The 288,358-nt window shown below is 39.8% G+C and overlaps 3 protein-coding genes across 19 annotated transcripts; 1 reads left to right on the top strand and 2 right to left on the bottom strand.

Annotated features, from left to right (window-relative positions):
* Positions 1 to 86,831: 86,831 nt before the first annotated feature.
* On the bottom strand, positions 86,832 to 97,567 carry LOC139449745 (transcription initiation factor TFIID subunit 7-like). The gene is made up of 10 exons (XM_071231269.1): positions 97,459 to 97,567; positions 96,446 to 96,577; positions 94,640 to 94,720; positions 93,944 to 94,037; positions 92,662 to 92,720; positions 91,565 to 91,784; positions 90,235 to 90,405; positions 89,214 to 89,323; positions 88,800 to 88,859; positions 86,832 to 88,000 (listed from the first exon to the last, which is right to left on the bottom strand). The coding sequence occupies exons 1-10, from the start codon at positions 97,540 to 97,542 to the stop codon at positions 87,968 to 87,970; spliced, it is 1,044 nt and encodes a 347-aa protein (XP_071087370.1). The 5' UTR covers positions 97,543 to 97,567; the 3' UTR covers positions 86,832 to 87,967.
* A 2,312-nt stretch (positions 97,568 to 99,879) lies between these two features.
* Positions 99,880 to 148,377, top strand: LOC139449371 (magnesium transporter NIPA2-like). Of its 14 annotated transcripts, none has more exons than XM_071230717.1 (8): positions 100,763 to 100,877; positions 102,337 to 102,363; positions 110,778 to 110,842; positions 131,323 to 131,557; positions 132,109 to 132,165; positions 139,637 to 139,727; positions 143,743 to 143,903; positions 145,571 to 148,377. In XM_071230717.1, exons 3-8 carry the CDS (start codon positions 110,780 to 110,782, stop codon positions 146,194 to 146,196), a joined length of 1,233 nt encoding a protein of 410 aa, XP_071086818.1. In that variant the 5' UTR covers positions 100,763 to 100,877; positions 102,337 to 102,363; positions 110,778 to 110,779; the 3' UTR covers positions 146,197 to 148,377. The 14 variants fall into 14 exon arrangements, with proteins under 14 accessions (XP_071086815.1, XP_071086822.1, XP_071086818.1 ...); XM_071230715.1 differs by having other exon boundaries at positions 100,763 to 100,960; XM_071230714.1 differs by lacking the exons at positions 100,763 to 100,877; positions 102,337 to 102,363 and adding an exon at positions 99,880 to 100,047.
* A 12,514-nt stretch (positions 148,378 to 160,891) lies between these two features.
* On the bottom strand, positions 160,892 to 275,196 carry LOC139450693 (rho guanine nucleotide exchange factor 17-like). Of its 4 annotated transcripts, none has more exons than XM_071232495.1 (23): positions 275,080 to 275,196; positions 258,908 to 261,249; positions 211,997 to 212,074; positions 193,341 to 193,517; positions 191,926 to 192,042; positions 190,461 to 190,553; positions 186,952 to 187,119; positions 184,936 to 184,986; positions 179,541 to 179,644; positions 178,909 to 178,997; positions 177,581 to 177,693; positions 176,801 to 176,916; positions 174,641 to 174,732; positions 174,005 to 174,078; positions 170,995 to 171,200; positions 169,751 to 169,959; positions 168,667 to 168,808; positions 167,979 to 168,065; positions 166,750 to 166,832; positions 165,799 to 165,947; positions 163,843 to 164,014; positions 163,038 to 163,211; positions 160,892 to 161,489 (listed from the first exon to the last, which is right to left on the bottom strand). In XM_071232495.1, the coding sequence occupies exons 2-23, from the start codon at positions 260,921 to 260,923 to the stop codon at positions 161,209 to 161,211; spliced, it is 4,791 nt and encodes a 1,596-aa protein (XP_071088596.1). In that variant the 5' UTR covers positions 260,924 to 261,249; positions 275,080 to 275,196; the 3' UTR covers positions 160,892 to 161,208. The 4 variants fall into 4 exon arrangements, with proteins under 4 accessions (XP_071088596.1, XP_071088599.1, XP_071088597.1 ...); XM_071232498.1 differs by lacking the exon at positions 275,080 to 275,196 and adding an exon at positions 274,874 to 274,893; XM_071232496.1 differs by lacking the exon at positions 275,080 to 275,196 and adding an exon at positions 274,407 to 274,489.
* Between the last annotated feature and the right edge of the window lie 13,162 nt (positions 275,197 to 288,358).

Raw genomic sequence — 288,358 nt, 5'->3', positions numbered from 1 at the left:
ATAATTATGGTCACTGACTGACGTATGGTTTTGCAGTTACTCTCAATAACGAATTCCTAATTTATTTGTGAATATTATAAATGTACGCTTATTAATTTTACTATTGCATTATGTCTTCTTGATAGTTATTTAAAACGGTGCCCCATTAAAGCACATTAAAGCAGAATCGTATTTAGAGTAAGGGCAATGATCTGAGTAATTGCAGTGTCATCTGGGCAATGCAGAATATAAAGTGTGTCAGGGTTTCATTCCCGGAAATGCGCCTGTAAATCTACAATACGAATGCCTTGATACATTTAATTACATCACAATGCGCTATGCAATTAGATTAAGTACCTAAGTGGCCACCACAGGCATAACTCATACATGTTTAATGTTTCAGATAATGCTCTATTGTTTTAATGACTTCTTCAGAGTTGGTGAATACATTCAGTGCATATGGGCATCCAATATGCTATTGATTGATTGACAGATAGAAACGAGGTATCTTTTCACAGACAGTGCACGTACATGTAGGTGTACGGCTCACACAGATACCACTTTTGCTTGACTTGTACATTTACTTCTCTGACATTTGAACTGTTAAATGAACTGTTATACTAGCCCGGATTTATGCCCACTGAGATACCATGCCGCAGTTTAACATGGATACCCCACTCAGATACAGTAAATTGATTCCAAACCAACCAGTTTTTTTCCCTCGTGTCGAGCGACAGGCAGAGTAATACAGTTCGATATTTTGACGTCTTTTGACTTCTCTTGTCTCAAAGACTACCCATACTGCGTCATACAGTCACGGAAAGACTTTCTTTATATTTACATTTATATTGGGAGACAATTAATATGATGTGGATTCTCAAAGGGTTTGCTTGACGTTTTACAATCACAGAAAAGAAACAGGTTCATTTTTGTTGATCTGTTTCTTTATGCAAATGAATCAGAATTACAGAATCAGAAGTCAAAACGAGGTAATTTGGCTAAGAAATCTTACTTAAGCATCAACCGAGATTGTTCAATAACCATCAAATAGCCAATTCCCTTCCACTGTTTTACCCATCCGAATACAACTAAGGAGACCAGACAGTCCGATTCATATGGTGCATAAAGATTTAGCATGACAAAACACTGTCTACAACACTGGATGACAAGAGGGATGACAAGTCGGAATCGTAATATCGACATTGCTTTATATAGAGATTTCTATTCGAAATGGAAAGGGTTTTGTCGTTTTATTTATTGATAAAGGCTACAATATTCAAGGCTCAGTAAAGCTTCACATATGGAGGACATTTCCAAATTTGGTGTCCGGTGAAAGTACCTATTTAGACTTGTACCATGTGTCCCCGTGGTTTTTGTCCAGGGCCCTGTTCCACAAAGCGATCTTAGTGCTACGTTGATCGTAAGCCTATGGTAAAGTATGGGAGTTACGACCAACTTAGCACTAAGGTCGCTTTGTGGAACAGGGCCCAGGTGACTTGCCTTGACGGATGTCACCGGTGGGGCGGGACACGCTAACCTTTTCGAGAACACCTGGTATCATCACTATTTGATGGTGATTCTTCAACACATTCTCGTGATATGGTCAGAATCGTGCAACCGACTCTGCTTTTGACATAGATTTCTAATGAAAATGAAAAGGGTTTTGTCGCTTTTATTTATTATGCATTTGTTTGTATAATAAGTGTAAAAACCGATGTGCAGACTTTGCAGGCGGATTCATACAGTTTGTGCACCGGTGTTTACGTTTGTACCTTTAAATAAAAGCTCATCATACGAAAAGAACGGTATGAGGTATAAATGAGGGATCGAAATATTAAATGTGAATATAACCATTCAAAGGGATCAATACTCACAAATCAAATGCAACAGGTTGTTATAGGTAACCCGGTTTGATCAAACACTCTTTTTCTATCTTAATCCTTTGTTGTACATACATACATACATACTCTACTGCGTAATGAGAATGGAATCACAAAACAAACGTTTAATCTGCTAAAGATGTGAATGTTTAGGTTTAGTGAATTTATTATGAAGGAGTCCTTACACGATCCATTGCCGTTTGTATAAATTCTGGAATTGGATTTCAACACGTCTTGCGTCAGACTCCCTGCCGCCACACGAGGCGCTTAGATCAGAATCAAGCTGTTGCCCGTGCCGGTGGTATGTTTGTCTGCGTCATATACAATGACGTTATCTGAAAATAATGTTTTAAAAATAATGCATCATTTACTACATTTAACAGATGGGACACACACCGATATTGCAAACGTATATGTGAACACATATGAATATGTGTGTTAGGATCTGGCAGCTGGTTTCAGTAACCCAATGTCTGTAAACCATAGTTTCTACTAAAACCCTTAAGCTGAACATACATCTGAACATTGAAATAGATATGGATAACTGGGCTTCAGGAAAACACAGTAAACATAAGTTTGTAAGGTCATCAATGGTATAGTGTTATTATAGTCTACACAACACAGCAACAAAGAGTATTTTTAATTTGATAAATGTTTGAGTAAGTGAATTTGGTTAACGCTGCTTTGAACAGCAACCCAATTAAGCTTTAAGTGTGAAGACACCGAAAGTGATGCAGGCCCTAGAGGTGAAACCCCAGCGGACGGGTGGTGCTGACAAACTCGGAAACATAACAGTTGCAATACAGTACAGCTGAAATTCACACTGACAAAAGCAACATTTCGTATCAGAACAAATGTGAGAATAGTAACCTTTTGTTAAACACAGACAGCTGTATTGGAAGATTCAGACTTAAACCCACTGTCGACCAATAAGAAGATATTACACATTTGAACATTTGTTCATGTGTACATGTATATCATAGGCATTATCGTGCGTCCACAGTCTGATACAACTGACACGGTAAGTGATAGCATCTTTCCTAATGATTAATTACAACGATTTGTATGACGCTAGCGTCATCTGGCTAATGAAATAAAAGCTGTGTCATATTTACTGTGCACTGAATACGCGTGTTTATCTTCAACAAATGTTTGATCCTTGACTAAGTTACACCACAGTCAGTTTTACAATCAAACTAAGTAACTTTGTTTTTTATTAATTCATCACGCGTGAAGGAGGTGTCTACCAAGCGGTACCCCGGGGAACTCATGCATGTCGACGTATCAAAGTTTGCTTCCATTTTTTCACTCAGTTCTACATAATTAGCAAAACACTACTCAGATATATTGTTTGATTCAATGCCAGAAATAAATCAAATAATTCTACAGACACATTCTACAGACACACATAAGAGAGAGAGGAGTTGAATCCCAGATATATCTCCATTATTAGCCTATGCCCTGCTCGTGGTTTTCATCAAAACGTTTATTACTGAAGGCGTGAGTCACATTTTTCTTCTGCCAGGATGGTGTGCAGTGATTAATATGGAATAATGTTCTTTTGGGTTTGTTCATACACTTTGGTGTTTACTCACTCACTTTCCACGGAACATATAAATCAAGGATCAATTAAACTAGTGCTCGAAAATGTGGGAACGTATTAACTATAATGTCATCAATTGTTTAAAATGTTAAAGAAGATCATTTATCAAAGAGAGGCATCATTTAAATGACATCTGTCATACTACTGTGTCATGGTTTTCTACCTTTACAAGTGACATCAATAATAATAAGACTAACAGTTGAACACACAGCTAATAAGGTAAATACGGTAGTGTGGGCTTAGATATCAACTCATCGTTCATTTACCCACTATAACTCACGAAATAAGTACGTCACATTCCTGCTGATGTTTTGATGAGACACCGGAGGCCAATGTGTTGTTCTATTCTAACGTAGCTATGGTAATGTTTCATAAAGAATAGAGAAGTGAGGCTTTATGTGTGGTATATAAAGTACTGTAGCTCATGAAATGCACATGTCCCATTCCTGCTGATGTTTGGATGAGGAACCGAATGCAAATGTGTTGTTCCATCCATCTAATGTAGCTATGGTAATGTTTCATAGAGTTCTAAGAATACCAAAGTGCGGCGTGATGTGTGGTACATGAACCCAACACTAATATGCACTGTTCGATAGTATATAAGGAGGCATTATAAGTAGATGTATTCCACCAAAATAAGATTAATAGACCTGCATAACAAAGTACAAACATGGCATTAACTCATTTGTTGTGCAGACCAGCGTTCATATTCAAATTAAGTTGCACATTACCCCTTAACAAGGTCGTTTAGATCATGATCTGGATGAAAAAAGCATTTGGTTCTCTGTTGATAGTGCACGAGTGCAGTGTGTTTATGTGGTCGATTTCCCATAGTCATGATTTTATTAATATGTTTGATCATCAGAATAATGTGTTATGAGACACCCACTCACAGCTCAATCGTGGTTTATGCATGCTGTTGAAAGTCCGATTCTTTTGTTGGACTTACAAGATCGCTCTGAAATCGAATAACGTATCAGTGCCAGTCGTCTTCAATGCTAAGTGGGGGAAATTTGAAGGAATGTTTTGAATTGGATATAAGGATAATTCATTTTAATCTATTCTGCAAAATCGGTTAAATTGCACAACACAAGGATTTATACCATTTGATTTATTGAAACTTGGTCACACAAACTATATATGCATTTCACAGAATGTCAGAAGTGTCTCTACTTTCTAGATCAAAGGGGAGTATTTATCCTTACCTATTCTTTCACATCGGTAAACGTTTACACAACATAAAAAATTATAACTGATCTATTAAGTATTTAATGATTGCAACTTCATCCTTAACAAGGTCGTTTAGATCACGATCTGGATTAAAAAAGCATTTGGTTCACTGTTGATAGAGCAAGTGCACGAGTGCAGTGTGTTTATGTGGTCGATTTCCCATAGTCATGATTTTATTAATATGTTTGATCATCAGAATAATGTGTTATAAGACATCACTCACAGCTCAATCGTGGTTTATGCATGCTGTTGAAAGTCCGATTGTTTTGTTCGACTTACAAGATCGCTCTGAAATCGAATAACGTATCAGTGCCAGTCGCCTTCAATTGTAAGTGTGGGAAATCTGAAAGAATGTTTGGAATTGGAGAAAAGGATAATTCATTTTCATCTATTCTGCAAAATCGGTTAAATTGTGCAACACAAGGCTTTATAACACTTCATTTATTGAAAACTTGATGACACTAACTATATATGCATTTCACAGACACTGAAACTGTCGTACAGCTGGAATATTGCTGAGTGCAGTGTTAAATAACAAACATGAGAATACTGCCAGAATGTGTCCTGTGGAACACCGAGCCACTTTAAAGGGCAAGTAAAGTGGAAAATATGATTGCGATTTTGTTGCGGATATCAATTGGCGCAGATATATGAAATCAATATCATAATATTCGTGGAAAATATTTAAATGTTACAAAATAGTGTATAAATTATACGTTCCGTAATTGGATTCTAAAACTATTTGGGGCGTTGCACTGTATAAAAATATTGTCTTATTTGTCCAATTTTACATTTATCATTTTCATAATTCACAGTCCAACTAGATGTGAAACAGCATTGTGATAATCACCCACTTTAAGTTGCACATCAAATAAAGACACAAATATACATCAATCCTTTTCTTGTTACCTCACTGTCCAAATTGTTTGATGATAGAGTTCTCACAAAAAATCGGAAATAATTCATGTCCAGAAATGAAACGACCACACGAGTTGAACAATACTGATATGTGATGGAACCTTCCAGTCGTATCTGTGATGTGTGACTGTTGCTCTGTTATCTGCGACGTCAGCCCTTTCAACACTTGTCGTCATCATCTGTCGTCATTTATACACGCAACGGAATATTGTATGATACCAAAAGGAGACATCACTCGCAAAAAGTAGTTCATTTAAGCATTCGATCCGGAAATTAAACAATAAGAAAGTCTGTAATCATCCACTCGGCCTTGAAAAATAAAATCATGGCGATAGAACGTTAACTATTTAACTGTGACAAGTTCAGCCTCTGGCTTCGTTATTGCAGGATTTATTTTAATCCTGAAAATAATAAGCACATAAAATGTTTAGAAAAGCTTATCACTGCTCATCGCAGAACGCTAGCTGGTACTTTCCTACAAAGGAGGCTTGATAATACCACCAAAAAATTATGTTTTAACATTCCTTAATTTTAGTCCAAATTGAAATGTGAAAGGGTCTGTGATAAAAGTACTTTCTTCATTCCCCGATCCATATATTGCGATATTGAAGCAATCTGCATGTGTGCTGTAATTGTTTTCACAACGTTTTCTCTCTAAACCAATTAACGTCAAAAATTGGGTTATTGCTTTTTGAAAACCAGATGACATCGCCGATAAATCAAGCGATTCTTTTAGCAAGACATTGACGGTTTAAGAAACGATATCATAAAATTTGGCATGTAATGTTAAATTAGGATGAGATTTTCATCATGACTTGCTGATGGATTTCAATGATCAATCACCAACCATGTGCCAAATAATCTCAATGCTCCATGTTTGGTAGGAAATGAAACATGTCTCGGTATTGCAACAGGAAGTTACTAAGTGTGTCCTTGTGTGAAAAATGTTTCACCTCGTATGCTTGATTTAATATAACGTTTGTGTTCTTGCTATTTATTCCATGAATGCAATTTGGGGTATATTGTGTATGCGATACACGATACACAGTGGGTATTGAGCTCAGATCAATAGCTCTTCAGCATCATCACTTCTGATTCATTAATTGTTTTTGGACCAGAATTAATAAAACATGCTTTTAACTTCCTGAGCTACCAAATATTAGTATAGTTCGCTATGTATATGGTTGAATAAGAAAAACGAACGCGTCGTCAAACTTAATTGAAGGGTTAGGTGTTACAAACAGGGAATATTAATAGCATTGTGTTTTGAAATCATGATTAGTTGTCAGGAATGTCGTACTATTTAATGTTAACTGAGGTGTAGAAGTTACTTTATTTAGATGTTAGTGTGATGAGGAACGTCCGGAACAGCATGGACTTATTTAGCCTGTTGTGGAATGTTCTATTACAGCATAGAATGATACAGCACTGTGTAAAACCTTTTAGAGGCTAGTTGGACTATATAAGGGGACGAGTGCGTGCCTCACATTTCATCTCATATAACATCAAGACCATGATTTTGTGTGAATATCACTTTTTACCCTGGGTAGTCAGCCTCGGCCTATTATGGAAACTTGACCGGTGTTGCTGCAATGTGAATAGTAATATGTTTGTTTTCATTGTTTTAACATCTGCTGCTGTAGCAATGATATTGACATTGTACTTTTACTGCCTTTAAATTTTTAACTGCTACTCTATTGTGTTCTGCCATTATAATTGCTGTGCAGTAATTTCTTGATTTGTAAACCTTGTTCATTTTATGATACAATTGTTAATTGTATACCAATTGCTGGTTGTTCGTAGATTTCACACTGAATTATTTTACGTACAGAATTCTGAGGTTTACTTATTGTTTCAATCTGGAAATCGATACGTAACAATACAAATCATATTATATGGACAGAGTCTTCTTCAAGCTGAGCTCCAGTGCAGTGGGACTACGAGCTTGCATTTGACGGATTGAATTTACCATTGATACCAGTAGGGTTCATTCGCCCACATAACCAAAAAGCATGACAGGCGAAGGACTCTCATATTGAGAATAAGCGGTACCTGTGGGTGGTGGGTGGGGAAGGTATACCATAATTGTATAAAAGATGTTTGAATACAGTTATTCTTCAGAAGGTTAATGCAATGCATTGTAATTAAATCTAGTGGTAGAGATTTCTTTAATTTCTGTAATGTTTAAAACATCTGAATTTTTTCGTCTAATTTCTGTTTGTATCTGCTATCTGAGGTGTGGTTAGATCTTTCTTGTAAGACAAAACAACAGTGTCACGAGAATGCAGTAGATCGCTTCGGAAAACATCGTTGGATCGATATCTGTTTTTGAAGCAATTGTTAGGTTTGCAAAGACATGAAGTTTAATCCAGGAACAGCGACCTCTGCTATGTGAAAGAGAAAGAAACTGATTGTATATTTTTAATGAAAATGATTTTTAGCAATTGTTAGGTTTGCAAACAAAGACGTGCCGTTTATTCCATGAACAGTGACCTCTACTGTGTGAAAGAAAAAGAAATTGATTGCATAAGTGAAAGGGATCATTTAAAGATTTTATTTTGATGGGGACTTCTTACCACCCGTGGCTCTTTTCACTTCTACAAGAATTTGTGTTCAGACGTATTGCCGCAGACTCCTTGCCGCCATATAACACGATCATAGTCGCTTGTGCTTATGGTGTATTTGCCTGCCTGCAAGATATGCGGTGGTGGTTTCTGAATGAGTTATGTTTAACAATGATATAAGCTAAGGAGCAAAAGACACCCTGTCTCTCAGTTGACTTTATCATATGTTTTGTATTTAATTGAAATCTTAAGTTCGCAATATTATATCCAAATAATGTTTTGTTTGTTTGTTTGTTTGTTTGTTTGTTTGTTTGTTGTTTAACGCCGCACTCAGCAATATTCCAGCTATATGACGGCGGTCTGTAAATAATCGGGTCTGGACCAGACAATCCAGTGACTAACATCATGAGCACTGATCCACGCAATTGGGATCGATGACATGCATCAATCATGTCATCGTGCCTGACCACCCGATCCCGTTAGTCGCCTTTTACGACAAGCACAGTCTCCTTTTACGGCAAGCATGGATTGCTGAAGACTTATTCTACCCCGGATCTTAACAGGTCTCAAAAAAATTACCTGTACTTGCACTTTGTCAGAACTCAAAAACTACTTTTACATGGTTATATTTTTTAAAGTACAACGTTTAAAATTTGTAAAAAAAAAACATTCGCATAAGACACAACTGCTGATAGATATCTTAGACATCTTATCTTTGTAAATCAATAAACTCTCCTTTTTCGTCACAAATTTACAACATTACTAACAAGCTAGGAGTCAGGTGGTTGCAAATTCCTTCCTACCCCAGTCTTCATTGAATTAACATTGAAATTACCTAGCCACCAATTCCATTTTTTACAATCTGTGGTACGAATGAGTGATAGTTAAATAGATATATAATAAAATTTGAGAACAATTCTTTCAATTCTACATAAAAAAAATCTCGGAATACTTACTTTAGACCCTCAGTTTAATTTAGTAAGGAGATCGAACATATACCGATCTATAAAACTTACTGGTATGTGGTATATGTTTTCCTCATCCGTGTTCTAGTGATAGAACGTCTGCCCGAAGAATAGAAGGTTGTGGGTTTGATCCCCGGTCGCGTCTTCCCAAAAGACCCTTACAGATGACACTTGTTGTTGCCCTGCCTGGCGCTCCGCATTAAGAGGCTAAAACAAGGACTGGTCTGCTCAGTGTCAGTATGCTATTTCTGAGTGGAGTATTCATGTTATACTCAGTGGGCGAGCACCATAAAATCGGCATTTGTCCGGCCTAGTACACACACACTAATTGCTTTAAACATAAGACACATCTGTGTACAATATCGGTGCACATTTACCCATTAGAGAAACCAGACTTTCGGAAAACTACATGCTATTGGTGACCTGGTATCGCTGCTGTAATCTGTAGATGGCTCTCACATGGACATTAAAAGCACTGGTAACCATTCGTGCAGTCTGGACAGCATGCAGTCGTTCCAAAGCCTGGTTTCTCAGATTCTTCATAAGTCTTGGCATGTTGCTAAAGTACTCACGGAAATGAAAAAATCCTGTTTTTCTCAATTTAAAAATCGACACAAAGTGTCACGTAGCTGTAAATACGAAATAACAAAACAACTCGAAAAGTACGAGTCTGGATTTGCTAGTTTGATCTCAGTGAACAATACAAAATGAACTTTACGGGAGATAATTTGTCGGCACTTTCAACATTCAAAAATAAAACTAAGTCCAAATTGATATAGCAGAAACAGACTATAGGCATTATGCACCTGTTCTCACCTGTCGTCAAGGTGTCATAGGTCACCTTGATCTACTTACACCTGGTTATGCCCTGTTTCACAATAGTCTGTTTTATTACACATTTTTCCACACTTTTACGTGTAAAAAGGCTTTAAAACATTTGATACGCTGTATTTGTGCCACGGCCAAATGACTACTAATTTAGTTGTTTGAATATTTACATATTTTGTATATTAACTGCATTTGTTTAAGATCTGAGGTCGAAAAAAACAGGGTTTTTTCATTTCCGTGAGCACTTTTAGTATCGATACAAGAATGTTGATATTTGTGGGACATTTTGGCCGTTAACATTTCATTTGGGTACAGACTAATGTAAAAAAATTGATACCTCCAAAATGCATTGATATTTCAATGGGAAGCATTCATAAGCATTTCCATAAAGTGACGACCCGTGAAGATCCGGGGTAGAATAGATCTTTAGCAACCAATGCTTGCCGTAAAAGGCGACTATGCGTGTCGTAAAAGGCGACTAATGGGATCGGGTGGTCAGGCTCGATGATTTGGTTGATGCATGTCATCGATCCCAATTGCGTGGGTCGATGCTCATGATATTAATCACTGGATTGTCTGGTCCAGACTCGATTATTTACTGACCTCCGTCATACAGCTGGAATATTTCTGAGTGCGGCGTTAAACAACAAACCAACCAACCAACCATAAAGTGACGTTTCTTTTGCGGTTCTGATTAAAAGAAACTGTAACAACCAACTGATATTTTGAATCACAAAAACTTTGGCGTTATTTTACAGAATGAATGTTACTGGCTTGTCTGGTTCAAACTCGATTATTTAAAGGCCACCGTCTTGTACATGTAGCTGGAATATTGCGTTAAAAAAACCAAAAACTATTACATATCTTTGTCTTTAATGAGAATCCCAGTCCGGAATCGAATATTTATCGATGCAATATACGAACTTAGAAAGTTAAAAAGATGTAGCATTATGAGATGATATCCATGATCTGTTATGTAAAAATGTATCTTTTCTTGAAGAGCCAGACGAAGTAATCTCCATCAATTAAGAGCAAAAGGATATTAACAATATAAATATTCCTAAGAGAGATATCCTACAAAAAAACATTTGCCAGTAAAGTGCACCTCAATACTTGTTATGAGATGAATTATGATATGATGACATGAGACTGCATTACATATGACGAAAATCTGTTTCAACCTTTATCAAACAAATTACCTTACACCAGTTTAGGTAGACAAAGACAAATCTAGTAAATAAAGTCTACAAAGAAAAAAGACAAATCTAGTAAATAAAAGCTACTAAGTAAAAAAGATTGGAAATTGAAATATTAACTGCCCTTCAAAATCATTGACCACAGGTTGTCAACAGAAAACGGACGATATATGTGAAGAATGCTTGTATGCCCCACCGAATGGCACCCGTCGCAACAAAATGAAAAAGGAAGTCAATTGTTGACCTGAACAAACACGGGAACATGTGGATCAAGTCAAAATATGGACTTGCATCGGACATCATTTTCGTCACGGATGCGTCAGATTTGGAAATGGCCTCAAGGTGTCAATAATTAAACGTTTTGAAAGCTTTACTGAAGCCTTGAATGTTGTAGTTCTGATCAAACTTCTTTTGAACCAGATTCGTTACAGGCTCTTTGAATATTCAGAAAGAGAATTCCCGATCGTTGCACAATAGTTGTGAAATGTAGACACCAATGGCTGGAGTATTGGGATTTTGCCTGTCAGAGTAATCGAAAATACGAGTGCAAACATTTTGCTGACAACACAATTCTAAAAAATAGATGGCAGTTCTTAGAGTTTTCTTGCAAAGGACTCACTGGGGATGCTTATAGGTAAGCCTTAGCGTTGGGTCATCATTGTATATGAATAAATGTTCGACAATGTACAAAGTTTCTGTCAATTTTTTGCTTCCACTAAGTTAAATGAAACATTAACATGATACAGGGAAAAAAACTTAAATAGAAAGTTGCTAAACGAGGTGAGGTGAAATAGGGTTTTACGTCAATTTCAATATTAGTGCACTTATATAACTCAGCTCAAATTTATTCTAAAACAAAAACACCCACGGTGGTACAAGAGAAAAGTTATAAACAGCGACGTGCATGTACGTATGTGCTTTGGGCTGTTATACTAGTCTGGATTTATACCGGACTTTTAGTGCTAGCTCACTGAGATACCATGCGCTGTTTGTCATAAATACCCCACCCAGACACAGGATACTGACTTTAAGCCAACAAGTTCTTGACCTTAATGTTGAGCGCCCGACAGTAACGTAACTTGGTGTTTTACGTGTTTATTATGGTAATAGAACTCTCTGTAAATGTGAAAAATATGAACCGATTTTATGAATAAAATAAATTTGATACTTGTGATATTTTAATTGTTTTGCCTCCGAAACTACTAGGTTAATACTTTTCATGATGAAAAAGTACAAGAAAAAAAGGTTTATTTTCGTGTGAACTTGCCCTTTAAATACCCTCTATTAGCTGATTACAGGTTAGGCATATGGTCAATTAACCATTTGATTGACATTAGTATCATTCTCTTTAGTCCTACAAATAATGACTTTACAGAAATTCTGAACCATTGTAAAAATTCGTTTATAAACACACACACGTAACGATTTAAAACACCATGTTACTATTATATTATTTGGCTTTTGATAGTAATCATACAGTGGACAAGGGAATTTGTGTGATTACGACAGAGTTCAAGAGTTGTAAGACCACCAGAGCATATAAAAATAAATGATACAATTTTAAGACGTGTTTTGTTTATTTATACAAAAATCGTCATTGGCGTAAATATAGGCAGTCGTGTGTTTATCGGTAGAAGAGTCATCGGCAATTAATTATCCACACACGCAATCCCCTGTACGAACCTATATGGATGCAAACTATTAGATTCATATTGTCCAATATTGAAATAAATTTATACGAATATTATTGTGAGTTAAGTGTGTTTGGTTTTTAGAAACATTTCAGTTATATCACACCAAGAGGACACGAAAACCTGCTTTCCATCTTACAAACATGTTGAGTATCGAACCGGGCATTCGCCAAACACTTTACCGATAACAAATGCAGATTTAATTATTATACTTTCGTAGCATGAATCCTTATGTGATCACTTCAGGTGGCCATGTGTCCAAATGCCAAAACTGTTCTACGTTCTTCAGTTCGTATGAGTGTGTACAGATCGTGAATGACCTTCTGCAACAGCCCTTCCAGAGTGCATTCATAAATTTCTTCCAAAACAGACATTACACTGTCTACAAATGTGATGTTATTAGCATGTATGCTTACACCAAAGAAGAGGCACAGACCTGGATCAGAAGGGTTAAAGATATAGTAACGATCGGTGTTGCTTTGCTTTCAGCAGTATTTATAGCTATCACGTCGTGGCTTCTTCATTCACAACTTTGGTGAATCCGACAAACTAGGAATCTTAATCTGTATGATTTTAGGATTCGGACCCTTAATTCAAGAACTTTGGCACTTGGCACTTTGGCGACTTAGTCGGCTAGGTCATTCGTTCCCACACATTTTGAACAATCTTTATTTATTAGTCGTCAGCCGTTTGCGTGACTGCATTCTCCTAAATTGTTTGATGATACAGTTCTCGCAAATAAACAGAAATAATTCATGTCCCGAAGTGAAACGACCACGTGAGTTGAACAAGGCTGTCTGTGATATGTGACTAGACCTGCCCATCGTATCTGTGATGTGTGTCTGTTGCCCTGTTATTTGCGACGTCAACCCATTCAACACTTGTCTTCATCATCTGTCGTCATTTTAACACACTGCAAAGGATTTATGATACCAATGGTTCATTTAAGGCCTCGAGTCGGAATTAAACAGAATGAAAATCTGTAATCATCTATTCGGTCTTGAAAATGAAATTATAGTGTTTAAACGTCTACTCTTTTGCGGGCGGTCGGGTAGCCTAGTGGTTAAAGAGTTCGCTCGTGACGCCGAAGACCCGGGTTCCATTCCCGACATGGGTACAATGTGTGAAGCCCATTTATGGTGTCCCCCGCCGTGATATTGCTGGAATATTGCTAAAAGCGGCGTAAAACCATACTCACTCACTCAACTCTTTTGCCGTGGCAAGTTTAGCATTTCATACGCTGAATTATGGTGTAAGTATCATTGCGGATTACATTGATGAAACTGATCGAACATCCTGATTGAGTTGTCTTGATTAATATACATTGATTTATTGTTTAAATTCCAAAAGGTTCGACTCTGATACCATTGGACCGGATGGAGGGCTAGTAAAAGACTGTCACGGTTTTGCGCTTCATCAATGAACATAACGTGACCTACACATGTAGTAACATAGCCATTTTAGCGGATATATTTTAATCATGAAAAGTATATGCACATTAGATGTTTTGAAATGTGCATCACTGCTCATCGCGGAACCCCAATTTCACCGTGTTTCTCTACTGTGAAAGGCTTGATAACCACCAACAAAATTTACGTTTTTAACCTTTCTTCATTCGAAATAGCGTCCAGGTTGAAATGTGAAAGTAAAGGGCTAGGGTCCGTGATAAAAGTTTTTTCTTCATTCCTCGATCCATAGATTGCGATATTGGATGAAATCTGCACGTCTCCTGTAATTGTTTTCACAACGTTTTCTCTCTAAATCAATTAACGTCAACAATTGGGTTATTGCTTTATCAAAACGAGGTGAATTAAGCATTTCTTTTCGCAAGATATTGACGGTTTAAGCAATGAAATCATACACAATTTGGCACGTTATATTGTTGTATCAAATTAGAAAGAGACTTTCATCATGACTGGCTGGTGGATTTCAATGATCGATCACAAACCATGTGTCATGATATCTCAATGTTTCATATTTGGTAGGAAACTTAGTATTGCAACGGGAAGTTACAAAGTGTGTTCTTGTGTGAAATTTCTTCCACCTCGTACAGTAGGTTACAATTCTACTACTACTATGCTGATGAAAATATGTATAAGCAATGAAACAGCCTCTACACGGCGTTCCTATACTGACTATAGACAGTGGCTGCTACAAGATGGTAATTCGATACTTAACACAGTTTCTACAAAATTAAACTTTGCCACTAAAACCATCACAGACAAATGTACTTCTATAGCATAAAACAACAATATATCAGATAAAGGGGTGTACTTACTCATTGATAAAATAGCTAATTAGAGCTGGTCCAAAACAATGTGCTCTGTGTTGAAACAACGTGCTCGGCTGGCTGGCTAAACAATGGAATTGGCCTGAGCGCGAGATGGAGTGATAAGCAGAGCATTTTGGGATATCCCACAGTAATTAACTAAGGCCAGATACGTATTTTTGAACTTGTAGGAAATAAACAAATCTTTAAAGGATATGGTTACATTAATGTGACATATAAAATAACTTCTTAATCAGGAATGTTTACAAACATTTCCGAGCACAGTCGGAAACTGCCGAAGATAATGTAAGCAAAAGTGCGTGTCTGATAGCTACTTTACATATGCTTATTTTTTTTATTTGATATAACGTTTGTGTTCTTGCTATTTATTCCATGCATGGGACTTGGAATATAATGTGCATCTCATTTTCAATACACAGTTGGTACAGAGTTCAGACGAATAGCTCTACAGAATCATCACTACTGATTCATTAATTGGGTTTGTTTGACAAGAATCAATAAAACATGTTTTAACCCCCTGATCTACTAAATATTAGCTATATGTAACTATGTAAAATGTATTGTGAATTTAAACAGAATACAATTTTGACATTGTCGGCTCCGTGTTGAGCTCCAGTGTAGTGGAACTACCAACATGCATTTGAATAACGGACATTAATGCCAGTAGATTGAGCAGAAAGCAGAAACCCGTTGAACAAGCTGGTAGCAGGTATGAAGATGTTGATAGAATGTCACACACACACAAACATGTATCATACGTTCACAGTGTTTTCATGAACTTTTGCTCCCGTGGTACCTTATAACATGTGTATCATAACACATACAGTTACCAGGGAATTGCATCATAAAGAATGCTCATGATTAGGATGTGCGTTTCCTGAACATTTGTTGCATGGGAACATGACCTGAAATAAAGAGTGAGTGAGAGAGTTTGATTTAACGCAGCTTGGAGCAGTATTTCAAGTGCTGTGTGGTGTGGGAGGAAAGTCCACAGAGATGCCTGTCTACGCTAGGGCATGGGGATGGTGCTGACAAACCAAGATTCATAATGGAGGCGATTCTGTTTAAGTCATGGAATTCATGGTTTGCAACCGATAGACCACAGCGCTTGTAATTGTATACACGACTTGAATACATTTTTCTGTGGTAGTTTAATGCATTGCATTGAAACTAAATCCAGCAGTAGTGATTTCTCCAATTTCTGTAATGTCTAAAACATCTGACACTTCTCTTCCAATTTCTTCCAATGTTGTTAGATCTGTCTTGTAAGTTCCTGAGGTAAAACAACAGTGTCACGAGAAAGCAATAGATCGCTCAGGAAAACCGTGTTGAATCAATATCTGTTTTTGAAGCAATTCTTAAGCGAGCAAACAAAGACATGACGTTTAACTTACTGCGATGTGATGCTTGCCTCGGAATTATGGCGATTGGAACCTTGGTCTTCTCATTCTGAAACACTTGACAATTTCATGTAAGAATGAGTATTTAAGAGCAGACTAATATTCAAGAGAATCGAGTGATTGGGTGATCTACCCGGATATCGCCGATCGGTGGCCATGCTTTCCTTCACTCTTTTGTCTGCTCGTTGTTATTTATAGGGAGCCATGATATAGCTGAGGAGCCATGATATTGCTGAAACATTGCTGTTGTGGTGTTAACCAACATTCACTCACTCACAAACCATCCAAATATACGATATATGTCAGTGCAACAATACATTTAGGTCCATGTGCTCCGTAAATTTGAACACACAAGTAACTTTCATCAATCCCAAGAATGCAACTCATTTCTTAACGTGTTGAAAATAGTCAATGTGATATATAAAACGCTCAGTACAAATTGATATACCCATGATAATCCTGTGTCTAACACAAATTCTTTAAGTGACATATTTGACAAATGCGTTGACAAACATGCACAACATTCATCCGATAATTCAGTTAAAACATTTACATGAACAATTTGATTTCACTTCTGGGGACTGCACTACCAAATTGCTTTATTGTATTTGTAAGCTGTTCCCTGGATGCTAGCCATGATGTAAAAATATTATTTATGTAAAGCTTTCGACACGTTTGACCCAAGGGAGTTTTGTGTAATGCATTCAGTAGGAATCAGGGTGAAAACGTTTCTGTTCATCGTTTACATCAATTCAATTCTGCAAGATATTCAATCTTACATAAGACAATCTGAATAAGATACATATTTGGCGACCAGCCTCTATATAGGTGCACGTAGGTTGTCATGAAAAAGGTGATTGGTCAAACAAGGAACATGTAATCCTAACGAAACACAGCCAAGTTCTTTTCCAAACCTAACCCTTCTTCTCCTGGCATCCCCACTATTTAATAGTGATCCACTAACACATGCTCATCATATAGGGAGAATCGTTCAATGTACTCTCTTAGCAGAGATTTCTTATGCTTGAGAAAAGGGTTTTATCGTTATTATTTACATACGAAACTATTACAACCAACTGGTATCTTGCATCACAAGCACCTTGGCGTTATATTACACTTGTGACTACTATGAGATAATATATTCGGAGTTTTAGCTTCCAAATTGGAACTACTACAACTTGAGGTACAGATCCTTTGTAATTGATCAGGGTGATCTGTGTCTGTGGTTGTGTGTAAGAAGACATCTTATGTTACATTTTGAAAATAACAATTAGGTTGACTGCCAAAGAGTTCGTAACACCACTCTCGATAACTTTCAACAATCCCCAGAATGCAATACATTTCCTAACGTGTGGAAAACAGTCAATGTGATATATAAAACAATCAGTACAAATTGATGAACCCATGATAATCCTTCTCAAATTCTATAAGTGATATATTTTGCCTAATTGCTTTATAATATTTGTAAGCAGTTCCCTGGATGCTGGACATGATGAAAAAAAAATATATATGCACAGCTTTCGACAAGTTTGATCCAAGAGAGTTCTGTGTAATTTATGCAGTAGGAATCATAGGAAAACTGCACAAATGGTCACTTAACCAAACGGAAGATCCTAGTATCATTAATATTTAATAGTGATCCATTAACACATGCTCATCATACAGAGAGAATCGTACAATGTACTCTGCCTTTAGCAGAGATTTATTATGCTTGAGAAAAGGGTTTTATTGTTTTTATTCATATACAAAACTATTACAACCAACTGATATCAAGCACCTTGGCGTTATATAACATGGCGAATGTTACTGGCACAGGCATATCGCCCATATACTAAACAAAATTAAGCCCAATGGTAATTCTCACAAGGAGTATATTTTACCAAATATTGACTACTGTGAGACAATATATACGGAGAATTAGCTACCAAATTGGAACTACTACAACTTGAGGCACACGTACAAATATTTTGTTAATCGATTGGGGTGCTCTATGTCTGTGGTTGTGTGTAATAAGACGTCTTACATTATCTATGATACATTGTGAAAATAACAATTTGTTTAACATTGGTCGACCATGCAAATGCAAATAATGAACGAAATTATGGAAATAATGATCCAATCTATCCATTCATTTATTACGCATACAAATCGATTTAAGTATTAATATTTCTACTTAATGCTACAGACTATAATTTCATAGCGTCCAGTTCAACTGCAAATCAATGGCTTGTCCGGGAACATTTTATAAATATTTTATGATTTATGTTTGTATATTCGTTAAGGATTTCAACAGTGACGGTTTCTTGGAGGATAATCACTTTTAACATGTAGGCATTCCCGTTTAAAATAGGTCCCCAGCAATCTAAGCGACAACATGGATGGGTTGGTAAGGTTTGGCTGGTGGCGTGTTTATCGTTACTTAATAATATCAATCACTGGATTGTCTTGGTCAGTGTCAATTATTTACAGGCCGCCGTAATATAGCTAGAATGCGGCATAAAAAACAACAAAAAGGAACAAATACATATTTGTGCCAAAGGCACCTTAATGAGAATCCTTTATCGGAATTGAATATTAATCGATCAAATATACGTGCATAGAAAGTAAAAAGGTATAGCATTATAAGATGCTAAAAATAAAAAATATATCTTTTCCCGAGGAGCCAGGCGAAGTCAGATTTATATCACTATTAAATATAAGCAAAAAGTTTGGAAGAAACAACAATAATAGCTACGTTAAAGTCATCTGAATGCTTGTTATATATATATGGATTCAACAATGCGTACAAAAACATGTCAACCTTCATCAAACCATGTACCTTACTCCAGTTTAGACAGTCAATGACAAATCTACTAAACAAAAAACAACTAATCAAAATATGATGTTCACATTGAAATGAACTGCCTTAAAAATTACTTTGCAATCCAGTAAACACAGATGATCAATAGGATAGGGGAAAATATATATGCGGGGAATGTAACATCTCTTTTAATACGTCCCTTTCTAATTTTTACGTCAAATTATCTCTTTTCTATCATTAAATAAAACATATTAAAACTACGTTGTGAAACAACTTGCTTGACCAGCCATAAATCGCCTTATTAAAGAACACAAAACTTCCATTTGCAAAGCAGCTATAAAAACAACACTATCAGAACACATCATCAAAATCTCTAACAACATAGACTGGCAAAATACCAACAACAGCAGCAACTGGTGGAGCAGCCACTGAAAAAGTCGTCCACATCAAACGAAACATGACACCAAGAACAGATCTAAATGTAGAGATCCATGTGTTTTCCTACCTAATGCCTGGGACCTCAAACAGAATTAATGTAATCACACAGGATTAATCCAAACTACCGTTGTAATTCCACTTCATGTATCTGTAATTTGTAATCTCTACTTGACTTGTTATTAGCCCACTGTGCAATCTTATCTGGCTGCACTTACACACTTATGTGTAGAGCATGCCTTGATTTGCATAATTCATTTGATGGGGCAAGAAGTTACCTCCAGACATTGTGTATAAAGAATACGGAGCTGTTGAAATCCATATCTTTCGTCTCTACGTTTGTATTCATTAAACACTCCGGAACAGTTTGTCAAAGAAATAATCTGTTATACACAAAAATCAGTTTTGAAGTTGTAGATGCATGGTTCCTCAACTCAATGCATCGCCAAGAAAAAATATTACTTATGCACCAGAGAACACAAGGCCATTCTACTTATGCATAGAAGGAGAACACTATCTATGTATTTGACAGATGGGTTTTTGATTTGCACGGATGCGTAACACAAGTCTTTAAAAGGAGACCATACAATAAGATGTATATGATGACCCAAAAGGAGATACCGGTATGATCAATTGGACAAGGCGGAGCTATCATCGCTGGGACACCAGATACCAAACTGCAATCCATGCCCCGATATGGTATCATCTATTTGATTCCATCATACCTAAGCTCAAAATCAAAGATAATTACCAAAATACTTTTAGTTTTTAGCATTACTCGATACTGTTTCTGGACCGTCTACACATAATCTGGTTCAGGAATAACGTGTTTTATCCAATAGAGATTCCCAATGATTATTGTAAAGGGTTATTCGCTTTTTTATGGTTAAGTTACATTGTCTTCTGTCTTTTGGTTTGAATGTCTGGTGAGAACGTTCCCTCATGGTGCAATGCCAATGTGTGGTCGTTCAGTTGTAATTGTCGACAAGCGAAAATCCGTCTAGATGATAATATGACACAGTGTCTTAGTCGTCGAGTGACGGAGTGTATACATGTCGTGAGCGAATAGAAAAGGGTTGCACACATTGTACCACAAGAGGGAATTTAGACAGGACCCTAGGCGTTGAATGCTTAACCACAAAGCTTATCATCGTCTTAATTGTGCTGTATGTAAATTAAGGACATTGAAAACAGTCATGGTACATTTATAGTGTTTAACGTCTGTATGTCGAACACACAGATGCGCAGATTGTGGGTTTTGTAATTTTGGAAATTGCTTTAGCTGACAGGAATAGAAAATTGATCACTATCAACTACTGATGATACCAGGTGTTCGCGAAAAGGGGAGCGTATCCTGGGCTATCGTTGGCATCCATTATCCAACTATGTAGGCGCTAGCAAGTTTTTGTATGTTTAATTGTTAGTGCTAAAGATATAATAAAATATAGCGTTAATTGCCACACTGCAACCGACAAATTGAAAGTGCACGCATAATAAAATGTCCATAATATTCAATAATTTGGCATGCCCAGCTCAATGTGAAGGATACAACACAGAATAATGTAAAACAGGTCATTGATTCTATAAATGGTAATTGTCAGTACAAGGCGAACAGGAATATTCAACTCTAGTGTTATTTCGTGGTGCTAATTCCATTTGCAGCTAATAATGGAGCATACAACAGAGAACGATGTCGTGTATAGTTACTATCGAATAGTGATGATACAAAATGTGCACGAACAGATCCCCGACCGGCGGCCTCCATCACAAACACATGCACAGGCAAGTCAAAAGTTGACATGAGCAAACAAGAGAACATATGGTACAAGTTAAAATAGGGAACTGCGTCTGACATAATGATGGTCACTGACTGACGTATGATTTTGCAGCTTCTTTTAATTGAGAATTCCTGATATATTCGTGAAATTCCATGAGAGATTTTAACACTAATACATGAATCACATCAGCCAAAGGGGGCGGTATCCTTCGTATCCTTTAACATATTTTCTCCAGATTTAAATCATCAGCCTACCATCATGGCCATGGTATCATAAATGTACTTTCATTAATCATACTAATGCACGTCTTCTTCATAGTTATTTAAAACGGTACCTCAATGGACTTTACACATTAAAAAGAACAGTATTGAGAGTAAAGGTAATGTCTATTTGTCGAGATCTGAGTAATTGCAGTGTCATCTGGGCAATGCAGAATATAAGTGGTGTCAGGGTTTCATTCCAACGAAGGCGCGTGTAAATCTACAATATGTGTTTGCATTCACAAATTTCATTACATCACAATGCGCTGTGCAATTAGATTAAGTACCTTTTGTTTTATATTAATGGAACACAAGTGGAGACATGTGCCAATCAAGCACCTCCTAAGGCATAACTCATACATGTTTAATGCTTCAGATAATGCTCTAATGTTTTAATGACTTCTTCAGAGTTGGTGAACACATCCATTTTACATGGGCATGCGATATGTTATTGATTGCTCAGATACCATTCCGATTATATCATGTTCATGTGTTTATGAATCAATATCAAATAGTGACATGTGTGAACATAATCTTTCAAAAATGAATATTAGAAGTCCTGTACATTGCCTACAGGAGAAACTGAAATTTCTTATTTTTAGAGTGTGTAAATGACTGACTTGACAATGACGAGGTTGATCAATTGTAGATACACGCCCTTCATTGTAATTAGAGTCACGTGATATTCGTAAACAGTTAATGATTTCATCACCTTCAATTTTCCAATCCTAGTCATCTCTCGTCACTTAAATCATTGCAGAATTTCCTGTGTTTTTAATATCTTCTTTCTGGCGTGAGATTGGATCTACGCATGTGATTGCATACGACCCCGGGCAAATAAACAGCATTACGAGAATGCAACAGGTTGTTATAGATTACAGGTTTAGATCAAGCTCTTTCACTATCTGAATAATTTGTGATGGTTTCCAAATAGAGATATATCACTGTACATACACCAAGGATATCCTCTACTGTGTAATGGGAATGGAATCACAAAACAAAGGTTTAATCTGTTTAGGATATGAAGGTTTAGGTTTAGTGAATTTATTATGGAGGAGTCTTTACACGATCGAATGGCCGTTTGTATAAATTCTGGAATTGGATTTCAACACGTCTTGCATCAGACTCCCTGTCGCCACACAAGGCGCTTAGACCAGAAGCAAGTTGTTGCCCGTGCCGGTGGTATGTTTGTCTGCGTCATATACAATGACGTTATCTGAAAATGATGTTTAAAATCACACAACATGATTTAATACATTTATCAGATGGGACACACTCCGGTCTTTCAAAGGTATCTGTGAACACAAAGGAATATTTGTCTCAGCATCTGGCATTTTGAAAACCCTATCTGTAAACCAAAGTTTCCATTATAACCCTTGAGCTCAAAGTACACCTGAACAGTGAAATATATACGGATCCCATGGCAATTACAACAGGAAAACACAGTAAACATAATATTATATAGTCATCAATGGCATAGTGGTATATTCTACACAGCAACAGAGACTATTTTTAATTTGGTACATTTCTGCATTGAGTGAGTGAATTTGGTTAACGCTGCTTTGAACAATAATCCAATTAAGCTTTAAGTGTGAAGACACCGAAAGTGATGCAGGCCGCACACGTGAAGCCCTAGAGGACGGGTACTGCTGACAAACTTCGAAACATAATGGTTGCACACTGACAAAAGCAGTGTTTAGTATCAGAACAAATGTGAGAATAGTACTGTTTTAGGCAGTTATGTAGGCAGATTCAGACTAACTTTAACCCACTTTCAACAAATAAGAATTTGTTTCACAATTCAGCAGTTGTTGGTGTGTACATGTATATCGTAGGCATTATCGTGCGTCCACAGTCTGATTCAGACTAACTTTAACCCACTTTCAACAAATAAGAATTTGTTTCACAATTCAGCAGTTGTTGGTGTGTACATGTATATCGTAGGCATTATCGTGCGTCCACAGTCTGATACAACTGACACAGTAAGTGATAGCATCTTTCCTTATGATTAATTACAACGATTTGTGTGACGCTAGCGTCATCTGGCTAATGAAATAAAAGCGGTGTCATATTTACAGTGCACTGAATGCGCGTGTTTGTCTTCAATATGTATTTGCTTCTTGGTCTAAATTACACCACAGTTAGTTTTACAATCAAACAAAGTAACTTTATATTTGATTAATTCATGACGAGTGGAGAAAGGTGTCTACCAAGCGGTACCACGGGGAAACTCATCCATGTCGATGTCTCAAATATTGCTTCTATTGTTTCACTCAATTCTACATAATTGGCAACACACTACTCAGCTATATTGTTTGATTCAATACCAGAACTAAAATAAATATTGTTAATGTACTTAATTCTACAGATACACATGAACTGTCTTGTCCAACTGATGGCGAGATAAATCACACCACGTATTCCATATATGTGTTCATTGACACAGCTACAATACAATATTAATCTTCTGAAATCCGAACATAATTGTATTATGTTATATATCAAAAGATTAAAAGGGATAAGTGTTTCAGTGTAATCATATATTGTGTTTTGGACCTTCTGAAGTGTGCAGTGTTTCGGCGACTTTGTTCATCCTCGTAACTTTCTGTTAACGTTTGTAATTTTTGGGTCAAATCCAACTTTGAAGAGTATATTTTCTTTCCCCCGGTCGTTCATTTTAACGATATTTCCCCTCAGAGTGTCCTTTTGTATACAAAATAACTTTTGACATATTTCTGTGAGAATTCAAGATTATAGGTTTGGTTTCTTTTGTCTGTTATGTCTGACTTAAAGAACAGCGGGATCACCAGTCCAGCCGGTGTTGAATGGTGTGAATTGTGTAATTTAACCGGACGTTAACTTTTCTTCATGCTGCCCACATGGAACGTTGGCCTGCAGTGTTACTGTCACATACACGGTCAACCGTCCCACTGGGAAATTAGTGGAGTGTTTGGTCAATATTAGTCTACTGGAGATTGGAAACTGGAGACAAAACATGAGTGGTTGATACCTGACTTGTCTCCCGACTTGGCTATTGCACTTGACTGCAGTAATCGGTGCCAAGCTTCACACAATCGCCAGGATCTGCTGGTTGTTCGAGTCCCAGACTCGTACTGATCATCCTTGGTGTGTAAGACTGGTTATTCTCTGGTGTTGACGTTTTATATTTGCTTAGATGTCACAGGTGAAATTCATTTTTTATGTAAGTCTGCTTATTGTTTTATTTTTAAAGCATGCGCAAATAGGTCAATGGGCGGCTAAACCTTCTGTGGAGGCCTGTTCACGCCTGTTCGTTCTGAGTTTGAATCCCAGATATATCCCTATTATGGTCCTGTGTCGTTGTCGTGGATTTCACTAAAAGTTTTTTTGTAAAAGGCGTGCGTCACATTGAGTTTTCCTCTGCCGGGACGGCCTGCAGTGATTTATATGAAGCAATGTTCTTTTGGGTTTGTTCATACACTTTGGTGTTTACTCTCTCACTTTCTACGGAATATATAAACCAAAGCCACGGAACATATAAACCAAATATCAAATAACTTAGCGCTCCAATATGTGGGAAGGTATTCACCATTTTGTCATCAATTATTGAAAATGTTAATGAAGATGATTCATCAAAGAGAGGCAACATTTAAATGACATATGTCAAAGTACTGTGTCATGGTTTTCTACCTTCACAACTGACGTCAATGATAATACGTTTTCCACAAAGCGAACCTCAAAATAAAATACACACGTCACATTCCTGCTGAAGTTTTGATGAGGCAATGGATGCAAATGTGTTGTTCCATCCATCTTATGTAGCTATGGTAATGTTTCATAGAGAATAGAGAAGTCCGGCGTTGTGTGTGGTACATGAACACAAAACTAATATACACTGTTCCATACCATATATGGAGGCATTATAGGTAGATGTATTCCACCAAAATAAGAAAGATAAACAGACCTGCACAACAAAGTACAAACATGGCATTAATTCATTTGTTGTGTAGATCAGCATTTATATCCAAGTAATAAGTTGCACATTCCTCTTTAACAAGGTCGTTTAGATCATGATCTTGATGAAAAAAGCATTTGGTTCTCTGTTAATAGCGCAAGTGCACGAGTGCAGTGTGTTTATGTGGTCGGTTTCCCATAGTCATGATTTTATTAATGTGTTTGATCATGAGAATAATGTGTTATAAGACATCACTCACTGCTCAATCGTGGTTTATGAATGCTGTTGAAAGTCCGATTCTTTTGTTCGACTTACAAGATCGCTCTGAAATCGAATAACGTATCAGTGCCAGTCGTCTTCAATTCTAAGTGAGGGAAATTTGAAGGAATGTTTTGAATTGGATATAAGGAATAACTCATTTAAATCAATTCTGCAATATCAATTTAACTGCACAACACAAGGATTTATAACATTTGATTTATTGAAACTTGATAACACAAACTTAAGATGCATTTCACAGAATGTCAGAAGGGTCTGTACTTGCTGGACCAAAGAGGAGTATTTATGCCAACCCATTCTTTCAAATCGGTAAAAGTTTACACAACATGAAAAGTTATAACTGATCTATCAAGTATTTACTGATTGCAACTTACCATGCATTTCATGATAATAACACCCGTGAAGATCCGGGTTAGAACTGATCGGGTGGTGAGGCTCGCTGACTTGGTTGATGCATGTCATCGCATCCCAGTTGCCTAGATCGATGCTCATGTTGTCACTCACTGGAATGTCTGGTCCACACATGATTATTTACACACAGCCGTCATACTGCTGGAATATTGATGAGTGCGGCGTTAAACAACAAACAAATGTATGTTGATGTGATATATTATATATTTGGACAAACAAACAGATTCTGCCAGAAGGTGTCCTATCCTCTAGAATTAACGAGCCACAGCAAGACAAGACGACGAAATTACCCAAGGGGATCCGACCGGGTATCATTTATTAAAGTATCCTATGTTCTGTAAATTAAAGTATATCATTACGCCAATCATTAACACTTTATTCTTTCCGGCTTTCCAAGTGAGAACAATTCCGTCTGATGAAACAAACATATTTTCATAGCATAAATATATAATTTGTTACTCAAAGCAATATTCGGTTACAAAAACAAATTCCTGCGAATGGTAGCTTATGCTATTAAAGCATCTTGTCAAACAAATTTATACGTTTCCTCTTACACAGACACATTTACACAAATTACACATATTGAAGATGGCAATGCATACAGTAGCTAGTTTTATGTGTTGATTCCCAAGGTCAGAACTCCATAGTGAAATCATTTTTTTTAAAACACACAGGATCAATGAATTATCAACAAATTATATTGAAACGGACAGAATTAGATTAAAAACTTTGAAATATATGGCAGCAACAATAAACAATAGGCCACATTACAAAAAAATCAGTACATTCACGAATGCTCATAATTTGGCTTGTTGAAACGTTTGAGGTACGTGCTCCGTTTTTAAAATCCAGGAAGCAGTGTTGGAGGTTGTGGCAATCAGTGTTTTCAGTTAGGTATCCTATCCGCATTGGGCAATTGGATAGGACGCAAGTCAGGTGTAGAAGGCCTCGAATCACCCTCGTCTTGCTCTTGTATAGGTACGGCCAGCCTTCTAGAAACTGCTACCTCGCGGAGCACCTCGAATCGTAACAGTAAACGATCCTCACAGGGGAGCTCTCTATATCAGAAGGGTAGCGAAGGGGTCAAGCGCTGAGGTGGAGTTTGTAGGAAAGTATAAATGTGTTTAGTGTACAACATCATAGGCTACATTACTGATAGTTGGGGGTAAACTGTTGATTTTTACACATCTAAATTGTTTTTAGACATAGAATAAATATTGGAATTAAAATGTCTTTTGTTCACCTCCCGCATCCCATGATTGCAATAATGATGCAATCTGTGTGTGTAGTTTGACTATTTTTGCAACAGTTCCCTCTAAGCCAAGTAAAACGTAAATGGATTATTGCTTGTGGATAAAGAAATCCCTATTCCCTTACAGGAGATTTTTAGGAATTTTGATAAACAGGTTTCAAAGCAGGAATTAACATCATTCCACATGCTGTATGGTGGTATAAAACTGGCATGTTGTTTGTCGTAGGTGTCTAAGTGAGTGAACAGTATTTCAATTTGTTTGCTTTATGGAGGAGGGAAGTTTTAAGGATTGCAGGACGTGTACCACGTTGGTGCCACCCGAGAGCACGGGTGTGGTGCTGAAAAAGCAAGACTGATAATAAGGTCGAATCTGTTAAATTCTTGGTTCATGGTGAGCTTCCTTTAACTCTCCTTGTTCTCGTTAATAAAAGTGCATAAACTATTTGATTATGATGTCTATGACACAGTCGGAATCGTACAATGTACTTTTACATTATATATATATATATATATATATATATATATATATATATATATATATATATATATATATATATATATATATATATATATTATATACATTATATATATATATATTATGACATTATATATATATATATATATATATATATATATATATATATATATATATTGTAAAAGTACATTGTACGATTCCGACTGTATCATAGACAGTCGGAATCGTACAATGTACTTTTACATTATAAATGTATATATATATATATATATATATATATAATGTAAAAGTACATTGTACGAGTCGGAATCGTACAATGTACAATGTACTTTTACATTATATATATATATATATATAATCAAATAGTTAAAATACGAGGAGTTCGCGAAAAGGTAATCGTATCCTGTCCCCACAGATGACACCCTCACAAACACATGCAAAGGCAAGCCAATAACACACGCGGAACAGGGTAGAATATGTGATAAAAGGCGAATACTTTGAACAGGTGGTTAGGTTCGGTGACTTGACTGGGTGACAGCACGAGTGTTGTGACAAACAACAAGCAAACGAAGATTATTCGTTAATCTATTCCACACATGGCATACATTATGATTGTCCAAAAAAATCCAAACATTTATGTAATTACCTGCCGCAACTTGTAACTTTATCAACGGGGAACAAAAAGAGGTGTCAAATTTCAAAATCATTGGCGTAGGAAGCATTTCGACTTTTGCAATAGTAAACACCACTGTCTATTGATATCTTAAAGCCTCATCTCCTGGTTCAGTTGCAATATCCTCGAGTTATCCGTTTTCTACGCGTATCCCGTTTCCCGGGCTGCCCAATATCCGGTTAATGTATCGATAAACGTAATTTGATGACGTCACATACAGTTTTCGGAGCAATTGTCTGGTAGTCCTTGCTTGAGTACCAATAAAAACAAAAAACGTAGGGAAATATTTCACAGATTAATGCATTCACTATCGATATCTCTATTGTTTTCACAAAAGCAAACAGTCGGAAAGACACAAGCTAATAAATGAAAATAAACGATATTAGAACTTCCACTGTCTGTTACTCATATCCAATGATGTCAACGTTTTTCGTGAGGGGAAATAATTAACTCTATTTGGGCAGTATGTCATATTTATCTTTTTAAATTTTCATGTCAGTTTATTTTAGAATTTTTTATTTGTCCAGACTTTATATTTTTGCTATGTGAATGTTGTACTTGAGTAACATTTAGTAAGGTATGTTGCAATTATGAAAACATTTGGTTATCGTATGTGGATATTAAGAATGTCAGTCGGAAGTGTTGACATTTGTCATCTATTGAAAAGTAGTTTACAAGGCAACAAAAGAAACGTTGCTTGAGCAAAGGACACCATTACGATCGTTCGAACCAACACCTCTGTGTCAGTATGTCTGCGTGCGCGTGGGTATGTTCGTGCGAGTGTGAGTGTCTGTCCGCCATGTGCAGTTATCACCGTAGTGTATCTGCGTCTCATGAAGAGCCCGTGGGATGGCGTCCCATATCCTCAAAAGTACTTCTTCTAACTCAAGGACGTTGTTAAGGTTGAAGGGGACGTCTCGGGTGCCGGACCATTTCGCCCCATACATGTTCAATTATCAAATATCGGGTGAATTACTGGGACAAGGATGAATGTCAACATTGGTCTTTTGCATGAACTGCTAAACAACCAGTGCCATATGTGCGCGAGCGAAGTCTTGTCGAAGAACATGAACATGAACCGTGACGTTAAAAGAAACGGCAGAATATCTAGAGACAGGCTGATGTCACGATATGCAACAGTCGTGACGTTTCCTTGAATGACAACGAGCGGGGTTCGATTGGCTGCTGTTAGTTATCCCTCCCCATACTAACGCAGCGCCTTCAGCGAAACGATTTTATTCAAGAAAAACATGCATGAGAATAGCGTTCACCTCTACGGTAATACATACGCCGACGAACATAAGAACTTGACATGTGAATCTGGATACATCTGTGAACAAGACGTTCCTACACCAACACAGAAGATGACGATTGTGGTGATAGCACCGTCGAAGGAAGGGGGGTGGGGGGGCACGGGTGGCCCAGTCGTCTAAGGCGCCGCGATTCGCTGAGCAGAGTTACGTCCCTTGCGCACGCCAGAAACCTATGATTGTGGGTTCGAATCCCGGTTCGCCCCGATTATGTTTCTAGGTTTGTCAGCACCATACCCGTGCTCGTGGGTTTCACCGAAGTGGTAAACGTCCGAGACCTGCATAACCTCGGGTTTCCTCACACAATAAGCTGACTCGCCGCGATATAACTGGAATAATGTTAAAAGCGGCGTTAAACCCAACTCACTCACTCACTCACCGTCGAAGGTGAAGCTATCGATATCTATGCGGGGGTGGCGGAAACGTTCTGAACTTGTGCTCAACGTACGCCTGAACGTGCGCCTGAACGTCTTACAGTTCCATGTAGTGCCGAATGACCATTAGTTACCAATAATAGCTTCCTGAAATATGAGCACTACAGTGTTGGTATTCCAGCAATGAGTAAACTAGAGGTGTTCATTAAATATGTACATGTATTTGGTAATCTTAAACGTAGTCTCTGAACGTCTTAAAATTGCATATAATTCCAAGTTACCATTAACTTCCCAAAGAGCTTGCTGGAGAATAAAGAAATGTATATGTGTGCCAATATCAGTTTGTAATGAGATTCTCTCTCCGACAATAAATATAGAAAACGAAATATCATGCATGAAATGTACAATACACTCTGTCCCCCCGCTCTTTCTCTTTTTCTCTTTTAATCTATCACAAGCTCCGTCTCTCATAAGTTTTTTTTCACGATCTGTCTCTCCTGCTCTCTAACCCATGTTGTATCATGCTCTCCGTCGGGCTCCGTCGAGGCTATCTATTATGTCTCTCTTATGCTGCTTTTCAAGTCTTGTGTATGATCTCAAATGCTTCTTGTTTCGCCTGGCTGTGTTAAAAGCTCAGTAACATCACATGGTTAAAGAGATCACTTTTGACATTTGTCATATGTAATAAAGTCCTTGTCGACAATTAAATGATTGCAACTCATAAGTACGATTCATTCGCAGACAGTTAGACTCCACATTTAACCCAGCGTAGGGTCCTCCCACACATCGAAGACGACATCGTGCAAAAGCACATTCTTCAAATTGTGCTTCATTGGGAGAACTAGATAATTGTCACTATCGTTTAGTAGTCTGGACTCCTGATTAAAAAGTCAACCAACGTATGGTAATATGAAACACTCTCGAAAAGTTTTCAAACGTAAGCCATAATTTTCTTAATTTCTGCTGCAACATCGCCGGAGTTTTATTCCAATCGTAATCGCCTGCCATGCCAGAGTTCTTTCCTTCACTGTAAATATCAACGTATTACACATTTTGAGTTTCAGATAAACAGACTCACGATATTTTCTTTTAAAGCATTTATGGTATTATACGGACTACGTCCATTCTCTATGTATGCTTTTTTTAGAAAAATATTGGTTTGCATGAACATCATCAAATTGAAACCATTCCGATAAACTATCATCGGAAAATGCTGTTGAATTAAATCAACAGCAAAATAAGAATGCATGTTATTAAGTGAGGCGTTCATTCCATTGGGTCCATAATAAAACTGTATATGCAAATTGTATTATTACCCATTACTTAAAATATTGCTATTGCTGTCGAGCTTTACATTTTTGTTTACATTCAATTGGCTTGGCTCTCCTCAAACCGATATTCCAGATGCTCCAGAGAATATTTGCTAACTGAAGCTTCTGCCTTTGTCGGGACTTGTTGGTGGGACAATTCATCTGTTTAATAGATATAAACATCTCAAGGTTACAAAAGGATAAGGCCTTTCAAAAATAGAGAATTAGTTACATGACGTTTGTTGTTTTACTGAGAATGACAAATATGAAGAACAATTTACGCCAACGTTTAGCACCTACATATTATGGCAAATCAAGTGTTTACACGAGAACTAAGGTACAATTCAAAATAGGGATTTGGTCATGATCAAACATTATTATTGTCACTGATGCGTACGTCTACTTAAAACCTTCAAAAGTTTACTAGGGTAATTCCTTTTGAATCACTCTGAATCTTATGCATAGATTTAAATATGAAACAGATGATACCCCTTTTTCTCTATTTGACTATTGATGAACGTTATCAAAAATCATTTATATACCTGAAGCTGAAATAAACCTCTTGGCCAATTCACATGTTTTGATTTGCCAATCCGGGAAGAAATTCTTACTCGTATACATAAAGTTACATATCAGCAAGAAGGGGAGAAGAGTTGGTGCCCATGTGGATGCCTGCATCTTGCCTAAGTGTCCAACCCCCTAATTCCATATTGATGTCATCTACGAGGAAGTCCAGCATTTCACAAATTGGTTTCTCAGTAAACTGAACCTTTGAATATAGAAATGCAAATCCTTTGAGTATTTGAGAATCAACATGGCAGTAATTCCACTTGTCACATATGCCTTCAGTAAATATAGAGAAAGGCCTTACTTTGTATTACTACTGCATTACTTTGGATGGGTTGGTTACTTGGAATGGGTTGTTAGATATTCTCAACATGAATACGACTTGTCTGTGACCGAACATAGACTAATACCTTGGGTTATCTGGGATACACGAGAAAGGTCAAATCTTCTCTGCAATGGCTGGGTCTCATTCAAGGATAACCCATATAGATAACCCATTCAGATAATCCATTCAGCACATCACAGAAACATACACCCGCGACAGGTCTTTTTGTCAGATTACAACGCAGCATCACTACTATGTTACACTCATTTGTCAATATATACATAAAACATAAACTCATGATTTCGTTTCTTAAATGAAGGTTGACACCTGAAAAGATGTTCAACAGAAGCATTCTTAAGAACAACACATTTCAGTATAACGTTTTATCTTGTTGAGCCTTGCATATATTTAATGGGTGAGTAATCATGAACAAGTCATGAAACATGTCTAGCATTGGCGAATAGCATTACACTATCAATATATTTTGCTTTGTGTTACATATATATGTATTTCAACAATATTGCCACACACAATAGGTTTCCCTTTGTATATGGAAGAAACCTACTGACTTACAGCTATTACTTTTCGAACACGCTGTACGTCCTCCTGCTCCTGCAATTTAACTCGAGTTTAATCTATTTCGTGCTGCCAACATGCAGCTTTAGTCTACCGTTTACCTGTCACATGTATGTTCTACCAACCCACTGGGAAATTTGTACGGTGTTTCTGTGTAAAATGCGTTTATTGGAGACTGGAGACAAGACGTGAAAAGTTGGCGCATGCATGACTAGTCAATTCTACAAATGTCTCTGATAACACTGGAGTGACTGGTTTCATGCTTCTGAGATCAGAGGATTCCTTGACGCTGAGTTCAGTTCCCTACTGATGATGATCCTTGGTTTGTCAGCACTATATATACCCATGTTCGCAGGCTTCACCAACGGGGTGTACGGTTGTGTCTTCTGCGACTTCATGCCACTTTAAGCTGACTCTCCACAATTTAACAAAAATATTTTTCCAAGCTGAGGAAAACGCAATTTTCTTGCATGTCCTTTACCAAACTAAGGCATCACACATTCATTACCCAATTGCTCCGCCACATGGCATTATTTACCAGTATGGACAACTTTACCGAAATGAAATGAAACACAGAAGACACGTTCCTTTGTGTCATAATGTGCTGACGTTCAAGAACACATGCTCACTGTGACCAGACATAATAGGTTTGAACTGCAGCCTTCATCAATAAAGTGTATAACATATGCCGTAAGAGCTCCACCCTGTAGTGAATAAGTCCTGGGTTTAATTCCTATCATGGATTTTACCTATAAAATTCATTTGATTCCTGCTTATATATTTTATATTTTGAAAGCAGCACAGGTAGGCCATTGAATATGGTCTTTCAACATCCGTTCTTGTGGATGTCACCAAACTATTATTGTGAAAGCCCTGCATATGACAGGTCAACTATTATTGTTAAAGCCCTGCATATGACAGGTCAACTATTATTGTTAAAGCCCTGCATATGACAGGTCAACTACTATTGTTAAAGCCCTGCATATGACAGGTCAACTATTATTGTTAAAGCCCTGCATATGACAGGTCAACTATTATTGTTAAAGCACTGCATATGACAGGTCAACTACTATTGTTAAAGCCCTGCATATGACAGGTCAGCTGTTATTGTTAAAGCCCTGCATATGACAGGTCAACTATTATTGTTAAAGCCCTACATATGACAGGTCAACTATTATTGTTAAAGCCCTGCATATGACAGGTCAACTATTATTGTTAAAGCCCTACATATGACAGGTCAACTATTATTGTTAAAGCCCTGCATATGACAGGTCAACTATTATTGTTAAAGCCCTGCATATGACAGGTCAACTATTATTGTTAAAGCCCTGCATATGACAGGTCAACTATTATTGTTAAAGCCCTGCATATGACAGGTCAACTATTATTGTTAAAGCCCTGCATATGACAAGTCAACTATTATTGTTAAAGCCCTGCATATGACAGGTCAACTACTATTGTTAAAGCCCTGCATATGACAGGTCAACTATTATTGTTAAAGCCCTGCATATGACAGGTCAACTATTATTGTTAAAGCCCTGCATATGACAGGTCAACTATTATTGTTAAAGCCCTGCATATGACAGGTCAACTATTATTGTTAAAGCCCTGCATATGACAGGTCAACTATTATTGTTAAAGCCCTACATATGACAGGTCAACTATTATTGTTAAAGCCCTGCATATGACAGGTCAACTATTATTGTTAAAGCCCTGCATATGACAGGTCAACTATTATTGTTAAAGCCCTACATATGACAGGTCAACTATTATTGTTAAAGCCCTGCATATGACAGGTCAACTATTATTGTTAAAGCCCTGCATATGACAGGTCAACTATTATTGTTAAAGCCCTACATATGACAGGTCAACTATTATTGTTAAAGCCCTGCAACACTTTGGCTTTTCCCTCACAAGTAAGCTGGAACTCGAGATGCTGGCACACTCATTCAGATTTCACAGAAGCTCAAATAACCCGGTGTAATATTATGTGGGAAATTCATTCACCATGTTATAATTAACTGTTCAAAATTCGATAGAAGATCATATTTCAACGAGAGACACCTCAAAGCCCATCTGCAAAAATGCTATCGTGACTGCCTCAATAAGACTGACACATGTGTGAGTAGTGAATAGATGGAGTGTCTTTGGACCATCAACTCGTCGTTCATTGCTTATTTGTTCTCATTAATGCTATTTTTAATTGATACAGCACCGGAAGAATATGTGTAGGTCCATTTAATTTTGATATGGCAATCTTGGAATCTTTAGTTTTAAGATGTGTAGTATACCAATCCAACACCAATATTCAATATTAGATTGATTTAGGAGGCATAGCGAACACAATTTTCAAAAACATAATCTAATCGATCAACACAACGCCCTAATCTCTGACAAAATATTTACACTTATATTGAAAACGGCTTTTGTTCGGTTGCTTCATTTGTTATGTAAATCCACATTCTTAAAATGTAGGGGGCACGGGTGGCCCAGTCGTCTAAGGCGCCGCAATTCGCGCCAGAAACCTATGATTGAGGGTTCGAACCCCGGTTCACCCCGATTATGTTTCTAGGTTTGTCAGCAGCAAACCCGTGCTCGTGGGTTTCACCGAAGCGGTAATCGTCTGAGACCTGCATCACTTCGAGCTTTCGACGTCTGTCTACGATGGGTGGTGGAAACGTTCTGAACTTTGTGCTCAACGTACGCCTGAACGTGCGCCTGAACGTCGTACAGTTTCATGTAGTGCCAAAAGAAACCATTAGTTACCAATAATAGCTTCCCGAAACATGAGCAACACAGTGTTGATATTCAAGCAATGAGTAAACTAGAGGTGTTCATTAAATATGTACATGTACTTGGTAATCTTAAACGTAGTCTTAAAATTGCATATAATTCCAAGTTACCATTAACTTCCCAAAGAGCTTGCTGGAGAATAAAGAAATGTATATGTGTGCCAATATCAGTTTGTAATGAGATTCTCTCTCCGACAATAAATATCAATCACTCAAGTTCGAGATAACTACCTGAACAGGTAGATACATATATTGTTTGACGTCAGTGGTCTCATGAGAAAGTCTTCACATATTCATATAGAAAACGAAATATCATGCATGAAATGTACAATACACTCTGTCCCCCCGCTCTTTCTCTTTTTCTCTTTTAATCTATCACAAGCTCCGTCTCTCATAAGCTCTTTTTCACGATCTGTCTCTCCTGCCCTCTAACCCATGTTGTATCATGCTTTCCGTCGGGCTCCGTCGAGGCTATCTATTATGTCTCTCTTATGCTGCTTTTCAAGTCTTGTGTATGATTTCAAATGCTTCTTGTTTCGCCTGGCTGTGTTAAAAGCTCAGTAACATCACATGGTTAAAGAGATCACTTTTGACATTTGTCATATGTAATAAAGTCCTTGTCGACAATTAAATGATTGCAACTCATAAGTACGATTCATTCGCAGACAGTTAGACTCCACATTTAACCCAGCGTAGGGTCCTCCCACACATCGAAGACGACATCGTGCAAAAGCACATTCTTCAAATTGTGCTTCATTGGGAGAACTAGATAATTGTCACTATCGTTTAGTAGTCTGGACTCCTGATTAAAAAGTCAACCAACGTATGGTAATATGAAACACTCTCGAAAAGTTTTCAAACGTAAGCCATAATTTTCTTAATTTCTGCTGCAACATCGCCGGAGTTTTATTCCAATCGTAATCGCCTGCCATGCCAGAGTTCTTTCCTTCACTGTAAATATCAACGTATTACACATTTTGAGTTTCAGATAAACAGACTCACGATATTTTCTTTTAAAGCATTTATGGTATTATACGGACTACGTCCATTCTCTATGTATGCTTTTTTTAGAAAAATATTGGTTTGCATGAACATCATCAAATTGAAACCATTCCGATAAACTATCATCGGAAAATGCTGTTGAATTAAATCAACAGCAAAATAAGAATGCATGTTATTAAGTGAGGCGTTCATTCCATTGGGTCCATAATAAAACTGTATATGCAAATTGTATTATTACCCATTACTTAAAATATTGCTATTGCTGTCGAGCTTTACATTTTTGTTTACATTCAATTGGCTTGGCTCTCCTCAAACCGATATTCCAGATGCTCCAGAGAATATTTGCTAACTGAAGCTTCTGCCTTTGTCGGGACTTGTTGGTGGGACAATTCATCTGTTTAATAGATATAAACATCTCAAGGTTACAAAAGGATAAGGCCTTTCAAAAATAGAGAATTAGTTACATGACGTTTGTTGTTTTACTGAGAATGACAAATATGAAGAACAATTTACGCCAACGTTTAGCACCTACATATTATGGCAAATCAAGTGTTTACACGAGAACTAAGGTACAATTCAAAATAGGGATTTGGTCATGATCAAACATTATTATTGTCACTGATGCGTACGTCTACTTAAAACCTTCAAAAGTTTACTAGGGTAATTCCTTTTGAATCACTCTGAATCTTATGCATAGATTTAAATATGAAACAGATGATACCCCTTTTTCTCTATTTGACTATTGATGAACGTTATCAAAAATCATTTATATACCTGAAGCTGAAATAAACCTCTTGGCCAATTCACATGTTTTGATTTGCCAATCCGGGAAGAAATTCTTACTCGTATACATAAAGTTACATATCAGCAAGAAGGGGAGAAGAGTTGGTGCCCATGTGGATGCCTGCATCTTGCCTAAGTGTCCAACCCCCTAATTCCATATTGATGTCATCTACGAGGAAGTCCAGCATTTCACAAATTGGTTTCTCAGTAAACTGAACCTTTGAATATAGAAATGCAAATCCTTTGAGTATTTGAGAATCAACATGGCAGTAATTCCACTTGTCACATATGCCTTCAGTAAATATAGAGAAAGTCCTTACTTTGTATTACTACTGCATTACTTTGGATGGGTTGGTTACTTGGAATGGGTTGTTAGATATTCTCAACATGAATACGACTTGTCTGTGACCGAACATAGACTAATACCTTGGGTTATCTGGGATACACGAGAAAGGTCAAATCTTCTCTGCAATGGCTGGGTCTCATTCAAGGATAACCCATATAGATAACCCATTCAGATAATCCATTCAGCACATCACAGAAACATACACCCGCGACAGGTCTTTTTGTCAGATTACAACGCAGCATCACTACTATGTTACACTCATTTGTCAATATATACATAAAACATAAACTCATGATTTCGTTTCTTAAATGAAGGTTGACACCTGAAAAGATGTTCAACAGAAGCATTCTTAAGAACAACACATTTCAGTATAACGTTTTATCTTGTTGAGCCTTGCATATATTTAATGGGTGAGTAATCATGAACAAGTCATGAAACATGTCTAGCATTGGCGAATAGCATTACACTATCAATATATTTTGCTTTGTGTTACATATATATGTATTTCAACAATATTGCCACACACAATAGGTTTCCCTTTGTATATGGAAGAAACCTACTGACTTACAGCTATTACTTTTCGAACACGCTGTACGTCCTCCTGCTCCTGCAATTTAACTCGAGTTTAATCTATTTCGTGCTGCCAACATGCAGCTTTAGTCTACCGTTTACCTGTCACATGTATGTTCTACCAACCCACTGGGAAATTTGTACGGTGTTTCTGTGTAAAATGCGTTTATTGGAGACTGGAGACAAGACGTGAAATGTTGGCGCATGCATGACTAGTCAATTCTACAAATGTCTCTGATAACACTGGAGTGACTGGTGTCATGCTTCTGAGATCAGAGGATTCCTTGACGCTGAGTTCAGTTCCCTACTGATGATGATCCTTGGTTTGTCAGCACTATATATTCCCATGTTCGCAGGCTTCACCAACGGGGTGAACGGTTGTGTCTTCTGCGACTTCATGCCACTTTAAGCTGACTCTCCACAATTTAACAAAAATATTTCCAACTCATGTTCTTGCATGTCTGATACCAAACTAAGGCATCACACATTCATTACCCAATTGCTCTGCCACATAGCATTATTTACCAGTATGGACAACTTTACCGAAATGAAATAAAACACAGAAGACAAGTTCCTTTGTGTCATAATGTGCTGACGTTCTAGAACACATGCTCACTGTGACCAGATATAATAGGTTTGAACTGCAGCCTTCATCAATAAAGTATTTAACATATACCGTAAGAACTCCACCCTGTAGTGAATATGTCCTGGGTTTAATTCCTATCACGGATTTTACCTACAAAATTCATTTGATTCCTGCTTATATATTTTATACCTTGAAAGCAGCACAGGTAGGCCATTGAATATGGTCTTTCAACATCCGTTCTTGTGGATGTCACCGAACTATTATTGTTAAAGCCCTGCATATGACAGGTCAACTATTATTGTTAAAGCCCTGCATATGACAGGTCAACTATTATTGTTAAAGCCCTGCATATGACAGGTCAACTACTATTGTTAAAGCCCTGCATATGACAGGTCAACTATTATTGTTAAAGCCCTGCATATGACAGGTCAACTACTGTTAAAGCCCTGCATATGACAGGTCAACTATTATTGTTAAAGCCCTGCATATGACAGGTCAACTACTATTGTTAAAGCCCTGCATATGACAGGTCAACTATTATTGTTAAAGCCCTGCATATGACAGGTCAACTACTGTTAAAGCCCTGCAACACTTTTGCTTTTCCCTCACAAGTAAGCTGGAACTCGAGATGCTGGCACACTCATTCAAATTTCACAGAAGCTCAAATAACCCGGTGTAATATTATGTGGGAAATTCATTCACCATGTTATAATTAACTGTTCAAAATTCGATAGAAGATTATATTTCAACGAGAGACACCTCAAAGCCCATCTGCAAAAATGCTATCGTGAGTGCCTCAATAAGACTGACACATGTGTGAGTAGTGAATAGATGGTGTGTCTTTGGACCATCAACTCGTCGTTCATTGCTTATTTGTTCTCATTAATGCTATTTTTTAATTGATACAGCACCGGAAGAAGATGTGTAGGTCCATTTAATTTTGACATGGCAATCTTGAAATCATTAGTTTTAAGAATACTTTAAAGAGACAAGATGTGTAGTATACCAATCCAACACCAATATTCAATATTAGATAGATTGAGGAGGCATAGCGAACACAATTTTCAAAAACACACAACGCCATAATCTCTGACAAAATATTTACACTTATATTGAAAACGGCTTTTGTTCGGTTGCTTCATTTGTTATGTAAATCCACGTTCTTAAAATGTAGGGGGCACGGGTGGCCCAGTCGTCTAAGGCGCCGCAATTCGCGCCAGAAACCTATGATTGAGGGTTCGAACCCCGGTTCACCCTGATTATGTTTCTAGGTTTGTCAGCAGCAAACCCGTGCTCGTGGGTTTCACCGAAGCGGTAATCGTCTGAGACCCGCATCACTTCGAGCTTTCCTCCCACATTTAGCTGACACGCCGTGATATAACTTGAATAGTGTTCAAAGCGGCGTTAAACCCAACTCACTCACTCATTCACTCATCAAATGTATCCTTAAAGTTTATAAAAGCGACAGATTCCTATCCCTAGCCACACGACTGCATCATGAGTATAAGTTTATGAAACACTAAAAGTGATGACACCAGGTGTTCGCAAAACTGTGGGTGATCCTGATTCATCTGTGGTACTCGTCACCAACACATGCAAAAGCAAGTCAATTTTACACCTGTAAAAATACGGGAATATATGGAAGAAGTCAAAATTGAGAATTAAATAATCCTGTTTAGACAGGTGTTGTTGCCTCACATTTAGGGCTGGCTTTATGGACAAATAACTTTTCAATTATAAACATCTTTGGTGAAGACATGATATTTACAAAAGACTGTAAAGAACATTGTGCGATGTACTATTCAGGGAAATACTGTTCTCTGAGACTTTCGTGGAAAAAATGAAGGAAGCAAAATAAAATGAAACTAATCCTCTAGTTACGAGGGGCGTTCAATAAGTTTTGCAACTTGGGCATTTGTGTTTTACTCAAACAATGTCAACTTGTGACAGGCGTGACACTAGTCATACCATCAGGTTGACACGTGTCATAACAAGTTCCAGACACAATAATAAGTTAGATGTGATGGCTTCATTCGCCTAAAGGTGGTCACAATCATGGAATCTCTCAAACATGAACAACGCGCTGTACTAAAGTTCCTTACATGCTCCGGTTCACAAGTCGAGAATTGCACAGGCCGTTATATGTGAATGTGGATTCGAACAGTTAAATCACCCACCCTACGGCCCAGACTTACACCTAGTGACTTTTTCCTGTTCCGGCATATGAAATCTGCCCTACGTGGAAGACGCTCCCAGGATGACGAGGACATAAAGGCTGCCACAGAGACGTGGTTAGAGAGCCAATCTACGGATTTCTATAAAAGTGGTATTAAAAGCTTGAAGGACAAATGGAATAAGTGTATTGAGGTGAATGGAGATTATATTGAAAAATAAAAGTTCAAAAGATATTCTGCGACTTATTCTAATGTTGAAGTTGCCAAACCTATTGGACGCCCCTCGTTTTGTAAATCACGACAAATTTTGAATAGTGATCCACATGTCTACCATAAAACAGTTTGAAAGCTTAAGTGAAGACTTGAATGGTGTAACCTTGATCAAACAACTTCTGAGCAAGACGCTCTTTGAAATCTTGGTAGAAACAGCATGCTCGATTTTACCTCAAAAGTTTTAATGAATACACCAAAGGCTGGAGCTGCTGGAATATTGCTCGACATAAAGCGAAAGTTGACAATTGGACAGTTGAAGTCACAAAGTCTTGTGGGGAGTGTTTTGTTACTCTGAATCTGTAGGCATAGATCTAAATATGAAACAGATGAGGCGGTCTCACTGGAATGGGCCTATGCCTGTGCCTGTGCCTGTGCCTGTGCCTGTGACTTTGTCTGTGACGGTGACTGTCTGTGTCTGTGTCTGTGTCCGTGTCTTTGACTGTGACTGATTTTGTGTATGTGCCCATGACTGTGACTGTGACTATGACTGTGACTGTGACTGTGACTGTCCTGTTCAACGCTCATTGAGTTCGTCTTCGTCTTTCGAGTAGAAAAATGAGGATACTGCATACGTATTAATATCGAATAGATTAAAGTTTAGAGAATCAGGCTTAATGGCAATTGACTTATTGAAGCTTTCTTAACCTAACTACCCACAGATGCATTTCCCAGACACTGTTAGAAGATGCCTACTCTGTTCCAATAAGGAGAATGTGTTATTTTTTTCATAACTGACATATCTGGTATTTGGTGATTGCAACGAAGCATTTTTAACACAAAACCAGAAGGTGCCCTATTCTCAACGGCATTGAGTCTCTGAAAGCCGACACAGTAAGACATCACACGCAGATGGATAGTTCTGTATACCCTTGTTTCATTACACCTGATAGCTACGAGACACAATTACTATTGGTCTGGCTATAATTGATTGTTATCTTCAGTAAAGAGTATATAATGTTCTTTGCAGTCTGAAAACAGGTAAATCATTACTCCAAACGTTGGCTCCTTATCGTTAATGTTTCTCCAAAGCTACTTTCGTCTGACGAAATAATATGTTCCAATGAGCAATATTCAGTTTCACACAGATATAACAAAGTTTATGAAAGCACTGATGTTAGACATATATCAGTTTATGGGTTTGCTATGGCAAAAACACGTTTGCACAAAGTATTGATATTGAAAATTTAAAAAATGCCTATGTTCACGTTTTATCTCAAAAGTAACGAAATATCTTCTGAAAGCTGAATCCATTGTGCTAAACCTCCAGGAAAAAGAAAGTATACACGTAGAAACTTTCTAAAAATGAAACAAACAAACAATGGTTATTCGATGATGATGATGATGATGATGATGATGATGATGATGATGATGATGATTCGATACAAGGATCATCATTATGTTTTGCAGTGTTTCGCCCACTGGTTTCAACCTAGTACATTTTTTATAACATTTGTAAAGTTTTGTTCAAATCCAATTCTCAAGCCCATAATTTCTTTCAGCATACACCTTCAATTTATAGAATAAGCATGTGTGTATGAATCACTATCACCTGCCCCACCGGTGGCCCCCGTCACAAACACACACAAAGGCAAGTCAAGGGTTCACCTTAGAAAACACGGGAACATACGGTACAAGTCAAAATAGGAATTTGCATCGGACGTCCTCACTGGTCCACCAAGACTGAACTTCACACATAGTACAAATGTAGGGAATACAACCTGTGTCAACGGCGGAACGAGCCAAAACCACGCAAAGCGTTACGTTTACCACACAATCTGCAAGAGATGACGAAACTGACACTATAATATCTTCAGCAACGTTCACTGGACATTCAAATAAAGGTTTAACGAATTGTATCACGGATTTATGAAGATTAAGTGAACTTGTGACAATATATTAGTGAGATTAGGTTCTTGGGATGTTTATCAATTATCAGCTCAGATCTTGTTGCTAATGCCATCTTTCATAGTGTCCTTCGATGATTACAAATCTGGTAATAACCAATAACGTCGATGTGTGGAAACTTTTCCCATCGGGAACGCTTCCAAATTGAAATGGGAATGTAAAGGAATTAGAACTTGAGACGGATGTCCTTTCTTCATCTTCTGATTCCCAAATTGCAATAATGCTGCAATCTGCGTGAGTCATGTAATTGTTTTCGCAAAATTTTCTCTCTAAACCAATTAACGTCAAAATGGGCTATTGTTTCCTGAAAACAGAAATCTCTAAAGACGGGGCAGATCTTTTAGAAAATATGATGGTTCCATAAAAATACCATATCATTTGACTTCCAACATTTTGGCTTAAAATGCTTCAATGATGTTGGCACCATTCGCGTTATTGAGTGGGTGAATTCTGTTTAACTTTTCTTTGAACAGTATTTCAGTTGTGTCATGGCATGTTAGTTGTATGTGGGAGGATTCTCCAAAATGATTCAGGCCTTAGAAGTTTATAAGTTCAAGGAATCCCAAGAGCATGTTTTCGGTGCTTAAAAACAAAACTCATAATCAGGGGGATCTGTTTGATTAAATGGACTTAATTGTTTGAAACATACAGAAATTCTGTTCTCGCAACCCTTACAGATCCGAGTTAGAATAAGAGGCGAGTAAGGTGAATGTGTTGTCAAACGTATCGCGTGCAGTTGTCCCGATGGCGGGGATCGTTGTTCATGTTTTTGTTGCCTGGTAGGAGACGAGCCGTCATGATAAGGATGGAATATTCACAGCGGTCTCACTTTACTTTAATCATCCTGCAGTGGAGTTACGTTTAAATTAATGTCTTTGGTAAAATCCCATGACAAATTATACTTTCCAAAGTCTCCTACCCACACCAAATCATTAAATGGTCGGTGCCTCCATAAATATTTGTATGGTGCTTCTATATGTTATTCTTCATAGAAACCTGATACAGTAGCGGGATGTCGATTTCAACTATTGACATTAAATTGTCATCTTTGTTTAGCTATCGGGTCGTGGACAATCGAAAGTTTGATCAATAGTTTTACACCTACTAAAGATGTGATATCATGTAATTTATATTTGTCTTAGTATTGATTCAATCTTACTTTGGCTCATAATCAAAGGCGTTAATAATAATACTTTAATCATTTTTTTGACTGTTTTCGACACTGTGTTTTGATGGTCTTGACACAGTCTGGTTCAGCGACAACGTTTTGTCTTGTCAAGATACAATCTGTCTTGATGGTACATGTACATTGAGATTGGGATTTAAATGTCGCGTGAGAACGTCCCTTTAATAGTGGCAGTGTAGTAGGTTTCGTGGCAGTGTGTGATGGTTCTTGATGATTAAGTGACAAAGTGGCACAGTAGGTGAGTGATGACTGGAAGTGGGTATTGGCGATTTGGTGTCAATGCTGGGAATCGAGCCTGGAGCTGGTAAGGTTATGGCCACCATGTTCTGGGATGCCTAGGGTGTCATCATGGTGGACTTTCTTCCAAAAAGGTTAGACAATAAATGAAGCATATCATGCTGGAATGGAATTAAGACAAAGAGACGTGGGTGAAGTGAGGTGAAACGTCACGTTCAAGATTGTTTCACTTATATAGCGACGTGAATGCACGTGTGTGTGGCTGCTAGTACAAGTCCGGACTGATGCCGATTTTATAGTGCTAGCCCACTGAGATAGCATGCCGCAGTTTAACATGAATACCCCACTCAGACACAGTATACTGACTCCGAGCCGACCGTCCCTTGTTTTAGGCCCTTAATGCCGAGCGTCAGACAGGATATCAACAGTTTTTAACGTCATTTGGTCTGACGTGGCCGGGGAACGAACCCCGGGCGGACGTTCTACCAGTACACCACGGAAGTGGTCACGAGACGTGGGGAACTGAGAGAAGGTTTGCTCCTACATAAGAGCAAGTGCAGTACTCAATCTCCTTCAGTACCTACGTTACTCTCCTGATCTGGTTTCGTCAGACTTCCATCGTTTACAAACATGAAAAACGCTCAAGCCGAAGCCATTTTGACTCGAACGATGACATCATAGCACCTGTGGAGAACGCATCGGGCAGTCAAGAAAGACTTCTAGGAAACTTGGATAAAATCCCTGTAACTTCGTTGGCAAAGGTGGAAGTAGATTATGTTAAAAAATATATCATGTTAATGTCCTTCTTTTTAAGGCTCATAGCATATCAGTCATCCCTCGTATGACTTTACCATAACTGACATATCTAGTATTTGGTGATTTGGAAGCACAGGAGAATCTCACACACAGATGTATATTTCTGTATACACTCGTTATATTTCGTGACATCTGATCTTACAAGACACAATTGGCCACGTGAAATTTCAACACTATTATTCTGGCTCAGGCTTGTGTTGCCCTTTACTGGAATGAACATGTCTTGTTGTATGTAACCTAAGAACAAGTAGATCATTAAGTCAAGACGTGGCTGCTTACCCTGTCTATCGTTCCAAATGGTAATACTTTCGTCTGATTAAACATATATTTATCTGATATATAACTGATATCCTTCAATGTTCTTTGTCCCCTACAGAAATATTCAATTTCATTTACTTATTCCCTCGTGGGTAAATTTAGGAAAGCATTAATTTCAAACATAACATATATGCATTTATAGGTTTGCTGTGACAAAGACAGATTTGCAAACTAAAAAATATTGAATTTAGATTATATTGTGTTACGGTGCAAGGTGACAAAGCCAACGTATCTCTTTCAGTTAGGAATATCTTTGCGTAAATATGAATAACATACAAATGAATGCACTTTAAACTTTAAGAACAATGCAAGTATTCATCGAGCTGCTACAAGACACAACAACCCAAACATCCCTCTTTCGCTGAGCATTGCACATAAAATTCACAATGCTCTTAATTCGATTTTAGAGCTGTTTTGCAAACAAGAAGTCGGACTTTCAGCTACGTTGATTGAGTAGTGAGCTGGTGTATCCTTACACATGATACCCATAAATATTAATAGAATCATGACATCATCGACCACATATTCTAAGATGCTTCGCTCAAAGATCAAAGGCGCCGACTGTACTTTATCCTGTGATAAGGGATACCAGTTGAGTTACGTCATAATGGAATGACGTCATGACGCTGTTCATATTACCTCCCCAGTGATCTAACGTTTCCTTGGTAACATCGTTCTTTCATTTCTATAATTACAAAATGGCGCAGCCAAATCAGTTATCGGTGAAACATTTTCTTCAAAGTCGTCTAATATTTGAATGGTATTACCTTGAAAGAAATATGGAAAGATGATGTCGACCATTTCTAATGCCGCAGGTTTATCCCAAACATATTCAAATCATTGTGTCCGTAACACAGCAGTCACAGAATCGTCCGAGGGCGTTTGTTCCCTAACACTCAGGTACGTCCCTCAGGTTTCATAACCACATTGTACAACTATTGTCAAGTGTACGGCATCTAACAATATACAACAGTCAAACAAACCGGCCGCTGTTGCTCTTCTTCCGCCATGTTCGTCCCACGTCGACGCCATATCACGCCCCAGGCCGTCGATTCACGTCGGTTACGGTACCATGTGGTACAACCAACTCGGTAAGCTCACTATTTCATTGCTTGCAGTTGCTGCAGTCTGCTAACATTAGTTGCGGAAACAAAGTTCCAACATGTAAAGCAAAAAACACCTCAACCCACAATAGGTGAGGTGAAATTGGGTTTAACGTCGCGTCCAAGATTATTGCACTTATATAGCGACGTGCATGCACGTGTATGTGTGTGTGTGTGGCTGCTTGTACTAGTCCGGACTGATGCCGATTTATAAATGCTAGCTCACTGAGATACCATGCCGCAGTTTAACATGAATACCCCACTCAGACACAGTATACTGACTCCGAGCCGACCAGTCCTTGTTTTAGCCCATTAATGCCGAGCGCCAGACAGGGTAACAACAAGTACAATCTTTTAACGTCTTTTTGTATGACGCGGCCCGGGATCAAACCCTGGACCTTCCGCTCTCCGGGCGGACGCTCTACCACTAGACCACGGAGGCGGTCCAACTCACAATAACCAGCGACACTGAAGTGGGTAATGTGTATATGTTACTTCGGCTCCGCGATGCGCTTGAGGAATGCTTCGATTCACGTCATGAAATTGAAGCAAATTAATATAAAAATTTAAATTCTAAAATCCTTCTTATTGCTATTAGGTTTATGGATAACCACACACGGAACGGATAAGAAATATAACCATTTTAGTGTTGTATGTTTATGAACGTAAATATGTCTCTTAACCTAAGGGGACGTTAAATCTAGTGGAACAGTCAGCTAACTGGCTAAAGAAACCTACAGTGACATAGGTCTTTGACAATAATATTTTGGTGAAATCCACAAGCACAGTGCTAACAGACCGTGCCACATTTCGACACTTAAAATATGTTGGTTGGTTGGTTGGTTGGTTTGTTGTTTAACGCCACACTCAGCAACATTCCCGTCTGTAAATAATCGAGTCTCGACCAGGCAATCCAGCGATTAATATCATGAGCATCGATCCACGCAACTGAGATCGATGACATGCATCAACCAAGTCAGAGAGCCTGACCATCCGATACCGTTAGTCGCCTTTTACGACAAGCATAGTCACCATTTACGGCAAGCATGGGTTGCTGAAGACCTATTCTACCCCGGATTTTCACGGGTTCTTAAAATATGTAAGCAGAAATCAAGAATTGATTCCACTGGTTACAGGTACATGACAGGTATCAAACCCAGGGTCAATGCTCCGTGTGAAGATCTGGGTTAAAAAAAGGTCTTCTGCAACTCATGCTTGTCGTAAGAGGCGATTAACCGGATCGGATAGTCAGGCTCGCTGACTGGGTTGATGCATGACATCGCATCACAAATGCGTAGATCGATGATAGTGTTATCAGGCGCTGTGATCTTGATCTTCATTACATTATGCCATAAAGTAACAATGTTCCTTTGTCAAAACTGGTAAATGTGTGTGATACTTTTGATTGGCAAACGCCTTGGCCGTCTTTCCCGCAGCTTTGAACACTACATCTGGTATATTGTGGAGTGTCAGTTTAATGTGGCATGAAGTCACAAAAGAGACCAAGACGTTTACCGCCTTGCTGAAGCCCGCGAACATGAGTATATATGGTGCTGACAAATCAAGGAGCATCAGCCGCAGGAAACTGAACTCAAAATTGGGATATCTTCAGATCTCAGGAGAATGACACCAGTCAGTGCAGGTATATCAGAGACACTTGTCGGTGGACCAGTCATGCACCAAGCTTTCACTTGTCTCCAGTCACAGATATACCGCACTAACTTTCCAGTGGGTTGGTGTATGTTATATGTGACAGCTAAACGCCAGACCAACACATCCCGTTAGCAGCAAGAAATAAAATAAACGACAATTTCAACATATTTCATCATGGAATTTTATTAAATATCTTGACAGGGTTTGATTTTATCATTCCCCTTGATATTGCTTTGATGTGATTCAACACCGGCTGGACTGGTGGAGGGCGCCTATGTTGTAGTTTGTCAGAAACATTACAGAAAAAAAGCGACTGACCTGTTATCCCAACCTTGTATGTCAAAGTTATCTTTTATATACAAACAGAAACCTATTATGTGTTGCAGTATTTTTGTAAACATATGTAACACAAACAAAAATAAATTGGCCGTTTATCTGACGTGTTATACAATGTGCCAATACAAAACATTTCTTCGTTGATGCATACCTTCTTTCATGAGGTAAGATGACGATACGACTCCTGATATATATGTAACACTCAACAAATAAAACGACAAAACCCTTTCCATATCCAATAGAAATCTCCGCATAAAGCAGAGTCGATTGTACGATTCCGACTATATCATCAGCCTGTGAAGGTGTTCAACAAAGTAGTGATGTGGCATTTTACACCTTTTAAAAAAAATATTGTTGATTTGTTGTAGATGTTTGTTTCTGAATGGATCTTTCTATTCCCATTATGAGAGGAAGCCATTTGGAGACAAGTTTTACTTTTCTTTTACACCCCACAGAACACACACTGGACGCAAAAATGCTGTTTATTCGGTCACAGACAAGTACGTGCGAACACAATAATCTAATTTTTAACGGCACTTACCAAATAACGCCGGATTTTGTCACGAACACCAGGACATGCTTGTCCTTTCCCACACGTCTGTTTCACTAATTCATATAATTGCTATCACTTTTTTGCTTTTTACGCCCTAGGGAATCTGTTTTGGCAGATATTCGAGACAGCTTACTTTATGGCATTGACGTTTGAATTTTGACCATTGCCTCGAAGGCAAGAACGCTTATGGCAAGAAGGATGACTTCAACTTTCCAATAGTCAACTACCCTTTATGTCGAGAAATATTCGAATGTCATACAACCCTTGCTCAAAGGTTGTTTGGTCAGGGTTACAACATTCAAGACTATAATAAAGCTTCTGAAACGTTTTATTGTAGACTTGTGGAGGACATTTTCAGATTTGAACCATCAGTGAAAAACAATATATCTGATCCCTATTTTGACTTCATCAGGTGAACAACTGCCTTGTTTTTGTGGCTGATCTTTTCACCTTGTATTATAAGGATTTGATAGATAAACACATGATTGTGATATAGTTGAAATCATATAATGGACTCTGCTTTCAGCAGAGAATTATTATTATTATGGCGCGGGCTTTATCCTTTTAATTTGTGCGAGAAACAACTTACAAGTGCGCCAAAATCTTGTATTAAGTCACGCCCTCGTGAAGTTTAATGTACTTATAAACTGCAATTAACAATTGCATGGCTAATATTTGCCGTAGTAAACATACTGAATAGGTGGGAGATGTTTGTATGGTCCCATCACTTGTCCATCCCATTTGTTATGTCCAATAAAATAGTAAATAGTATGATTGCCTTTGTTCAATCTCAACTTCAAGTGTCAGGTAAAGGTATCCCACAAACAACTTCTGTCAAAGATATATTCTCAATAGGCAAGTATTCTGTTGATCACATCGATTTACTGTTTGTATGTAGCCTTGGGTGTAAACGAACGAACGAACCCTTTAACCACAAGACATCCCCCACCGCCCCAAACAATATATAGTTTAAGAATGTATATGTCTAAAACCCTGATAGACTGGACCATGTTAATCCGGAGAAAACGCTGTGATATCAAGGATATGGTAACAAAGATTCGTTTATCGATCCGTCCCGATTTACGGGATGTCAATGCATTTACTAGATGCAATTATTTATCATTGATTGAACTCAAACCAAGTTTGCCTAATGTTGACTTGCCTAATTAAGGTGAATATTATCAAACTCTCCCAGACAACACGATTTCACAGTGTATTTTTTAGATAAAAATTGATCTCTTGTCCATGTTGTTTTAACGAAATTAAACAGATATAGACACAGGCAGGCGAGAGAGAGAGAGAGAGAGAGAGAGAGAGAGAGAGAGAGAGAGTATGTGTGTGTTACACAGCATCGCACAGAACAGGAAAGAACAGTAATGAGAAACAAGAAAAGGGAGAAAGCATATCAGCAGTAGTGCAGGTTATAGAGTAGAGGCGACAGGGCGTGAAATGAGTAATAAGACAATGAGACAGACCACATTGTATGTGGGGGATGAATCGTATGAGAGATTGAGAGACGGAAAGTGTATAATCCTTCATGCTGCGTTGAACCTCACACAATCTCTGTTAACGCAACTCAGATGACGTAAACTCTCTGTGAATATGTCTGCTTATTCATGTCGATATCTCTCATGTGTTTGACTTGAGTGATCGACATTAATTGCTGGAGAGAGACTTTATTTCCAAATTTATACAGGCATACATTTAATGAACACATCTGTGTAAGTCCTTAACATTGTGGTGCTTGTTCTCCAGGAACTCTAAGACGTACAGATATCTAGGTTAAACAACAAGGCTAAAGAACCTTGGTTTCAAGACTGAGGGCTGGTGAGATCAGGGTTTCAAAACTGCTACATCGTGAGATTAATATTCAATGGTGTTCCCATATATACATATCGTCAGATCAATGAATGTTCCATCATTATAAGTGGATTATACCATGCAGTCGCTTCTTTGAACACAACTTAAAGGTAACGCCACCACATATGATACAGACAAACACACCACCAGCACGACCAAATGCTGGAGTCTGATATAAGCGTTTTGTGTGGCGACAGGAAGTCGGAGGCAATACGTGTTGAAATCCAATTCCTGTAGACGTGAACACGGCCATGGATGGTCTGAAGACTCCTTCATAATAAATTCATTGAATGATACTCTAAAAGGATAGACACATCTGTTTCGTGTTTTAATCCACATTACACAGTAGAGGCTGCCATGTTTGTATGTCAAGTTATATCTTTGTTGGCAAATCTTACAAATGCTTCAGCTTGTAAAACAGCTATTGATCTAAAGGTTGCATTTCCGTGATTTTCCCCATAGTTTTAAATCACGAGGGTAGATGCCTAGATCCTAGATCCAGTCACAAGCATGCAATTAATGAAATATGGAGTAGAGAAGTTTTAGAATTGTAAAAGGGTCCAGAAGTCGACAGATTATCTGAAAGTTGAGTAATCATGTGACGCTAATTACAATATATTACATCTACCAGAGTGGTTGTGTATTTATATGTTAGAAACCTTCACATCGAATTGTTTTAACAGTTCGAGGTGTACTGTTACTGGTTCAACAATATGTCAAATATTCGACGAAAAAACATCAGAACAAGAGAAACCTTCACTCGAGAACCTCTGATCTATTTCCGATAGATACTTTTTAATTTATGTCGGGAAATATTTCACATGCTAGTGTGTTTGATGCCTAAAATCAAAACTTTTGAGCTACATCTCTGGCTCAAACGTCCTTTGATCATGGTTACGTCATTCCAGGATTTAGAATAGATTTCAGAATGTTTCATGCAGTTGTGTGGCGGACATTTTCGAATTTGACGCACCAGTGACAAAAATGATATTCGATGCAGTTCCCTCTTTTGACATGTACGACAATAGGTGTTCCAGTCTCTTTTGTAAAGAGTAAACTTTACGTGGCTTTACACATGATAATATTGTCGATTTGTATGGCGCTTCTTCCATGCCGAACACGGTATAATCAACTATTCCTTTTTGTCAAGTAATAGTCTAGAAGCTCCAGGCGTTGGTGCCTACATTTCACAACTTTGGAGGTATGCTCTTTTTAGGAAGATTTCAAATAGGTTTCAACAATTAAGGCCTCACTTAATCTCTACATTGTTATATGGAGGACTTTTGTCACATCTTTAACATTGGTGATAAGGATATTTTGACTTGTACTACATGTTCCGTGTCTAATTCATGTGCATAATTGACTTGATTATGCATGTGTTTGTGACTGTGCCAACTGGGCGGGATAGGCTCAACTTTTGATGGTGATTCAGAAACACCTGCCTTTGTTATAGTCGAAATTGTAAAATAGACTGCGCCATTAGTAGAGATTTCTAATGAGTTTGGAAAGGTTTTGTCGGTTTCACTCAACAAGCATTAACATTTCTATTCGTGATGCCTTAAGCCCTTTCCATCACTGTCTAAGCAACTAAGTACTAATCTGTGCAATAAAGAGTGAGTGTGTGGGTTCAACGCTGCTTTGAACTGCATCTCAGTTATATCAGTGCCTGTCAGCTTGTTGTGGGAGGAAAGCCTCAAGCCCGGGTAAGGTGCAGACAAACCAAGAAACAAAACAACGGCGACAATTTTGCACATCACCTCATACGACTGGACCACCCGCCATACCCGTTAACATCCTTATTAAAGTGTTTTTGGTAAGCGTCATTGTTCTGCTATAAGGCAGGGTCCATTTTACGATTCCAACTTTGTATCACCTTCAAACAGTGATAGCACCAAGAGGTCGCAAATATGTGAGCATGTCTTGCCCAAACGGTGGCAGCCGTCACAATCACATGCAAAGCCAAATCAAATGTTATCTAAACATACATGGGAGCATATGGTGCAAGTCAAAATCGGCACTTTTTCAAGGTGCGTCAAATTTGGAAGTGATACCATGAAAACGTTTGAAAGCTCTACTGGGGCATTGAATGATGTAACCCTTATCAAACAACTTGAGAGCCAGAATGGCCTGACTCGTAAAAGGATCATGCTTGTATCTCAAAAGCTGTGAAATATTATACCCCTGTAAATCAACATGTTACATCCGTGTATATAACAAAGCCACGATAGAGGCATGTAAATCAATAAAAGCCACATTAGAGCCTTGTAAATTACCCATAGGTTTTATACAAACGTATGCTTGCTCTGTTCTTTAAATATACAGTAAACTCATAACACGTTATTCATATTGTTGACCGAAATCAAGTTAACTTTAGGAAATCACTTGGCTATATCATCGTCACACCATAACATAATTAAGTCTTTGCTATATCGTGCCATCGCATTTATGTATCGCCAACTTCACTATTTTTTAGTTGTGCAAATGGGTCTTTGTCATAGAAAACCTTTAGGTTGGTATCTGTTTGACATTAATGCTAAAGATAATTAGTATTATTATGAAACCAGATATTGTTTTGAGTAACATAGTATACACATATATGATATGAAAACGTTTATATTTCATTAGTCGAAAGTATTATCAATCATTTGGAGAATTGGAAAGGAAAAGAAGCCAGTGATTGAGGTAGAGATCTACTTGCTCTTAGATTACACATTATTCATTCCTGCAACGGACAAGATATCATAGCCAGACAAATAATATTGAAATGTCATTTGGGCAATTGTGTGTCGTTGCTATCAAATGTAATGAAACGAGTGTACACAAAACTATACATCCGTGTGTGATGTCTTACTGTGTCGGCTTTCAGAGACTCATTGCGACAGAGAATAGAGCACCTTCTGTCTGTTTCTATGAAATGCACAGATAGTTGCAATCATTAAGAATTTCATACTCAGCTGTAATAGATTCATTTTGTGTAAAATTGAACTGATTCGATAGAACAGATTAGAATGCATTCTCCTCATTGACATAGAGAGTTGTGCACTTTCTGACAGTGTCTGTGAAATGCATCCATAGATAGTCAACAAGCATTTAATAAAAGATTTATCATAAGGGTTAATTTGTAAATTTATCCGATTCTGTAGAATAGATAATAATCAATTTCCCTCTTTTCCAACTCAAAACATGAACAAATCTCCCTGCGGGCCCTCTCACAGAGCATTGAACACGACAGGCAGCGGCACTTAATTCAATTTCAGAGTGGTTTTGCAAGTCAAATAAAAAAATCAGACTTTCAACAACATGCATAAACTCGACACCACAATTGAGCTGCGATGGGGTTGTTATTGCACATAACATGCATGATGGAACATGTGACCATGATGTTGTGGAAACTTCGATTCGATCCAAAGAAATACTTGTGTGAGTTATACGATGAAGGTGAATCTCTTGACCGACGACATGCTGATTCGTCAACAAATGTTTCTGTAATCTGCTATTTGAGTGGCATCTCCAAACACATATTATACATCAACAAAGGAAAGTCGACAGTATAGTTCTATTGCGCTTGTGTTCTTGCCCCATCAACGATAGATAGTGTTGGTCTGACGCATAATGTAGCACAGAGGATACTGTCCCCAATACACATCTTTGTATCCATCTCTCTGACTGTGTGTAATAAATGCATTTTTATGCTTGCTTGTATAATAGGGGGCACGGGTGACCCAGTCGTCTAAGGCGCCGCAATTCGCTGTGCAGAGTTGCGTCCCAAAGAAACCTATGATTGTGGGTTCGAATCCGGGTTCGCCCCGATTATGTTCTAGGTTTGTCAGCACCATACCCGTGCTCGAGGGTTTCATCGAAGTGGTAAACGTCTGAGACCTGCATCACTTCGGGCTTTCCTCCCACATTAAGCTGACACGCCGTGATATAACTGGAATAATGTTAAAAGCGGCGTTGAACCCAACTCACTCACTTACTCACTCCTTGTATAATATTAACTAACACTGAATATAGGTACAGCAAAATACGTTAAAACGAGCACCTTGATAACAAACTGGTGGATATAGCTCACTGTTTTTTGGTCACGTCCATTTGCTGTATTATTGCTTATAACAAACTATGGTTACAACGAATTAAAATTAACCTTTTGAGGTCGTTTTAACCGTAGTTTATTCTATTGGGTTGAAATACCACACATCAGGACTATTTTTGCATTCTTAAAAGAGTGGCACAGCAACATTAGATAGATGGAAATAGGCATCTTCATCCGGTGCCTAATCATCTCCAACTTAGCAATTGGCACCTTGATTGAGCTGGTATCATCAATATTTTATAGTGATTCATAACTCCATGCACATGATACTCGGCTCTTGGGCTCCGATATTTCTTTTGAATATGGAAAGGATCTTTATCTATAGACTCTCCATGCTGGTGTGCACGGAACTGTTCTCAAAGAAACTGATGTCAAACGTATTCATTTAATGTCAATTGAAATGTTTTTGCAATATGTAATACGTTATTCAGTTGCTATCGGTCTGTCTTTGTTTGATTAAAATTAATTTGTAAGAACTCATTGTATAGTATCAATAGTGAATATCAGCATTGAGTTGATACACCACATATTGTGCCTCTTTTATGCATTCTTTGAAGTCTACGAAAGATTACCATTGCAACATTAGATAGATGGAACCACATATCTTCATCCAGTGCTTAATCATCTCCAGAGTAGAAGTAATGAGAAGAAATAGACAATGAACGACCAGTTGATGCTTCAAATACACACCCGATCCATTCACCTCATAAGGAGGTCGCTTTGTGCACATCTGCCAGTCTAATTACACATCGGTTTGGCGGATGGGCGTTGGATGATGTCTGTCTTTGTTATTTGACTATCTATCAAGTTTGAAAATGTATAGGACATAAGCTTAATGATTCCACTGGTTACATCTGTACCAGGGACTTTTTAAAAGCTGACTGAAGCACACTTCACTGAGGTTGTAGGTATGTGTGTATGTGACAGTCAATGTGTAAAATATGATTCACTGAAGCTATTTATTAAATGCCTAAATATTTCAGTCATTTTACAAATTGACTGAAACATCTGTCCATTTATTTGACAGATTGACTAAATGTGACCAGAAGGGACCTTATGGCTGAAAAGTCACATTTGGACTTCTCATAATATTCTAAAACTTCAGTATATTTGGAATACAAAAATATAATCCACAAGTTTCAAATCACATTTATTACAGAGATACATGGCATCCAACATTTGGACTCATTTTCTGCAAAGCCAAATATCCTGACTGATAATTGATTGTGAAATAAAATCAATTCTATATGTAATACATGGTTATTTGAAAATAGACAAGTGTGCTGAAATGTTTTGAAATAATGTTTTCATTTAATTACGAACTGAAGAGAGGAAAATAATCATTTTTACCCAGTCCGCACACATGGCGATTCTTCGGAAGTTAGTTGACGTCAAACGTCTTTCATTGTGACGTCACAGCACAATTGTATCCTAACATTCATAAGGTCCCTTTTCTACTGGTTGGTCACAAATATTACTAGCAAGTTCAAAAGAGCTTACAAAATGTACAATAGTCTAATTATGCGAGGATCAGAAGCCAAAGAATACATTTCGTTTTCCTTTAATCCTTTCATTTTCAGTTACATGGGAATGAAATTGTAAACATCCAAATGTTTGGAATTCGGTATCATAATAAACTATATACAGATTTTTCAGTCGATTTCTAAAATAACTGAAATATTCACACTAACTGTAACAAATGCATATATGACAGTGTTGGTGATAGAGTTTAGTTTTGAAAGTTGTAATATTAATCTAGGTTGTCTGGTCACACTAACTGTAACAGATACATGTATTACAGTGTCAGGGATAGACATTAGTTTTGAAAGTTGTAATGTTAATCTAGGTTGTCTGGTCACACTAACTGTAACAGATACATGTATTACAGTGTCAGGGATAGACATTAGTTTTGAACGTTGTAATATTAATCTATTTTGTCTGGTCACACTAACTGTAACAGATACATGTATTACAGTGTCAGGGATAGACATTAGTTTTGGAAGTTGTAATATTAATCTAGGTTGTCTGGTCACGATGGGAAGATGTCATGTCTTCCGTATATTATGCTACAGAGTAACCGAGCCTTCTGTATTTTTCTTTGATGTCGTGAAATTTGTCAAAACTGCTAAATAATGCCATGTGAGGATAGCAAGCTCAGCTGTGGGATCACCTTGATTGGTATCGGACATCTCAGAGTGTGAACGTTTTAATCAGGGTAAAGGTGAAAGTGACGCAGGTTGTAGACGTAACAACTGTGTATACTTACTGTGGTGGTATCCACGAGCATGGTGCTGAGCATGGTGCTGAGCATGGGCCTGGAATATTATCACCTTGATCAAACATTTAATTTAATCAAAAGGTCGTATGATGCTTTATGAAGTCTTTGTAGAAAGTTCATGCGTGATTGTACCTCAAAAGTTGAAATGTTGATACCAAAGGCTGGAGTGAGTTTAGTGAGTGAGTATGGTTTTACGTCGCTTTTAGCATTAGTCTAGCAAGATCACAAAGCGGACACCAGAAATGGGCTTCATACAATGTACCAATGTGGGGAATCGAACCCAGGTCTTCGGCGTGACGAGCGGACGTATTAACCACTGAGCTATCCCACATCCCTCACTTTGAATTTTTATCCATAGATCTAAATATGACACAGATATCGGCTTCACTCATCGTCTATATTTCTAGTTTGGATGGTTAAATCCCTAAATTCCAATAGATGTTATCGATGAGGAAGTCCACCCTTTCACATGTGGTTATCTCAATAAACGTCAGATGAGGATAACTTTCATTTTTGACGAATTGTCCTGAACCTCCTGTGTTAAAGATGTGACTACATTCCCTATCACTGCGTTAAGTAACAAATACACCCTGGATCAAGGAATGAAGTTTTTCCTCAAATGTGTCGTGTTGGATAGTGGTGTATATGGTTAACATCAGTTAACATACTGGCATAACTTGCAGCATCTATTGGATATGCCACTTATACCAAGTTCTTTGATGAAACAATTAATGTAGTGATGCTTACATTCAATGGTTAAGTTGTTTGAGGCATTGTCAGGAACAACTGCAAGCTTTTCATGTAGGGAAGCCAGACCTTGGATGCCAGCTGGCTGGAACAGAATGGATTTATTTCAACTCTTGCGGGGCTCACAAACTTTACACCAATCACTGCAGTTATGTCAGACACACAACTCGGGTTGACTTGTCAGGCTTTAGTCCTGTACGTCTCCAGTTGACTAATACGGACACAAAAATATACCGCACTAATTTCCCAGTGGGGTGGAGGAACGTATACATGATAGGCAAACGGCAGACTAATGCTTTGTGTTGACAGCAGGAAATAGATTAAACATCAAATTCAGTTACATGAGAACAAATAGTATTTTTAAAGAACAATTGCAACAGGGAGACGCATGGCAAGCTAGCCTCCTTATACTACACGGACTTTTTAAATTGTTATCGGTATCATTTAATTGCTACGATGTGATTCAATACCATCTGACCTGGTGGAGGAGCGTCTCTTTGTAGAAACGTAACACACAAGAAACAACGAACCTTTTATCAAGGCTTCTCAAAGACATTTATGTGAAAAGTTCATATACAGGCGGAAACCTATTGCATGTGGCAGTATTGATGAAATATGTATAACAAAAAAAAAGTTGGTCGTCAACTTATGAGCTGTATTACACGTCTCATCATGACAGCGGGGTTTTTTAAAATAAAAAGTTCCTCAGGAGTCTGATTGACGACTGAAGTTTTGTTTGTTGAAAATGATGTGTAGGAGTAATAGACAAAATGACTTCATGACAAATGTCAAACTTGATCGATTGCATCATGTGTTCATGACATAATCTGACACAGACAGGCGAAAACAGAGCTCATTAGACCTAATAATCCAAAAGAAACAAGAAAACAGCCCTAACCTACAGCTTCAGACATATATGTTTTTTTATATAAATCACAAGTCAGCATATCCTGAACTTTTGTTTTTGTAACTATGGTATTCAATGACACCTACAGGTGGTTGAATTATGTGGTGTGACTCCTCTCGATTTCAGTCATGAGTGATCCACAGATAGTTGAGGTAGTGTGAATAGGGGTTTAACGTCGCGTCAAAGATTATTGTACTTACAAAGCGAGTGTGTGTGTGTGTGTGCGTGCGTGCGTGCGTGCGTGCGTGCGTGCGTGCGTGCGTGTGTGTGTGTGTGTGTGTGTGTGAGACCATGCCACAATTAAACATGAATACCCCACCCAGACACAGTATACTGACTCCGAGCCGACCAGTCCTTCTTTAAGCCCCTTAATTCCGTCTTATGGTATGACGCGGGCGGAGATCGAACCCCGGACCTTCCGCTCTCCATGCGGACGCTCTACCACCAAGACCACGGAGGCGGTCTTTGTGTTTGTGAAACATATGAGAGCAGTATCAACATGTACGACTTCCCCAATGGTACTGCATGGTAGAAGCCTTTCTCAACTCGTGATGAATTAATGAAAGATAAAAGTACTTAGTGTGATTACAAAGCTAACTTTGATATAATTTAGGCCGACAAGGCAAACAAATAAAGACGCCCATTCAGTGAACTGTAAACATGAAACTGCTTTCGATTTCTATCGGCCAGATGACACTGGCGACACACAGATCGTGACAGCTAGTTGTTAGGAAATATGCTGAAGGAAAGAATTATCGCTTGGGTTTATATGAGTATATTGCTTATACATATGTATATTCCTATGCTTTTTTGGCACCATCAATACAATACAAATACATCATAGATTAAATAAAAAACAGCACTTAAAGGTTACAAGACGTTTTGGACAGCTTGTGAGATAACAGTCCACACACACACACACGAACACACGCACACACGCACACACGCACGTACGCACGCACGTACGCACGCACGCATATGTGCAATAGTTTGACATATATACATATTACAGCATCAACGGAAGGTATTCATCTCTAGTATTGTGATGTATTCCACAAAAAAAGTAGAGTTGAAAAGATATTGCTTCAAGTGTTTAGCATGAGATGGGTGTTCAGATTATGTGAACATAAACATATTTGATAAATCAATACGTGAGTTTAGGGATGTATGATTCATATGAGTATATGGTTAGTATATCTGCGTTTCATCTGACACCATTTGACGTGATGCATTTTGGTATCAAACCTGCTTCAATGTTCTTGGCACTATGCGTGAGTGAGTTTGGTTCAATGTCAGTTATGTCACGGTGTCTCGGCCTTATGTGGAAGGAAAGCTAGAAGTAATACATCTTAGACGCATACCAATTTGGGGAAATACTACGTGAAAGTTATGTAGGGTCAAAACAGGAAAAATAATCAAGTCAATGCTGAGGTTTGAACCAAAGAACATAGGATCCTAGTACGGTTTTGGCATATATGGGGTTTGTGCTTTAGACAAGGCGTGAAGTGATTGAGTGTGTTTTATTTCGCTTTTGGGATTATAACAGTCATGACCTGGCAAGGGGGTGAGGATGTTCTTCACAAACTGTACATATATCGGGTATCGAACTAGGATGTTCGTCGTGGCGAACAATTGCTTTACCCACGGGGCTAACCAACGTCCCTTAGTGGCGGATGACTCGCTGGACGTTCGGACATCACATCATTATGGTCACAGGTTCCCCTGGTAATGTCATGCAAAATCGATTTCTTATTAGAACAAAAGCAATTGAGTGGCAACAAAACCAAATCTCTGTGAGATTAGAGAGATTAAAATGGCGTCGACAAAACACCTGAATATATGGCACCGGAATAATATTACTTACTTGTTCCATCAAATACAGTTGGACCTCAGCAGCAGGACTTTCTGTAGCCATTGGTAACGAAATAAGCCTTCATAATCATCAATCACTGCTGTTCACATACATATTAATAACGGAAAAACAGATCACCAATACGACATTAGGTGAAAATTACTGTGCATGGCAATAAAGATGTAATATTACTATAGATTGGCATCAATGATTCGTTTGTCCTGGGTGTAAAACAATGCGTCAAAAGCAAACATTTCTATATTCACTTGTTCCTTTTTTCAGCAACGCCGGAGTCCTGGATCGGATTAACTTCGATACCGTCGTCTGGGTAGACTCTTTGGAGATATATGTCGAGTTCAGCATGAAACGCTGTTTGTGTGCGTAAACAACCCAATATATGAGGTGAGGTGAAATTGGGTTTAACGTTGCGTCCAAGATTGATGCACTTATATAGCGACGTGCATGCACGTGTGTGTGTGTGTGGCTGCTTGTACTCGTCCAGACTGATGCCGATTTATAGTGCTAGCTCACTGAGATACCATGCCACAGTTTAACATTAATACCCCACCCAGACACAGTATACTGACTCCGAGCCGACCAGTCCTTGTTTTAGCCCCTTAATGCCGAGCGCCAGACAGGGTAACAACAAGTACCATCTTTTAACGTCTTTTGGTATGACGCGGCTGGGGATCGAACCCCGGACCTTCCGCTCTCCGGGCGGACGCTCTACCACTAGACCACGGAGGCGGTCCCCAATATATGACTATTCCAATGGTTTATTTGGAAGGCAAACGATTATTTCACCTGCCACTATTAGCCAGTATATTTCACAGAGACCACCACCTGACGACGGCATCTCACCATCTAGCCCGGCGTGGCGACGGGGAGTCTCAAATGTATGTGTTAAAATCTAATTCCTGTTTGCAATGGACGGGAAAGAAAGTTTTAAGGCTCATTCATGATATATTCATCATACAATACCCTTATACCATACACATGTTTCAAATACGATTACCAAAGACAGATCCGCTGATCCTGGAGGTAATATAAGATCAACCTGAAGAATTACGTAACATAAAACTATGTATTGATGAAGACGATAACTGAAAAGGTATTCAGATATTTTGAATTTAGTTATCTATCTTTTGTTAATCTGCGGGGTGGGCTGGGGGCGCTTGGATTACTTTTTTTAAAAGTTTGATAGTTGTTCGGGACAATACCTTAGACAAATACGTTTGCCTCAGGTTTTAAACCAAGAAAAAGCTGTTCGTTTCACATGCTGGAATGTTCTGCCAACAAAAAAATGATCGAGAAATGTCTTGAAGACGAGACGTCATAATATCAATCATTGGTTGATCTGGTTCGGAACTGGTTCCGACTCATTCAATTACAGGCCGCCATCATATAGCTGAACTATTGCCGAGTGCAACGCTAAACAGAAATACAGTAGCATCCGTCATCAAGGTCAAACTACATTTGGAAAACATTCAGCAAATAGTTTCCTGTGAAGACATTTGACATGTGTGCGAACTGGTTCTATTGAAGAATGACAATCACGGAACAGCGACAGGCAAAAAGTTAAGCCACACGGTTGAAATGCCAGGTCCATCGATGGGACATCAGTAACGTAACCGGCAAAAGGTAGAAAATTATTTCGACATACTGTAGTTATCATAAATACTACAATAGACGGCAATGTGATCCGGTGAGCAAGATTTAACGCCGCTTTGATCAGTGTGACGATTATATCAGAGATCCAGGTGTAAGACTTTTACCACTTCGATTAAGCCCAAGATCAAGGGATGACTACACATGTGGTGACATCATCATGGCGAACCGGGCACGTCCAACGGATGCAATTCACTGCACGGCGAATTTCAGCGCCTTAGACATCTGGGCAACCGGTACTACCAGTAAAAGAGTATTATTTCAATATTTGATCCCTTTTAACTCAACAAATACATATTTCATTTGTGATAAACATTTCAATCAGATTTTGATGATAAGAGAGACGGATGGTTTAAAATGGAATGTGCGATCTAGATTTCTAGTTGTCAGAGATGCATGCGGAAATACATTGTTTTGATTGGCTTGTAACATTCGACTCGAATAAACGTGTTTCTGAGGGATTCGTTTATATCTTATAAATGGCATGCCGTGTACGCCATTGTCAGGAAATAACATGCCAAACACCATATACACGAGATCTAACCTTCTAGTTCTATTTCCTACAAAGTATGGAACGTTGATACTTCATAATGATTGACTCTATTCGTGAGTTTTGGTTTTGACATGCTCTTGAAGAACATTTCAGTAATATCACTGTTAGCTTAATATGGGAGGAAAGCCCGAAGTAGTGCAGGTCTTTTCACCGCTATTTTGCCTTTCACACCCAATGGAATCTGTTTCCGGGAAAATCGAGACTGGTTATTCTCTGGCGTTGACGTTATATATAACAACTTTGGCGAAACCGTCGGGTACGCGTATGGTTCTGACGCACCTAGAAACATAACCTGGGCGAATCGGGATTCAAACCCATGATCATAGGCTTCTGGCACGCCTAAGGGACGATACTCTAAGCAGGGAATTACGACACCTCATACGACTGAGCCGCCTATGCGCCCGACAATTATTGCACATGTGCAGTGACAGATCGTCGAAGTCCACAAGCCAAAAATAAGGAAAGTCTTTCTAATTAAACACGACCGCCTCCGTGGTCTAGTGGTAGAGCGTCCGCCTGGAGAGCGGAAGGTCTGAGGTTCGATCCCCAGGCGCGTCATACTAAAAGACGTTTAAAGACAGTACTTGTTGTTACCCTGTCTGGTGCTCGGCATTAACCGGAGTCAGTATACTGTGTCTGAGTGGGGTATTCATGTTAAACTGCGGCATGGTATCTCAGTGTGCTAGCACTATAAATCGGCATCAGTCAAGCAGCCACAAACACACGTACATGCACGTCGTTATATAAGTGCAATGATCTTGGACGCGACGTTAAACCCCATTTCACAACCTCTAATTAAACACAACAATATTACATGCTGAACTGTAGGACTTCTTTCCTCAGACCTTCAACATAAATCTACAACATTCCCTTAAATTATGAGAAGTTACCTCTTTTTTAAAAAAGCAATAAACGATTTTGGCGATAATTGGTTTAGAGAGAAAATATTTCGAAAACAATTACAAGTAACGTGCATATTGCATCAATATTGTAATCTGCAGCACGACACTGAAGAGAGGACATAAAGATCAAGTTCTAAATCTTAAACGTCAGCATGCTGATTCCAGGGCTCTCGATAAATACGTTGGAAACAATTTTGTATGCGTTTTACTTTATGAGTGAGTGAGTGAGTTGGGTTTAACGCCGCTTTTAACAGTATTCCAGTTATATCACGGCGTGTCAGCTTAATGTGGGAGGAAAGCCCGAAGTGATGCAATTCTAAGACGTTTACCACTTCGGTGAAACCCATGAGCACGGGTATGATGCAGACAAACCCAGAAACCTAGTCTTGGATGAAGAAATACCGTCACGGCCTTATCTTTTTATGTTTTGGCAAAGGAATTGGATCGGTGCCATGTATTTATTAATTACATTATTGCATGTTATTTATTTCTCGGATCATATTTGAAAAGCACAATGGTGCATTGGATTCTTAACTGTTTTACGTGCAGTTTGTGAAATTAAACAAACCATGGTGTATTGTCTGAGGATAATCATATTTCTAGCTTCTACTTCATGGAGACATGAATATTCAACATGTCTGAAATATTGATCATACGATCTCGTCTTCGTGTATTTTACACGTGTAAACCCCGTGAAGATCCGGGTTTTAATTGGTCTTCAGAAGTCAATGCTTGTGGTAGGAGGCAACTGTTCTTGTCGTAAGAGGCGACTAATGGGATCGTGAAATCAGGCTCTCTGACTTGGTTGATGCATGTTATCGTATCCAAATTGCGTAGATTGATGCCCATGATGTCAATCACTGGATTATGTGGCCCAGACTCGATTATTTACAGACAGCCGTCATATAGGTGTAACACTGCTGAGTGCGGCGTTAAACAAAAACAAACAAACGAACAAACTTACGCCGTTTTGAACGGTTATATCACGGTGTAAAAAGTTAGATTGGAAAGAAATCACGTGATGCAGGTCGGACGTTTTCCACTATTATAACACCATCGAAGACAGAAATGGTGCTGACAAACCAAGCATAACGACCCGGGATTTAAACCGACGGTTACAGGATCCTTAGGGGGCACGGGTGGCCCAGTCGTCTAAGGCGCCGCGATTCTCTGTGTAGAGTTGCGTCCCTTGGGCACGCCAAGAAACCTATGATTATGGGTTCGAATCCCGGTTCGCCCCAATTATGTTTCTACAAACAAGCAATCAAAGCGTTTGTAATTATAAACATTTTGCATAGTAGAGAGACGAAGTAATAAATGCATTCAGATATAATAGTTTCCCAACGTGATCCCACCAGTTAGCGCTTTCAAGTACCAGATTATAATGTGACATCTGATTTATATTCTCGGATAATAAAATAACTTAACTTCAAGCCAATATATCATTGTCATGGGTTTGTGTATTTTTTTTCCCACGTCCTTTATGTATGCATTGTTTCAGGACATCTGTCGACGAGGGCCGTTATAAATCACATCGTTTCGCTTCTGCATGACTTCCCACTAGCCACGAGTGTTGGTGATTAGTTGTGCAAATAGAGAGATGGAACATATAGCAGATAAAGAGTTAAAGTGCGATTACAGTTTTCATGACAAAAGGAAGGTTATCGTTTCTGTTTCTGGGTGACGAAATGATTAGCGGTATTATCTGATTGGGAACTTTCAGTTTTGATGGAAGAATGTCGTCAGATGAAGGTAACAGACATCAACGTGTTGACTGGGTTGGCATCATAGATTAGATAACATGACAGCAGTCACACATCACATGAAACTGAGAAGGTTATGTCAACATTCTACAGAGGACGACTCGCACAACGGAGGCAGCTGTGACATTGTTTGTTGTGCAACCCAAAAAATATTGACTGTCGACATTATCCAACACAGAATACGGCGGTAGACGACATACTACAACACAGACAACAGTGACTGAAGACTTTATACATGGCTTAGTGGAACACTAAATCCTCAACACAGACTGCAGCAGCAGACGACATTATACAAAAGAGACATTTGTAGCAAGAGGGACAACGGAGGCAGACGACACCATACAAAAGAGACGTTTGTTGCAAGAGAGACAATGGAGGCAGACGGCACCATACAAAAGAGACATTTGTAGCAAGAGGGACAACGGAGGCAGACGACACCATACAAAACAGACATTTATAGCAAGAGGGACAACGGAGGCAGACGACATTATACAAAACAGACATTTGTAGCAAGAGGGACAACGGAGGCAGACGACACCATACAAAAGAGACGTTTGTTGCAAGAGGGACAACTGAGGCAGACGACACCATACAAAACAGACATTTATAGCAAGAGAGACAACGGAGGCAGACGACACCATACAAAAGAGACATTTATAGCAAGAGGGACAACGGAGGCAGACGACACCATACAAAAGAGACGATTGTTGCAAGAGAGACAACGGAGGCAGACGACACCATACAAAAGAGACATTTATAGCAAGAGGGACAACGGAGGCAGACGACACCATACAAAAGAGACGTTTGTTGCAAGAGGGACAACGGAGGCAGACGACACCATATAAAACAGACATTTATAGCAAGAGGGACAACGGAGGCAGACGACACCATACAAAAGAGACATTTATAGCAAGAGAGACAACGGAGGCAGACGACACCATACAAAAGAGACATTTATAGCAAGAGAGACAACGGAGGCAGACGACACCATACAAAACAGACATTTGTAGCAAGAGAGACAATGGAGGCAGACGACACCATACAAAAGAGACATTTGTAGCAAGAGGGACAATGGAGGCAGACGACACCATACAAAAGAGACATTTGTAGCAAGAGAGACAACGGAGGCAGACGACATCATACAAAACAGACATTTATAGCAAGAGGGATAACGGAGGCAGACGACATTATACAAAACAGACATTTATAGCAAGAGGGACAACGGAGGCAGACGACATCATACAAAACAGACATTTATAGCAAGAGAGACAACGGAGGCAGACGACACCATACAAAAGAGACATTTATAGCAAGAGAGACAACGGAGGCAGACGACACCATACAAAAGAGACGTTTGTAGCAAGAGGGACAACGGAGGCAGACGACACCATACAAAACAGACATTTATAGCAAGAGAGACAACGGGGACAGACGACACCATATAAAAGAGACATTTATATCAAGAGAGACAACGGAGGCAGACGACACCATACAAAACAGACATTTATAGCAAGAGAGACAACGGAGGCAGACGACACCATATAAAACAGACGACATCATCAACATATACAACAGTGGCAGACGACATCAGCAACACATACATAAGTGGCAACACAGTATAATCATCTAGCCAATAATCATCTAGCCATAATCATCAAGCCATAAAAAGAAATTTGATGATCAACCAGAATAAAACATGTTTATGATTTTATTCAGCCGATGTTTTAATTCGTTTGAAACAGGGACAAGCGTAAAACAAACTGCATGGATCTATCTTGTTCGCCCTGTCAGTTTTTCATTACAAAACATGTACGGTTTTCTTTAATTTGTCCAAAATGAGTTCGCTTTGAACACCAAACCACTTAAAAAGCATACCGTATGGCGGCCATCTCTGTGTGAAACGATTCTGTTCGAAATACTTTTTATCTTTTGAACAATATCAATGTTTGGATTCAGATGTGTTGTAAAGTAACGTACACGTGCTCCTGGTTTTTGTGGACGGGTAAGTAATCAGATTATTGTACCACAAAGCGATCTTAGTGCAACGACTATCGCGAGTATATAGTAAGGGGGTTGCGACAATGGGAACCACATCCCCCAAGCGATCATAGAGCATCTTCTACAGTAAGTTTATGCTTTATATGGGAGTATACATTTCGAGCCTCAGTTTCCGTTCTGAAAAGCTATCTAAGCACAATCCTAACGTTCAGTATGGGTGTTAAAATAGTTCGAACCCCAGTTTCCGTTCTAAAAGTCTAAGCACTATCGTAATGTTTCGAGCCCCAGTTTCGAATAGTTCGAGTCCCATTTTCGAATAGTTCCAGCCCCAGTTTCGAATAGTTCGAACCCCAGTTTCCGTTCTAAAAAGGTATCTCTGCAAAATCGTAATGTTTAGTATGTATTGAATCGTATTAGTTACACAGTCTAAACAAATATCATCACCGTAGATGATACTTTCATCAACGTAGAAGACATTTTCAACTCCGTATAATAATCGTATCGTTACTCAGACAGTGAAATTACTGTTAATTAAATGTCTGGGAGATTGTTGGTCGATTCTTTCATGATGACGTTTTAGCTCTTAACCCTAATTTCCGTAATGGAGAAATCATGAGAATCAATATATTCGAGTTATTTCTCCGGCTTAAACCATGTGGTGGTTGATATATAATTTCGCTAAAATTTTGAATAATGACCAAAAGAAACAGTTTGTTTGTAGTTTGGAGAACAGTTTGTACCCTCCTCTCTTTATTACGGTTTTAAGAAAGTGCGGCGTGTGTCATTCTTCGGGTAAGTTCGACACATTGAAATGTGGACGCACTATATATTATGTTTAGATGGTACCTCAACAATGACCTCTTAATGAAGAAAGTCAAACAAATCGGTCATCAACAATTAAGCCAGAGGTTATATATATATATATATATATATATATATATATATATATATATATATATATATATATATATATATATATATATATATATATATATATATATATACCTGACAATTGTCGATTACTCGAGAACATATTGTTACAAAAGTCGCTAATTCGTTAGTAGATTAGATCTTCTTCTGCGTAGATTATAATATCATCTACGTAGATGTGAGTAGTATCATCTACGGAGATGAAACACCGTCTGAAGGAAAATGAAAGTAGCATCTACGTATATGTAAGTATCATCTGCTAGATGTAAGTATCATCTACGTAAATGTTAGTATCATCTGCTAGATGTAAGTATCATCTACATAAATGTTAGTATCATCTGCTAGATGTAAGTATCATCTACGTAAATGTTAGTATCATCTGTTAGAAGTAAGTATCATCTACGTAGATGTTAGTATCATCTGTTAGAAGTAAGTATCATCTACGTAAATGTTAGTATCATCTGCTAGATGTAAGTATCATCTACGTAAATGTTAGTATCATCTGCTAGAAGTAAGTATCATCTACGTAAATGTTAGTATCATCTGCTAGATGTAGGTATCATCTACATAAATGTTAGTATCATCTGCTAGAAGTAAGTATCATCTACGTAAATGTTAGTATCATCTGTTAGAAGTAAGTATCATCTACGTAAATGTTAGTATCATTTGTTAGAAGTAAGTATCATCTACGTAAATGTTAGTATCATCTGTTAGAAGTAAGTATCATCTACGTAAATGTTAGTATCATCTGTTAGAAGTAAGTATCATCTACGTAAATGTTAGTATCATCTGCTAGATGTAAGTATCATCTACGTAAATGTTAGTATCATCAGATAGATGTAAGTATCATCTACGTAAATGTTAGTATCATCTGCTAGATGTAAGTATCATCTACGTAAATGTTAGTATCATCTGCTAAATGTAAGAATCATCTACGTAAATGTAAGTATCATCTACGTAAATGTTAGTATCATCTACGTAAATGTTAGTATCATCTACGTAAATGTTAGTATCATCTGCTAGATGTAAGTATCATCTACGTAAATGTTAGTATCATCTGATAGATGTAAGTATCATTTACGTAAATGTTAGTATCATCTGCTAAATGTAAGAATCATCTACGTAAATGTTAGTATCATCTGTTAGAAGTAAGTATCATCTACGTAAATGTTAGTATCATCTGCTAGATGTAAGTATCATCTACGTAAATGTTAGTATCATCTGCTAGATGTAAGTATCATCTACGTAAATGTTAGTATCATCTGCTAAATGTAAGAATCATCTACGTAAATGTTAGTATCATCTACGTAAATGTTAGTATCATCTACGTAAATGTTAGTATCATCTACGTAAATGTTAGTATCATCTACGTAAATGTTAGTATCATCTGCTAGATGTAAGTATCATCTACGTAAATGTTAGTATCATCTGATAGATGTAAGTATCATTTACGTAAATGTTAGTATCATCTGCTAAATGTAAGAATCATCTACGTAAATGTTAGTATCATCTGTTAGAAGTAAGTATCATCTACGTAAATGTTAGTATCATCTGCTAGATGTAAGTATCATCTACGTAAATGTTAGTATCATCTGCTAGAAGTAAGTATCATCTACGTTAATGTTAGTATCATCTGCTAGAAGTAAGTATCATCTACGTAAATGTTAGTATCATCTGCTAGAAGTAAGTATCATCTACGTAAATGTGAGTATCATCTGCTAGAAGTAAGTATCATCTACGTAAATGTTAGTATCATCTGCTAGAAGTAAGTATCATCTACGTAAATGTTAGTATCATCTGCTAGAAGTAAGTATCATCTACGTAAATGTTAGTATCATCTGCTAGAAGTAAGTATCATCTACGTAAATGTTGATATCATCTGCTAGAAGTAAGTATCATCTACGTAAATGTTAGTATCATCTGCTAGATGTAAGTATCATCTACGTATATGTAAGTATCATCTGCTAAATCTGCTAAATGTAAGAATCATCTACGTAAATGATAATATCATCCCCATAGACGATATCATTATTGAGACTGTGGCACTAATACGCTCCCATAAGTTCGACACCCAGTTTCCGTTCTACAAAGCTATCTCCGCACTATCGTAATGTTTAGTATGGAGTTACGACGCAAAAAATTGTTTTATATGACCTTGAGCTTCAAACGTCAACCGATTCCAGATGTAAAACATAAACACACATTGCAAGCACAACATGCCTCCACTCCTAACACGGATAAATAATGGATCAGTGTTGGATTACTTTTACCACCACTCCAACACACTGACCGCATTAACTAAACTATGACGTAAGTACAGTCTCTTGCCTTCACCAACTGATCGATATGGTCATATAATCTCACTTTCATCCATTCAAATGGATATCAATCAATTAACTATAATTAGCTGGGTAGGGGGGGATTAACGGTGTTGTGACATTCTGTTCCTATTACCATAGTGTCTCTCTTCAAGGAATGGTATTAAAGCGTTGAAAGTATGCTTTATGATCGACATATAGTATAGGGTGCAATGGTCTTACCCACTCATTCACATAATCAATTCCGGGGTTCGGGGATACATACCTGTATGTACCCATGCACCCATGCTTTTTAACAAGAGGATCGGATGGACTTAATGTTTGACATGGGTCAAACGACAGCTTGGCTCGTTGATGTCAACCAATGGCTTCATGCTACCGACCTTATTGTCTACCGGACCACACTAGTAAAAAGAACATTCACATACTTAAGAAACTCACTCACTCACTCACTCACTCACTCACTCACTCACTCACTCACTCACTCACTCGACCGCCTCCGTGGTCTAGTGGTAGAGCGTCCGCCCGAAGAGCGGAAGGTCCGGGGTTCGATCCCCTACCGCTTCATACCAAAAGACGTTAAATGATGGTACTTGTTGTTACCCTGTCTGGCGCTCGGCATAAAGGTGCTAAAAGAAGGACTGGTCGGCTCGGGGTCAGTATACTGTGTCTGAGTGGGGTATTCATGTTAAACTGCGGCATGGTATCTCAGTGAGCTAGCACTATAAATCGGCATCAGTCCGGACTAGTAGAAGCAGCCACCAAAAATAGCGACGTGCATGTACGTGTGTGTGTTTGTGTGGCTGCTTGTACTAGTCCGGACTGATACCGATTTATAGTGCTTGCCCACTGAGATACCATGCCGCAGTTTAACATGAATACCCCACTCAGACACAGTATACTGACTCCGAGCCGACCAGTCCTTGTTTAAGCCCCTTAATGCCGAGCGCCAGACAGGGTAACAACAAGTACCATCTTTTAACGTCTTTTGGTATGACGCGGCGGGGATGGAACCCCGGACCTTCCGCTCTCCAGGCGGACGCCCTACCACTAGTCCACGGAGGCGGGCCAATGTGCATCTGGAGCCATCAATAGCTCTCTGAAGAATGTGATGTATCGTACTATTTTCCGAGCATCTTGCAGAACTATATGTTGCAATTGGGGACTTGATACCATGGCGGAATAGAAACACGACTGCCAATGTGAAGAGTGAACTCTTGAACCCTACTGAGAGAACCACAAATGAGAAAATAAGCGACATATTTCCACGGCCTGGTTGATGTGGGAGGAATGACCGAAGTAATGCAGTCTTTGATATTAACCACTTTGGTTAAACCCACGAGCACGGGTGTGATACTGACAAACCTGGAAATATAATCACGGTGAATCCGGGAATTTGAACCCGCGATCACAGGTTCCGGGCACACCCAGGGAACGCAACTCTGCACAGCAAACTGCAACGCTTCAGACGACTGGGCAACCGCTTGTGACACGAATAACACATGAACGAGAGGCTGCTGCTGCTTAAAGAGAAAACTTAATAGAAAGCTTTACCAGATATTTCGTAAACATTCTATTTTATTTAAAAACATCTTCATGAAACTTGGTAAGGCTATTTAGTAGTCATGTGGACATAAAACACAAAAGAAAATATATTTAAAGCGAAAACAACTGAACACTCAACTCTAAAGCAGTTATTAATTATCACGTGGTCGTGAATTAAACCATAGAGGAGCAAAACAACATGATTGATTTCCATTTAAAACATCAATTTCCGTTGCAAGTGTGGTTTCGTGCCTATGTAATCTGTATGGCGTGTTCCTTGTCGTGATGATAAATAACAAGTACTTCAGCGTGTATGTCGAAATCCTTCAAGTAAATTGAAGTTTATCATCTTCAATGTGACAACAAAAATAAAACAAATGTGATTTAAGCTAAAGCCTCCTTAGAGCTGACACCGAATACCTGTACATTGGGAAGTCATCAACAAAATGCCCGGATGAGGTCGTTTGTTTCCCGATGGTTTCCGGCAATATTTCCAAGGTTACAGCCTTATTGCATCGTTAGAGGACTCTATTGTTTCTGGGTCTTTTTGTCCTGTTTGACGTCAACAAATTACGTTTTTCATCCGCGAAATTGCTCTTGTAATACAGATGGAGTGTGCATCACTCATTGGCTGGTTGGAGGTTGGTCTGACATTCAAAATTCTCGAGCACTACGATGATGTTTCTGTAGAAAGTTCAAGATTAAACGATTTAATTTCACCAAGTGGTTTCCTTCGCGAACACATTCAGGCATGGCTTTAAATCGTATGTATGGGAGGTGCATGTGTCTATTCCACAAATATCACGACGGGGAACATCAGGAATAGGCTGAATTGTTTTTTTTAAATAAAGCGACAAAATATCCAATATCCAGAGTCGATTGTACGATTCCGACTATATCATGAGCGTGTGTTTATGGTTCACTATCAATAGTAATGATACCAGGTGTAGTCAGGATAACTTCATTCCCATTGATAAAGAAACATAATTTTTTGTGTAAATATTCAAAGTGGTGGTGGAAACTGTTGGTATTGGTATTAACCAATCGGATTTTAAACATGGCCGTCAAGACCGCCATATTGAAAACGTCATTTTTGTGTGTATCAGTATGGTTTTTGATATGCAGTTAGTGTGTGGTATGCCAAGGAACACGTTATATTTGATTTTATACGCAACACGACGTCAACGCGTGATCAGTATTATGTTGGCCATTCACATACCCAGTCATTCATGTATCATGTATAGTTTAATCACCACACTGTGAGGACATCTGTTGGGTAGAGTTATTTCCCTTGTTTATACAAACAGTCAAGCTCCTTCCCAGCGCGTGACACCTTCGTTACACTCTCGGTAACATCGCTGCCACCAGTGTTGGCGCGGCCATTACAAGAATCTTGAAATTTGCCCTCTAACCCCATATTAGTAACGTTTATACTTTTGTTTATGTCTTTGAGAATGCCATCATATTTAATTTTGAAAAGGTTTACGACTGACCATGTTTTCCAGATGAATTTACTTTGTTGTTTTAATAATCAGATTGGTTAGAGATTACAGACTAATGGAAAATCAACCAACTTCTCCCTTACATTCTTACTATATCAATTTAAGACGATACTTTTAATGAAATAGAAATTCAAATTGACAAACAAAAAAAGTAATTTATCAGCGGTAAGTGTATTCGGCGTCACGACAGTCGTCACTTGTTTGTAAACATAACGGTCATTCGGTTGCGAGTTCAACTCCAAGCATGGTTGGGGCCACCTATCACAGTGGGGAGTTTTGACTGGTGGCAGCGATAGTATAGAGAGCTCCCCGAACGGACTATCGCTGTGAGGAGCTTGTGCAAACAGCGCGAGAGGCGGGTGCTACCGGAAGGGCAGAACAAGCTTACCCTTTTCGCGAGCACCTGTGTCATCACTGATTTTCAGTGATCCATACATATCATATTCACCGCCATTTTGCCTTTTACGTCCAGTGGTATAATCGAGACTGGTTATTCTCTGACGTTGGCGTTTTATAAATCCCTTTAGGTTCTGTGACATTTCTTATGAAACTGCAGTAAGATTCAGATGAGGTACATATGAGATACAGATGAGATGAGATTTGTAACATTCAAGATATATAGTAACGCTTGGTGATAGAGATGTAGAAGGTAATGTGCAAATATTTCTTGTGATTATGAAAAGTGAGTGAGTGAGTGAGTGAGTTGGGTTTTACGCCGCTTTTAACAGTATTCCAGATATATCGCGGCGTGTCAGCTTAATGTGTGAGGAAAGCCCGAAGTGATGCAGGTCTCAGACGTTTACCACTTCGGTGAAACCCACGAGCACGGGTATGGTGCTGACAAACCTAGAAACATAATCAGGGCGAACCGGGATTAGAACCCACAATCATAGGATTCTGGCGTGCCCAAGGGACGCAACTCTGCACAGCATATCGCGGCGCCTTAGACGACTGGGCCACCCGTGCCACGATTATGGAAAGGATTTTGTCGCTTTTCTATTCATATTCACGCGCATTTACAAACGTCATTTTCTCAAAACATCAGTGATGGGTGTAATACCAGTCTGGTTTTCAGGTGACGACTTGGCTAACCACCTTCACAATGCTCATTGTGAATGAGTGAGTGAGTGAGTTCGCGAATAGATGGGCTTTTCCTACCCCATGACACCCGTCACAAGTGAGTGAGTGAGTGTGTGGGTGGGCGTGTTTAGGGTGAGTGAGCGAGTTAGTGAGTTTGGTTTAACGCCGCTTTTACCAGTAGTTCCGTTATGCCACGGCGTGTCAGCTTGATGTGGGAGGAAAGCCCACAGTGATGCGGGTCTTAGACATTTACCACTTAGGTGAAACCCACGAACATGTGCCTACCAGGAATCGAACGCAAAAACTCAACAAATTGGGGTACCTTAGACGACTGGGCCACCCGTGCCCCTTGGCCAAAAGACACACTCGGTGACTATGCGCAAACAATCATTGACTTTGTAATGCAGTAACACTTCGAAAGAGGGGGCCTTGTGAGTCGGGAAACTCCGCTTCCAGGAGTTTCACCGTCTGAAACGCCAACATTTATACACACCATACATTTCTCCATAACACGGATTAGTTAATTGAGAAATACGTTTCTCTGAACGGGGTCTCACTGTAAACGAGGTTCCACTGTATCTGCAATATTTTCCAAAGTAATTAATTGCGATGACAAATCAACAACTGGTTACTTAACGTGGGCAAACAAGTCTGACGAAAACGTGATCAATTTTCTGTGACCTGAGCCCTAGTTCTTACATTGAAAACACCATGCATCAAGACTAAGTTCCTATGGGTAGACCCACTGCTGTCCTCAAAAGGTTCCCTTGTTACAGTACGCAAGCGTCTGACCACATTCATCACTGTAGGTGTATGTAGACGTGATCCCAGTATAGCCGCACATGAGTCTACAACAATCACATTAGCCGACACAACACAGTGTCTAGTACTGCCATTTCTCCCCTAGAGCCAGCGGGAACATTATTCGTGGGTACAATGCAATTTTGTTGAATTATCCTGTCTTTTTTCACCGAATGAAGAAAAACGACTGATGATGTATTTAACACAGACCTATGAGATCCCTGAGGTAGGGGCCATCTGTTACACAGCCATCCACTTTGCTTGTGGCCACGACGGTAACAACATGTACAGCCACTCCGACTTGATCAGAAAAAGAGCGAGTATAAAATGGACGCTGGGGTCGCGTTGATCGCGACCTGCGTTCAAGTATTTGTGAGACAAAAAAATATATTTACATTCGTCATTACCATTCAGTGTCTAAGGGAACGTGCGTGGAAATAAAAGCGACAACATTTCCATAATCATTAGAAAGCATAAAAAGCAAAGTACATTGAACAATTCCGACTATATCACAAAATTGTGTTATGAATCACTATCAAATAGTGATGATATCAGGACTTCGAGAATAGATGGGCGTATACTGCCCCATCGATGACACCCGTCATAAACAAATGCAAAGGAAAGACAATTACACAGGAATACATGGAACATACATCTGATCATGACAGCTTGAACTTTGTTTATCCATGTGTGTTATTAGATTCCGGCTTTTTTTTGGTTAAAAAAAACTTAGTTATACATAAAATTCGCAATGGCCATCACAAATCACCTTCTTGGGGAAATACAATGAAGACCCGTTAATCCGGACGATTCACTGGGAACGTTCCTGTCCAGATAAACGGGGTTTGGGTGTATATGCATCTTCCCTGGTGGAAACTGCAGTTTACAGTCAGTTATCTCCCTTGCCTCGGGAAGGTAATGTACGAGGAGTGTCCCATAAGTTTCCGACCTCCATAAGTAATTTGCGATTTATATAAAAACTTTTTTACTTATTTTTCAACATAATCTCCCTTGACCTCAATGCACTTGTTTCACCGTTTCTCCAGCATATTTAACCCGTCAGAAAACCACTGTTTGTCACGTGACCCTAAAAACTCCTCTACAACAGTGATGACCTCATTTGTCCGAAATCTTCGGCCCCTGAGTACAGATTTGAGTTGAGGGAAGAGGAAGAAGTCAGAGGGGGCCAGATATGGAGAATAGGCAGGGTGAGGCAGGATCTTGAAGCCACATTCATGTGCAGCGCTCACTGCTACTCTGGCTGTGTGAACTGGTGCGCTGTCCTAGAGGAGCCAGACACCTCGGCTTAGTTTACCTCTGCGCTTTGCTTTGATTTCATTTCGCAATCTGCGCAATTCATCTGCATAATATGCACCGTTAAAGGTGGAACCCTTCTGTAGATAATTTATCATGATTACGCCCGCGGAGTCCCAGAAAACGGAGGCCATGACCTTGCCACTGGAAGATGTGCTTTTGAACTTTTTGGGTGTTGGTGACGTCACATGCTTCCATTGCTTGCTCTGACTTTTTGTCTCTGGGTCAAAATGATGAACCCAGGTGTCATCCTGAGTAATAATATGAGTCATGAAAGCACGTGGATCTCTCCGAAAATCTTCCAGAAGTTGTTGACTAATCATGACCCTCTGACGTTTTTGTTCTTCAGTCAACATTCTGGGCACCCAACGGGCAGACACTGTAAATGTTCATGGATTATTCGTTCCACTGATGTTTTACTCATGTCATGTGCAGTAGCTAACTGTCTAACAGTTACTCGTCTGCATCTTTTATAAGTTGTTTGTACTTATTCTCCATCTACAAGGGGCATCTTTCAGAGTTTGTTGTACTTATTCTCCATCTACAAGGGACATCTTTTCGAGTTTTTGTACTTATTCTCCATCTACAAGGGGCATCTTTCAGAGATTGTTGTACTTATTCTCCATCTACAAGGGACATCTTTTAGAGTTTTTTGCACTTATTCTCCATCTACGAGGGACATCTTTTAGAGTTTTTTGCACTTATTCTCCATCTACAAGGGACATCTTTTAGAGTTTTTTGCACTTATTCTCCATCTACAGGGGGCATCTTTTAGAGTTGTTTGTACTTATCCTCCATCTACAAGGGACATCTTTTAGAGATTTTTGTACTTATTCTCCATCTACAAAGGGCATCTTTTAGAGATGTTTGTACTTGTTCTCCATTGCATATTGAATACATACAGCACCGCACGCACGCACACACACACACACACACACACACACACACACACACACACGCACGCACGCACACACACAAACAAACAAACACACAAACACACACACACACACAAACAAACACGCACACTCACATATAAGAATGCATTCACCATTTCTCCGGCAAATACATTCAACAGTTTCTCTAGTTGATACAATCAATGTGTCTCTGTCAAATATAGTCTTTACTATCAATACTACTTTGACAGACATATTCAATTTCTCTGTCGGGTATTCAACAGTTTATATATATCTCCTTAGGAAACATTCAACAGTCCTTTTCCAGATACAACATGTGTCCGTGAGATAAATTCAACAGTTATCTTACATATAAATTCAATGTTTCTCCTTCAGATACATTCAACAGTTATCTTACAGATTCATACAACGTGTGTCCGTGAGATACATTCAACAGTTATCTTACAGATTCATACAACGTGTGTCCGTGAGATACATTCAACAGTTATCTTACAGATTCATACAACGTGTGTCCGTGAGATACATTCAACAGTTATCTTACAGATTCATACAACGTGTGTCCGTGAGATACATGCAACAGTTATCTTACAGATTCATACAACGTGTCTCCGTGAGATACATTCAACAGTTATCTTACATATAAGTTCAACTTGTCTCCGTGAGATACATTCAACAGTTATCTTACAGATTCATACAACTAGTCTCCGAGAGATACATTCAACAGTTATCTTACAGATTCATACAACGTGTGTCCGTGAGATACATTCAACAGTTATCTTACAGATTCATACAACTAGTCTCCGAGAGATACATTCAACAGTTATCTTACATATAAGTTCAACTTGTCTCCTTGAGATACATGCAACAGTTATCTTACAGATTCATACAACGTGTGTCCGTGAGATACATTCAACAGTTATCTTACAGATTCATACAACGTGTGTCCGTGAGATACATTCAACAGTTATCTTACAGATTCATACAACTAGTCTCCGAGAGATACATTCAACAGTTATCTTACATATAAGTTCAACTTGTCTCCTTGAGATACATGCAACAGTTATCTTACAGATTCATACAACGTGTGTCCGTGAGATACATTCAACAGTTATCTTACAGATTCATACAACGTGTGTCCGAGAGATACATTCAACAGTTATCTTACAGATTCATACAACGTGTGTCCGTGAGATACATGCAACAGTTATCTTACAGATTCATACAACGTGTGTCCGTGAGATACATTCAACAGTTATCTTACAGATTCATACAACGTGTGTCCGTGAGATACATTCAACAGTTATCTTACAGATTCATACAACTAGTCTCCGTCAGATACATTCAACAGTTATCTTACATATAAGTTCAACTTGTCTCCTTGAGATACATGCAACAGTTATCTTACAGATTCATACAACGTGTGTCCGTGAGATACATTCAACAGTTATCTTACAGATTCATACAACGTGTGTCCGAGAGATACATTCAACAGTTATCTTACAGATTCATACAACGTGTGTCCGTGAGATACATGCAACAGTTATCTTACAGATTCATACAACGTGTGTCCGTGAGATACATTCAACAGTTATCTTACAGATTCATACAACGTGTGTCAGTGAGATACATTCAACAGTTATCTTACAGATTCATACAACGTGTGTCCGTGAGATACATGCAACAGTTATCTTACAGATTCATACAACGTGTGTCCGTGAGATACATTCAACAGTTATCTTACAGATTCATACAACGTGTGTCCGTGAGATACATTCAACAGTTATCTTACAGATTCATACAACGTGTGTCCGTGAGATACATTCAACAGTTATCTTACAGATTCATACAACGTGTGTCCGTGAGATACATGCAACAGTTATCTTACAGATTCATACAACGTGTCTTCGTTAGAAAGATTCAACAGTTATCTTACATATAAGTTCAACTTGTCTCCGTGAGATACATTCAAAAGTTATCTTACAGATTCATACAACTAGTCTCCGAGAGATACATTCAACAGTTATCTTACATATAAGTTCAACTTGTCTCCGTGAGATACATTCAAAAGTTATCTTACATATAAGTTCAACTTGTCTCCGTGAGATACATTCAAAAGTTATCTTACAGATTCATACAACTAGTCTCCGTGAGATACATGCAACAGTTATCTTACATATAAGTTCAACTTGTCTCCGTGAGATACATGCAACAGTTATCTTACAGATTCATACAACGTGTGTCCGTGAGATACATTCAACAGTTATCTTACAGATTCATACAACGTGTGTCCGAGAGATACATTCAACAGTTATCTTACAGATTCATACAACGTGTGTCCGTGAGATACATTCAACAGTTATCTTACAGATTCATACAACGTGTGTCCGTGAGATACATTCAACAGTTATCTTACAGATTCATACAACGTGTGTCCGTGAGATACATTCAACAGTTATCTTACAGATTCATACAACGTGTGTCCGTGAGATACATGCAACAGTTATCTTACAGATTCATACAACGTGTGTCCGAGAGATACATTCAACAGTTATCTTACAGATTCATACAACGTGTGTCTTTGATATACATTCAACAGTTATCTTACAGATTCATACAACGTGTGTCCGTGAGATACATTCAACAGTTATCTTACAGATTCATACAACGTGTGTCCGTGAGATACATTCAACAGTTATCTTACATGTAAGTTCAAGGTTTCTCCGTCAGATACATGCAACAGTTATCTTACAGATTCATACAACGTGTGTCCGTGAGATACATGCAACAGTTACCTTACAGATTCATACAACGTGTGTCCGTGAGATACATTCAACAGTTATCTTACAGATTCATACAACGTGTGTCCGTGAGATACATTCAACAGTTATCTTACATGTAAGTTCAAGGTTTCTCCGTCAGATACATGCAACAGTTACCTTACAGATTCATACAACGTCTCTCCGTGAGATACATTCAACAGTTATCTTACATGTAAGTTCAAGGTTTCTCCGTCAGATACATGCAACAGTTATCTTACAGATTCATACAACGTGTCTCCGTGAGATACATTCAACAGTTATCTTACAGATTCATACAACGTGTCTCCGTGAGATACATTCAACAGTTATCTTACAGATTCATACAACGTGTCTCCGTGAGATACATTCAACAGTTATCTTACAGATTCATACAACGTGTGTCGGTGATATACATGTATCATTTCTTTTACAGATACATTCAACTAAAGACGTATAATACATTTATATACGTCTTTGATTCAACAGTTCTTTTGCAGAAACATTCAATTTTTCTCCGTGACGTACATTGAACATAAATTACTCAAACTACACGATTCAACAATCCATTCCTTCTCAGATCAACGTTAACATGTAATATATGCAATTTTCAGTTTCTTATAATACGATTATTTTGTTATAGACACCAGCATACATTTGTTTTGAACAACATGGGTGTTTATTAAGCTATCCCCGTGTCTCCAGATGCACTCTCAAGGCTCCTGATGCCATTAAGCCATCGCGTCTGACTGATGGCTATTGGACGAACTCGGAGCCCAGTGCAATGTCAGCTGAGTATAAACATATCTGTCCACAGAGTCGCCGAGAGTCATCCAGCTGGACAGGTTTTTCTAAGTGAATACGCCTTGCGGATACACAGATTCAATTTGGAAATAATCTGATGGTGTATTCCGTGTCTAGCCTGAGAAAACCAAGTTGTCTTAATGGGTAATCTTTAAGCTTTTAAGGTGAAAGGTTAAGATACTGCAATACTTATCAATGTCTTTGCATGAGTGGGGAATCATTATTGCGTACGCTCAACTAGAAACACTTGCCAATTAAATAATACCACTAGTGTAGTGAAATCCCTTTAACAAGTGAGTGAGTATTGTTTTACGCCGCTTTTAGCAATACTCCAGCAATGTCACGGCGGGGGACACCAGATATGGGCTTCTCCTATGTGGGGAATCGAACCCAGGCCTTCGGCATGACAAGCGAACACTTTAATAACAAGGCTATCATACCGCCCCTTTAACACGTTAAAGCGTCCTGAGTGACACATGACTATTTCTTTTGTGTGTTTTTTTGTTCAACACCGCTCTTATCGGTAGCAATATTCCAGCTATATGGACTACACAAACGAGTGATTGATATCATGAACAACGTGCCATGCAGGATGACACGGAGTCAACCAAGTCATCGAACTTTATCCCGATGTATTCGCCTCTTACAGGCATAGGTTGCTGTGGATATGTTCTAACCAGGAATACCCACATAGGTCATGGGCTCGTTATTCCAATGCTTTCAGAACCGTTGGGATAATAAGGGAATTCATGCAGATGCATTATCGAAACATTTCTCTCAGATAATATTCGTCTTTTGTGGATCGGGGGCACGGGTGGCCCAGTCGTCTAGGGCGCCGCGATTCGCTGTGCAGAATTGCGTTCCTTGGGCACGCCAGAAACCTATGTGGGTTTGATTGTGGGTTCGATCCCGGTTCGCCCCGATTATGTTTCTAGGTTAGTCAGCACCATACCCAGGCTTGTGGGTTTCATCGAAGTGGTAAACGTCTGAGACCTGCATCACTTCGGGCTTTCCTCCCACATTAAGCTGACACGCCGTGATATAACTGGAATACTGTTAAAAGCGGCGTTAAACCCAACTCACTCACTCACTCACTTTTGTGGATCAATTCAGTCTGTGCATATGTGCCTGACGAGTAAGGAGGAGTGATTTGCGTGATGTGTCAAAGATTGGAAACAATTAAAGATTCCTTGATCTTCACATATCTACTCGAGATCAAATAAAGAATATTACTTAGAGATGGGTACTTCAGACAGCCACAAGCTCGTGTATGTGTGGTTTATGGTTGGTCTAAGGGAGACAACCGCGTCACTTCCCGAGAAATGTACCCTAATGCACGGATAGGAAATTAAAGAGAAATAGCTTCCGTTATCGGCCGGGGATGAACCTGTCCTTGCATTGCCGAGAGAAGAAGCAGGACGAGTTGGCTTTTCAATTTGTTTGGATGCATTATCCGGGATTTAATCAATCCGACTGTGGCACGTTTTATCACTTTAATGGTAGCGAGTTCCGCCCAATGAGAATGGTGGCCAGAGGTCGACTATTTCAGACAGACGACCAGCGGTAGCCATTGGTGCCCGCTCCCTACGCTCAAGGCCCGTCTCGGCGAGAATCTCATTCCAAAGAATAGAAAACAGATATATTTTTAAACATTGCTTGGATAATGATTGGCGTTGATTACATAGGTGTGACTGGTGTTAGTGAAAGTGGATGAAGCGGTCATAAATATGCGTTCTTCAATCTGGTATTTATGGCAGGCCTCAGAGACGCTATCAAACCCTGGGCCGGCGCTCCCCTCAAAAAGTGATCACTATAGCTGTAAACCCTCTGGTCTCTGAAGTATTCTCATGGCCACGGTAATCAATGGAAACAAGATTGTATGCCGCTTTCTGAAGATTGGAGATTTTTTTTATGCCGCATGGTCCTTGAGGAAATATGGTGCCTTCGGCGATAAATCACTCCCTCGCTGCACAGTTAGGTATGCAAAGGGTCTTCACCTGTCGCTAGAGCCACTATCACGGAACTGGGAAACGAATTGGATGGGTAAAGGCTCTTCATAGACAAGACACAATCGTATTGTAAGAAGGGGATGTATAAGAATATGTAGCTCACCTGAAATTGATTTAGAATTTGTAATATTAAATTGTATGTTCTATACAATAAGATTTAATCAAGCTTATTCATTATACAGTTGATATAAATATCAATTCAAGTATTCCCGGGCGGGAACGTGGTGCAAAATAGTTCCTTGTGCCCTATGCTAGTCGTAGGAGTATTGGAATTGGTCTTCAGCCACAATGCTTGCCGTAAAAGGAGACAATGCTTGTCGTAAGAGGCGACTAACGGGATCGGGTGGTCAGACTCGCTGACTTGGTTTGATGCATGTCATCGTATCCTAATTGCGAGGATCGATGCTCGTGATGACAATCACTGGACTGTCTGGCCCAGACTCAATCTCATTAAAATCAGACCTTAGTTCTCGCTACCGCTAAACAAAGATCTGAGAACATCCCAGTAGGGGTCACGTCAGAACGACCTTTCATCCGGCCAATCAAAGCGTCGCTTACCAGATCATGAAAGTGTGTCGGAATAAGCTTTCTAATCACGCATCCTCGAAAACTTTTAACACGGGTATTCCGAACGGGTTTAACGACTGAATCCATACAATCGAGACCATCTATTACCCTTCAAAGAATGTTTTTTGTTCAGGTTTCAAATTTTTAATCGAGAATTTGTCAAAATGTTTCGAAGCGTAGTCGCTAATTTGAAATTAGTGCCGTAAAGCACGAGAAAGCTGCCTTCTGATTGGTCTGATTGGTTCGTGCAAGGTCGGCCTGACGTGACCCGTAATGGGATGTCCTCAGATCTTTGTTTACAGGTAGTGAGGACTAAGATCTGATTTCAATGAGATTGAGTCCAGACTCGATTATTTACAGACAGCCGTCATGTAGCTGTAATATTGCTGCTATATGTGCGGCGTTAAACAACAAAATAAAATGTTTTGTGAGGCCCGTTGCACGTGCTGTCTACCCTTGGGCTTGACTAGGCTTCAGTAATATTCCAGCAATATCATGACGGGACACAAGAAGTGGCCTTCGCACATTGCAACGGATCAGCTCGGGCCTTTCACGTGATGGAAGCATTACCCTATAGGCTACCCCGCCGCTGGTGTATTGCCAGTTAAACATTAACTCATTCGTTGAAGGTTCAAGCTTCAAGGGCCCACTACTTCCTGACGGCACCGTTGCATAGATACTGGTGTTTCTGATGCAGTTAAGGTTATAACGGGGTTGTACTACCGTGTCGGTAGTCTTACAACTGGATAATGGAGTGTTCGTATCATTGTCTGTGCAAACATACCGTTTCCTCGACCTTCAGCTTAAATTAGACGAAAAATGGGCAGACAACTCATGTGTGATGAGGTATTTGCACATACCACATAACGGTTGCATATATGGTTGAGTAACACTTCGTACTTCTTGGATTGTCAGGTGATTTACCTCATGGCTTTTCAACCTGTTTCAACATAAGCAACGCTCCGAGTTTATCCTGCTTTTAGGTGAGGCGAGGTGAAATTACAGTAGCCTCTAAGATTATTGCAATTACGTTGCGACAAGCATGCAGTGTGAGTGTATGGCAGCTTGTACAAGACCAGACTGATACCGATTTATGGTGCTAGCTAGCCCACTGAGATACCATGCCGCAGTTTCACATGAATACCCTACTCAGACTCAGTATACTGACTCCGAGCCGACCAGTCCTTTACCCCTTAATGTAGAGCCCAGGACAGGGTAACAAGAAGTACCATTTTTTTAACACCTTTGGGTATGACGCTGCTGGGGATCGAACCGGACCTTCCGTCCTGCTTTTACCATTTAAGGATGTAAAGTACTCGACACACTCAAACAGTGTGGATTAATGCTGCAGATGAGCCCCCTAGGTTTCGGTTTTCAGAGGTTAACACTTTTGTAACACTGTTTCACTTGTGCTGCCATTTAACCTTATAATGAAGGGGGAAAGACAACTGCAGCTCAGGTCGTTGATGATTACAAGGAGCAGGTCCTGATCTACGATTGATCTCATTCAGGTGGAACCCAACAGGTCCTGAAGTTAAAAGACAACGCCTGTTTGATCTCTTTTTAACCTAACGATCTCAGGCTGGCAAAAATAAACAATTGGTTCTCTGACATTTGAGGATCTGCTGCATAACGTGTCCATGGTAATCGCTGTGACAAAACAAGAGAGTTGGGTCCTATATAGTCACTGTTTATTTACATAATGTACATGATACTTCAATACACAGTCATCCACAGGTCCCATACAACAAGTTACAGTCAACTGCTTTCTTTCTTCCAATATTGTTACTGGCTCTGATATCCAAATCATTGATAACGCTGGAGACTTGACACTAGGACCTGCTCTCAGTTCCTACAGCATTCATCACCACTCGCCCCTTTCTGTAAACTGCAAGAAGACTCGTCCCTATCGATGAATGTTATGTGCAAAGATACGACAAACCAATCAGATTGCACGTATGCTTTCAAGTTCTTCGTCAAAGAATCCCTCAGAAATAATTTTTGATGATATATATGTCTTGCATCTAAAATTATACCTAAGACACAGTTAAATGTGTTTAATCATACTGTATAATTCCACATGTCCAGATGTGCTGAAATATATAAAATATATGGGGAAATATATGTGAACCATTACACAACGAGTTGACAATTGTTTTAGGTATGCCTGTTTGTGCTAAGACGGAGCCCGGTCGGAAAAATGGCCATGAGACACAAGTTGGTCACCAATGTTCCTACACCAGCAGATATAAGGTGGAAAAACCTTGCACTACTTTTTCTAGGATTCATACACTGTACCAATGTGGTAACTCAAACCTGCTTCTTTGTTGTTTAACGCTGCACTTATCTGCAATTTCCCATATGACAGCAGCGTGTAAATAATTTCAACCAGATAATCCAGCAATTGATGCTATGAGCAACGATCCATGTCGTCAGGTACGATGACACACTATAAACCAAACCACCAAGTCTGATCGTCCAATCAATTTGATCTCCTCTTGGTATAACATAGGTTGCTGGGGACCGATTCTGACCCAGAATCCACACAGGGAAGTGGAACCAGGATCAGGGTACAACTAGTCTATGCAACTCTTTGTTAGAAGATTTTCCTCATACCCATATTAAGGAGCACTGGACTCAGGTGTCATGACATTAATTCCCCTGCAAGTGACAGGACTGTGATTGCAGCTTGTTAGTGAATTTCTCCATTTCATCATGACAGACTGTGGCTATCTGGGAGATAGAGGACTGTCAGAGTTATGTCCCTTCTTTCTTCAGCGCCCACAACAGCATTTGGACCAGTCTCTCCTCACTTGTCTCCAAATGACTCATCATTGGTTCAGCATAGATGATAGGATTTCAAACTGAAAAAAAAATTAAAAAATAATTCATAATCAGACATTTTTGTGCAGGCAGGCAGTAGACGAGTCATGGTGCTCTTATCAGTATTTCAGTTACCGTATTCGACATAAAAAGCGCCCCGCTCTAATAAGCGCCCATAGCGATATTTGCTGATATATTTGCTAGTGAACAATCCCAATTAGCCTCCCTTCCAATTGATCAATGTACACATGACCTATTTATTCGTGTATAATACGCACTCGTGTGTAATAAGTACCCTCAATTATGGGCAATTAAATTCTTGAAAAAATATAAACATTTCAGGCCGTCAGCATAAACCACGAAATTTATCTTTCAACTCTGTTTTTTTCACTAAATTTATATTCTAATAAGAGCCCCCTATTTCTAATTTGGGAGCGCCCTGGCCGCTTATTACGTTGAATACAGTATATCACAAGTTTCTGGTTAAAATGAGAAGAAGATGACACATGCTGTGGTCGCTTATCACTTTGGTGATAATGGTGAGTGAGTGAGTGAGTGTTTGAGTATGTTTTTACGCCGCTTTTGGCAATATTCCAGCAATATCACGGCGGGGGACACCAGAAATGGGCTTCACAAATTGTACCTATGTCGGGAATCGAACCCGGGTCTTCGGCGTGACGAGCGAACACTTTAACCACTAGGCTACCCGACCGCCCCGGTGATAATGGTGATGTATGGACAGAGCAAATCTTATTATCAGGGAAGCCTGTGATTCAAACAAACAAGCAGCAGATCCTGGTCTGACCAGTAGCAGCCTCTCTCTCTCTGCTGTGTTGTTACCTCTCTCTCCTTCTGACCCTCCTCCTGCACCAGATGCAGCAGCCCCTCCTGCAGCTTGTCCTGCAACATCATCATCATCATCATCATCATCATCATCATCATCAGATACATTATCAGAGTTTATTCAGGGCTGTGCAGTGGCACCATGGGCAGATTCAATTTTCAAATGGTGCACTTTGAAATTACTGAGGTTTGATTTAATTCCAGTCAAAAAAAACCTGAAGTATCCCATACCAAAACAATGAGAATTTGTTTTGATCGTAACCCAGTTAAAACTCTAAATCATGCACTCACAACTGCAGCATTATGTTAAACATGGTTAGAGCTCTCCTGAAGTGGCTTTGTACTCTGAACTCTGGACTCCCTCAGATATATGAACCCCATGAACTACATAAATCCCCTGCCAGAACTAACCCTCTCCTCGAGTGAATCTGTTTTTGCCAACTGTTCTTCTAGATCTGTCTTCTTCAGCTGAATCTCGGCCAGCTGTTGAGTCAGCTCAGTCAGCTTGCTGCTCAGCTCATCTGGAAGGAAAATGTCATCATTGCAATCATGTATGATTCTTTTTGTGAAGTACAGAGGTGACTGATCAAAACAGCCAAATTTGTGAAAAGTCATCTTCTGGAGGCAAGGGAGTTCACTGACTATAAATGTCCAGTTTCCACCCTTGCCGAACTAGGCTGGAATTATGGAGTTATAGTTTGACTGGACTAACGAGTCTATGTACAGTCATATCAAAATCGAGAAACGAAATCAACATCCGGTCGTAAACTGCCGTGCAGATTTCAGTCGATTGCAGGATTTGCAAAGCATGTGTACCATCAACATAACGTCAACAGATACTTTCCAAATCTTTTCATGTTTTCTATCAAGGTGCTCACATGATTTGACGCAATTCGTGAATTAAGACCCATCCTATTACAACATAGACTTTGATTATTGATCAGATCATCTTCACTGGGTGCCCCCCTTTTTATTTGACGTGATATGAAAGGTGGAATCTGATTGGTCAATAGGAGGGACATAGAAGGGACATAATTCGTAACAGGCACTGGTGGTGCTACGATTAAGACCAGAAATTCCAAGCTAGTGCGGCAAGGAATCTGGACTTTTACAGTTAGTTAACTCTGTTGCCTTCGGAAGATGGTGAAACGTTAACACAACGTCAATTGAGAGCCCAAAGTAATTCAGAGAAATGCAGAGAAACCGATGAACACAGGTATGTATCGGATCCTGGCACATGTAAGAGACACCACTCTGCACTGAAGAAAGAGGCCACAATAAATGAAAATTTGGGTGCAGGTTCTAGGAACCACGCGACTCTAGAAAACCCCATAGCATGAGTGAGTTGTATTTTATGTCTCTTTCAGCATTATTCCAGCTATATCACAGCAGCCTCTCGAATGATGAGATGACACCGGTCCACCCGACTTACTTGTATCGGAGTCCCCCACGTCCATGCTCTCGCTGGTCATCCTGTCGATGCTGGTGAAGCCCACTCTCGGCGTGGACGGCCCATGTGATGTCTCCTCCTCACCGCTGTCCATGATGTTGATGTCACGGTCTTCATCGTCCTCAGAACTGCTCACCTCACCAAAATAGGACGCTGTGGAAAGTCGGAGAAAGTCCACAAGATGACTAAACTGAAGCATCACTTAACTAGATGACAAAATTGTTTCTTATGAAATCATTTTTAACAAAATTATGAATATCCAAATTGGTCTTTAAATGGCAAAATTAGAGTGGAACCTTTTTGGATTTTCATTCAAGAATGTGTAGTTGTCAAAATCAGGGCCTGTGATCACAATTGACTTGTATACAAAACAAAACTTGTTGAAACATATCAATAATTGGATAACAATGCAGTATACTGACATCTTCCACCATTTTGGCAAGGGACGTGCACACGCCTCTTCCTCAGTTTCCAAGTTTTAAAGACTTAATACTCATATAAAGGGATAGGGGGCTTTCCCCACACAATGACTTCAATTAAATGCTTTCGTAAGTAAATGAAATATTTCATTACCAAAGTTAATCCAAAGTACGAGTTTGTTAAAATTTGACTCCAATGGATGTCACTGATGAGGATGCTGCACGCCATTATGGAACTTCTATTTCCGAGTAACTTTTTTTATATTGATGTCCAATTCTCGATTTTTGTGGATTGCTTTGATATTCAATTTTGAGGTTTAATCATATTACTTTCAGCTTTATTGCCCTATTTTTCAAACAAAGACACTTTCGCTTGTGGCTATATTAACGGCTTCAAACAAACATGGTGGAGAGGCTTTCGGTAGAATGCATGTGTACCAATATTTGTCATACCAGTACTACCAACTGCAATCGCGTGTGTAAGGTCTTCTAGCACTATCTGCACTATTTCAGGCATACCGTATTCAACGTAATAAGCGCCCCGCTCTAATAAGCGCCCATGGTGAGATTTGCTAATATATTGGCTAGTGAACAATCCCAATTAGCACCCCTTCCGACCCCTATTCGCACATAATACGCACTCGTGTGTTATATGCACCCTTTATTATTTATTAAATTCTGGAAAAATATATCCATCGAATATAAACATTTCAGGCTGTCAGCTTAAGCCATGAAATTTATCTTTCAACTCGTTTTTTTTTTCTCACAAAAATAATATGCTAATAAGAGCCCCCTATTTCTAGTTTAGAGAGTGCCCCGGGGGCTTATTACGTCGAATACGGTATTACAGTTAAGGCAACTGAATGCACAGGTGATCTGCATGTGGAACATACCAGGATCCAGGGACACACTGGTGTCACCTCTCTTCATCTGTGATTCATCCTTGTGGAAACTGCCACTGGCCTCAATGACCTGGCCTTGACCTTGGCTGTTGTTGTCTTGGGTGTTGGACTTGTCCTCCTCTGTGATCACCTCCCACTGGACGTCGATGGCCTCGGCATCGTAGCGGAACAAGCGCTTCACTTCCTTCTCTGTCTCGGGCTGGTCTATGTGCTGGAAGTTGGAGTGAGTTGGTGAGTAAATGGTATCTTACATTATGAAGTCAATTATATTTTGGCTCTACAACCAACAAAAGATAGGGGAACGAGAGTTTCACAAAAAGACTGCACTAGAATGAGTTGCTGTTGAGGGCATTTGAAATTTTCAAACTGAAAAGTTCACTTTGTTGCTGCTATAGGGGCATGATTTGAGGTGAAAAAAGTTTTAACATCGCGCTTAATATTATTGCACTTACCGTATTTGACGTAATAAGCGCCCAGGGCGCTATCAAAATTAGAAATAGGGGGCTCTTATTAGAATGCTATTTTGGTAAAAAAAAAAGAGTTGAAAGATATATTTCTTGGTTTATGCTGACAGCCTGAAATATTTATGTACGACAGATATATTTTTCCAGAATTAAATGCCCATAATAAAGGGTGCATATAACACACGAGTGCGTATTATACGCGAATAAATAAGTCTTAAGTACATTGATGAATCTGAAGGGGTGCTAATTGGGATTGTTCACTAGCCAATATCTTAGCAAATGTGGCCGTGGTCGCTTATTAAAGCGGGACGCTTATTACCTCGAATACGGTATATATAGATAGGTGCATGTATGTGTGTGTATATGTGTGTGCTGCGGTTGCTTGAACTAGTCCCACTAATGCTGGTCTTTTAGTGCTGAGATATCTTGACACAGTTTAACACGAATACCCCACTCAGAGACAGTATACTGACTCCAAGCTGACCAGTCCTTGTTTTCGCCCCTTAATGCTGACCAGAGTAACAAGAGGTACCATCTTTTAACGTCCTTTTGCATGTCTTACCACAAGCATGATGTACTGGGGACGTATTCTGACCTAATCCACGAGGACTGATGACCACCTACCTTTTTCCTCAAAGTTTTCCTGAATCTTCTTTTCTTCACATTCTTGAGAGGTGGTGTAACTGAGGGGAAAACAATGATTAGCAGAATCAGTGAGTCTGTTTGGATTAACACTGCCTCTAACAGTATTCCAGATACATCTCGGCATGTCAGCTTGTTGTGGGAGGAACGCCTGTGAAGATATGGGCCCACTTGCACAAAGCGATGTAAGTGCTAAGATGATCGTAACTCCCATACTTAAACATAGGCTTACAATAGTCGTAGCACTAAGATCGCTTTGTGCAAGTGGGCCCTGGTCTGGGCTGAACCTTCCCCACCTAATATAAGTCTAAAATTTAAGAGTGGATGATCTTGCCAGAGGTGGGGAAGAACTGGCCAAGGATATTCCTTGGGAAGGCTTACAACAAATTGTTAGGGGTGAGTGGGGTACGTCTCAAAATTCTTGGAAATAGGAAGAATGTAAATACATAGAACCTTTGAAATGCTCCCTAACTTACTGCCAGTCAAAAAAGGTAAGTATGTGACAGTAGGGAGAACTTACTTCAAGGCAAGGGAGGTAAGAATGTTACAGTAGGGAGATTTTACTGTATATGAAGGGAGGTAAGCATGTGACAGTATGTAGAACTTACGACCAGTCAAGGGAGGTAAGTACTAAGTATATGACAGTATGTAGAACTTACGACCAGTCAAGAGAGGTAAGTACTAAGCATACGACAGTAGGGAGAACTTACGACCAGTCAAGGGAGGTAAGTACTAAGCATACGACAGTAGGGAGAACTTACGACCAGTCAAGTGAGGTAAGTACTGAGTATACGACAGTAGGGAGAACATACGACCAGTGAAGGGAGGTAAGCATGTGACAGTAGGGTGAACTTACGACCAGTCAAGTGAGGTAAGTACTAAGCATACGACAGTAGGGAGAACTTACGACCAGTCAAGGGAGGTAAGTACTAAGCATATGACAGTAGGGAGAACTTACGACCAGTCAAGAGAGGTAAGTACTAAGTATATGACAGTAGGGAGAACTTACGACCAGTCAAGGGAGGTAAGTACTAAGTATACGACAGTAGGGAGAACTTACAACCAGTCAAGGGAGGTAAGTACTGAGTATACGACAGTAGGGAGAACTTACGACCAGTCAAGAGAGGTAAGTACTAAGTATATGACAGTAGGGAGAACTTACGACCATTCAAGGGAGGTAAGTACTAAGTATACAACAGTAGGGAGAACTTACGACCAGTGAAGGGAGGTGAGTACTAAGCATATGAGAGTAGGGAGAACTTACTGCCGTGATTCCAGGCATATTTCTTATCCTTGTCCTTCTTCTTCGGACTTTCTTCTTCCTGTGGCGTTTCCTCATCATACGTACAGATCATCATCTGAACAGAACCACAGATAACATATGTTGTCACTGTCTACATATGGAGTTCCACAGCAGTCAGCAGTATTCAAGCTGTATCCAGTGGCCTACACTTAACCGTATTGGAGCAAAGCAATGATCCATGCCATCGACCAACAGTAAGACACCGTCAGCCAGATCTCACTGTATTTGTTTGTTTGTTGTTTAACGCCGAAATCAGCAATATTCAAGCTATATGATAGCAGTCTGTAAATAATGGAGTCTGGACCAGACAATCCAGTGATTGACATCATGAGCATCGATCCACGCAATTGGGATGCGATGACATGCATCAACCAAGTCAGGGAGTCTGACCACCCGATCCTGTTAGTCACCGCTTATGACAAGCATAGTCGCCTTTTACAGCAAGCATGGGTTGCTGAAGACCTATTCTACCGTTCTATTCGGCGTTAAACAACAAAACAACAAACCAACCAACATACCAGTATTTAAATATTAATCTCAATCAAAATACATCCTTTGCTGCATGGCATCTTTACATTATTTAAAAAACAATTGTAACAATTATTTAACATTTAGCTGAATGTCCAGCTTTTTCAACATGAACCCTTCAACATGTACCTGACAGATATCTGCAGTTTTGTAGAAGGTCTTCTTGTCCACAGTCTTCAAGGATTCAATGATGCACGGCAAGTCAACAAGCTGCAACATCCATGAATGTGTACCCTCAGTATCAGATGTGTGTGTATATATATACAAAAGAAACGATAACGATAGAAACATACTGAGAAGTATGTACCTTAAGAAGAGATGTTTCCAATTTGTACCACTTAATGACAAAACTAACATTCAGTCCAGTGTTACCACAGAGTGTCCTTATTTTTATCACGATATGCTGCACGTGACTTCCAAACTTTACACCCTAATCCTGCACGAGACAAATGGTGCATCTCAGGTCATGGATCTATGACGTCACATAACATTCCAGTATGTTCGTCTGTGCATCGAAACAATCTAATATCTCTTGAATATGAATAAGTCTTTATAAAGTAACCAACACGGATGGTATTTATGATCTTTTATAAAAAAACGTTTCAGATTCTGCCAGGGGGAGAAAAATCTGTGCATTCAGTAACCATGGTAACCTCATGCCAATGTGGTTACAAGTGAGCATGACATTGGCACTGATAAACTAAGGATCATAATAGGTGTGAATAGGTTCCTGACACAGCTAAGGGATGCAACTCTGCATGTGAGTTGCATCCCTTAGTCTACTGGGTCACCTGTGCCCCCCATTTGAAAGAAACAACTGATCAAATAGTTATCTAGATCTACGTTAAACATAAACTGTTAAGCAATCAGTCTATCCAAAGGCTGAGTTAGTGAGTGAGCTTCACGTCACTTTCAATCTCATTAAAATCAGATTTTAGTTCTCGCTATCGCTAAACAAAGATCTGAGGACATCCCATTATGGGTCACGTCAGAACGACCTTACATCCAACCAATCAGAGTGACTGACAGAATGTGCTTTCTGATCATGCAACCTCAAAATATTTAACAGAGGGTATTCCAAACGACTGTTAGGGGTTTAATCATTATATCAATACAATCTAGGCCATCTGTAAGCCATTCCTGAATGTTCTTTTTATCAGTTTTAACATTTTTAACCGAGAATACGTCAAAATATCTTTCGAAGCCAAGTCACCAGTTTGAAACTAGTGTCATAAAGCTCGAGAAAGCTGCCTTTTGATTTGCTAATGTTGATTTCTTGTCAGTCATTTCATTGATAGGTCAAAGTTCGCGAGAGGTCGTTCTGACATGACCCGTAATGGGATGTCCTCAGGTCTTTGTTTAGCGGTAGCGAAAACTAAGATCTGATTTTCATGAGATTGCGTCGCCTTCAACCACTAGGCTACCACACCTATCAAAAGAGAAAGACTGGAATATATATTCTCCTCAACACAACCAACCCATGTCAGATTTTGCCTTGTTCAAATAACTGAAGGAAATCTTTAAACAAATAATGGCCAAATCCTTCTTATCTTGAAAAGGTAGTTATTGAGCCCCCACTCTGGGTGCTGCATAATCAAAAAACAAGGCTAACTCGTTATTTTTGGCACACAGGCATTTTCTTCAGAATCAGAAATTCATTACATGTTCTGGCAGGAGACACAGCTGGTCAAATGTAAATACAACAGCTCATTTTTGACCAGTGGTTTATGTAAAAGTTTGGTAGAAAACAATCAGTTCCTCTGGATTTCCTCTCTAGATTAGTGGTCGTGTGCAAACCTGTACTCAGGTCACATAACTTAAGATCATCCAGAACAAAAATAATGGTTGTGTAGTCGGATCGACCTTTTTTTAACAAAACCCCCATATTTCATAAGAATCATACATAAAAAACAATAAATAATATGTCTGCTGTACCTTGGCATTAAAAATATCTCCTCCATATCGGACACGACATGTCCTCATATCATGCTGCAGTTCAATACCAATCTTGTCCTTTAGAGCCATAGACCCAGACTGTACGTCCCGCCGTAGAGCAATCGCTGGCCCCTACACAAAACAATAATGTTAGACATGCATTAGGTTCAACATACCTTTGTTGAATAATACAGTGATATGACATCAGGTAATGAGACTAGTGTTTGTTTGTTTGTTGTTTAACGCCACTCTCAGCAATATTCCAGCTATATGACGGTGGTCTGTCAATAATCGAGTCTGGACAAGACAATCCAGTGATTGACATCATGTGCATCGATCTACGCAATTGGGATACGAACACATGCACGGACCAAGTCACCAAGCCTGACTGACCGATCCCTTTTTGTTGCCTGTTTCGACAAGCGTGGTCGCTTGTTACGACAAGCATGGATAGCTGAAGAGCTATTCTGACCCTGATCTGCAAGAGTGAGTCAGTGACTCTGATTATACACTGTTTTTAGCAATATTCCAGAAATTTCATGGCAGGGGACACCTGAGTGGCTACAATGAGATGACATCACAGTTTAAAGGACGTCTTGGCACTAACATTCACCCTTGTCATAAGTAATATCATATTCAAAATGGGAATTTATTCCTGCTTTTTAATATTTAACGCAGTATGTTTGATTACTTGAATTTTCTTTCTCATCACTTCATACATGTCATAGATCGACTTGTTAATGAGGTCAAGATAATGTTCACAGCCTAAGCTCAATCCTGTAGCTATTGATGTGTGGTAAAACAACTTCCCTGTAGTGAGAAAAGGATTACCCTAATCATATTAAGACACTGTATACCCATCGAAACATTATCATGCTAACCACAGGCTCTACACCATTTCAATTGTTTGGGATTTTATCATTAACCTTTCAGCAAAATCTGTTCATAACTATGAATAACTCATTAATATTACAGCCTATATACGTGGGTGACAATGTGAAAAAGATCATTACTGGTGGTAATCTCAATATAAACTGTTGTTCGAGTTCAAAAGGCTCGTTTCCTTCCCTTTTCTTGGGTGGCGGTTTGCCACTCATCTTTCTGTTTACAGTTATGTCTGCAGGTACTTGTGCACTACGTCATAAATGCTATTTTTGATACTATTAGACGTACGACTATGTTTATATGTTACATTTACCCTTATTTCATTTTAACATTCGTAAGGTAAAATTTGGATTGAGAACACTCTATAAGAGAAACAGCCACTGCTAGCGTCATATATCTCCCGCAAGTCATCTATTATAATTATTTACGGGTTTTATTGCTTATAAACATTTATTATTTCTAAGTGTTTTCATGAAACAATTGTTGGTCGTTTTAAAGAAGAAGTGACACTTTAGTGCTTTAAGTGAAAGTCAAAGGGACACTTGCATTCCCAGGATGGCCTACTCGGATATTTGTTTTGTGTATTGGAATTAGTTAATTAACTCGACTGGAGCAAAAAAAAACTATTCTAAAAAATTGCCATTGTTGTCTTTATTTTATTATATTTTTAGGGGCGGTCGGGTAGCCTAGTGGTTAAAGCGTTCGCTCGTCACGCCGAAGACCCGGGTTCGATTCTCGACATTGGTACAATGTGTGAAGCTCATTTCTGGTGTCCCCCGACGTGATATTGCTGGAATATTGCTAAAAGCGGCGTAAAACCATACTCACTCACTCACTATTATATTTTCATATTGAAATGTTGGACAGACAGTCCTAAAAAAAAAAAAGAAACGCCTTACGCATCCATTGCACCATCCTCGATTGTCCAGAGTGTTTTATCTCGAGTCTGTTCTGGTAAATACCCTGGACCCATTTGTAACCACAGATCCGCGAGTACAACTCCAATTACATGATGCTAAAGATAACCATTCAGTTATTGGACCCGTGAAAATCTGATTTAAGAAATCCCGCCGCAAGTAATGACTGGGACAGATCTCGATGTTATCATGAAAAGATCATGTTTGGTTCTAATATTCCAATATTGTTTGTACAAAATATTAAAATATCATTGGGTATGTTTCCAATTATGACAAATAAATGATTCACGGATCTCTTTATCATAATTATTACTATTATTGTTGTTGTTATCATTATTATCATTATGATGGTTATTATTATTATCGTTGTTATCATCATCATCATCACCATCATCATTATTATTATTATTGTTATTATTATTATTACCATAATCATTATCACCATCATCATCATCATCACCGTAACATTGCATAAATGTGGTCAACAGAAATTGCACGTGAAGCAGCGCCAAAAAGTGTTTTTGAACCCCTTTATCTATATGTTGTTTATTTTCAGATTTACAATATGACGATTGCTGATTAAAGGGGGATGAAGGAGTAAGCCTGTACTCGGAAACCTTGTATTCCTCATAATAAAGTGGGGCGATGGGGTAACCTAATGGTGAAAGCGTTCGCTCGTCACGACGAAGACCCGGGCTCGATTCCCATCATGGGTACATGGGTACACTGTGTGAAGCCCATTTCTGGTGCACCCCGCCGCGATATTGCTGGAATATTGCTTAAAGCGGCGTAAAACCATACCCACTCATAATAACGTGATGCGGTGGGGTAGCCTTGCGGTTAAATCGTTCGCTAGTCACGCGGAAGGCCACGGTTCGATCCCCTCCTTCCATGGGTACATTGTGTGAAGCCCGTTTCTGAAATATTGCTAAGAGCGGCGTAAAATCCAATTCACACACTCATAATAAAGAAGCTGCATAACTGCTGAGTGCACAGTTAAACAAACCCACACACACGCCTCCGACATAAACATAAAGATGTTTCGGCAATTGTATGTGTATTAGCATGAATTTGTGCGGGTGTGTATTGCAAAGTGTAGGTGAGGCTCGAATACAACAAACAATTGGAGAATTCGTTAAAGCATTAAAACTTTATACGGAAACACTTATTTCTCTGAATTAACATTTTCAATGGTCTGTTTTGACTAGAAACTCGGGACAATTTTTTTTTCACATTGTCTCTCCTGTCTGGTAGTATTGGTTTGTACCCGATGCAGATATACAGTAATGCATTCTGGAATTGAAAAGTACAGAATCGAGTCATTATTTGAGGCGTTCTCGACATGTCTCGGCAATAAATTGCAAAAAAATATTCAACTTCAGATTAGGCTTCACAGCATGACCGTCTCCATTTTCTGACAAACTAATTAAACCATTTCGCTGTAAATGTTTTGCTTTTATAAAAAATAAATAAATAAATTAACCGCAAACTTGACTTTCAAATGATTGTTTCATATACTTTTCTTTGTCGAAATTCATAAACAAGCGACGACGTCTATTACAAAAATAGCGGTAACACAAATAGTATTTGACTATGTTGTTTACATCGTCATCACTTTCTGTGTATCTCGAGATGCTTGATTGACTCATGCAACAACTTCATCAACAGTCAGTAAATTAAGTCATATAGTAAAAGGACCGTTCTTGGTCCACCCACTGTCAATCTACTGCCACATAGAGACTAAGTCACATACATTCATCCCATCCAAGTATCTAAAATGGCGGTAATAACGTATGTGTGGTAAGTTGATTCACATGTTCTACTTGCACGCTATCACGAAATTAGGAAACACCACATATTGATTGTGCTTCCGTGACTCGGAACATGACACGTAACAAAAGTCCCATTATAAATCTGTAATAATTCAAACGCCAATGTCGGTCCGTTCAGCAGCGCACACACTGGGGCCATCAGTGTAAATTTCGTTGCGCAACCCAGGTTGATTCTCTTCAAGGAAAATGTATCGTTCCTTTTTACACGTCACTGATTCTGTTGACATTGTGACGGGTTAGGCCTAATATAAATATAAGATGACGCCAGTATTCGGTCACGACTGGAGTGACATAACAGGATTTCTTTTGCCATAGATAATGGCACATGTATACCAGCCAACTACCGTTTTGCTTCGCCTTTGATGAACATACAAGCTTAGCATGCTTAGGTAATACACCTGTTCTATTTTTAGCAGGAATCATTGAAGCATGACCATGGACTAGACAGGTTGTGTTGTTATGGACCAAAGCTTTTGTGTGTGATAGCCAAATGATATATTAATGTGAAGATAGCTCAGATTTTGATAATATGTATATGCCTATAGATCTGGAACATTATGTCAACATGGATACTGATTTTGTCACTTCACACGGAACTTGCTATGTTTACATTATAGCCTATTAACATGATAAGACCTGATTGATGGCTTTAGAGGTTGCCAAGCTACCGGTGTAAACAAGCCAAACTACAGTCTTAATGGCTGACACCAGGAAAATGGCTAGGTCACAAGGGGTATCATTAGCTCACTACCAAACTGAAGGAATTTGTGGTGAATTGTGATGTTATTTCTGTGAAAGGTGTTTACAGTTTTACAAGGAGTCGTCTTTGTAAACATGGAGAGCGGGTTCTAATGTTTCCACTGGCTATAAGATCTGAGAAGGTAGGGTTTGAAATGTCTTTGTGAATCTCACTATTACAATGTCATCAGTTGTCTTATACTGTGTCACTGTCAGAAAAATAACTGCCTGTCCTTTTAAACAATGGTGAAGTATCTAGTTATAGATACATGTATCTGTATTCTCCAAGAGAGTTACTGTCATGAAAAAATATTTGTTATGTAAGCTGGACTTTGTTTACGATAATGTGTTCTTGTTATTTGAGTACACTGAGGTGATGATTTCATCGGATGTAGTCCTGTATTATACTTACTTGTAACTTCTATGATTTGATTACAAAGAGTATTTGTGATTAATCAACGATATTTTGATGCTGCTCTGCTCTTTGCAGTAAGCATGCTGAATTGAATGGACATATTTACTATCTCCTTACTTGCTTCTCTGCAGTGTTGGCATTGCCAGTCTTTTGTACAGAAGCCTTTTAGGGCCATTTGTTTTTTAAATTCTTTTTCGATACTATCTTGAAGTTTCAAGATAGTATCGAAAAAGAAAAAAAATGGCCCTAAAAGGCTTCCATACTTTTGATTAATTTTAGTCATTTATCATTCTGTGCCCATTGGAACAGCTGTTGGATAGTGTTTTAATAAGTAATAGTGCTAGTGTTTTAAACATTGATACATAATCAGGATATTCATAGGATTCATTCTATGTTTATTTAAATTAATTAACATCTAAATTAGTTTATATGATTATCATAATTATGATAAAATCAAGGTGATGCTTGTACCAAAACAATAAAAAATAATTATTTTTCAGGTGAACAATGCCTGGGTGTTATTTCTTTAATATTTTTTTTATGTTATTAGCATAGAATGAAAATAATAATAATAATAATCATGTTGTTGATTATCATGAGAAAAGGCGTAGCATAATCTGTTCTGTGATATCAAACGTAACCGATGAATAGTGGTTATTTTATATGAAATATTACATGATTACATTATCTTCATAAGTATAGACACTACTTCATTCAACATTGATTTGAAACCTGAAGAGTAACAGTTTAGAGACATTCAATGTAAAATGTTGAAAAACAAAGGACATTATTATACTACTCAAAAATAGTTAAAGATCACCCAGTTCTTTCATATTACTATAGTTAAATTGTCATGCCCTGACAGATTAACTATAATAAAATGAAAGAATTACCGTATTCGTTGTAATAAGCCACCCGCTCTAATAAGCGCCCGTGGCGATATTTGCTAATATATTGGCTTGTGAACAATTAGCACCCTTTCCAATTGATCAATGTACACAAGACTTATTTATTTGTGTATAATACGCACTCGTGTGTTATATGCACCCTTAATTATGGGCAATTAAATCTAGAAAATATATACAGATACATTTTCTTATTCAGCCTATGTGGGTTCCCCCGATCTGAGGGGTAAGACTTTTTGTATTCGTCTACTAACAATTTTATGAATATTTCTACTTTTTCCTTTTTCCTGATCTTGTTTCTACGAATTTACAAGTTGAAAATGTAATGTGGTGAAAGGGACTTTGGAGTTCTGTCATTAAAATGTGTAAACCCTTAATTCTTTACTAAACATTAGGATCTGTGAAGATCGGGGTAGACTAGGTCTTCAGCAACCCATACTTGCCGTAAAAGGTGACTATGCTTGTTGTAAGAGGCGACTAACGGGATCGGGTGGTCAGACTCGCTGACTTGATTGATGCATGTCATCGTATCCCAAATGCATGGATCGATGCTCATGATGTCAATCACTGGATTGTCTGGTCCAGACTCCATTATTTACAGACCGCCGCCATATAGCTGGAATATTGCTGAGTACGGTGAACAACAAACAAACAACCAAACTTAACATTAGGATGATTAATTTATTCTTCTCTTACCATTGGGATAATTATGGCCTGGTGAATTTCATTCTAATCTTTAATACATCCTTCAGGCATGGAGACAATTTCAGCCCACCCAAAACAATTTGAAACTTAAAGTCTTGAATAAGAAGATCACATAGAAAGTGTCAAATTAAGTAAGGATTGTAAAGAATGATTTATGTTTCAGATGGCATGTGTCTTTGGGTTATGAACATAAAATGAAATGCGCTCTCCATTTAAAATGGAAGCCTGAGACATCTACAAGTGGATCTGTGAAGGCAAATATTTATTTATTAATGTCAGTGTAGCCCATGGGAACAGGACACAGGCTGGTTATCAGATAGAATCAGATCAGGATTAATTATTAATTGTTATTTCCAAGTAGAGACAGATTTTTTTCGTGACCTTACAAACATAAGTTTGTATCTTGAATGCTTCCTGTACATTTACATGGTGGAATGACTCTTTGAAGCAATTGAAGCTAACAGTTATAGTACTCTAGTCCTTATAGTGACACATAGCAAATCCCGTCAAAATGACAAATTTCTACTAGTGCTTATGATACCTTAACTTTTGGACAGTTTGTCAAAGACTAGTGCTAATTTCTAACGCCGCTTTATGATCGGGGTTATGGAAGCCCATTCACCTAAGACTACCCTTTTGAAAGTCAGACATCCAGAGCTCCAGATAAGCTTTTGGTGTTGTGGGTATTTTACCCATACATTTTAAAATCATTGGGTATCAGTAATTCTACCTGCGTATTCAAATTTCTGTTACCCACTAGTTTTTACACATGTGGGTATTTAAGTTAAATATTTAAAAACACTATTCATCTAGTCCCTGTAAACTGGTGTCGTGTGGGTTCGAGAGCTTTATAGGACTCAAAAATACCACGATACTTCCAGAAGAAAGTGTGATGGCAAATGATCATGATGTAACTGTCATCGTGGAGTTTGGCAAGGTTGACGGAATGCCCCTTTATAATTTCAAAATAAGTTGCTGATTTGCTAATCGAATACGCAGGGTTACTTCACAATATTTTGATGATACGCACAAGTTTTATTTTTGTAGCGTATCTGTAATGTTCGTTGCGTATTTGATACGCTTGGATTATATTTTACTGTGTATTTCTGCATTTCTGATGCGTATTTCACGCAGATACGCAGCTTATCTGGAGCTCTGGACATCTATGATTAAGCTGACATGCCTTGATATAACTGGGATACTGTTAAAAGTGGTGTTAAACCCAACTCATTCATTTTCTTATAGTCAAGTCTGGACCAGACAAACCAGTGATTGACACTATGAGCATCGATACACCCTCATTTTTCCAGGGGTGGTGGGGTAGCCTAGTGTTAAAGCGTTTGCTCGACACACCGAACCCCCAGGTTGATTCCCCACATGGGTACAATGTGTGAAGCCCATTTTCTGGTGTCCCCTGCCGTGATATTGCTGGAATATTGCTAGAAGCGGCGTAAACCCATACTCACTCACTTTCCTTTTTTCTGCGCTTGTATTTGATAATCTAAGAAAATCTGTAATTTTATTGATAGGATTATATTATGTATCCTATGTTTAAATTGAGAACCTTTGAACAAACAATTGTTTTCATTCTTTATCAAATTTGATGACTGCTTATCTTAATCATGTTTATTGAACAATTCATTTTTTATTTTGATACTGTTCAGGAGCTTTTTGCATTGTAATTCTAGAAATTGTTCTGAAAATGTTCTCCATGTCATTATTTGCTTTATAGAGAAACTAACTTCCATTTAGACTGACTTGTGACAAGCAAAACAGTATTTGTTTAACCTGTTTTTCTAGCTAATTCTGTCAGTTCATTCTCCCTAACACTTCAGCAAATGGCGTAGTATTAAGTTGACTCCATTAAGTGACCACTCTACATAAAAAGTGTCATTTTAAACAATTATGCAGTGAAGTTGGTAAATGAATTTTTGATCTGTAATAGGTGTAAATACCGATTTAAACAAAAAAATAAATTGATTTGACCGTTTTCACCTTCAATCTCTTACTCAAAGTTCCATCAATATTTAAGCAGAGGTAATTCATCCATGTTAAAAAAAATTAAAAATCACCTATAATTACCATTATTAAAAAAGATGTGAGAAAGCTATTTCAAAGTAGATCATGGTATTAAATGGTAATATTTTGAAATAAATTCAAATATGTTAGTTCCTTGTGTGGTGTTTATCTCAAATGTAGGTAATGGAGGTATATAGCATGTATGGCTGTTTGTTCTAGAGGCAGTTCTTCATTTGTTTGGGACTTGTCACCTGCTGGGTATTGTCAAGCCTTAAATACGTTCAGTCTAGATACAGCTTTACCCGGCACCGTGTCTGTAACAGCATGCTCAACAACACAGCAGCGCCTACCGAGCAGGTAAAACATGGCTGATGAAAAAAGCTGTCCAAAACAAGGGAGGTCACTCTCATTCTGCTTCCTGTCAGGCTGATAGCCACTGCAAATCTCTGCTTATATATATGGCTTCTTACTAGTATATTAGGTTTGTGTGTTTGTATGTGCAAATGGGTTTGATTACAGTACTCTATCATGGATTGTCATATATCGTATAATTAGATAGGGGGCATTGTTAAGTTGGTTAAACACGACCGATGCTGAGACAGTCCTGTGGGTTTGTATCCATCATTCATTAATTCATAAATTTTAATATAATCAATACTATGTATGTATGTATTATTTTAAAGTCACGATTTGTGTTAATTGTCCATGGAGAATTAAGATCCTATACCAGTATTCCTTTTGCCAGGCAAGATAAGTGTCGGGTGTGTTTAGAAGGATATTCAGTCAATTCTCGTTAATCTGACAATTGGCTCTATCCGACACTAATGATGGGAACCTATTAAATCAGTGCTCTTTAGACCCATTAATACGACAGTCTCGCACTCCGACTCTGACACACCTAATTTGTAACGAGTTACCGAAGTCACTCATTAATCAGTCTCGTTAATCCAACACCGTGATCAGCGTACTCTGCCCGCAAGTATACAACCCGTAATTTGATGCGAGACGAATCAGCTAGTAGCTGCATATTACAAAGGCTACAGAGATAAACTTGCTTAACAATGAACTATTAATGCTTTATGTAAACATAACAGGATAAATCACATGTTTAGATTACCTGAATCTCATTAGAATCAGATATAAGTTCTTGCTACAGCAGAGGACATCCCATTACAGGTCATATTAAACGCGACCATTATCAAACTTTGACCGACCAATGAAATAACTAACAGGAAGTCGACATTAGTGACTTTGAGATTTCTTGAGCTTTATAAGGGGTGGTCGGGTAGCTTAGTGGTTAAAGCGTTCGCTCGTCACGCCGAGGACCCGGGTTCGATTCCCGACATGGGTACAATGTGTGATAGGTAGTTGCCCGCTTCCAAATGGTAAAATGTCACTAGGCCTTCCTAAATGTTGCTTGTCTAGCGACCAATGAAGTTCCAGGTTAGAATTGGTCTACAGCAATCCATATTGTCGTATAAGGCGACTATGCTTATCGTAACTAATGGGATTGGGTGGTCAGACTCACTCACTTGGTTGATGCATGTCATCATTTCCAAATTGTGTAAATCTATGTTCATGATGTCCATCACTGGATTGTCTAGTCCAGACTTGATTATTTACAGACAGCCATCATATAGCTGGAATATTGCTGAGTGCAGCGATAAATTATATTTTTTAAAATGTAGTCTCGCACAAGGTTGTGCAGGGGGCTGTTTTAATTATGACTTGGTCAGGATATGTATACAGAGAGCGAGTGTGTGCAGTGTGTTCAAAGCTTCTCCAGCATGTCTGGATATAGAAATAATGGGAACAAATATAGAAATAAGAAACGTTTGAAATATTTCAAATGGTGAAGAACTGCCATGTTGTATACTAAAAGAAAATTATGACAGATTAACTTTAATATCATGAAAAGATCGGGTGGTTCTCGACTTTTTGGGGAGGGGGTAGTGAGGTAGGCTAGTGGTTAAAGTTTTTGATTCCTCACATGGGTGCAATGTGTGAAGCCCATTTCTGGTGTCCCCCATCATGATATTGCTGGAATATTGCGAAAAGCGGTGTAAAACAAAACTCACTCTCATTCACTTTTTTAGAAGTATATAAGGAGTGGGAATTAACATGGTCATATATAAGTTCACTAGTCACAGTGTTTGCTTGAACCAAATGGCATCGGGACATTTCTGTTATTTTATCAACTTCTGACAAGACATTTTTTCATATTTTTCCCAATTTTGAAGAAGATTCCTCAGGTCATTTTAGATGAATATGACCTTGAAATGAAATGATCTGAAGCCAACTAAAAACCCGGGAAGCGACTTGAGTGATGCCAGCCCGGGGATGTAACAGGTCATGGGATGAGGCTGCCATTTCAAACATGGCAGTCAATCATGAATAACTTACCCAAACAGCCTCACAATGGGCCATTAATGAGCATATGTTGAGAATCAATAGGTAATCATTTCATCATTTGTGTCCGATTAAAGCAAGAGTTTACCCAGCTGTGGTGTCAGGGGTGGCCCAGTCGTCTAATGCTTCACAATTCACTGTGCAGACTTGCTTCCTTTAGCCAGTCTAGAAACCTGGGATCAATGGTTCAAATCCTGGTTCTCCCCGATTATGTTTTCTAGGTTTGTCAGCTCCATACCTGTACTCGTGGGTTTCCCCAAAGTGGTAAACTTCTAAGACTTGCATTAATTCGGACTGTACTCCAACATCAAGCTGGCATGCTGTGATATAACTTGACTACTGTTAAAATCATAGTTAAAACACAACTCACACTATTATGCTAGTCAATTTGGTCACCATCAGAAAAGTCTTTGTGACTGTTTGAATTGGTAGGAAATGCTAAAATTCTTGATCTTGTCGACACAGGTGGTCAGTCATCTGAATCACTGAATCACTTTGAGTTGTGTCCCTTTTCCTTACCAGGATCCAGTCTGTATTTTGATCGAAAGGGTCGGCATCTATGGCCTACACCAATTTGGACTTTTCTCTTATGTGTATAAAGCTGGCTATGATACATATCATACCATTCAAAGAGGCATTAAAATCAATACACATTTTCACTTTCTAATCGGAATATCATCAATGGAATGGCCACACACTGCTTATTTAGATATGCATATATGTATGACCAGTTCATTCTCCTGCTTCCTTTGTTGTCTTGGTAACAGGTGGCATTGCTAAATTACCATTTCCAATCCACCATGATAGTTAATAATTACTGAAATATGTCTGGATAGACGTTTCTAGCTTTTCAGTCTTGAGCTATTTTCATAGTGTTCATCACCACCTGGCTGTTGAGTTGGGGTTTTGTGACGAGCAGAATCAATACCTGGACAGGTAGGACAATACTTGGGATGGAGTTTGTCGTGTTCAAGATGGGAGGCGTACTCAGTAGTCAATAAAAAGGCTGCTAATACTCTCCTGACCTGCACGACTCTGACACTCGGAGACATTTAAGTTGCACCACGACAGACACCCACAAAGTAAGATTGGTTGCAATTGTTTTGTAGATCAGGAGAATTTAGGTGTTATTTGTATTCTTGAAATGGTTGGTGTTATTGATCTTGTAGGATCTATAAAGTTGTGGGAAGTAAATAAACTCGTCATAAATTTTTACTTCGGTGATAGACGTTTTGATTTGTGAATTTCAAAATGGATGATACGGTCTGCTGACAGTTGAAGGGTCAATTTATTTCAAAATATGACAGTTTCTTGTGTGTGTAAATTTTGTCTGAGTAGTATAACCAAAGAGAAACGTAATATTCCTAATATTGATATCTGTAAGATCATCAAGGAAGTACATACAGGCAGCTGCAGACTGTTTTCAATGGTGGCGTGATCGAGAGGCGACACGGTCGACATCAACTTAATGCATATTTTTGTCTTGATATTGTGTGGACGTGTTTGTTGCTTATCGACACACGTTACAATATTCCAGCTATATGACGGCAGGTCTCATTTTTAGCAGTGTTAGTTTTTTTGTTTTGAAGTTTTGAAGTTTTGAAGTAAAGACTTCTACTTCATGTCACTCCTATATTAAGTGATAATGTTAACTTGGTGTGACTGTCAACACTTATGAGTGATCGGTTACCAGTGTTTGAAGGGGTCCTGGTGTCCTTGAGTTTTGCCCCTATTTTATTAGAATCCAGGGACACCCAAACATTTTCACCTTTGCCATTTTGGTTATGTTAGGACCCCTTGATTAAAGACTTTCAACACTGATTATATTAAAGCGTGGGAGTGCTGACTTAATAATCATACCATCTCTCTTAGTCTTGGTGATAGGTTTACTGTGTACAAACATCATGTATTCTAAGTTGTTTATGGATTGAAAATGAGGAAAATGTAACACTATTTAATTTCATAATTTGATAAAAGGATAAAAGAACAGATTCTATAGATTTTTATACATTTTTTGTGATCCACCTCGAATACAAGATGATCCAGGGTCCTGAAATGTTCAAGTCCACCAGAGGTTGTTGATAGACATCTTTTGGTGTGCCAGTGTCTCACAACATCAGTTCTAGTTGAAAACCTTGTCATGGTGGTTTCTTTCTCATTATTTCAGTGAAGATCCGGGGTAGAATAGGTCTTGAGCATGCTTGCCATTAGAGGTGACTATGCTTGTCGTAAGAGGCGACTAACGGGTTTGCTGACTTGGTTGATGCATGTCATTGTATCCCAATTGCGTTCATCGATGCTAATGATGTGAATCACTGTCATATAGCTAGAATATTGCTGGGTGTGGTGTTAAACAAGAAACAAACTTAAAAACATTATTTAGTAGTTCAATGCTATTCTGATTACATAACAAGAGAGACATAAATGGTCAAAAGTGATACAGTGATGACCAGCTCTCTGTTTTATTTACGGACCGCCTCCGTGGTCTTGTGGTAGAGCGTCCGCCCGGAGAACGGAAGTTCCAGGGTTCGATCCCCGGCCGCGTCATACCAAAGACGTTAAAAGATGGTACTTGTTGTTACCCTGCCTGGCACTTGACATTAAGGGGCTAAAACAAGGACTGGTCGGCTCGGAGTCAGTATACTGTGTCCGAGTGGGGTCTTCATGTTAAACTGCGGCATGGTATCTCAGTGAGCTAGCACTATAAATCGGCATCAGTCCGGACTAGTACAAGCAGCCACACAAACACACACACGTACATGCACGTCGCTATATAAGTGCAATAATCTTGGACGTGCCGTTAAACCACATTTCACCTCACCTCACCTTTGTTTGAAAATTAGGGCAATAAAGCTGAAAATAATATGATTAAACCTCCTATTGCCTCCTATTTTTTTACCCGTAAATGATGCTTTTTTATATTATTTCTGAACTGATAAATGATGGGCACATTATTGTAATAATACTAATATTAATACCTCAGGGTTCACTGTCGGAATTTTCAGGCATGGGCCCTTTATGTTAAAATTTCAAATAATCCAGAGGTACACCCGTACAGCACAATGTTAAAATGCCCCATTGTATTTGAAAATGTGGGCCTTTTTTTTCAGATTTAGGGGCTAAAAGCATAAGGCCCCACCCTAGAATTATCCTGATATCTGCTTTCTATGAAGTCATGTTTGGCTAGTTTTCCCCACACTAGAGTACGCATGGTAAAGACAACTGATGAACATGGCTTTGTATTCCATGATTGTTGATGGTACATTGTCTGCATGGTAATGTGTTTGTTTATCCTTGTTGTAATCATGGTAATATGTATTCAGCAGCCGCAGCAGAATAGGAATACCGTCACCAGGCTGCATCCGTTCTCCGCCTTTAGCTTTGTAGCAGCAGCAGCGGCAGCTCCAGCTCCATCAGCAACATTGTCCTCGACTGCATTGCCTGCCATGTTGCATGCTTGTGGAGTGGACGTTGTGCCGACGATCTAACACTGTGCTTGCCTTGCAGTTATGGTCATTGTGAAGGGAATGTACGGCAGCCCTGATGGGGAAATCTCATATGGCATCAAGAAGGTTGGCAGGCAGTATCACTCATTGTATTGTCTACATCACCATCTACCACACATAAACCTTGGCTTGAGTTGGTCTATTGTTAGTGAGGGCGAGTACAGTAGGAAACATCAAAATGGTATGCTGGGGCCTATTAGGGGTTGGACTAAGCACATGTCCTTCACGAGCACATGCTAAAAAAGGTAATAGTCTTGGTTCTCAGGCTCTGTCCGTATTATTTTAACGTCTGCCGCATGTTCCGGGGTTTTTTTTCCATTTAAAAAAAATATCCCAAAAAATGTTATCCAAAATAGCACACAGTTACTTCCCTTTACATGTGCAGTACTTTACTTTGCATCTCGTGTTATGACCATGGCGACAATGGGACTGTATGCTTGTTTATCAATGTTTATGTAGGGAAGCCCTTTCCTAGGTCAATCTATGGTACGCAACTGTTTATTTTGTTACATACTAGTTTGAACAAGCAAAAAAACCACCGCCAGTCTGCACTATATTTTTTCAAACGTCATTGCCTGAGAACCAATCCTTTTATTTTTTAGCTTCATAAAGCTGTAATTGTTTAGTTCCTGTGTTCAACGGAGGAATAGTGTAGGTTTGTCGTAGACAGGGATGGAACGTTATATTGAGTAAAATGTGCATGATTATATTCTAATTCAGACAAATGGAGCAAACATAGTAAAATAAAGATTTATTTATGTTAAAGTTTATGGCAATCATCTATGTATTTTAAGGCAGCCTCTCTATATAATGAATCTAAACAATACTAAACATGCATAATAAAGACTTTGTTTTGTAAAACCAAAATGTTGGTTAATAATGTCCGTTTAAATATCCAGATGTTACAAAAGTTTATGAAATTAAATGATGTGTTTCAGTGCGAAATGAAGCATAACATATATATGTATACGTATAGGCGACTATGCTTGTCTGAAGAGACGACTAACAGGACTGGGTGGTCTGGCTCACTGACTTAGTTGATGCCTGTCATCGTATCCCAATTACGTGGATCAATGGTCAGGACATCAATCACTGGATTGTCTGGTCCAGACTCGATTATTTACAGACCGCCGTCATATAGCTGGAATATTGCTAAGTGCGGTGTTAAACAACAAACCAACCAACAAACCAATTACATGGATCAATCCTCAGGACATCAATCACTAGATTGTCTGGTCCAGACTCGATTATTTACAGACCGCCGTCGTATAGGTAGAATATTGCTGAGTGAGGCGTTAAACAACAAACAAACATGGGTTATTATGGGGTTTAGAATCAAGTGCGTGGTTAGATCAGAAAGTATTTCCTATACCACAGTAGATGGGCAACAGTAACACTAGGAAGGGTCAGTTTAATCAAAATGAAGCTATAATTGTTAGTTAGGGAACAACAGGGAAGAGGTAATCTTGAAACAATTGGAAGATTGTTTAGCTTGGCGTATATTGTACTAGTCCTGTGATTCGATCCTGGTGGTAGCTGGTGATGTCAGGCAAGCACTGACACGTACAGTTGTCATCTTTGTTGTTGGTTTCTTCAGTTCCTTCTAGTTGTGTTCGCCATTCTTGTAGAACCAATATTATTTTACCTTTCCTGGAACTTTGGATCTTCATTTTCTTCTCTACCTTATAGATCACTGTAGATGTGTTCTCATGCTTTTGTAACCCGCGATTCCCACAGCATTTATGCCGATAATGTGACTCTTTGCAAGTGGAAGTACATATTCAAACAAAACTAAGGAAAACTTCAGCGTTTTTAGCCATTTTTGGTGTTTGTGACATGTGATATTGTTCATGTGCATCTGTTTTGCTTTTAGTGTAAATGCAAATTATGTTCAGTGGCATTCAAAGTCTCACCTCACACATTCCTAGAAAATATTACAAATTATAAAAAAAATAGAAAGTGAGCCATTGTTTTTGGGTTGTGAGAGACTATCATACCACTGCTCGTGGGTTTCACCGAAGTGGTAAACGTCCGAGTCCTGCATCACTTCGGCTTTCCTCCCACATTAAGCTGACAGGCCGTGATATAACTGTAATACTGTCAAAAGTGGCGTTAAACTAACTCTCTCACTCACTCTCAGAGACTATTTAATTATTCAAATATGTAAACATATGAAATGTCTTTTGTTTTGGAAATTTCACTTTAGTTTCTAGAGAATATTTTACTTGTTCTTTCAAAGATTTCCTTTTTTAAGATGTTGAAAAAACAATTGAAACACGCAGCATTTAACCAGATCAGAATTAATCAGGACATTAAGATGATTTATCATAAACAAACTGGCTCCCACAGGAGATATGCTTGGGTGAGATTAAGCGATATCTACATTGTAGATATCGATGCAATGAAATTACATCACAATTCTTTGTAGACCATGACATCACTAATGGCTCTGCTACTGGAGCTGTTAGCAGTAGTTTTTGCACTTCAGACACTGCTTATTACTGTCTACAAACTGAAAAGGTTGGAAGAAGGAAATTGGATGATAAATAAAATCTCACCCTCGTGTCTTTTGATATCAAATATATCAACTTGCGTCGATGTGTATGATATCAATAGACACACGGTGAGATTAGTTCCTTATAACCAACAAACCTCATGCATAGTTCATGTTGATTAGACCGCCTCAGTGGTCTAGTGGTAGAGCGGCCGCCCGGAGAGCGGAAGGTCCGGGGTTCGATTCCCGGACACGTTATACCAAAAGACGTTAAAAGATGGTACTTGTTGTTACCGTCTGGTGCTTGGCATTTAGGGGCTAAAACAAGGACTGGTCGGCTCGGAGTCAGTATACTGTGTCTGAGTGGGGTATTCATGTTAAACTGCGACATGGTATCTCAGTGTGCTAGCACTATAAATCTGCATTAGTCACACACACAAAAACACACACACACACACACACACACACAAACGTCGCTATATAAGTGCAATGATCTTGGACGCAACGTTAAACCCCATTTCACCTCACTTCACCTCATGTTGATAATTCGCTTGTCTTCAAAAGTCTAATCAATATCCACAATGTTGATAGCAAATCCCACCAGGGATGACTGACCTTATTATGTTCACACAAAATCAGATATATATGCTGAGTTAAAGCATCTTGTCTAGATCTCCATAGAGAGACATACATTGTGTGTATAGATCGCTAGGGATGATGTGCAATAGCGGGCTGCTGATATTCACGTGATGCTCAGGTGACCATGGTGACGGGGAGTGTTTATTGACCGAGATAAATATATAAATATTTATGTTCATGACGTAAGTTTGTGTGCTTGGTAATATTCTATTTATATATATGATACACATATTCAATCTTGTTACATCTTCTGTGATTGTTACACCTGTTGGAAAACATTTCAGTATCTGCCCTTAGTGTTTCAGATGGTGTAATGAAAGTTCACATTGATAAATAACATAATATAAGTCAGTTTCTTTTGGTATTTTAATACTTCAAGAACTTATTTCTTCTTTACTACTTGAAAGTAAAAAATTAACTGCTGATATTCTTACAAGAAGATAATTTTTTTGTCCTTGCTCTACGGTTTTTGTATGCCAAGAACAGTAAATGATAAAGAAAACAAGAAAAATATTGTACCTATATTTATTTATGTGTAAACTATGCTATGTTGTTAGAGTTGGAAATAAATTCTATTTTCACTAGTCCTCCAAAACATCATCTGCAGAGTTGCCATCTACCTAAGGGGAAAAATGATAGTCTACAAGTAAATGTCACTGGTCCTGCCTGAATTTTGCCAGTCGTGGACTACCGGTAACATATATATGTTATTTTACAAACTCTGTTTTATACATCAGTGTCTATCAAGTCTTAGTTACTAGCTGAAGAGTCACCCAATAGCTAATGCAGAGACCACATATAGTGCAGAGCATACCCGACCCAAACTTCATGTTTACTCAGTGATTTGAGTTGATGAGATGAACACACGTTAAACAGGTAGCGTGTCCTGTCCTCCAGCCACCTCACTGCACCCCCAGTTTAATGCATGGACACACCTGCTACAAACAGCGGGACATTCCATTGTCATCTTGTAGGGGTGAAGGAGTGGCAACAGACTGTGACAAGATAACCTTGGCTCGTGTGGATTAGGGGCTATCTTGGACATGCTTGGATTTAATTTCTCAATATGGTAAGATTATGATTGACAACATATTGTGAGACTGAGCAGTAAGATGAGCTGAATGGAGCTGAAACGAGCTGAAACGAGCTCAATGGAGGCTGTCAGGTAGAGGGAACTGAGGTAAATTAGGTTAGAACATTGTTCAAGTTATTGTGGACTGGGGGTATGGGAAACAGAACAATGAAAGCCATGTGGTAAGAGTTGTACACCTGACAGGTTGTAAATGTTGTCTTCTGGATTATTCCTGGTCGTTATACAGCTTGGATGACACTGACGAGGGCTTGCTTGTTGTTACATGATAAGATGACAGCCACGTCTTGCTAAGAAGTGGACAGGCCTCTTGGAAGATTGTGAAAGTTTGCCTGTAGATGTTGAAATGACAAACAGGTCGCAAAGACCGTGGACTGACATGGGGCTTAACTCAAGACTTGGGGATAGGTTGCTTAAGGAGTCCGAGCTACAGATAAGCAGTGTATTTGCGTAAAATACCCCCCAAAATATTCAAAACCCAATTACTTTCAATTAACTTGTGTACAGAAACGCATGAATTAAATGAAAAACTCGAATGTATAAAAATAGCACATGTAAATACCCAATGAAGCTTTTGCAGCATGCGTACAAAGGAGTTAATTTCCGAGACACAATTTCGAGCTAATTTACTTTCCAAGTCAAGCCTATATATTTAGAACAGTCTATACATCGAAAACATTATTTCATTTTTTTTAAATCTTAAAATGTTCACTAATTTTGTGAAAAACCCAATAGAGTGATAAATAGATGAGTGAAAAAATAATGGTTTCCCAATAAAAAATGTAATAACCCAATTAAAATCGAAACCCTAGAGTAAAAAATCAATTTTGCTATAAAAGTTCTCTGGCGCTCTGAGGAGTGATTATTATTATGGATCCATATGGATTTCTTTTGGTCTTGTGTGTGTTTGAGGGGGATCTTATGTAAAGGAAGATAACTACTTTTTAAAAAAGTCTTGATCATTTAGAAAGATATCCGTATCTTCAACTGATAGTATCACTATTTGAGGCTCAGTGATGGATATTTCACATGCTTGCTTCAGCCATAAATAATTTAAGATTTAATTATCACAAAGTCCGAATAATTTAAGATTTCGTTATCACAATGACCATGACCTGCCTTTGAATATATATTTTTTCAGTTTAAGTCTAAGAAAAAATGTTGCGTTTTTGACATTCATCAGTGTTGAAAAAGGATTAGTTTTTGCATTTTGCAACATATTTATTCATCTTATGGATATTGCTGAAGGTTTATAGAACAAAAAGGAAGGACCGGTATCAACATGGTGAACAAGACTAAAGATTCTTGCATTTCACAACGTTTAGTGTCTTTATTTCTAGATTGTTTTAATTTTCTAGAATGCTTTCAGTTCAACCATTAGTGTATGGTTTAAGGAAGGTATTAAGATGAGGAATGGATGGTAATCCTTAGGGCTGGGACGGGTAACTCGGGTACCAGGGTCGGTACTGAGTAGGGCCCGGGTACCCACAGGACTACCCAGACCCGTGTTTAGTCACAGGATATACTACTCAAAAGAAGTTTAAGAACACCCGATTCTTTCATATTACTATAGTTAATCTGTCATGGCATGTGAGATTAACCATAGTAATATGAAAGAACTGGGTGTTCTTAAACTTCTTTTGAGTAGTATATATTGTTAAATCACAAAAATCATGCATCTTCCTTCTGACTTTTCATTGAGTTGGATAAAGATATAACTTAAGTCAACTTCAGTGTATGCATGACCAGATAGTTTAATACATGTGTCTAAATACGTTTTGCCAGGGCTATGGTAAAAAAATTCACAATCGGACATTTTGTACCTATCTCTTGAGACCTACAGTGGATACCCGGGTAGGGTCGGGAAATAGCGGGGTGGGTACCCGGGTAGTAAATTTGGACTCGTCCCAGCCCTTTAATCCTCTGTCGGCATGGTTACGTCACTGTGTGATATCAGTTTCCATCCAACTGCTTTTGTTTCAGTTTGTGAATTCTGTATGACAAAAAAAGCAACCTGATATCTTTAACTAAGTAGTAACATAATGGTACATTATCTCCTGACCTGGACTTGTCTTTTAGCTGTTGTTAATTGCCTGCTATCCTAATTTTGACATATGTAGCGTGAAATGTTATTTGGCCATTGATTGCCTAAATGAATACCAAGAGAAAAAAGTGGATATATGGGTTATATGCCACTGATTGACTAAATGTGTATTGCCTACATTCCCAAAGATTGACTACCGTATTCGACGTAATAAGCGCCCCGCTCTAATAAGCGCCCACGGCGACATTTGCTCAGATATTAGCAAGTGAACAATCCCAATTAGCACCCCTTCTGATTGATCAATGTACACAAGACTTATTTATTCGAGTATAATACGCACTCATGTGTTATATGCACCCTTAATTATGGGCATTTAATTCTAGAAAAATATATCTGTCATACATAAACTTTTCAGGTTGTCAGCATAAACTACAAAATTTATCTGTTTTTTTTCCACCAAAATGACAATCTATTAAGAGCCCCCTATTTCTAATTTTGAGAGCACCCTGGGCGCTTATTGCGTCAAATACAGTATATCCCATATACCCTCAGATGGTGCCCTACAGTTAATGAATGGCTAGACAGAGGGGAATACTTAATCCTGTTGGACTGGCACTAATCTTGTTGACATATTTACTGGGTGCATTGAAAGAGATTATGGTATCACTATAGACGAGCTTGTATTGGGCTAATCCTTAAAGAGTCTAAATTGAAGTATTTGCTGAATGTTATTCCAATATAGGTCAGACAGATTTACTTAAATAAAATAGTTCAAGGCAGTCTATAAAACTATGTAGACATATCTTTTGTCCTATTGAATAGTATGTCTGGGAGATGGGATCTTGTTACCTTATTAGGCTAGTAAAGCTTTAAATCTATTAAACTGTGTAGACATAGCTTTTGTCTTATTGAATGGTATGTCTGGGAGATGGGTTCTCGTTACCTTAGGCTTGCATCTATCTAAAAAGCTATAACTGAAACTACTAATATTTTGTATCTGCATTTTTCCCCATATCCTAATATGTATTATTGCTGTTCTATTATTATATGAAATTTTGTATCAATGTTACATCATGATACATCCATTACACCCAGTTGGCTTACTAGAATGTCGATATGACCTTGCCACATGGCCAGTTACACGCTGGACCTGCTTGACTCACTCCGGGTCAGGTCAGGTCAGGTCAGGACAGTTCAGGTCTGGTCACATGGGAGTGGGTCGAAGTCAATACAGGAAGACATTCTCAGGTGGGGATGACATGTTCTCATCCTTGTTAGCGTGGATATGAAGCTTATTATTGTTATTGTTGCTGTTCCGCAGTATAGACTGTTGTCACATTTGTCCATGTGTTTCAAGGGATACAATGACAGTGAGTTTTATCTTCGACCTGTTGTTGTTTCACAACTGCGCCACTCACATTATTTCAAGACTTTCAAATTACCTAAATTTTGTTGCTTTGTTTGGTATATGAAATGTTATATATCTATTCTTCAGGTTAAATTTCTTTTTAAGTTATGACCATTGTGAGTGAGTGAGTTAAATTTTAACGTTGACCATGTGACGTAGCTGGAATATGACATTCACTCACATCAATGTTTGCGAGGAGAGCTCAGGAGACCAATCTCATTAAAATCAGATCTTAGTTCGTGTTCTTGCTAAACCAGGTTCTGAGGACGTTCCATTACAGGGCAAGTCAGTACAACCTTCAATCCGACCAGTCATGAAAGTGACAGTCGGAATGTGATTTCTGATCATGCACCCTCAAAAGAGTTAACACAGGATATTCTGAACCCCAGTTACAGGCTTTATGACAGAGTCAATACAATCAAGGCCATCTATTAGCCATTCTAAAATGTTCTTTTGTTCAATTTTCAATTTTTTTAATCAAGAATTTGTCAAAAATGTTTCAAAGCATAGTCGACTGAATGTCATTCATTCAGTTGGTTTGTCAAATTAGCAAAAAGTCCGTCTGGGGTGACCCGTAAGAGCATGTCCTCAGATCTTTGTTTATATACAGACAACAGGAGGTTAAACAGGAGGTTAAACAGGAGGTTATGTTCAGTGGAAGATTTTTATTAGTTGCACGCTGTTTGTATGTACCGACCCGTGAAGATCTGGGGTAGAATAGGTCTTCAGCAACCCATGCTTGTCGCAAAAGGCGACTAAGGGGATCTGGTGGTCAGGCTCGCTGACTTGGTTGATGCATGTCATCGATCCCAATTGCGTGGATTGATGCTCATGATATCTATCACTGGATTGTCTTGTACAGACTTGATTATTTACAGACCGCCGTCATATAGCGGGAATATTGCTGAGTGTGACGTAAAACAACAAACAAACCATGCAACCAAAAACATTGAAGTTTGACGGCTTGGCATGTTTCAAGTTACATAGACTATTATGATATGTTAATTTTTTAATATATTCGAGTAAGTAAAGTATACTGATTCAGTAGTATGACGTAGAGAAACAAACACACAGATATTATTAGGGACAAATATATCTGGATGACACCAGACAATCTGAAGAGGTCAAGGAAAGACTTTTATGAGGTCTATATTTAACCCTCATGAATGTTTATAAGCAGTTTAATGGCTGCCAAACTGTGCTTGCTTCAAAGGCTTGTAGATACTGTGATAAAACACTGGCCCAGTAGTCTAAGGCCCTGCAATTAACCCTACAGAGTCTTGTCCTTTGAGTGCACCAGAAACCTGTGATTGTTGGTTTGAATCCAAGAATTGCCCTGTATAAGTTTCTAGGTTTGTCAGCACCATATTCATGTTTGTGGGGTTTTGTAAAGTAGTAAATGTACCTGCATCACATTGGGAATTCCTCCAACATCAAGCCGACACCCTGAACCCATCCAGAACTTGTCAGAGAATGTGAAGACTCCCCAATACTGCAGCCTTCTGCATTACCCAGATGGTCAGAAGGGCTGTATTCCTGGTAGCAAACCCGGGTACTCTCCCAGTGTCAGTCAACAGATTGGGAGGTACCAAACCTAAGGCACCGAGAACAGTGGGGAGTCCGACAACTTGTTACTTGGGATGAAAGCGTGACATTTGGAAAGCGAGGTCTGCATATTTGCCATGTTTTTCCTCAATCTTGTCAATCACAATTGTGTCAAAAGGGACAGGAAATTCAATGATATAAACGTTTTCATTGGATTTATCAAAAAGGACTAGATCAGGTTTGTTGGTCTGGATACGTCTGAGGCTGTATACTGGCCTATTCCAAAGAATTTTGTAATAATCATTTTCCATGGCCCCCTCTACATATTCCGTGTCGTACCATGGAGGGACGTCTGTGTCAAAACCACAAGCATTGAAAAGATTATTATTAGTAGTAGTAGTAGTAGTATTAAGTTTTGGCGTCATTTTGAGGTAGCATTATATGGGTTGGATACCTGTTATTAACTAATCAGATATTCTCCTCTCGGTCATGCTTAGTAACGATCATGTTACATTTATCACTCGTAAACAGCTGCTTTCATGGTCCGGGACATGGATAAACAGACAACTGATTCTAGTCAATAACCTTCTCTATGTGGAGATGTAGTGGTTGTTGTTGGAAATATACAGCAGATCGAGTGCACTAGTTGGTCGAACATAGTAGACCCACACTGGTCAGGTGGCTTCAAGACCCTGGACAGTGTGCTGTAAATAGGACATATTGAAGGCCTGACAAGAGTGCTCGACCAGATATTGATGGCAGAGTGACAGCTGCTGGCCATGGATGTAGATAGGGGGACATACATCACACCACTAGACAGCTGGTGTATCAGGGAGACTGGCCCAACCGGTCATTAGGCTACGGTGGTGACAAATCTAGTAAGGCTGGGACGGGTACTCGGGACTGGTGGGTACTGAGTAGGACCCGGGTACCCACAGGACTACCCGGACCCGTGGTTAGTTACGTGATATATTGTTTAATGATAAAAATGATGCACCTTCCTACTGACTTTTCATTTAGTTGAATAAAGATATAACTTAAATCAACTTCAGTGTATGCATGACCAGATTGTTTAAAACGTGTCCAAATACGTTTTGCCTCTATGGTTACACTACGAGTCACTAATGTTTACATTTCTTTCTGACTAAGCACCATTGCTTCTGACCTTTATAGGTTTGAATAAAAATAACACTTCAGTCAATTTCAGTGTATGCATGACCAGATCGTTTTAAACATATGTTAAAATATATTTTACCAGGGCTATGCTCAAACTATTTCCAGTCGGACATTTTGTATCTATCTCTTGAGACCTGTAGCGTGTACCCGGTTAGGGTCGGGGAATAGCGGGGTGGGTACCTGGGTAGTAAATTTGGACTCGTCCCAGCCCTAAAGTCTTGTGTGTAGGTTCAGTACAGGGACACATTTACCATGTTTACCTGTCATGAATTAACCTGAATCAGTTAACTTACTTTTAAGGTGTACCTTTCTGCCTGTGAGAAGTAACAAATATTGATAGTGGTTTGCAAGTGAGCTTGATATCCCAATTGCAGACTCGATTATTTACAGACCGCCATCATATTGATAGAATATTGCTAGTGCAGCAGTAAGCAAACAAATGCTCAAGTCAGTCAGTGTATCAAATAAGTAGTGATGTTTCGTAGATCCCTTGCATAAATATGTAATATTACCCATTGAGGTGAGGACATCCATCTTGTATCTGGTGGGATTAGGTCAACATTGATTGACTGTATGCACCTTGCACAACCCAAATCCAGTTTAGATTGTCATTGTGTCATTCAATGTTAGAAATAAGCACTAAAGTACTCATGGAAATGAAAAAAACCTGTTTTGCTGGATTTAATAATCGACACAAAGCATTACATGGATGTAAATACGAAATAACAAAACAACTGGAAAAGTACTAGTTTGGTTTTGCTAGTTCTATCTCAGTGCTCAATACAAAATGTACTTTACAGGAGGTAATTTGTAGGCACTTTCAACCTTCAAAAATAAAACTAAGTCCAAATTGACATGGGAGAAACAGGCTATAGGCATTATGCAAATTAGCCTGGAAAAAAGTTATCAAAACAGCTATAGAAATAACAGCTATGTTTATGTACATAATAATAATGACATGTAAGTTGTTGTTTGAGAAGGGAATATGTTACTTTTACGTTCTGATATTTTGACGATGATTCACTATCCCACAATGCCACTCACAAATCACTAACCACTGACAAATCACATGCACGTGGGTTTAAGCACCTGTTTTCACCTGTCGTCAAGGTGTCTTAGGTCATGGACATTCACCTTGATCTACTAACACCTTGTTATGCTCCGTTTCACAATGGTCTGTTTTGTTCATATTTTTACACACGTTTACGTGTAAAAAGACATAAAAACCTTTGATATGCTGTATTTGTGCCAAAGCCCAATTAGTACTAATTGAGTTGTTTGAATATTTATATATTTTGTATATTTACTGCATTTATTTAAAATCTGAGATCGAAAAAACAGGTTTTTTTCATTTCCGTGAGTACTTTAGTCCTGTAGTCCTTTCCCATCTGCCCAATAGTTAAGGTATCCTAAGGACGAGTAGTAATTTGACATTTTTTAAGGTTTTGCTACATGTTATTATTATAAGGACTAGTGGACTAAAACTATTATTTTCTACCGCTGTAATTGAATCAGGAAGCAATGATCTACTAATTGATACAGCTGGTGAATAAGTGATGAAGATGATGATAATAGATACAAATCCTAATGTATTATATATGTATGAAGCATGTTTGCAATGTATCAGTAGTCAGCTCGATATTGACTTGCATTAATCATGGACTTATTTTAATTGTTCATTGGACTGTAAGGTAGCCAGCCTAGTTGTTAAAGCGTACACTTGTCATGACGAAGACCCTGTTTTGACTCCCAACGTGGTGTAGTATTTGAGAAGCCCATCTTATTCTGGTAAGAATTACACTCAATGTTCCTGTGGTTGATTTATGCAATCTAATATTGAAATCACGACCTATGATAAGACTGAAATGCTTCTGAGCATGTGAATGAGATGACGTCGGTATTTTAACATTTTTGGAAATCAAGTGAAACACGGTAAAGGTCACCAGCGAACCCCATTTTCATGCCTTGGACCCCAATTATAACTAAGAATCTCCCAGACTTGAAGATTTGACATTACCTATAGTAATATGGAAGAACTGAGTGTTCTTAACTTCTTTGAGGAGTATAGATAGACCATTGTAAATCTCTACCTCTATTGTGTATCCACTATGACAGCGGTCGGTTGGGTAGCCTGGTGGTTAAAGCATTCGCTCGACACGCCGAAGACTCGGGTTCGATTTCCGATATGGGTACAATGTGTGAAGCCCATTGCTGGTGTCCCCACCGTGATATTGCTGGAATATTGTCACTATGACAGCCATTTTGGTTTGAAATCACGTGCTGCTTCAAGTTGTGTCTTGACTAGGGCTGGGACGAGTCCAAATTTACTACCTGGGTACCCGATCCCCTATCACCCGTCCCTACCCGGGTACCCACTGTAGGTCTCAGGAGTTGGAACAAAATGTCTGTTTGGGTATTGTTTTATCGCAGCCCGGGTCAAAACTATTTAGATACATGTATCAATCGATCAGATCATGCGTACACTAAAGTTGGCTGAAGCTTTATCTTTACTCAGACACATCAAAAGAAATGTGTGCATCGTCAGAAAGAAAATGCGAACATTGGAGACTTGTGGTGTAACCACTGAGCTATAGTGATTTTTTGTCATTAAACAATATATCACGTGACTAACCACAGGTCCGGATAGTCCTGTGGGTAATCGGGTCCTACTCAGGACCCACCTGACCCGAGTTACCCGAGTTACCCGAGTTACCCATCCCTGTATATAAGTAAATAGTGTGCCATTTGAACTGTTGTATAACTGAGTGTCCAGATGTTGATGTCTTTAGACAAATAACCACTTTAAAATATGTACTCAAAGGAGCACAGTTGTCAGGTTGGGTAGTCAAGGTGCTTAATGAATATTACCCCAGCCACCCTAGACATAGTAAGACAGTGTTTATTCTAGACTAGGTAATTTGTGGGTCCAGGGTCAATATAACTACAAATGTGAAGAGCATGATTGATAAGTTCCCCAATTAAGTGTTTGGGGGGCACGGGTGGCCCAGTCGTCTAAGGCGCTGCGATTCCCTGTGCAGAGTTGCATCCCTTGGGCACGCCAGAAACCTATGATTGTGGGTTCGAATCCCACAAGTTATGTTTCTAGGTTTGTCAGCACCATACCCGTGCCTGTGGGTTTCACCGAAGTGGTAAACGTCTGAGACCTGCATCACTTCGGGCTTTCCTCCAACATTAAGCTGACACGCCATGATATAACTGGAATACTGTTAAAAGCGGCGTTAAACCCAACTCACTCACTCACGCTTTGGTTTTTGAATTTGAATTTTGAATTTTTGGGTATGTGTGCACTGTCTATTTTGGTTTGACGGTTACAGGCAGTGACATGATTCCACATCACTAGACATGTGGACAGGCTTTCACAGAGTGTGGACTTTTATCTTTATATCCCCTGACACCAACACCTACCTGCTGTTTCTCATTATGTAGAGTATTTGATGAAATTACTGTCAAGGTTCGTTGACACTGTATGCAGCTCATCAGAGTGTAGGAATGTGACAGTTGTTTGGATCATCAGCTTGAATAGGTGTGTAATTAATTCAGGGTTCAAAGTCTCAGCTAATCCGAGGCTAATCAGCGGTAGAAACTAACATTTTTGGTCCACTATACCTTATAATGATAACATATACCCTTAAAAATGGCAAATATCTACTAGCCCTTATGATACCTTAACTACTGGGCAGATTGGCAAGGACTATAGGACTAGTGCCAATTTCTAACCCTGCTAATATTATTCAGGTGGGACCAGTACCACTTTCCCAGTCAGGGAGATAGACACACTTCAAGAAGGTCATTTTAAGCTTTAGTGAAAAAATAACACATTCCCAATCCTGCCTTTTCATTCCTGTATGTCCTCATTTATTGTTTCTTTGTTAATTATACCCCCAACCTAAAAGGGCGGGGTATATAGATACCAAAGAATTCTGTAAGTCCTTCTGAGGTCTTTTGACCTATAATGGGGCGGTCGGGTAGCCTGGTGGTTAAAGCGTTCACTCGTCACGCCCAAGACCCGGGTTCGATTCCCGACATTGGTACAATGTATGAAGCCCATTTTTGGTGTACCCCGCCGTGATATTTCTGGAATATTGCTAAAAGCGGCGTAATATCAAACTCACTCACTCACTCACTCACTCTTTTGACCTATAACTTGAAAACTGCTGCATAGATTCTTTTCAAACTTGATGAACACTTTCTATACCAATATGGAGGTGCAATGTTAAGTTTGATTTCAATAATTGTTCTTTTTTGGTTATGAAAAAATACAGCTATTTTTCTTTCTTTTTTGTACTTAAAATGTTTTTACTTGAACATTTGTCCGACCTATAACTTCAAAACTACTTTATGAATTCTTTTCAAGTTTAGTGAACAGTTTCCATACCAATAGAAGAGATGCAGTGCAAAATTTGATTTTGATATGTGGATTTTCTGAGAAAATATGAATTTTTACATGTTTGGAACTTAGAATGTTTTTTACTTCAACATTTGTGCCACCTATAACTTGAAAATTACGTCATGGATTCTTTTCCAATCAGAGATACAGTTTCTATACCAAATCGCTGTCATATAGCTGGAATACTGCTGAGTATGGCATTAATCTACAAACCAGAGCTCCAGATAAGCTTTTGGTGTTGTGGGTATTTTACCCATGCATTTAAAAATCATTGGGTATGAGTAATTCTATCTGGGTATTCAAATTTCTGTTACGCACTAGTTTTTACAAATGTGGGTATTTAAGTTAAATATTTAAAAACACTATTCATCTAGGCCCTGCAAACTGGTTTCGTGTGGGTTCGAGATCTTTATAGGACTCAAAATACCACGATACTTCCACAAGAAAGTGTGATGGCAAATGATCATGATGTAACTGTAATCGTGGACTTTGGCAAGGTTGACGGAATGCCCGTTTATAATTTCAAAATAAGTTGCTGATTTGCTAATCGAATAAGCAGGGCTACATCACAATATTTTGATGATACGCACAAGTTTTATTTTGTAGCGTATCTGTAATGTTCGTTGCGTATTTGATACACTTTGATTTGATTGTACTGCAGATTTCTGCATTTCTGATGCGTATTTTACGCAGATACGCAGCTTATCTGGAACTCTGCAAACTAACAAGCATAGGATTTCAGTGACCTCAGTATGTCACTATGGTGTAATCAATGATTGCCACCTGGCTTTCATTTCTAGATGCTACAGTGATTGTGATCTGAATATTTAAGTGTGTCTCCCAGAGGCAGACCACCATGGTTAACGGAACAAAATTCCAGCTGGGTCTCATGTGCCTGTTTCTCATACTAATATGGCTGTCCAAGCAGAGGTTGAAAGTGAGTGTTCACATATCTATGTTTTTCACAGGCCCTACATAGAAACTTGTACAACTTACAAATGATTTAGTTCATGCTTGTGTCTGCTGTTGAACATGCTATTCATGTGAAAATCATGTCGTGTTTTAACATGTCAACCTGGTCTAGCTCTTGCATAGTTTAGCACATCAACCACGCTGTCTGGTCATGCTTGGGAATAACAGGATATCTGTTTCATAATATCTATTTGTACTTCCAAATGCTGTGTTAGTATGCAGCTATTGGCAAGTACGTTCACATGATTCTCCAGAAGGTCCTATATTGAAGTAAGTGTTTTAGATTGAGGTGTTCCTTGGGCAGTGATATCTTCTTTGGTATTTAATGTTTCAAATTATGCATTACAGTCAAGGGGTCCTTTTCATGACCCTAAGGTTAAAAGTTAGCAATTTAGGGTTCATTAATATACCCCTAATGTTTAAAGTTGACCTCATGGGCACCTGGCCAAACTTAATTTCGACACTGTTTGAATCGCGGGATGTTTAGCAGTTAACACTTACAATGACCTCTTGCCTCATGCTTTCTTTCTAACACTGTTTAGTAAGTATATCAAACCTAATTGTGGAATTGTGTTACGCCTTTGATATATCCCATATACCCACAGACTGACTATATCCCATTTACCCACAGATTGACTTTATCCCATATACCCACAGATTGACTACATCCCATTTACCCATAGATTCACTACGTGCGATGTACCTCATCATTTATTTTCTCCCAAAAAAGAACCACCCACAATGGTACAGGAGAAAAAGGTTTTTTAACATGATAATCATTAAAATTAAAATCAAGATGTCGGTGATTCTGTACAAATATTTGGCAGTAAACATTTTGCTTGAAGATTTGTACGAACATTTAAACAGAAACACTTCCACAAAGAAACACACACATACAGTTACACTTAGACTAACATATAGTCTCTGAAATGAACATATCGCACAGAAAAAAACAGTTGTTCAGTTATCTTAATAAAAATCTAATAAAAAAGGGAGCCCAGTGATTCTCTTCATTTTCAGATACTGCAGTAATCTAGACTTGCCAAACATTATAGACTTGCATGGGCTGTAGTTGATATAAATGTATCAGGGTCTGTAAGACAGACTTAGTTACACTCAAAGGTTCTTATCTATTATACATATGAATTTTGCAAGGGTACCCACAGACTGACTAGCCCATATACTGACAGACGACTACAGCTCATATACCAAGCAGTCTTTGTTTTTGTTCGTAACTATCTTACAGAATGCTAACCCGAGAGTTCCAGTGTGCGTGGCTTGGAAAGTCACTTAGCATTCGGAGTACACAGATGTATGCAAGTAATTGTCATGCTTGACAGCGCACAAAAACATCATAGTTATAAATTTGTTGGCATGTGTCACAATAACTCTTCATGCTGTTGATGGCAGCAACCCATCTGCATATGAATGTACAGACTTTTAGAGCATGCTTGGTTTAAATCAATCACTTGTCATGCTGTAAGCCTGGTTAGATTCCCACATAGGTGCATTGCAAGAACAACACTGCATTAGGACAATTCATCCAGTCCTGTGCATTTCTTCCTACCCGTTAAGATCTGGAGTAGAATAAGTCTTCAACCCATGCTTGTCGTAAGAGGCGACTAACAGGGATTGGGTAGTCAGGCTTGCTGACTTGGTTGATGCATGTCATTGACCTCATTTGCATGGGTCGATGCTCATGACATCAACCTCTGGATTATCTGGTCCAGACTTCATAATTTACCCCCTTTCACCTCACCTCTTGGCTGGAAATAGGCCACAGACCATTGAGCATAAAGCCTCTTTATTTATTATTTACAGACCGCCATCATATAGCTGGAATATTGCTGAATGCAGTGTTGAACAACAAACAAAACAAAATCCTGATTTTATCAGTTTGTAATGGGATATTCTTCCATACTTGATTATTACAACTCAAAAGAAGTTGAAGAAAACCTGATCATTTGGCGATAAATGATTCTTTCATGAGACTATAGTTAATCTATCATGATATATGAACTATATTGACATGACAGAATTGGGTGTTTTTTAACTTCAGTTGAGTCGTATATATCATAACCACATTGAAAAATATGTTCAGATTTGGGATGACAATCCATCAATGTCGTTAGAAATTAATTGTTCTTGTCAACAATTCATCATCGTGATGATGTATTGCTGTATGAAGTGTCACCAGATTTATCGCAACTCTGTGACAGTTGATATTTGACAAAACTGACACTATGTTTCCTATGTTGTGTTGATATATTACCATTATTAACTTCAGTGATGTCTGCAACCATCAAAACTATTCACCATAACAACTACGGTCACTAAACAGTGTAAGATGTGGGATTAGGCATGTTAGAAACTTGAAAATATTCTCCTCTTTTCACATTGTATGAATACTTCATTTGATATATAAAACAGAATATCCTTTTTTGTCTTTTCTAATTTGGACAAAAAATGTGGTAATCATCATGGTGACATGAGTAATAATATTGTTTCCATTTTTCATCCATTTTGAAACATATTTGACAGAATAAACATGGCTGTTTGTTGGTTTTAGTGTTGTCAACAGTCGTCCGAGATTTGAACTTTTGAAACCTCTGACAAGTGCTGTTGGTTTGAATTGAGAGGATATGGTATAACAAGGGCTCTTTTTGGCCCACTTGATCTGTGTTATTTAAGGAGTAATAATTTGCTTTAGAAGTCATGATGAAAATTATCAGTTTGAATATGGACAGAACTCTGTTGCAGTGTTGTATGTTAATGACATACAGCAACATCCATGAAGATTTGAGGCTACAAAAGTGTTTCAAAAAGACTGATTTTCAAGAAATTTTGGAATCTTTGTTAATATTTGAACATGAGCAGTTCTTTAAGCCAAGCTGATTTACTTGGGAGAGATGGGTACCATAGTATTTAAGACAAAGAGTGAAAAATTCATCTTGAGTCGTTGACTTGTTCGTATCTTGGGACCTGTAAAGATCCGGGGTAGAATAGGTCTTCAGCAACCCATTCTTGCCATAACAGGCAACTATGCTTGTACTGTAGTAAGAGGCAACTAACAGGATCGGGTGGTCAGGCTCGCTAACTTGGTTGATGCATGTAATCGTATCCCAATTGCGTGGATCGATGCTCATGATTTCAATCACTGGATTGTCTGCTTCCAACTTGATTATTTACCACCATCTGGAATATTGCTGAGTGTGGTGTTAAACAACAAACAACAACAACAACAAATGATATGTTGGAGTGGTATTTACATGCTGTACTATCAATGAAGACCGACCGATACTGATTGCAACTTCTTCAAGAAAATTTGAGTCAATATTTAACTCCTTTATCAAGCAAGTGATAAAAGAACCATGATCTGTACGTAAAAGCCACATGAAGAGAATGAGTGTGAAATCCATCCGTCAACTATGTCTTCATGGGCATGTAGATAGTTGGATTTGCTTTGAAGGATTGAAAACTCAGCTTCGGTTTCCATAATCAGTTCTCTAACATTTATACTGACTCAAATAATCCTTCGTCGTCTGTCATATTAACATGCCATATACCTCGTGTGACAGTGTTTCCAAGTTTGGCATTAGTTTATAAGCTGCTGTTTCCAGTGGGGAGAAAGATACCTTATCTTTCTTCCCTGACAAAACTCACCAACACTCTTAAATCTGAGAGCACATGCTGTAAAAGTGTCCTGTGATCTAAAACTAGTGGGGCGGTTGGGTAGCCTAGTGGTTAAAGCACTTCGCTCTTCATGCCGAAGACCCAGGTTCGATACATGTGAAGCCAATTTCTGGTGTCCCCAGGAGTGATATTGCTGGAATATTGCTAAAAGCAGCGTAAAGCCATACTTACTCATTCACTCTAAATCTGGTAATTTGTCAAGATGCTCCCGTTTTGCTCATATCGTACTTCCTGGTGTTCAAGAACATGATGAACGGAATGAATGTGTGGAACTGCTTACTGTATAGAATATAGTTGTCCTGTATAGCTGGTAGTGATCATAGGCAGCACATTATCCGTGGTGGTGTTTCCTACTTTCTGTTTCTGTGCTTTTTACTTTCGTTTCACCTGAATGTATTCCTTTCAGCAGAATTTCTGTTGATTTATTTAGTCATTAATGAATTTGTACAATAATTATTGTTTACAAAAAATGTAAATTGTCTATGCTGAATTTGTCCCTGGGATCCTCCTTGTCCTGAGACTAGTGAAGATCTGGGGTAGAATTGGTCTTCAGCAACCCATTCTTGCCGTAAAAGTTGACTATGCATGTCGTAAGAGGCGACTAACGGGATCGGGTGGTCAGTCTCGCTGACTTGGTTGAAGTTTGTCATCGATCCCAATTGCGTGGATCGATGCTCATGATGTTAATCACTGGATTGTCTTGTCCACACTCGATTATTTACAGACCGCCGTCATATAGCTGGAATATTGCTGAGTGCAGCGATAAACAACAAACCAACCAACCAACCTTGTTCTGAACTGACTAAATTGAGGATCAAATGGTCATAATGTATGACATTTTCCATTATGTGTCTTCTTACCCCAACTGTGGATTGAAGCTCATGCTGTCAACCATTGGTTGGCCTGGCATAGTTTCAGTTGTGTTACAGGCTGCTATGATATAGCTGTAATATTGCTGACTGGCATAAAACAACATTCACTCATTCAGAGTATTCATCAGATGTCTTTTTTAAACTTTTTTTATAAGACTGGTATTTTGTCTAGATCCATGTTAACGGAAGTATGTTTGTCTATAAGGTATTTGAGGAATCTATGCCACCGTATGGCGTCACGACACTAAGTCCTGATCTGAACACAACAGTTAACACAACAGGCAACATGACGAGTGATTATCAACAGAAACAGCAGGATATGCGGGACTTCTACATCGGCCTGTCCCTCGCCGTCAGCTCAAGCATCTTCATCGGCAGCAGCTTCATCTTCAAGAAACTTGGCCTGCTCCGCCTCGCAAAACACCAGTCCACACGAGCAGGTGAGTTTTATGTCTGTAATGAACTTGCGTCAGTCCACCTGAGCAGGTGAACTTTATGTCTGTAATGAACTTGTGTCAGTCCACCTGAGCAGGTGAACTTTATGTCTGTAATGAACTTGTGTCAGTCCACCTGAGCAGGTGAACTTTATGTCTGTACTGAAATTGTATCAGTCTACCTGACCAGGTGAGCTTTATGTCTGTACTGAACTTGTATCAGTCCACCTGAGCAGGTGAGCTTTATGTCTGTGCTGAACTTGTATCAGACCACAAGAGCAGGTGAGCTTTATGTCTGTACTGAACTTGTATCAGTCCACACGAGCAGGTGAGCTTTAAGTCTGTACTGAACTTGTATCAGTTTACAAGAAGAGGCAATCCAGACTCGATTATTGACAGACTGCCGTCATATAGCTGGAATATTGCTGAGTGAGTTAAACAACATGAAACAGAAACAGATTGGATACAACAGAACTTGTCGAATGTCCTGCCTTCCTGCTGTAGTGTCTGCTGCTGACAGTTCCACTGTTGTTACCGTGTATTGTGTTGTGTTGCAGGCCAGGGCGGGTATGGTTACCTCAAGGAATGGATGTGGTGGGCCGGCATGATCCTCAGTAAGTCATCTCATCCTTATCTGTGTTTGTCTCCTATAATAGCCTCTAACTACCGAGCATGATGTCACTCTAGGCTACACACAACCAAATGTTTTCCCATAGACTTCTATAGTAACGTTATATTTTTTTTTAAATAACTACCATTCAATAGCTATTACCTGTACGTGTGTGAACAGTTTGGCCTTAGAGCAGCAATAACAAAATAAAAAATGACTAGCTTAGCCAGCTCCTTTTCCGAGTACAGGAAACTAAACCCACCACCCCATTTCGCACCAAATGTCACCTACTTGAAAATAGCTGTGGTCACATTCAGCATAAGTCATCATGTTGAAAAAGACAGTACTAAATAAAGAAAAACATGGTCAGTTTTACTAACTGGATGGATGTTTATTTAAAAGACATAAAAATCTTGCACAATATCCTCCAATCACAGCCTGCAGATATCTCTCGATCTGCACTGAAGGCTCCCTACGAAAACCGCACTGTCCCAACTGGTTCTGATTTGGTGTAGTAGAACCTCTAGGGACTTTCTGTGATGATGACATTTATGTTTGACCCGTGAAGATTCGGGTAGAGAATAGGTCTTCAGCAACCCATGCTTGCAGTAAAAGGCAACTATGCTTGTCGTAGGAGGCGACTAACGAGATCGGATGGTCAGGCATGCTGACTTGGTTGATGCATGTCATCGTATCCCAATTGTATAGATTGATGCTCATGATGTCAATCACTGAATTGTCTGGTCCAGACTTGATTATTAACAGACGAACAAACAAACGAACAAGAAATGTACATCTATATCATAATGATAAAGAGAGTAATGCATTGTGGTCACAAAAGATTATATTCTTTCTGCTGACAATAATTTAAATATGTATGTATTGTGAATGTCAGTGTAGCAGTCAACTATTATTCCAATCACATGGAGAGACTGTCCACACTTGCAACCAAACACCACAACTAGACCTAGACATCTAGTGGATAGAGTGTCTGCCTGGAGAGGAAAAGATCAGTGTTTGAATCCCTGTCCATGTCATACCAAAAGACATTGAAAAATGGTACTTGTTGTTACCCTGCCTGGCAGTCAGCATTAAGGGTGATAAAACAAGGACTAGTCGGCTTGGAGTCAGTATCCTGTGTCTGAATGGGGCACCCATGTTAAAGTGTGGCATGGTATCTCAGTGGCCAGTACTACAAAGTCAACTCGGGAATAGTACAAGCAGCCACACACACTATACAAAAGCAATTATCTCGAGCGTGACGTTAAGTCCCACTTCCCCTCACCTTGACCTAGATTAGATATAGGCCACTGACCATTGAGCATAATGCCTCTTTAATGCTTGGTTAAGGATTGTACAAGTTGGCCTGTCAGGGAATTAAGTGTTGACGCTGATATATCATTCATTTACCTGGAGCAGTGAGTGAGAATGGTTTTACGCCGCTTTAAGCAATGTTCAAGCAATAGCATGGTGGGGGATACCAGAAATGGGCTTCAGACATTGTACCCATGTGGGGAATCAAACCCGTGTCTTTGGAATGCTTTAACCACTAGGCTACACAACCACCCCTTACCTGGAGCAGACACTAGTCTAAAGATGCTACTGAAGCAAGTTGTTAAATAATCAGACCTCGATACAGATATTTCCCTTGATGTTTGGTCATTGCAGTGAATATGCACTGAACACTAGCATTAAAGGACCTTATCGGGGGGTTAAAATTGATGTTCCCAACATCAACATATAGAGTTATAAACAGCTTGGTCATTTCAACAAAGTACTTGACCTTCAGCTAATAAATTCTAATACATACATACATACAACTTTCCCTCAAATCAAAGAAAATGGAAATAAATCCCTTCATTCCATTGAGATTGAATAGTCTTCCATTCAGAATGTCAGTGCCAAAATTTACTTGTTCAGAAATCAAACAAAATTCGAAGAAGATCATTTTATTTTTTATAATTGAATACCAAATGAATTACAAATTTCTGGTTACCTTTTGGTCTAGTAGCCAGTAATATAACACCCCAGAGGGGATTCCGGGTTAGAATTGCTCCCGAACCTTTGCTGGTCAATAGAGACAACTTATTGTACCGGGCGGTCAGAATCAGTGAGTTGGTTGATTGCGAGGTGTTGTATCCCAACAGTGTGGATCATTCCTCATAATATCAATTAATGGATTGTCCGGTGCAGACTGGATACTTACAGGCCTCCGTCATATAGCTGAAATATTGCTGATTGTGGCATTAAACAACAAACACATTCAGTAATACTACACAGAACAAAGTGTAGTTGTATGTGTCTCAAGGCTGGATGGTTAGGGACCTAAGAGATTAATCATTATCCCCCGCCCAAAGTTGACAGGGGATATAGAAACAGGCTCTGTACGTCCGTCCGTTTTTTATTTTTTACGTTTCCATGGCAACAAGATGGACTTAGGTTCTGTGAGGGTAGGGTTCATTTCTGGAGCATAACTCAGAAACCGTTCAATATTTTTTCATCAAACTTTGCAGGTGTGTCAGGTACATGCTGAACTGGTGCCTTTTGCTATTTAGAAATTTTAGAAATTTTTATTTTTACGTTTCCATGGCAACAAGATGGACTTAGGTTCCAAACTTTTTTTTACAATTTCCATGACAAGTTCCACCTCGGTTAAAAAAGGTTAGAGTTTATTTAGATTTAATTATGTCATAAATTCTGCAACAGGGGCGGGGGATATAGCCACGTTAGTGGCAAACTCTTGTTGTGAATTAATTTTGGTCAAGTCATGCAATCTGGGTCCAGATGTTTTCAGATACTTTTAGCCATTGGCTAAATTCCGTTGCAAGATTGTTATATCATTTTGTATACATTATGTCAGATTCTATGTGATGTTGATAGGGAGACTTAAGCATGCCCAATACAAGGTTCTTGTTAGCCTATCAGTGTAGCCAATAGATGCATGCGCAACACAAGGTTCTTGTGGAGTCAAGCAGTGCAGCCAATAGATGCATGCGCAACACAAGGTTCTTATGGAGTCTAGCAGTGCAGCCAATCAATACATGCACAACACAAGGTTCTTGTTGAATCTAGCAGTGCAGCCAATAGATGCATGCGCAACACAAGGTTCTTGTAGTGTCAGGCAGTGCAGCCAATAGATGCATGCGCAACACAAGGTTCTTGTGGTGTCAGGCAGTGCAGCCAATAGATGCATGCGCAACACAAGGTTCTTGTTGAATCTAGCAGTGCAGCCATTACATGCATGCGCAACACAAGGTTCTTGTTGAATCTAGCAGTGCAGCCAATAGATGCATGCACAACACAAGGTTCTTGTTGAATCTAGCAGTGCAGCCATTAGATGCATGCACAACACAAGGTTCTTGTTGAATCTAGCAGTGCAGCCATTAGATGCATGCGCAACACAAGGTTCTTGTTGAATCTAGCAGTGCAGCCAATAGATGCATGCACAACACAAGGTTCTTGTTGAATCTAGCAGTGCAGCCAATAGATGCATGCACAACACAAGGTTCTTGTTGAATCTAGCAGTGCAACCATTAGATGCATGCACAACACAAGGTTTTTGTGGTGTCAAGCAGTGCAGCATCAATACATGCACAACACAAGGTTCTTGTTGAATCTAGCAGTGCAGCCAATAGATGCATGCACAACACAAGGTTCTCATGGAGTCTAGCAATACAGCCAATCGATACGTGCACAACACAAAGTTCTTGTGTTGAGCTTAGCCAGGTCATTGCTCCCTATGACTGTGTATAAGTATTCAGTACTAGGTAATAACCCAGTGCCATGCTGCCATTGCCATAGCAACTAGAGACAGGTAGCGCCGGAACATGGTAGATCATCCTGGTAACCTCAGATGTATTATGTATGACTGGATCTACACAGGACTCAGGAAGTCTTGGCAGTCAATAAATCAATGAACGGCGCCATAACGTGTATGTCAAGCTCACAGTCAATAACTCTCACATGACAACGTATTCTCAGTGGAATTGTTTGAAATCTGTTTTTTTTTCTGTCATGATGTATTGATTTAGCATTGTGCAAGAGGAGCCTTTGAAGTTCACAGTTAAGATTGATTTGAGGTTTAAGTTTCAGATTGATTTGTGGTTTAAGTTTCAGTTTACCTCAGCAGTAAGCGTAACTCAAACAAGTTTATTTTCACCTACATTGATCAGAGATTTGGTGGTAAGGCTGTGTAATATGCATGGCTTTCTTGATAGAGAGGGTCGCACAGGTTTTGTATTTAATTTACAGCTGATCCAACCCTCAATTTTTTTAAAAATGCCAAGTTTTATTTTAATTACAGTAAACTACCTTTATAAGAAACACTCTTATAACGAACTGTTCGTTTGGTCTCGGCCGTTTGCTGTATATTTTATCATATAAAATTGAAGTAACGGATATATCGTACCCACTTTGTGGTCCCATGTGTACTCTGTCAATGATAATGTTTAAGTTTAACTGTTAATCCCCGAGCTGTGCTCCTCACGTGTCACCAATCTGCCTATCAAAAATTCCGCTTATGACCATGTGCGGCTGTTCAAAGCGGAAATAAATAATTGAAGGCAATTGATTTACTCTTAAGTACTGACACCTTGTCATTCAATTACGTCCTCAATTAACCATAGTAACACAGTGATTCAATCTCATTAAAATCAGATCTTAGTTCTCGCTTTCGCTAAACAAAGATCTGAGGACATCCCATTACAGGTCACTTCAGAACGACCTTTCATCCAACCAATCAGAGCGTCGCTTACCAGATCATGAAAGTGACAGTTGGAATGTGTTTTCTGATCATGCAACCACGTAATATTTAACACGGGTTATTCCGATTGACAGTTGCGGGTTTTATGATAAGCTTGTCGTAAGAGGCGACTAATGGGATCTAGTGGTCAGGCTCGCTGACTTAGTTGATGCATGTCATTTTTCCCCAGTTGTGTGGATCGATGCTCAAGATATTAATCACTGGATTGTCTGGTCCAGACTCGATTATTTACGCACTGTTGTCATATAGCTTAAATATTGCTGAGTGCAGTGTTAAACATCAAACAGTCAAACAAACTTTATTGTCTGTATCTTTGTTAAAATCTTTTTTTTCAAGAGTTCATTTTGAGGGATAACGTATTCGAGATAATAAGCGCTCAGGGCGCTCTCAAAATTAGAAATAGGGGGCTCGTATTAGAATATTATTTTGGTGAAAAACAACACAGTTGAAAGATCGTAAATTTCATGGTTTATGCTGACAGCCTGAAATGTTTATATACGACAGAACAGAATTACAGAATTTAATTTCCCATAATTAAGGATGCATATAACATATGTATTATGCAAGAATAAATAAGTCTTGTGTACATTGATCAATCGGAAGGGGTGCTAATTGGGATTGTTCACTAGCCAATATATTAGCAAATATCGTCATGGGCACTTACTACGCTTATTACGTCGAATACAGTATACAGTAAACTACATTTATAATGAACAGTCTTACAACAAACTGGCAGATATAACAAATTGTGTGTATGTGCTGTGTATGTGCTGTGTATATGTATATAAGAACAACAGCTATAATGAACTAAAATTAGGGGTCTCTTTGAGTATATTTTAAGCGTAGTTTACTTTAAATTGTTTTGCCTCAGTGCCCTTGGTAAAATGACCGAGAAAATCTGTAAAATAATAAAAAATATTTATTCTGGCCTATAAAAGAAACAAAATTCCACACCAGCACGTGTCATGCATACATTGGCATGCACATTCACCACAGATGATTTCATCATATTTTGTTAACTAGAGCTGAATAAACATGCTAAATTATGCTAATTGGTAAGCATCCATAAAAATGTAAATTTGTAGATTTTATTGATTACCCTCAAATGAGGTAGATAGTGTGTTTTTTAGGGCTGGGACAATACACCAACTGTGATATCCGATGCGTATCATGATACCTTACTCACGATCCGTTGTGTATCACGATACATGCATGTGCTCTTATCTGTGGTGCATAAGCCATCTTTTTCAAAGACACGATGACCAAAAACCTGGCACATTGACAATTTACAGTTGGCAGTGTGTCAAGTATGGCACAACAAATGAAAATAGTTGTTTTCACTATTTACTTGCACTACCGATTAGTGTTTAGTGGAACAGCTATTAAAACAAACATTTAACGTCAGAATCGATATTTTTGTCCTTAGTGTGCGACTGTGATTGATACTTGTATCGAGAAGTAATACATTGCGATCTACCGATGCCTCCGGGTATCGTTCCCCCATTAGTGTTTTTTGGCAGCACATATTTAGTATTATGTTACTGAATAAATCTACATAATGAACTTAATGAATACGCAATTTAGTGTTATGAATTTAGTATTATGTTCCCTGACTTGAGGGGGCTCGGGTGACCCAGTTGTCTAAGGCGCCGCGATTCGCTATGCAGAGTTGCGTCCCTTGGGCACTCCTGAAACCTATGATTGTGGGTTCGAATCCTGGTTCGCCCCGATTATGTTTCTAGGTTTGTCAGCAACATAGTCGTGCTTGTGGGTTTCACCGAAGTAGTTAACGTCAGAGACCTGCATCACTTCGGGCTTTCCTCCCACATTAAGCTGACACGCCGCAATATAACTGTAATAGTGTTAAAAGCGGCGTTAAACCAACTCACATACATCATGTCATGGTAGATGTACACCGAAATAGGTTTCGTTTGAATAATGTTGTTATTTCATACAGTGAAAAGTAATATCTCGAAGTATTTTCATATTCGTGTTTGACAGATGTTAAAGGCAGCACATGTTGAATGTCATGTTCGGCTGGGGCAATACACAATCATGGATCAAGGCACAATTAATATCCTGGCTTAGAAAGAGTAACACATTGTAGGTGGACATTCATCCATGTTGATTTCCTTGTGGCGAAGGTTAGCATGGCATTCCCTACACAAATTCATGCGACCCGTGAAGATCTGGCCTAGAATAGGTCTTCAGCAACCCATGCTTGCCGTAAAAGGCGACGATGTTGTCGTAAGAGGCGACTAATGGGATCGGGTAGTAAGGCTCACCGACTTGGTTGATGCATGTCATCGTATCCCAATTGCGTAAATCAATGCTAATGATGTCAATCACTGGATTGTGTGGTCCCGACTTGATTATTTACAGACTGTCGCCAAATAGCTGGAATATTGCTGAGTGTGGCGGTAAACAACATACAAACAAAAGACAAACAAACATATTCATGTCGTTCATGGTGTGAGCCCCCTTTAGATTGGGGTTAGAATAGGTCCCCAGAAACCTATGCTGGTCGTAATCGGCAACTTAATGGATTGGATCATTAGGCTTAGCGACTTATTTGACTGCAGGTTATCCTACCTCAAAAACATGGATCGTTGCTTATGATATCAATCACTGGATTGTCTGGTCCAGACTTGATTATTTACTATCTATTTGAAAGAAAGTGACAGGTTTTATGTATTTTCTGATTATGTTTCAGTGATTGTTGGAGAATTTGCAAACTTTGCTGCCTACGCCTTCGCCCCAGCCACGCTGGTAACTCCTCTGGGTGCCCTAAGTGTACTTATAAGGTGAGCGAACACACTGGAGTGAATGAGTGAGTGAGTTGGGTTTAACGCCGCTTTTAACAATATTCCAGTAATATCGCGGCAAGTCAGGTTAATGTGGGAGGAAAGCCCGAAGTGATGCAGGTCTCAGACGTTTACCACTTCGGTGAAACCCACGAGCAGGGGTATGGTGCTGACAAACCTCAAAACATAATCGGGACGAACCGGGATTCGAACCCACAATCATAGGTTTCTGGCTTGCCCAAGGGATTCAACTCTGCACAGCGAATCGCGGCGCCTTAGACGACTGGGCCACTCGTGCCCCCCAGAACACACTGGAGGCTGACTTCTCCGGACCGCCTCCGTGGTCTTGTGGTAGAGCGTCCGCCCAGAGAGCGGAAGGTCCGGGGTTCGATCCCCGGCCACGTCATACCAAAAGACGTTAAAAGATGGTACTTGTTGTTACCCTGTCTGGCGCTCAGCATTAAGGGGCTAAAACAAGGACTGGTCGGCTCAGAGTCAGTATACTGTGTCTGAGTGGGGTATCCATGTTAAACTGCGACATGCCATCTCAGTGTGCTAGCAATATAAATCGGCATCAGTCCGGACTAGTACAAGCAGCCACACACACAAACACACACACGTGCATGCACGTCGCTATATAAGTGCAATAATCTTGGACGCGACGTTAAACCCCATTCCACCTCACCTGACTTCTCCTATTGCCTACAGTGCACTTGGCCTACAGTGTTATCAAAAGCACTTCATGGTTCTGGGTACACAAAAGCAAAGCCTGTTTACCTATACTGTAATGAACTTCTCCATGCAATGCCATTGTTAACAAACAAGGAATAATTTATACTTGTAGTTAATTGTACTCTCCTCACATTGTAATGTTATTACAAATGTTAAATTTTTGATGAAGCAAAACATTTGACATTTGTAAAATTCTTACAGTGAAAAAATGTAAAACTTTTTTGACACTGGAAAAAGATTAATAACTGATGAAAATGCATCAAGTTCCCCTTTCATCTACTGGGTGTTGAGAGGAAATATGTGAACAACATGTTTCAAAGCCACTCACAGGTTTGTCAACAGAGAGTAACATAATAATAACATATACTTTAGACTAGTCCACAATTAATGTAAGGGGTGCATTGTTCATAGTGTATGCAAAGTGCAATAAAAACCTGCTTTGCTGTAGGCGCACTGCACTGTAGGCGCACTGCACTGTAGGCAAACTGCGCTGTAAGCAAACTGCACTGTAGGCGAACTGCACTGTAGGCGAACTGCACCGTAGGCGAACTGCACTGTACGCGAACTGCACTGTAGGCGCACTGCACTGTAGGCAAACTGCACTGTAGGCGCACTGCACTGTAAGCAAACTGCACTGTAGGTGAACTGCACTGTAGGCGAACTGCAACATAGGCGAACTGCACTGTAGGCGAACTGCACTGTAAGCAAACTGCACTGTAAGCAAACTGCACTGTAAGCAAACTGCACTGTAAGCAAACTGCACTGTAGGTGAACTGCACTGTAGGTAAACTGCACTGTAAGCAAACTGCACTGTAGGCAAACTGCACTGTAGGCAAACTGCACTGTAAGCAAACTGCACTGTAGGCAAACTGCACTGTAAGCAAACTGCACTGTAGGCGAACTGCACTGTAAGCAAACTGCACTGTAGGCAAACTGCACTGTAAGCAAACTGCACTGTAGGCAAACTGCACTGTAAGCAAACTGCACTGTAGGCGAACTGCACTGTAGGCGAACTGCACTGTAGGCGAACTGCACTGTAGGTGATCAGCACTGTAGAAATGGAAGCCACTGGCAATTACACAGTTCGTTTAGCAAATGTCAAAGGGAGGCTACTCTTATCATTTAACACTGACTATACGCCTTACTTGTTTATTAATTCTATTGGATAAAGTGGAAACATTAGAGTTGGATAGCTTGTAACTATTAGTTTGCATGACAGTGCTGGCCAATATGTGGCAACGGTGATTCATCATTGACTTTCCTATTTGGCCTTGCAAGTAGATTGTTCAACGTGTAGCAGAGCTCCAGATAAGCTTTTGGTGTTGTGGGTATTTTACCCATGCATTTTAAAATCATTGGGTATCAGTAATTCTACCTGCGTATTCAAATTTCTGTTACCCACTAGTTTTTACACATGTGGGTATTTAAGTTAAATATTTAAAAACACTATTCATCTAGTCCCTGCACACTGGTGTCGTGTGGGTTCGAGAGCTTTATAGTACTCAAAAATACCACGATACTTCCACAAGAAAGTGTGATGGCAAATGATCATGATGTAACTGTCATCGTGGAGTTTGGCAAGGTTGACGGAATGCCCCTTTATAATTTCAAAATAAGTTGCTGATTTGCTAATCGAATACGCAGGGTTACTTCACAATATTTTGATGATACGCACAAGTTTTATTTTTGTAGCGTATCTGTAATGTTCGTTGCGTATTTGATACGGTTGGATTATATTTTACTGTGTATTTTTGCATTTCTGATGCGTATTTCACGCAGATACGCAGCTTATCTCGAGCTCTGGTGTAGAGAATCTCACCATGTTTCATTTGATATCATTTGTCATTTGTCAAAATGGTGTGTTCACTGCAACTGTTACGTTGCCTTCAATGAAATTATCCCTTTTCTCAACTTCAGAAATCTCAGTATTTCACACTGACAGAACACTTAGTATAATGTCACTAGTAATAAGTCTAAACTAGTCAATCTTTTCCATGTCTATAGTTCTTCAGCAACACATGCTTGTCATAAGAGGCGACTACCGGGATCGGATGGTCAGGCTTGCTGACTTTGTTGATGTGGAGGTCAGGCTCTGTGAGGGCACGCCAGAAATCTATGATTGTGGGTTCGAATCCCGGTTCGCCCCGATTATGTTTCTAGGTTTGTCAGCACCATACCCGTGCTCGTGGGTTTCATCGAAGTGGTAAACGTCTGAGAATTGCATCACTTCGGGCTTTCCTCCCACATTAAGCTGACACCCCGTGATATAACTGAAATACCGTTAAAAGCGGCGTTAAACCCAACTCACTCACTCACTCACTCACTCACTCACTCATTCACTCACTCAGGCTCTGTGACATATACCTCGATATGAGGCAATCGATGCTAATGCTTGTGACATGTTTGCATGGTCAGACTGGATTATGTACGGGTCGTCATTATATATCTGGAATATTGTCTATAATAAAATTTCCACTTCATGTTATTAATTGATTAGTGTTAGTAATTGTATGGCTCTGCTGATGTGACTTTATGAGATGAAGATACTTTGGTGTTGGTTTCGCATTTTTCATGTTTACATCTTTTGCATTAAGTGCACTGTTAAGATACTGTAAACTCCAAATATTCCAAGTTGGGGCAAAATAACACTATTCCCCATTTGCCTGCCAAGGGTGATTAGTTTGGAAATTGGGGCGGTCGGGTAGCCCAGTGGTTAAAGCGTTCGCTCGTCATGCCGAAGACCCGGGTTCAATTCCCGACATGGGTACAATGTATGAAGCCCATTTCTGGTGTCCCCCGCCGTGATGTTGCTGGAATATTGCTAAAAGCGGCGTAAAAGCATACTCACTCACTACTAATTGATTAGTGTTAGTAATTGTATGGCTCTGCAGATGTGACTTTATAAGGAGGAAGATACTTTGGTGTTGGTTTCGCATTTATAATGTTTACATCTTTTGCATTAAGTGCACTGTTAAGATACTGTAAACTCCAAATATTCCAAGTTGGGGCAAAATAACACTATTCCCCATTTGCCTGCCAAGGGTGCTTAGTTTGGAAATTTGGGCGGTCGGGTAGCCTAGTGGTTAAAGCGTTCGCTTGTCACGCCGAAGACCTGGGTACAATGTGTGAAGCCCATTTCTGGTGTACCCCGCCGTGATATTGCTAGAATATTGCTAAAAGCAGTGTAAAACCATACTCACTCACTCAGTAGTTTGGAAATTTGGATGAACCCCTGGTTAAACATTACTCAGTGTTTCACTGCTATGGTGTGGTGTTGTTGCAGCGCTGTGCTGGCGTCGCGGGTGCTGAAGGAGCACCTCAACCTGCTGGGGAAGGTGGGCTGTCTGCTGTGCATCCTCGGCTCCACCGTCATGGTCATCCACTCCCCCAAGGAGCAGGAGGTCGGCAGCATGGAGGCTCTCAAGGACAAACTCATCGAGCCAAGTGAGTAGTACAAATTGCATACCCATCTGCGTTAGAAACTAACAGTTTTAGACCACTAGTCCTTATAATGATAACATGTAGCAAAACCCTTAAAAATGGCAAATTTCTACTAGTCCTTAGGATACCTTAACTATTGGGCATTTTGGCAAGGACTATAGGACTAGTGCCAATTTCTAACCCTGCCCATCCAGGGTCCCGTTTCACAAAAAAGTGATCTTAGCGCTAAGATGATCGTAACTCCCATCCTTTAACATAGGCTTACGACTATCATAGTGCTAAGATCGCTTTGTGGAATTAGCTTCAGGTCTTAACACTAGTCCTTTGGTCCAAGACTAGTGAAAATCTAGAGGGACTGGCTCTCGCAAACCCTAATCATTTTACATAGACTTCAAGGCTGATGTCACACACACACACACACACACACACACACATGCACGTCGCTTTATAAGTGCAATGATGTTGGACGCGACATTAAACCCAATTTCACCTCACCTCACCTCACCTCACCTCACCTCACCTCACCTCACCTCACCTCACCTCACCTCACCTCACCTCTACCTCTACTTCTTTGTCTGCCTGTCATCCCATATGGTCCTGTAGGTATTTTGCAAATTTGGAAGAGATAAAAAAAGAATCAAAAGTTAAATAATTTGTGAAAATATCTAATGCCAAGTTTATTTCTGGCATGGCCACAACAAATATGCTGTGTTGTGATGCTTACTATGTATGTGTAAGATTAAGGCAGGCTTTCCAGCAGTAGAAAATAACATTTTTAATCCACTAGTCCTATAATGATAACATATAGCAAACCGCTTAAAATAGCAGATTTCTACTAGTCATTACGATACCTTAATTATCGAACAGGACTAGTGCCATCTAACATTGTTATGAGACAAGAGGGGGCACGGGTGGCCCAGTCGTCTAAGGCGCCGCGATTCGCCGTGCAGAGTTGCGTCCCTTGGGCACGCCAGAAACCTATGATTGTGGGCGCGAATCCTGGTTCGCCCCGATTATGTTTCTAGGTTTGTCAGCACCATACCTGTGCTCGTGGGTTTCACCGAAGTGGTAAACGTCTGAGACCTGCATCACTTCGTGCTTTCCTCCCACATTAAGCTGACACGCCGTGATATAACTGGAATACTGTTAAAAGCGGCGTTTAACCGAACTCACTCACTCACTATGAGACAAGAACCCTTAGTAGTGGTCAAAAGGAGTTCTTGTCATAACCCTAGCGTTAAATGTTAAATATTGATTGTTCCCTCCCTTGAGGACCCAAGGATCCCCCATAACTTCCATCACTGCTTTAGACTTTAATGCTAGTTTCAAATGCTGCAGCCCCCCTGAAGATTCCGGGGTAGAATAGGCAACCCATGCTTGCCGTAAAAGGTGACTATGCTTGTCGTAAAAGGCGACTAACGGCATTGGGTGGTCAGGCACGCTGACTTGGTTGATGCATGTCATTGATCCAAATTGCGTAGATCGATGCTCATGATTTCAATCACTGGATTGTCTGGTCCAGACTCGATTATTTTACAGACCGCCGTCATATAGCTGGAATATTGCTGAGTGCGGCGTTAAACAACAAACAAACAAACACTACATCGCGAACAATAATTTTATGGTGATATGTGACATTTTTCTGAGCGTGGTTTCACTTGCTCTTTCAGTGTTCATCGTTTTTGGCATCCTCGTCATATTGGCAGCTCTCATTGGGATATTCTACTTCGTCCCTCGCTACGGCAACAAGAATCCTCTGGTATACATCACCATCTGCTCCGTCCTGGGCTCCTTCACCGTCATGGGCTGCAAGGGAGTGGGCGTGGCCATCAAGGAGACGTTCCGTGGCAGGAACGAGTTCACAAACTACCTGACATACATTCTCCTATTTGTGGTGGTAGTGTGCATCCTCATCCAGCTCAACTATCTCAATCGTGCTCTTGACACTTTCAACACAGCGGTTGTGACGCCAATCTACTACGTGTTTTTCACATCTGCTGTGATAGCCGCATCACTCATTCTCTACAAAGAGTTTGGCAACATGAAGGTGATGGATATTCTGGGCAATATGTGCGGCTTCTTGACGATTATATCAGGAATTTTCTTACTTAATGCATTCAAGGACCAGAATATCAGTATATCAACGTTAGCCAGTGCACGGAAAGACCAGGTGTCCAATTCTAATGGGGAGCTGAGGAGTGTGACCGCTTATGATAATTTTAATGGTGACCAAGAGAGTTTGCTGACCAATGGGCAGAATGATGAACAGCTTCTGTCAGAATATCATCATCAATGATGGGAGTCTGGTGCTAACAGTCCCATTAGGAAGAAAAAAGAATGTGATGAACATTGAGATGACAATAAGAGGTGTATGGCCTGGCAAAAGCCAGTATTCCACCTACAATATTCCAGGTGAAGATGTCTAAATAATCACATAGAGCAACTAAGTTATTCTTTTGTATTGGACAAATACTATATTTTGTGTATTGATACATAGAAGTTATTTTTGCTTGGAGTACATTTGTTATTAGGATTATGTGTCACTTATACACTCTTTGAAGGATGTATGAGTTTCTCTTGGTCTTTGTATGGTGGTCGATCTAACACTGGTAGGGTGTCCAGACAGTGGTCTTGTATGGTGGTCGATCACTGGTAGGGTGTCCAGACAGTGGTCATGTATGGTGGTCGATCACTTGTAGGGTGTAGGTCAGTCACAGATGTATTGCCTGATTTGTGAACCTCTGAGTGTTCTTTGATCCATCAATAGTGGACAGTTCATCTCAGTAGGATTCAAGGCATGATAATCTATACCCTGTGTTTTCTCAACAAACATGGGGATTCGATGGTCACAATGGCTGCTGACTATATATCATCGAATACCCTATTTTCGAAAAGCCATATTGATCATTATTTGTTGTATTGTAACGATAGGGGTGACATCTTAAAAGCAACGGAATTCATGTGACAGTGCGCACATCAGACCTGTCAACATTGGGTTCATGTGAGGCACAGACCACCTGTGAGAGTAGTCTGTCATTTTTACGAATTTTGGTCCTGTCATAATGAAATGTGAAAGTAAAACAGTGTCTACGTTTCTGTAAAACATTTTAAAATGTATTATTATTTGACACTGTCATGGTCTCCATTGTAAATGAATCATTTTTGGTTTCAATTAATTATGTAGTTTTAATGCTGACTGACACTTTTATGTTGTTCATGATATTCATTAATGGAAACACGGCTAATGTACCAACCAATCAGGTGTTCGAAAACATTTGAAATCACTCGAGTGTAGCAGAAGTCCATAGACAAGGCAATGGAGGTCACGCCTGTTATCAAGAACTCTCTTCCTATCGGTATACAACTGACTTCAATAGCTGAAGACCTACCCATATGAACATGAATATGAGCTTGGATTCTTTCATCCCTCAAAATAACACCAATGTGGTCTTACTCTTACTGTTCGAAAATAGGGTATGCAAAGATATTACAAAGATAGGGCACACCATGAAGCCAGCCTTGAGGCAGTGACCTGGTATGCGTGGTATGCCATTCATGGTATGCCATCCATGCACCCCTAGTTGGCGAGCTGCCGAGGCCAGTCAGTCCTAGTTCAACTCTACAGTTCCTTGTATACCCACCCCCTGTCGTAAACCCATACTTCAGTATGAAATACTGTCAAGGCAACTTTCAAATCACAGAAAGTCTTTGTTAAATTAGAGCATACATTAATTGAGTTCACATGAAGTTCAGCTTCAAATATTCATAGATTGTCACAAACACATGCTCATGATCAAAAGACTCTTGTTAATGACAAGGTACGTTGGTACGATAGATCTCAGAAATGCTTGACTTGGCAAGTTTGTAACCATGACATTGTAACCCTCATTGCAATATGATGGCATGCAAAGGTCAAATTTTGAAAAATGAGTTGCTATGAGTAGCGCAATTACATGTTGTCTGGATTGACAAATCCACTCCTGAGAAAATGGTTTAGTTTGTGTAGTATTCAGGTAATTTTGAAAACGTTTTGCAATCACAAGGGAGTTGATAATATTCCTGTATGCATTATGATATTATGATATTTGATACTTGTATACTGTTCATGGAAGTCTTCTTTTTGCTTTACGAAATTTCAACAGAACGCATGTAATAAAAGTAAAATGTTTTATCCAAATCATATGTTTTAAGGATTTCAGTGATCTTGGGGCCTTTTTAACTATCATTTAGTTTGGATTTCTTTACTTGCGGGACATTCAGACAGGGTGTATATATATACATACATATAAATATATATATATATATATACATATACAAACATATATATATGTCACAGGACTCCGAAGTCGGAAGAAGCATTTTGTGTATTTGTTGTACCACATCTCGATTTTCCCAAGTTTGATGCAATATGATGTGATATTAATGTTAGATATTTTCCATTTCATTTGTTTTAATTGAAATACAGATTTATATATTTTTATGATGTGCATTTCTGATTGTGTGTCGGATAACACAGAACTATTTTCAAATGTTTGTTATGTGTTGACATTGCTGTGAGAAATGTCACAGGATCGATAGGAGCGCCGTCTGTTTCTATTTGTGACTTGGTGTCTTGACTGTGAAATATGTCTCAAAGGGATTCTGTTAAACGGAAAACCTATCTTCTGTAGTGTCGTTTTGCAGAATGTGCGCTTTGTGTTCATGTGTCAGGAAATGCTTACAACTGAAATTTTATTTGCCAAATCTGCATAATAAGAAACATTCCAGTACACAGATCGGTAGGTCAACACTGAAAAAGGAAGGATCATTAGTGATCAGATGTTATTTCGTGTTTCTCTGAGCTGGATCCTGGATTTGTCCAGGAGTCTCATTTAAGTGACCTAGTTGACGAATTTTGAAAAAAAATATATTTTGAACTGATAGTCCTTATTTCCATAAGGGGGCACAGGTGGCCCAGTCGTCTAAGGCGCCGCGATTCGCTGTGCAGAGTTGCATCCCCTGGACACACCAGAAACCTATGATTGTGGGTTCGAATTCTGGTTCGCCCCGATTATGTTTCTAGGTTTGTCAGCACCATACCCATGCTCGTGGGTTTCACCGAAGTTGTAAACGTCTGAGACCTGCATCACTTCGTGCTTTCCTCCCACATTAAGCTGACACGCCGTGATATAACTGGAATACTGTTAAAAGAGGCGTTAAAACCAAACTCACTCACTCACTCACTATTTCCATAAATTTTTTGTCATTTTTGCATCGCACTCAATGCAATTAGTGTCAAAATATCTGATTGGACAGTTGCTATCTGATAATAATCCATACCATACAGGCTGTTTGTGTATACAGTATTCGACGTAATAAGCGGCCCGCTCTAATAAGCGCCCACGGCGATATTTGCTAATATATTGGCTAGTGAACAATCCCAATTAGCACCCCTTCCGATTGATCAATGGACACAAGACTTATTTATTCGTGTATACTACGCACTCGTGTGTTATATGCATCCTTAATTATGGGCAATTAAATTCTGGCAAATATATCTTTCGTATATAAACATTTCAGGATGTCAGCATTAACCACAAAATTTAAGATCTTTCAACTATGTTTTTTTTTTAATAAAATTCTAATAAGAGCCCTGTATTTCTAATTTTGAGAGCGCCCGTGGCACTTATTACGTCGAATACGGTAATGACATCGTAATGTTGATATGACATCACTTGCTTCTCATGATGCAGTTGACCCTGTTAGTACTTTACCATGCTGAACGTAGGACAGTTATAAGATAGATAGCAGGGTTTGACAAATACACCGGCCAACTAGACAAATGCTAGTGAACTTGATCTGGGCCAGTAATTTTACATTTAGACTGGACCAGCTAGCTATTGAAATAATATGGTGTACCAATCATTGACTGCATGAATTGTCATTCATGCAGTCATTAAACCTTGCCAGGCTTTTTGCCACACCATCAGTCTATCTTAGAACTAGTGCAGGCTCGCTGACTTTGTTGAAGCATGTCTTTGATCCCAATTGCGTGGATCGATGCTCATGATGTCAATCACTGGATTGTCTGGTCCAGACTCTATTATTTACAGACCACCGTAATATAGCTGGAATATTGCTGAGTGCGGCGTAAAACAACAAACCAACCAACCTTAGAACTAGTGATCCTTCTTGTGATCGTCTTGTATGGATCACTGTAGTGATCCGTCTTGTACACTACCGGTGTACAAATTCCTGTTTATAGCAAACAAATCATAAAAAGGATGTGATTAGTCGCAGGAATGTGTTTGCTGGGTGCACATATTAGAGTGTATGTGCCAAACACTTGACTCAGATGGGGCTATATTGTCTCGCTGTTTAGTCATACCGGAATTCAATAGTGATGCAGGTCTAGCATTTGATGTCATGTCTAGGTCCGTACCGGATTGCTGAAGAAAGTGGCTATTTGTCCAACATAGTTAAAGATAGCCAATAGAGTGTACCTGCCATTATAACCTGTCTCAGCAAGGAATTGCAACAGTGTAAACAGAGCAGGGAAGAGCTTCATCAATTTTGTAAAAGAGCTTTTCAAAATAATCTCTAAAATGTGACGTTTTTTGATACTTTTTGATGAACAAGACCTTTCTGTGTGTTTGAATGTTGGAATAGCTTCAAGATTACTGTATAACATGGAACTGTGTTACCATGGTTACATGAAAGATTACTATATTACCTGGGTCCACATGCACAAAGCAAATGTAGTGTCACAACCACAGCCAGTTACGAGGATACTTTTATGAGGATTTACACTATGTCCTTATACTTATTTTGATTGTGCACATCTTGGCTGGCTCCATTCACGACTGAGCTTCTGACACTGCTACAGCTGTCAGAATTCTGTAAGAAAGTTCTATGAATTGTGATATGGGGGCACGGGTGGCCCAGCCGTCTAAGGCGCCGCGATTCGCTGTGCAGAGTTGCGTCCCTTGGGCAAGCCAGAAACCTATGATCGTGGGTTCGAATCCCGGTTCGCCCCGATTATGTTTCTAGGTTTGTCAGCACCATACCCGTGCTTGTGGGTTTCACTGAAGGGATAAACGTCTGAGACCTGCATCACTTCGGGCTTTCCTCCCACATTAAGCTGACATGCCGTGACATAACTGGAATACTGTTAAAAGCGGCGCTAAACCCAACTCACTCACTAACCCCAGATCTATTCCACTTGCAGGTACAGAGCGAAAACAAGCCACGGGTGTGTTTCTTGCATTGATATATTACCCATAAGGGCACTGATATAGATGATGGTCTTTTCAGTACTTCTCACTCAGCATTGCAATAATTGTTCCCTTGTCATCGTTGTTTGCTAAGAGGCCCATGGCAGCGTGACGTCATATCAGATCATTGTTGAAAATTAATGAAGATGGAGTCATCCATTGTTCAAGACGATTTCAAGTGACGTCATTCCAACAATAGACTGAGCTGATGTTTCCATAAGAGATCAGGACACACATTTAAGTTGGAAAAAAGACAGGATAATATAAAGAATAATCTATAAGCAACAAGGAATTGCGATGCATGTCCAAATTGGTTAAACTTTTTCAGAAAGTGTAACCACAAGAAAAGAACAATCAGGGTCCAAAGTGATATCTTTGTATTCATACTTATGACGATACGAGTTCTTGGAACTTTGTGATTATTTATTTGTTTGTCTAAAACCTTGTCGACACTGGTAACTTTCACTCAGATATTTTGAACTATATGACTCCTTATGCATGAAGTTTCAACCCTAAACCTTCTCTATACTCAGACTGGATTATGTATATTTGTCATGCTTCTCAACATCATGTAAATTATGGAATCTGGCAGCTTTGAAATAAATTTTATTACATTTGGTCACAGTTATATATATATCTGATAAATCATTCGAGTATGAATCGAGTTTCAGTGATTTTGTAAATATTTTAAGAGAATATGTCTCACATTTTCCACACTGCTATTGTCATGATGTGTGAGAAAAAGGCGTTTTAGTTGCTTTCACGGCAAGTATGTTTCATGGTCATTTTATGTCTCACCATTAAACAACCAAGAAGGTCTCAGTATAAGAAGAATGTGTGTGTGAGACTCGGCCCTAAGAAACATGGGGACATGATGGCACAGTTGTCCAAGGTGACAAAATACACTGTGCAGAGTTGCATCCCTTAGAAGTGCACAGAAAATTTTCCTTGTGGGTTCAAATCCCTGATTTGGCCTTATTATGTTTCTAGGTTTGCCAGCACCATACTTGTGCTCAAGGGTTTCACCAAAGTGGTAAACGTCTGAGACCTGCATCACTTCGGGCTCTCCTCCCACATCAAGCTGACATGCCGTCATATAAATGCAATAGAGTCAGGATACTCACTACTCACAAGTAGAATCATTGAAGTTAACATAGCCACAGACAGCTCCATGTTCTATGCCAGGAGAGAAGCCTCTTTCACTCATCTTTTAACCCCATGATGATTCCGGGGCTGTATGGGGGGCATGGGTGGTCAAGTTGTCTAAGGCGCCCCGTTTAGCTGTGCAGGGTTGCATCTCTTGGTCACACCAGAAACCTATGATTGTGGGTTCGAATCCTGGTTCGCCTGATTATGTTTCTAGGTTTGTCAGCACCATACCCGTGCTTGTGGGTTTCACTGAAGTGGTAAACATCTTAGACCTGCATCACTTTGGGCTTTCCTCCAACATGAAGATGACACGCCGCGATATAACTGGAATACTGTTCAAAGCGGCGTTAAACCCAACTCACTCACTTACTTTAATTACAGGTCAAGAGACCTGTGACCTCATTCAAAATTCCTATCATTAGTGTACAGTACAATCGCAGTAAAAGAACTCCACTAACAAAGCGCAGTTAGTGTGACTTGTAATCAGTTGTTTATTAGTTATATCATGCTAATAGTTGATTGCCCTAAATATCTGGAGAGGTCTCATTTCATGCACTGCACTAACTACAAGGTGTAGACCTAGAAAATGGTCTCAAATGTGTACAACAACCTCTGTTTTAATGATTATCATGATGCAACAGCAATCTTGGGAACTTGTAACAACAGCCTATCACTTTTATGGGCAGTGGGGTAGCCTAGTGGTTAAAAACTTCGCTCGTCATGCCAAAGACCCGGGTTCGATTCCCCCATGGGTATAATGTGTGAAGTACATTTCTGGTGTCCCGTGCTGTGATATTGCTGGAATATTGCTAAATGCAGCATAGGAGCACACTCACTCACTCACTATCACACTTGTGGCTGTATTTCCTATATACTAACACAAAGGTTTAAATTTGAAGTTGTTAGTGTCGAGTACTGGATCTCTGGTCAAGGTACTTCACAGCATCTTAAAGTCTTCGAACACAACATCGAAGATCTGATGATATTGTCATAGCCCATGAAAATTTTGTTATATTTCTGTTGTGTAAATGTACAGATGTAACTTTGTTGACAAACTGCCTTTCATGTGATACAGACACAATAGAAATTGTATGAAATAAATATCTATTTCAGAATATACATGACTTTTTAGTTTTGTCTTTTTACACTTAGAACATTTAGTAGGGTGGGGTAGCCTTGTGGTTAAGGCATCACTCCTTATGCGGGGCGGTCGGGTAGCCTAGTGGTTAAAGCGTTCGCTCGTCACGCCGAAGACCCGGGTTCGATTCCCGACATGGGTACAATGTGTGAAGCCCATTTCTGGTGTCCCCTGCCGTGATATTGCTGGAATATTGCTAAAAGCGGTGTAAAAACCATACTCACTCACTCGTCACTCCTTACGCAAAAAGCCTTGGTTTGATTCTCTACATGGGTACATTATGTGAAATCTGTTTTAGTGTCCCTGCCATGATGTTGCTTGAAGGAGCTTACTCACTCACCAGTGAAGATCTGGGGTAGAATAGAATGACTTGGTATCACTTCGCACCAAAGACAAAAACGAATGATCTATTTTTATGATTTTATTTTTGTATTATGATTGTTAACACTGACCATGCATGAACATTGACATGACCTTTGACTCCTGTAGACTGGGAGGTCAGACAGCATTCCTCCGTCTGTCCATCCATCCGTAGGTACACACGTCAACGACCGGGCAGGTTCGGTAACTGTACAGCTAAAACAATATCAGGAACATAACCAGGCACCAGGGGATGCAGAGACTTGTATGATCAGTTGGCTTGTCGGGTATCACCTCAAACAAAAGGATGTCAGCCATAGGGGAAATGCATGCAAGCGAGTCACAGCCATTTTGGAATATTTCTGTAATCACCAAGCAAAGGGAGATAACTCTACCCTGCAGCATCACAACCTGCTGCCTACGAGAGGGTCTGAATATTCGTTTTTGCTGCGGAAGCAATTATCTCGCTCTAGGCAACATGAGCATGTTTCTACTAATTGTACATCATATATTAAATAATAAATAACTACAAATAAATAACTCACAAGTGAAACGTAAATAAAATCACAACCAGATGGTTTTATGAAGGGATTGAAAAGTTCATATTTACAAGACGAGCACAACTGATCAAATAAGTGACTGGTGAACTGTCATGTATCTAGCCTCGTTCTAGTTACATGTGAAGCCACGATCATGAAGACCGAGGGGTGTTCCTTTGCACAAAAATTTATAAATAAATTGCACTACAATATATGCACCACTCCATCAACACACAGCCCCCTCAGCGAGACTAGAGAAGAGGGGTAGAATGGAGTGGGGCTGGAGTGCTGGTGAGGGGATGTATAGATGACGCTGTACACAGCTCTGTACATATGTACTACATCTGTACATGTGACGCAATCAGGGTCCGAACACGACCAACATTTTGCCTGAACTGCAAGTTGGTGACCTTCCATGTAAGATTGGAACTAAGTATTCGTGAAAATATGCAAACATGTAGAATTACAACCATATTTTGGATTAGCTACACAGGTTTATCATTTGGTAGACAGAATTTGAGTGGACCACCTCCAAATGGTTACATAATACAATTAAAGTACTGTTGAAAAACAATGTTAATCACATGCATAGGTTGAAATGACTACATTTTGAGACACACCTCTATCCTGGAAACAGTAGAAGATAGAGAAGAGTTTGTGTGTGTTATTTAATTGCAGAAGAAAACATTGATTTGGAAATAACAAACAAAAACAGCATCAATTAAGTTCACGTTGCTATGGAAACACAAATCGTGATATGAGTGAATATTGTGGCAGCTTCAAATGTGACGGACAAAGAACCAATGATGAGTTTCTCGCACTGCCTTGCTAGAGGCAGTGACTGCGATGGTGCTACTTGTACACAACAATCAGATAACGTGAAACAAAAATATGCATTTAAAGACATGACTCCTCAACCTCACCACTCCGTGCATCATCTGCTCAGTTTGTGTTGGACAAGATGGTCATGTTATCTAATTGAATAGACAAAGGAAAACAATATCCAGATCCCTATTACTCAAAAGGCTCCCTATCAACCCATAAGAGCCCCTATCAACTTAAGGGCCCCTATCAACTTAAAAGGGTTCCTATCAACTCAAAACGTCCCCTATCAATAAATTAGGGCCCCTTTCAACTTAAAGGGTCCCTATCAACTTAAAAGGGTCCCTCTCAACCAAAAAGAGCCCCTATCAACTTAAAAGGGTCCCTCTCAACCAAAAAGAGCCCCTATCAACTTAAAAGGGCTCCTATCAACTTAAAGGGTCCCTATCAACACAATAGTGTCCTTAACTTAAAAGGGTCCCTATCATCTTATAAGGGGTCCTATCAACTTGAAAGGGTCCCTATCATCATATAGGTGTCACTATCAACTCAAAAGGGTCCCTATCAACTTAGGTCCCTATCAACTTATAAGAGTCCCTATCAACTTAAAAGGGTCCCTATCAACTTAAAAGGGTCCTTAACTTAAAAGGGTCCCTGTCAACTTAAAAGGGTCCCTGTCAACATAAAAGGGTCCCTATCAACTTAAAAGGGTCCCTATCAACTTAAAAGGGTCCTTGGTAATGTTTCCACACCTTGTATGGCTACAATGGCTACAGCTATACATACATTGCTGCAGTCGTAGCACTGTGATTGCTTTGTGAAACGCAGCCTTGAAAGAATTGCCTCAACAAAAGGCAAATAAATTGTAAGTCAGACTCAATTACTCACTCTCCTACTTTACAATCCAGTTCAATGTCCTTTCTACATTGATGGTGTAGAAATGGTAACTACACCCAGCATCCATGTGTCTATAGCAACACATCGCTGCTGCAATGCTCACACATGGATACTTCTATGTAAATATACTACATTTGCATGGCATGGCAGTGAACATCGGCAGTGACTATAGATGTGAGGACTAACGTAATACTAGTTCAGGGCCCCTTCCTTAGAGACCTTCGCTCTACGACTGACGTAAGTCAGTCTTAGAAGTGCTGGAGGGATGGTCATCCTAGTGCTAAGATCACTTTGGGGAAAGGGCCTTGCAGCTGACTCATTGAGCTCAATAAATACTGACTTAAACTTTCTACAAACATAAACTGGAACTCTATCTGTCATAATGTATGATTCAACGCTCAAAAAATATAAATATTTCTGATTGTCATGTTTCTTTCATATGCAATAATTCTATTGCTGTGATATAAAGTTATAGTTGTGATATGTTCTGTAAATGCAATCACCTCATAACAAAGGAAACACTGTTTTCATTTTATGGTTGTGAGTTGGGCACAGCCCAAAGCCACCAACTCACCTGCTGGACAAAAGAAAGTATACCCCCATGTTTGATGGTGGCTAAAATATTCGATGGTGATATATTAGATAGGTATCATAGTTTAGTACTGGATCTTAAGCTTGCAGTGTTTCAGCAACTGTTTTCTGCTTAGTAATTAGTCAAATTCAATTTTCAAGTGTATACCTTCTTTTGGCCAGCCATCACTAAACCAATGGGAGATATTTTTTCATTTCAATTTCCTGTCCACTTTGTTTTGGATAAAAAAAACTGAAGAGATATGTAGCAATAAAATGCATCAAAAAGTTGGATATTAATTGATTAAATTCATTGCGGTTTCCTCCCACACAAAGCGAACAAACAATTCTCTGAAAGAATTCAACACTTTGCACAATTCTTTTATATAAAACAGATTTGGCTACCCGGGCTTACCCACACAATATTTTGACAATTAAAGTAAAAAAAGATTCATTTTACTCTGACTGACCAAAGATAAACAATAAAATAAAAAAGTGTTGCCCCATCAATAAAACCGGAACATATGATATGGTCTCTGATATTCGTATCAATAATAAAATTAAACTTTAAAAATTTCCCGAACTAAAAGAAAATAGCAACACTAGTATGAATAGACATTCGTACAACCAATCAAGAGAACTGTTCATTATAAACCAATATACGACTATGAGAGTGAGTGACATCAATGAAAATAAAGTAACAGGGCTTAATAGAATCTCAACAGGACAAACTTGGCTACATGAGCAAATAATATTTCCACTCGAAAAACGAAAATGATCAAAAACACTTTGATCAAATTTCTCAAATATGTGGGAAATGATAAATTCTTGTGAGAAAACAGACACGTATGTATCTCTTATTCTAACATTACCTTCACTGGGGACTACAAAAACGTCATGAATATATCCTTTATTGAATGTTACATTACTGTGTGAGAGAAGACTTCGGCTACTTGGAAGCAGACAATTGTGCACGTGCCTCGGAGATGAGCAACGCTGAGACAGATACGTCTTCATACACAGTACGAAAGAACATAATCCCTTTGGTAACACACCGAGAACCTTGAACAAACTTCACAATGAAAGCTACTTTAAACAAAAATAGCAGAATCTTCGACATTTTCTGTGCTAAATTTGCATTTATATTTTCCAGGACAGGATTCCATTGAATCATTTAAACCATTGAACCGATTTACTTCAAGATCAAACGAAAAAAAGAAGCCAAAATAACACTTGCATATCTGATTGGAAATTCTGCTGTTTATGATCAATGGGCTGAGCAGTGTCTGAGAGTGGAATGAGAAGTTATCAGCTGCTAGGTCGGTCTACTACAGTGATATAATCATCCATTTCACATCTTGTATGTTCTGTAGTCAAGACAATGTTAGCAAGTGTTGATGTGTGAGGGGACAGGCTTGTCATGACAATGGATATTGTCATACACTTAGTACACTGTTGCTGTGATTGTCACAATACTCTAGTACTGACACCAGGTCACATCCTACAATGTGTACTGATATGTCACATCCTACAACGTGTACTGATATGTCACATCCTACAATGTACATCATCAAACATTTGTACAATGTAGTACCATGTGTTTCAATGTCGGTCACATCCTACAATGTATTACTTCATAATTTCTACAATGTAGTACAATGCACACCAACATGACATCCTACAGTGTACTACATCCTACAGTTCTACAATGTAGTACAATGCTTCTGACATCACATCCTACAATGTACTACATCATACAGCTCTACAATGTAGTACAATGCTTCTGACATCACATCCTACAATGTACTACATCATACAGCTCTACAATGTAGTACAATGCTTCTGACATCACATCCTACAATGTACTACATCATACAGCTCTACAATGTAGTACAATGCTTCTGACATCACATCCTACAATGTACTACATCATACAGCTCTACAATGTAGTACAATGCTTCTGACATCACATCCTACAATGTACTACATCATACAGTTCTACAATGTAGTACAATGCTTCTGACATCACATCCTACAATGTACTACACACATATATCGGTCAATCTGTACAGAATAGATATCAGATTATAAATACACTCAGATTTATTACAAACAAGTTGACTGTGAAGAACACATTTCAGCTCGATTAAGGCACTAATGCAGAGACAAAACTGAATGCTTCATAAATAGCACTGATTCATATGAGGGGTGAGGGATGTGGAGCGGGGGTGAGGGACGTGGGGTGGGGGGGGGGGGGTATGAGGAAGGTTGGCTGGGGTGAGGTGCGGGGGCAGGTACTAACAGTCTCGGTAGTAATGCTGTAATGGTCGAGACAACAACGAAAAGAGATTCATATTCATAAGATTCATTAGTTTATATTTGTTGAATCAATCACACAGTCATTTAACATTGAGTTTTGATTTTAGCATACAAAATGTTTTTAATTTACCAGGGCATAAAAGTTTAAACGATCATATAATACTTAATATATCCAAATCGGTATGAGCATAAATGTATGTCTCTACACATCAGATAAGTCATGATTCGCATAAAAACTCTTTAAGATAAAAAAATCGCTTGAGAGTACTTCCGCCTCAAAATAGACAACAAATAGTTTAATAGCAACACTTTGAATGGCATAGGCCTTCTCATGAATCAGTTTACCAGAACACATCACATTTCAAGCACATTTGTGTCCCCACCGTCGGGGGTAACGAGTTCCCCTGCATAACGCTTCTATAACATCTGTAGTAAATAACAAGCCATATAACACTGGTAACAAGGAAGTATTTGGCACATGGGGAGAGAGAGCCCCATCTTCGTCAATGGAGCATTCACCTCTGTCTCTGTGTAGCTGAATAGTTGGGAGAAGCCACAGATTCTGGAGACAAACATAATACCAACTGTCATCACTCGGAAATAACAGTTGGGACATCTTATGTTGTAAGACAAGTAGCACAATACCAACAATGGCTGACTAGACCACATCATAGCCTGTTTTATTTAAGCGCTACGACTGGTATAACGTCCATACTTGATGTAAATCAGCGTAGCCCTAAGGTCACGTTGTTGACCAGGGTGCCATTGTAAAAAGCGATTTTAGCGCTAAGGTGATCGTAACTCCCATACCTTAACATAGACTTACGACAGTCGTAGTGCTTGGGTTGCTTTGTACAACGGCCCCTAGGGTGCCATTATACAAAGGGATCATAGTGCGAGGTAATCGCAATTACCATACTATAACAAAGACTTACGATCATCGTAGCGCTAAGGTTGTTACGTACAACAGCCCCAGGTTCCAGTTTCGGACGCTAGGTTCAGGGACCTGTTCCATAAAGTGATCTTAGTGCTACGACTGTCTTAAGTAAGTGTTAAAGAATGGGAGCTACGATCGACTTAGCGCTAAGATCGCTTTGTGGAATGGGGTCCAGGGAATCAAACCTGTGCATGAAAGATGGACACAGTAACCACAGGGCTAACCCACATGAATGTTTTTTACACAAACTCGCAAATTTAGAACATATCTTACAACAGGGAATAGAGGCTGGTACTGGTGGAGAGCAGCTAGGGGGATCCTCCATCTAAAAGGAGGCATTAGTTTTTCTTTCACTAATAAGGGGGAAAGGGTACACTTAGGCCATGACATTCCTTGTTGCATCCACAATAGATGCTAGGCATTGGACGAAGTCATCTCCCGTGAGTGACATTGGTATTATGTTTGCTCACTCATTCTCTCCCTTTCCTAGCCATCCTTCAAATCCCAACTCTGTACAGCATGGGCGACTATGTACAACTGAAATAAATAGACAATTTAAAATACTTGCAAGCAAAATACCTCTGGTTGATGAATATTTCACAACCTGTTTTCAGATGAGCACCAAGTAGATATGCACACGTAACACACCGGTTCCTGCTGGGGGCAGATCAGGCAGATCGGGCAGACAATGTTCAGTACAAGAATTGTCAATGTATCAACTAAACCACACTGATTCCGTGACAAGGAATAACGTTATTTTCCCATCCTCGTGTGCTGCAGATCTCTTTTGTCCACAGGTCATGATATGCAAGACTTGTACACTGTGTCCCAACACATGAGGCCATGCAGCGCATGTCCCTACCACAACACAATAAATCGGATCAGTGCGTGAGATTTTTCAATTCTTCAACTGCCAAAGTTAATTGTTTAGAAAATATGTTAAAGAAGTTACCAGGTCTCCATGACAACTCTTTGAGTTTCATTATGGTCACACTTTAAAAAAAAAATTATGGAGTTTTTACAAACTTTTCACACACATCAAAGATTAAGGAAGAAAATATAATTGAACTGTTCTTTTATATAATGACTCAGATTTGGCTTCGGTTGGTCAGATCTGTAAACCAACAAATTGAAAAAGTGTGGCCTTAGAGTAATGAACACTCAAACTATTAGTACAGATCCTCAATCTACGAGTTGGAGCAAGGGCCGATGAGTGTCTGTACAGAAGTAGGCTGTCTTTAACTTGGTTGTGTTGAGCAGTAAATGAAAACCCCAGTGATCTGCCACCCAGTAGGAGCGTCAGTCATCCGTCCATCAGTTCCTCTCACACCTGCCACAACAGTAGGTGATTTGTGCTATCGTCCCGGCCAGCTGCCTCGTTGGCCGATGTATTGCGGAAATCCTCGTAACCATCCCCGCCACTTATCACAAGCATCCGTGTTGCCATGGTAGCAATAGTAGCTGCCATTGAGGACCGCCTGTGAAGGTCAGGCATGGCACTCCCCTCGCCCTGAGATTCCTTAGCCTCGCTTTTCTGACCTCCTCCAACAGAGAGCTCCACACTCGTCAGAAAGCGGACATGTCCGGTGTGCCCGTAGACTAGGCCTGAAATAAGCACGATAGAGTTGAAAGAAATGGAATGAAAAATATATTTTGTTTGTTTGTTGTATAATGCTGCACTAAGCTATATGACAGTGGTCTTTAAATAATCAAGTCCCATTCCACAAAGCGATCGTAGCTTAAGATGATCGTAACTACCATATTTTAACATTGACTTAACAGTGGTGTAGCGCTATGAATGCTTTGTGGAACGGGGCCCAGACAATCCAGTGATTGATATTATGATCAACAATTAACGTCTTCAGGGTATGATGACACACCATAGACAAAGTCAGAGAGGATCAGCTCTCGATCCATTTGGTCGCCTCTTATGACCTGTGGACCTATTCAAACGCAGAACCCCGGGTGGGGGTAAAATATGTGGGAAAATGAATGAATAAACTAGTCTCTGGTGAAAAGTGAACATTGTTTCACACCACACTAAGCAATATTTCAGCCATGTCAAAGCTGCCTGTAAATAATTGGTCAGGGTCAGGAAAACCATGGGTTTAGATCCGGCCAAACAAAGCAAAGGTTGATAGCATAAGCAACATCCATGCCATTAGGGTACGATGACACACTCTCAGCCAATCGGCTGTTACAACCAGTATGGTGATACAGGGACCTATCCTACATGAATCACATGAACTATTACATAAATCAAAACCATTCAGAAAGTTTTTCGTATTTGTTAGCAACCAAAATGGTACACCCTGATCTACCTGGTCACTTTCATGGAATTCAAAATGTGGGATTCCAGTCAGACTGAGAAGGGTAACTCGGGTACTCAGGATTGAGAGGGTCCTGAGAAGGACCCAGGTACCCACAGGACTACCAAGACCCCGGGTTAGTCACGTGATATATTGTTTAATGACACAACTTATCTGGAACTCTATGGTTACTATACAAGTCACTAGCTCGCAATTTCTTTCTGACTATGCACCCATTCCTTCTGACTTTTATATGTTTGAATAAAGATAAAACTTAAGTCAACCTAAGTGTATGCATGACCAGATCGTTTTATACATGTATCCAAATACATCTTGACAGGAGTACAGTCAAACGTTTCCCAATCAGACATTTTGTACCAATCTCTTGAGACCTACAGCAGGTACCCGAGTAGAGTCGGGTAACAGTGGACTCATCCCAGCCTTAGTTTCCAGTATAGATGAGGTGAAGTGAATGGTGTTTAACGTCGCGTCCAAGATTATTGCACTGATATAGCGACGTGCATATACGTGTGTGTGTTTGTGTGGCTGCTTGTACTAGTCCGGACTGATGCCGATTTATAGTGCTAGCTCACTGAGATACCATGCCGCAGTTTAACATGAATACCCCACTCAGACACACTATACTGACTCCGAGCCAACCAGTCCTTGTTTTAGCCCCTTAATGCCGAGCACCAGACAGGGTAACAACAAGTACCATCTTTTAACATCTTTTGGTATGACGCGGTCAGGGATCGAACCCCGGACCTTCCGCTCTCCGGGCGGATGCTCTACCACTAGACCACGGATGATGACCAGTATAGATGAGGAGATGCTAACAACCAACCTGTGACAGAAGGGATAGCCAGAGAACCATTGGTTGTGGTTGAGGTGATCTTCGGGATGGGGATGGTGAGGATGACTCCAGCACTCGTCCCCACCCACAGCAGGTCCTTACAGATGAGCAGAGCTGTGATCCGCAAACATGCTGCCTTGTGCTGCCGGATAATGTCGTCAGCCGCTGCAACACACAGACCATACATCATGAACAATCATTATTAGATCAGGGGGCCGTTATACAACACAACCTTAGCACTACGACTGTCGCAAGTCTAGGTTAAGGTGATATTGTGAACTCACCAAAGATGGTGATGTTGTGAACTCTATTTTTACAAACTGTTCATTCGGAGAAGTAGAGGATGAATACCATGTATATAACATATTCGCATTAAGGTATAAATTTCTCCCCATGTTGCAAGGTATTTTTAAACCCCGTCAGTTAATGATAAATCTGCTGAAAATCCTGATGTGATCCATGCTGTTCCTTTATTCTTAAAACATGTCTTTAAATGACAATTGTGTAACTTAATTTAAAATTTAATCATGTACATCACGTGACAAATGTTAATATCCAATCCGCATTGTACCATGGGCCTTGATGCCTAAGTTACAAAATAAACTGTCTGTCTGTCTGTTAAGGTATGGGAGTTGCGATCACCGTAGCTCTAAGATCGCATTGTACAACAGCACCCAGGGTTCATCTGTACCTGCTCAGAGGCAGATATTCCGCCCATGACTGCAGCAAATGTCAGTAAAAATTCCCAAAATGGAGAAGAAGTTCCCCAATTCATGAACAGCTCTCTGTGACTTACACTGCAGTTTGGCGGACACAGCCTGTGCGATGCTGACTTCAAGGAGGGGTTCGAAGGTTGTGGCATGGAATAGGCTGACTTTGGAGGACTGTTGAGAGGCAATCCACACCCCTTGTCCTGCACAGACCATGCACTGCACGGAGCGGTTCGCATCTGTCGTCACCTGGAACGTCTGCACAAACAAACCTCAGGAGTTGAAACACTGACAAACGATCACTCTGCTGACTTTGATTTAACGATATGTTCTGACATTCACACATACATAGTTGGTCTGTCCCACAGTCCCTGAACCATATATTTATCCTTTCCGTCCATCCCTAAGTGTAATGCTAGCCCTAAATGAAGCAAGTCTAGATTTTCCTTTCCTTTCCGTCCCTGAGTGGAATTCTAGCCCTAAATGAAGCAAGTCTAGATTTTCCTTTCCGTCCATCCCTAAGTGTAATGCTAGCCCTAAGTGTAATGCTAGGTCTAAATGAAGCCAGTCCACAAGTTTGGGGGCTCTCTCAATTTAAATGGATGTATTTGTTTGTTTCCATCAAAATGATATATTTTCAGAGACTAAGTGTCAGTCTTATTCACAGTGTACAATGTCTCTTTTGTGAGTTTGAGGGAGCACTTCAAAATGTCAGGTACTTTAGTTTTGAAACATACAACTCCTGCCTAAAAACTTCATTGAGAAATTGGTGACATTTTAAAATAGATTCTTCCAGGAAGAAAAGGGGGCACGGATGGCCCAGTCGTCTAAGGTGCCACGATTCGCTATGCAGAGTTGTGTCCCTTTGGCACACCAGCAACCTATGATTGTGGGTTCGAATCCCAGTTTGCCCTGATTATGTTTCTAGGTTTGTCAGCACCATACCCGTGCTCGTGGGTTTCACCGAAGTAGTAAACGTCTGAGACCTTCATCACCTCGGGCTGTCCTCCCACATTAAGCTGACATGCGGTGATATAATTCGAATACTGTTAAAAGCGGCGTTAAACCCAACTCACTCACTCAGAAAGGAAAACACAATAACCATAGTATTATTGCATTAACCATGAACATATAGTCCATTAGAAATTGTGCACAAACACTACAGACCTAAGAAGGTTCTTAAACTGGCACAATCTTTCTTCTTTTTCAACTCGTTTTAGCCAATACCCAAGTATCTGCATAATCAGCATAGCTGCTGGCCTGAACAAACAATGTCTGCCCATGAGCTATTTAGCCAGAAGTTTCCATTTATTTATGTTTGTTTTGTTGTTTAACGCCACAGTATTCCACCATTATGATGGAGTTCTGTAAATAATCAAGTCTGGACCAGACAATCCAGTGATTGACATCGTGAACATCAATCTATGCAATTGGGATACGATGACATGTACGAACCAAGTCAGCTAGCCTGACCACCCCATCCCATTAGTCACCTGTTACGACAAGCATGGATTGCTGAAGACTAATTCTAATCCGGAATCTTCATGGGAATTACCGTATTCGACGTAACAAGCGCCCAAGCGGCGATGTTTGCTAATATATTGGCTAGTGAACAATCCCAGTTAGCACCCCTTCCGATTGATCAATGTACACATGACTTATTTATTTGTGTATAATAAGCACTTGTGTGTTATATGGCCCCTTAATTATGAGCAATTAATTTCTGGAAAAATATATCTGTTGTGTATGATATGCACATACTTATGTTTTGTATAATTTCAGGCTGTCAGCATTTAATACAAAATTTACAAACTTTCAAATCAATATCATTTTCCAATAAGAGCCCCCTATTTCGAATTTTGAGAGCGCCCCGGGTACTTATTACGTCGAATATTTTACTCCATTAAAGGCTGTACAATGGCTTTGTTGTCAGACTGAAAATTAAAAATAATGAGTTACCCCGACACTTTTAACCTGCAGCTAAAATTATCATGACATGTAATTAGCTCGAAGAAGCTACACACATTAAGCTATATACTTGCCTCGACACTGAGCGTAAGGGGGTTTATCACATGGATGCTGTTCTGACAACCACACCAGAGTTTGCCCGCCACCGCCAGCATCTTCGTGATCGGGGAGGTGGCACTTCCGATTGTGCGTGTGTACGGCCTCTCTGTGTCCCACAGGCCCTCTGTGTAAGACAAGGGATCATCAACATACAATATCTTTCCAGGTAGAGAGGCGGAAATGGAAATATAACACACAAAATGAGGAGATGAACAGGGGTGATTTGTTGGCATTAGGAATCAACAACATTAGCCAGAGAATTCAAATGTTAACATTTCCAGGAACTGAATCCTCAAAGCCATCCACAAGTTTGAAACTACATCATGTCTATTGACACTTTTATAAGAATATTTTCGGTAATTGTCTACAGGACTCCGAGAGACATGTCGGCATCACTGGGCAATGACATCATCAAACAGATGATGACAGATGTTTCTGTGCCCACCAGAACGCAAAGTTGATGCATAGATTGAGAAGATGAGGTGAAATCATTCAGTCAAATATTTATCAAACTGAATACATAGTTTGTTTGTTCAAAGCCACACTCAGCAATATTCCGCTGATGGTGGTCTGTAAATAATCGAGTCTGGGCCAGATAATCCAGTGACTGACATCATGAGCATCGATCCATGCAATTTGGATACGATGACATGCACCAACTAAGTCAGTGAGCCTGACCACCCAATCCCGCTAGTCACCTCTTATGACACCTTTTACGGTAAGCCTGGGCCACAAAATTTGATCAAATTGACTCTCATGACAAGTATAGGTGACTGATGGCAATGTAGTGGACAACATATTTAGATCTTATATTTATTCCATGTATCTCAGCATGAGTATGAACCACTCTGCTAACCCCTCGGCCCAACTTTGCAAGAAACTGACAAGCTTTCAAAGTAAATATTGCACTGGTAACTGTGTCTCACCATTGAATACCATGCTCAACTCTCTCTTATAGACAATCAGATCCCCATTAGCCAGAGACACAAACACTTTGTTATCAAGATATCTGAAACAGAAAGACAAAACACGTTCAGGTACATCCATACACGATTCCTGGAATTCACTGTAAAAAATCGAGTCTGGACCAGACAATCCAGTGATTAATATCATGAGCATCGATCCACGCAATTGGGATCGATGACATGCATCAACCAAGTCAGCGAGCTTGACCACCCAATCCCGTTAGTCGCCTTTTACGACAAGCATAGTCACCTTTTACAGCATGCATGGGTTGCTGAAGACCTATTCTACCCCGGAATCTTCACGGGACTTCCCCTGCTGTGATATTGCTGGAATATTGCAAAAAGCGGCATAAAACCATACTCACTTAGTCTAAGCAGCAATATTCCAGCAAGGTTACGAAGACTGGGCTTCATTCATTGCACCATTTTGGGGAATCGAACAGCGGAATTCAGCGTGACAAGCAAAAGGTTTAACTTCTCGGCTAACACACCACCCCTCAGTCTCGGCAATAATTTCATTCATAACAGAAACAGTCATCAGGCATAGTCCTTCAGAAATTAATGAGGGCTGGCATTTATCCAAGTCAGTTTAAAACCACTGAGAGTTTATTACAAGAGATAACATTTCACGAACAACTACCATGACATGAAGTAAGCCAGCAGCATTTAGTATGACGTAGCCAGGGCTAGAACTACCGACACCATGTGCTCCGGCAGATGCTCTATCCACTCTATCCACTAGACCACGGAGGCGGTGTATATCTCAGGATCTACCTTCAAAGGTGTTACAACCGTCTCCGTGGTCTTGTGGTAGAGCGTCCGCCCGGAGCGGAAGGTCCGGGGTTCAATCCCCGGCTGCGTCATACAAAAAGACGTTTGAAGATGGTACTTGTTGTTACCCTGTCTGGCACTCGGCATTAAGGGGCTAAAACAAGGACTGGTCAGCTCCGAGTCAGTTTACTGTATCTGAGTGGGGTATTCATGTTAAACTGCGGCATGGTATCTCAGTGTGCTAGCACTATAAATCGGCATCAGTCTGGACTAGTACAAGCAGCCACACACACACATACACGTGCATGCACGTCGCTATATAGGTGCAATAATCTTGGACACGACGTTTAACCCAATTTCACCTCACCTCACCTCAAACGTGTTACTACATATAGAGCGAGGACATCAGCGTCACTTACACAATGCCATACACCGGTGATCCATGCTGGATTTTGAGTTTGTTTTTCGTTGTTTTGATATTATCTGTACACTGGAATATGTGAATGCTGCAACAGAAAACAAGAATGGGGTAGATCACAACAAATGTCAGAGCCATCAGGTACTACACAGTCAAACACTGTTGTGTCAAAGTTGATCGGACCTACGTAAATACTTCTAGTTCTGCAAGGCTCGACACAACCGAAAATGATGACTAAAGAAGGTAGACAGGGAGAGTGAGTGAGTGAGTGAGTGAGTGAGTATGGTTTTACGCTGCTTTTAGCAATATTCCAGCAATATCACAGCGGGGGACACCAGGAATGTGCTTCACACATTGTACCCATGTCGGGAATCGAACCCGGGTCTTCGGACAAGCGAACGCTTTGACCACTAGGCTACCCGACCGCCCCCTAGTAGACAGGGCGAAGCTGTTACTTTGAGACAACCCTTAGTTTGACACATCAAAGTTCGGCACATTTGACTGTATTTGCAAGTGTGTACAGGGAGGGCACCTATAAGATGATAAAGTGTTCCTTTTGGAGTTTAAGAGTGCCAGTCTCAACATTGGTGGATGTCACTTCACAATGAGTTACAAAGCTACTCCTTTCCTTCTCATTCAGATTGATGACCCTAACAAAAACCAGTCCCCCCTCCCTGCCTGCAACTCACCAGCCATCCTCAGTGCCGAGCCACATGGTACTCCGCTGAGCATCCTGCATCCAGTTTCCTGTTGTCGTGATGGGGTCGGGGCTGTTCTGTGCGAGAGGGGAGATTACCGGCCGCGGAGGAGCATCATCATCCGAGACCAGATCTGGAACAAGGTGTGTGCGAGTGAGTATGGTTTTACACCTCTTTTAGCAATATTCTAGCAATATCACGGCAGGGGACACCAGAAATGGGCTTCACAAATTTTACCCATGTTGGGAGTCGAACCTGGGTCTTTGACGTGACAAGCAAACAAGGTGTGTTTGTGATGATTGTCTGTCTGCCACACCAGCTATGGGCCTTACACTCAACAGGAGGAGTGTCAGGGAGTCACACAAAAGTCAGCCATCTCCATAAAGCCAGCAGTCCTCAACAGTGGACACAGTGTCAGTATTCCTCCCATCATAGGAATAAGGACAACTCATTTTATTACCAATAGATTGAGAAAAAAACAATTAAAAAAAAACGTATTTGCATTCGTGCAAATACAACTTCAAGGTGAACCAGTGTATAGTTTATGTCATTGTTAACTCATTAGAAATCGTATTGTGACATAATGTGGGAATGAAACAATATCTGAAAATTGTTCACGTCATTCGACAATTGTAGTCTTCTATGTGGTTGTGGTCAGTGCATTTCTCTCAAGGGGAGATAAAAAGGATTATGAAATAAAGGGTTATGATTTTAAAAAAACTCAGAAAATCAAGAATTCTGACACTTGTTTCGTAAAATCATTATGACACACATGCTCACATCATAATCTCTATATGCCAGGCAATATGGCTGGGACAAGTCCAAATTTACTACCCGGTACCCACTCAAATGAAACAAATGTTATATTTAGGTTAAAACTTTCTCCATAAAGTACAGATTCTAGTACTTTTTTCGGCTGAATCCAGTCCAGGAATTGAACCCACACTCCCCACGTGATTAGGTGCCTCACTCGGCTGTGTTGGTTCTGTCTTTTACTTAGAAAGTGTTACCCCAAATAAAACATTTGTTATATATAAATCCCATATCCTCCAAATGACATTCATAGCAGGCTTACCTCCAACATACAGCTCATCCTGATGGGGGATGAAAGACAAAGGTTCATCATCCGACTCAGGTTCAGACTCGGAGTCCGACTGATACCCATCCTCGGGGATATTGTCCACATCCTCGTCTACTTTCTCTACATTAATACGCGGACCCTCGGACGGAGAGCCAATTGAGTCTCGTTGCTGCTGCCTTTGCCGACCCTTTGTACTGCTTCTTCTGAAAGGAAGGAATGACACATTCTATGTAGCGTCCAGGGAATTGTTTAGTTCAGCATGCTATAGTTTCTGTATCCTGACAGAGGCAGGAAGCATTTATCATTCAGCAAAGTCGTCTTAACCATGATGACAGCAATACTGTAAGACACAAGTTGAAAATGCATGTATCTCTTATAGAATGAGACTTGAAATAAAATTTTACATGATTCACTTTTCTTGATCACATATAATATGATTAAATGTAGTTCTTCTAACATATAAATAAAAATACATTTTTTATATGGCACAACTTTTAACATAATTCCATTGATGCAATCACATTGTTTGTGAATGTATCCATTATACAAGACTTCAAATACGGTTCAATATTATGGCAATGGCCTCAGAAACAACACGCAGAAACGGATGTAAGAATGTTCAATTTTCCCATTTCTTGAAGTTCGCTAATCCGATCACAACATAGAACCAATAAAGTATAGTGTTCATAATAAACAGAGTAAACTACACTGTCACTGAAAGGAAAAATACTGTTTTCTTCCAACAACTGATGTGACTGAGTTCTCTGCATGTATTAACAGTGGAAGCTTCTAGCCAGTAGATATTACTAGGAATCAAGGGACAGCGACCCAACACCTCATTAAGGACACACACAGAAGAACCTAGGAAAGAACACAGCCACAGAAATGTCTCCATAAATATAAACTTCTTGCTTTGTGGAGATGCCAGTCTACTTTATTCACACCACAGAAATGAGGACATCCTTGCTGAATATATTTTTCAAATACATTTGTCTTCTCCAAATGTGTGTTTTGATGGCTAAATATCAAGCATATTTTTAAAAATTATTGCAAGCAAAATTAAGCAAGTCGAATAAATTAATCTGCGATTATTGTCCCCGCCCTGAACTGATTTCCACTTCCACTGCTTGTTCATTTTATGTTCCTGCAACCAAGCAATGCTATCTTGTCAAGTGGTTTCCCCTGTCTTGTCCTATGATTGTGTATGACGAGCAAGATTGGCATGCACGTAGTCCTACCTCCGAAACGCTCCAATGTAAGCAGGCACGGCACAGATGCACAGGATGCGAGCATTGCACCCTGGGACAGGAGTATTGAGAGTGACGATTGGCTCAGGCTGAAGACTCAGCAAGCACATGTGACCTACATAGCCATCGCTGTTGCACACCCATACATCCCGATAGCCGTTAGCATTTAGGCCATCAATAGGGGCTGCACAGGAAAACTGCAAGATAGAGGGGAGGTAACTCTCAGTGCTACCCTGGTAGGCAAAGTTAGGAGGGAAAAAAGAATTGGTTCTTGTTTACTTTCCAGAATCGTCTTGCACAAACACTGATGACATCAATGTCTTCCTATTTGTGCAGTTGGCTTACAATGAAACCCAAAATCATGCATTTTGTGCTTGAAACGTGCATAATTGGTGCAAAATTTGCTGTTTTTTCTCCCTCACATCAAATATTCATTGATTGACTATTTCAACAAGTGTTAGCATGCATACATGTTAAAACATGCTGCCTAAACACAGCATCAGTAAGGTAGGGCAGAAAGCTTGTATCTAATAGGTGGATGTGTTCATGCTCTGTCTGGTGTTCAAAAGGTTTTAGAAAGGTAAGAGTTTAAACCCAGGAAACAGAGAGATTTCAAAGTTTAGTAAGCTGAGCTTGAGACAGTTAGCTAAGCTATGTTAGACAAAGCTAATCTAAACAGACATTACTAAGACTACTGTCATAAGCAAAACATTTCACGGGGGAAAATCATGGAATTAGAGAATGCATAAACATTTAAAGTAGGATATTGCAGTACAAATAAACAAACAATGCAGTGCATGTGCACTCTGTGAAAGATGGCAACCTTTGATCATGATGCAAATGTTAGAAAAAAAACAGTGTTATCACTATCCCCGCCACGGGGCACGTTAGAGTCTTGTTTATTCATATACTGTATTTGACGTAATAAGCACCCAGGGCGCTCTCAAAGTTAGAGATTGGGGGATGTTATTAGAATATAATTTTGGTGAAAGAGTAGAAAGATCGTAAATTTTGTGGTTAATGCTGACAGCCTGAAATGATACAAAAGAAAAGTCAGATATATTTTTTCCAGAATCAAGGGTGCATATAACACACGAGTGCATGTTATACACAAATAAATAAGTCTTGTGTACATTGATCAGTCGGAAGGGTGCAAATTGGGATTGTTCACTTGCCAATATATTAGCAAATATCGCCGTGGGTGCTTATAAGAGCGGGTAGCTTATTACGTCGAATACGGTAGTAGTGAGGAACATGGAAGTTATGCTAACGGTGAAAAAGACTCCTATATATCCTTAGAAAAGATAGGCACTGGGGTGGCTTTATATCATGAAAAAATCTGATTTTACTTTCCCTATTGTAGACACTATGCAGGAAATAAAAAAATTAATATGGACCAAGGGCCATAACTCTGTATGCAAAAAATATAAAAACATGAAGCAAGGGATGCAACTCTAGAAAAGCACTAATTTCCAAACTCTGTCTTGATAAGTTTCTCTTAGATAAGCATGCAAACTTTCATTCATGTAACTTCAGTAGTTTTTGAGAAAACTTGTCCCATTGCACGCACTATGCACTGAGTTGAAAAAAACATTTGTCCCCTTTGAGAAGTGGACGGACAAATGGAAGGACTTCATGGCGGAGGATAACAAGCAAAAACATTCTGGCTTCTCATTTATTTGACACATGAAGAATAACAGTCATGCAGTGTCACAACTTGTATGTGTGCTCGCAGCTACAGACACACCACTGAAAATGTTGACATCAACATTAGAAACTAAACCAGTTTCTATGGTAACAGGAACTATAACAGATCTGAAAAAAAAATCCATAGCAAAAAAGATGTTTTCCTTCTTTGCCATAAGCACACTTTGGGTTTCGAGATTTACTCAGGAAATGAAAATTATCTTTAAAAGGTCATTTCACCCTATTTCCATGGAAACGAAAGCCTAACAGGTTTGGAATATTCTAAAATGGAAAGGACATCTTTGTGTCCTTGAGGGTCAAGATGATGATTGAAAGCAAAAAATAGTGTCTATGTATTTGAAAAGACAACATTCTCCTGAAGTAACACAATCTACCGAAACACATCATAAATTAACGTTTTGGAGATAAAATACAAGGAATTAATGTTATAGAATGCAATCATCAGATTATGACAAGTTGAACCATTCCAAATCCATATAGCCTTCATGGCAACTAATATACATAAAAAACTGTCCCAGATCACCATTTCTTATTTTATTTGGCATTAAATTCTTTGTTTTGAGGGGGTTTCATTAACATGTACCGTATTCGACGTAATAAGCGCCCAGGGCGCACTCAAAATTAGACATAGGGGGCTCTTATGAGAATATTATTTTGGTGAAATAACAGTGTTTAAAGATAAATTTCATGGTTTATGCTGACAGCCTGAAATGTTTATGTACGACAGATATATTTTTCCAGAATTTAATAGCCAATAATAAAGGGTGCAAAAATCACACAAGTGCATATTATACGCGGATAGGAGAAGGAAGCGGTGTGTATTATATGCGAAAAGGGGAAGGAAGGAGTGCTCATTGGGATTGTTCACAAGCCAATATATATGCAAATCTCGCCGCGGGGGCTTATTACGTCGAATACGGTATATGTATTTACTTCTAAGAAAGCTTAAAAACAGTAGTTTACCTTTGACAAGGTTTGATGCATATAATGTATTTGGACAATGAATATTAATAAAGTTAAAACTGCTCTGAGTTTGGCTATAACGCTAAACTGAAGTTAAAACATAGCATGAAAGTCATGGGGTCCTACTGATAAAAGTAAAGGATTTAGGAGGATCCGAGATACAAACTCTAAAGAAGCAAACCTTGAGGACCCTAGGACCCTTTCACTTTGAACACTGACACTGTAATTAACTGTAACATATAGGTGGGAGAAAGCTGAAGGTGGCACTGTATCAATTTGATAGTGCTAATCAAGGAGACATGTTAGACACAAGTAGACTGTCGGGACTCACCTGCATGCCAGCACGTGTTTTAGTGATCTGTAGAGGTTGTAAGAACTCAGGTGCTCGCTTATCTGACAATAAGGCTGTAAACACAAACATCAAATCTCATAAATAACAATGAGTGAGCATGGTTTTACGCCGCTTTTAGCAATATTCCAGCAATATCACGGCGGGGGACACCAGAAATGGGCTTCACACATTATACCAATGTCGGCAATCGAACCCGGGTCTTCGGCGTAATGGTGAGCGCTTTAACCACTAGGCTACTAGTCTTTATGCCAGTTATTACTGTCTGTATAAATATCTAAAGGACCTTAGCTGATTTCCTGCTACATCAAGATGTTTGGGTGGTAATTTAATGCACCTTTTTAAAGCTCAATTTCATTTTTTCTTCCCAAGTCTTTCATTCTACATACAGATGAAAAAAATCGTAAATGTTCCTGTTATCAGAACATTTTTTCTGTTCACATTATAATACCGGTAATCTTTTCTTGTTTGTATTATCAGAATATTATCCTGTTTGTATTATCAGAATATTATCCTGTTTGTATTATCAGAATATTTTCCTGTTTGTATTATCAGAATATTATTCTGATTGTATTATATGACGAGCAAGTGATCAGATGAAGATAGGTGTAGACCTACAGAGTTTGGTTTTGGCATCTGTAAAGGCTGCCTCCCACGTCATCCTCTTCTCCGTGGAGGGGAACACGACCACGAACTGGTGGACCCCCTCTCTGTAAATACAACACCAGACATGACCATTAACAGTGATTCTTCTCAGCCACATAAAGTGTGTACCACAACTAACAAATAAACAGCAAATTACACAGTATGTCAACCATATTTTACGTTTCCACCTCCATAGATGCAAAAATAATAATTAAATCAATTCTTATTAATATTAATGTCGACAATAATAACTTCACAGACTTATTTAATCATTGACACATGCAAAATTCAATTGCTTGAGAAGACACACTGACTGTGCCCTCCATACCCCCCCCCCCCCCCCCACCCAACCCCCATTCCCCCAAGTATGAGAAGTAACAGACTGTGCCCTCCATACCCCCCCCCCATTCCCCCATGTATGAGAAGTAACAGACTGTGCCCTCCATACCTCCCCCATTCCCCCAAGTATGAGAAGTAACAGACTGTGCCCTCCATACCTCCCCCATTCCCCCAAGTATGAGAAGTAACAGACTGTGCCCTCCATAACCCCCCCCCCATTCCCCCAAGTATGAGAAGTAACAGACTGTGCCCTCCATACCCCCCCCCATTCCCCCAAGTATGAGAAGTAACAGACTGTGCCCTCCATGTGCCCCCCCCCCCCCATATTCCCCCAAGTATGAGAAGAAACACAGACTGTGCCCTTCATGCCCCCCACCCCCCTATTCCCCCAAGTATGAGAAGTAACAGACTGTGCCCTCCATACCCCCCCCCATTCCCCCAAGTATGAGAAGTAACAGACTGTGCCCTCCATGTGCCCCCCCCCCCCCATATTCCCCCAAGTATGAGAAGAAACACAGACTGTGCCCTTCATGCCCCCCACCCCCCTATTCCCCCAAGTATGAGAAGTAACAGACTGTGCCCTCCATGCCCCCCGCCCCCATTCCCCCAAGTAGGAGAAGCCACACAGACTGTGCTCTCCGTGCCCCCCTAATCCCCCAAGTAGGAGAAGCCACACTGACTGTGCTCTTCATGCCCCCCTAATCCCCCAGGTATGAGAAGCCACACAGACTGTGCTCTCCATGCCCCCCTAATCCCCCAGGTATGAGAAGCGACACAGACTGTGCTCTTCGTGACCCCCTAATCCCCCAAGTAGGAGAAGCCACACAGACTGTGCTCTTCATGACCCCCTAATCCCCCAAGTAGGAGAAGACACACAGACTGTGCTCTCTATGCCCCCCTAATCCCCCAAGTAGGAGAAGCCACACAGACTGTGCTCTCCATGCCCCCTAATCCCCCAAGTAGGAGAAGCCACACAGACTGTGCTCTCCATACCCCCCTAATCCCACAAGTAGGAGAAGCCACACAGACTGTGCTCTCCATGCCCCCTAATCCCCCAAGTAGGAGAAGCCACACAGACTGCTCTTCATGCCCCCATAATCCCCCAAGTAGAAGCCACACAGACTGTGCTCTTCATGCCCCCTGAATCCCCCAAGTAGAAGCCACACTGACTGGGCTCTCCGTGCCCCCTGAATCCCCCAAGTAGAAGCCACACTGACTGTGCTCTTCATGCCCCCATAATCCCCCAAGTAGAAGCCACACAGACTGTGCTCTTCATGCCCCCTGAATCCCCCAAGTAGAAGCCACACTGACTGTGCTCTTCATGACCCCCTAATCCCCCAAGTAGGAGAAGACACACAGACTGTGCTCTCCATGCCCCCCTAATCCCCCAAGCAGGAGAAGCCACACAGACTGTGCTCTCCATACCCCCCTAATCCCACAAGTAGGAGAAGCCACACAGACTGCTCTCCATACCCCCCTAATCCCACAAGTAGGAGAAGCCACACAGACTGTGCTCTTCATGCCCCCTGAATCCCCCAAGTAGAAGCCACACTGACTGGGCTCTCCGTGCCCCCTGAATCCCCCAAGTAGAAGAAGCCACACAGACTGTGCTCCCCATGCCCCCTGAATCCCCCAAGTAGGAGAAGCCACACAGACTGTGCTCTTCATGTCCCCCTAATCCCCCAAGTAGAAGCCACACTGACTGGGCTCTCCGTGCCCCCTGAATCCCCCAAGTAGGAGAAGCCACACAGACTGTGCCCTCCATGCCCCCCAAGTACAAGAAGCCACACTGACTGTGTTGTGACCAGAAGCTCCAGCTTGTTTGACTCGGACGTGGGGCTGCGGATGTGACATTCTGAGAGCTGTTTAAACAGTGACGATGACATCTCCTTCAGGGCTTCATCCAGCACCTTCAACGTGAAACAGAAATAATGAAAAAATAATTCACCCACACAATAGGGGACCAACCCTTTAATATTCAGGGTCTGTTTCAGCTGCCCCTACAAAATAATACATTTTTAAAATTAACCCTATGAGTGTAAGTATTTGTTTTTAGAAAGCATCTTGCAACGATTTATTTTTTGCAGCAGACAATTAATTATTTTTGTACAGTCTGAAGCATCATTTTTTTTCAAGCATTTTCTGGGACAAATTACTTTCTTCATATAAATCCCAGGCCCCCTCTAGAATATCAGGGGCAGTTGGCTAGCCCAGTGGTTAAAGCGTTCGCTCATCACGCCGAAGACTCGGGTTCGATTCCTGACATGGGTACAATATGTGAAGCCCATTTCTGGTGTCCCCCACCATGATATTGCTGTAATATTGCTAAAAGCGGCGTAAAACCATACTCACTCACTCACTCTAGAATATTAAATGGTCAGTACCTTACTACCTTACATTACTGCATACTATCTAGTGCTCTGACCATGTGTCAAAATATCATCCAACCGCCCAATTAGTCACACAGAAATAAGGTCAAAGTACTGATGCATCAGTTTTAGACATCAAGGGGATGTGGGTCACAGAAATCCAAAGAAGCAGTGTGAGAGTTACCTCCCCTTGCCCATGGCTCACCTGGTGTGGGAATGCCATCTTGTTCGCCAGCTCCGTCATCTGCGTGACCAGGTTCAAATCATCCTCTACCTGGTCCCGGTCTAGTGTAGCCTTTCGGGTCAGAGAACCCTGGGCTGTCAACACACAATAGCACTACTAACACAAGCTGGCTTAAAATAGACACAATTTATGGATAAAAACTTCTTTATTTACTGTAAGCTCGTCGTCTCGTTATAGGTCATTACATCGTTGCATAGCTGTGCTTGACAATGGTATAAGGATCTATACCGAAGCATCACCTTTACAGTAAATAAAGAAGGTGTTATGTGTCTACTCTGGTTTGATTGTTTGTTTGTTGTTAAATGCCGCATTCAGCAATATTCCAGCTATATGAAGTCCGTCTGTATATAATCAAGTGTGGACCAGTCAATCCAGTCACTGGCATCGTGAGCATCGATCTACACTTTTGGGATATGATGACATGTATTGACAAGGTTGGTTGGTTGTTCAACGCCGCACTCAGCAATATTCCAGCTATATGACGGCGGTCTGTAAATAATCGAGTCTGGACCAGACAATCCAGTGATTAATATCATGAGCATCGATCCATGCATTTGGGATCGATGACATTGATCAACCAAGTCAGCGAGCCTGACCACCCAATCCCGTTAGTCACCTTTTACGACAAGCATAGACGCCTTTTACAGCAAGTATGGGTTGCTGAAGGCTTATTCTACCCCGGAATCTTCACTGGTCTCAGCGTCTCAAACTGCTATTACAGCCTCAGAAATTTGTTTATTTGAGACTAGTCCAGAAGACAAATGTAAAATATATTTCATTAGTATGTAACCAGTTCTGCCAGACTGATTTATGGTATAATCAAGGCATCGGATCAGGTAAGATTCATAGCCCTAAGATGTTACTTCTAATTGACGACTTCCCTCATTGTATTTTTGCTTTGTCCTCACCACAATTTAGTAGTTACAGGTTAGTGGTCTAGCATGAATTTGGAAGACTGGATTCCCAGTACTTATAATGAATAACCAGTTCTACAAGATATATCAAGAATCCAAGTACCCATTTACAGCTAGCCTAGGGTTAATTCTTTCCTTATTTCTTCCAGATTTCTGAAAATGATTGACAGAGAGCTAGAACTTTATAAATTCTGTGGAGTCTTGTTGATCCAGGCATATCCGTTACCATGGAAATTATTACGGCTTATCACTAGGGAAGCATAGCAAAAGAAATAACTATTTCCAGTACAAACATGACCTCTTGTAAATGCCTGAGACACATTTCAGTTCAACAGTGGGACCAAAGTCCTTGAACATTTACACTGGTGAACTTACTCTTGAATATTTCAATGTCATCCAATCCAATCCTCAGCCACACTTTATGCTTTATATTCTCTGCAAAGTCCTGGCCGGCAGGGGATTTCCTGGACATATAGATAATAAACTTAAAGATCTTATTCTTATACACAAAGGAATTAATGATATTAACAATACTGTTAAATGAAGGTACCAGAAATTATTTTTAAAAATATTTGAATTTTTTTTTAAATTGCGCCAATACAGTAACAATAGTGTCAAATTCAGCTAAGGGAAATTATTAAAAAGGACATTTAAAAAATCAACAAAACTGTACAAACTTATTATTAAAAATGGTGTCAAATTAAGATACTAGTAATTTAAAAAAAAAAAAATTCAACAAAAATGTACATTATGAAGAGTCCTTCAGATTATTTGATTCTGCCATATCCATGAAGGATAGAGCTTTGTTAAAATTCATTCAGGAAACAAACTTCATTTCTAAGCCAAAAATAAAACAATAATCAAATGACTGTTATTATTGTGGAAACATGTTACCAAATAATTCAGTTATATGTTTATCATACACTAATATGATTAGTACGCTTCAAAGAAGGGAGGGGTGTGCACCCCCTGCACTACTACCCTGCACCCCCGACAGCAACACTCACAGAATAATGGAGACTTTGCGTGTGACAGGTCCACTCTTCCTCTTTATGGAGCTGAGGATCATCAGGTCAGAGAACAACCACATACAACATTGGTCTTTCTTGGCCTGGAACACATGGGGCATTCAACCTGAGTATGGTGCTAACATGGGTATCATAAGGGCAGAGAACAACCACATACAACATTGGTCCTTCTTGGCCTGGAACACATGGGGCATTCAACCTGAGTATGGTGCTAACATGGGTATCATCAGGTCAGAGAACAACCACATACAACATTGGTCCTCCTTGGCCTGGAACACACGGGGCATTCAACCTGAGTATGGTGCTAACATGAATATCATCAGGTCAGAGAACAACCACATACAACATTGGTCCTTCTTGGCCTGGAACACATGGGGCATTCAACCTGAGTATGGTGCTAACATGGGTATCATAAGGGCAGAGAACAACCACATACAACATTGGTCCTTCTTGGCCTGAAACACATGGGGCATTCAACCTGAGTATGGTGCTAACATGGGTATCATAAGGGCAGAGAACAACCACATGTAACATTGGTCCTCCTTGGCCTGGAACACATGGGGCATTCAACCTGAGTATGGTGCTAACATGGGTATCATAAGGGCAGAGAACAACCACATGTAACGTTGGTCCTTCTTGGCCTGGAACACATGGGGCATTCAACATGAGTATGGTGCTAACATGGGTATCATAAGGGCAGAGAACAACCACATACAACATTGGTCCTTCTTGGCCTGGAACACATGGGGCATTCAAGAGTCAGTCAGTGAGTTGGGATCAATGCTGCTTTGGATAGTGTTTCAGCGAGTCCGCTGAATGTGGAAGCAAGAGGTTGTTGACTCAATAACAAGGGTATGGTGCTAACAAGGTTATGGTGCTAACATGGGTATGGTGCTAACAAGGGTATGGTGCTAACAAGGGTATGGTGCCAACAAGGTTATGGTGCTAACAAGGGTATGGTGCTAACAAGGGTATGGTGCTAACATGGGTATGGTGCTAACAAGGGTATGGTGCTAACAAGGTTATGGTGCTAACAAGGATATGATGCTAACATGGGTATGGTGCTAACATGGGTATGGTGCTAACAAGGGTATGGTGCTAACAAAGTTATGGTGCTAACAAGGGTATGGTGCTAACATGGGTATGGTGCTAACAAGGGTATGGTGCTAACAAGGGTATGGTGCTAACAAAGTTATGGTGCTAACAAGGGTATGGTGCTAACAAGGATATGGTGCTAACATGGGTATGGTGCTAACATGGGTATGGTGCTAACAAGGATATGGTGCTAACATGGGTATGGTGCCAACAAGGTTATGGTGCTAACATGGGTATGGTGCTAACAAGGTTGTGGTGCTAACATGGGTATGGTGCTAACAAAGTTATGGTGCTAACAAGGGTATGGTGCTAACATGGGTATGGTGCTAACACAGGTATGGTGCTAACACAGGTATGGTGCTAACATGGGTATGGTGCTAACAAAGTTATGGTGCTAACACAGGTATGGTGCTAACATGGGTATGGTGCTAACAAAGTTATGGTGCTAACAAGGATATGGTGCCAACATGGGTATGGTGCTAACAAGGATATGGTGCTAACATGGGTATGGTGCTAACAAGGTTATGGTGCTAACATGGGTATGGTGCTAACAAGGATATGGTGCTAACAAGGATATGGTGCTAACATGGGTATGGTGCTAACACGGTTATGGTGCTAACATGGGTATGGTGCTAACATGTGTATGGTGCTAACAAGGATATGGTGCTAACATGGGTATGGTGCTAACAAGGATATGGTGCTAACATGGGTATGGTGCTAACAAGGTTATGGTGCTAACATGGGTATGGTGCTAACATGGGTATGGTGCTAACAAGGATATGGTGCTAACATGGGTATAGTGCTAACAAGGGTATGGTGCTAACAAGGATATGGTGCTAACATGGGTATGGTGCTAACAAGGTTATGGTGCTAAAATGGGTATGGTGCTAACAAGGATATGGTGCTAACAAGGATATGGTGCTAACATGGGTATGGTGCTAACAAGGTTATGGTGCTAACATGGGTATGGTGCTAACATGTGTATGGTGCTAACAAGGATATGGTGCTAACATGGGTATGGTGCTAACAAGGATATGGTGCTAACATGGGTATGGTGCTAACAAGGTTATGGTGCTAACATGGGTATGGTGCTAACATGGGTATGGTGCTAACATGGGTATGGTGCTAACAAAGTTATGGTGCTAACAAGGATATGGTGCCAACATGGGTATGGTGCTAACAAGGATATGGTGCTAACATGGGTATGGTGCTAACAAGGTTATGGTGCTAACATGGGTATGGTGCTAACAAGGATATGGTGCTAACAAGGATATGGTGCTAACATGGGTATGGTGCTAACAAGGTTATGGTGCTAACATGGGTATGGTGCTAACATGTGTATGGTGCTAACAAGGATATGGTGCTAACATGGGTATGGTGCTAACAAGGATATGGTGCTAACATGGGTATGGTGCTAACAAGGTTATGGTGCTAACATGGGTATGGTGCTAACATGGGTATGGTGCTAACAAGGATATGGTGCTAACATGGGTATAGTGCTAACAAGGGTATGGTGCTAACAAGGATATGGTGCTAACATGGGTATGGTGCTAACAAGGTTATGGTGCTAAAATGGGTATGGTGCTAACAAGGATATGGTGCTAACAAGGATATGGTGCTAACATGGGTATGGTGCTAACAAGGTTATGGTGCTAACATGGGTATGGTGCTAACATGTGTATGGTGCTAACAAGGATATGGTGCTAACATGGGTATGGTGCTAACAAGGATATGGTGCTAACATGGGTATGGTGCTAACAAGGTTATGGTGCTAACATGGGTATGGTGCTAACATGGGTATGGTGCTAACAAGGATATGGAGCTAACATGGGTATGGTGCTAACAAGGATATGGTGCTAACAAGGGTATGGTGCTAACAAGGGTATGGTGCTAAAAATGATATGGTGCTAACATGGGTATGGTGCTAACAAGGTAATGGTGCTAACATGGGTATGGTGCTAACAAGGATATGGTGCTAACAAGGATATGGTGCTAACATGGGTATGGTGCTAACAAGGTTATGGTGCTAACATGGGTATGGTGCTAACATGGGTATGGTGCTAACAAGGATATGGTGCTAACATGGGTATGGTGCTAACAAGGATATGGTGCTAACAAGGATATGGTGCTAACATGGGTATGGTGCTAACAAGGTTATGGTGCTAACATGGGTATGGTGCTAACATGTGTATGGTGCTAACAAGGATATGGTGCTAACATGTGTATGGTGCTAACAAGGATATGGTGCTAACATGGGTATGGTGCTAACAAGGTTATGGTGCTAACATGGGTATGGTGCTAACATGGGTATGGTGCTAACATGGGTATGGTGCTAACAAAGTTATGGTGCTAACAAGGATATGGTGCCAACATGGGTATGGTGCTAACAAGGATATGGTGCTAACATGGGTATGGTGCTAACAAGGTTATGGTGCTAACATGGGTATGGTGCTAACAAGGATATGGTGCTAACAAGGATATGGTGCTAACATGGGTATGGTGCTAACAAGGTTATGGTGCTAACATGGGTATGGTGCTAACATGTGTATGGTGCTAACAAGGATATGGTGCTAACATGGGTATGGTGCTAACAAGGATATGGTGCTAACATGGGTATGGTGCTAACAAGGTTATGGTGCTAACATGGGTATGGTGCTAACATGGGTATGGTGCTAACAAGGATATGGTGCTAACATGGGTATAGTGCTAACAAGGGTATGGTGCTAACAAGGATATGGTGCTAACATGGGTATGGTGCTAACAAGGTTATGGTGCTAAAATGGGTATGGTGCTAACAAGGATATGGTGCTAACAAGGATATGGTGCTAACATGGGTATGGTGCTAACAAGGTTATGGTGCTAACATGGGTATGGTGCTAACATGTGTATGGTGCTAACAAGGATATGGTGCTAACATGGGTATGGTGCTAACAAGGATATGGTGCTAACATGGGTATGGTGCTAACAAGGTTATGGTGCTAACATGGGTATGGTGCTAACATGGGTATGGTGCTAACAAGGATATGGAGCTAACATGGGTATGGTGCTAACAAGGATATGGTGCTAACAAGGGTATGGTGCTAACAAGGGTATGGTGCTAAAAATGATATGGTGCTAACATGGGTATGGTGCTAACAAGGTAATGGTGCTAACATGGGTATGGTGCTAACAAGGATATGGTGCTAACAAGGATATGGTGCTAACATGGGTATGGTGCTAACAAGGTTATGGTGCTAACATGGGTATGGTGCTAACATGGGTATGGTGCTAACAAGGATATGGTGCTAACATGGGTATGGTGCTAACAAGGATATGGTGCTAACAAGGATATGGTGCTAACATGGGTATGGTGCTAACAAGGGTATGGTGCTAACATGGGTATGGTGCTAACAAGGATATGGTGCTAACATGGGTATGGTGCTAACAAGGGTATGGTGCTAACAAGGGTATGGTGCTAACATGGGTATGGTGCTAACAAGGATATGGTGCTAACATGGGTATGGTGCTAACAAGGATATGGTGCTAACATGGGTATGGTGCTAACAAGGGTATGGTGCTAACAAGGGTATGGTGCTAACATGGGTATGGTGCTAACAAGGATTTGGTGCTAACATGGGTATGGTGCTAACAAGGATATGGTACTAACATGGGTATGGTGCTAACAAGGATATGGTGCTAACATGGGTATGGTGCTAACAAGGATATGGTGCTAACATGGGTATGGTGCTAACAAGGATATGGTGCTAACATGGGTATGGTGCTAACAAGGGTATGGTGCTAACAAGGGTATGGTGCTAACATGGGTATGGTGCTAACAAGGATATGGTGCTAACATGGGTATGGTGCTCACAAGGTTATGGTGCTAACATGGGTATGGTGCTAACAAGGGTATGGTGCTAACATGGGTATGGTGCTAACAAGGATATGGTACTAACAAGGGTATGGTGATAACAAGGGTATGGTGCTAAAATGGGTATGGTGCTAACAAGGGTATGGTGCTAACTTGAATATGATGCTAACAAGCCAGAAAACATCAATGGAGGTGAAATCTTTGACCAGGAGATCATGGCAAAGGGGATGCTCTTTTCAACACCGAGAGTTGCAAATAAATTCTTGCACTTTTGAGTTTTCTTTAATTATGTCAGAATACTGGGAGTAAGGACTATCTAAACTTGATCAAATGAGTATAAAAATAAATTCATAAATTTTAAAATTCTTGTAATTTACTGGCAGATTTGAATAGACATAATGCAACTGGAGGACTGTCTGGCCAACTCACAATTATCTGCACCATGTCATGTCGGATGTAGGTTCTGTCTGGGACTGCCAGCTGGAAACAAAACACCATGACTGTTATTTACATCATCTATACAGTAGAACAACAACAAGCAATGCCCCTCTGCATCCTCTGACAATGAGCCATGCCCCGAAAACTTCTACAATACAACAACCTTTGACTCCGCCTAACCCTTGATGGAACCTTAATGACTCCCGTCACTCTGAGTCTGACGCTACCAATCCCTAACTGAACCAACACATCCCCCACTAAACCAACACATCCCCCACTGAACCAACACATCCCTTAATGACTCTCGTCACTCTGTGTCTGACGCCACCAATCCCAAACTGAACCAACACATCCCCTACTGACCCGTCAATCCCTGACTGAACCAACACATCCCCCACTGACCCACCAACCCCCGATTGAACCAACACATTCCCCACTGACCCACCAATCCCCAACTGAACTAACACATTCCCCACTGACCCAGCAACCCCCGACTGAACCAACACATCCCCCAGTGACACTACTAATCCCCGACTGAACCAACACATCCCCTACTGACCCACCAATCCCCAACTGAACCAACACATCCCCCACTGACCAACCAATCCCCGACTGAACCAACACATACCCCACTGACCCACCAATCCCCGACTGAACCAACACATACCCCACTGACCCACCAACCCCCGACTAAACCAACACATACCCCACTGACTAACCAATCCCCAACTGAACCAACACATACCCTACTGACCCACCAATCCCCAACTGACCCACCAATCCCCAACTGAACCAACACATCCCCCACCAATCTCCAACTGAACCAACACATCCGCCACTGACCCACCAATCCCCCACTGAACCAACACATCCCCCACTGACCAACCAATCCCCAACTGAACCAACACATACCCCACTGACCCACCAATCCCCAACTGAACCAACACATCCCCAACTGACCCACCAATCCCCACCTGAACCAACACATCCCCCACCAATCCCCGACTGAACCAACACATCCCCCACTGAACCACCAATCCCCAACTGAACCAACACATCCCCCACTGACCAACCCATCCCCAACTGAACCAACACATACCCCACTGACCCACCAATCCCCAACTGAACCAACACATACCCCACTGACTCACCAACCACCGACTGAACCAACACATCCCCCACTGTCACACCAATCCCCGACTGAACCAACACATACCCCACTGACCCACCAATCCCCAACTGAACCAACACATCCCCCACTGACCCACCAATCCCCGACTGAACTAACACATCCCCACTGACACTACCAATCCCCTATTGAACCAACACATCCCCACTGACCAACCAATCCCCTGACTGAACCAACACATCCCCAACTGACCCACCAATCCCCGACTGAACTAACACATCCCCACTGACACTACCAATCCCCTATTGAACCAACACATCCCCACTGACCAACCAATCCCCTGACTGAACCAACACATCCCCCCCGACCCACCAATCCCCTACTGAACTAACACATCCCCACTGACACTACCAATCCCCTATTGAACCAACACATCCCCACTGACCAACCAATCCCCTGACTGAACCAACACATCCCCCACTGACCCACCAATCCCCTGACTGAACTAACACATCCCCCACTGACCAGGCCACCAATCCCCTGACTAAACCAACACATCCCCCACTGACCCACCATTCCACGACTGAACCAACACATCCCCCACTGACCAACCAATCCCCTGACTGAACCAACATATCCCCCACTGACCCACCAATCCCCGACTGAACCAACACATCCCCACTGACCCATCAATCCCCGACTGAACCAACACATCCCCCACTGACCCACCAATCCCCGACTGAACCAACACATCCCCCCGACCCACCAATCCCCGACTGAACCAACACATCCCCACTGACAATACCAATCCCCGACTGAACCAACACATCCCCACTGACACTACCAATCCCCGACTGAACCAACACATCCCCACGTACATCAGTAATGAGGAGGAGCTCCAGCTTCTTCAGAGATTCCTGCATGTCTTCTTCATGCTGACTGTCGTTGAGGTTGCCGATGCGCATGGCCAGATCATGCATCACTTTGTCCGCCTGCTGGAGCAGGGGGAAGTCGGGGTGGTCGCGCGGAGTGTTCTCCAGAAGGCGCTGAGAACAGAGGAACAAACGTGAAACATACCCATCACTGTTAGTGTTTGTCATCATCATGAGCTACTGAGTTTGGTGTTATGCCTCTTTTAGCAATACTCCAACCATATCACTGCAGGTGGACACAAAAATGGGTTTCACACATTTATTGTAATGGTCAATGTGGGGAATCATACTTGAGTCATTGGTGTGAACAGCCAACACTTTAACAACATGGCTACCCCAGCTCACACAGTCCAGCCTCCTTGAAACCATGAACATGTGTGACACTCACTTTAATGAAACCATGACAAACCAAGAGTCATAACCAAGGCAATATGTGATTCAAATCAAGAAAGAAGACATATAATTTCATCATAGAGAAAAGCAAGACGGCATTTCATCGAAAGAATATTATCATTTGCTATCTTCACAAACGTAACTTCAACTGCTTGACATGTGATCTTACTTCAATGACATCAAAAGCACATCAAAATTCCACTTAACGCATGCTCAAATGAGATGGGTTGGGTCACTGACAGATTGTTACATGAGTTAGCACAATCAGTTTATGAATGTGAGTTTGGGACACTCACATTTTTCACATTAATTTTATGATTTCCTGTATGTAATCTGTGGGATGACCCTACATCTTGTTGCATTCAACTAAAGCATGACCACAGCTGAAAATTCAGTCACTGAAGCTCATTTTGCCGATACTTAATATAGATGCACTCAGACCCACAGTAGAGTGAGTGAGTGAGTGAGTGACTGTGTATGGTTTTACGCTGATTTTAGTAATATTCCAGCAATATCACGGTGGGGGACACCAGAAACGGGCTTCACGAATTGTACCCATGTCGGGAATCGAACCTGGGTCTTCGGCGTGACAAGAGAACGCTTTAACCACTAGGCTACCCGACCACCCCCCACAGTAGAGGCCCAATGCAGGGGACCATCTCCTGTTAAATGAATATTGTGTAGAAACGTATGTCGACGGAATTCACACCATCCTAAACAATAGGATAAGCCTTTTCAACAACACCGTAAATTAACCAACTTTACAATAGGACTGGGACGGGTAACCCGGGTACTCAGGACGGGTAGTAAGTTTGGACTCGTCCCTGACCTACTTCACATAATACTTGATGTTGACCTTCAGAACTTCATTTCCTGCACTCGAGGCCGACTGTGAAACTTGAGACAGAAAGTGAAACGTGATGTCCGAGGCTCAGATTTAACTGCATACATGAAACTTGGTCATGCTAGCCGAAGTAACAAGTAGGCAACTGGAGGAAACTATTCTATATATTTCCATAGTAAGTTTGCATGTTACACGATACAGTACCTTCAACCTGAACATTTGCCATGATAAAGGGCGGTCGAGTAGCCTAGTGGTTAAAGCATTCGCTCATCACGCCGAAGACCCAGGTTCGATTCCTGACAAGGGTACAATGTGTGAAGCCCATTTCTGCTGTCCCCTGCCGTGATATTGCTGGAATATTGCTAAAAGCAGCCTCAAACCATACTCACTCATTCACTCACCATGTTAAAAGTGAGTGAGTTGACTTCATTGTTACTCTAAACAGCATTTCGGATATACATCATGGAATGATAGGTGATCTAGTTAGAAAAGCCTGACAAGATGTCCAAAATGTAAAGTCTAAAATGTTTTCCACTTCCATTAAACCCAGGAACATGGTTATGATAATGGCACACCTAAATTCATGATCTGGGCATATTAGAGCTTTGAACCCACATTCATCGGATCCTGATACAACAAAGGAACATAACTCTGCACTGCAACTGCGGTGCCTTACGCAACCAGGTCCCTAGAGCCTGTTAGGAAGCAACTAAACACACAATGGCCTGAAGACACTCTGTCACATACTAAAAAGGACCATTTCATTTTTTAGACAAAAAACATGTTCTTGATGTCAACATTGTTTTTAAAATCACCTGACCTAAAGATACAAGACTATCCTGACACAGGTAGGACGGAGCATATTTTGATGCACTGAAGCTTCAGAGAATCATCACAGCCCAAGCTGCATTAAATAAATAATTACAGCTTATTGATTGCTTAGAAAAGGATGGAGAATCCACACTGACACAGTACAGTTAATAAATAGTGAGAATATCACCTATATATATCATGCCTGTTCTCAATCCAAGCTTACAATCTGTAAACTCTCTGCATTCATGACCGTGACACTGTTGTGATAGTTGGAAATACTGTTAACACTAGGAACACTGTGGGATAGCTGAAGGAAAAGTTCAAACTTTCCTTATTTTCAATAACCCAAAACTCGTACTCATTTCCAATTTTATTTGAAATCTCTTTCAGTAAACATTTCCTTGTTACGTGGCCAGTAAACACTTGGTGTTTGAATGTGAAACACTTCCACATTCCGTCGGTTACATTTCCAGTTTATTTACAGTGGTAGGATTTCATAATGTAAACAGATCCTGGTCTCAATGAGGGCAGACCACTCATGAATGCAACATCTCAAAATTGTGACATTTACACGCTCTTTCAGGTGAAGTTTGGAAGAAGTGAGTCTCGTTCTGCACAATGTTGCACTATTCGAAGATATCAGTAGACACAAAGACAAAATGGCAGCCAGCAAGGGAATCGATGAGTGGTGTTTACCGAGTAAACAGTGTGTCAACAATTCTGGTCTTGCTTCTACTATGTCCCCGGTCTAAACTGTCATATACTTCACACACTTGTCAGTAACTCATTACATTATAACAAGCATTAATTTGACAAGAAAAATACACACAAAATACTTGTGCAAAGTCTATTTGGCCTTATACTGTTCCTAGCCAAACAGTAAACCATATTTCAATATTAAGAAATTATTGGTAATAGAAACATTTGTCCCAAATAATACATAAGTTAGCTGCACAAGACCTTTCCTAACTTTAAGTCTCATGCACTGAATTCACTGAGACGCAGATGCGAGTAACTTTATCAAGCAAGTGATATCCATACGTCAAATCTGTCTTCACAAAGTTTCTTGTCATACCCAAGAAAACATTTCTACCTTTTAATCTGAGTAAAAATTCTCTTTAGCTGTAGTACCCTCAGTAGATATGTTAATTAACATGAAAATGTCAATGATAAACGAAAATTGTGTTTTCACTTTATCCATTGTCGTACACTCAATCTGTGTATTGATTTGAGTCAATGACATCAGTCAGTTAGATACATTCCACGGAGACACACACATCTTGTTCAGTAAGACACTGAACAGTGTGTCATGTAACCAAACTGACAACGAAGCTCATCGTACGTCCACATGTTGACGACTACAGACATTACATACAGAATGGTGATAGAGGTGGTGATGGCTTACCTGTATAAGCAGTTCATAACGCGGAATCCTTTGGATGGGACGGACAATAAGGTCCTTCATCGACAGCTTGCTGCCACTGTCTCGCTGACATTGCTGCAAGGAATACAAACAACATCAACATCCCAAACATCAGCGCAAACAATAACATCACAGCACGGTAATCCTTTGCAACAACAAACTCATAGACGTTGACAGGATTTGATCTAATGAGGGTTTACTCAGCCGGGACAAAGAACACACTGCCGTGGCGTGTAGGACCCATGTTCGGGTTCCCATGTTCGTATACTCATGACAGGAAGTAAAGCAATGGTTAGAAAAGGTAGAATGTATTTGATAGATCTTGTATGCATCCTGAAGATGAATCGTTTGATAGGCATTACTTAGAAGTTGACGTATGACAAAGTTGAGACAATTTATCGTTATCAACTTCTTTATAAACTGTAAAGGCGACGTTTTGATATATCTATACCGAATCATCGCATTTACAGTAAATAAAGAAGTTGTTATCCATAACTTTTTCTCTACTTCATTAACCTAAAGATGATGATTCAATACCAGATATTTCAATGTAAAATTTGTTGATATGATATGTTTATCCTAAACACAGAAGAACATTCTTCTGAAATATTGCAGCCATTTGGAATTTTTCCCCATCAGTTGATTGAATAAGTGAATAGTCATAATGCTCTCCAAATAGAAAGTGGATACAAATTTCTGCAATGCAACCAATACATCATGATGTCGCCCATAGTTCATGAAATGTTCGGTATTAATATTTTCCAGAAGTCATGAGTCGGACCACTGATTGTCTTTTAAATCTGAAGTCATCTTTTACTACCAGCATTAAGGTTACTGGGGAGCATTCCTAATCCAGAATCTCAACAGGTTTTTCCTGCTGACTGAAATATTTTTATGTATATCAATTTAGCAGGAAAAGGTTGACTAACATATAATCTGGAAGGTAATTTAAGGTACCGACGTTTACTACAATATCTGAAAAACTATCGGACCTACTCCAGTCAAAGTTGGTATGAGATTATTAAACAGTCATACATAACTGGATATTACATTTAAAGACAATCGGAGCATGAATAAGAAATCTGTCTATTTAGCTATCACTATATTTCATCAACAACCAGACCTGTTTGTCACGGGTGGAACGAGCATTCTTTGAAACAGCCATCTGCATAATGCTACCCCTGCATCCCAGGGCCATATGACACAGTTGAACCAATCAACTCAACTCGAAAGGGTGCACGGGAATCACGCACGTTGAGACGCCCAACGCTAGCATCATATTCGTGCGCGCGTGATTCCCGTGCACCCTTTCGAGTTGCATTGGTTACTGGTCACCGATTCCATCCCAGAATCCCAATGGGGGCAAACTAATACAGGAAATGGGTGTCATGGAGGACAGCCCTCTGCTTCCTCCCAGACAACCATGTGGACTGGTGGACATACTTACCTCTACAAACTTCTGTACAGAGGACTTGTTGGTGAGGGCGTTCTCTATAACCTTCCCAGACAACCGGTAGTTCTCCACAAATGATAAATAGCTCTCTAACACAGTCTGTTTTGAAAACTGAAATAACACCATGTCATTTAATTAGCAAATTTCAATGAACAAAATGTAAGAATGTGGCAAAATATAACTATGTTTCTGACAATATGTCTGGACAGAGATGGGATGGTGGATATTACTTTGATATCCATGCTGGACGGGTAGCTATATTGATGGACTGCACATTTATCATCACAGTGCTTGAAGTGAGACAATTAAGGTTTTACACCACTTTTAGCAATAGATGAGCAATATTCCAGCAATATTCCAGCAATATCAAGGCTGCACGGCTTCACACATAAGACTTATGTTGGTGATCTCAAATGAGCCTTCAGAGTGACGAGCCTCACATGATGAGCCAATGTTGTCAGCGCAAGGCAATAGCGTTAGAAATTGGCACTAGTCCTGTAATCCTTTCCCAATGTTTGTTTGTTTATTTGTTTGTTTGTTGTTTAACGCCACACTCAGCAATATTCCACCTATATGACGGCGGTCTGTAAATAATCAAGTCTGGACCAGACAATCCAGTGATTGATATCATGAGCATCAAACCACGCAATTGGGATCAATGACATACATCAACCAAGTCAGCGAGCCTGACCACCCGATCCCGTTAGTCGCCTCTTACGACAAGCATAGTCGCCTTTTATGACAAGCATGGGTTGCTGAAGACCTAGTCTACCCCGGATCTTCAAGGGTCTGGTTAAGGTATCATAAGGACTATAGAAATTTGCTCTTTTGACAGGTTTTGCTATATGTTATCATTATAAGGACTAGTAGACTAAAACTGTTAGTTCTATCGCTGGGCAACCTCGTCACCACTCTCAGACATGCCAGAAGTCCTCTGCACACTTGAACAAGACAATCTTAGTTCTATAGTGAGTGAGTTGGGTTTAACGCCGCTTTTAACATTATTCCAGTTATATCACGGCATGTCAGCTTAATGTGGGAGGAAAGCCCGAAGTGATACAGGTCTAAGACGTTTACCACTTCAGTGAAACCCACGAGCGCGGGTATGGTGCTGACAAACCTAGAAACATAATTGGGGTGAACCAGGATTCGAACCCACAATCATAGGTTTTTGGCGCCTTAGACGACTGGGCCACCCGTGCCCCCCTTAGTTCTATTACTATCGTCGGTGTATGGGAGCTAGTCACAGAATAACAATCTTGTGACACTCGTCTTGCTTCCTTTAAGTCTTAAACTAACACTCCAAAGTCATCCATGGAATGATGCAGTTTCAGAAGATGGTTCCTGTATGGACAACAGAACTTTATTTTTACAGAGATCGCATATTCCTTGCATATCCAACTACGTACAATAAATGTGATGATGTTCCCCACTGTGCTGGTGGCTGTGTCCCAGTGCTTCCACACGTTGTCCAGGAAGTCCAGATATATAGAGTGATGTGTGAGAATCTCTGGTATCATGTAGAATATATTGTCCACTATTGTATCATCTAGGCTACTCTGTGTCTTTAGTGGGACCATGTATTTCTGAAACACAAGAAAGACATCAATATAGTGAGTGAGTGAGTTGGGTTTAACATGCTTTTAACAGTATTCCAGTTATATTGCGGCGTGTCAGCTTAATGTGGGAGGAAAGCCCGAAGTGATGCAGGTCTCAGACGTTTACCACTTCGGTGAAACCCACGAGCACGGGTATGGTGCTGACAAACCTAGAAACATAATTGGGGTGAACCGGGATTCGAACCCACAATCATAGGTTTCTGGTGTGCCCAAGGGATGCAACTCTGCACAGCGACATCAATGTAAATCACAAACATACAAGTATACAGGTCATCTTCGCTGTATGAAGAACCCCACTCCAATAAGCGCCCACTGACCAACCCATAAGCACCATGTACGAACACTGAAAATTAACATGACAGTCCACATTTTCTTGTCCATATTACATAATTTTTTACAGAAAACAGCAGTGTAGAATGCATATATACCACTGCTAACTAACTGCTATTGAAAAAGCTCCAGTTTCTTCAACCTTCTTGTGTATAGTTTTAATAAGCCGCCATCTGTAAACTTTCTAAGCACCAGGAACACTCATTACAATAAATACAGTACTTGATGAAGGGTGAAGTGAGCGAATGTTGTTATATGTGTAACACAGCGATCAGTCAGGTTAACAGTGTAGCTCAATGTTTTGTCTTTTTGAATAGTGTTTTAGAATGTACAAGGGCTGGCTGAAAAGTTCTAAGCCTAAGTGGGATATCTCAATCGGAATGAAACAAACTTTTGCCACCAACAAGTACAATCATTTAAGGAATCATAGACATAATAACTGCAACTGTAGTGTTATTATTGTCTTTGTACCAGACAATCTTGTGAACCTACCCATTGAAATCACCAGAAATGGACAAAACTGGCTATAGGGCAGTCATCAAGTACCTGCAACTGATAGGGCTAACTCAAACACAGATACATGCTGACATGGTCTCCACTTTAGGGGTCATGTCCAACAGTGTAACACAATATTTTGTCTTTTTGAATAGCGTTTTGGAATGTAAATTCCCATTTGTTTATTAAATTATCTATATTTTAAAATATAGTGGAAGTCATCTTCAAAGTCGTGACTATCACACAATCGAATAAACATTTAATAAACGGAGGTTTACTCCATCATCCAGTTTCTAATGGCAAGATGATATGAAACAAACAATTTAAGGGATAAGGGGAAGTGGGATGTTCATTAAATCTGTTTCCAGTTTATTGCCCATGTTATTGTTTCTAAAAACATGGCGTGGAGTATTTACTAGAATTTGAAATATCCATAGCTGCCAGAGAAATCTACTCCAAATGAGAATCACAGGTTTGCAGTAGATCTGTGGTGTTCCCCCAGAGGGCTGTTTCAAGCAATACTTCATTGTTCAAGCGTATTGATTTTCCTATCATGGAAGCTGATGTATGTCCGGGACGGTCTTCGATTCCCTTCTTATCTTGTCCATCCTCTTATTAGACGATAATAATTCTCTAAACTCTCGATTGTTCATCAGTTTAAGGCTCTGCGTAAAGGTCGAGAGCAACCCTTTTGCATTGGGTAAAGATTTTGCTTTGCATGGACTACAGATAATCTTTACATGAGCAATTCCATATGTAAATGATACATCTCTACTGGGTGCTGGGTGTGAGAGAATGTTCTCTGCCACTGTCAGCAGTATTGCAGCTAGATATATATCGATATGCTGTATATTAAACAAGTGCTGAAAGATACAATACATCCATCCAATCAGGGCATCTTGACAATCATTTGGTTCAGTCTGGAACCTCATTTTTGTGACAAGCATGGGGTACTGGTGATTGAGTGGGTGAGTGAGTGAGTGAGAGTGAGAGGGCAGGCGTGTGTGTGAGTGAGTGAGTAGGTAGGTGGGTGAGTGGGCAGGCGTGTGAGTGAGTGAGTGAGTGAGTGAGTGAGTGAGTGAGTGAGCACTTCCACCAGTCCTTATCAATATCAGCATGTCAGTTTAATGTGGGAGCAAAGTCCAAAATGATGCAGGTCCTCGACACTTACCACTTTGGTGAAAACCACAAGCACAGGTATGGCAATGACAGACCAAGAAACATATTTTATCAGGGAGAGTCTGGGATTCAAACCAATGATCGTAGATTTCCAACATCCCTAAAGGACTCAACTCAAACTTTAGTCCAGTGGTGTACCCGCTCATTCAGCTCTTTAAATCTCATACACCATGCTATTGACATATGTAACTCATCGTCACCAAAGCAGAGTTAACCAAGCCCCAACAATCAAGGAGAGGATTAGTCATCCACTTATAAATACAGGTTATTATAATCTTTTTTGCCAATCATTGTTTATCAAAAGTTCTCGAAACATTTTTAAAACTATTCTGCTAATTCATTTCTCTTTCTCTTTTTCTAATTGTTCAAATTGTTTAGACCTATATATGATGGGAAAATGCAGTTTTCAAATACATTATTTAAAAAATCATTGTCCTGACAGTTAACTTGAACAACATCTATCAATTTGCTAAAAAATCTGACAATTTGAAGATGCCAGGCAAAATGGCAAAGTGTGACATTCTGATAGATTAATCTTTGTTTGAATGACCTTCAAACATTATTCTATGATTCTATCCCGAAAACAAATCACTCAGAGTAAGTGAGTGAATATTTCTTAAAGCTGAATCAGCAATTTTGCAGCCCTTCGGAGTGAGAAATACCTTGAGTACGAAAATAGAAATGTTTATAGAATCTGATTCGCTTCTCCTTCCAACAATGCAATAAAACGTCATAGAAGTGTCGTTGATGTGAGTTTTGATCATTTAAATGTTCTTCTGGACATCAACAAACTCCTAGTAGCTAAACTACAGCCCTGATTGAATCGCCAGCATCAAAGCAACTAAAAACAAGTTGTTACGAAATGTTTTCGTTAACCATCGTTATCTGACATTTTTCAAATGGGTCTGAAGAGGACCATGTGCACCTGGAACGGTTCAGTCCTACACGATTAAAGAAGGCGTGTGTCATTACCGCAGCAATACACACTATATATAGCCCACATCACATGTGTAGATGCCGGCCATGAATGAAGAGAGAGGGAGTAGTCGACATCGGTGTCGTTGTTGGAGCTGCTAATGGATGCAGGGAGAAAAGATGGTGCACATTACAGCACTCAAGCTGCAAGATCAAAAATAGCATCCTATCATCTTCCTGTTCTGTCCTTATCATTTTCCACATCTTTTTGTTGACTAAGAGCAGTGTAATTACTGGGCATGTGAGGTATAATTGTCAGCCTTGGTAATTACAGATGCACAATCACCACGTTTACCATGTTCCCCAGCTAAAACAATGGCATATTTTTCATAATGCCTGCAGTCTGGAAGGTAATTTAAGGTACCGACGTTTACTACAATATCTGAAAAACTATCGGACCTACTCCAGTCAAAGTTGGTATGAGATTATTAAACAGTCATACATAACTGGATATTACATTTAACGACAATTGGTGCATGAATAAAAATTTTGTCTATTTAGCTGTCACTATATTTCATCAACAACCAGACCTGTTCGTCACAGGTGGAACGAGCATTCTTTGAAACAGCCATCTGCATAATGCTACCCCTGCGTCACAGGGCCATATGACACAGTTGAACCAATCACCTCAATATTCCACCTATATGACGGCGATCTGTAAAAAATTGATTTATGCAATTGGGATATGATGATATGCATCAACCAAGCCTGACCACCCGATGCCATTGGTCATCTCTTATGATAAGCATAGTCGCCTTTTACTGCAAGCATGGGTTGCTGAAGACCTGAGAGAAACTATTATGGTTGATGGAAAACAAATGTACATTAACTATCTAAAACAATTGCATATTTATCTAATATACTCACATCACAAAGAAACAAAGGGACTCAGTTTTCTATTTCAGAGAATACGAAGGCACACAATCATGGCATAAACACTTCAATAAAGCCCCTTGAAGAACCGGGTTAAAATAGGTCTTCTGCAACCCATGCTTGTCATAAGAGGTGACTATGCTTGTCGATAGAGGCGACTAACAGGATCGGGTGGTCAGGTTCACTGACTTTGTTCATGCATGTCATCATATCCCAATTGCGTGGATAGATGCTCATGATATCAATCACTCGATTGTCAGGTCCAGACTTGATTATTTACAGACAGCCGTCACATAGCTGGATTATTGCTGAGTGTTGTGTTAAACAACAAACAAACAAAAACAAACACTTCAATAAATCGGCAAGAAGTTTGTCCAGATAAATTATTGATATTGGCCGGATTTCCACAAATCTTTCAATCTGGCCTCGAAATCTTTAATCCAGCTTGTACTCTTCCAAAGCAATATGATGTCAGGTTCTCGTCAACTCAGCATCTGTGCAAAACATGGTGTTAAAACCTTCACAATGCACAATCACAGCCCTAATTTCCTGACACTCTGCACACTATTACAAAAATCAATCAGGTCCTGTCTTACAGACCTGACATTAGTGGAAGAACCCCGATCTCGTGTATAACCAGCACTAGCATCAAACATCCAACAGAAGCAACAGCATCCATGCAGACCAAACAAAATTCAAGGCCATTTTAAAGTCATCACAGAAACATTTGACGGTTATGAGGGATTTCCCCAGAAGAGGGCGCTAGTTTTTAACATGTCCATGTCAATGACCTCACCTTCCGGGTCATCCTGTTTGGAACATCTACCAGAACATATACTTACAGTAACGGTACTCTCGACACATGATTGGTTATTCTTGAAAATTATTAATCCAGTCTATTTCATTGGGAACAGTACTGTCCATATTGATGATGTTTTATGTTGTATTTGTTTGAAAAGTGCCTCTGTTCACCCAGCAGTTAATGGATACCCGGTAGGATGAGATGGCAATGTGGTTGTTAATCTTCTAGCACCTAACAGGCAGCTTGGGTTGTATACTCCCCAGGGAGCTGGGAATGATTGTTGAGTGCACCTTGATTGAGCTGTACCTTGACAGAAATAAAAATTCTCTTACAAAAAACAAAGTTTTTACAATCCTTAACTTTTTGTCGAGAGTTCTTAACATACTTTGAAGTTAAATCCTTTTCAAGCCTCACTTCAAGGGTTTTTCAGTCTGCGCGAACCTTGTGTAACCATGTGTTACAAAGTACAGAGATAAGTTATTTATAACCTAAAGTAATTTGTTCTGAAAAAGTGTTCATACATAATTATGAAATAATAAAAGAATCTTAAGAGCAGTATCTGCAACAGTCAGCAGCTTGGAAGAAACCTCCATAGACCTGTCAAAAGTATTCCTTAGAGAATCTTCTTAACAAGAAACATGCATGTCGGCCTATTTCCCCTCCACTTCCTAAATGAATGATTTACATTCATAGCCAATTCAATCATAGCCAATTCAGCAGTTTTGCCAACAAATCTCGAGCCAACCTTAAAAAAACAATTATCTAATAGAAGTAACAGTTACATCAATAGCCCAGCCCCTTGTCAGTATTAATGTGTATAGCTCCATGTGTTCTAGAGGAGAACAGGTGCCCTCCACCAGTTGTGGATCATATCAAGGTCAGAGCAAATGAACCACAAGTCGATCTGGAGTGGCAAGATGAACCTGGCTCGTATTAATGCCTTGGTTTCTGTTGTCTGGTTAGAGGCTTGATGAGCGTTCCATGCTGGACAGATACTGACGGTGCCAGCTTCATTCTCGATGGATTATGCAAATCAAGCTGATTGGAATCCCCCATATAGATCAATATGTTTATGGTTATACGGATTCAGGCTCCACATCGACATCATATTGCTGTAAATTGAATGAAAGATACCTAGTCACTAAGGACGCAGCATTGAAGTCAATAAACTCTATATAAACCATATATGGATAAACTGTTGTCTCTAAGGGGAGGGAGGTGTGGTTAAACGTGATGTTCAGGATTAATGCGCTTATATAGCAGCGGTCATCTCTAACTCAACATGACATGCCATGAGCAAAATAATAAAAACTTACAGGATTACCTCAGTTTCAAAACTATGGCGCTGTTCCATTTTGTTGACATTACAAAGGTGTATGACATCAGGTTACAGTGAACAGTCTGAGGCATCAGGGTAAAAGAACATTTCTGCGCTACTCACATTGCCGCAAGTAATAACCGAGTTGTCATAAAGATGGGAATTAATTGACTTGTTCAATTGTCATTTGATACGGCTCCAGTGCTATATATAAGCGATAGTTTGACTTCGACTATCATTAGAATATGCCCTTACATGACTGTTTGAGTCGTGCAGAGACATAAAAGCAGATTAGTAGAATCCTTTTATGGTGAAATGGATTACAGTCGTGCCCCGCTTATATGGACTTCAGATATCCGGAAACCTCAGTTCCCGGACGATTTTCATTCAAAACGAAATAATTACTATATAAATTAACCCGTATATCCGGAAATTCAGTTTCCGGAACCGGACGGTCATTTTCATACACAAAACACTGAAATGCACACATAATTGTCTCACTTATCCGGACAATACACTTCCGCTGGAGGTAATCCTTCCGCTGGTGGTAATCCTTTGATTCGTGAGAAGTCAATTAACCAAGTGACACTGAGTTACGTTTGAGACGAGCTTGTTTATTGAACACAGAGAACACAGGTGATCTGGACAATTTGGAATTATTGTTTAAAATTCAAACCTCAAAATGTGGTCAAGTTCAAACTTCCATGACAGACTTTTTGAAACGTGTATGAATAAAGATTGAGTGGATGTACATATCTGTTTGTTCTGTCATCTGTCATGAGTTGCATAATTGAAGGGAAGTAACTCTTCCAGTAAGAAGCTGGTTTCAGTTATACGGAAATTCGTTTATACGGACGAATTGTGAAATGACGCAAGTGTCCGTATAAACGAGGCACGACTGTACTATGGCTATGGAGTGACCAGGAGACTATCAAACAAGGACTTCTCATCTGTGTATAATTAGCTGCCTGATGAAAATCTGAGACTTCAGAAGTCCAAATGTTGTAAGCTGTCATGATTACATGTATTTTGATCAGCTACATCAGAATGAAGTCTTTGAATTTCATTAACACATTCCTCACATCTTTTTTGTTCTTCAGACAATTGTAGTAGAATATGATTCAGGGAATATGTCACCTATACTTCAGATTTTGCGAATCTTAATGAAACATATATCATGTATAGGTCTAACCTCTTTCCAATAATAACATCAGCCCTTCAAACATTTACAGCACAGTGCTAGAAACTAACATTTTTAGTCCACCAATCCTTTACAATGACAACATGTAGAAAAAACCCTTAAAATAGCAAATTTCTACTGTTCCTTATGATACCCTAACTATTGGGCAGTTTGGCAAGGACTATAGGACCAGTGCCAATTTCTATCTCTGCAGCAGCTTGGATCATTGTTCATAATATCAATCACTTGTTTGTCTGGTCAAGAATTGATTATTTACAGGCTTCCGTCAAATATCTGGAATATATCCGAGTACAGCATTAAACAACAATCATCTCTCATGCGATGCTACAATATCAACTCAACAGTAATTCTTACTCCATGTAGTATCAACACATTCACTATTTACCCCTGCTTTGGTTCTGGTTTTGTTTGTTTGATTGTTGTTTAACGCTGCACTCAGAAATATTCCACCTATATGACGGCGGTCTGTAAATAATCGAGTCTGGACTAGACAATCCAGTGATTCACATCATGAGCATCGATCCACACAATTGGAATACGATGACATGCATCAACCAAGTCTGCCAGTCTGACCCACCAATCCTGTTAGTCCCCTCCTACATGTACAACAAGCATAGTCGCCTTTTACGGCAAGCATGGGTTGCTGAAGACCTATTCTACCCCGAATCTTCACAGGTCCTTGCTTTGGTAGTCAACATAAATACATTTGTACAACTGTCATGGTGCTACTTACATTCCATTATGAATATATCACCACACATTCCAAACACTAAAATTGTTACATAAATCAGAAGTCCTTGATATTCATTACTGCCAAGATCAGTCATTAACCCCCCTCCTCCACTAACATGTCAAGAAAGCTTAGCCCTAATCCAAAGCACCAAAGCAGTCAAGGTACAGACCGTACACCCAACTCTAACATGTCTAATCCTCAGTTATAATCCCTTATGGTAACCAATACACAAACCATTTCCCCAATGCATAAACCATGATACTAGACAGTAGAAATAGTCACCAGAAATGCAATCTCATTAAAATCAGATCTTCTCGCTGCTGCTAAACAAAGATCTGAGGACATCCCATTACGGGTCACGTCAGACTGATCTTTCGCAAACTCTGACCGACCAATGGAATTACTGACAAGAAGTCGACATTAGCCAATCAGGAGGCAGCTTTCTCGTGATTTACAGCACTAATTTCAAATTGGCGACTACGCTTCAAAACATATTTTGACAAATTCTCGCTTAAAAATTTGACACCTGAACAAGAGAACGTTCTAGAATGGCTAATATATGGTCTAGATTGTATAGATTCAGTCGTTAAGCCCGTAACTATCGTTCGGAATACCCCGTTTTCGAGGCTGCATGATTAGAAATCACATTCCCACTGTCACTTTCATGATCATGATGTCTTATTGTTGATATAAATGTGATGTTTAAAAATGCGAGCAAAGACCACTCGCATTTTTCACATTTAATTTCACGTTCGCGTTAATTTCAAGATTTACAGTATTTAACCTCAAAGCAAATCAAAATGTTATTTCCTTGCACTAAAAATAGACAAGGGGAAACCTGATGGTAGAAGACAACTTGACTTCATTTGAAATATATACTTATATGAATATTGCCAATGTTTGGTTCAACAACAAACAGTTATAAGGTACTTTATTTGTTGGTCTACAGGGACAGGCAGTCACAAGAATGACCGGTCCAAGCCTAATTTTACCCGTAAAAAACTGGTAATTATCGGTAAATGGGAACACTGAATACACATACTTGTTTCACATTTCAGAGTAGTCTCCAATGTTGGGACCAAGAACCTGAAATATACCACTCAAAAGAAGTTAAAGAACATCCATTTATTTCATATGACTGTAGTAATGTCTTTTCATGACAGATTAACTATAGTGACCTGATAAAAATGGATGTATTTTTCTTCTTTTGAGTGGTATATGTTTGCCATTTTGTATGGTGAGCTAGTATTCATTTAATATATTTGTTGACTGATGTTATGAACACTGTGGTATAAAATGGTGTTTTGAGGGAGTTTTAAAGTGCCAAACATCTCTCAATCCATATAGGGGCGGTTGGTAGCCTAGTGGTTAATGCATTCGCTTGTCACGCTGAAGACCCGGGTTCAATTCCTGACATGGGTACAATGTGTGAAGCCCATTTCTGGTGTCCCAAGCCAAGATATTGCTGGAATATTGCTAAAAGCAGCATAAAATATAAAACTCACTCACTCAACCCATATAATTTAAGTAACTTGGTGTTCGACATGTATTTGTAACACAAAAAATGTAACCTACTTCTCTCCCTAAGCATTAACTGGAGGACTACCAGAGCTCCAGATAAGCTTTTGGTGTTGTGGGTATTTTACCAATGCATTTTAAAATCATTGGGTATCAGTAATTCTATCTGGGTATTCTAATTTCTGTTACCCACTTGTTTTTACACATGTGGGTATTTAAGTTAAATATTTAAAAACACTATTCATCTAGTCCCTGCAAACTGGTGTCGTGTGGGTTCCAGAACTTTTTAGGACTCAAAAATACCACGATACTTCCACAAGAAGGTGTGATGGCAAATGATCAGGATGTAACGGTCATATTGGGAGTTTGGCAAGGTTGACGGATGCCCGTTTATAATTTCAAAATAAGTTGCTGATTTGCTAATCGAATACGCAGGGTTACTTCACAATATTTTGATGATACGCACAAGTTTTATTTTTTTAGTGTATCTGTAATGTTCGTTGCTTATTTGATACGCTTGGATTTTAATTTACTGCATATTTCTGCATTGCTGAAGCGAATTTTACACAGACACGCAGCTTATCTGGAGCTCTGGACTACAGTGGAGTCTGTCTAAACCAGACCTGCATGTGGATGGGATTTACGTTGTGTTCAGACAGCAGTCTGGATAAGACAGAAATCTGATTCCAGAGAAGTCATCAGTCTATGTTGTACTCACATTGTTCACTGATGAGAACAGCTTACTGGACATGCAAGTGAGATGGGTGAAAAGTTAATCCGGATTAGAGAATGTCAATCATATAAAAACTTTGTCCATTGTCATGTGACTTCAGTACCAAGCCCAGAGTGAAGTTGTTTTTTTCGCCACACTCAGCAATATTCCTGCTACATGACAGCAGTCTATAAATAATTGAGTCTGGTCCAGCCAATCCAGTGATTCACATAATGACCATCAATCTACCCAATTGTGATACGATTACATGCATCAACCAAGTCAGCGAGCCTGACCATCCGAACACATTAGTCACCTGTTACGACAAGTATAGTCGCCTTTTATGGCAAGCATGGGTTGCTGAAGATCTCTTCTTCCCCAGATCTTCACGGGTCCCAAAACTTGTGTGATATAGTTAACAACAAACTGAACAATATGTCTCTGGTCCAGTAATGTCATGTATCAAAGCCTGTGTTGGCATGCGTTAATACGGTGATAGAGGAATACATTTACTGTACATATGGTGCACACTGATGCAGCAGGAACAAAACTCTGTCACAATACTCATCTTTGGTCACAGGATAAGACACAGAAATAACACCACTATGAACAGAGTCAAAGTTAAATTTGTTGCCTTGGAAACAGGAAAAATTTGTATTTTTTAAATTCCTAAATAGCAAAAAGCACCACTTCAGCTCTTGATTAATACATATACTAGGTTTGGATGAAAAGTCTTTCACAGTTTTCAAGTTGTGCTCCTGAAACAGCACCTAGCCCCACCCTTTTGAGGCTTAGTCCAAATTGTTTCCATGGAAATGGCAAAATCAAAACAACCAAAAATCACTAAATAGCAAAAGGCACCTCTTCAGGATCTGTGTGATATATCTGCCAAGTTTTGTTGAAAACTTATTGAATGGTTTATGAGTTGTGCTAAGAAACAAAATCCAGGATGTAAGTTGAAATGAAATATTTTCTCTATCAAAATTATTCTTTAGAATACAAATGTGGGGATTCTGGCTAACAAGAGTTCCCCAGGAACGTATGCTTGTTGAAAGGGGCACTAAATGCACAATTATACACCCCTTCTCTTCCATTCCACCAAGGTACACATCCACACTCTTCCATTCCACAAGGGATGGTCGCATAGCCTCACGGTTATAGCGTTCGCTCGTCACGCCGAAGACCTGGGTTCGCCTCCCGACATGAGTACAATGTGTGAAGCCCATCTCTGGTGTCCCCCACCATGATATTGCCGGAATATTGCTCAAAGCGGCGTAAAACGTCACTCTCACTCACTCCATTCCACAAATGTACAAATCCACACACAATTTGCCAAAGGATGTTTGTTTGCCACAAAAGCAATAATCTTTTCAGACCTATCCTCCAATGATGAGAAGTGACTGTCAGTTAAATTACACATACTTGGACAAAGGTACTCCAATTACAAAGAGGACATATGTTTATTTACTTTAAAACAAAAAAAATCACAAAACACATTTTGCTGATCCTTACATACATATTCTGAGAATAATGAAAGGAACCTATTAGGAAGTTATCCTCCAGATTTAACTAAAGGTGTCATTTGTAATTGTGTTAAGTGCCAGTCAAAGCTTAACATCCCAGTGTTTGCAGGGCCATACCTTCAGTCCACCACCAGCTTGCCATCTAAAGACAGGCAAACAGAGGTAATGTTGAAAAAGGAGTTTAAAGATTTGCTAAGTGGGTCAGTGGAACAGCTGCGGTTATAGGTTTGACCAGCTGGCAGCTGTGGAGGGAGGCAGCGCCTGCCCACAGACAGATAGCTGTATGTGCCATTCCTCTACCATGATGGCTCCTCCATCGGGAACATCTACATATCTGGGCTATAGTCTGTTCCAGTGTTCTGCAGGAGTGCTGCCACAATGTCTGACCAATCATGTTTACTTGCTCCACAACTCCAGTAAACTTACAGGAGAAATGTTGAAGTTTCACTTGAGTGAGTGAGTTGGGTTTAACACTGCTTTGAACATTATTTCAATCGTATCATGGCATGGCAGATTGATGTGGGAGGAAAGCCTGAAGTGATGCAGGCCTTGGATATTTAAATACTTTGGTCACACCAATGAGCATTGGTATGGTGCTGATAAACCTGGAGTGAGTGAGTATGGTTTTACACCGCTTTTAGCAATATTCCAGCAATATCACGTCAGGGGACACCGGAAAATGGGCTTCACCAATGTACCCATGTGGGTAATCAAACCTGGGCCTTCAACATGACATTAACCACTAGGATACCCCACCGCCCCGATTAACCTAGAAACAATCAGGGCAAACCAGGATCGAACCCATGATCAAAAGTGCCAACCCATCCCAACCCACTCCTAACTTGATAAGCAACATGTCTATGTTGCTAATCGAACTAAATTGAAACCAAAATATGTGTCAACAATATTCCCCAATCCATTTTTTAGTACAAGTTGTAAACATCTATCATATCATTGAAAGAAAACTAAGAAAATATACCACTTATCCATGTTCAGTTGATGATTTAATCATCCATGAGTATTTTGTTCTCAAAGGAGTAAATCATAAGGTCGAAAAGAAAAACCTCAGTTTAATATTTCACCCAGCCCACATTAGTTCAGTGCACTGTATGATAGTGTTATACTTGGAAACAATTCTAAATGCAACTGTTTACACTGCATATGACAGTATACTATATTCACAAAACAGTGGATCAATGCTCATGATGTCAATCACTAGATTGTCTGGTCCAGACTCGATTATTTACAGACCCCCATCATATAGCTGGAATATTGCCGAGTGCGGCTTAAAACAACAAACAAACAGAACATAAAACACTCACAAAACAACTTTTAGAACATAGAGATCATGTATTTTGATCAATATGGAGTATTTAGCATTTCAAACTTTGAATGAGTGAGTCTATACCATCTTACGCTGTTTTAATCATGTTCAGCATTACTGTAGTAACATGAAGACAACCAGAATGGACACGCTGTACCATTGTCAGAAATCAAACCCAGGCCTTTGGCATGACAAGCAATTACCATGACAATAAGGCTACCCTACTGCCCTGAGCAGGGTCCAAGATCAGGGCAGCATGTAGTTATTGATTATCTAAGAACCAGGAACTATAGCTCTTGGACACAACCTAGCTTGTGTTCTGCTCTCTGCTACCATTATTATTTCTTTTCCAAAGACAGTACAAGCCTCGAGCAGCAACTGTTACTTTTAAAGAGGTGAGTATTACAGGTTGGAAGCTGCTTTCATGGTTAAGGAAATAAAGACTTAATTGGCTCATGCTTAGTCGAAAAAGAAAAAAAATACTGGTTGAACAGCTCAGCAGAACCTCTCAAGCCAGTGAGTGAATTGGTCAGACCTAAACACCACCACACCCGGGTTAGAATAGGTCTTCAGCGACCAATGCTTGCCGTAAAAGGCCACTAACAAGATTGGTTGGTCAGGCTGGCTGACTTGGTTGATGCATGTCATCATATCCCAATTGCGTGGATCGATGCTCATGATGTCAATCACAGGATTGTCTGGTCCAGACTTGATTATTTACAGACTGTAGTCATATAGCTGGAATATTGCTGAGTGCGGCGTTAAACAATGAACCAACCAACCAACCAACCAGCCAGTAAACACCACCTGGGCATGATAATACATGTACATAACATCTTCTGGCCTATGCAGGTTTTTAGAGGTCAGACATAAATCTTACTGTTAATGACACATGCCCTCATTAACTGATGTCATGATGTCATAGTATCTTCCTATGACAAACAAAGCTCTGTACAGCAATATCGCTTAATCCTACAGAAAGCTTAATCAATGATTAGGTCATGTTCCAAAGGAACCAGTTTTCATATGTCCCTGGTTCTACATGGGTGGTATGTAGAAACAGATTCTCCTCACAATAATTCAGATGAATCTATTTTTAGACAATAACCATGTTGGGGTTTCCTTTTCTTACAATACACCATGGTAAGTGCTACATTTGGGGATTTGGGTCAAGCATCAAATAGAACAAATAGAAAAATCTTGGATAGGTGATCTTGTACCTTGAAATCAACACAGACAATAGTTGATGTATGTATGTCTTACTGTCCGTTTGGCCGTTATGGTTGTATCAATATACAAATCTTAGTACTATCTGCAGTCCCCTACCTCATTCTGTAAGGTTCCCACTACAAGAAGTAGATACTGGATACCATTCTTGACCCTGAATGATTACAGGAGCTTCAAGAATCATGAAATGTTTCCAACTGTGCAAATGTATCTACACACTGACCATGCTACTGGACACACTCCCTAATAATCCCCACACTCAGACTAACATGTATTCCCAGAAATACAGTTATCAGATACATAAATATGTATCTACAAAATAAAATCCAAATGGAGCCCAGAACAATGCTAATCAATCTAGACTGGCTAAATCATTCTAGACTTGAGTTGTATTTTTAATTTATTCACTTGGGTCTGGAAGACAGACGAACCACACTCAAATGAAATATGATAAAGTTTTGTTATCCCTGAGACATCCTCTCACCTCTTCAACCCGACTCTGCTTCAAAAGTCGGACAAAACAATTTTGTCAGAATCACGTGTTAACCCACTTCAAATTCCAGCCATACATGCAACTTAAAAAGTAATGCCAACTTGAATGTAAAAAATCAAAACAAACATAAGCCTTGAAACAGAATATATGACTGCATTGCCTGCGGCATGTTAATGCCGGTGAATGTATGAGAAACGCAGGTTTTATAGCACATCCACAGAAAGTGCACTTGGCGAGCAGGGACTGACTTATCTAGGGTTTCCTTGGCAATACAGACCTGATCCGAGCACCGTTGGGAGGCCCAAGCTGTATACAGGCAGCTACCATAACCTTCTATAGTTTGCTTTCTTAAATTGTTGCAAGTTGCCACAAAAATAAGTATAGGTGCACTGTCATGGCCTTCCCGCTGGGGGTTTGGGGATCTTCAGGAGGGTTTCACACTATTGAGGAGGTTAAAAAAAGGGTTTTCATTGTCTTACTGTGTGTTTCACACTGCTGAGGAGGTTAAAAAAAGGGTTTTCATTGTCTTACTGGGTGTTTCACACTGTTGAGGAGGTTTAAACTGGGGGGTTTTCATTGTCTTACTGTGTGTTTCACACTGTTGAGGAGGTTAAAAAAAGGGTTTTCATCGTCTTACTGTGTGTTTCACACTGTTGAGGAGGTTTAAACTGGGGGGGTTTCATTGTCTTACTGTGTGTTTCACACTGTTGAGGAGGTTTAAACTGGGTTTTTTTCATTGTCTTACTGTGTGTTTCACACTGTTGCGGAGGTTTAAACTGGGGGATTTTCATTGTCTTACTGTGTGTTTCACACTGTTGAGGAGGTTAAAAAAAGGGTTTTCATCGTCTTACTGGGTGTTTCACACTGTTGAGGAGGTTTAAACTGGGGGGTTTTCATTGTCTTACTGTGTGTTTCACACTGTTGAGGAGGTTAAAAAAAGGGTTTTCATCGTCTTACTGTGTGTTTCACACTGTTGAGGAGGTTTAAACTGGGGGGGTTTCATTGTCTTACTGTGTGTTTCACACTGTTGAGGAGGTTTAAACTGGGGTTTTTTCATTGTCTTACTGTGTGTTTCACACTGTTGAGGAGGTTTAAACTGGGGGATTTTCATTGTCTTACTGTGTGTTTCACACTGTTGAGGAGGTTTAAATTGGGGGGTTTTCATTGTCTTACTGTGTGTTTCACACTGTTAAGGAGGTTTAAAATGGGGGGTTTTCATTGTCTTACTGTGTGTTTCACACTGTTGAGGAGGTTTAAACTGGGTTTTTTTCATTGTCTTACTGTGTGTTTCACACTGTTGAGGAGGTTTAAAATGGGGGGTTTTCATTGTCTTACTGTGTGTTTCACACTGTTGAGGGGTTTTCATTGTCTTACTTCGAGTTTCACACTGTTGAGGAAGTTTAATCTGGGGGGTTTTCATTGCCTTACTTGGTGTTTCAGACTGTTGAGGAATTATAAACTGGAGGATTTTCATTGTCTTCCTGTGTGTTTCACACTGTTGAGGAGGTTTAAAATGGGTGCATTCATTGTGTCACTGTGTGTTTCACATTGTTGAGGAGGTTTAGAATGGGTGCATTCATTGTGTCACTGTGTGTTTCACATTGTTGAGGAGGTTTAGAATGGGTGCATTCATTGTGTCACTGTGTGTTTCACATTGTTGAGGAGGTTTAGAATGGGTGCATTCATTGTGTCACTGTGTGTTTCACATTGTTGAGGAGGTTTAGAATGGGTGCATTCATTGTGTCACTGTGTGTTTCACATTGTTGAGGAGGTTTAGAATGGGTGCATTCATTGTGTCACTGTGTGTTTCACATTGTTGAGGAGGTTTAGAATGGGTGCATTCATTGTGTCACTGTGTGTTTCACATTGTTGAGGAGGTTTAGAATGGGTGCATTCATTGTGTCACTGTGTGTTTCACATTGTTGAGGAGGTTTAGAATGGGTGCATTTATTGTGTCACTGTGTGTTTCACATTGTTGAGGAGGTTTAGAATGGGTGCATTCATTGTGTCACTGTGTGTTTCACATTGTTGAGGAGGTTTAGAATGGGTGCATTCATTGTGTCACTGTGTGTTTCACATTGTTGAGGAGGTTTAGAATGGGTGCATTCATTGTGTCACTGTGTGTTTCACATTGTTGAGGAGGTTTAGAATGGGTGCATTCATTGTGTCACTGTGTGTTTCACATTGTTGAGGAGGTTTAGAATGGGTGCATTCATTGTGTCACTGTGTGTTTCACACATGAATGAGGTATAAAAAGGGAGCTTTCAAGAAACTGAAAGTTTGTTTGAGGGTGCCACAATTATAATGGGAGCGGAGTGGAACGTTAAATGGTTTCACATTATTTTGGGAAGACTTTAGCCACTAGTCCGAAGGCCGAGTCCAGTAAAAGTCTGTTCGGTCTAGTAAGCTCAGTCAATAATAGCCGACATAACACTAAAATCTACTGAAAATGATGCTAAGAGCCATGTTCAGGCTGGTATGTCTCAAACGTTTTTCGCAAAGACTGCTGTAGGGTCTTACACACAGGTGAAGAAGATTGAAGGATGGGGTTTGGTGTGAGGTGCTTCAAGAATTTTAACTTTTTAGAATGTTTCGCGTCTGTTGAGCGGGACGGGGTGACTGTATAGTTTTACATTCAGAATCAACTGCCTCCCCTAGTAGGAGACAAGCTGATCCCAGTGATGTAATTTGTAACAGTAAGGATTTGTAGGAGACAAGTTGCTTTTAGCGACATAATTTGTAACAGGTACCCTGTCATATCTCTCCTCGTGTAGGAGACAAGCTGCTCCTAGTGATGTAATTTGTAACAGGTACTCTGTCATATCTCTCCTCGTGTAGGAGACAAGCTGAAAATTCATAAAAGTAGTTAATTCTGGAACATAAGATGGCTGAACAGTCTGTAACAAGGACATAGTATTTGTAACGTTCCTGTTGCAAGAACTAGAAAATTTGTATAAGTTTAGTGGATGTATGCTTGAGTTATGACACAATTAAAAAGAATTTGAAGTACATTTATTGGATCATTATTTCTGTGACAAAGACCAAGAAGAACTTGCTGCCTGGAAAAATTAAATCTTAATTCAATTCAATCTTGAAGCCAACTTTGAAGTTCCTGCCAGATAGGTGTTACCTTACTATAATCTGAAGTGCCAAGCAGTTTCCTTAGAACCTGAACAATAACTACAAGTTATCGATATGGTGCCGACAAACGCAGACATATAATCTGGGTGACTATCGGAAGAAACCAATGACCATCATTAGGTTCCTGGCCAAACTGAGAATGCTGATGACTCAACTCACACCCTGGCGCCATAGGCAACTTGTGACTGCCCCCAGTACAGCAAGAGACATGTGCAATGTCTGAGCTGTGGGTGCTTTGTTGGGTTATTGTAATGATGACAAGTGCGGCGCCATAGGCAACTGGTGACTGCCCCCAGTACAGCAAGAGACATGTGCAATGTCTGAGCTGTGGGTGCTTTGTTGGGTTATTGTAATGATGACAAGTGTGGCACCATAGGCAACTGGTGACTGCCCCCAGTACAGCAAGAGACATGTGCAATGTCTGAGCTGTGGGTGCTTTGTTGGGTTATTGTAATGATGACAAGTGTGGCACCATAGGCAACTGGTGACTGCCCCAAGTATAGCAAGAGACATGTGCAATGACTCAGCTGTGGGCGCTTTGTTGGGTTATTGTGATGATGACAAGTGCGGAGAAATACAATACATAACACTGAAGTACTTACATCTTTGAGTGTCTTGAGGGCCTCTACATATTCTTTTTCGTTGCGGTAAATTTCTTCCACAATATGGTATCGTTTGTCCTGAAAAACATACAGAGAAATATATCAATTGGAAACGTTCAAACTCATTACACCAATAATCAAACAAGGAAGCATGTGGGTTTGTGCTCAACTGGTTTATGAATCATAATCCTGTAATAAAAATGCTGCAGATGAACTAGTACACACAAAATATTATCTAAAACACAGACATTTTCATAAACAAATACATCCAATAACAAACCAAAGATTCATTATTAGATATTCATATCCATTTTTGTCAATCACACCTTAAATAAAATGACAGAAAAGTAGGAAGTAGAACAGTTGGTTCTATTTTGTTTCATCCTTACCACTTAGTTAATAATAGAAATGTTTTTTGATTTACGTGCCAAGTTTTTCCATACTTTCATGTATTCCTGACCAGCAAAGGTCTTCAGCAACCCATGCTTGCCATAAAAGACAACTATGCTTGTCGTAACAGGTGACTAATGGGATCGGATGGTCATGCCCGCTGACTTGGTTGAAGCATGTCATCGTATCCCAATTGATGCTCGTGATGTCAATCACTGGACTGTCTGGTCCAGATTTTATTATGTTTAGACCGCCATCATATAGGTAGAATATAAACAAACAATGTATTCCGATACACATGGTAATATGTGTAGTATCAGTTGTACCTGCCACTGCCTCTGTGGTCTAGTGGTAGAGCGTCTGCCCGTAGAGCGGAAGGTCTGGGGTTCGATACCCAGCCACGTCATACCAAAAGACGTTAAAAATGGTACTTGTTGTTACCCTGTCTGGCGCTCCGCATTAAGGGCCTAAAACAAGGGATGGTCGGCTCAGAGTCAGTATACTGTGTCTGAGTGGGATATTCATGCTAAACTGTGGCATGGTATCTCAGTGAGCTAGCAGCATAAATCGGCATCAGTCCGGACTAGACCAGTTGTACCCTTGCTAAGTGTCAAACCAATTGTAACCTCAAACCAATCAGACTGAGTTCAGAATTGTACATCAGCACACAGCACATATTACCAACATCAAACTGAGATACATATGCATGAATCCACACGTCCACTAAATCCCCTCTATTCAGAAGCATCATACCCTACTATAATAAATAATCATTCTCTCATAATGCCCTTTGATTTTTATCAACTGCACATATCATTTAAGCCTTGACCTTGACTTCAGCCTTGCCATAGTTTCTGCTGCAACATACTTGTTAAAAATAACGTCTCCAAACATACATGAAAGTCTTAGTTTGAAATTAAGGAAGGAAACAGTGCCGAATGGCTGAAAATGGTCTTTCAAAACACAGTTTGATATTCTGATCATCATAACCTTGCAAATGAGAGAACAACCCCAGCCAAAATCCTTGCTAAAGTGTACCGACTTCTTCATATGTTATTGAGAAGAGTACAAAACTGCGTATTTTTTTTAACTGCAGGATATTCATGCCGAAAGTCAAAGTACATCTTGCAAAACATCTCGGGTAACTGAAACCAAACCAAAATGTCAATTCAACCCAACTCTCTCCATTACTTGAGAGTTGTTCAGGGTTTGATGGCAGCAATGGCAGAGAAATACAACCCGAGCTCAAGGACATCCCCACCCTTCCTTCATCCTCATCATGGAAACACAGTCTTACCGAAACATCCTGTGTTGGCTCTGACATACAAAAAACATTCTGCAGCTAATTAGAGTCCCCAAAAGAAGATCTCACCTTAACCAGAGTTAGCCCAGGTGATTGGACATGCAAGCAGTGTGATGGAGCCCATTACATCATCCACTGCCACAGGACTCATGGTGGAGTCGTTGCTGGCTACACAACCCTAGTCATCTGCTTAAACCATTGTATGGAGTTGAAAACTGCCTTGTTTGTTTTCTTTGTCAGAATGTACACAAGTAGCAAGGGCAAACCTTGGCTGAGTACTATTACATGATAACTTTGCAGAAAAACATTGGTAGTTTTACTGCATCGTTTAACGATTCATAGACAGCTGAATTACACAGTTCTGTTGATCGTTGGCATGGACTTGATGGAGATAATCTTCAACTGAACTCTACAACAAACTCATCCAATACACATGGTGTTAATGTTGTATATGTTGTGACTGCAGTACTTGTTGTATCTGTTGTATCTTATAACTGCAGGGCATATATGTGTCGTATCTTATAACTGCAGGGCATATATAGAGGATTCATCACGAGTGTTTTTTGATATGGGAAATATCAACCGAGTCTTAGTTAATCGGTATTTGCCGAGCCTTTGGCGAGGCAAATACCGATTAACGGGACGAGGTTGATATTTCCCATATTAAAAAACACGAGTGATGAATTCTATTTATCATTTTTGCTTCCCTATTAAGGAATAATTGCATTAACAATAACATCAGCAACTTGTCGAAATCTTACGTATAGATCGTGCGTAGTGATACATGTTTTCCATAGCCGTGTAAACCAAAATAAACAACCTCTTAACTCCTTTATGGCATATTCCTTCGCTGAGAAAAAAAAGTACCATCAACCTGTAACCTGTAATATCCATTTGTCAACACGGATATCACTGTAGCACTTCCCCTTTGATCTATTAAAACATTGTCTCCAACATCAAAGGTATCCATGTTGTTTGTAAACACCTACTCACGTGCACCGGCGAAAAAAGTCCCACTTCCGGTTATCTAATTTGCATATCTAATTTGCATACTTATGTCATTGGGGTATGACATACATGTTTTTATGTCATAAGCTTATGTCATGGATAAATGCTTTAGTTAAATGATAAATGTGTCGTATCTTATAACTGCACGGCATATATGTGTCGTATCCGATATAAATGCAGGGCATATATGAGTTGACTTTGTTATAACTGTAGGGCATATATGTGTCATATCTGATGCATCTGCAGGGCATATGTGTCTTATCTCATGAAAATGCAGGGCATATATGTGTTGAATTTGTTATAACTGCAGGGCATATATGTGTCATATCTGATGTGTCTGCAGGGCATATATGTGTTGTATCTGATGTAAATGCAGGGCATATGAGTTGAATTTGTTATAACTGCAGGGCATATATGTGTCATATCTGATGCATCTGCAGGGCATATGTGTCTTATCTCATGAAAATGCAGGGCATATATGTGTTGAATTTGTTATAACTGCAGGGCATATATGTGTCATATCTGATGTGTCTGCAGGGCATATATATGTGTTGTATCTGATGTAAATGCAGGGCATATGTGTTGAATTTGTTATAACTGCAGGGCATATATGTGTTGTATCTTATAACTGCAGGGCATATATGTGCCGTATCTGATGTAAATGCAGGGCATATGTGCTGAACTTGTTATAACTGCAGGGCATATATGTGTTGTATCTTATAACTGCATGGCACATATGTGTCGTATCTCATGTAAATGCAGGGCATATATGTGTTGACTTTGTTATAACTGTAGTACATATATGTGTCATATATGATGTATCTGCAGGGCATATATGTGTCGTATCTCATGTAAATGCAGGGCATATATGTGTTGAATTTGTTATAACTGCACGGCATACATGTGCTGTATCTTATAATTGCAGGGCATATATGGATCGTATCTGATGTAAATGCAGGGCATATATGTGTTGACTTTGTTATAACTGTAGTACATATATGTGTCATATATGATGTATCTGCAGGGCATATATGTGTCGTATCTCATGTAAATGCAGGGCATATATGTGTCATATCTGATGTATCTGCAGGGCATATATGTGTCATATCTGATGTATCTGCAGGGCATATTTGTGTCGCATCTCATGTAAATGCAGGGCATATATGTGTTGAATTTGTTATAACTGCAGGGCATATATGTGTTGTATCTAATAACTGCAGGGCATATATGTGTCATATCTGATGTATCTGCAGGGCATATATGTGTCGTATCTCATGAAAATGCAGGGCATATATGTGTCATATCTCATGTAAATGCAGGGCATATATGTGTTGAATTTGTTATAACTGCAGGGCATATATGTGTCATATCTGATGTATCTGCAGGGCATATATGTGTCGTATCTCATGTAAATGCAGGGCATATATGTGTTGAATTTGTTATAACTGCAGGGCATATATGTGTCATATCTGATGTATCTGCAGGGCATATATGTGTTGTATCTCATGTAAATGCAGGGCATATATGTGTTGAATTTGTTATAAATGCAGGACATATATGTGTCGTATCTGATGTATCTGCAGAGCATATGTGTTGTATCTGATGTAAATGCAGGGCATATATGTGTTGAATGTGTTATAACTGCAGGGCATATATGTGTCATATCTGATGTATCTGCAGGGCATATATGAGTTGTATCTGACGTATCTGCAGGGCATTTATGTGTCGCATCTCATGTAAATGCAGGGCATATATGTGTTGAATTTGTTATAACTGCAGGGCATATATGTGTTGTATCTAATAACTGCAGGGCATAGATGTGTCATATATGACGTAACTGCAGGGCATGTAAATATTGTATCTGATGTAACTGCAGGGCATATATGTGTTGTATGTTATACCTGCAGGGCATGTAAATGTTGTATCTGATGTAACTGCAGGGCATGTAAATGTTGTATCTGATGTAACTGCAGGGCATATATGTGTTGTATCTTATAACTGCAGGGCATGTCAAAGTTGTATCTGATGTAACTGCATGTATGTGTTTCAACTGCAGTAGGTGTCCCCTGTTTCTAACCATAAATCAATACATGTTGTAACAGACGTATGTGTCCCACCAAATGCCTCTATGAACACACATACTTACATTCCAGGCTGTAAAGCCCTCTCAGCTGGAAGGGACATTAAATCAAAGAGACAAGAATTGCCAAACAGGAAAGTTCATGAAATACCTCAACTACAGCATGCAGTCTACCAGAAAAATAGATACCAAAAGTGAATCTCTTAACAAGGTTCTACATTATCCATCTGTATGCAAACTACATTTCAAGTTTTGGATAGGCACTCCATAATGTAAAAACATGCGATGAAGACTCCACATGAAAACCGAGTCTCTCAATCATTACTTACAAAAATAATGAACATGAGGAAAGCAACGAACACACCGGTTGACCTCTCGTAAATCACTGGCAACATGGCACTCTCAAACAAATACAACCCCCACACACTTATTGGAGTATAAACTTCCTGGTCCCATGATTACATTCTACAACTTCCCCAAATACAATGTACCCATGTTAGCAACTGAAACTGGCTCTATGCAAAGGAGTATAACCATTCTAATCCATTGGTTACATTCTACAACTTCCCCAAATACAATGTACCCATGTTAGCAACTGAAACTGGCTCCATGCACAGGAGTATAACCATTCTAATCCATTGGTTACATTCTACAACTTTCCCAAATACAATGTACCCATGTTAGCAACTGAAACTGGCTCCATGCACAGGAGTATAATATTTGTCCCTCTTTAGATCCTCGGGTAGAGACACAATTATATTTTCGCACATTGGCAATAGCAGAAGCAGGATTATTAAATGATGGGGGTTACATTTTGAACTGTAATATTCAGTGTTGAGGATGGGGGTATGGATGGGGGTACGGATGGGGGTACGGATGGGGGTACGGATGGGGGTATGGATGGGGGTACGGATGGGGGTACGGATGGGGGTATGGATAGGGGGATGAAGGGGAAGTCCACTTGACACTATACATGGAATATTTCACAAACTAGAAGGTATGTGTAATCAGTGTCCGAACTAATTGCTTGCCCACCTGCCTGTGGCTGGTAACTTTTAAGTCTGGCTGCATGAAATTTTCCTCTACCTGCCCGACTGTCTCTCAAGTAATTGTCAACATTATCTCAACTGAATCAAGATGCAATTTGTCTCTTTTTTGTGTGATTTTTCAATATTTATAATGTCGGAATGCGGGCAGGTAACTTTGAAGATGGGCAGGCAACATTTAAGGGACACCTGTCCGACTGTCTTTTGGGTTAAACTTATTTTAAACAAAGAGTATTTTGTTTTGTCATTGGGGTCCATGTTATTTTCAAAAAAGGGGATTCGACCCCCACCCCACCTAGATCCCCTACTCACTGGTGCTAATGGGATGCAGAAACAGAGTGTAATGGGAGCATCACTGCCAGCATCCACTGCCTCCTAGCTGGAGGGTTGTGCATCTCCCTGGCTATTTCTGTTTACATATCTCAAGGACCCATCTGCCCAGAGGTGGCGGAGAGCTGGTCCTGAACCTGGTGCTGTAAAGTGCTCCCACTGCCACCTCATAACCAGACCTTGTACTCCTTCTGTCAGTATCTCATAACGTATCAAATGATCATTTCTTAATGGTATGTTATATACACAGTCCTGCCAAACACTCACTTCTCTTGGGCATGTACACTTAAGTCATATACTCTTTTCTATCCAGACTTATGACCTCATGTACAGTTTCAGCCAAGTACACACTTCGACCTGCGCCAATTTGTGGCCTTGCGTTATAACTAAGCCTATGTTTAAGTGAACAGTTATAGTAATTTTAGAGTTAATATCAGCATGTGCAAGTTGGTCCAAATCATATATAGTCACATCCCAATACTTCTTTCCTTGAGAGTTAAGCTGCCCTCAACGTTGGTTGTTTGAACCTCTCTAGCATGTGAACTATGCAACAGAGCTACTATGAAACCTGTGTGAACAGGCATAAGACTGAGGTAGAAATTGCCCCAATATTGTAATAAGTATGAACCCAAGACTGTTGTTGCATAACACTAAGCAAGTATGAACCCAGATTTTTGTGGAATTACAGTAAGCCAGTATGAACACATGGCTGTTGTTGCACAATAAGTAAGTATGAACCCAAGACTATTGTGAAGCGACACTAAGCCTGTATGAACCAAGACTGCTGTTGAGCTACACTAAGCCTGGTTGAACCTAAGACGTGTAGAGCTACATGAAGCCAATAGGAACTCAAGACTGTTTTAGAGCTACACTAAGCCAGTATGAACCCAAGAATGTTGTAAAACAGCACAAAGCCAGTATGAACCTAAGACTGGTGGAGCTAGACTACCCTGACCTGACTGTTGTAATGGGTACAGCTCGTCATGTGGATGACCTCTACTGACCTCACCCCCCCTCCCCCACCCCACATAACACCTCATCTCCAGCAGTCGCCCCTGTCAGTCACTATCTGCAGACTGGCTGCCTCCCTGCCAGAAAACCTGGCTTGTATTTACAAATATCCTGTTTCCTTCATGTGCCACATCTTGCATGGAAGGGGCAGGTTATAGAGGAACATCGGATACCTAATACCAAAATTCTCTCTCTTTCATTCCTTCTGTGATAATATTAGTCAAAATGAAACCTGACAATGCACAAACAACTAATTTCAGTGTAATATTTTTGCTGAAGTCTATGAAGGGCATTTGAAGTGAGTGAGTGAGTGAGTGAGTGAGTGAGTGAGTGAGTGAGTGAGCGAGCGGGAAAGGGAATGTTTTACATCACTTTTAGCAATATTCCATCTATATCACTATGGGGGCACCAGAAATAGATTCACGCATTGTACCCATGTGGGGACTTAAAACTGGGCCTTAACCACTAGGCTACCCAGTCGTCCCTGTTCGGCATTTAGAAATTGAGAGAACTTGCAGCAACTTTGCGGACAACTACTATATTTTATCACGTGTGTGACCATGTTACTTCCAGGGTTACTTGCCCTTTAGTCAGGTGAATACTGATGAGTAGCACTGAAGGAGTTGTTATGCCAAAAAAGTCCATTCTTTAAAATACTTTTTATGCCAATAACATGTACCATTAGACTGCATTTCAAAACCACCACATGGTGAAAGGTAAGAGGGGCAAGGAAATGGATGAATGAACAAATCAGAAATATCTAAGGCCCTAGCTATCTAACTTAACTTACATGCTGTTTTAGTGAAAACAATGAAATTACTATTTCTGAACAGCTTCAAAATGCATTTTTCCAGCTATGATGGTGGCCTGTAAATAAGCGAGACCAGACAACCCAATGATTGATATTATAAGCAAAGCTCCACACCAACAAGATACTATGACATGTTATAAACCAAGTCTTCGAATCTGACAACTCCATTCACTGATTTGTCTCTTCAACCAGCAGAGGTTTCAATGGACCTTACTAACCTGGAATCATCAGTGCAGAACAGACAACCCAATGATTGATATTATGAGCAAGATCCACACCATCAGGGTACAATGACACCCAATCAACCAAGTCCCCAAGCCTTAGATCACCCAATCCATTGAATCACCTCTTACATCCAGCATAGGTTTCTGGGGACCTATTCGAACCTTATGAGAATCCTCAGTGCAGAACAGACAACCCAATTGATATTATGAGCAGAGATCCACACCATCAGGGTACGATGACATACTATTAACCAAGTCTTTCGAGTCTGACCACCAAATCCATTAAATCGCCTATTCGACCAGCATAGGTTGCTATGGACCTATTCTAACCTGGAATCCTCAGGGCATGGATAGGCAAGTGTACAAATGAACAAATAAATAAATAGTTTAGGCTCTTAATATTCAACTGCACCAAAACACTATGCATATTTGCAAGGATTACTACTGTGTTAACCTTCCCCAGCTTCCCTCTACAGCGTAAGTGCAGCCATGTTGACAGATTAGTTCAAAGTCATCTGGGTGCAGCCTCAAGTTCCAACTGAACTCTCAGCACAAGTCCGTAATAACCTAAATTACCAAGAAAATACAAACCTCAAGTAAACCTCACATAATACTTTAACTCATTTGTTTTAACTAAGATCACAAGGAGATACTTTTTAAAAACTTTAATCAGGAACTGAAAGATACTATTTCAGCTCTTTATAGACATTTCATATTCTTAAGTAAAGCTCTTTCTTAACATTTGAACACACACTGTTTTGATATGATTTTATTTCTATCCTTTTTCTCATTCAAGATATGTTAGCATAATATTTTGTCTTAACTGACAGTGAATTTGATTATGAAACATGTTCTGAAACGATTGGATTATATATTTGGCTGTCCAAATGAGTCTTTAGGGGTCAATGTTTAAATATAATGACCCTGTATTCTAAGCTAAAATAAGCTATAGGTTTGATCATTTTCTAATCATACAAGAACAAAACAAATAAAAGCTCTCATGTTCACATTGATAGAATAATAATGTTATGTGTTTCTTTGGTGATGGAAATAGATGAGATTGACTGTAAGCAGAAATTATCAATAACAGTTGCCATGGTTGCGGACCATCACAGCAGGGGACATATACAGTGAGCACAACACACTACCCATTGTGGGAATCATATCCTTCAGTGCCTACTGTACCACCCAATCTACTTTAAACAGTGCAGACCAAGGTAAAGAAGGGCTTCAAACTGCCACCAGTGCAGCCAGGCCAATGTACCCAATGCCATACAGCCATGAAGACTGGATCTGGTACATGCAAACCACAATCTATTACTGAGGGACTCAAACTGCCACCAGTGCAGCCAGACCAAGGCACCAAATGCCATACAGCCATGAAGACTGGATCTGGTAGATGCAAACCACAATCTAATACTGAGGGACTCAAACTGCCACCAGTGCAGCCAGACCAAGGCATACGATTCCATACATCCAAATAACATCAATAGTTGCTATATGACAGAAACAATGCCACTAGGGTGTTGAGTTTCAACTCACTAACACGCTGTGATTGAATCTCTTTAGAGAAGCAACAACTTGACTGTCTTGGCCATCCAATATCAAACCAAGTGAGGATAAGAGGCTTTTAACAAGGATCTATTAGGTTACTGCAACACTGCTGTAGGGTCCTACAAGCCTGGGCCATACAGGTCTACAGGAGTTCCAAGTACAAGAAAAACCTCTCCGTTAGCTCAGAGCCTAATTAGCCTTTGACATCAATCAAGGTTAACTAAGGACTTACCATTAAGCAAAGTTTTATTAGGGAACATGAGGTACATGGAAGATACACTGCCCTTACATAAACAATGTACTTCAGATACTAACCCTTGATGTGATCGAGTCTCCTTTATAAAATAACATACTTTTTTATATCTGCAAAAGGCAGATTTACATAGAGTATAACAGATTATTCACTTCCTCTATACAGCTTACCAGAATCCATTTCTCTGACAGAAGGATTAGGTTCCAAACCTAGGCACCCATTACAAGTCCAGGGCCGTGTTCCACAAAGCGATCATAGTGCTAAGGTGATGGTAGCACCCATACTTTAACAGTAAACGTACGACAGTCGTAGCACTACAATTTCTTTGTAGAACAGGGGCCTGTCTTATATCAACATTCGTCAACACTCGTCCTTTTCCGTAACCTCCAAGAAGACTCGTCCCCCTATCGATGAATTTTATGTGCGAAAATACGACAAACCAATCAGAAGGCGAGTATGATTTCAAGTTATTCGTCAAATAATCCCTCAGAAATATTTTTTGATTTTACATATGTCTTACATCTAAAAATATACCAAAGACACAGTCAAATGTGTTCAATCATACTGTATAATTCCGCATGTCCCCATGTGCTTTAAATTGCATCTGAAATATATATAATATATGCGAAAATGTAAGTGAACCATTACGCAACGAGTTGACAGTTGTTTTAGGTATGCCCGTTTGCGCTAAGACGGAATCCGGTCGCAAAAATGGTCATGAGCGGGGCACGAGTCGCTATTCAGCTTGTCCCGGAATAACACGAGTTGGTCACAAATGTTATATCAAGTCACCCATTGCATCCAAACTAAATACTGTTCTTGATGTCAATTAATAAATTATATAACATTATTTACTCTTACAGTGAAACAATATCCCCTGATACGCCTGTCCACATTGTATTGTACACGGATACAAAAACGTGGAATCATAATGTAATAAAGATGCTATCAAACATCAAGGCCAGTAATTAGCGACATGTAAACAACTGAGACATTGTCTCTATGTAATCAGATGTTTAACTTAATTTGATACCTTTCCACATGAAGAACTAAAATATACCCTCTTAAGGTCACTTCAAGTGAACATTAAGCAAGTATTGACTGCCCAATCAGAGTGAAAGATGAGGCTTCTTAGCCAATCAGATGTCACCTTTCTGAAATGATTTGGCTTCATTATAATTTTTATTTTGCAAACAGTCCTCTGTCAATTGCATAGACCTAGATTTGGATATTTCAATCTGAGCAAAATAAAACCCACTTCATTTGATTGGGCACCCTGTTGGGTGTACATGCCATGGTGACCAGAAAAATGAGGGTGTTTTATTACATTCTCTGCTGTCCATTCAACATACATAAATCATAAGTGTTGGCCAAATTGCTTCATTTGTTGTTACCGAGAAACTTCCAAGCTTGTTGGTTGATCACAAAGCTCAGCTGATACAAGCAATTCAGCTAAAGATGAGACTATAACGTGTGTAACAAGAGTGCCCAATACTGCTAAATTAAAATACATAATAAAATTTGAGTTATGAGACAATCACCAAGTGAATCAAACTTACAAGGACAGCAATGTGTGAAGCCCATTTCTGGTGTCCCCCGCTGTGATATTGCTTGAATATTGCTAAAAGCGGTGTAAAACTATACTCACTCACTCACTCACTACAAGGACGGCCTACTGGCTAGACTGTCTCACAGTCCCTGAACCCTAATTATTTACCTTGCAGCCAGCCCTTACTGGAATGCTATAGTCCTAAATAAAGCAAGTCTAGATTTGACCGAAGGTTCAAGCATCTCCCATCTCACTCCGGCTCCTTTTAATTCAAATGTAATTGCTTGTTTCTATCAAAATTATATATCTTCAGAGACTTAGCGTTAGTCTACTAATTGACCAGTATGGCCCCACTTACTAACAGTTGACCCACGGATGTCTGATCATCAATTGATCAAGCTGCAACTGTATGTTGGAACACAATCAGCACTGATCCTACTATGGAGGTTTGACCTATGCCATTTCACTATTTAATTCATCATATTGATTATTGGAATCCGGCACGATGAATCTACTGCTTGTCACTATGGCTGCATATCCGTGTGCTCATGAACAAAGATAGACATACTGAAGACGTAAACAGACTTGCATTACATTAATGCCATAGTGGATCAATCTGCGACAGACATTGCTCCATACAGACCTGTTTGTCCTAATAAGTTTATGACAGTAGCTAACATAGAATCCTTTGTAGCATTCTAAAAACTCTTAATAAAAATCTACATACATATATTTACATAATTGAATGTACATCTGTATAGACCTTATTTCAAGCAACACATGCTTATATTCCAAACGAGTATTTCCTCGATTAGTGGATCAGAGTACAGACAGTTTCAGCACATGATGGGTGTGCAAGACTCGCTGTGTGTTGACCTGACAGTAGATTTAGGACTCATTACACAAGAGTTAGCACCTCTGTTATACTTTTCCAGAGTACAACATCAGCAATACATAAGAATACATACAAAAAATACAATGGTGGTTAAAAGTTGAATTGTCCAAGAGATGAACAGAAGTCTAATGGTGGTGTATACATTGTGTATTGTCCAGGTAGCCATATGGTGGTGTATATATTGTGTATTGTCCAGGTAGACATATGGAGGCGTGTACATTGTGTATTGTCCATGTAGCCATATGGTGGTGTATGCATTGTGTATTGTCCAGGTAGCCATATGGTGGCATGTACATTGTGTATTGTCCATGTAGCCATATGGTGGTGTATACATTGTGTATTGTCCAGGTAAGCCATATGGTGGTGTATACATTGTGTATTGTCCAGGTAAGCCATATGGTGGTGTATACATTGTGTATTGTCCAGGTAGCCATATGCTGGTGTATATATTGTGTATTGTCCAGATAGCCATATGGTGGTGTATACATTGTGTATTGTCCAGGTAGCCATATGCTGGTGTATACATTGTGTATTGTCCAGGTAGCCATATGATGGTGTATACATTGTGTATTGTCCAGGTAGCCATATGGCGATGTATATATTGTCTATTGTCCAGGTAGCCATATGGCAGTGTATATATTGTGTATTGTCCAGGTAGCCATATGGCGGTGTATACATTGTGTATTGTCCAGGTAGCCATATGGTGGTGTATATATTGTGTATTGTCCAGGTAGCCATATGGCGATGTATATATTGTGTATTGTCCAGGTAGCCATATGGTGGTGTATATATTGTGTATTGTCCAGGTAGCCATATGGTGGTATATACATTGTGTATTGTCCAGGTAGCCATATGGCGGTGTATATATTGTGAATTGTCCAGGTAGCCATATGGTGGTGTATATATTGTGTATTGTCCAGGTAGACATATGGTGGTGTATATATTGTGTATTGTCCAGGTAGCCATATGGCGATGTATATATTGTGTATTGTCCAGGTAGCCATATGGTGGTGTATATATTGTGTATGGTCCAGGTAGACATATGATGGTGTATACATTGTGTATTGTCCAGGTAGCCATATGGCGGTGTATACATTGTGTATTGTCCAGGTAGCCATATGGTGGTGTATACATTGTGTATTGTCCAGGTAGCCATATGGTGGTGTATATATTGTGTATTGTCCAGGTAGCCATTATGGTGGTGTATATATTGTGTTTTGTCCAGGTAGCCAGATTGTGATGTATACTTTGTGTATTGTCCATGTAGCCATATGGTGGTGTATACATTGTGTATTGTCCAGGTAAGCCATATGGTGGTGTATACATTGTGTATTGTCCAGGTAAGCCATATGGTGGTGTATACATTGTGTATTGTCCAGGTAGCCATATGGTGGTGTATACATTGTGTATTGTCCAGGTAGCCATATGGTGGTGTATACACTGTGTATTGTCTAGGTAGCCAAATGGCGGTGTAAACATTGTGTATTGTCCAGATAGCTACATGGTGGTGTATACATTGTGTATTGTCCAGATAGCTATATGGTGGTGTATATATTGTGTATTGTCCAGGTAGCCATATGGTGGTATATACATTGTGTATTGTCCAGGTAGCCATATGTTGGTGTATACATTGTGTATTGTCCCAGTGATCAACAGTAGCTACATGGAGGTGTATACATTGTGTATTGTCAAGGTATGGTGGTGGTGTGTACATTGTTTATTGTCCAGGTAGTCATATGTTGGTGTATACCATGTGTATTGTCAAGATAGCTATACGGTGGCGTATACATTGTGTATTGTCCAGGTAGCTGTATACATTGTGCATTGTCCCAGTGAGTAGTTGCTACTCCACTACTGACACCTGTGTCAGTCATGCTATCCTCTCCACCTGTCCATACACCTCCTTCCTTTACCAAACCTTCAACTCAGCTCCAATGCTTTTCTCATTTCTTTTAACAAATGCAATACTAATGGCTGGTTATTGTGAGCTACCAGCATCTGTTACTAACAGACAAACAGGCTTCACATTACATATGTTAGAAATGCTCATTGCACAAACTTATTCCATCTGTTTTGACTTTCTTTTGTGTGTGTTGATTGCCACGCATAGATATCTCCTGCACACCACCAGAAAACTGATCTATCACTGTCAGCTTCACCACCTCTATACAATAGGGGTTATGCCAAAACTTTTTCAAGTATTTCCACCATCAAAGCATCTTAAAAGTATCACTCAAAAGCTAAGAACCACTTATTACCTAAGCAGAAGATCAAACATCGAGTGAAATAATACAAACCACTTCTCTCCCATATTTGTTTTTTAAACAAAAACATTTATCTCTTATCCACAAGTCAGTTTGACACAGCCCCCAATCAGAGGATTTCAACACTTCCCAGTCAACACTACCGTTCACAGGAAGTTCTGTTCTGGGAGCAACAAGAATCTCACTTATCTTTACAAAGCTTCAACTAGCACTCTGTCAAGACCTCTCCTAACTCATAGCCCATGCTTGCCGTAAAAGGCGACTATGCTTGTCGTAAAAGGCGACTAACGGGATCGGGTGGTCAGGCTCGCTGACTTGGTTGATACATGTCATCGATCCCAATTGTGTGGATCGATGCTCATGATGTCAATCACTGGATTGTCTGGTCAAGACTCGATTATTTACAGACCGCAGTCATATAGCTGGAATATTGCTGAGTGCTGCGTTAAACAACAAACCAAACCAAAAAAAGCCTCTTAGTACATACACAGAGTTCTACATAGAATTATTCATCCCTTACCATGCTTATCATATTGTTACAGACAGACGTATCTCTTGTTACATTGTTCTACATAGAAGCATATACTGCTGTATAGTTCCACATAGAATCAATCTCTTTCAATATTGTTATGCTTGGAAGCATCTCTTTCAATATTGTTAAGCTCAGAAGCATCACTTACAATATTGTTCCACCCAGAAGCATCTCGTGTTACATTCTTCTCATCTTCCCAAGGCAAGGGAGTTATATTACTGACTGTAAAAGTCTAGTTTCCACCCTTGCCGAAGTAGGCTGCAATTTCTGGGTTCGATTACAGCACCACCAGTGGCTATTATGAGTTATGTCCCTTCTATGTCCCTCCAATGGACCAATTAGACCAATTAGATTCTATTCTCATATCACTTGCATTTGCTTCAAACAAATGGGCAGTGCCCAGTCAAGACAATCTGATCGATAATCAAGATCTGTATTGTAAATGAACAGGTTTTACTTTGCGAAGTGCATCAGAGCACCTTGATGAAAACATGAAAATAGGCAATTGACCGAAATCTGTACGGCAGTTGACGAACCGGATTTCTATATCATTACGTGATTTTGATTGGACTATGCATAGGCTCGTTAGTCCAGTTTGTTTGTTGTTTAACGCCACACTCAGCAATATTCCAGCCATATAACAGCGTTTTGTAAATAATCAAGTCTGAACTAGACAATCCAGTGATGGACATCATGAGCATTGGTTTATGTAATTGGGATACAATGACATGCATCACCAGGTCAACAAGCCTGACCACCCGATCCCATTAGTTGCCACTCACGACAAGCATAGTCGGCTCTTACGGCAAGCATGGGTTGCTGAAGACCTATTCTATCCCGGATCTTCACGGGTCTAGTGTGGCAATCCAAATGACCAATGCCGATAGTAGCCTATATGAGACAGGACTTGTCAAAGCCTATCTGTGATCCAGCGTGACAAGCCAAACGATTTAATTCTCAGAGAAACTAATGTGAGATATGACTTCTAAAACCCCATCTAAGATACAATGTGGCAAACCAAATGAGACACTGCTGAGAATAGGTCATGTGAGACATAACTTCTAAAACCCTATCTGAGACCTAGTGTGGCAAACCAAATGAGATACTGCTAATAGAACAGGTCATGTGAGATATGACTTGTTAAAGCCCACCTGAGACACAGTGTGGCTGAGACTGTGTGAGATACAGCATGGCATATAGGTAGTTTGAAATCAGGTGTTACTCCCCCTCACCTGGGCACCGTGCCATGTTGCCACCGCTGCCGCTGTGTGTTATAAGCTCATATTACCTGGCGCTACACTACCAGCCCTGGCTCTTCCATTGGGATGAAAAAAACTAACTGAGGAGCCCATAGGATTTACACAATCAATTTGTTTATGTTCTCCAGCATGGAAATTCGTATAGACTTACAAATTTCATTCGATACCAAATGTACATTTGATTTAGAAACAGTCTTTTATAAGGCCATACATTAAATCGTTCAATCTTGATTTTTTTGTTTTGTTTTTTTTGTTTAACGCTACACTCAGCAATATTCCACCTATATGACGGCGGTCTGTAAATAATCGAGTCTGGGCCAGACAATCCAGCAACCGACATCATGAGCATCGATCCACGCAGTTGGGATACAATGACATGCATCAACCAGGTTAGTCTTGAAACAATAAACAAGGTGAACCAGTATGACTACTAAATATGAGTGTTTGGGGAATAATTCCACAATATATGCATCGTAAACTGTGCCTGTCTCCAGCACTGCTATTAGACAGATTTAACAGTCGAGCCAGGTTTTTTTCATTACTTGTTTCACGGAACAGCAAATGCCAATTCTCACAAACGTCAAACAAAATTAAGATTTAAAAACATTATTTTTCTTCCAGCTGTATCTATTAATAAATTTCAATGATAAAAAACTTTGAGGCAGCTGGAAAGTAACTCTCAGACTTATCACTCAATGTAACGGTTTAGACAAAATATATAATTCCATCGGCCAGAAACAAAATGAAGGACAGACTTACAGTTTAGGCATAACATTCAACAAGAATGATTATTGACAATGTATTGTAGATGAGACTTCATACAGATATACGCCTTGAGTTATGTTCTGTGATGAATGTATCAAATTGGTAGTGGTCAGACCACTTATTGCAAATTATTAATGTATTGCGATACATACGACATCATATTTGATGTGTTCTTTAATCTGTCATTAGTTGTGAATCTGAATAAATTGGACCCATACTTTGGACATTCCAGCACATTTTTGACAACTTTGTAGCTGTCAACCATTTTGTTGGATGTTGCTGTGGTCAGAACGCGTAAAAGAAAAATATATACAGGAAGCTGGTCGCGAATAGAATTTGTTTACTTTTCACAGGAATCAGTTGGGAATTTCGGAATTTCATTTCAACTTGTCTTGTCTGTAAACTTTGTCAACAAGAAGAAAACATGCATGATTTTGAAAAATGCAAAAATACCAATATTTTCCAAACTTGTTGTGATACGTATTCTTTAATAATTTAGGTTGTGGTATATAACGTGTACCTTTAACAAAGAGACCCGATATTATTCATAGAAGGTATCTCAATGTCATTATCATTTTACACACTTGGTCAGATGTGAGTCATTAGCTTCAACTCCGCTGGGACCTGAGCTAAAATAGATCTCCATCACTTACAATGCTAATTGTAAGAGGCGACCAAATTGGATGGGTGGTCAGGTTCTGTGACCTGGTTGCTGGTGTGACATCACACCCTTATTCTGATGAATGTTAATCATAATATCCACAACCTGCTTGTTTGGTCAAGATGCAATTATTTACAGACTGCCATGATAATTAGAAGGGCATTGAGTGTGGTGTCAAACAACAACCAACGTTCAGTCTGCCATACCCAGGTTTTACTCGGTATATTTACAGCAAATAACTGATGAATACAAACTTAATAAATCAAATATAACCATACAGAGCCCTGTTCCACAAAGCAATTGTAGCGCTACGACAGTCATAAGTCTATGTTAAAAGTATGGGAGTCACCTTAGCACTACGACAGTCATAAGTCTATGTTAAAGTATAGGAGCTACAATCACCTTACCGCAACAATCACTTTCTAAGGTTGTTTTGTACAACGGCACCCAGGACTGCAGAAGTGAAGATCTGACACTGTTGTATACCGGTAAGCAGTATGAACTATGAAAGTTGACTGACAAATATTGTATTTTCTCAACATTTTCGTTTTTTTCTAAGCTAGTGAAAATACAGTGAAAACATGATTAACAGATAAATGAAATGTCAGAATGAATAGCCAGGTTCATCAGGTATTCAGGAACTAAAAAAATATCACGACAAAAAACATATAATAGTCTTACAGTAGAGGTCATGAAACTACAGGTGGTCAAATAGTGTGTCGGAATTCTGTAATGAACAAATGACCTCATCAGACAGGTTACAGTGTGACCTTGAACTTCACGTGATGGCACTGATTTAGGTCTTCAGAAAGCTTTCTGCCATATGGCGAAGTGCAAGGTTTGGTAAGCAAGAAAAGCAGGAAACAGCATCCAAACAATCAGCTCCATATGCCAGGCAAGCACCTCCCCACACAGCCAGAGGAACTATCTCTGTTATAGGGCTGACAACACGCCCCAAGGTGCTCACATCAGCTGTGCAGCTCACAAGAAGTGGGTCACGTCTGTTGTCATTCTTTAAAGGGGAACTATTCTCCATGGTCATTTTATTCTGAGTCTGAACGGTGTAATTAGTATCTTGTGAAAAGTTCAAACATGGTTTCTGTGTAATTAAGCTTGTCACTAACTCATGCACATACGATTTTTATGAACTCAGTTATGTCTGTTTGTTTTTTTTGTTGTTGTTTAATGCTGCACTTAGCAATATTCCAGCTAAATGATGGCGGTCTGTAAATAATCGAGTCTGGACCAGACAATTCAGTGATTGACATTATGGGCATTGATCCATGCAATTGGGATACGATGACATGCATCAACCAAGTCAGTGAGCCTGACCACCCGATCCCTGATATACAGGAATACAGTGTGCCACGGGGCACTCCTATATATGCTTAGATGCACCCTTTCAAATATCAGGGCGACAACCAGAAAAATCCTATTCAATATAAATGAAATAGTTTATCTGAACTTCTGGTAAAAAATCATCACAATGAATTTTTAATAAACAAAATGTGATTTCTAAGAGTGCCCTTAAGGCATTTTCCTGATCAATTAGGACCACCATCTGGAGAAGTGTTATCAACAATTAGCAACAAATACTCTTTAAAATATTCCTTAGTTTTTCAGGGATATATGAGTGAGTGAGTGAGTGAGTGAGTGAGTGAGTGAGTGAGTATGGTTTTACGCTGCTTTTAGCAATATTCCAGCCATATCACGGCGGGGGACACCAGAAATGGGCTTCACACATTGTACCCATGTCGGGAATCGAACCCGGGTCTTCACCGTGACAAGCGAACGCTTTAACCACTAGGCTACCGGACCCCCCCTTTGCAATATGACGCTTCAACAGTATGATTTTTGACTTATACAAAATATGAACTTTTCACAAGTAAACTTGCCTTTCACCTGCATGTTGCAATGTTTCCACTAGTGTTTCCACTATTAAACAAACACATTACAACCTCCCTATGTATTAATCTGACTAATTTACCCATGAAGATCCAGGTAGAATAGGTCTTCAGCAACCCATGTTCTCTGTAAAAGGCGACTATGCTTGTCGTAAGAGGCGACTAACAGGATCGGGTGGTCAGGCTCACTGACTTGGTTGATACATGTCATAGTATCCCAATTGCATGGATCGATGCTCATGATGTCAATCACTGGATTGTCTGGTCCAGACTCGATTATTTACAGACCACCCTCATAGAGCTGGAATATTGCTGAGTGCGGCTTTAAACAACAAACAAACAGAAGTAACTGAGTTCCTAAACATCGTATGTGCATGAGGGCAAATATCATCCAGATGTAAGGTTGGAATGACATCACACTATAAATGACATAGCTGAAGACATCATTCGACAGATGTGCTTTTCAAAGACGACAGTTGTGATCCATGCATTTTTCTAAAAAAAGCTATTACTCGCATGTGTGTCATACTGATTTTATAAAACTTGGAGTCGGAATTCATGTCCTACCCTCACTCTTGCTCAGAAAATACACAAATTCTGACACTCGTTTCAGAAAATCAGTATGACACACATGCTTATATACTGTATTCAACATAATAAGCGCCCAGGGCGCTCTCAAAATTAGAAATAAGGGGCTCCTATTAGAATATTATGGTGAAAAACAACAAAGTTGAAAGATCGTAAATTTCGTGGTTTATGCTGACAGCCTGAAATGTTTATAAGATAGATATATTTTCCCAGAATTTAATTTCTATAATTAAGGGTGCATATAACACATGTATTATCATGATTATACACGAATAAATAAGTCTTGTGTACATTGAACAATCGGAAGGTGTGCTAATTGGGATTGTTCACAAGCTAATATATTAGCAAATATCGCCGTGGGTGCTTATTAGAGCGGGGCGCTTATTACCTCGAATACGGTTATCATCATTATATATTCAGTGTTAAAAATATGAGCTGATGGGTCAAGATGCTTCTATTTAAATAAAAATAGGGATTGTGGAGCATTCAAAATTCAATATGAAAAAGTTGTATGCAGCTTAAACTTCCAATTGCCTTCAAATGGATCTATCTACTAGCTGTATGAGAAGACATGTTAGTAAAGTTGTACAACAATATTCTCAATAAAACTGAGGCCTGCATTTCTGTGACTGAAATAATGGTTACAGAGAGCTCTTTCTGTTACTGACTTGCATCCAAAATTGATCCTGTTCAGAGCGAGACTGGCACGTAGTTTACTGTACATAACTTACAATATAAACTTTGACGACCAGCTACACTTTCAAACAAGCTAAGAAGTAATTTTACACCAAGCCATAAATTGCTATTTGGCTTGAATAATGATGCCAATTCACCCCACACTTTGTATTTTATCATAAATCACAGGCCATGATGTCGTCCTTGATATCAATACCAAGTATCAAAATCATCAACATCAGCGGACTCTCCTGCCCCAACTAAACTATTCAGAGAAGTAGCAATTAGCACCTATCTGCCTTCTATCTACCTAAGTCTGAATCCATCTGTACAAGCAAAAACAAGATGAAGCTGACAATCAAGTTTCATAACATCCCTCTCCTTTGATTCTATCCCCCTCCATCACAACAAAGACACCCGCACAGTGGTGGAGCGCCATGAAATGGTTCATGAAAGCAGTTGCAGGAAATTAGCAGTGATGTTTACCCTACATTTTACAGACCGTCTTCCACACAACTAATTACAGCCTAGCCAATAGTTATCATCCTCATCCTCCTCCAAACAGATATGTACTAATCAGAGCTGTTTATGAGATGCAGATATGTATTTAATAGCTGACGTTTTGAAATACGGTTGCACTTCAAAATACTCTTGCTGTAAATATGCTTCTTCATCATATGAACATAAAATATGAATTTCATACCCACTGACAGCTTTGAAAAACACTGATTAGTTCATCAAGGAATTACACTGCATCATGTCAATCATTCATTCATTTCCTTGACATGTTCATGATGTAAGAGCTGATTTTTTATGTTTTTTGTTCATTACCATGACGTCCTAATTCTTAATCAAAGAATTATTTAATATTTTCTTTTCATTTTGTTTTTAATTATCAGCTTAAACTGATTAACTGATAAGCTGATTCTATGATGTTGTTTTGGGCTGATTAAGTATATTTCTCAAACAAATTCAAATATTCTTATCAATAAAAATTCCCACAAAAAACAATTATTTTTTATACATGTTTCAGTTTCTTGTGTGGAAATTGTTAAATTTATTATGTAGATATTCAACTTATAATTACCAAAAAGCATAATTTATAACATGTAAAATATCGATTTTGAAGTACGAAATTTTCATGTTCAACAGCTAAGAAAGCATTTTTCTGAATTTTTTTTTAATGAAAACAAAGCTTGGGTGGAAGGGAAGATAATTTCTGTACATTAAGGCTGTTCACATTTTTAGAAAGATTACAGAAAAAGGCAAGACGTACGTCATCTGTCCCTAATGCAAGGTACAAGTGTTGTCATTGATTTTACAGATCAATGTAATAACCAGCCTTGAAAGCAGCAACCTTAGAGAGCATAAAGAGAGATGAAACACGATGGTCTATTTAATTCCAACTTTGTTCTTGTCATACGGCAGTGAATAAAGATTTTACCCTAAGATCTCTAACAGAGATGAGAACACCAGGCTAAAGATGATGTAAAGATGGTTTGACTACCGCAAATGATCATTGCTGCAACCGTTATTATTAGAAAGCACCTCTAGCCATGTCACACCCCATGGGGTTCCAGGGCAAACCGTGAAATGATCCACATGCTTGTACAAGCTAACTAGGCTGGGGATTCCTTGGTTGCAGAATGTGACCTGGTTCTTTGTGTGACAATTAGGTCAGTAGTTATGATGTTCACACTGTCAGCCATTGGTTTGGTTGGGCCAGATGTGACAGTTAACAAAGCACATATTATTATGATGATGATAACACTAGAAACCAACAATGATGGTATTGACAACTCTAATAGTGATTATAGTGATAAGTCTGATGACAAATCTGATGATGAGGTCAAACCTGACAAAGATGATGACAAATATGATGATAAGGTCAACACCAACAAAGATGAGGTCAACACTGTCAAAGATGATGACAAATCTGATGATAAGGTCAAACCTGACCAAGATGATGACAAATCTGATGATACGGTCAAACCAGGCAATGATGAGGTCAACACTGACAAGGATGATGACAAATCTGATGATAAGGTCAAACCTGACCAAGATGATGACAAATCTGATAAGGTCAAACCTGACAAAGATGATGACAAATCTGATGATAAGGTCAAACCTGACAAAGATGATGACAAATCTGATGATAATGTCTCACCTGACAATGATGAGGTCAACACTGACAATGATGATGTCAAACCTGATGATAAGGTCAAACCTGACCTAGATGATGACAAATCTGATGATAAGGTCAAACCTGACCTAGATGATGACAAATCTAATGATAAGGTCAAACCTGACCTAGATGATGACAAATCTGATGATAAGGTCAAACCTGACAATGATAAGGTCAAACATGACAATGATGAGGTCAACATCAACCTTGATGAGGTCAACACTGACAAAGATGATGACAACACTGGCAATGACGAAGACACTGGGGACACTGACAAGGATAGTGATGATGACAGTTATTTTAGGATAATTATTAGCGATGAAGCTAATGAAAGATATTGCAAAAGTTTGTCTAGTGATAACAAAAAGGATGAAAATATTGAAAGAGATGACATCCATGAAGAATCCAGAAGAATCAAGAATATTTATTGTACAAAACACTCTATTAGGAAGGTACAAACCAGCTACATCTGGGAGCAATTATTTGGAAAATGAAAATAATAGACAACAAAATATGACAATGACAAATAGGAAAATGAAGACTCGATGATGCAATCGACCCATAGTGTGCCTCATTTCCATGCCTCCAGGCTCGTAAGCTCAATCTGACTATGCAGAACCAATAAGTACACACTAGCTCCAAGGAGCCATGTCCTCGTTTGTAGAACCATGTAAACACCACCGTCATCACAGCCAAGAAGCACTCTCCACAAGGACTACTCCGCTGACATTCCCCGTCCCGCCAATCAATGTCACGCATACATCAGAGGGTAATGCAATCACATGCTCTAATCACCTGCCCAAAATACCACTGACTCGACAGAAGCAGCACTTGAGCCTATCACAGTATCACACTACATAACATGTGCATGTCACTCCTCACAGAAAACATGGCTTGTAGCTGGAAGTGTGTACTCCATACACATAGCGAACAACTAACTGTTACTTTATCACTATAGATACAAATCAACACTCGTGTACATATGGATCAAATTGATCATCGGATTGAAAAAGAAATCAATCATAATTGATGGATGACAAAAGAAATTCTGACACCTGATCTGAAAAGCTTACATTTTTTTACTACACTCCGACACATTCCAATACATGAAATCCTGTAATCAGACATTCTGTTCATAAAATATTACCGTATTCAACATAATAAGCATGCTGCTCTAATAAGCGTCCATGGCGATATTTGCTAGTATATTGGCTAGTGAACAATCCCAATTAGCTCCCCTTCCGATTGATCAATGTACACACAACATATTTATTCGTGTATAATACACACTCATGTGTTATATGTCTCTTAATTATGTGCAATTAAATTTTGTAGAAATAAAAATCGGTCATATATAAACATTTCAGGCTGTCAGCATAAACTACGAAATTTACCGTCTTTCAACTCTGTTTTTTTCCCCATCAAAATAATATTCTAATAAGAGCCCTCTATTTCTAGCACCCTGGGCGCTTACGTCGAATACGGTATTTCCAATTTTATTATCCTACAAATAGATTACACCAAAGTAAAAGTATAACAGGAATAATCAATCAAAGATGTCATGATTGATTCTCATGGGAACTGAAACCTAGCAATCGTCAAGCAAAGCTCCTGAACTAAACTCCAGCTCATATACACCTGGAAATAATAACTCCACCGAAACAGTTCCCGTTTGAAAGAAAATATGACAAAACGGAAAAAAATCGAAAGAAAAATCAACGCAACATTTGCGGCTGTAAAAATGAATGTAAGACAGGAAGTGGTGAATTCTCCCTTCCTTTCAGCACGAGCTTCAGTGCACCTCCATCCAGCTGTAGGACGGCAATTACTAATCTGAGATGATGGTCTGTTCCGCGGAGAGGGAAAACACATTAATGAAAGGCAAGCTGTAGGAGATAGAGTAGTGGAACATCAATCTATCCTGTTGAAAACAGCTGGGGGTTCAGGGGGACACATGGGCGTGGCCAGGAGTGCTTCACATATGGACTTCCTCTGAGCTTCTTCCTGCAGGTACCCGGTAATCATGTTCCGGGATGGTCACATCCTTCAGGATGTGACGTATGATGGGCACACATGGTGTCATATCTGGATATGAAATTAGCTCTGAACATATCCTTCTATTTTTAGCATCTACCTAGGATAACCTACACAAATTCAAAATGAACAAAATTCAACATATAAGCCATCAAATTTGGTATAAAGGTGTCTTTACCGCCTAAAATTTATAGGTTGGAAGAAAATATTTGATCTACACTTGATATGTATACTTCTTATTAATGTGGCGAAATGTTCTTCAAATGAGCAATCTGTAGTAGGTTTAGAATTCTTTTGCATGATTGAACATATCATGATATTCTCATTATTTGAGGAAACATAATCACAGGATGTTTGCTTCGACAGAAAGCCCCTTTCTTGATGATGGAATGGAATTTCAGGACCATAAACTGTTACCTTGAGCATCTGTGCAAAATATCTGAACCGTTTTAAGGCCTGTTGGCATTCTAGAATTAACAAAAACTTCACCGAAATTCACATCAGTAATCATGAACATAAGTGTGTGAGTGTGTGAGTGAGTGAGTGAGTGAGTGAGTGAGTGAGTATGATTTTACACCACTTTTAACAGTATTCCAGCAATATCATGGTGGGCAGTGCCAGAAATGCGCATCACATATTATACCCATGTCGAAAATCAAACCTGCCCCTTCTGTGTGACATACGAACCACAATTCCACCCACCCCATGAAGACAAGTGACGTACCATAGTGACCAATGCATGTACCAAAAACTTATCACAGCAATGGTGATACAGGCATAGATTTAAGTTCACAATCCGACCACAACCATACTACATAAAAACTGTTGTGAAGGACGACTTTGAAACATCTTTCAGATGCAAGGGTGTTAACTGACTAAAAAAGTCCAGATTCAACCTTCCCGAACTAGGCTGCAATTTCCAGACTTGATCGTAGCGCCACAAATGGATATTAAGAGTTATGTCCCTTCTATGTTCCTCCTATTAACCAATCAGCTTTGCTTCATTTGCTTCAAACAAAATGGCTGCGCAGTCAAAACGATCTGATCAATAATGAAGATATTGTAACAAAACGGGTCTTACCCTGCGAAGTGCATCAAATCACTTGAGCACCTTGATTAAAAACATGAAAGATTTGGCAAATATTTGTCATACCCAACAGACGATGGTACACATGCTCTTCAAATCCTGCAGTCAACAGAAATCTGCATGTTAAAATCAATGTTGCTTATGAACCAGATGTCTAGTTCATTATGCAATTTTGACAATGCATAGACGCGTTAGTCCAGCCACAATGTAACAGTGGAATTCCAGCCTAGTTCAGCAAGGGTGGATACTGGACTGTTATAGTCAGTTACGCCCTTGCCTCGGGAAGATGACTTTGAAAAGATGACAATGACATTATATCCACGAGGCAACTACAAAGCATCCTAATAATACACTACATAAACCACCACGTAAAACATTACCTGTGATTCCACCCCTGCCTTCACCACCAGTACATGTAACAGGGCTAAAGATAGACGACCATAATCCTTCCAGCACCAAACATGCCAAGTAAAGTTCGAATTACAACAATATGTGGTGAGGCCCTGTAGCGGAAATTACCTAGGAGTCACCATGGCAAGCATGTCATGACTTCAGCTGGATCTCCAGCCACTGAAACAAGCATTTCCCTCGACTCGAGCAGCATGCTGCATCAGGACATGATAAAGATCAGCATAACATTCATGTAGAAAAACCCCTGTATAGCAACATGGACAACATGTTGGAATTTATAGTCCAATATAAATGTTAAACTCCTCTACGCTTGAGATAAATGATCTATTTCTTTCCTTCAGCAAGAACGTACTGGGGTAGATGGTCTTATTACTTTCCTTGAACAAGAGGTTATATCTCAGATAAATGGTCTTATTATCTTCCTTGAACAAGAGGTTATACCTGAGATAAATGGTCTTATTACTTTCCTTGAACAAGAGGTTATACCTGAGATAAATGGTCTTATTATCTTCCTTGAACAAGAGGTTATACCTGAGATAAATGGTCTTACTACTTTCCTTGAACAAGAGAGCAAATGTGATGCAATATTTTTTATTACTTTGTAAGAACAAGAGAGTGCCCCTGGGTAGTCCTGCACCATGACCGTGGAATATATTTATTTTATGAAAAATAAATAAATCTAGAAATGCATACAAAAGCAAGTCTAGCCAGCTCAAGCTAGCTCTATTCCATGCATAGGGAATTTTTTTATTTTTTTAGAGTAAAGAAGGATATTGTGTAATATAAGATTTCAGAGACTAAATGTTAGTCTAGCCCCTGGGGTGAATGTCTTTATTATTTACTTTCAAGAACATGAGACAACAGTCCAAGTTTTATTGCCTTCCAGTATAATTTACTTTCAAAGAATAAGAAGGTACTATGGCTGGCACCAGCATGGCAGAAATCAATGTGAGATATTTCAAGAAATACATTTTGAACTTTGTATTTGGTCATTTTCTTACATTCAATCTGGCATTGGCATTAAAAGAAAGTTCCGTATCCACAGAAATTCATCTAAGTGACAATGTTGGTGGGTTTGGATTTTAGAAAAGAGGTCTAGAAGAGATGTGTTATAAGAGTGTTCAAAAGCATATCAGTCACATACTTATGTACTTAACTGTCATCTTGTTCTTCCTTTAGCATGTTTAAACCAGATTAGAACATATCAATCATCTTCCTTGAATGATAAAAATCAAGTTTCAGGAAGAAACAGCCCTAAGCCACAAGGAAAAGCATCAGTAGTATTTATCAGATGAATGAAAAAGATATATTTATGGACTTCAGCAAAATAATCTGATCAATCGATCATCTTGTTACCGACAATTGATACGATTGAAACATAAACACGGCAAAAAGTGAGCAGGGCTCACTTATACACCCTACTTCGTCTCAAACATATTTCTAAGTTTCAACATGAAAAAAGCAATATTTTCTCAGAAAATCCACTTATCAAAATCAAACTTTGCACTGCACCTCTCCTATTGGAAAAAGAAACTGTTCCCCCTATTGGAAAAGAATCCACGAAGTAGTTCTCAAATAAACAGGCCATACAAATGTTAAAGTAAAAAGAAACATTCTTAGTTCAAAACTTGAAAAAAAACTTATTTTTTCAGAAAATACACATATCAAAATCAAACTTTGCACTGCACCTCTCCTATTGGTATAGAAGTGTCCCATTAATTTGAAAAGAATCCATGAAGTAGTTCTCAAGTTATAGGTCACACAAATGTTGAAGTAAAAAAAACATTCAAAGTTCAAAACATGTGCAAATTCATATTTTCTCAGACAATCCACATATCAAAGTCAAAATTTGCATTGCACCTCTTAGTATGGAAACTGTTTGCTAAATTTGAAAAGAATCCATTAAGTAGTTTTCAAATGATAGGTCACACAAATGTTTAAGTAAAAAGATTACCAAAATTAAACGGAACGTAGCTGTATTTTCTTCAGAAAATCCAAATATTGAAATCAAACTTTGCATCCACCTCTCTTATTGGTATAGAAAGTGTTCACCAAATTTGAAAAGAATCTATGCAGTAGTTTTCAAGTAATAGGTCGCACTAAAAAATATCCTCGGAAGGACGGACAGAATTTCTTTTGTATAACCAGCAATATACCCCATGCTGTTAGGTCGGGGGTATAATAAAAAAATTATCAAAACATTAAAAATACTTGATTCCAGTCCCTCATGTGGTTGTCCACCGACCTACACCCCTCTGTCCACAACTTACACCCCTCTGTCCACAACTTACACCCCTCTGTCCACGACCCCTCTGTCCACGACTTACACCCCTCTGTCCACGACTTACACCCCTCTGTCCACGACCCTTTTGTCCACGACTTACACCCCTCTGTCCACGACCCCTCTGTCCACGACTTACACCCCTCTGTCCACGGAAGGCTCTGGTGACGCAGCATACAGGCCTTAACTGACACAAACAGCTTCTATATATAATCTTTACGTAGATCAATACACAAGTCTTGGGTCAATAACACACAAAGAGTGCTCCTACAAGGGTTGTTATACCCATGGCATCGGAGTACTATCATCTTTCTATTGTTCAACAGTAGATCCACAATCATAACATCATAACAAAGTGCCACAAATTCATATGTGTGTTTGGAGAGTAAATACGGAGTTATTAACTGTAGTTAAGCTTTTGTATACAGTGTTGGCTCACTGTCATCGCTGGGGGTCAAAGTCAACACCGAGCCTACCAGATCTGGAGAGCCAGGAGGAAGATAAATGGCCGACCTTGAGAGCCCTAGGGCACCCACATTAAACAGAAACACTTCAGATGTGGTATGATTTATTTGGATTTCACTGCTTGCACAACACAGCTACTGTAGTGATATGATTATTGATAATAACTCCCCTCTCTGACAAGAGGAAACTCATACTGCTTACGGGTTTCTTGAGGTACAGGACCTTCCGACAGATTGAGATACCATAACATACAAACATGTCAAGAAACAACACACAACATATCACTAGTCGTTCCAAATCTCAAACTACATTACCTGAGTCGCATTTCAACAATCCAGTGTTACCATCAACATAAGTCCATTACACCAAACACACAAATTATCATTCTTGTCCCTTAACCCTTCTGATACACCAATTGGGACCATACTATATCTCAAAGTGTCATTGTTTGAGCTTTGTTGAATTTATCAATTTCGTCTTTAAGATTCTATATAAATCTGTGACTTGGTGCATGTATCAGTCTGTGTCTGGTCTCTCTGTTACTCTTGTCACTATATCAACAGACTCCTTGGTCCACATATCAGTATGTGACTCTTTGGTCCACATATCAGTATGTGACTCTTTGGTCCATACATCAATATGTGACTCTTTGGTCCATATATCAATATGTGACTCTCTGGTCCATATATCAATATGTGACTCTTTGGTCCATATATCAATATGTGACTCTCTGGTCCATATATCAATATGTGACTCTTTGGTCCATATATCAATATGTGACTCTGGTCCATATATCAATATGTGACTCTTTGGTCCACATATCAATATGTGACTACTTAGTCGGTCACTCTTGTCATGATATCAATATGTGACTATTTGGTCCACATTTCAATATGTGACTCTTTGGCCCACATATCAATATGTGACTCTTTGGTCCACATATCAATATGTGACTCTTTGGTCCACATATCAATATGTGACTCTCTGGTCCATATATCAATATGTGACTCTTTGGTCCATATATCTATATGTGATTGGTCTATCTGTCACTCTTGTGACAACATCAATCTGTGACTCTTTAGTCCACATATCAATATGTGACTCTTTGGTCCATATATCAATATGTGACTCTTTGGTCCACATATCAATATGTGACTCTTTGGTCCATATATCAATATGTGACTCTTTGGTCCACATATCAATATGTGACTACTTAGTCGGTCACTTTTGTCCTGATATCAATATGTGACTCTTGGGTCCATAGATCTATATGTGATTGGTCTATCTGTCACTCTTGTGACAACATCAATCTGTGAGTATTTGGTCCATGTTTCGAACTGTGACCGATTAATCTGTCACTATATCCTGTCTACAATCAATATCTCAATCTGGGACTTTGGTCCACATCTAAATGAAAACAGCCTCATGCCAGGACAGGCTTCAGACTTGCACCTTACGTTCATGAAGTGAGCAGAGCCAACTAATGCTTCCATGTGGACCCATCCTCTCATCAACCACAGGAAATTCCCTGTCCTCTGAGAGCCATTATCGGCCTGGCTATGCTGTCCTGAGAATTTCAAGAACATTATGCTCTTCTTTTACTCGGCTTTCACATGTCACCTTGAAGAGAACTTCAAATACCAGTGTGTTCAGGTAAATGCATAGTGAAACAATCACCATCTTCGATTGAAATCCCAATTCACAATCATTAACAGTGAATCTAGGTGATCCCTATTGAAAAAGGATAAGCAGGGCAAAACAGCATTAGCGGTGGTTTGAAAAGGGATCTAACTCTGCTTTTCTAATCAGTGCAAGATGGGCCCACAATGAAAAGCTCGGCAACATACAAATGTGGGCCTACATGTTTCAATCACCATATATGAATGGAAAATGTAGGCCCACATTTCAGAAAATGGTTATCAAAATGCCACCCTTATGAAGCTTTGCGATTCATATACATGTATGTGGTACCTCCTGTTGCAATCACTATGACAGAAAAAGTGGGCCCACTTTAGAAAGTGATCTTCAACACAAAGCTACCCTAACGAAGCTTGGCAACATACAAATGTAGACCCACTGGGGACACATTTGGGGAATAATATTATTCACAAGTTTTTAATAGTAGTAAAAAATGTTTTAGGTGACTAACGGGATCGGGTGGTCAGGCTCGCTGACTTGGTTGATGCAACTGTAATCGATTCCCAATTGCGTGGATCGATGTTTATTATGTCCATCACTGCATTGTCTGGTCCAGGCTTGATTATTTACAGACCGCCATCATATAGCTGGAATATTGCTGAGTGCGGCGTTAAACAAATAAAAAACAAAATGTTTGTCATTTAACACAGAAGTCAGCAATATTCCACAATATCACTGCGACCTGTTAAAAATCAAATCTGGACCAAACAAACCAATATTTGATATTGTGAGCAACATCACAAAACATCAGGGCTCCGTACCACAAAGCAATCTTAGCGCTAAGACTTTCACAACATGGCCTTACGATAATCATAGCGCTAAGATCACTTTGTGCAACGAAGTCACTGAGCCTGACGAGATCTATTTGGTCACATTACCACATGCATGGGGTACTGGGACCTATTCTGCCTCCGGTTCCCCAAGGAGGACCAGAAATGGTAAGAATATGATGAAGGCCTCTCTACTTGGCAAACCAGACAGTTCCCACCCCTGCTGCTGAGTTACAAGGCCATGGAATGCAAGCAGAACCTGTGAAGGTCTGGATCAGGAGTGGGAGGTGCGAGGATGGGATGGTGCAAACATTCTTTCATAAAACCACAATCAGATACACATACACCATTGATAAATACACACCAACCACTCTTCCCATTGTTGCCTTGTGACTGTGACAAAGCTGTGTCCAGGGTGCCCTAGTGGTTGGGTTGTGTTTGATGAAGATTGTGTAAATCTGTCCTTTATTCCAGGCCAGGTTGTAGGTTGGGGGATTGTGGAGTTGTTGTGAGACACAAGTATCTTGCCTGCTCTAGGAATGCTAATCACTCAGATTATCTGCTTGTGTAAATACACAGCGAGAAAAACAGCACAGAATGGTAAAAGTGGGGGACATATCTACCTCAAGGGCTTCATGCTCACCCCACCTACAGAACCCTCATGAATGCTAACTATTTCCTCCCACATGCCTTGCCCTGTAATTTCAAATATACTACTCAAAACAAGTTAAACAACACAATTGGAAGAAAAATACTCATATAAAAAATTGGGTGTTCCTTAACATGTTTTGAGTAGTATACATCATTAGTTGCAACAGTGCAGCTTCTATTAGAAAATTACATTGTCTGTTCATTGAAAGGAAGGATTGCAGATTACTGATTTTTGCAATATTGTGACTGGAACTGGCAAAGGTGTTATCCATGTAAGACCATACAAGAAAGCACACTTTCCTTAAACCAACTGCTAAAACCCAATCGGAACAAAAACCACTATCATCATCTAATCCATTTATCAAATCCATACAAGCAACCACACTGAGCTTGCCAGCTGCTTAAATCAGTGTGAGTGAGTGTGTTAGGTTCAACACTGCTTTGAGCAGTTTTAAAATTATATCATGGTGAAGTGATGCAGGTCTCAGATGTTTACCACATTGGTGAAATCCAGGAGCATGGGTATGGTGCTGACAAACCTAGAAACATATCAGGGCAAAGCAGGACTTGAACCCATGATCATCGGTTTCTGGCATGCCCAAGGGATGCAACTCTGTACAGTGAATTGTGTTATCTTAGACGACAGGGTCACCTGTGTCCTAAAACCCTATTCAGGCCATCCAATCCACTCTAGCAACCACACTGAGATAAACAACTGCTAAATCCAATTGGAAAAAAACCACTTAAGTCTCCATTCAGTTGTCATGGTTCATCACTCCTCAATCTCAATGCTGCATCATTGTCAAAAGAAATCTTAATGTTTTAATGGAACCTTGTCTCTCAGTACCCAGTCATAGTTGTCAACACAATATATGCCCCAGCAACCATGACAAGCGTGAAGCCCAGTTTCCGTGATAATGAACTACATTGAACAGTGAGGTTCCACTGTTTGCAGAAAATGAACAAACAGGAAAAAGTGGGTTCCTAAGGCATTTGATATTCAAAGGCCTGGGATTTTTGTAAGAGAAAGAATATTTGTGTCAGTCAGACTTCAAACACACAAATATTTTGGGCCCCAAAACACATTATTTTGCAAAATATCCGTCAAGTCCAGTGAGCAAACTACATTTTTGGTAAAATTTGAAGACAAATTATTTACAAATTTTACAGCAGTTATTTTTTTGTCAAAACAAATCCCAGGCCCAAACTCTAGAATATCAAATGGTTTGCCTCTTTAGACGAAAACTTAAACAAATGTCAAGTGTGAAGGGCACTGAACTTGACAATATAATCTCTGGTTCTTTTGTAAGAAAACTGTTAACAATATCCACTACCAAGGGTTTCCACAGTGTATCACAATACAAAACAATTCATACCAAACCATAAACAATATGACATACTTGACACATTTCACAGCACTGAAACTTGAGTCCATCATTAAATGCAATGAAAACATGCCAACCAACCTAAATTCAGACAATTTGAGTCAAATTGAACAACTGTGGCTTCACTTTGAAAACACACCTACAGAAAAGAGAATTTTACAAATCATTTTATAGAGTCATGACAGGAAAATTACACAATTTATGGCTAGGATGTAATACAGCTAGGATGTTCAAAGGACTTCTAGTATTTAACATTTCATTTTCATTATAAAAGTTATACCAGGCCTTATATACTCACTGATAAAAGAAACGTGAATACTATATACCGTATTCGATGTAATAAGCGCCCCGCTTTAATAAGCGCCCACGGCGATATTTGCTAATATATTGGCTTGTGAACAATCCCATTTAGCACCCCTTCCGATTGATCAATGTTCACAAGACTTATTTATTCGCGTATAAAACGCACTCGTGTGTTATATGCATTCTTAATTGTGGGCAATTAAATTCTGGAAAAAATATATGTCGCATATAAACATTTCAGTCTGTCAGCATAAACCACGAAATTTATCTTTCAACTCTGTTTTTTCCACCGAAATAATATTCTCATAAGAGCCCCATATTTCTAATTTTGAGAGCGCCCTGGGGGCTTATAACATCGAATATGATATGTTAATATATGAAGAATTACTCATATTCAAGAGATATTAGATTGGATCGAAGTACAAACAAACATACTGTTGTGTTGTGTGAACCGACACTCATGAACGCATCACAGGTGACATCATAGATCGATGACTCGAGATGCACCATTTGACTTGTGCAGGATTAGCGTGTAAAGTTTTGAAATCTCACGCAGCATATCATGATAAGAATAAAGACACTGTGGTAACACTTGACTGATTGTTAGTTTTGTCATTAATTGGTTCACATTGGAAACATCTGTCCTTAACTTACATTCTTCTCTATATGTTTCTATGGTTCATGTTTCTTTTGGCAGTGAGTATATATATTCTCGACAAGCTGCGTGACTCACTTAGTCATTCTACACATGTGCATAATTTAACTATCAATCCATGTTCCAACAATACAATGGTGGTGTTTAAGCATACAGTGTTGCAAAAAATCAAGCTATGAGGTCTAGTGGGCACCCTTTAGCTGTATTTAGCAATCCTGCCACCATATCAAAGAAGAGATCACAAAGAAGGAGCTTCACATATTGTACAAGTATGTGGAATGAAACGTTTGATTAAACCTTGAATTAACAAGAGAGCACATTACCCACAGGGCCCGACTCCGCTCCAGACAGTTTGTACACTGTCACATGGATACAAACCTTCATGTTGGATGAGCCTCATATAACCTTTTACCTTTTACATAGAAACAAAATTTTGGTCTATCCTTGAAAAAACTGCACATTAACCAATGAGGCCACCACACTGCCCCTGACAGCCCATTACCAATCATATGGCATCAAACCTGATGCTCATCATGCTCATGGCCAGCACATTACCCATAGGGCCACCCAGTGTTCTAGACAGCCAATTAACAATCACATGGAATCAAAACTTCATCTAGTGCATAATGAGCAAGCACATCCCCCATGGGGCCAACCCACTGACCCAGACAAACCTACTACCTGTCAATGATATGGAGTCAGTTGAAGACATCATGAAGTTAGACAGGCAGAGATGATAATTAGATCTATTACACATGCTGAGCTATTGATGGCACGTCACGTTTCTCCCTTAGCTATCTCAACAGTCAAGCCTCGTGACCAGACAAAGAGAACTGACGTACAACAGGGCACAAATTAGATTCAAGCCAATTTTGCGATCAAACACAGAATGGAATCAAAGGTGAAGCTAACCAAAATTGAAAAAAGACAATTTTCAGATCACTTCCCAATGTGTTGGGTCAATGGAAGTGTGTAAAAGGCTTGACACAGCTAAACTGTTGCAGGCCCCATAAACAATACTAATTTGCCACCAAAATATCTATTTCGGTTCAAATTGAGCCAAATTGTGCATTTGAAGCAAGGAAGTGATTTACCTGAAATACAGTGATGTTCAGTGTGACTGTTTCATATCTTGCCTTGGGTGTAGCTGGATATTAGGAGATGGTTGATAATGGTACCACAGCCCAATTACAATCTCCCCCTTTAATAAAGAGCAATATGGCAAGTCTGGTAGTCCTCACTGCCAGAGTTATGACCAGCCATGACCAGCCAGACTTGATGCAACACCTTAAAGGGGTCCTGGCACCTGATCCAACTGAGCTGATACAGCACTTGAAAGGAAAGCCCTTGTATTGCTACAAAACTTGTTACATTAGGTTTGTTGGTTTGTTGTTTAATGCTGCACTATGCAGTTTTCCAGCTATATGATGGCAGTCTGTATATAATCGACCGGTAATCTGGTAATGGGCTGTCTAGACTAGTGTGGTGGCCCCATTGGTAATGTGTTGGCTCTAGCAAAAGGTTTGATTCCATGTGACTCAGCAGCCTTCCAGCTATGTGACGGCAGTAAATAATCGAGTCTGGACCAGACAATCCAGTGATTGATGTCATGAACATCGATCTATGAAACTGGGATACGATGACATGAATCAACCAAGTCAGCGAGCTTGACCACCAAATCCTGTTAGTTGCCTCTTACAACAAGCATAGTCGCCTATTACGGCAAGCATGGGTTGCTGAAGACCTATTCTACCCCGGATCCTCACAGGTAACATCACAACTTACGATGTGAACACATCAATCATTTTCAATGTCAGTATTGCCATTAATCAGTCATATACAGAAAGAATGCAAAGCCATAAAGACTCAATTAACTATGAAAAGGAGATTGCAGTCAATATTCTATTTTCCTTTGTTCTAATACCATACTCTAAAAAACGAAGTGCTCTTTGCGTCAAATTAGCCTTAACCTGATGTCTTAGATGTCCGAGTGTTGTAGCTGACGGGACAAACTGGCATCCTCTCACCGTATTACATTGGTGTAGACAACATGAAATGATTTCATTCCTTCAACTAACTTCTAACTATGAATTTATGGTTGATGAATTTCAACATAAGGCATCCCAGCCATAGTACTAAACTACTATTCGCTTGATGAAATAGATTAAGACAGAAGTGCATGCAGTGGTTTAAGACAGAAGTGCATGCAGCATTTAAGACAGAAGTGCATGCAGTGGTTTAAGACAGAAGTGCATGCAGCGGTTTAAGACAGAAGTGCATGCAGCGGTTTAAGACAGAAGTGCAGGCAGCATTTAAGACAGAAGTGCATGCAGTGGTTTAAGACAGAAGTGCATGCAGCATTTAAGACAGAAGTGCATGCAGTGGTTTAAGACAGAAGTGCATGCAGCATTTAAGACAGAAGTGCATGCAGTGGTTTAAGACAGAAGTGCATGCTGCGGTTTAAGACAGAAGTGCATGCAGCGGTTTAAGACAGAAGTGCATGCAGCATTTAAGACAGAAGTGCATGCAGTGGTTTAAGACAGAAGTGCATGCAGTGGTTTAAGACAGAAGTGCATGCAGCATTTAAGACAGAAGCACATGCAGTGGTTTAAGACAGAAGTGCATGCAGCGGTTTAAGACAGAAGTGTATGCAGTGGTTTAAGACAGAAGTGCATGCAGCGGTTTAAGACAGAAGTGCATGCAGTGGTTTAAGACAGAAGTGCATGCTGCGGTTTAAGACAGAAGTGCATGCAGTGGTTTAAGACAGAAGGGCATGCAGCATTTAAGACAGAAGTGCATGCAGTGGTTTAAGACAGAAGTGCATGCAGCATTTAAGACAGAAGTGCAGGCAGCATTTAAGACAGAAGTGCATGCAATGGTTTAAGACAGAAGTGCATGCAGTGGTTTAAGACAGAAGTGCATGCAGCATTTAAGACAGAAGTGCAAGCAGCATTTAAGACAGAAGTGCATGCAGCGGTTTAAGACAGAAGTGCATGCAGTGGTTTAAGACAGAAGTGCATGCAGTGGTTTAAGACAGAAGCACATGCAGTGGTTTAAGACAGAAGTGCATGCAGCATTTAAGACAGAAGTGCAAGCAGCATTTAAGACAGAAGTGCATGCAGCATTTAAGACTGAAGTGCAGGCAGCATTTAAGACAGAAGTGCAGGCAGCATTTAAGACAGAAGTGCAGGCAGCAGAATTGGGCTCAGGCTCGCTGACTTTTTGATACATGTCATCTTATACCAAATGCATAGATCTATGCTCATGACATCAATCACTGAATTGCCTGGTTGAGACTTGATTATTTACAGACCATCGTCATATAGTTGGAATATTGCTGAGTGTGGCGTTAAACAATCAAACAGTCTGTTGTAGATGGTATGACATTCTTCTATATGGTTAAAAATTACATAAAAAAATGACTTCAGGACAGTTTGGATGCCAGGCAGTCAATGTACTAGAAAACACACTGATCTGAAACCCTGAGCAGGAATGAGAACATGGGAGTTCTTCCTTAATTCACACAGGGAAACTATTCAGAACAAGGGGACAGAGCCATCAATATCCCCTGCAATGGCAAATACTTGTCGTGAATGAATATATGAAACTTGTTGCCATGGAAACTCGAAAAATATTTGTTTAAGAAATCCCAAACTATAAAAAAGCATCAGTTTACCACAAGACCTATTCTTTGCCAAGTTTGGTGAAGGAATATTGCATGGTTTTCAAGATCCAAAACGGAAACGAGCAAAGTTCAGTCAAAGTTGTTGTCTTAGAAATTTTAAAAATTAATTTTCACGACATCTCACATGCACAGATGCACAGACAGTGTCCATTTTAATTGGGATCGATGACATGCATCAACCAAGTCAGCAAGCCTGACCATCCGATCCCTTAGTCGCCTCTTACGACAAGCATAGCCGCCTTTTACGGCAAGCATCGGTTGCTGAAGACCTATTCTACCCCAGATCTTCGCGGATCAAGTAAATAATGGAGTTTGGACCAGACAAACCAGTCACTGATATTGGGAGCAACAAGCCATGTCGTCAGGGTACTCTGACACACAATCTTCCAAGTTACAAGCCAGACCACCTGGTTGCCTTGCAGGAACACCGAGAAAGGACTGAGCATAGACTGCTTGAACTATTTCTGACATGGATTAATCACACCCGTGTCAGTAGGTACAATCAACTTATTTTCAGCTGACTTCTAACACTCAGCGACAGTTGTAATAAAACCCTGCACATATTGTTTATTACACCCTCCATTAAGGAATAAATCAAGCAAAACAATGTAAAGCTGACACCATACTAATTACCTAGCAGAATAAAGTCTTCAAGTACACACATCACAAATCTGTTCGTGTGCTGTAATGTGAACTTCAAAATATGAAACGTGTTTGAAGTCAGTAAGACATTACTTTGTAGTCATAATTAGACCAAGTAAATGTGTGTCACATACATAAAAGTCCAGACAAAATAGTGTTAGGGTTGTTCAGTTCTTTATCCAAGATCTATGAAGTCCGTAATATGGGTACAAAACATCTGAGAAAAGTAGTTTCTGCCTGGACGATTTCGGTTCAACATTTTTTACAATCGGAGAATCTTATTTTCAACTGTAAAACATATACAGTTAACTACGGTTATAACAAACTCAAAGAGACCCTAACTTTAGTTCGTATTAACCGTAGCTTTATATAAGCATATATACAGCATATATACTGGTACAGCAAATAGCCGGGACCAAAAAAAAGTTTGTTATATCCGTCAGTTTGTAATAAGTGTAGTTTAATGTAACTAAATTTGTCAATTCCATACTATGAACAACTCCATGGTCCTAAACAACTTATACAATGAGTTGCCAACTGTATAATCTACATATACAATGGGTTGCCAACTGTATAATCTACTTATATCATGAGTCTCCAACACATTTAATCTACTTATACAATGAGTTGCCAACTGTATAATCTACTTATACAATGAGTTGCCAAGTGTATTATCTACTTATACCATGAGTCTCCAACATGTATAATCTACTTATACAATGAGTTGCCAACTGCATAATCTACATATACAATGAGTTGCCAACTGTATAATCTACATATACAATGAGTTGCCAACTGTATAATCTACATATACGATGAGTTGCCAACTGTATAATCTACATATACAATGAGTTGCCAACTGTATAATCTACATATACAATGAGTTGCCAACTGTATAATCTACATATACAATGAGTTGCCAACTGTATAATCTACATATACAATGAGTTGCCAACTGTATAATCTACTTATACAATGAGTGGCTAACTGTATAATCTACATATACCATGCGTCTCCAACGCGTATAATCTACTTCTACAACGAGTTGCAAACTGTATAATCTACTTCCACAATGAGTTGCCAACTGCATAATCTACATATACAATGAGTTGCCAACTGTATAATCTACATATACAATGAGTTGCTTACTGTATAATCTACATATACAATGAGTTGCCAACTGTATAATCTACATATACAATGAGTTGCTAACTGTATAATCTACTTATACAATGAGTTGCCAACTGTATAATCTACTTATACAATGAGTTGCTAACTGTATTATCTACTTATACAATGAGTTGCCAACTGTATAATCTACATATACAATGAGTTGCCAACTGTATAATCTACATATACGATGAGTTGCCAACTGTATAATCTACATATACAATGAGTTGCCAACACGTAAAATCTACTTATACAATGAGTTGCCAACTGTATAATCTACATATACAATGAGTTGCCAACTGTATAATCTACATAAACAATGAGTTGCCAACTGCATAATCTACATATACAATGAGTTGCTAACTGTATAATCTACATATACAATGAGTTGCCAACTGTATAATCTACTTCTACAATGAGTTGCAAACTGTATAATCTACTTATACCATGAGTCTCCAACACATATAATCTACTTATACCATGAGTCTCCAACACATATAATTTACTTATACAATGAGTTGCCAACTGTATAATCTACATATACAATGAGTTGCCAACTGTATAATCTACTTCTACAATGAGTTGCCAACTGTATAATCTACTTATACAATGAGTCTCCAACACATATAATTCACTTATACAATGAGTTGCCAACTGTATAATCTACATATACAATGAGTTGCCAACTGTATTATCTACTTATACAATGAGTTGCCAACTGTATAATCTACTTATACCATGAGTCTCCAACACATATAATCTACTTATACAATGAGTTGCCAACGGTGTAATCTCCTCATACCATCAGTCTTTAACAGGTACCATGAGTCTTGAACTTGTACATCATGTATATAATTCTAGTAAAACCACTAATCTATTTGAATGATACAGAGCAGATACTCCAATTAGCAAGCACACATACATATACTACTATAGGAAAGTTAAGGATCACCAGATTCTGGCATGACACATTAACTACAGCATAAATATAAAAGAATTGAGTTGTCCTCAACTTTTTTCAGTAGTATACACTGCTATAGGGTAAATGCATCTACAGATAATTTACTTGTGTAGCAATGACACAGGCTGCCTGGGGAGTCATGTGCATGTAACACTGTATAGGTTTCGGGCAATATTCTCAACAATGCTGCTGTTCAATGTGGAAGACAAGAAACATTCTGTGTTTTTGATAGCCCTAGGCTTCACCTCCCTGAGCTAACAGACAATTCTGATTTGTTCGGGCTAGTTTTTTGCAGGTTTTGTTATGGCACAGCATTAGTTATGAGTTCATTGACATCAGTATTTATATAGTTATCTGTCTCTCCACCAGATGGTGCTGCTGCTTCTTAAAGAGATAATCAGTTGTTAGGGACACTGTTTACACGCTAGGTGATGTATGACTTATCTTCTACATGGTGTATAGAAGAAAGTCTGGTAATTATATTTGTATAGCCATCCTGTGCAGATTCAAAACAGAATAAGGTGAATACCACAGATTCTCTTATTATTTGGCAATAAAGACAGAGACGTCATTCACTAATAGTCATGATCGTTGCAACAAGCCATCTTGCACCATGGTAAGAAATATGCCGGGTTGCAGTTTTGATGTAACACAGGCTCTGATTAACAGCCAAATGATTCAATTTTCATTGTGCCTACATCCATGTACTCTTGCAGATATACAGAATATCAGAGTGGGGGTTTTCTACACATTCTAATGGATGTTGTCCTAGTAATTGGTGTCTCCATGACCTAGCGGATGCTTATGTGTTCTTGTGAATGTTTTGCAAGTCAATGTCTACACGTCTTAGAGAATATGTTTTGCATGTCAAAGTCGATGTCTACACATCCTAGTGAACATGTTTTGCATGTCAAAGTCGATGTCTACACATCCTTGCGAACATGTTTTGCATGTCAAAGTCAATGTCTACACATCCTTACGAACATGTTTTGCATGTCAAAGTCAATGTCTACACATCTTAGTGAATATATTTTGCATGTCAAAGTCGCTGTTTACACGTCCTAGTGAACATGTTTTGCATGTCAAAGTTGATGTTGTCTCTACATGTCCTAGTTTTTAAACATGTTGAAGTGTCAATTTCAAAATGGTTCACTGTCTTATGATTGATATAAATGCTATGTAAATAAGAGGCACTGATGCATCATGAGTCTACATGCGACGATACAACATAGGATATGTTATTTTCTGTATCGATACAAGTAGATACGCTTGCTACACACCCTTATGAACCTTTTGTCAGTCAAATATAGCAAACTGTGTTGCAATTGGCTTTTCAAGTTAACAATGGAAAATAGCCACACGTGTCTACAGCTAGCTTTTCCTTCGGAACCTCCCCTTAAATATTTAGTCAAGAAACTTCCACATGATTTGACATAAATGTGTCGTGACCTATGTATCGCGATACGCATCGTATCCTGACCTTGTATCTTTTCACCCCTTATGTTAATCTAGTGTTGTTATCCCCACAACTGCTCACAGCCAGTAGATACTACTGCGTGTGCTGGACAAGTCATCAAAGTGCAGAACACACCACAAATAACAGCCTCCAGCCTCCAGCCACAAGTCTTCTCCACACTATCCCTCCTGGAAACTCCCTCCATAGTGACTAATACCTCAGAAAATTGCTCTTGTCTATAAATAAGCCCTAACCTAGTGAATTCCTGTGGATAGTGCTGGATCAAGGAAGAAATCACCGCATTACTTTGCCATGATGAAACTTCAAAAATGGACTGGTAAACAAGCTGGTAATTAAATACCATTAGTCGGGAGATGGAAGAATCGCCTACCCGTTACACTCTTATGACACGAGTGAAAACCATCAGTGTCTGTCTAAAAGCTCTCACTACCAATATAGTAAATCCATGAACATCAAAAGGAACAAATTGTCTAATAGCATCTATTTCAGGTTTGGTTCTTTTTCAGAACTGATATTGATGATATTATGGATATAATTAGGATAACAGACAGTATGCGACCTGTTCAATGCCCATATAAAGGATGCTTTAAAAATATGAAACTGCCTCCCTCCATGATACGCCTCTCTCAAGGAAAATCCTAAAAATAAATTTCTTTCCCAATAAAACATGAGATTAAAATACATGAATCCATCTTTCCTGCAGAATCAGGGTTCCAATGCTCAGTGGAAGAGCGTGTAAATCATTAATGTTATAATTTCAAAGCCTCCTCTTAATTGACGTTTTAGCAAAAGGTCTTATTGTATTACCTTGGATAGTGAGTGAGTGAGTGAGTGAGTGAGTGAGTGAGTGAGTGAGTATTTACATCACTTTAAACAATATTCCACCAACATCACTGTGGGTGACACCAGGAATGGCTTCTCACATTGTACGTACAGAGTGCCAGATAAGCTTTTGGTGTTGTGGGTATTTTACCCATGCATTTTAAAATCATTGGGTATCAGTAATTCTATCTGGGTATTCAAATTTCTGTTACTCACTAGTTTTTACACATGTGGGTATTTCAGTTAAATATTTAAAAACACTATTTATCTAGTCCCTGCAAACTGGTGTCGTGTTGGTTCGAGAGCTTTATAGGACTCAAAAATACCACGATACTTCTACAAGAAAGTGTGATGGCAATTGATCGTGATGTAACCGTCATCATGGAGTTTCGCAAGGTTGACGGAATGCCCGTTTATAATTTCAAAATAAGTTGCTGATTTGCTAAAGGTAACAGTACTTGGTACAAAAGGACAATTGAAGAAAGACATAGTTCATTTCTCCTTCACTACATATCCCAACACCTTTCCATCACAAGACGAAACTTGGTAATAATAAGAGTATTCATTTAAAAAATTACAAGTGGCATTTGGGCAGTCATATTGAAATTTCAGTATTAATCTTCTAATGTGTGTGAGTGTGGTTTTTCGCAATATTCCAGCAATATCACAGCGGGGGACTCAAGATATGGGCTTCACACATTGTACCCACGTGGGGAATCAAACCCGGGCCTTCGGCGTGACAAGCGAACGCTTTAACCACTAGGCTACCTCACCGCCCCAGTCTTCTAGAGACACATGCAAGTAGTTGACATGTATCAGCAAAGACACTAATATGTGAAAAGGTTATGGGAGCCTACAAGCTCAGACTATTGACAAAGATTCCTCAGCCATGGATAACATAACATAAGCAATATTAACCATATTGACATAAGCTCGGGCATGTGATGGACAATGAGCTTTATATAACCTGATCCCTGCTTTTTTAGACAAGGGGGATAAACAGTACATGTTAAAATGGCTCATACACTGTTGCATATGAACAATTCTTATACAGAAAAATAACCTGAAAAAAAAAATAAATGCCTTCACAAACTGTGATAGGCCTGAAACATGTTAAAAAGAAGGCCATCAAGCTGTACTCAAAGACTGGAAGACCTTAGTATCACATGACCTAAATACATCACAATGGCATTCCTTCCAGCTCAGACACCGGTGCCAAAACTTCCAGTTATGATATGTGTAGAAAAACAGTGGCGTTAAAATTAGCATAATTATGTCAGCCTCATTTTGGAAATAAGCCACACTTGGAATGAGCGTGTGATGGCAACCTTTAAGAGCAGGATAAGTACAGGGGAGTAACATGGACAGGTAATGATTGTATTTTGTTTGTTGTTGGATGCCACACTCAGCAATATTCCAGCTTTTTGACGACTGTCTGTAAATATTTGAAGCTTGACCAGACAATCCAGTGATTGACATCATGAGCATCCATCTACACAATTGGGACTTGGTGCTATGCATCAACCAAGTCTGACCACTCAATCCCCTTAGTAGCCTCTTATAACAAGCATGGGCTGCTGAAGACCAATCTGAACCTGTATCTTCCCGGGGAGGCAGGTAATGATATGTGTATATTTCATAACCTCCTGTCGACCTGTGCGATTCCGAGGTCTTCAGCAACCCACACTTGCTGTAAATGGCGACTAAGCTTGTCGTATGAGGCAACTAACAGGATCGGGTGGTCAGACTCGCTGACTTGGTTGATGCATGTCATCGATCCCAATTTCATGGATTGATGCTCATGATATACATCACTGGATTGTCTAGGCCAGACTCGATTATTGACAGACCGCCAATATAGCTGGAATATTGCTGAGTGCGGCGTTAAACAAGAAACCAACCAACCAAACAACCAACTACTATGTGAACACATTTCGTGCTATTAAAGGTCTCTGCATCCATCACTGCTGACAGAAGTCCAGGAAATGGTTGGTACTTGTGACAGCATATAAGAGAAACATTATCATTAATCTAAGATTCCTAAATCCCTGAAATGAAACGAAAGCTGTGACCATTCAGAGTTGACATCTCAAAGAATGAAATAGATTATGTGCCCGATTTAACAAAAGTAATCATGTAAGGAATCTTTCAGACATGTCAAATTTCCAATGAATTCATCTTCTATTACAAAACTTAACAAAGAAAATTAAATTTCCCTCTGATTGTTTCATTGTTGGATATATCTGCAAATGATTACCTAAAGAAAGAAAGAAGTGAGTGAGTGAGTTTGGTTAGCGCTGTTTTGAACAGTATTCCAGTTATATCAAAGCTCTCATTGTGGGTAGAAAGCCCCAAATGATGCAGATAATGGAAGTTGATCACTTTGGTGAAACCCACAGCATTGGTATGATTGTGACCAACCTAGAAACATATTCGGTACAAACCAGGATTCAAACTTTTGATCATAGATTGTAGCAACTCTGCATAACAAATTGTGGCGCCTTAGACAACTGGGCCACCTGTGTTCCCCGGTGGCTAAATGCACTCAGGTGGTAAGATTTGCTTACATGGTTGATTGCATGTCAAAGTGCCCTGACTGTGTAGCTCATCATTGCTCATAACACCAATCACTGGTTTGTCTGGTCCAGATATGATTAATTACAGGCTACTGTCACGTAGCTGGAATAGTGTTCAATTCAGCATCGACCAACACATAAAAAACAATAGGAAAACATGATCAAGCCAAAATGTACAAGCTTAAGTCAAACCTGTCACTTAATTCCAGGGGCGGTCGGGTAGCCTGGTGGTCAAAGTGTTCGCTCGTCATGCCGAAGACCTGGGTTCGGTTCCCGACATGGGTACAATGTGTGAAGCCCATTTCTGGTGTGCCCCGCCATGATATTGCTGGAATATTGCTATAAGCGGCGTAAAACCATACTCACTCACTCACTTAATTCCAAATAAAAAATAGTTGTATTGCCAGGCAAAAATTGTCAAGGAAATCACAACCAAAATTGATTTTCAATTTTCAACCTGAGGAATTGGACACAAATCTGTCAGAATTTTGAGGCACATAATCTAATTCATCAAAGCCTGGTGACAAGAAGAGGACACTGTGGAGACCTACCTTTATGAATGAAGGTTCTCTGTCTGGGGACTCTGAGCTGGGAAGCCTATCCTTCCATACTGAGGGCATACTTATAGCTAATCCACTGTTATCTCCTATAGGTGCAAAGTCTGGAACCAAGGAGGCTGCCTTCTCATCAGTTGTTATACTGTACTTCCGTATCACATCCTTATCCTTGTCCTTATCCTTGGAACCATGGCCCTTCCTTTGTAACACACTGGCTGAGCTTGCACTTCGGAGAATGGGTTTCTTGGGGGCAGGGACACTGAGGAGATGGTCTGTACACTCCAGAGAAGGAACTGGAGAGTGGCGATGAGGAGTGGAGGGAGCTGAGGAGAACACTGTCGCATGTTTGCGGGAGTCGGGACTAAGTAAATTGTTTGCATCATCAGTTGTCTCCTCATCCTCATCCGTCGACTGCTCCACTATACTCTCCTCAATGTTGCTTCCCGAGGAGAGAATGTTCTCTGAGCGGGACTTGGGTTTCGTCCCTTCCTCCGATATCCGGAAGTCATCATCAAGACTTCCTTCTCGGTCCTCCTTGGACAAGAGAGGAGCACTCTGAGACTGGTTGGAGTCCATGACTTGGGAAAAGTCAGACATCTCCCTTGTCTTACTGCCACTAGGGTCACTTTTGGATTTCTGTTTTAGAGATTTACCATTTTTCCGATCACCAGGATCGTTACTCTCTCCTACAACACTTTCCATAACATCTTGGTAGGTGGGATCATCCCCTGCCTCACTGGCACAGAGCTGACTGTCAGCCAGAGACAGCTGGCTGTGTTTCTGGTCATCCTCACTCTCTCCCGAGGAGGACTTTAAAGCTCCAAAACCATTACTATCCACGGAACCTTCTTCCCGGAATGTAGCTTTCCTATGAGGGGGATGTGTGATAAAACGAACAGGAGACACTTTCTGACCAGCACCGCCCTGGTTGGGTTCACGGCGCTGGGATCGTTTGTTAGACTGGTCGTCACTTCTACCTGCTTCCTCTCTTCCATACATTTGCTGAACACGACCTAATGTTGCCAAAGTTGTGATGCCAGTCCGTCTTTTAGGACATGGGGCAGTGGCAGCTAACTTCAGAAAAGGGGAGTTACGACCAATAGGATGATAAGTGAAAGTACTAACTTGAGGGCTGGAGCTCTCCCCATCGCCCACACCTTCATCATCTCCAGATTTTTCAATATTCAGTCGAACAAACGTTCGACTCGTCTTAATATCATCGCCTCGTTGATCATCACTTTCTGGTGTTCTCTCACGTAGACCTATGAGGTCTGGGCTATCTGCACTGCCTGCACTCTCCGCTAGATCTTCTCTCACCAACACATCTGGCCCATCAGTGCTGCTCTCTCCTGTCAGGGCCTCCATCTCAAGGTCCACAGAATCCTGAGACTGAACCATTGCTGCAGACTCCAGAACTTGTCTCTCTGTAGGATCTGATCCTGCATGTGTTGGGTATTCCTCCTGAGGTGTTTCTTGTGCTGTGTCTAATTCAGTCTGATCATAATAATCAGCTTCAGTGCCGTAAGCATCAGCTTCCGAATCCATGGGACTTGTAGGTTTTGCTCTGTCTGGGAGTGCATCAGATGTCTCTGGAATGTTAGCACTTCTGGGTTCCGTGCTATACTTTCCACCACTTTTGAGTTTATCAGTTAGCTGTTTCAAACTGCGACTTCGATTCCTTGAAAAGGCAGATCGCGGTTCATCCACCGTGGGAGAACCCACGACAGGAGACGCAGAAGGAGACGTGTTTGTTGACTGGGACTTTCCTGGTGCATGAGACCTCAATCCATGCATTCGACCATAGGTTTTGGGGAAATCGACTTTGTTGAGGTTCATGATATCTTCCATTATCGACTTAATATCACCTCTGCCGGGGTCAGTCTTTGACCTTGGACTTGTGGACCGGCTGCCGGTAAACGATGGCAGCTTTGGTCGCGTGATTTTCGGTGAAAACGAACTTGACTTTGGTATAGATAACTTAGGCTGATCCTCCTCAATTTTTTCGTCCATCGTATGTCGATTTTATAAGTCATGGGAAAGCCGCAAGACAATATTGGTTCTACAACCAGGGAAAACAGATACCATGGTAGAGAGATCAACAGAACGAAAAATCAGAATTTTGACTGAAGAAAGGGTTCAGAAATCTGGTTTGAGAGGGACAGGATCCAATAGGTTATCAGAAACACACAGAAGCCAACTGTGTCCTTTCACATTTTGATAGAGTGTTCCACAGGAAGGGATAGAAATGTTTCCACCACAATACTGACTTGCTTGTCATCTTAGCAGGAACATTACACGAGTCGCCAACACTTGTAACCATTCTTCTCTCTCATGATCTGAAACAAACAAACTGTAAATGAATAATCCATTATACGTGAGTGAGTTGGGTTTAACGCTGCTTTGAGCAGTGTTTTAGTTATATCACAGGGTTTCAGCTTAATGTGGGAGGAAAGCCTGAAGTGATGCAGGTCTCAGACGTTTACCACTTCGCTGAAACCCACGAGCACGGGTATGGTGCTGACAAAACAAGAAACATAATTGGGGCGAACCGGGATTCGAACCCACTATCATAGGTTTCTGGCGTGCCCAAGAGATGCAACTCTGCACAGCAAATTGTGGCGCCTTAGACGACTGAGCTACCCAATATAAGCGACTGATATGGAGTTTAATGTCAAATTATACAGTGTTCCAGTAATATCACTGAACATCAGATAAAGTAGAAGAAGTAAGTTTGGCTTCACGCTGATTTGAACAGTATTTCAGTTGAACACGTTAGTTTCAGCGTGTCTGCATTATGTTGGAGAAAAGCTCGAAATGATGCATGGAGTTCTTAGATGTTTACGAATTTGGAAAATAACCAATGAGCATTGGTATGGTTTTGAAAAAAACTGGAAACATAATCAGGGTGAATTGGGAATCAAACCATGATGTTAGGTTTCTGGCATGACAAAGGGACGTAACTCTGCACAGCAAATTGCAGGACCATTGTGCACTGGGCCACAGATAAATGTAGGAGAAACGCTCAAAGAGATGCAGGTCATACAACCTCTACAGTGTACCTCAGGTGCATGCATACATGTACTGCACTGACAAACCAAGACTACTAAAGCAGTGAATCTGTGCTTTAATCCCAGAACAAGCGTCCTGACAGCTAGGAGACAAAATTACGCACTGTAAATATTATGGCTGTTACGATTCACTCGCGTATTACGTGAATTGAACCGTATCCATTCATGAATTGAATTCGTTATTCATGGTCACTAGAATCGAATATTCATGAATATGCAGTCATGTGCATTTACATACCCTGACCCTTTAAATATCCGTAAGAACATATTATATGCATAGATTTCTTCAGTGACAGTATTTAAGTCACTGGTCATTGTCGCATTTGAGCAGACACTAGTAACTGGATAAGTGAAGTTTATTAATGTATAATAAATTAATAATTAACAAACCATGTCAAATAATTTATTTTGTTATTGTTTCACTGAATATCATAAATAATACATCAACTGCTGACTTGTTATTATTCATGAATAAATATTCGTATTCGTTACCCTATATTCATTATACGAATCGTATTCGCCTTATAGTGTATTCGTTGCTGCCCTAGTAAATATGTGAGCTTCAGACAGTGGGTCACCCATGCCTCATGTTGACTACAGCAAAACTGACATCTTAACAAATTTAGGTTTTACATTTATTTTGCCAACCATAAATATAAAAAATTCAGTAAAAAATGAAATCGGAATGATAATGCTCTTTTAATACCGCTGATAGTAAAAATCGCTTTGACAATAAAAATGACAATGAAATGCCGCTGTCAGGTATTGAATTTATAATATCTATAAAAACCCAAACCAGGCCAAGACTTCTTAATATTTTTAAAATCAAATCAAACATTAAGGTGATTAAAAAAATCCTGTATGCCCATTTAAAAAAACAAAATTCGACCTAACGACCAAACTTTTCACTATCAAAATCCATAACACCCCTCCCCTACTAGTCTGACCTTACTGTAACGATCACACCTACACTACCAGACTAACCAGTCATCAGTACAATGGTTAATGTCAGAACAAACCTTACTCGTAAGAATCAGAGACATTTACCTTGGCAGGCCACTCCTGCACAACATGAAGCACACACTGCAGGGTTTAGCACCAGATCTCTGTAATCAGGGATGTCAGTACACACTGGTTGTCAGAAGAGTCAGGCTCATACCAGTTTACATGTCACCCTTACATAATCTGGGACTTCTCTACACCTGCTCAAAGGCCAAATTCTGAAGCAGTTGTCAGTAACAATTCCATAATTGGAATGAAAGAAATTGCCAAGTCTGTTATAATAGAAATAATTAATGTGATGGCTTTGCAGAAGTGACTTGTATTTGACAGAAAACAGGATCAATAAATAAGAATGCATTTATGAAATATTAAAATACCCCCAAATTTATGAAAAAAGTCCCAAATATATTGACCAAATTATGTTTTTGCTCCATTTTGCTTGCACATAGTTTCAAATCCTACATAAATCACATATGTGACCCACCAGTGGGAAAGGGACCTTATGGGTGCTTGGAGAAAATTGTGCTGTGACGCCATAAAGATGTTTGACGTCAACTTACTTCAGTGAAGATCCAAATGTGTGATGTCATGTATCTCTGTAATGAATATGAATTGAAGCCTGTGAATTGTACTTTTGTGTTCCGAAGATGCTGTAATTTTAAAATATAATGAAAAGTCAAAATGTGATTTTTCACCCATAATGTCCCTTATCTCATGGTTGGTCACATGTATGTCATGTTCTAGTAAAAAACATAATGTGCACTTTTCGTGGAGACTATATTTAAATGAAAAGAAAGAAAACATTACGTTACTTTTAGTTATTAAAACAATAAATAATTGAGCACTTTTTTATGTTATAATAAATAACTGAACCCCTAAACAAATTAAGCTCTTAAAAAGATTGCAGATCTCAATCCCTCACCACCACCAAATAAAATGGTTGGTCACATATGGCAATTAGAACAAAGCATGTATAATATTTTGGCCAGACAATGATAAATCTTATCTTTGAACAACATAGTTTATCTGGTATGAAACGGTCACCTGTTATACTACATGAGTGGGTGGGGATCATTAAGGTGAGACACGCTTTCACGCAAATAGATTTGTGATTAGTGAGAGATATTTCAAAATGACAGTTTTCTCAGCCGTTTCATGACAAAATGACTGCTTCTCAGTGCGAAACCTTATAGCACTGACAACTAGAGCGACAAAGTTACAATGTGAACTAAACATTCAAGTGTCTGGACAAACAATAACGTTTATTTTTCACTGGGGTTATCTTTCAAGGGCAGATAACTGCAGAAAGAAAACAAATAATTGACATGTCCTATTTTCATTATATGTTTTGAAACATATATCGGATATCTTATCTCTAAAGCCTTCTTGGCACTCCTTAACATGATAAGGAATCAGATGAAGATTGTATATCCTAAAACATGTACTAAAATCTACTTAAAACAACTTGTCAGGTGGACATATTGATATCCGTGAAACGTTGAGTTGCCCTCTACCCAAACACTTTCACAAAATAGAGAGAGACAGAGACTGACAGAGACAGTGAGACAGAGTGAGACAGTGAGACAGAGAGTAAGACAGAGAGAGAGAGAGACAGAGACAGAGAGAGAGAGACAGAGACAGTGAGACAGAGTGAGAGTGAGACAGAGTAAGACAGAGAGAGAGAGAGAGACAGAGACACAGAGAGAGAGAGAGACAGAGACAGTGAGACAGAGTGAGACAGTGAGACAGAGTAAGACACAGAGAGAGAGGGAGAGAGAGAGAGAGAGAGACAGACAGAGAGAGAGAGAGAGAGAGACACACACACAGAGACACACAGAGGGTAAGTGGAGTAGCATTATATAAGCTGCTTAAGTGACATTCTAACAGTGAAGACATCAACAATGGGCTTCACATAGTGTACCAATTGGAGGAATTACACCTGTGTTGGCATAACGAGTGAATGCTTTAATCCCTAGAGACACCCCATCCCTTGAGTGAGTACAGATACTCATTGTTCAGTGTCTGCAATATTCACCCATACCTCATGTTGTAACTACCAAACCTCCTTGTCAGCTCATGGGATACTGGGGACCTATTCTGTCTATACTGGGGACCTATTCTGTCTATACTGGAGACCTATTCTGACTATACTGGGAACCTATTCTGTCTATACTTGGGACCTATTCTGTCTATACTGGAGACCTATTCTGTCTATACTGGGGACCTATTCTGCCTATACTGGGGACCTATTCTGTCTATACTTGGGACCTATTCTGTCTATACTGGGGACCTATTCTGTCTATACTGGGGACCTATTCTGTCTATACTGGGGACTATTCTGTCTATACTTGGGACCTATTCTGTCTATACTGGGGACCTATTCTGACTATACTTGGGACCTATTCTATCTATACTGGAGACCTATTCTGCCTACACTGGGGACCTATTCTGCCTATACTGGGGACCTATTTCACCTTTACTTGGGACCTATTCTGCCTATACTGGGGACCTTTTTCACCTTTACTTGGGACCTATTCTGCCTATACTGGGGACCTATTTCACCTTTACTTGGGACCTATTCTGCCTATACTGGGGACCTATTTCACCTTTACTTGGGACCTATTCTGCCTATACTGGGGATCTAGTCCTCCTATGCTCCTGACCTATTTCACCTTTACTTGGGACCTGCTCTATTCAGCCCATGACTGATTAACTATAGTTATATGAAAGAATGGGTGTTTTTTAACTTCTTTTCGGTAGTGTATGTGACAAAATAGTTGTCTATATGACTATAATGAACAGTCACGAACACTGTGACAAGGGCAGACAAGTAAAACGAAGTCAGATCACGGAGCAGGAGATGGCTTGGTCAAGTGTCTTGCAAAGCTCAAGACAATATGGGCGACTAGCTCTTATGCTAGCATGCGATCTACATGGGTTGCACTTCATTACCTGTCAAACTATACAATGGGAAGGGCTGTCAATATCAATGGTTTAACCAGAGTAAAGCAATCAAACTTCACCAAAGGCATACATCATGACACTTTCTGCATATCAGCATGATCACGTTACACACTAATGTATGCTTAAATGTCGGAATAATCTTGGTGATGGATCAAAAAGACATTTTCAATATGGCTGTCAAAGCGGCCATGTTTGGAATGGGATTAGAATTATGTGAGCAACAAAGCTTTGAACATGTTCAAGTCAGATCACCTGTGTGTACAAACAGAAGCTTTGTTTCTTTTACAGTGGATGTAACACTATGATCCATGACAAAAGCTAACACAACACTATGTTTCAGGTGAGACAAAACTGGTATCTCAAATTCTGCATTATAAGTAGTACAAAACTGGAAAATACACAGCACTTGAACACTGAATATACCGGGTCAGTCTATCAACTATTCCTTGATGACAAGTACTGAAGGTCCATCCAGATATGTACCTGTACCAGGTGTTGTCAGACAGATATATATGTACCTGTACCAGGTGTTGTCAGACAGATATATACGTACCTGTACCAGGTGTTGTCAGACAGATATGTATGTACCTGTACCAGGTGTTGACAGATATGTATGTACCTGCACCAGGTGTTGTCAGAAAGATATGTATGTACTTGTACCAGGTGTTGTCAGACAGATATATATGTACCTGTACCAGGTGTTGACAGATATGTATGTACCTGCACCAGGTGTTGTCAGAAAGATATGTATGTACCTGTACCAGCTGTTGACAGATGGATGTGTACCTGTACCACAAGTTGTCAGACAGGTATATATGTACCTATACCAGGTGTTGTCAGACAATCTGTATGCACCTGTATTAGGTGTTGTCAGACAATCTGTATCTACCTATACCAGGTGTTGTCAGACAATCTGTATGTACCTGTACCAGGTGTTGTCAGACAATCTGTATGTACCTATACCAGGTGTTGTCAGACAATCTGTATGTACCTGTACAAGGTGTTGTCAGACAATCTGTATGTACCTGTAACAGGTGTTGTCAGACAATCTGTATGTACCTATACCAGGTGTTTTCAGACAATCTGTATGTGCCTGTACAAGGTGTTGTCAGACAATCTGTATGTACATGTATTAGGTGTTGTCAGACAATGTGTATGTACCTGTAAAAGGTGTTGTCAGACAATCTGTATGTACCTGTACCCGATGTTGTCAGACAGGTATGTACCTGTACAAGGTGTTGTCAGACAATCTGTATGCACCTGTACCAGGTGTCAGACAGGTATGTACCTGCACCAGGTGTTGTCAGACAATCTGTATGCACCTGAACCAGGTGTTGTCAGACAGATATGTATGTACCTGTACCAGGTGTTGTCAGACAATCCGTATGTACCTGTACCAGGTGTTGTCAATCTGTATGTACCTGTACTAGGTGTTGTCAGACAATCTGTATGCACCTGTACCAGGTGTCAGACAGGTATGTACCTGTACCAGGTGTTGTCAGACAATCTGTATGTACCTGTATTAGGTGTTGTCAGACAATCTGTATGTACCTGTACCAGGTGTTGTCAGACAATCTGTATGTACCTGTACAAGGTGTTGTCAGACAATCTGTATGTACCTGTACAAGGTGTTGTCAATCTGTATGTACCTGTACCAGGTGTTGTCAGACAATCTGTATGTACCTGTATTAGGTGTTGTCAGACAATCTGTATGTACCTGTACAAGGTGTTGTCAGACAATCTGTATGTACCTGTACAAGGTGTTGTCAGACAATCTGTATGTACCTGCACCAGGTGTTGTCAGACAATCTGTATCTACCTGTACCAGGTGTTGTCAGACAATCTGTATCTACCTGTACTAGGTGTTGTCAGACAATCTGTATGTACCTGTACCAAGTGTTGTCAGACAATCTGTATCTACCTGTACAAGGTGTTGTCAGACAATCTGTATGTACCTGTACCAGGTGTTGTCAGACAATCTGTATGTACCTGTACAAGGTGTTGTCAGACAATATGTATGCACCTGTACCAGGTGTCAGACAGGTATGTACCTGTACCAGGTGTTGTCAGACAATCTGTATGTACCTGTATTAGGTGTTGTCAGACAATCTGTATGCACCTGTACCAGGTGTTGTCAGACAATCTGTATGTACCTGTACCAGGTGTTGTCAGACAATCTGTATGTACCTGTGCCAGGTGTTGTCAGACAATCTGTATGCACCTGTACCAGGTGTCAGACAGATATGTACCTGTACCAGGTGTTGTCAGACAATCTGTATGTACCTGTACAAGGTGTTGTCAGACAATCTGTATGTACCTGTACCAGGTGTTGTCAGACAATCTGTATGTACCTGTACAAGGTGTTGTCAGACAGGTGTGTACCTGTACCAGGTGTTGTCAGACAATCTGTATGTACCTGTACCAGGTGTTGTCAGACAATCTGTATGTACCTGTACCAGGTGTTGTCAGACAGGTATGTACCTGCACCAGGTGTTGTCAGACAGGTATGTACCTGTACCAGGTGTTGTCAGACAATCTGTATGTACCTGTACCAGGTGTTGTCAGACAGGTATGTACCTGTACTAGGTGTTGTCAGACAATATGTATGTACCTGTTGTGACCCAGGTACAGAGTGCCTAAGTGAGTCCATCCCACAAGGTGAGCCCACTTGAGTACATTCTGATCTCTGCCAATGTAACGAAGGACGCAAGCAACCGAGGTGGGAGTTTCCACAGGAAATGGCTCTACATGAATGAAATAACTCAAGTAATATACCTGCTGCCTGTTAGGAGCTGTTTATTTACAGTTTTATTATCAATTTGTTGTGAGTGGAAAGCTACACTTGAAGTCTATTTTAGTGGATCATGAATTCAACTCTAGAAGTAGGCATTTAATGACTTAATATGCATTTTCACAGGGCAGTAGGAACTATGTCCTGACAAAAAGATATTAAGAAATGAGGATCTTCATGTGGTGACTCTTCATCATGGTAATCAGACAAAGGGATTTTCTCTTTCTTAAACAAAGTATCTTCTGCTGTAGGTCTCTAGATACCTGTTCAAGAAGGGGTGAAATTGGAGCTCAACGTCACGTTCAAGATTATTGCGCTTTACTAAAATAGCAACATGCGGGTTTACTTGCAAAACGTGTCTGGATTCTTTCTGTCTGTATGACAATCTCATTAAATTCAGATCTTAGTTCTTGCTGCCACTAAAAGAAGATCTGAGGACATTCCAGTAGGGGTCACTTCAGAATGACCTTTCATCCGACCAATCAGAACGTCACTTACCAGATCAGGAAAGTGACAGTTTGAATGAGTTTTCTAATCATGCAACCTCGAAAGATGTAAAATGGGGTATTCTGACATCAGTTACGGGCTTTACGAATAAATCCATACAATTTAGACCATCTTTTAGCCATTCCAGAATGTTCTTTTGTTCAGTTTTCGCATGTTTAAATGAGAATTTGTCAATATGCTTGAAATTGTATTCACCGGTTTGAAACTAGTGCCTTAAGGCACGAGAAAGCTGCTCATGTAGACTTCTTGTCAGTCATTCCACTGGTCGGTCAAAGTTTGTGAAAGGTCGGTCTGACGTGACCCATAATGGGATGTCCTCAGATCTTTGTTTAGCAGTAGAGAGAACCAAGATGTGATTTAAATGATATTGCATGTATAAAATTATATCTGCCAACATTTGAAATATTGCTACTAAGAGTCATTTTAAAGAACTGTTTCACATAAAATTGGAAGACTGCTAGATACACAGACTGAAATCCATGTCTTGCCTTCATTTACCACTTTTGATACAACCAAAGTCGTAAACATCTAGGACCAGCATCACTTCAGACTTTCCTCCCACATCAAGCTGACGCGCTGTGATATAACTAGACTACTCTTCAAAGCAGTGTTAAACCCAACTCACTCACTCACTCACTATCAATACAACTGAATACTGTTCATTACAATTGGTCGGTGACTTTTTAACACTACAAGACTTGTAGTTATGCATCGCTTTCAGGCAATGGTAATGTTAAACCCCTGACACCATATCTAGACCAAAATTAATGTCCCAGCATAACATGCATACAAAATAAATGAATATGCACTACAAAACCATCTTCCCGAGGCAAGGTAGTTAACTGACTATAAAAGTCCAGTTTCCACCCTTGCAGATCTAGGCTGGAATTTCTGGGCTCGATCGTAGTGCCACCAGTGGCTATTACGAGTTTTGCCCTTTCTATGCCTCTCCTATGGACCAATCAGACTCTGCCTCTTGTATCACTTGCATTTGCTTCAAACAAAATGGCGGTGCCCAGTCAAGATGATAAATATCGCGGTGTTTTGTGATAAAACAGGTCTTACATCACAAAGTGCATCAAATAACGTGAGCTACTTGATTAAAAACATGAAAAGATTTGGAAAATATCTGTTGATGCTGAGTTGGCGGTGCACATGTTTTGTAAATCCTGCAACAGACCAAAATCTGCACAACATTTTACGAACCGGATTTCGATTTCGCTTCTCGACTTTGATTGGACTATGCACAGACTCATTGGTCCAGCCAAACTATAACTCCATAATAGCATCCTGGGTCAGCAAGGGTGGAAACTGTACTTTTAAAGTCAGTTAACTCACTTGCCTAGGGACCTGTAAGCCCTAATAATGTCAAAGGAAATACAACTCCTTGAAGTATAAACCAGTATGCCATTACTTTCCACCAGTCACTGAGCCTTTTGCCCAATCTGCCTGCAACTTGGGTTACTTTTTCTTAGGGGAGTACTTCCATGCACAATAAATGACCGAACATAAAATATCACACTTGTCAGAGGGGTACACAAAGTATGTGATCTAGACTACCAGTTGTCAGACTTTCATTTTTGTTGAAGCCTCAGCATGCTCAGTGGCTGAGGGTTAGATCGCTGTCTTAGTGTGCGATTAGGTGCCTCACTCTGACAGTGTGGTTTCAAACCCAGATGGGACACAACCGAAGAAAAAAGAAATACCAGAGTCTGTCCTTTACTAAGAAAGTGTTATCCCAAATATAACATTTGTTACATGTAATATCAAACATTTCTTTAAAGACTTTACATCAAACTGCACTTCATGTAATTGTCCGTCCATTCTCATCCTCAGTAAGTGACTAACTAAACCAAGTCCAAAACCATGCAAGGAACCTATCAATATTCCAGATAAATCATGGTTTTTCGTTTGTTGTTTAACGCCGCACTCAGCAATATTCCAGCTATATGACGGTGGTCTGTAAATAATCGAGTCCGGACCAGACAATCCAGTGATTAATATCATGAGCATCGATCCACACAATTGGGATCGATGACAAGCATCAACCAAGTCAGCGAGTCTGACCACCCGATCCCGTAAGTCACCTTTTACGACAAGCATAGTCTCCTTTTACGGCAAGCATGGGTTGCTGAAGACCTGTTCTACCCCAGATCTACACGGGTCTGAGATGTATCATGGCCTGTCAATAATAATATCTAGACCAGACAAACCAGTGACTGAAAACAGGAGTGAATATTATTTTATGCCAGCAATATCGTGCAGGGAACACCTCTAGTGGCTCCACACTTTGTACTCATGGTTTCCTGCTTGCCGATGAAACACTTTAACCACTTGGCTACAAGGCCACTGAAAACATGTGCATTGATCCATGTCATCAGCCTACATAAGACACATATTTAGATAAGTCACAAATCCCAATCACATAATCCTCATTAGTTGTACGACCAGCATGACACACTGGGATCAAGTCTACCCTGGAATACCCACAGGTCAAATATATACAGCATTAGATATGTTAGAGGGAAATATTTGATTTTCACTATTTGATTCAGTGCTTTCATTTTTATTAGTTGGTTTACTAACAATGTGGCCTAAAATCCAATGTAGGTGGTCGGGAAATAAATATAAATAATTTTCAACTTTAATTTTGTAGAGCTACTAATGTTGGGAAAAATCTGTCATGGAAGTACAACTCCAACATTTACCAAAAATAATTTTTGGTTGTTTTTGTTAGAATAAAGATTTTTATAAGTATCATTGACCATTTCTTACAAACAGCAAGGATAAAATCTTGTGCTATTGTTTTTTTTCATTTCGCCTAGATCTAATTGTAAAACAGTTGGCAAAAACAAAAGAACTGTCAACAGTCATTTTATTTTATTTTTGTTAAGGTTCTTTTGGTCAATCTTGTAAACCAACTTAGGCCATTATAAATGGAAAAAAAGTTTCCTTTTTACAAAATATTGTATGATTGTGGTTATTGCCGCGGCAATCAATGTTTCAGCAATATCAGCCGGCAAAGACATGGATCATCTGCATCATCTGCATGGTGTGCACATCTTTCAAAATACCGAACTTCTTAAGGAATTGAAAACATTATCAGTCCATTTCATTGCACACTTTAGTAACACAGACAAGTGCAGCACACAGGATGGTAATCTGCTACAGGTGAGGGAATGTTGTCTTACACTGCTGTCAGCCGTACTGCACCGACATCATGGCATCAAGTAAATAAGCAAGACTTGGCCAGGTAAAACTGCATTTGATAACATGTGCAGCGATCCACAGCACTGGGTATTTTTACACACAATTAGCAAAGTCACATAGAGTCCACAGTTTACTCTGATCATGGTTGGTTTGTTGGTTGTTTTACGCCGCACTCAGCAATATTCCAGCTATATGACGGCGGTCTGTAAATAATCGAGTCTGGACCAGACAATCCAGTGATTGATGTCCTGAGCATCGATCCACGCAATTGGGATCGATGACATGCATCAACCAAGTCAGCGAGCTTGACCACCCAATCCTGTTAGTCGCCTTTTACGACAAGCAGAGTCACCTTTTACGGCAAGCATGGGTTGCTGAAGACCTCTTCTACCCCAGAATCTTCACAGGTCACTCTGATCTTAGAGCTGCATGGGGTATTGTGAAGGCCTGGGATGAGTCCAAATTTACTACCCGGGTACCCTACCCCCCATTACCCGACCCTACCCGGGTACCCACTGTAGGTCTCAAGAGATAAGAACAACATTTCCAAATGGGAATTGTTTGACCATATCCCTGGCAAAATATGTACGTACTAAACAATCTGGTCATGCATACACTGAAGTTGACTTAAATTTTATCTTTATTCAACCATATGAAACGTCAGAAGGAAATTGTGCATATTAGTGTTTTAGAGTTCAGGATATTTTTTTTCATTAAACAATATATCACGTGACTAACCTCGGGGCCATGGTAGTCCTGCGGGTACCCGGGGACGACTCAGTACCCACCCGACCCGGGTATCCGAGTTGCCCATCCCAGCCGTAGTATTGTGCCTGTACTGACTATGCTTACACAGTACTAACAACATGTTTTAATTCTGATGTCATACAAGTCAACAACCAAAACGACCTGCAAAGATCCGGGTTAGAATCGGTCTTCAGCAGCCCATGCTTGTCATAAGAGGCGACTATGCTTGTCAGGTTGTCAGGCTTGCTGACATGGTTGATGCATATCATTGTATCCCAATTGCTTAGATCGATACTTATGGTGTGAATCACTGGATTGTCCGGTCCAGACTCGATTAATGACAGCATGAATACTGCTGAGTGCGGCGTTAAACAACAAACAAACAAAACCTACCAAAAGACATAAAGTAGACTGGTGCAATTTGGATAACCATGCTGAACCAATATTTATATGTTTGACCATTACAACATCAGCATCATGTTCAGTATTCCTTGTGAGTTTTTTTTCAAATAACAAAATCACGACAAGTATTACTTTTCACATCTGGTATAAAAAAAAATCCTTTACATAAATAAAAAGGTTTATAAAAATATCTAATTCTCATCACTACGCAACAGTGAAATTATAACCGAATCTAGCTCTTTAAAATATTTCCCTCTTGTATGATCGTAACAAATAAACATGAAATCTACTCCGAAAACATTTACCCCATAAGGCCTAATTGGAATATTTATTCATTTTTTGCTAGTCCTAACTGACATTAATAGCTACAAGCTGTCGTATCAAATGACATTGTACTCATGATACAAGTGAGTAAAAAACATTTACAGATAAAATATTGCTCTATAAAACCTTTCATAGCTGACAGAAATGGATTAGCGTTAAAAGCTTTTTATCTCAAACAATGTCACCAGCAATCAGAATACATAATTATATATATCCTCAACAGTTCCAGTTTCTGGTTGAAACTTAATACTTCTACAAGGATTGAATAAAATGAAAATGATCCCATAAAACATGTGTAATACAGATATAAACTTCAAAACAAATACTCTTACACATAGTACATACATGGCAATGTCTACAACAGTGTAGGTAAATGTTGCCAAAACAGATAGCCCATCATTTTTTCACACATTGTACAACAAAACGTATACACATTGCAAAATAAACACAAGTTTGTGCTGTATAAGCAATGTATCACCTTTCTGTATTCAAACTGGACTGATTTCCGAGAAATATCTTCAGTATTGCACAAAGTACACCCGCTATCCAGTGCACATACACACCAAATACACACTCGGGGTAGCTTCTCGACCGTAAACTTTGACAGGCGTGTCTCCAATCGATCGATCAACAACATCGGAATCACATTGAAAGTGCATTTAATAAACGAACGCTCCAGACTACAACATACTGCGAGATGTGACCCATTGGAGATGCGAAATAGTGCCTCATTAGAAATATCTTCTGCTTGATGCCAAGCTTGCTTCAAACCCAACATAGCGATAAGCGAACCCTTTCAAAAGTTTGTTTACAAACTCCCCAGGGTAGTTTCCTGCGCTTACCGATTAACAAACACAACAAAATCTTTCCTATCAGCTGAGTATCGTTATAATGCATATCGTGTGTGATATTCGGATACAAACATCGAACGGGCAACTTTCTTACCCGTCAAGGAAAGTCTCCTTACACCGTTCTCATGTCAGCCATTCTCAGGTTGGTAGTCATTTTCTACCAAGATTATCTCTTTGTTCTGTGCACATACACAAGGCAATATATCAATATATTGATCTGATATTATCCAACAGGTTCAACGCAAACGCTCGCTGGTCACATAAGCATACAACACGCTGTCGATCAGCTAAAACCCTTACCTCTATTTAGCAAGATGTATGTCCGCCATTTTGGATCCGTCTGTTCCTAAATGTCGACTGCTTTGAGGCCCAAATCTGATGAGTGGGGGGAGGTATTGTTACCGTAGTCTATCTTATTTGGGCAGCTCTGCACACTGGTGCAGCACCAATCGAGTGTGTGTTGATACCGTCACGTATTTGCGTGGGTAATATACTTTATATGTATCAAATCGCAAGCAGAGTGATTGTAACAGTATCTTGTCTTGAAATTGTATTGAAAGGATGAATCGCACCACGCGAGCGCCGAGAGCAGTCGATTATAACGTTGACGTCTATACTATACTATCGTGTTTTAAGACGGATGAGCACCCGCCATTATTTGTACACGTTCTCGTGATTTTTCGTAATAGAAACAGCATTCATATATAATTATAATGGACTTATTGCCATCCTAACACAGAGTACGGTCGCAGACGATAAAGAGATATTGTCAACAAGGGTATAGTTTTGAGTGCATATCGGTTAGTCTTGACCAGAGCGGAAATTGGAGGTAGGCCAGTGGCTAAAGCGTTCGCTCGTCACGCCGAAGACCCGGGTTCGATTCCTGACAGGTACAGTGCTTGAAGCCCATATCTGGTGTCCCCAGCCGTGATATTGCTGGAATATTGCTAAAAGGGAACTCACTCACTCATTTATATTATTGGTGTTGTTACAAGCGAAATATCGATGACACGTACCAGGGACGGACCACTTGATCTATTTAACCGCCTTTAACGACAGACATTACATACTAGGAGACTTTGTTTACGAGGGATCTGTTGAAACAGATAAGAACAGATTATCTAATACAGATTCGTAGCTATCTGGCGCCAGGACAGTTTCCTTACATTGATCTGATCTGCTGTATATTTTATAAGCATTTACGCTGTGCAGAGATGCGTCTTTTAGGCGTCCCAGAAACCTATGACTGTTGGGTCACTCCTTGATTATGCTTCTTGGCATCATTTGGATGCTTGCATGCTTCATCAGTGATAGAAATGGTAAATGTCTGAGACCTGCATCACTTATGACTTTCCTGACCCATCAACGTCACACGCCGTGATGTAACTTCATTCACTACCTTCTCTTTTTTGATGCATGTCATCGTGTCCCAATTGCGGGGATCGATGCTCATGATGTCAATCACTGGAATGTCTGGTCCGGTTTCGATTATTTACAGACTGCCGTCATATAGGTGGAATATTGCTGAGTGCGGCGTTAAAAACAAACAAACAAACAAACACAATCCTTCTTTGCAAGGTCTCTGCGAGATAGAGCCTTATTTAAACATTCCCCAACCGTATGTAAGACAATAGCCATATAGCATCAGCTAAGTGTCCACGTGTCAGAACGCTGCTTTTATCCTTGTCGTCATCGACGTCCGAGTGTCGTCACTACAGCGTTATCACAAGTTGTATCGTTCACGTTCGTGTAACGTTACCGATGAGGAGATTGATATCCCTGTACGTGACAACATCGTCACGACAGTCACACTGGCGTTAAACGTGAAGTGTAAACTCGCACAGAAAACCCGTATTACCTGATTTACGACTGAACGGACATTTGGTATGATGAGTTTGCTTGTGGATTATTATTATTATTATTATTATTATTATTATTATTATTATTGGTCCTGTTTAGTAAGCCCGAGTATAAGTTCCAGTGAAGCTGATGACTGAACAAGATATTACGTCGCATTTACAAAGTGCGCAGCCCGAACGAAATGCCAGGCAGCATCGGCGCTGCCATTACCCATACGCCTGTCGCACATTTTTACACCATCTACGGTAAGGGGAGCTTGTGGAGGAAAGTTTGCAAATGTTTATCTGCGGACCCGCCGCCATAGGGAATAGCTACTGGTAGCGAGAGAGAACACTAACTTAGGAAGTTAATCTGAAAAAGGGAATCCTTCAAAATAACAATTTAAAATCTTTAGTTTACTTTTCCATGGATTGGTGTCTTCTGTTTTTTGGTGTAGAATTCCGCCGCGGCAGTAAGCATATACATCGCCCGGATGAGCCGGCCACTGTTGCCTCTTGCCTCGGAAACCGTGGCCGCTATCTCCTAGGCGAGTCCATCACGGGAGGGACGAGTCCATAGGGAACCATTCCTGGAATTTACAAGCATTGCATATTATTCTCAAATACGTTTTAACCAATGTGATAAATTCAAGGTGTATAAATTAATTATAGGTAGAATACCAATATTTGTAGACTTCACCGCGTGTTATTTTAGTGTTCTTATCAAGAACCATTCCTGTAATTGCAAACGTTTGCATATTATTCTGAAAGATCGTTTCTCTTCCTAATTCCATATCCCCATGGAACAGAATAGCTATCTTTTGTTTTTACCAATGTGAGAAATTGCAGGTGTATTTTAGATAATTTGTAGACAACCAACATTCGTAAATATACACCAGTGTATGTTCTCTCTCTCTATAAATCATTAGGTTTAACCACTGTGATATATTACAGGTGAAAATTGTAATAACAGGTAGACTACCATCATATGTAAATTTCTCTCTCTATAAAATTAGTTTTACCACAGATTAAAATACAGGTATAAATTTTAATTACAGTTAGACCACCTGTATTTGTAAATTTACATCAGCGTCTGTTTCTCTATATACAGCAATAGTTTTTACCACTGTGATAAACGACAGGTGTAAATTTTAGACTAAGATTAAGACCGCACCGAATTGTGTAGATTTACATGTGTCATATTTATATGTATTGTAACGTCGCACTAGCTAAAACGTGTGACGGTTGCACGTGACCTTATAGTGTATTACAGAAGTTGAAGATAAGATATGGAGGTTTCACTCGGGTATTATCTTGGTTAAAAGGGATGGTCTGTGCCAGTCTGTGTTTCGGCCTTAAAGCCCACGTGACCCGCAGTTGAGATTGTTGGCGTGCATGTTTACCTATATTTGGCCATGGCGCATTTCGTGTACTCCGCGTCAAATAAAGAGTTTCATTGGTAATGGCACTTTGTACACAATTAAACTCGGTCAGTTGTAAAACCGAAATTGTATGATTGTCTTTGTGCTGGGTGTGCTTTATCTACGGGTCATGACATTGTGCAAAATCCAAATCACACTACTCGCTCCCACACTGAAGTCTCTCTAGGTGATAAATACATTCCGTCCTGGTACAATTGTAAAATTGTATATATCGAGTTCGTTTCTAATATTAAAGTTATGCAACCTTATTGGCACGGCATATAAGGTTTACACATATAGATATCCTCTTTCTTGACATTGTGCTGTTCAGTCCTTAATAAGAGGTATATTTAAGGGACCCTGATCCGAGGGCTCAATCGACTAAAACGGAGGTTCCCACCGACTATAACAGATTGTGTAACAGTATGTACGAAGGTGTTCGGGTAACTACGGCTGGTGTCTGTGTGGTTGACACGGTCAGCATAATTTTTTAAGAAGGAATAACGTGATACTGTATCTTCAAGGAGCGTTCACGTCACTTTCTGGGACGCTAGGGTGCCGTGTCACTCACTGACTCAGTAGAGAGGGAGGTCATCAACATCATCGTCGTCGGCGTCGTCGGCGTCTTCGTCACCACCACATCATATCATTATTGTTTTTATTACATTATTGTTGTTGTTGTTGTTGTTTTGATATGTTACAAGTTTATAAACGTTAGCATGATTCTAAGGCCCTCGCGAAACAGGTATACAGGTTTTTGTTTTTAATTTTTTTTTTTTATTCGAATGGGTACCTTATGACTTGTAAAGGCGCCACTCTGATGTGTCATGTCCATCTCTATACGTGTGTGGAGAGATAAACCCGGGTATGTAAAATCAATTTTACAGTTTCAGACTGTGAACATGGATCTAACATCATCACTTCGCTACAGGATCAGTCCGAGAACAACATGAAGCCTTGCACATGTGTCACCGCCACTCTCTCTGTGTGCCCCCCCCCCTTTCTCTAACTCTTTCACTCCCTCTCTATCTCCCTTCCCTCACTCCCTCACTTAATCTCTCCCTCCCCCTCTCACCATCTCTCTCTCCATGTCCCCCACCTTTCTCTCTTACGCCCTCTTCTCTCTTTGTCATAAGTAACGTTTGGAGCGTTACTCTCGCATATGTAACTTGCGTTAATATGCAACGTTGGGGCCTACTCTCTCTCTCTCTCTCTGCCTCTCTCTCTGTCTGTCTCTCTCTCTCTCTCTCTCTCTCTCTCTCTCTCTCTCTCTCTCTCTCTCTCTCTCTCTCTCTCTCTCCACCCCCCTTTTTCACTCAAAGACTCTCTCAGTGTGACACCACGACTCTCTCTGTGACGGTATTGTTCGGGTGACCGGAGTAACTCCGACTTATGACTTATGACTCACATATCAGCTCGTCGGCGATCACTAATGGCACCAGATAAGGAAGGATTACTTCTACTCCAGTAATCCCACCCAGGACTAACACTAATGGCATCATGCAGGCATACGCACTGATATATGTTATCGTAAATAACAAAAAAAGTTAAATTTTTAAGATTGTGTCTTTAACAAAATTGATTCCCGACTTAGGGTCCAGATTATAGCAATATCCCCGTAAGGGCACGTCATAACAGTTTTCGCTGATAACATTTGCTAAACGAAACAACAAAAAATACGCATCGTACGTGTTATAACTTGTCGCCTAACGTTTTAAACTAAATATTGAGACATGTTTGTGAAATAGATTTTCAACTCAGTGAGTATGTTCTAGCTACAACAACAACGCACGTATTTAATTAGCTAGACAGGTCTAATACTCCCGGCTGAAACGCGCAGGTCAAACATTGACTGGGGTTGAAGGCGAGCACCTTGTACGCAGTTTTAACACAGTTTATAATTACAACATTCAACAGAAAATTATCAGGCGTTGGACGAACTTAATCCAACTTGAATAGCGTTATATCGAATCTCGATTAGACAAACAGTGGTTGGTATTGTTAATGTTTGTAGTATGATTTTATACTTATCAAATTTTGTTTGGTTTGTTATTTTGAATATACCTATATTTTCTACCTGTATAAGCGAGCATGGTGTGTGTGTGTGCGTGTGTGTGTGTAGAGAGAGAGAGAGAGAGGGGGGGGGGGGGGGGGGGGGGGGGGGGGGTTGTCGGAGGGGTCCATATTTTCTCCAGGTTTAATCTTAAGGTCATCAATTATAGGATCCAACAGGAATTGTCGTTATATCCCCCGGGGTTTCGGGAATTATAATCCGTTTAAAACTTTGCAAAGATGACTTATCAGGATTTCGTTATTTCCGAAATTGATTGTAGTTACATCCGTGTCATATTTAAAGACTACACATGCGACTTATGAGATTTTAGTCACATCATCTTTAAAGCTACAGGATTGATAATAATGTCCTGGGTGATACGCCTAGTATTAATACTTGCACATACCCGTATAGCTATGAATAGACGTATATGTTATATCTGGGATTCCACTTTCTTAATAAAGTATACGTTCTGGAGTCCCATCCGGGATTTGAACCTACACTCTACATATGTTATGCCGTATAACTGTCTCTCCCTTGTTTGTTTATTTGTTGTTTAACGCCGCATTCAACAATATCCCAACTACAGTAAACTACGGTTATAACGAATAACGAACTGACGGATATAACGAACTTACTTTTTTGGTCCCGACTATTTACGGTAGTTATGCTGTTTATATGCTTATAACGAACTACGGTTATAACGAACTAAAATTAGTAGTCCCTTTGAGTTCGTTATAACCGTACTTTAATGTACATGACGACTGTCTGTTAATAATCCGGACCAGACAATCGAGTGTTTGACTACATGAGCATTGATCTACGCCATTGGGATATGAGTCAACAAAGTCAGGGAAACTGACCACCCGATCCCGTTAGTCGCCTCTTACATGCACGACAAGCATGGGTTTCTGAAGACCTGTTCTAACCCGGATCTACTCGGGTCTGTGTATTCTTAACGCCAATACTTGCACCGTGTAGCAAACCCTACGTTGCGCTATTTCAAATACAAGTGTTAAAGATATTGCAAGAATGTGTAGCATAATTCATATGTTTACCACCTCAGAGACTAACTTCTTAAACATTATTTGCATTGGGGTATCAAACCGTATGTTGTTCACAAGTGCTATTTCCCTCCAACTGCAAACATATGATAACATTCCTCTGGAGGACCTGTAACGAATCTGTCTTATCGCCGAGAGTGAGTTACCCTCGGCCACTTGACCATCTGGAGCTCATCTTTTAATCCCAAGATTAGGACTATGACCGGTGACCCTTCGTGTCCCAGTGTCCATCTTGACCTCCGCTGACCTCGGTGACCGATTGTTGGTAAGGCTGACAATGCTTGTTGGTTTGTGGAGAAAGAGCGAGAAATGTACATAGATTCATCAGATCATTTCTGAGTGCAAGTTGTTTGACATACACTACGGGCATCTGACCTGTCAGAGAACCCAGACTCGGGTCCACTCGGCTTATTCCGCTACGTAACACTATTGGATTGAGTCGAGTCATTCGGCTCACCTCAATCACTTAAGGTCATCTCGAACTGCATTGAGAGGAATCCATATTGGAAATGGGTTCTCACTCGTCCACATTACAAAACACAATTTGGCAGTAGTCATGACCCTTATATAAAAGTGGCTTAATATCAAATAAAATACCTAATTCGTATCAACAAAGACGGATATATGTCTTTGGTATTAACCACAGAACAAGCCTTTATTAAAATCGGTCCTCATATTGAAGTGTGTTGAAATAAGGTTTAACGTCGCATTAAAGATTATGGAACTTTATAAAGCGACGTGCATGCACTTGTGTGTGTCTGCTTGTACTAGTGCAGATGCTGGATTTTTGGTGCAAGCCCACGGAGATACCACGCTACAGTTCTAACACAGATACCCCAAACAGTATACCGACTGGAAGCCGACCAGTCCTCGTTTTCCCCTCTTATTGGCAAACGACAGGCAGGGTAACAACAAGTACCATATTGTAATTAATTTTAGTATGAACGAAAGGAAAGAACACCGTTCCAAAAATGCGTGATTTTTTTTTGTTTTAGGATAGTCTTAGAATTGTTTCTAATTGAAGAACCGCCTCCGTGGTCTTGTGGTAGAGCGTCCGCCCGGAGAGCGGAAGGTCCAGGGTTCGATCCCGGGCCGCGTCATACAAAAAGACGTTACAAGATTGTACTTGTTGTTACCCTGTTTGGCGCTCGATATTAAGGAGCTAAAACAAGGACTGGTCGGCTCGGAGTCAGTATACTGTGTCTGAGTGGGGTATTCATGTTGAACTGCGGCATGGTATCTCAGTGAGCTAGCACTATAAATCGGCATCAGTTGGGACTAGTACAAGCAGCCACACATACACATACACGTGCATGCACGTCGCTATATAAGTGCAATAATCTTGGACGCGACGTTAAACCCAATTTCACCTCACCCCTAATTGAAGATGCTCACACCAGCAACTGTAAAACTCTATGATACACGTATTAAGGTAAAATACACTGCTCCTTAAGATGTTAGAGTGAGTGAATGTTGTTTTACAGTAATTGCTGTTATAATGAGGGTGCCCCATTTCGTAGTCCCTTCAGTTCGTTATATCCGAAATACATTAAGTTGAAAAGATGATTAAGTTTAATAAAGGGACCAGTGGACTCGACTCTGCGTGCAAGGGACTCGATAGCATCAATACGATCCAGCACAGTCCCCATTTCAGTGAGTGAGTGAGTGAGTTGGGTTTAACGCCGCTTTTAACAGTATTCCAGTTATATCACGGCGTGTCAGCTTAATGTGGGAGGAAAGACCGAAGTGATGCAGGTCTCAGACGTTTACCACTTCGGTGAAACCCACGAGCACGGGTATGGTGCTGACAAACCTAGAAACATAATTGGGGCGAACCGGGATTCGAACCCACAATCATAGGTTTCTGGCGTGCCCAAGGGACGCAACTCTGCACAGCGAATCGCGTCGCCTTAGACGACTGGGCCACCCGTGCCCATTTCATCCGGAACTAACGCTAAGCATGGGTAAATGGGGGTTAGTCTACCCCAGAATCCCACATGGATAATATGGCCGAGGTGGGTCCACAAAATGGAAGGTCTGACGGTGAATTACTCATGGAATAACATGTGAGATGCTAAACGATTATGTCTACAGGCGAAGCCCGTTGTCTTGAACTCGGATGTGTCGAATCATGGATTGTGTCGAAGTCACAGTCCACTCCCAGCAAACTCTTCATTTGCCACTATTTTAACCTGGATATGTCGAACTGGAAGTGTCGAATTCCCATTTACTCATTTATGACCCCAAGAGTGAAAATAACTTAAAACTAAAATTCAAATCTTTTGAAAAACACAACTTAGCAACAGTGAGAACTCTTGTAAAATGATCGACATGTAAATAGATGCATAAATGTAGATATGACAAAATTATGATATTTATTATTTATAAATGTATTGGCAATGGACGTTGGGATCAGTAGTATGTATAGTCTGCTATAGGTGGGAAGGGGATGGGTATAGACTACTACAGCTGAGGAGGGGATGGGTGTAGGCTGTTAGAGCTGAGAAGGGGATGAGTATAGGCTGTTAGAGCTGAGAAGGTTGGTTGGTTGGTTAGTTGGTTGTTTTACGTCGCACTCAGCAATACTCCAGCTATAGGACGGTCTGTAAATAATCGAGTCTGGACCAGACAATCCAGTGATTAACATCATGAGCATCGATACACGCATTTGGGATGCATCAACCAAGTCAACGAGCCTGACCAATCCCGTTGGTCGCCTCTTACGACAAGCATAGTCGCCTTTTACGGCAAGCATGGTTGCTGAAGACCTAGTCTACTCCGGATCTTCAGGGGTCTAGAGCTGAGAAGGGGAAGAGTGTTGGCTGCTTTGGGTGAGAAGGCCGCTTATCGCTTTTAGTGTAGTAATTCTTGATCTAAACCTGTACACCACTACACAGATATGACTAAATGGTTTGTGTGACTTTGAACCACGTTGTACAAAGCTTCCTCTCACTATAACCCATCTTTGTGCAGTCTCTTTTCAATGTATGCTTCATCATGTAATTGTATAGTGTATATATCTATGGAGAAGGGTTTTCTAAGTTGTAGGAACTTGTCCCCAGTCCATTTCACTGACGTGAATAGAATATATTTACACTAAAACCCATGCTTGTCATACGAGCATTGCGCGAGGGCGCCGTCGGGTAGCCTAGTTGTTAAAGCGTTCGCTCGTCACGCCGAAGACCAGGTTCGATTCCCGACGTGGGTGCAATGTGTGAAGCCCAGTTCTTGTGTCCCCCGTGATATTGCTGGTATATTGCTAAAGGCGGCGTAAAACTATACTCACTGCATTGCGTGCCATCGTTCCCCAGCGGTGTGGATGGTCGCTCACTTTACAATCACTGGTTTGTCAAGCCCAGACTATCTACAGACCGCTGCCATATGGCTGCTTGGGATATTGTACACTGCGGCGTTCAACAACAAACAAACAAATAAACATAATATAACGACCTCACAGCTACGATTGTAAAACGTTTTCCTGCTGTAAACACCTCCACTGCATGGTAACCAGTTAGTATATGATTTAAATTAGTGAGAAAAAGCAGACTGTCGGACACAAGGATTACATTTTCGCCCCACCTGCCAAGAAAATCAGACTCCCAAAAGACCAATCTTAAATTGTTGCTGCACCGCTGGACTTTCACCAATCGATGGAGATGAGTTCTTAAAGCATCCACCGTCGCTAGGAAGTGAATATAATGGATACAAATCGGTAATATCGAAAATGATTAATGATCGTATCATTGTGCAGAATTTACCAACATAATGCGCTGTGTCTGTGCGTTCAGTTAATGTCAGCTCAACCACGAAGGCCCGGTATATGTCCCTATACATAATACCCCATATGCCAGTATATGATGGCATATACCTACCTATACCCCATACAAAATACCTATTCATGCATATTCAAAACTGCCCGGTCGAAATACTCATTTTCGTGTCGGTGAGTGAGTGAGTGAGTTGGGTTTAACGCTGCTTTTAACAGTATTCAAGTTATATCACGTCGTGTCAGCTTAATGTGGGAGCAAAGCCCGAAGTGATGCATGTCTCAAACGGTAACCACTTCGGTGAAACCCACGAGCACGGGTATGGTGCTGACAAACCTAGAAACATATTCGGGGCGAACCGGGATTCGAACCCACAATCATAGGTTTCTGGCGTGCCAAAGGGACGCAACTCTGCGAATCGCGGCGCCTTAGACGATTGGGCCACCCGTGCCCCCTTGTGTAAAGGGTCATATGCCAGCCAATACGTACATTAGTCCTATAAAAAACAATATACCAAATACGTACCGATTCAAAACGTCTTCAATGCCGATAGAAGAAGAACACATCCCAACAATACCTCTACACAGTGTGAGTGAATGAGGTTGGGTTTAAGCCGCCTTGATCAGTTATCACGTCGTATCAGCTTGATGTAGAGGAAAAGCCCGAAGTGATGCAGGTCTCAGACGTTTATCACTTTGCTACGCAAGGGAATGGTGCCGACAAACTCAGAAAAATAATCGGGACGAACCGGGATTGGAACCCACGCTCATTAGTTTCTGGCACACCTAAGAGATGCCACTCTGCACAACAGTGAGCCATATAATGAAAATACACGCGCATAAAACCCATGGCAGAGCACATGTACTAGTACCGAAAAATAAGAGATGCCGTCTATATACTGATGAGCCCAACTGGCAACAAATGCATGGGACACATGCCTAAGTATAAACACTAAAACACATAAACCCAAGAAAGCATATCGGGCATTGGGGATCTGCTGTCATATATTAAATGGTGAGGTGAAATTGGGTTTAACGTCGCGTCGAAGATTATTGCACTTATATAGCGACGTGCATGCACGTGTGTGTGTGTGTGGCTGTTTGCCGATTTATAGTGCTAGCCCACTGAGATACCATGCCGCAGTTTAACATGAATACCTCACTCAGACACAGTACACTGACTCCGAGCCGACCAGTCCTTGTTTTAGCCACTTAATGCCGAGCACCAGACAGGGTAACAACAAGTACCATCTTTTAACGTCTTTTGGTATGACGCGGCCGGGGATCGAACCCCAGACCTTCCGCCCTCCGGGCGGACGCTCTACATATATTAAATGAGTTTAGTGTATTTGACCACATTACTGTAGTTGTTTAATATACAGTCTTTGAATAACGAACACGGTGCTGGTTTGTTTTTCGTTATTTCGTTATTCAAAAGTACTGACTAATGAAACAACTTTTTGATGATGATGTAAGACGAACCTGCTGTCAAATATTAAATGAGTTTCAGTGCATTTGACCACATTACTGTAGTTGTTTAATAAACAGCCTTTGAATAACGAACCCGGTGCTGGCTGATTTTCGTTATTCGAAAAATGAATAACGAATAACGAACCCGCTGCTAACTTAGGCCCCTTCGCGTTAACGTCTAGATGCAGGCACATTCATCTGACAGTATATCCCTGGTCCTGTCTATAACTCCCCCATCGGCACTCCACAGACAGGCTCCTCCACACGTGGATCTACGGGGACACCTCCGGAAATTGTCGACGTTGCCGTAAGGGAACTTTTCAAGAAGCGGAAGTGACTCGAGGGATGACGGGATCGCAAAGAGCTACCGGAAGTACCTTTGTGGTCCTGTAAATAGTTGACTACCTCCAATCTTTTACAATTAACGTCACAACTCCCGAAAGCGCTGACTTAAAAAATTAATCGTGACCGACGAAGATATTTGAAGATACAGTAATTGTTAACCTTATACAGACCACAATATAGTATACATAATTTTGCCATTGTGCATAAATTGTTTGTTTGTTGTCTACGCCGTAATATTCCAGCTTTATGACGACGGTCTGTAAATGACCTAGTCTTGACCAAACAATCCAGTGATTGATATCATGAGCGTCGATCTACGCAAATGGGATACGACGACATCCATCAACCAAGTCAGTGAGTCTGACCACTCGATCCTGTTAGTCACCTCTAAGACAAGCATGGGTTGCTGAAGACCAATTCTAACCCAGATCTTGCCATAATTCATGAACAAATGTATGTATGCGTGATTATTTTGATAAGGAATGTGATATTTTAAATAATAACGTGCGCATACATATATTCTACGGTATTCAAAGAAAAATGACGAAAAAAACACTTAGTTTTTCTTTTTAGGTTCTTGCTGTCCCATGGGGACGCTCATGCTTAGCTGATGTAAATAGGAAATATATGCTATTGCCCTGGCTTAATTGTTAATCCTTTGTAGTCTTAAGAAGTGGTTCGAGTAGCATGAAAGTACATACTAACTCAATTGGCTGAGGGTAATCTGCCCCTGGCAATGACGTTAGACCTTGAACTTCGATTCGATATATGATGTAAACGAAGCAGACATTGTGTGAACATCAATAGTGTAAAATTGGTTGTTGCTTCGACCATACTCCACGGGGATTACCAGCAGGCTTGGTCAGTGACTTAATTATTGGATATCGTGTCGCGGGTCAATGATTACATATGCTACTTGCTGACCCATCTCCACATCTCACAGGCTGGCATGTTAATTGGAATTGTTTCCCTTTGCGTGTCAGGATACGCTGATATCAGATGAACATCCACCCTTATTGTCCCTCGTGTATATCCCTGGTTCGTCATTACCATTCTCGTGTTCGTTGGTTTCACCAAGTGATACATATCTATGATCGCCTTTTCTCCCTTGTTAAGCTGACATGCTGTGATGTAACTTTTGTTTCTTTTGTTTGTGTGTTGTTTAACACCGCACGTAGCAATATTCCAGCTACATGACGGCGGTCAGTAAATAATCGAGTCTGGACCAGACAATTCAGTGTTTGACATTATGAGCATCGATCCACACCATTGGGATACGATGACATGCTTCAACCAAGTCAGCGAGCCTGACCACCCGATCCCGTTAGTCGCCTTTTACGACAAGTATAGTCGCCTTTTACGGCAAGCATGTCCACACCATTGGGATACGATGACATGCATTAACCAAGTCAGCGAGTCTGACCACCAGATCCCGTTAGTCGCCTCTTACGACAAGCTTAGTCGCCTTTTACGGCAAACATGGGTTGCTGAAGACCCATTCTACCCCAGATCTTCACGGGTCCAGTGATGTAACAGTTACTAAAACTGATTAAAGCGGGGTCAGCACGACCCTCAGGACTGAAACATGCCCTTAAACTAACCCTTCGTGCAACAGGCACATA

Source organism: Haliotis cracherodii, unplaced genomic scaffold, assembly GCF_022045235.1.
Source record: "Haliotis cracherodii isolate W230 unplaced genomic scaffold, xgHalCrac1.p SCAF_8, whole genome shotgun sequence".
NCBI classification, from domain to species: Eukaryota; Metazoa; Mollusca; class Gastropoda; order Lepetellida; family Haliotidae; genus Haliotis; species Haliotis cracherodii.
This window is presented reverse-complemented; position numbering and strand designations above follow the sequence as displayed.

What these genes read in the sequence shown, in the direction of transcription:
- LOC139449745 (XM_071231269.1), bottom strand. Translation starts at nt 97,542, where the DNA reads ATGAGTGGCAAACCGCCACCCAAGAAAAGGGAAGGAAACGAGCCTTTT. An exon ending in TTATATTGAGATTACCACCA is followed by an intron (nt 96,578 to 97,458) that starts GTAATGATCTTT and finishes TGTTTTGTGTAG; the next exon opens with GGGCCAGCGATTGCTCTACG. An exon ending in CAGTGTGTCCCTGGATCCTG is followed by an intron (nt 90,406 to 91,564) that starts GTATGTTCCACA and finishes GACTTTCCACAG; the next exon opens with CGTCCTATTTTGGTGAGGTG.
- LOC139449371 (XM_071230713.1), top strand. Translation starts at nt 100,931, where the DNA reads ATGTTTCCACTGGCTATAAGATCTGAGAAG. An exon ending in TGGCTATAAGATCTGAGAAG is followed by an intron (nt 100,961 to 105,080) that starts GTAGGGTTTGAA and finishes TGTTTGTTCTAG; the next exon opens with AGGCAGTTCTTCATTTGTTT. An exon ending in GTGGGCCGGCATGATCCTCA is followed by an intron (nt 132,166 to 139,636) that starts GTAAGTCATCTC and finishes ATTATGTTTCAG; the next exon opens with TGATTGTTGGAGAATTTGCA.
- LOC139450693 (XM_071232495.1), bottom strand. Translation starts at nt 260,923, where the DNA reads ATGGACGAAAAAATTGAGGAGGATCAGCCTAAGTTATCTATACCAAAG. An exon ending in GGAACATCATCACATTTATT is followed by an intron (nt 192,043 to 193,340) that starts GTACGTAGTTGG and finishes GTGTTATTTCAG; the next exon opens with TTTTCAAAACAGACTGTGTT. An exon ending in TGTGTCCGCCAAACTGCAGT is followed by an intron (nt 163,212 to 163,842) that starts GTAAGTCACAGA and finishes TGTGTGTTGCAG; the next exon opens with CGGCTGACGACATTATCCGG.